The 260,396-nt window shown below is 34.0% G+C and overlaps 27 protein-coding genes, 4 long non-coding RNA genes and 3 pseudogenes across 43 annotated transcripts; 16 read left to right on the top strand and 18 right to left on the bottom strand.

Annotated features, from left to right (window-relative positions):
• Positions 1-5,202: 5,202 nt before the first annotated feature.
• On the top strand, positions 5,203-7,511 carry LOC129306370 (thioredoxin-like 1-1, chloroplastic). Of its 2 annotated transcripts, none has more exons than XM_054946939.1 (4): positions 5,203-5,726; positions 6,118-6,294; positions 6,388-6,672; positions 6,926-7,066. In XM_054946939.1, exons 1-3 carry the CDS (start codon positions 5,442-5,444, stop codon positions 6,643-6,645), a joined length of 720 nt encoding a protein of 239 aa, XP_054802914.1. In that variant the 5' UTR covers positions 5,203-5,441; the 3' UTR covers positions 6,646-6,672; positions 6,926-7,066. The 2 variants fall into 2 exon arrangements, with proteins under 2 accessions (XP_054802914.1, XP_054802904.1); XM_054946929.1 differs by having other exon boundaries at positions 5,259-5,726; positions 6,388-6,552; positions 6,926-7,511.
• Positions 7,512-15,611: 8,100 nt separating this feature from the next.
• On the bottom strand, positions 15,612-18,742 carry LOC129291260 (myb-related protein 2-like). Its single transcript, XM_054928534.1, has 7 exons — positions 18,103-18,742; positions 17,811-18,028; positions 17,656-17,732; positions 17,230-17,287; positions 17,031-17,103; positions 16,859-16,928; positions 15,612-16,669 (listed from the first exon to the last, which is right to left on the bottom strand). The coding sequence occupies exons 2-7, from the start codon at positions 18,016-18,018 to the stop codon at positions 15,923-15,925; spliced, it is 1,233 nt and encodes a 410-aa protein (XP_054784509.1). The 5' UTR covers positions 18,019-18,028; positions 18,103-18,742; the 3' UTR covers positions 15,612-15,922.
• Positions 18,743-22,118: 3,376 nt separating this feature from the next.
• LOC129291269 (E3 ubiquitin-protein ligase SIRP1-like) lies at positions 22,119-23,539 on the bottom strand. Of its 2 annotated transcripts, none has more exons than XM_054928546.1 (2): positions 23,311-23,539; positions 22,119-23,204 (listed from the first exon to the last, which is right to left on the bottom strand). In XM_054928546.1, exon 2 carries the CDS (start codon positions 23,154-23,156, stop codon positions 22,119-22,121), a length of 1,038 nt encoding a protein of 345 aa, XP_054784521.1. In that variant the 5' UTR covers positions 23,157-23,204; positions 23,311-23,539. The 2 variants fall into 2 exon arrangements, with proteins under 2 accessions (XP_054784521.1, XP_054784528.1); XM_054928553.1 differs by having other exon boundaries at positions 23,353-23,539.
• Positions 23,540-27,555: 4,016 nt separating this feature from the next.
• Positions 27,556-39,528, top strand: LOC129312447 (uncharacterized). Of its 5 annotated transcripts, XM_054955086.1 has the most exons (17): positions 27,556-27,839; positions 27,963-28,094; positions 28,855-28,992; positions 29,151-29,201; positions 29,855-29,944; positions 30,036-30,182; positions 30,373-30,483; positions 30,932-30,988; positions 32,865-33,590; positions 33,995-34,168; positions 34,885-34,993; positions 35,640-35,782; positions 36,387-36,668; positions 36,754-36,888; positions 36,970-37,151; positions 37,913-38,003; positions 38,951-39,528. In XM_054955086.1, the coding sequence occupies exons 1-16, from the start codon at positions 27,747-27,749 to the stop codon at positions 37,977-37,979; spliced, it is 2,637 nt and encodes an 878-aa protein (XP_054811061.1). In that variant the 5' UTR covers positions 27,556-27,746; the 3' UTR covers positions 37,980-38,003; positions 38,951-39,528. The 5 variants fall into 5 exon arrangements, with proteins under 5 accessions (XP_054811061.1, XP_054811072.1, XP_054811066.1 ...); XM_054955097.1 differs by lacking the exon at positions 38,951-39,528 and having other exon boundaries at positions 28,876-28,992; positions 37,913-38,198; XM_054955091.1 differs by lacking the exon at positions 38,951-39,528 and having other exon boundaries at positions 34,885-34,975; positions 37,913-38,198.
• Positions 39,529-41,975: 2,447 nt separating this feature from the next.
• LOC129306682 (glucan endo-1,3-beta-glucosidase 8) lies at positions 41,976-45,481 on the top strand. The gene is made up of 2 exons (XM_054947391.1): positions 41,976-43,029; positions 44,236-45,481. The coding sequence occupies exons 1-2, from the start codon at positions 42,701-42,703 to the stop codon at positions 45,338-45,340; spliced, it is 1,434 nt and encodes a 477-aa protein (XP_054803366.1). The 5' UTR covers positions 41,976-42,700; the 3' UTR covers positions 45,341-45,481.
• Positions 45,482-48,907: 3,426 nt separating this feature from the next.
• On the bottom strand, positions 48,908-50,597 carry LOC129284700 (GATA transcription factor 9-like). Its single transcript, XM_054920196.1, has 2 exons — positions 50,289-50,597; positions 48,908-49,905 (listed from the first exon to the last, which is right to left on the bottom strand). The coding sequence occupies exons 1-2, from the start codon at positions 50,409-50,411 to the stop codon at positions 49,177-49,179; spliced, it is 852 nt and encodes a 283-aa protein (XP_054776171.1). The 5' UTR covers positions 50,412-50,597; the 3' UTR covers positions 48,908-49,176.
• Positions 50,598-53,896: 3,299 nt separating this feature from the next.
• On the bottom strand, positions 53,897-58,025 carry LOC129308703 (uncharacterized). 3 transcript variants are annotated; one of them, XM_054950040.1, is made up of 7 exons: positions 57,362-58,022; positions 56,651-56,705; positions 56,116-56,190; positions 55,833-55,924; positions 55,170-55,251; positions 54,417-54,516; positions 53,897-54,298 (listed from the first exon to the last, which is right to left on the bottom strand). In XM_054950040.1, exons 1-7 carry the CDS (start codon positions 57,676-57,678, stop codon positions 54,183-54,185), a joined length of 837 nt encoding a protein of 278 aa, XP_054806015.1. In that variant the 5' UTR covers positions 57,679-58,022; the 3' UTR covers positions 53,897-54,182. The 3 variants fall into 3 exon arrangements, with proteins under 3 accessions (XP_054806015.1, XP_054806002.1, XP_054806010.1); XM_054950027.1 differs by having other exon boundaries at positions 54,433-54,516; positions 57,362-58,013; XM_054950035.1 differs by having other exon boundaries at positions 54,159-54,298; positions 54,433-54,516; positions 55,145-55,251; positions 57,362-58,025.
• A 2,969-nt stretch (positions 58,026-60,994) lies between these two features.
• LOC129288859 (NADPH-dependent aldehyde reductase-like protein, chloroplastic) lies at positions 60,995-62,652 on the bottom strand. Its single transcript, XM_054925664.1, has 2 exons — positions 62,140-62,652; positions 60,995-61,540 (listed from the first exon to the last, which is right to left on the bottom strand). Exons 1-2 carry the CDS (start codon positions 62,559-62,561, stop codon positions 61,132-61,134), a joined length of 831 nt encoding a protein of 276 aa, XP_054781639.1. The 5' UTR covers positions 62,562-62,652; the 3' UTR covers positions 60,995-61,131.
• Positions 62,653-75,686: 13,034 nt separating this feature from the next.
• Positions 75,687-79,668, top strand: LOC129285312 (PHD finger protein ING2-like). 2 transcript variants are annotated; one of them, XM_054920954.1, is made up of 7 exons: positions 75,687-75,901; positions 76,003-76,074; positions 76,235-76,461; positions 77,547-77,610; positions 77,891-78,129; positions 78,260-78,298; positions 79,281-79,668. In XM_054920954.1, exons 1-7 carry the CDS (start codon positions 75,856-75,858, stop codon positions 79,383-79,385), a joined length of 792 nt encoding a protein of 263 aa, XP_054776929.1. In that variant the 5' UTR covers positions 75,687-75,855; the 3' UTR covers positions 79,386-79,668. The 2 variants fall into 2 exon arrangements, with proteins under 2 accessions (XP_054776929.1, XP_054776922.1); XM_054920947.1 differs by having other exon boundaries at positions 77,873-78,129.
• A 1,151-nt stretch (positions 79,669-80,819) lies between these two features.
• On the top strand, positions 80,820-85,260 carry LOC129286070 (protein SINE1-like). Its single transcript, XM_054922110.1, is given in 4 exon segments — positions 80,820-81,360; positions 82,879-83,345; positions 83,348-84,039; positions 84,487-85,260. Coding segments are annotated over 3 exon segments (1,236 nt in total). The 5' UTR covers positions 80,820-81,360; positions 82,879-82,891; the 3' UTR covers positions 84,577-85,260.
• A 231-nt stretch (positions 85,261-85,491) lies between these two features.
• LOC129293542 (protein NDH-DEPENDENT CYCLIC ELECTRON FLOW 5) lies at positions 85,492-87,397 on the bottom strand. Its single transcript, XM_054931559.1, has 3 exons — positions 86,538-87,397; positions 85,981-86,451; positions 85,492-85,855 (listed from the first exon to the last, which is right to left on the bottom strand). Exons 1-3 carry the CDS (start codon positions 87,051-87,053, stop codon positions 85,661-85,663), a joined length of 1,182 nt encoding a protein of 393 aa, XP_054787534.1. The 5' UTR covers positions 87,054-87,397; the 3' UTR covers positions 85,492-85,660.
• Positions 87,398-87,541: 144 nt separating this feature from the next.
• LOC129293551 (photosynthetic NDH subunit of subcomplex B 2, chloroplastic) lies at positions 87,542-89,306 on the bottom strand. Its single transcript, XM_054931570.1, has 3 exons — positions 88,750-89,306; positions 88,158-88,598; positions 87,542-88,084 (listed from the first exon to the last, which is right to left on the bottom strand). Exons 1-3 carry the CDS (start codon positions 89,176-89,178, stop codon positions 87,890-87,892), a joined length of 1,065 nt encoding a protein of 354 aa, XP_054787545.1. The 5' UTR covers positions 89,179-89,306; the 3' UTR covers positions 87,542-87,889.
• Positions 89,307-90,937: 1,631 nt separating this feature from the next.
• On the bottom strand, positions 90,938-108,720 carry LOC129302403 (T-complex protein 1 subunit theta-like; annotated as a pseudogene).
• Positions 108,658-116,692, top strand: LOC129314561 (casein kinase 1-like protein HD16). 2 transcript variants are annotated; one of them, XM_054958042.1, is made up of 17 exons: positions 108,658-108,924; positions 109,779-110,240; positions 110,633-110,758; positions 110,860-110,933; positions 111,132-111,201; positions 111,274-111,329; positions 111,442-111,513; positions 111,626-111,720; positions 111,852-111,918; positions 111,993-112,122; positions 112,213-112,431; positions 112,536-112,666; positions 113,215-113,389; positions 113,481-113,571; positions 115,418-115,575; positions 115,684-115,872; positions 116,173-116,692. In XM_054958042.1, the coding sequence occupies exons 2-17, from the start codon at positions 109,836-109,838 to the stop codon at positions 116,230-116,232; spliced, it is 2,118 nt and encodes a 705-aa protein (XP_054814017.1). In that variant the 5' UTR covers positions 108,658-108,924; positions 109,779-109,835; the 3' UTR covers positions 116,233-116,692. The 2 variants fall into 2 exon arrangements, with proteins under 2 accessions (XP_054814017.1, XP_054814026.1); XM_054958051.1 differs by having other exon boundaries at positions 108,751-108,769.
• A 5,685-nt stretch (positions 116,693-122,377) lies between these two features.
• Positions 122,378-124,777, top strand: LOC129309772 (H/ACA ribonucleoprotein complex subunit 1-like protein 2; annotated as a pseudogene).
• A 2,080-nt stretch (positions 124,778-126,857) lies between these two features.
• Positions 126,858-132,733, bottom strand: LOC129309760 (glutamate dehydrogenase 1). Of its 2 annotated transcripts, none has more exons than XM_054951468.1 (10): positions 132,402-132,733; positions 129,620-129,752; positions 129,403-129,516; positions 128,939-129,160; positions 128,713-128,787; positions 128,514-128,630; positions 128,085-128,335; positions 127,549-127,624; positions 127,380-127,466; positions 126,858-127,298 (listed from the first exon to the last, which is right to left on the bottom strand). In XM_054951468.1, the coding sequence occupies exons 2-10, from the start codon at positions 129,725-129,727 to the stop codon at positions 127,113-127,115; spliced, it is 1,236 nt and encodes a 411-aa protein (XP_054807443.1). In that variant the 5' UTR covers positions 129,728-129,752; positions 132,402-132,733; the 3' UTR covers positions 126,858-127,112. The 2 variants fall into 2 exon arrangements, with proteins under 2 accessions (XP_054807443.1, XP_054807451.1); XM_054951476.1 differs by lacking the exon at positions 132,402-132,733 and adding an exon at positions 130,944-131,101.
• Positions 132,734-139,432: 6,699 nt separating this feature from the next.
• Positions 139,433-140,152, top strand: LOC129292862 (uncharacterized). Its single transcript, XM_054930530.1, has 2 exons — positions 139,433-139,827; positions 139,910-140,152. Exons 1-2 carry the CDS (start codon positions 139,669-139,671, stop codon positions 140,012-140,014), a joined length of 264 nt encoding a protein of 87 aa, XP_054786505.1. The 5' UTR covers positions 139,433-139,668; the 3' UTR covers positions 140,015-140,152.
• Positions 140,153-140,346: 194 nt separating this feature from the next.
• On the bottom strand, positions 140,347-143,866 carry LOC129292852 (uncharacterized; annotated as a pseudogene).
• A 1,407-nt stretch (positions 143,867-145,273) lies between these two features.
• Positions 145,274-146,843, top strand: LOC129306543 (uncharacterized). The gene is made up of 3 exons (XR_008592227.1): positions 145,274-145,507; positions 145,714-146,316; positions 146,436-146,843. It is a non-coding gene; the product is annotated as an uncharacterized LOC129306543 (long non-coding RNA).
• A 714-nt stretch (positions 146,844-147,557) lies between these two features.
• LOC129288733 (uncharacterized) lies at positions 147,558-148,784 on the top strand. Its single transcript, XR_008588062.1, has 3 exons — positions 147,558-148,110; positions 148,237-148,483; positions 148,647-148,784. It is a non-coding gene; the product is annotated as an uncharacterized LOC129288733 (long non-coding RNA).
• Positions 148,785-149,319: 535 nt separating this feature from the next.
• LOC129288726 (uncharacterized) lies at positions 149,320-151,167 on the bottom strand. Its single transcript, XM_054925456.1, has 6 exons — positions 150,928-151,167; positions 150,625-150,830; positions 150,250-150,478; positions 149,840-150,125; positions 149,626-149,703; positions 149,320-149,528 (listed from the first exon to the last, which is right to left on the bottom strand). The coding sequence occupies exons 3-6, from the start codon at positions 150,474-150,476 to the stop codon at positions 149,478-149,480; spliced, it is 642 nt and encodes a 213-aa protein (XP_054781431.1). The 5' UTR covers positions 150,477-150,478; positions 150,625-150,830; positions 150,928-151,167; the 3' UTR covers positions 149,320-149,477.
• A 2,398-nt stretch (positions 151,168-153,565) lies between these two features.
• On the bottom strand, positions 153,566-155,341 carry LOC129288949 (uncharacterized). The gene is made up of 2 exons (XR_008588104.1): positions 154,266-155,341; positions 153,566-154,090 (listed from the first exon to the last, which is right to left on the bottom strand). It is a non-coding gene; the product is annotated as an uncharacterized LOC129288949 (long non-coding RNA).
• A 7,840-nt stretch (positions 155,342-163,181) lies between these two features.
• Positions 163,182-167,209, bottom strand: LOC129303305 (uncharacterized). Of its 2 annotated transcripts, XM_054943684.1 has the most exons (3): positions 166,226-167,209; positions 165,936-166,082; positions 163,182-164,773 (listed from the first exon to the last, which is right to left on the bottom strand). In XM_054943684.1, the coding sequence occupies exons 1-2, from the start codon at positions 166,964-166,966 to the stop codon at positions 165,966-165,968; spliced, it is 858 nt and encodes a 285-aa protein (XP_054799659.1). In that variant the 5' UTR covers positions 166,967-167,209; the 3' UTR covers positions 163,182-164,773; positions 165,936-165,965. The 2 variants fall into 2 exon arrangements, with proteins under 2 accessions (XP_054799659.1, XP_054798886.1); XM_054942911.1 differs by lacking the exon at positions 163,182-164,773 and having other exon boundaries at positions 165,806-166,082; positions 166,226-167,207.
• Positions 167,210-170,093: 2,884 nt separating this feature from the next.
• Positions 170,094-174,463, bottom strand: LOC129302544 (5'-adenylylsulfate reductase-like 7). Its single transcript, XM_054941741.1, has 4 exons — positions 173,975-174,463; positions 171,531-171,712; positions 171,126-171,250; positions 170,094-170,827 (listed from the first exon to the last, which is right to left on the bottom strand). The coding sequence occupies exons 1-4, from the start codon at positions 174,155-174,157 to the stop codon at positions 170,409-170,411; spliced, it is 909 nt and encodes a 302-aa protein (XP_054797716.1). The 5' UTR covers positions 174,158-174,463; the 3' UTR covers positions 170,094-170,408.
• A 12,256-nt stretch (positions 174,464-186,719) lies between these two features.
• Positions 186,720-190,076, top strand: LOC129286248 (eukaryotic translation initiation factor NCBP-like). The gene is made up of 6 exons (XM_054922255.1): positions 186,720-187,065; positions 187,739-187,834; positions 187,948-188,052; positions 188,206-188,283; positions 189,057-189,176; positions 189,271-190,076. The coding sequence occupies exons 1-6, from the start codon at positions 186,865-186,867 to the stop codon at positions 189,400-189,402; spliced, it is 732 nt and encodes a 243-aa protein (XP_054778230.1). The 5' UTR covers positions 186,720-186,864; the 3' UTR covers positions 189,403-190,076.
• Positions 190,077-192,722: 2,646 nt separating this feature from the next.
• On the top strand, positions 192,723-196,184 carry LOC129316604 (tubulin alpha-5 chain-like). Its single transcript, XM_054961021.1, has 5 exons — positions 192,723-192,984; positions 193,969-194,183; positions 194,279-194,478; positions 194,938-195,446; positions 195,664-196,184. Exons 1-5 carry the CDS (start codon positions 192,872-192,874, stop codon positions 195,971-195,973), a joined length of 1,347 nt encoding a protein of 448 aa, XP_054816996.1. The 5' UTR covers positions 192,723-192,871; the 3' UTR covers positions 195,974-196,184.
• An 8,291-nt stretch (positions 196,185-204,475) lies between these two features.
• LOC129284818 (transcription repressor MYB5-like) lies at positions 204,476-206,155 on the top strand. Its single transcript, XM_054920299.1, has 2 exons — positions 204,476-204,978; positions 205,124-206,155. Exons 1-2 carry the CDS (start codon positions 204,695-204,697, stop codon positions 205,716-205,718), a joined length of 879 nt encoding a protein of 292 aa, XP_054776274.1. The 5' UTR covers positions 204,476-204,694; the 3' UTR covers positions 205,719-206,155.
• Positions 206,156-207,276: 1,121 nt separating this feature from the next.
• On the bottom strand, positions 207,277-207,695 carry LOC129284824 (uncharacterized). The gene is made up of 2 exons (XR_008586971.1): positions 207,604-207,695; positions 207,277-207,481 (listed from the first exon to the last, which is right to left on the bottom strand). It is a non-coding gene; the product is annotated as an uncharacterized LOC129284824 (long non-coding RNA).
• A 385-nt stretch (positions 207,696-208,080) lies between these two features.
• LOC129307993 (probable glycosyltransferase At5g03795) lies at positions 208,081-211,119 on the top strand. Its single transcript, XM_054948950.1, has 3 exons — positions 208,081-208,460; positions 209,822-210,395; positions 210,521-211,119. The coding sequence occupies exons 1-3, from the start codon at positions 208,118-208,120 to the stop codon at positions 210,891-210,893; spliced, it is 1,290 nt and encodes a 429-aa protein (XP_054804925.1). The 5' UTR covers positions 208,081-208,117; the 3' UTR covers positions 210,894-211,119.
• A 683-nt stretch (positions 211,120-211,802) lies between these two features.
• Positions 211,803-218,225, bottom strand: LOC129286259 (syntaxin-132-like). The gene is given in 14 exon segments (XM_054922259.1): positions 211,803-212,128; positions 212,131-212,188; positions 212,347-212,412; positions 212,762-212,842; positions 213,077-213,154; positions 213,239-213,264; positions 213,367-213,427; positions 213,515-213,557; positions 214,469-214,542; positions 214,646-214,734; positions 215,275-215,323; positions 215,758-215,814; positions 216,046-216,153; positions 218,034-218,225. Coding segments are annotated over 14 exon segments (921 nt in total). The 5' UTR covers positions 218,052-218,225; the 3' UTR covers positions 211,803-212,015.
• Positions 218,226-223,467: 5,242 nt separating this feature from the next.
• Positions 223,468-226,079, top strand: LOC129294587 (uncharacterized). Its single transcript, XM_054933007.1, has 2 exons — positions 223,468-223,694; positions 224,659-226,079. The coding sequence occupies exon 2, from the start codon at positions 224,717-224,719 to the stop codon at positions 225,914-225,916; it is 1,200 nt and encodes a 399-aa protein (XP_054788982.1). The 5' UTR covers positions 223,468-223,694; positions 224,659-224,716; the 3' UTR covers positions 225,917-226,079.
• Positions 226,080-236,956: 10,877 nt separating this feature from the next.
• LOC129302397 (hydroxycinnamoyl-CoA:piscidic acid hydroxycinnamoyltransferase-like) lies at positions 236,957-238,449 on the top strand. The gene has a single exon (XM_054941254.1). The coding sequence runs from the start codon at positions 236,957-236,959 to the stop codon at positions 238,244-238,246; it is 1,290 nt and encodes a 429-aa protein (XP_054797229.1). The 3' UTR covers positions 238,247-238,449.
• Positions 238,450-238,987: 538 nt separating this feature from the next.
• LOC129304358 (uncharacterized) lies at positions 238,988-242,688 on the bottom strand. Its single transcript, XM_054943985.1, has 10 exons — positions 242,521-242,688; positions 241,913-242,145; positions 241,610-241,814; positions 241,380-241,470; positions 241,161-241,306; positions 240,531-240,774; positions 240,335-240,439; positions 240,053-240,235; positions 239,743-239,947; positions 238,988-239,656 (listed from the first exon to the last, which is right to left on the bottom strand). The coding sequence occupies exons 2-10, from the start codon at positions 242,130-242,132 to the stop codon at positions 239,154-239,156; spliced, it is 1,902 nt and encodes a 633-aa protein (XP_054799960.1). The 5' UTR covers positions 242,133-242,145; positions 242,521-242,688; the 3' UTR covers positions 238,988-239,153.
• An 8,475-nt stretch (positions 242,689-251,163) lies between these two features.
• Positions 251,164-254,757, bottom strand: LOC129309479 (protein QUIRKY). The gene has a single exon (XM_054951072.1). The coding sequence runs from the start codon at positions 254,359-254,361 to the stop codon at positions 251,242-251,244; it is 3,120 nt and encodes a 1,039-aa protein (XP_054807047.1). The 5' UTR covers positions 254,362-254,757; the 3' UTR covers positions 251,164-251,241.
• Positions 254,758-260,396: the final 5,639 nt, after the last annotated feature.

The following is a 260,396-nucleotide window of genomic DNA, read 5'->3' as shown; positions in this document are numbered from 1 at the left end:
AAATGTTGACGCCCATTTTCTTGTCATATTTCTGTTAGTACAGGTACTTACATAGTAAGTAATTATTGAAGACTAATATTGCCAATTAATTCTGTTATTTTAATTGTATTTACACTATAGTACAATGCATATTACTACATACCTTATGGGATTATAAAGTAATTAAATTGGAAATATAGTTAAATATAACAAGTGATTTGTATTATTAATACAGACGATAGTGAACATGTATGCCTGGAATTTGAAGCAGGCATGGATCAAGTCGATGACACGTGAAGAATTCCCTGAAAGTATGCAGTGGATGCCTCCGGGAAGGGGTTAAAATTGAATAGAATACACAAACACCCACACACTAGCTTAGGGTGGGAATCAGGCTCATAATTATAAACTGTGACAGCAACAAATTAAAACTACTGAATCTTGTGTCCAAAGTAACCTTGTATGGTCCTCGCATGTGCCTATGCCTCCCACTGAAATTCCCACAAGTCGAGTCCGATCCGTGCTTTCTTTCCGAACCGGCTTTTGACATTTGTAATTCTGTACAATAATATTATGCATTTACATGCATAGCACACATGTCTTGTAGATTTGCATATCGCCACCTCGCTCAAGCAACCTATATCTATTCGCTGTTGCTGGCTAGGCTAGCCAGAGGGTTTATTAGAATTAACATTTCATCTCTCTCTACGCATATATACGTCTGCATATGCGTATTATATATTGTAATGCCAATGTAAAGACAAGATAGGTATACTAAAAGGCATGAGATCGATCGTGTATACGTAGCGGAAGAGAGCAGAACGGGAATGGGCGCGTGAGTGTGAGCAGAAAGAAATTGAAGAGTCACGCTTGTAAGCTGAGGGCAAAAGTAGTGCACGTGCCAGCCACATGTGCAACAAGGTACGGCACAGGTGGCTGGGAGAGCAAGCTTATTTTCCAAGAAGGGATCGCGGTGAGAGTTTTGACCTCTCAAACGGAAATCACCGCATGTAGTACGTGTTTATTTTCCAATTCTAAGCAAAGCTTTCTCTGGGGTTTTATGCTTGCGGGGAACTTAAACCGCCTTAATTTGGTTGTCGTCTTTTATATTCCACTCTTGGAGAGATGGAAAAGGGGTGAGAAAGTGATCTATGAGAAGCAAAGAAAAAAGGCCAACACTGTTCATTGATATATGTGAAGGGTGAGAGCGAGAGAGAGAGAGAGAGAGGCACATGCTTGTTTCTGAATCAGAAAACCCTGATTTGTTGCATGAAAACAAGGTGGGTCTGGGGGCTCACCGACCAATGAGGATTCTCCAGCAATTCATCGTCTATCACTGTCTCGTTGAAAATTATGTGGATTTTGAGGAACACTCACATCCCCGATATATATTGATATATTGATGGCCAATCAACCTCTGCTTATGTCATCTTCTACGGTTGATCCAGTGCCGGGGATTATTTATTAATAAAAAGGGACTTTTATTTATCTTTATCTTTGTCCATTTGCGAAGAGCGAGACTTGACCCTGATGAAATTTAGTTGAGAATAATATCCTGCAATAGATAGAAGAGAATAACGTGGTGATCTTACCTAATAATATGTTACAATTTCCAATTTATTAACTATTTTCCCACGCGAGAAGTTAATACAGGAACTTGTTTTAGGAGCATTCAATCGATCAATCCATAGTTTTTTGTTGGTCAACAAAATCATAATACTTCTTTCATCTTTATATATAACATATTTTTTATAAACTTATTATGTCCCTAAAATATAAGGGAGATCATAATATTTTTAAATAATTAAACAATTTTACTCTTATCTAAAAAATGAAAGAAATATTAATTGTCTACTTTATTTACCACCACCATAATATTAATTGTCACATTATTAGAGGCAATCTAGAAAATCATTGTGATTTTATGAAATTTTAATTAAATAAAAAACTTTTTTGGCAAAAATAAAAAATAAAATAATAAATTTTTATTAATATATATGGGTGAAGGGAATATAAGACAATTTGGAAAAATATTATACATAACAATAAAGTCCAATAATGAGACTTTACAAGGTTAATTTTTCAAAATAAAACTATAAATTTTTAAAAATATCCTTTATTTAATATAATTTTAAATTTACACACTTGATCGTTATTATTTTACAATCATTTCAACTCTCTCTCCACTTGAAAGGTAATATTAAAAAAATATTATTGATAATATTTTATTTTATCAAATTATTTTATATTTTAGAATAGCAAAATATCTCCGAAATTGTTTTATGATTACAGACAGGTGGGTATGAAAAATTGGAACCCTTTGCAAGTATATCATGTCATCGCACTCCAATAATTATGCTTACCTACGTGGAGACTTGAAGAAGCCAACAAAGTCCTCGAGTTCAACGGTTTGCAATTATCAGCCCATTGATTCCTACGCTTCTGTTTTTAGATATTCATGGCAACATATATATGAGTGAAATAAGGGTCTTCTTAAAATTTTAAGGACTATAATTGGAAACGGAATTCATAATAGCAGTAAATTAAACTTGAACTGTGGTTAAATGGTTTTAATTTTTTTCGCCAGTCCTGTAACAGAAGAGAATCTTTCCCTCAAGCATAATCATGTCGCTAAACAGTGCGTTGCACCTATCGAATTAACATAATACGAGATGTTGCCAACAAGACTTAATTACACACAAATGACAAATGATAATGAATGTGAGTAATGATGGCTGCCGGGGGGTGATTGCAACTTTGCTTTTTCATGGTGACTGTTAATCTCGGGCTCAATTATAAAGTCTGGTTCTATCGTCTCCGAGAATTGCATGTCAATCATAATGGATGAGACCATATACTGGATCAAAGATTCATAACTTATATAATTGCCTCAAATTATTGGGATTCTACATTTTGCCACTTCAATATTCACACCGGAACGCATAATTAATTTCATAGAGTGTAAACGCATGAATAATGTAGTATAATCATTAATTACAGATGATTAAGGTGCGTGCGTGTGTCCGAGTTGCCCAGCCATGGGTTGTATTATTGACTTGTCATTGATCTCAGACCTAACCCCGTAGCAGTTGATTGACCATGTGTCAAGCACAGGATTTAATTGGATGGATCGAGTTTGTACATATCACCAATTATGAAAGAGAAATTATAATTCAGCGTCATCTCAATATTGATTCCTGAATTCAACTTGAAGCGAAGTTCAAGGCTGCCTTCTCATATTATCAAGAGAAATCATCGGAGCCTGATATTACATGGTGGCAGATATATATGCATTCATACATAGTCCCGCGAGAATCACATTCCTAGTCAGGCAGCAGCATCAGCAATATTGCCCCACATGAAAATCGTCTAGTTTCCAGCTAACGCAGGACTCGAGAGGAAACTGACGATCTTCAAACTTTGTCTGTCCTTTTTGCTTCTCGTCTTCTCCTTGGAAATTGCGCGTAACTTCCACTCCAAGCCTTCCATCCCTGCCATATTCTCAATCTTCTAACAGATAAAGTAAATTCCATTTATAAAATATTGTGTTAAAACATCAAATAATAAGAATATGTATTTTATATTCTATACCGTGAAAAGGGGGAAGCTGATAAAGCAGAATCTTCATGTCAATCTAGAATAAAAAAAAGTACTCAAACCACCATATATAGCATTTTTCAAAACTTTATTTGATTTAAAATATAGAATATTAAATATTTTTTATATTTATTTTTTAACTATATCCCTACTTTATTTATTATTCTTTTCTAAAAAAATTATATATTAAAATTTTAATTATTATTATCAAAACTTTTATATAAAGTATTTAATGAGCATATAAATAAAAAGATATGAACACTTTTAAGAATTAAAAGATTTCAATTAACATTATTTATATATTATAAATTAATTAATTATGACTTATATTGTCATACGTGAAATAAAGTAGAATCCCGCATTGTTTTCCCTGTGTTATGCGGATTCAATTGATGCGCGCGACCAAGAGAATTGGACACAGTGCAGTAGATGAAATTATTTTGTGCGTCTTTGCCACTGCAAGGTTGGTGCTCGAGGGCTATATATATATATATATATATATTAGTTTTTCTGGTAATTCGATTGTTTAGTTAATAATAATTTTCAATTACTGCAGAGACAAGAATGGAACAGAAACTATTCTCGGTTCTTCATATGTTTGATCATTGAACATCAATCAATCGGTCTTAATTCTAATCATTTGAAAACACCCGGTAATATAATTCCCCAGTATTTTTTAGGAAATGTTAGTGTTTCTTTCTGTCAAAATAGTTACGGTAACCAGTACCTCGTCATTTTAGAATAGAGTAATTGCATTATCTAAAGTAAATTACTTATTGGCTAACTAATGCTATTCCAATTAATGTGGACAGAAATGAAATGGACAATTCTTTCCAAACACAAAAACAAAAAAGTATGCGTGCGTCGTGTTATTCATTGCTTATATTAGGTCGGAGATAGTGTAGTTATTCTACGTTGTTTCAGGGAATGCTTATATTAAATGGTGATCTATTTACAGCATAAGCCAAGCTTCAAAATCACAGGTCAAAAATTGTATTTTTACTAATTACTACCAGGTTGGTGCTTTGCATGACTGTTTATGATCTATAAACGGGTTATTTTCTATATAATTACATGATATTTTCTTGACTACCATGTTTTATATCATGTCGATATAGACGCTCCCCTAAAATGTAGTCCAACATGTGGGCTGTGACTATAATTCTTGTCTACTTTTTTCTTTTTGGTTTTGTTATAAACTTGTTTTCTTATTTATCCCACACGTAGTCCTCAGGATTTTGGGCCAACAACTTTTTTTGGGCAAAGTCACAATCATTTTTTTATAGGAGAAATGAGGGAAAAACATTCTAAGAGTGGCTACTGGGCTTAGGCCCAATAGCCATGAATGAAATCAAAATCCATACGACCAGATCAACGGCCCCACTCGAAGGAAAGCGTCCATAGAGGAGGTGGGAGGAGTAATTATCGGAGGCGCGTCGTTTTGTACCCAAAACCTGGTCAATGCTATCCGGTGGATAAGAGGAGACGCTCCATTTTATCCTTAATTTTATCCGTTTACGCCTATTTTTATCTAGTTATTTATTACTCCCCCCTTTTTTAGGTTTCACAATGCCATCTTCGAGGATTCCACGTGTTCCAAGCTTCAACTTCACGTCACGCGCCTTACCCACCCTGCCACACATCACTATCTCTGTCTGTCTCACGTTCTCTTTTCCGCCATCCGATCTACCTACCATTCCATCGTCGTCCGTTGAGAAACCGCAGTAACTTTTTCGATTTTCTGCGACGCGCACAACAAGCCTTTTTTTTTTTTGGGTTAATTTATTTGTTTCCCTCGTTCGTTCTTCCTGTCTCGCTTCGCGACTTTCCGTCAAACTGAAAGTTAGATTCCGTATCATCATTCCATGGCGAAGGTTTTGAACCAGACTGGTTTGGTTTCAGCTTGGCACGGCGATGTACAACAGCGTCCTCGCAAAATTTCTCTGCGTACAAGGATTCTTAGCTATGATTCTGGTGTTTCTTTGAGTTTCGCTGTGAAGAGGTTTCGGTCTCTGAAACTAAAATCCCAGGTTCTCAGATCTTCATCCTTTTCATCTTCTGAACTCCATGGCAAAAACCTTGTGTTTCACGAGCATGCTCGCATTCCCGGCAGAGGGAAATCCTTTTCTCGATCCTCGTCGGTAGCTCAGGTTGATTATCCCCCTTTCATTTATTTCCTTATGGTGGGTCAAAATATGGATATTCTTTTTCACAGTTGAGCTTAATCTACCTTAGTTTATAGTTTTCTTATAAACATTAAGATTGGGCCTCGGCTTTAACCGATCAAGTCACCATTTCTATCAAAATTATAAATTGTAAATGGGTGCTTCTATTCTTTTATGTTCCAAGCTTGAATTCCTCTGCTAATAGTAAAGGATCTTCCGGTGGTTCCGATCCTTGTTGAGATTTCTTCCGAGGATCCATTATGAGAAAATTTCTGTGATTTCCATCTTAAGTGCCCTGTATTTATAGAGCTTCATATTTATTGGTTTTCTTAATTGAATTTCCTTTTTAATCTTGTTCCTGTCATGGCATTTGTAGATGGCCCTCAGAATTGGTAAAACTCAGAAATGGTGGGAAACAGGGCTTCAACCTAATATGAGGGAGGTGACTTCGGCTCAAGACCTTGTGGACTCCCTATTAAACGCAGAGGACAAGCTGGTGGTTGTTGATTTCTTTTCTCCTGGTTGTGGTGGTTGCAGAGCTCTCCATCCTAAGGTATTTGCCATTGGCTTGTTCTCAGCGCTCTCCTTTATGATGGCTTTCCTGTTTATCGCTTATAATTCTGATTTTTCGTTGGTGTTGGGGCAGATATGTCAGCTGGCAGAGATGAATCCAGATGTTCAATTCCTTCAAGTGAATTATGAGGAGCATAAATCCATGTGTTATAGTCTAAACGTCCACGTCCTTCCCTTCTTCCGCTTCTACAGAGGCGCGCATGGTCGTTTATGCAGCTTTAGCTGTACCAATGCCACGGTTAGTTTGCTCTTTCTTAATAATGTTTTAATCAAGTACATGATTGCACGCTTGATCTCTCTGTATCAAAGCTTGGTTGTTATCCTGGCTTAACTCTTCCATAGTGACTATACGTTGCTGGTATGAAATGATTGTCTATTGTGTTCATTTAGCCTGTTAGGATTGATTTTTAAGGTCCTTTTCTCTATGAATTGTTGATATTTTGTATTCAATATGAAGCTGAATGTTTGAATTTTCTGTCTTGTCTTTAGAATTGTTCTTGTACTTCATTATATTCAGAATAACGATCGATTTGGTTTGTGCGTTTTTCCTCCATCCGCCCTCTAAATAGGAAAATGAAAATAACTGATAAAAATTGATGGTTTGATTACAGATCAAGAAGTTCAAAGATGCATTGGCCAAACACACCCCAGATAGATGCAGCTTGGGCCCAACTAAAGGGTTGGAGGAGAAAGAGCTCCTGGCTCTCTCTGCCAACAAAGATCTGTCATTCACTTACACACCGAAACCAGCGGAAGTTATGCATGAAGCCCCTGCACAGCCAGCTTCTCCTAGTTCGGAACCCCTTCCATTAGCTTCAATGAGACCCAAGTCTTGTAAGGCGGACAAGGAGAGAAGTCTGAGCACCGCTGGGTGCTGAGGCGATGAATTTGTGAACATGCCTCATCTCTTGATTACAAGTCATGTACAGTGTATCTTTGGCCTATAATCTAATAGCAGTAAAGGTGAAGGTGTTTTTTTTTCCCCTTTTTTCTGGCCAAAGGTGAAGATGTTATTTGCTCCCCCTGGCCGCTTCAGGCTGATGGATTTTTTTTTTCTTGGGGATCCAAGCCTGGTTGGTTTTATAATAGGAATAGGAAGTGGCAGTGTGTTGTATAATGTCAAATACTATGTGATGTTTTATCTGTTACAAGATGCATATCCTTCTATTTTCCAATAAACGATCCTACTTTTGTTAAGTTCGACCCTTGAGCCATTTATCTCCTTTCCCGATCAGAAGGCGGGGTGGTGATAAAGTTAATATGCTGGATTCCAATCCGGAGATGGAAATGTTGAAGGTTTTGTTCTGAGGCTTGAATGTATTTGATGGTGATGTGTTTTTGCCGAACAAGGACAGTGCCAAACTGCCAATCCGCTTCGCAACCAGACTTGTGACTCGCGAGTAGCCAAGACAATATAACTACCAAGATAGATGGGAACAGGGCCATGGTGTGTGGACTTTGGACCCACTCGTCTGGGGTGTCAGAGGCATGCAAAGACAAGGGAAGCTTCAAGAAAGTGAACAAGTGTCTGGTGAAGGTGTTAATGGAGGTTGCCACGTGTATAATGGAAATATTAGGGACAAGGACGACTCAAGTATGAGGTCCTTGACGCGGATAAGGTTGCGTGGATCGTGTTTATTTTGACGCTTGACAGGGAAGAAAGTAATGTGAATGACGCTGCTGAGCAAGATTTCAACTTTGCGCGAGCCTTTGTGGTCCAATAGCGATCCAGATCCCCTGGCGAAGTTCTCCAAATCCAATCCATTCAAATGATCAAAATGTTATCAATACGCATGTCACGTTGCTACAAAAAATATATGTGAATAATTTATTTTTAAATAATAAAAAAATATTTTGAAATATCATGGATGGGTAGAAGTAGGTTAGACTTAAATCAAATTTTCAGGAGCCTGTTTACATAAATAAGCTTAATTATAAATTTAAACATGATTTTTTTGTTAAACAGACCGGACAAAATTCAAAGAGAGCAGACTGTATGTCTCTAAAAACAAGACCAAGCCTATTTTAATAAAAAAATTGATTATATTAAAATAAGTAAATAGGTCTCAAGAAACATATAGTATGCCTTGTTTAAGTTTTGACATGATCTGTTTAATAAAGAAAATTGTGCTTAAATTTATAATTAAGCATATTTTTATAAATAGGCTAAACTTGTTTATTCAAAATCTAACTTAAGCCTGATCATTTTCTAACCATACATAATATTTCAAAATATGTATTTTTTATTATTTAAAAATAAATTATTCATATATATTTTTAGTAGGGTGTATTGCTGAAATTTTGATTATTTGAATGGATTAGGTTTGGCCACAGAGGGACAATGAGATTCTGGCTGCCGAGGGGATCCGGTTCCGGTCCATTAGATAGACTCAACGTTCATTCATGTGGCCCAATGCACATCCACTTGAAAACCATTTCTGCTTGATCATCTTGCTTTGCTTTCTCCTTTTTCGCCTCATACTTGAAAAGTTGAAAGCAACCTCCATTCGTTTCTCAACTGTTACGATTACGACTTGCGCGCCCGAGTTTGATTGCTACTTTGATTTGTCATTTATTTTTGTGATTTTAAATTTACACCATGTCCCACCGTTCTTATGAGAAATAATTTAAAAACTGAACCGAATTGAATGATCAGATCATTAAGAAGCAGTTAACAACTCAATTTGTACCAAAAAAATCATTTTTCATGAACAAGTTAGATTAGATCAAAGTTAAGTTACTATTAAGTCAAAAATTAAAGTTAAATAAAGAATTAGAGGAGTTTTCACATATATGAAGTATGATTTGAAATCATCTTTTTATAAAGATGTTGATAATTATATATATAAATACAGATGTTTTTAAGTTCACTCATATATATTTTAATTGAGTTTCATTTATATTTGATAAGTTATAAAATTATTCTCTCTGTTAAAAAATGTAAGGCATTTTTAATCGAATACCACCTCTCAGTAAAATAATTACCTGCTTTCCAACTAACTTTATCTTTTCATATATATTCCTATTAAATATCCTACAATAAATATAAAGTCATTATCAATAAGGTCACTTTTAGAGAAAAGGCAATAATTATACTTCGAAAAATTAAAAATACTTTACATTTTTTATCATCCAACTTTTTAAAAAATATTTTACATTTTTGAATGGAGGGAGTATAATTTATAATCATGTTATGTCATTTTATTAATATACTATATATTTTTCTTATATTTATTTTATATACCCATTTAATATTTTTTATTTAATTATTATGTTATTAATTCAATCATTAATTCAACTCGATTAGATCATGCAAGTAGTGAATCATTGGTCTTTCCAATTTAACATGGGTTTTGAAAAAATTGCTTGTGAGGACGCTTTATTCCACTGTGAAATTCTTGATAAGGTGGACAATTGTTTTGGTGAAGGACCTCGCATGTTTTGAAATATAGTAGTCTCACAATTTATTTTCAAAATAATCTCTCAGATGCATACAAGACTTGCTATGATTCTAATTCTAGTCAAACATAGACAAGGAAAATAAATTATTAATTAAGACATATTGCTTGAAATTGCCGTACATTGCGTTGCTTGAACCCTACAGAGAGAGAGGGAAGGTTAATCTCAACACTATCATTTAAAGCGAGAACTTGAAAGGCCAAGCGACAATAAAATATGAACACCGATGAACGAGGATACAAGAAAGATAACAAAATGTTTCCTCGACTATAAGTTAATAAGTGCAAGGCCTCACTGCGGGCCTTTTTAGTCGTTCATGAGCATCAAAAGGTTAAAATTAATCTGCTTCAAATGTCAACGTTAAGCTTTTTAGTTCTATTCAAGGTCCACAACCTTTCCCTTTGATGCATGGGGTTAAGGATTCCATTCCCATGTTATTGTTGGGGAGCAGAGTATCTCTTTTTCTTTTACTTTTGATCTCTCTCATTTTTTTTAATTTTTTAAATTTAAGTTTTGATAAAATTATTATTACTATTATATACATAATATATAAGTAAAATATCATAGTTTTAAATGATAAGATGAAGTTTTAAAAGTACAAATTTATTTATGTATTTTTATATAAAATTAAAATAAAATTTTTATCAAATAATAAATTTAAATTGTTAAAATTTAGATCTAATGGTGATGAAAAAAAAAACAGAGAGAGAAAAATAGAAAGCAAGGATAAATAAGACACCTCACTCCCACCATCATGTGGCCCAAAAAGGCAGGGGATTAAAATCAGTTAAGTACGTGGGAGGAGAGGTTTGGATTGAATTAAGTGGTGTAGTGTGTGCTACACTAATTATTTAAACTGTAAATTTAAATATTAATTAAATTGAACTTAGACAATGTCCAAGTCAAAATGTACTCCTTCCCTTTTAAGATATTTTGTTGACAAAATTACGCATGCAAATGACACCAATACAGCTTACAATTTTATTTTGTAAACTTTTTAACACACGTGTCATTATTAAGAGATAAAAAGAAGAAAATTTATTGGAGGAGTGAAATATGAAAGGTAATATTAGGATAATCATCAATAAAACTTTATTTTTTTTTTCAAAAACAACAATCACATGGAACCAAACATTCAAGAAAGATCTTGTTTACCAGAAATCTTAAAAAGTTTTAAAAACATCTAAATTATAATTAATCAATTTTTTTTTAATGTGCGGTTAGGCAGGTTTATCTATACAAAATACGTGGCCGTTATTATGACAATTGGAGAAACAGGGCTGTATTAATGCATTCATCCCATTCAATCGATAGGCGCTACCTTAATAGCTGATTTGAATTTAGCAAGTGACATAAATTCATTCACTTTGATGAGTGTCCTAATTATAATTATTAAATTTTATTAATATTTAAAATTATCAAAATATATTTAAAAAAATTTAAACAATTTTTATAATTAGAATATTCTCTATGCATGTTGTCTACAAAGATTTGAATTTTGATAACTTTTAAATGTTATATAAAAAAATTTTTGAACTCCAACAATTATTATTGTATCATATTGAGTCACCGAATTCAAATACTAATGGGTCTACTTTTGCTCGAACTAAAAGTTTGAGTGAGTAACTTTATCGTCCCAAAAAAATAAAAATTTGAGTTGAGATGAATTGAGTTACCCTGGCTTTTAGGTCTGCGCGTTGCCTATCAAGTATGAACTTCATTCCATGACTAATAGAGAAAGTAATCCATCGAATAATAATTACGTGTATCCTGCTTGGCAGGAGGAAAATGGAAAGAAGAGGAGAGTAGGGGAGATTTTAATAAATTTGATTCAGAAAAAGAAAAAATTATAATTAAAAGGTTGTAATTAATTTTTCTTCCCTTTTAATTTACATTTTATATTTATTAAAACTTTATACTTTTAAAAAAATGAACTAATTTGAATCTCCCTTATCTTTCGTATTCTCGTCCAACTAAATATGGGATAATAATTAAAATATTTCTTGGTTACGTTTCACCCAAATATATTTTACATAATTGTGAATTTTTTATTAAAAAATCAAATGAGTTAGATCTCACAGACTTATCAATAAATAAAATAATTTAACCTGCGTGTGACTGCAGAAAACCGAAAAAAAAAAAAAAAGGCTGCTTTCCAAGCAAGTTGATAAAAGCCCATGGTAAATTATTAAAACAATTGGAGAAATATGGAACTCCCTTCCGTTTACCCATCAAGGTCCAAAAAAAAAAAAAAATCGCATACAGGTTTGAATTTGGCTAGTGATTTAAGTCCATTCATTTATTAGATGTCTTAATTATAATTATTAGATTTTCATCAATAGTTAAAAATTATCAAGAAACTTCTTTTTAAGAAAAATTAAAATAATTACCTCACAATCAAAGTAGCCCTCGCATATGTTGTCCATTTCAAAAATTTCATATTTTGATTCTTTCTAAATAATGCATGATAAAAGTTAAACTTGTGGTTTGATTAAATCAAATAATTATTATTGTCTCGTGTCAGATATCATTGAATAAATGGAGTTATGCTGTCAATCCAAATCCTATACCATGTACTATGTAGGTAAATTGACTAAGTCTGCTTTTCTCAATTAATACTCAAGACGGCTTGTCAATGGAAATGGTGCCAAGAAAGTCCCCTGATATACACGAAAGAAGAAGGAAGCTAAAAATCGAAGTCATGAATCACACGAGCTCTAATGTGATGGTCCAGCTCATTAATGCCTTCCAACTTCATCTGACTACCTTATCATGAAAGCCGTATAACCGTAAGCCGTTACAAGTAGCCGATGACGAGAGCGTTTTAAAACCATTAATTTAATCATGAAATTAAACTGAAAACGGACCAAACCAAAACCCCCCAAAAAAAAAAAAAGAAAAAAGAACACCCTGGTTCTGACGAAACAAGCTTATGTCTGCTTCAGCATTGTACAAGCGATTCTCAAATTCACAGATTATATTGTCATTCTGAACCTTCTCGTTACTGCAATCATAGAAACCATAATTAGCTCCAACAACATATAAAAGAACAGTTCGATAACGTAATTATTAGCCCCTTCCTCTTAAGCAATGCAGATTTAGAAGAACCAAGAAAAAGAAAAGTACTTTCCATATCTTACTAGTACAGAAACAACAGTTCGCGGCAAAACAGAAGATTCGCCACGTACAGAAGAAGTCTTGATTATATCCCAAACCAGTCCTTATTATTAATTATCAGGGGGAAAAAGAAAGATATATATATATATATATATATGCAGGATTTTAATTTGCAGAGATCAGATTAGAGGGATGTTGCGTCAATACCACCAAGGAGGCCTGGCATGAGAAGCGGAAAGACGCATGTAGCCAAAGACAACTTGCCGGACTTTATAAACACGAATACTTGCATGGAAGGACTATCCACAGACAAGGTCATCATGAATATCTATATATGTGTGTGTGTGTGTGTGTGTACAGAATCCGGCAAGTCATCCTTGGCTGCACTCCCCTTTCCGACCCTACATGCAAGGCTCTCGGCGGCCTCATCTTGGCCGGAGAAATTAAAAACACCAACCCTGAGGAAACCAGACTATAATAAGGGGTGACTACCCAAGAGAGGTGAATACTAACCTATAGAACTGGACAATTTATAGGCAAACCTGAGGGGAGGAGAGAGAAATCATCATTCATCACACACAATTATATTATTTTCTATGTGAATCAAGAGATTGTTTATCACCGTTCACGTGACAGACGATTCTTATCTGGCCCGGCTGTATATCGGTTTCACTGAACGCACTGGATGTATCCTAATATCCATCCGTGTACCGAGGCACAGTGGGTACGTTTATTCAGAGGCTGCCTATCCGAACTTGGCAACCAAGAAATGCACTGTCATGGAAATTGTTGAGTCTTTTTTCTTTTTATTCTTTGAAACCAGAAAGTGATGATCGTATCATATAGCAGGGATGGGTGTTGGTGCTCACATGTATACTGCGCCTGCGGCCGATAATATGTGGGCGGTTTTAACTTCACGTACTTCGAGGTCTGTTCAGCACTCAATGCAGTAACATATAGATACAGTGTACTGTATGTATATTGTACACACGGTTGTAATTCGGATTCCTTTCTCTGCCACTCTAGGGTTCCACCTAAACAGGAATCTGCTTTTCATACCATCTCACGTCAACTTTTGTTCCCTTCATCTGCTGAACACATACGACATTTTTGCCACTCTCATCTCTGATCAGCTTATGGTAACTTTCATCAGGATGGGGCCCTCTCTAACACACATGCACAGTTCTTAAGCACTGGTTTAATTTGTGACTCTAAAATAGGAAATCTGAGGAGGAGATGGAGATTACTGCATTATGATAATGGGGGATGTCAAAATACCCAAATATAGTACATATCAGTAAGAGCTAATTATCACAAAAAACGTACTGTCCCGCCAGGCTATAGCTATGAGCTATTTTATCAAAATGGGGAAAATCTAGAAACTCTCAATCATCAGCGTGATTGGCAAGGTCAGCAATATTGACATATGCAGTATGGTAATTTATCCTCTGTAGATGGACAATTGAAGGTTAAAGACTCCTTTTCAAGATCTTCACAAGACTGCAATATTTAAACATTCACTCTATCTTCCCATACCTGATGCCTCCCATGAGTAAGTTCCCTTTCATAACATATATTCATAATTGGGATAGAAAAATTGGTATTTTGTGGTTGAGTAATATTCTAAATATGAAGGATTCATTTCCATATAATTTAAATCCTTTTCCTTTAATTGAACTTGAATCGATCATTATTATGTTTCCGGACATCTTTCTAGCTGTGGGCGCATGGTTCAGTTTTTTTTTTTTTTTGGGGGGGTCCCTCTCCCCTCAATAGATGGTACAATTTTTATGAAGAATCATTGTCCATCAATGTTTCCGTACAAATACATTAAACAAGGCATGGTTCTAGATTCCCAAATTTGTCAGCTCGCGTTATATATGTTATCTTGATTCTCCTACCACCATATGTTGCGCACAGAGACGCTCTCGGGAAGACAGACAGACAGACATACGTACATATATCATCTAGGTTTTCTTCTTTGCGGGTTCTTTGAATTCTAGATAGTATGGAGGTTAGCCTTCTTTCATTTATTCTAGTGCTATAAACTTTCTTCAAACAATCCAAAGAAAAGATAATTGAAGAGTAAATAAAGAATTTTTCAGGATGAAAATCATGTCAGTGACTTGCAGACAGACTGAGAAATATTTTTTTAAATACATTGATAACGCTATTGATATCAGATTCTATGTTGTTATTCTTTTCTTCATTACAGGTTTCCCAAGCATTTACAGAACATTTGATACACTATAATAGTTATTCGTTGGTTGTGAACGTGTAGGTCATTTCAAATGCCAGCAAAGAGTGGGAATAATACCCCAAAAAAATAAAAAATTCCGTTGCCACTAATTTCTATGAATAAACGAAGATATCTTAAAATTAACTCAGTGATTTTATAATTCCCGTGGAGAATTTCATAAATCAGCTAGCACTGCCTAGATCTCTCCTGTCTTTCTAGCTTTGCTATCTGATTTATAGGCACCAGCAATGACAGAATCTGCTGCTTTTCTTGTGGCCTGTGTCAAAAACCTGGAGGCTGCTTTCCTTCTTAATCTGTTTTCTTTTTCTTTCTTTAATTTCCTTTTCTCGGTAAGTCGTGTATTCACGACTTTGGAGTGATCTTTCTGTTGTTTATAAAGCCACTTTGTCAGTGAAAGAAACATTTTTGTTTTAACGCTTCATAATTATTGAATCGAGACAGTTTGAATATGGGCTTTGAACTATCGAAAACTGCAAGTATTATTATATTACAGTCACATCTGTTTAAATATACATGCCATAATTATATAATACAAAATCTATAGGAAGTTACAGTACTATTCATAAATTATGACAGTGTAGCTCATCTCAATTCTCTGTGCAAAACACGACTCACAGTCTAGTTTGCCATTTCTGGAGCTATTTATTTTGTTCAGCTCTATTGGGCCATACTAGACATATACATGATACAGACTCAAGTAATTGTCTCTACTGTGGAACTATTGTTGGAAGGAACTCAAACTTGATGACTTCTAAATTTCCGTCACTATCAACTAGCAATTCCAGCTAAATCCATTCAAGTCAAACTGTTGGCAGTTGGAAGAAGCATCATTTTCATCATGAATATTTAGGTCCAGTGTGGTCTCGAAGTTAGACTGTCTATAATCGTGAGAATTTTTCCCATATTTCATTTTACCTGGAACAGCCTCATTTTCAGCTCTTTCCTTCCTCAGCCACCTTTCTTCCTCTAACTTCAAATCTTCCTTCAAAACAGGCGGTTTCCCCAAGCTTTCTTCTCTTTTAAGTCCAACATCCATGGATGTGAGTTTTGAGTTTCTTCTATCTGCATCATTGCTTGATGGGGAAAGAAAAAACAATTTCTCCTGAAGCCGGTCACTTAATGTGAGATCAGACTTCAGAAGAATAGGCTCTGGAGCACCCTCTTTTGAGCTTAAAAATGGAGTTCCATCACATAATCTCAAATTTAAACCCACGTAATTTGCGTCTTGGTCTCTCTGAGATCCTTCACTAGATGTCAAGCAGCTATCAATTGGACAATTGGTGATTTTATTCACTTGCTCTTGCTGAGGCCATAATGCCTGTAATTCTTTCAGCTCTGAAAATGCAGGCTCTATGTATTGAGTTGATACTTTAGATGCCAGTTCAGAGAGTTGAACCTTGGCATCTTCAAGTCCTGCTGTGCCCAGATTCTGTCTCTCTAGTGTCTCTTGGGCTTTCTCCAGCACTCCTTGGAGATACTTCCCCTGAGCCTCTATACGAAGCTGCAAGTGTCTCTGTACCTGATGAAAGATTTGGAAGCAGTTTTACACTTATCAAAACTGAACTAATCGCAGCTTAGAATACACATATATTGAATGTAAACTTTTGTGAATCAATAAGGTACAGCTTAGGTAAGCAACATGAAAGTAGCCCTTGCAAAAATAATAGTTATATATATGAGCAAGTCGAAATTCAAAGATGTCCTATACCTCGAGCTGCTCATGCAGCCTTCTTTGCACTTCAATTTGCATCTGTAGTGCCTCATTTATTTCTAAGTCCCTGGATTCAAGGCTCATCCTTGTTAGAAACTCGAAGAAAAAAAAAAGAACAATGGACACTTGATGACTGAAAATCTGAACAAGACAAGTGATGCGTTATTACTTGTTAGTCTGAAGTCCGACGGTTAAATTTTTCATATGAACTCCACCTGTTTCGGACATTTGCCCTGGTGCTTCTGCAATTTAAGTCAGTGAGATGAATTCTTTTCCGAATTCTGTGCTTCATATCAGACAATTTCTGCACATCTCTCATGAAACTTGTGGAATACATGGAAAGGATATGATGAAATCATTTCCCTCACCGTTTCTATAGGTGCCATTGTTGGCCTGTCCATGCAGATTTTTACTGAGTCTGTATTTCTGTTTTCCAGAAGGAGTTAGTAACTAAACGTATACAAGGGTCGAAAATGTTAATCTCAGTGGTGAGCAAGTTCAATTGTATAACAGGTTGTAAGGCTCAGATCCCCCCCAACCCAAACACACACACACAACAGAGATTGCTTTTGTTTTCCAATGTAAAGAAGGGGATGGATTCAGAACAAACATCTGCAAGTGAGAAATTTAATCTTGTGCTTCCTGTCCCTTTAGTTAATTAAACTGGTGATGTCACTTACATAACATTACCGTGTGTTTATTGTTAATCTAATCAACTTAATATGGCCAAAGTAGACTGGACCTGGATCCTGGAAAATCTGGGAACTTTCAAGGTAAAACAAGAAAAAGGGTACCTGTAGATGACTCTTTAGGTGGTATAGATTAAGTCCAGGAATCGCCATAAGTTTCAATACTGTTTTTGGGGTAGCTTCTGCAAGTAAAGTGCAGCTAGGATTAGCTTCAAAATATAGACATTTCCTAATTCACAATCATTGCAGAATAGACTCACTATCTGGCCCTCCTAGCTGGTTGACTGCTTCTACAAAACGTTCATGGAGATCTGGTGTCCATTTTAGTCTAGGCTTAGCATCAGTTGAGAGGACAAGCCCTGAGTCTCCAGTTGCACTTCCCCCATGGACGATCATATGCCTTTCAGGAGGGTTGGGCATCCTTAAAGAGTGAATGTTCTTTGCTTGCTGTTGCTGACGATAGTACATTCTCTCTTTTCTGTAAACAAAATCACCTTATTAATCTACCCAGAAGCATAAACAGTTATTAAGCTGATCAAGATCATCTATTACCTGACGAATGATACCTTTCTTGATTCAAAGACCCTGAGAGATGGAATTTGTTGTGCTATATTTTCAAATGCTATTCCTTTTGAGGTTTCAAATATGGGTAGTTTTCCACAACAGCTCTGTCTAATCTTTTTTCTCCTTAACAAGATTTTCACATGCCTTAGTTGTACCCATAGATGTCCTTATAAAGCAAGTGATCACAGGAGGGGCACCATGTGAAGCATAGAATCTTGCACAGAAGCAACTCAAAACTGAACTTCATACGATATTCACGGTTACTTTAAAAATTATTGTGACCTCTCTCCACCTCCCTTTCCAATCCAAGGAAACTCTTCCCAATAAAATTATGTTCTCTGTACTTTCTGAAACACCTCAAATGTTGCGTTTGGTACCTAAATTGACTCATCAACTTGTATCTACTTGAGCCTGCATATATATTTTTGTCCTTCTGGCAAAGGCAGGAACCTCATTCCAAAAGTCCAGAGAAGAATTTTGTGTCTGGGATCACAAATTGAACTTTTGCTTTCCCTCAAGGCATCAAAAACCACACTTTACCTCTCTTTTCCTCTTTGAAGATTCTTGCGCTCTTTAGTCTTTGTCACTCACCATGGGTGGTTAATTTACTAACATCATTGATACTACTAATTTGGCTTGGGTGAATGTAATTCAAACTGAAGGGTTTGCCAAGACTTTATAGACGAGTGCAATAACTGGTTATGCTATAGGGAATTTAGAAAAGAAGATTCTTTATGACTGCGCCACCAAGAAATGGATACTAAGTGACAGATACATTCAAGAAAAAGAATAACGGTGGAGAGATGCTTCTCAAAGTCCTTGGGGATTTTTCAAAGAAAAGAATAGAATAAGAATACAGCCGTTTTTTGGTCTGGTTCAGTAAGTTTGGTGCATATGTAGACCACAACGTATAAAATAAAAGAAAGGATCCAATCCTTTTGGTCCAGCAGGCTTAGCCCGGACCAAGTGACAAAAAGAAAAATGTTCGAATGTGCCGTCTTAACTTGACATTCATGCTTGCTTTTTATTAAAGACATTGGCCTGTGTAATAGACCAATACCAACTGTCCTAGACTTTGTGCTTGGGTTGAAATTTCAGGTTGTCTTCCAAATCTAGAGTGTCATTAAACTCACAAACTGACAGACATAAAAATTCATATTCATGGTATTCTTAACCTTGCAGGTAGATCACACATAATTGGCATGTGTGTAACGTGCTATCATTTGGCCAACTAATTGGAAATGTTGAAAAATAGTTTGGTTTGATTCATTTTCAGGATTTTTGCCCCCAACATGTGTCAGTTGTTGGTGGATTATGCTTATGCTGTTTTTATTTGAAATGTAATCCGTGTATTTAATAACCAAGAATTATTTTTAGAACATAGAATCAATTATGTGATCAACAGCTAGTGCAGAATAAATTCTACCACTTACTATATTATACCCAATATATAGAAAAATAGGTTTCATTGATTAATAAGAACATGCACGATAACTGAGTAAATATACAAGACAGGAGTTCAATCAGCTGTAGCTATTCTAAAATTGCAGGAGCTAAGTTCCAAAAATAAGAGCAAAAAAGAATAAAATGAAATCAATTCTACTGTTAGCTCTTAGGGACATCAATTGATTCTGATTTCTGAGAACTCATGCTGCAACTAAGAAGAAATAGCATAAGCAAGCATTGACGAGCTAAATCAAAAATGCTTTATTGTTTGCCTTCATGTGAGTGAGATTCAACTAGGCGAGAAACCTGATTTGGTACCACATCAGGAATACTGTATTGTACTGACAACCAGTTTAATGGTAATCAACACTACAAATACTTTTATTTAATGCTAGAATTTTGTATCATGATGAGATAAGTTGTTTCATTGCCTCCCTTTATATATTAGATTGAAAGTCAAGGGCATTTAGTACCTAAAAGTGTATTTTACGGTCCTGGGCTCCTACAGAAACAATAGTTTACACCTTACCTTCGTCATATATAATGAATCAGAGGATTCAATCCTGCTGAGGACCCATGGATCTTGCAAGTTATGGTAATCTTACATAAAGTACTTGTCTTTTAATGTTTCCCTAATGCTCTAACTTCTCTTAAATATTGTTGGATCCAGGAAAGTACCAAGCTTTTATAACTGATTTTGTAACTTTCTATATTTATATCAAACCTTGAATATATACACACCTATAGGCATGATAAATGTCAAGAGTCGAAGCTTATTTAAGGAGTTATTGGAAATCATATTCAAAATAATGACAAGACACTCGTTATACTTAATCATGTGGCCACCAAGAAATGACATTGGCTGAAATAGGAAGTAAAGATTGACATTATTGTTATTCCCCATAATGTTAGGAAGGCTGTTAAGTGCGCTTCGTGGTATGGAAAGAGAATCTTAAACTAGAAACCAACAGATCTGATCTCAAATCAGGAACTTAATTGTTCTTCTCTAAGATCCACGAAAAATGGGTTCCCTATGCCCACTAAGCTGTTGCCTTTAGTAACTGTAGCTGGATTGTTTTCAAGACAGTTTAATCAGTTATGACAAAGCATTGTCATTTCACGAGAAATTTGTCCGGTTTAATGCTTGCTTTTTATTGCCTGAGGCCATACCCCTGGATTGATTCAAAGGTCATTTCATTTCACCAACCTGTGTTCACGTTTCTCACCATAAAGATAGTTCAAGATATTAGACTCCACTCTCTTCATGTAATGTCAGTTGGTCTATTTGATTTGATTTCTTTCTAGCTGGGAAAAACGCTCTGTTGCATGCTTGTGAGGGAAATTCTGATAAGAGATTGTTATAGATTACTGAAAGCAACAGCTCTCCACCATGAGATAATTTTCAAGACCTTTATGTTACATACATTGCATACTGTATCAGGAGAATGTGATTCCCTGGGGAAGAGAGAGCTGAAACACACAGGATGAGCTAACTAACCGTGGGTTGCAGAAGAACGAGTTGACATATACGGCAACAGAAGATTCTGTAAGGACCAAAAACTAAATAAAGAAAAGAAAAAAAAAAGAATGTAGCTTTTGAAAAAGGAAGAACGCCCCTACGATAACCTAAATTATTGCAAGATTCGTTTTTTCAAGGGGCAGTTTCACGCGTCAATATCTTGTTCATTACACTTTGCAACTCTCATACGTACACACAAGCACTCTCCATGCTGCTGCCTGACTACCTCTGTATGACAAGAGAAAATTAATTAAATAAATATCTGAAACCAATGGGAAAAATATCTTTTTACCTCCACCAAAATGAAGAGCCAGTGGTTGGGTTTTCACTATGCATGCATCAAACTTTCAGATTGCATTCCCTTCTTGGTTGCCCAACAAAAAAAATGATCACGCTCATTTCTTGTCCTTTTCTTAATTTGTTGGTCATACTTCGATTAAAAACACAAAAGGCTTGAGTGAGATTATTATTGTTAATGTGATCTTTCACCTCAAAGTTATTCTGCATCAGAGGGAGATAAATATCACAAACAGTTTCACATCTTCCCGTACATCATCACTTCATCTTCGCGTGAATCACTTGATATGAAACTTTTTGCATCTGAGATTAGAATAAAAGGGTAGAATTTCATTTTTGACCCTTCATTTTATATGCGTAAAAGCATCATCATCATTATTCGACACCACATTATCACGTGACAGTTTCGGTTAGCAAATTAATGGTAGGAGCTTTATAATAAAAAAGATAAAAAGTCTAACGAGGTTAATTTCATACTTCAAAATATCTGGGAAGTTAAATACAATTGACTCGAGGCTAATAAGGGAAGAATGCTCTGGAAAGAAAATTCTCCACAAAAATATATAAACCCTCCAATTATTTTTCTTTAAAAATATTTATAAACTATACACTTTTTATTCAAGTTTTGACAATCGACCTGCTGCCAAGAGTAAATAAATAAAGACAATATAAAAGCTTTGACATTTGACTGGTCCTAAAAAATCACCTATGAACGTCCTAAATATGAGACGAAATTGTTTCTTCAAGGGGAAGGAAGAAAGTAATCAAATGGCTGCGATATGGAAAGCCAATTCCTTCTTCCAAAACTCATTCTCTGTTCTCTATCCATGACCTGATCATTACTCGGATCGCCTTCATTCCGACGTCCACCATTGGATTCAACTTTAGAATCATCGGACGGCATCTGAAACCTACAGACCGGGCAAGAACTCCGAAGCTTCAACCAGGAGAAAATGCAGTCACTGTGAAACCTATGCCCGCACGGCATCTCCTTCACTTCACTCCCAGTCTCTGCGTCCTCCAAGCATATTATGCACTGCATATTCTCCTCCGTGATCACCGTCGGCATTGCTTCTATTGCCGCCTTCTGCGCCGGCGGGTTCACATTACTCACGTATCTATTAGGCTCGTTATTCTGTGTCAAGTGTTGCAGTAATAATCCGAACCCAGGTCCCTCCAGAAAGTCACCCAGTGACCCCATGGGGTTCTCGATTAATGGAGTTGTACTTCTGGCGCTGTTCATCCGAGAAGAACCTCGCAGGATCAAGGCCTCTTCGTTGAACGGATCAATGACAACCACGTTGAGATTCACGTTGTTATCACCACCGCCATCATTGCTTCCATGATCGTTTTCTGTGTTCGTATTCTGATCAGATTCTGGCAGCGACATCCTATCATGGAGACGACGAAAGACAAGCATGAGAGAAGCGGACGATGTTCTTCTCCTTCTTCTCACCACGAGGTCACCGTGCTGTTCCATCTCTTGCTCGTTGTCTTCCTCCTCCCTTGAACTTGAACCGTTGTTGTTGCTGCTGCTGCTGCTGTTGCTGCTGATGGTTGCTAGAGCAGGTCTGAGAGCACTCATCAAACCCAGTAATATTGGCGCGTAAAGAGAGAACACAGAGGCTGATCTGATCAGATCGCTTCCTTCGTTGTGGTATAATCTCAGGCTCTGATCCATTGTTGCCTCTGTGAATTCTGACCCACATACTGGGCATTTGTTCTCTCCTTCCCTCATTGGGTTCACCATGTTTGAGCACGTGTTGCACCATTGCTCCATGATTACCTATATTCCCCTCTTCAATATTCTTCTTCTGTTTATCCCTTCCTGTGACACATTTTCATTAGCAAGTTTACAAAACATGCACATTTTATTCAAGTTTTCTGAAACCGCTTTTACTCAAATTAAACGCCTGTCTGAAATAAAACATTACCTGTTAAATGAAATAGTGACAGAAGATGAGGTTAATTCGAACCTGTAGGAACGGGAGCTTTATTATTATTATCTGGGCGTGATCAATGCATTTTTTGGATTTGTTCAGTTGAAGTAGGCAGGGAATGGCGGGTAGTGGTTTTAATTTATAATAACCTGTCTTGATTATTCGTTTTTAGTTAGCGATTGTTTTAGGCTAGAGTTTCTACCGATCATTTATTTTTACTCTATTATTTCATTGGGTGGTCAATTTGCAGCCTGCTTCTCTTTTGGCTAAGTTAATTTTACTTTGATGATTTGCAGGCTTAGCTACCACCTGAATATCAATCACAGCTTTATGGATCTCTCTGTATTTGGAGTTATCTAAACTTAATCAAGACATTCCTTGGGTGCGTGGCGCCTGAGATTCTGATTCATCCTTTATTTTTAGTTTTATTTCTAAAATTTAAAAATCTTATTAATTTCATCATTTTCCCTTCAGGGTGCAAGTAATTAGCAAAGTATCTTTCAACGGTTTGTTCTCTTCCACTTTTAATTTTTGAAGAATAAAAAACACAATTATTAGTTCCATTTAGTTACTAGAAAGAAATTGGATGAAATGAATTAAAAAAATCAATACAAAAATAGACTAAGTCACCCTTCTCTTTTATGGTAAGTATAATAAAATTCATTAATATATACTATAAATGTAGAAATCATATATCACATCTTCTAAAAATCTCATGAATCATGACTATCAATTTTATGAATTAAATTATCCCTCTTCAACATCTCTTTTAATTATCTCATTTTTATCTTTTTTTGTAATTAATTCTATTTCAATAACTTCTTATAGTTTTAATGTTTCATGTCCCTTTAATTTATCTTTTGTGCACGTTAATCCATTTATTTTTTGATACATACAAAAGAATGACAAGGTGGCATTAACATGTTAGATATGATGAATTGTGACTGGCGTCATTAATCTTTATGCTAAGGTGGGATTATACTTTAGTAGATTGAAACCTGAAATATAAAACAGAATAGAGTGGACAACACCGTCAATCTATTGAATTATAATTCCACTTAGCATAGATTAACGTCACTAGTCACATCTCAACATATTTAATGTTGTCAGTAACATCTCATTGTCTTTTTGGACATATTAAAAAATGAAGGGTATAGCTGCAAATGATATGAAACAAGGGGACTTACACTAACAAAAAAATATATAAGGACTTATATTAAAACATGTTAAAATTGTAGGGATTAATAATTATATTTTTTTTTTCAAAAATCTTAAAAATTAATAACTTGGAATTTTTTTTCTGGGAGCTAGGGTGTGTGTTTTGGTTGGGAGGGAAGGGAGTTTATCTTCCATTGTTTTTGTAACATCCCAATTTAAATTTTAATAGTTAATTTAGGTTAATAGAAATTTAAAAAATAATATTTAGAGGTAAGAAAATTAGTAAGAGATGATTATTAAATCTAACTTAGGATATAATTCTAAAAAAAATTAAAAAATAATAATTAAAAAAATAAATAAATAAAAATATTATTAAATTATTATTATAATAAAAAAAGGGAAAAGGTATGCAAAAAAAAAAAGAAGAGAAGAAGAAGAACAAAATTGCTTTCGGCCGCCCACAACAATCATTGTATATAATAATAATATAAAAAAAGGGGAGAGAGAAAAGAAGAAATAATAAAAAAATGTGTGGGACCCACTGAATTTTTATAAAAACTCACCCATTCCTTCATTTCTTCATTTCTTCTTTCGTGCGTGAGTTGAGGCAGAGAGAGCATCTATGAGCCAAGTTCACCGGTGCTGGGTTTTAAGGTGAGAGTTTTTAATAGGATATTTAGGTGTGATTTTAAGCTTTTCAAGACTAAGTAAGTGTTCTAAAATTTTTTCTTAGTCATCATTCTTCTTTGGTTTTGAGTTTGTAGTGGTAGAAAATTTAAGATCTGGAAGAGGGATGAATTTATGTTGAATAAATATGATTTTTAAGGTTGTCAGTAGTATAATAAATGTTCTAGAGTATAAATTTATTGATGATCTTTGAATCTGTGGCTTATGGATCAAATTTTAAATTAGATCTGAAAATATATGTTGATTTATTGAGGTTTAGATGATTATTTGGGATGAGAAATGAATTATTATGGCTATAGGATTATGATTCTAAGCTAGAGACTCAATTTTAATTTTTGGGTATTTTATGTACGAATTTATGAAATAAAAAAAAATTGATAATAGAAATTAGTTTAGAAGTTGATTTTTAGATTATTAATGTTATTGATAATTAAAAGAGGAGTTAAAAATTTTACTTAATAGTATTAACTATAGATTTGTATTAAGATTGAGATTATGAATTATGTTATATTTTTAATTCTATTATTAGAATTATTTTATTAGTTTCAAAAATTGAAACTAATATTTACAAATAATATGTTATTTGTAGATTGTATTACTGGTGAAGATTGTGGTGAGAGAGAAATTTTAAGGAATAATTTATTAAAAAAGCCACAAGGTAACCATGCTTTTAATTTGTAATTAGTGTTATTTCATGTTAATTGAGTGATTATTGAGAAAATTATGAATTTTATAATATTGTATAATTGTGCAATATTATGATGAATTTGTTTAATTATTGTGGGAGGTATTGGGAGACTTGCTATTATTGTTGTATTTATGTGCCACGTGGTACGCTCCTATTGAAGCTCAATAGGTGGCTTGTAAGGGCTCGGGCTAATCTACCTTTGGCCGGGTAATTTAGCACCGAGTGAGGGTACGGCTCGAGGTTAATGGAGGGATATAAGGATGGTTGTTTGTGTATATTGTAATATTTCTTATATTTTGTTGGAATTATATTATTTTTGGTTTCCACTTAATAAGCACACACTTAACTATTTGTACACACTATCATAAATTGGTACTGGTTACTGAAACTTTTGAGTCTCATTATGTGGTTAACAATTTTCAGGAGAAGAGCCACGAGTGACACGTGGAGGAGTCCCAGAGGCTTAGTGGCATAGATCCACTGTCTCTTTTGGTATTTGATTTATGATTTATAATATGTTATATTGCCAATATTAGGGCTTTTTGTTTATTGACAATTATATGAATATATAAATGTAATCATGCCTTTCAAACTATTTCTATTTTTGGTAGACTTTAGATGACTGTAATTTTAATATTTAGTTTACTTTGGATTGGTTAAAATGACATGATTATGAGGCCAAATAACTGGCTTGTGTTGAAAATTGACTAAATTGTTTATTTTTCTTATTGGGAGTATAAGGATGGACAAATGTGATTCAGCCTAATGGCATGTGGGAGGTAAAAATTTATCTGAAATGTTATATTGTGTGAGTTGAAGCCAATTATAAAATATTTTATATTGAAATTATTGATATAAAAATGTGTTGGGTGGCTATAACTCAACTATGATTGAGTTAAATTATTAAAAAAAAAAATTTGGTGTGTTACACGTTGCAACAAAATAGTAATTAAATTATTCAATATTTCTCCCACGTTCTATTTTATTGATGTTTTTGGAGCAAAATCTTGTTAAATATCACAAGTTTTTTAAAAAAATTTAAAAAATACATCTAATAATATATATATATATTTTTCCATTTCACCCTTATCCAATCTAACAATTTAATTAATTAATTTATTACTATTAAATATTTTTACCTGTTCCAATGCAATGGATCGTGGGACAAATCTGCTAAAGTGTGTGTATTTATATTTATCATATTTTTACATATTTATTATATTTTTTAATCCACATGCAAAACTTTAAAAGCTAATATAATGGAACAGAGGCAAAAAAATGAAATAAAAAAGAAACACCGAAATATAAGGTACTTTTTAAGGAATTAAAGTATTTTTAAATCTTCTGAGGTGTAATCATTATTTTTTTTCAAAAGTGTCCTTATTGATAATAATTTTATATTTATTTTAGGGTATTTAATAGGGGTAAATATAAAAAAACAGGGTTAGTTTGAAAGTAGGTAACTATTTTATTGGAGGGTAAAATTTTATTAAAAATGCCTTATATTTTTAAATGAAGGGAGTAAATATTATTAAATAATTTCATCCTAATTTTTAATATTAATTAGTAATAATATTAAATATATTAATTTCATATATTAACATAAAATATAAAACTTCATGATAAAGTGTATTATTAACATTCCATCCATCCAGTATATGTATAAATGCATGGCAAAATTATGTAGACAAGTAAACGGCTGACGAGCCGAAAAACATAAAGTAAGCCGTCGTTTTGTTGCCGCGTCCTTTCCTGATCTGATTGCTCTCCCCCTAAAAAAGGTTGAAGTTCAGGGGAAGGGAAACCCTAGAAATCTACGACCGCGATTGATCGTCGAGCATTTCGCGATTGGATGATTAGATTAGGGGCAACATTTTCGTTGGATTGACTTGGCAGAATGGGCGCAAGCAGAAAGCTTCAGGGCGAGATAGATCGCGTTCTCAAGAAGGTCCAAGAAGGCGTCGAGGTCTTCGATAGTATCTGGAACAAGGTTCCTAATCTCCATCCTTCTTTCTAGTCCAGTTTGCTTCTTTTTGGATTTGGATCGTACCTTAGCGTTGTCCAATTGATTGACTTGACAAATGGTTCATTTTAATTTTGTCTGTCCCTCTAGGTTTACGATACGGACAATGCTAACCAGAAGGAGAAATTTGAGGCAGACCTAAAGAAGGAAATTAAGAAGCTCCAGAGGTACAGAGACCAAATTAAGACTTGGATACAGTCTAGCGAGATCAAGGATAAGAAGGTCTATTCAAGTGCCTTTTGTGTCTTCGAGTTTTTTCCGTATCGCAAGCTCATGCCGTCTCTTAGCATTATGCATGTTGAATTTCCTTGGGGCTATTCTAATAATAATCTCATATCTGTTTCCAGCGAAAAAACGGGAATTCGTAGATTTCTGCAATGCTTTTATTTTTGTTTTTAAGTTTAATGATTCCTAGTAAATTATAGTTGATGGGACATTGTAGCGCTTAGAAGCAAGTTAGTACTCTGTGCTACTTGCCCCATCATTTAGTTGGTCTACTATATCTATTGTCTGCAGAAGTTGACCTTTGAAATGAGAATATATTTTTCTATATATATAATAGAAGACCTATAGGAAGCTACATTACTCATAAGCCATCAAGAATGCCTCTTATTTCAAACTCTGCTAAGCGTGGGACTGCATTCTAGTTATGCAAAGATATCTTTCAATTAAGGATATGTCTCATACCTGTATGTTCTGGTAATGTGGAACACATATCTTATTGTTTCCCTCCGCTGAATGCTGAGGAATCTTTCATTGCGTTATATTTGTTCATAAAACCAAGTATTATCATAAAGCATTGCATTGATTAAGTGTTGCTGTCCAATTTCCCATCTGTTGCATATCTCAGTTTCTTTTTGGCTTGTGCTTGGAGGTAACTTTGTAACATGAGCTTCTGAAATGTTGCTTGGGGTTTTAATATCCAATATCAACTCGTTGGTTTTGAATTTAACATTTTTTCTTTTGATATATGTTGACATAGGTTAGTGCCTCTTATGAGCAGGCTCTGGTGGATGCTCGCAAGACCATCGAGCGTGAAATGGAAAGATTTAAGGTCTGTGAAAAGGAAACTAAGACCAAAGCGTTCTCCAAAGAAGGCTTGGGCCAACAGCCTAAAACTGTGAGACTTTAACCTTGGGACATTCTCTCTCTCCCTCTAAAAAATTATATTTAAAAGTTTCCTTGCTTTTCTTGACATATTGTGGTCTATTTATGTAGTCTTTGGGCTGAAAAATGTGTTGTCTTGTGCTGATGTAGTTGGTGGTTTTTTATTTGTAGGATCCAAAGGAGAAGGCTAAGTCAGAGACAAGGGATTGGTTGAATAATGTGGTAAGCAATCAATTTCTTTGAAGGGAAAATATCAATCTAGGACCACTGGAGGAATCAAGTATGATTTGTTGTCAAAATTCAAATGGATATTTGTCGATTCGGGTTAGCCTTTTATCAACAAATATCCATTTGGGTTTTAACAATAACTAATTCTAAATTAACAATAGTCATTTGGGCTTGTTTTCCATTCAGGTTTTAACAACAACTGGTCTTGGATTCATATAAACTTCCTCTAGTGGTCCTTGATTGCTATTTTCCCTTCTTTAAATAACATTCAGCCTTTTTATATTTTGCTCAAATTATAGTGAATTTTTTGTTGCATTAGTAATTTGTTCACATTATCCTATAGCGTTGGCTTTTGCAATGGTTGGTTGTGTTCTATCCTTTGGTTATTGCAGCATGTTAAAAGTTGTCCTGAGATCATTCAACTAATTGCGATCTCTATGCTGGGTTCTAAGATTTGTTTCTCCAATAGTTACTGTGCAGTCAAGTCTGGTGCTTATTTCTTTTGTGATTCTTGTTGCGGCATCTTGTAATGATACATTGTCAAGTAGTTTATATTAATATAAATTTTATTCTTTTTATGTAAACAACTTTTTTTTATATGCATCATTATTTGGAAAATTAACTAACGGCTTTTTGAACATGGGTAGGTTGGAGAGTTAGAATCTCAAATCGATAACTTCGAAGCTGAGCTTGAAGGGCTTTCTGTCAAAAAGGGAAAAAGCAGGCCACCTAGATTGGTATGATTTTGAAGTAAACATATGGCACTCATTTTGTGGGACTGATGGTTTACCTTTCTCTGGCAGTTCACGTGTTACGTTTGTTTTCCAGATGCATCTAGAGATGTCAATTGCCCGACACAAGGCTCATATAAAAAAATGTGAGTTACTCTTGAGGCTGCTAGACAATGATGAATTAAGTCCTGAGCAGGTTAATGATGTCAAAGAGTTTTTGGATGACTATGTGGAGCGAAATCAGGTTTGTTTTTTGAAATTTGAACTCTTATCATTATGATCTGCGTGGTAAATGCAAGATACTCGATACATTTTTTTGATACCTTCTTTTGATACTTTCTCCTGAACAGAGTTTTGCATGCTTACTACTATGCAAGCTTTATGTCTTTCTACTCATTTTTCCTGATCCTCTAAACTTTCTTATCTTTAAACAGGAGGACTTTGATGAATTCAGTGACGTTGATGAACTATACAGTTCATTACCTTTAGACAAGGTGGAGTCTCTTGAAGATCTTGTCACAATTGGTCCACCTGGTCTTGCTAAGGTATTTGCTTACCCAATTGAAATTGTTCATGATTTGGGATTGGGATATAATATATATATATATATATATTTGCATTTAGGCGTTTTTGTTCAAGAATGCCTTGAACTTTAAATTTTCAGATGGTGATAGCTGTCTTGTCAAAACATATATAATGCATGTGTTTGTCGGGTATTAACATCCCAGATCCTATATACATGTTGTTTCTGCCAACATGTAGGAATACTTCTCTACATAAAGTTCCTATGCAGGGATGGATCCAGAAGCAACCATGTGGGGGGGCCAAAAGGCTAAATTACATAATAGTGGGGGGGAATTAATTTTAACATTTTTTACAAGCAAAAACCACGTAATTTTTACAAAATTTTTGTGATATGGGGGGGCAAGCACCCCTGCATGCCCCCCCTAAATCCGTCCCTGTTCCTATGTAATTTATGCTGTATTTTGGTAGGGTGCACTTGGTGTTAGCTTGAAGACATCTTTAGCTGCATCGGCTTTGCAAACACCTGTATGTATTTCTTCTATCTATGACCTGAAAACTTTTGAGCAAGTATTTTTGAAAACGGAAGCCATCATGTGACATATTGGTTCATGTATCATGTGCAGTATATTTAGTTTTCCTTCATTTTTCTTCTTTTGCCTTGATTCTCCTCTGTCTCAAGTATTTATTTGCAGAAATGGGTTTAGTTTCATTCCGCGTTTGTTAGATAATGGACAAGCATTTTTGCATTTGTTTTGATTTTTAATATGAAATTATAAAATAATAATAATAGTTAAAATCAAGAAATTTTAAATTTTAATATTAAAATTTACTGAAATGCATGTCAATCCTTCTCTTTCATTGCTGTTCCGGTTTGCCGGGTGACTCTTTTCTTCTTTTTAAACTATTACGCCTCCTCTTATACTTTTCAATATTAATTAATTAATAATATTAAATCTAGTAATTGGCACATGAGTTGAGGAACGGTTATCATTTTATAATACCTAAAATGTCAAAACTCAAATGACATCCTCTCTTTTGTTTCGTCTTAGCACCCATCCTCTTTCCTTCTCTCTTGATCGCCAAGGGTCTGCATTTGAGGCCTAAGATTTTTACAAATTTGATCATTTGAGGACATATATGATACTTTTGTCACCAAGGGAACGCTTTTATGGTAGCAGTTTGAAGCAAGATAACTTCTGTTTCCATTTCCCTGCATTTCATCTTCTTTCTCACTTTCTACGTCTCTTTTCTTAACCTAATCACTTGAACTGGCCTCCTTGCAAACCGTTTGCTTTTTCCAATTTCCGCTGGTTCTTGACCGGTTCACTATAGCACTGGTTTTAATGCTTTGCTCAGACTGAAACAGAGGCCAGTTCCTGATCGAACGAGCCAGTCCGGTCTGGTTTTCCTGCTTAGAAGCAATGTTCTAAGAACTGGACCAGATAGGGCATGGAACCCACAATGAACCAGTATAACCAATCAAAACTGGTGAACTGGACCAGTTAAAAAACTGATCTCAAAGATAAAACTTAAAAAAAAAAATTAAAGGAAATTAAAAACCAATAACTTCCCCCTTCAAGTTGAACCATGTTTCTAATGGAAACATTGGACAACTTCAAACTGTTCTGCCTATGACTGGAGACTGGTTCATTTTTTAAAACCTTGCTATCATTTTATTGCTCTAGGATTCTCTCAATATTGGTTTTAACTATTAATTTTTTTATATTTTGTCAGGTTAAAAATTAAAATATGTCACTTTAATCATAAATGGTTTGATCCTAGTTTAATCACGGTTAGACTATTGACCGGTCCATTTTTTAAAACCTTGCTTTTAAGTCATTTTAGTGCTCCATGATACTCTCAGTATTAATTAATCCCCTCCTCAACCAGAGGAAGCCAATGAAAAGCAAAGTTATATTAGTCTAACAATTTTCTTAAATGTTGGCTGGGACTCATCCCCTCAGCTAGTCAAGGAGGGAAAAAGAGTTGTGACTAGGATCTTTAACAAATTATATGAGATCCTCCTGTGTGATTTTGCATTTTGCTGCCTTCCATATGTTAGATCTTTTCTATATTTTGTTCTTATTTGAAACTTGGTGCAGCTAAAAAGAAATGATGTCTGGTTTCTTTTCTAATTGAATTCAATTTGTCTTGTCTTGATGCTTTGTTCTTCTTCTATGATGATGTATTGATCTACGGCACCTTTTTTCCTTGTAAGAATAACTGTGGAGTATGAGTCATGATTTTAGATCCTCTGAGTGCCTCTCTAAATTACTTGACTATCTGTATAAGAAAAACAGCCATGTCCCTGTTAGGTTTTGCTCAAGTAGAAGGACACTATCGTTTTTTTTTTCCCTAGACAACTATGGTGTCTAATCATGACTCAGCTGATTCTATTCAGGAACTAGCTGATGATGCTGCTTCCCAGGATAGCAATTCTGATACTGTTGTCAGAACACCACCTTCTAAAAGTAGTGGAATCAGTTCTGCCATGTCGACACCAGCTGGGAACTTTGCTACTCCTGTTTCTTTGAATGTTTCATCTCAGAACTTGTCCAGTGCAACTGCCACTGCATCAGCCCTCCCTGGTTCAAATTCTGTTCGGACTGCTCTGGAGAATACAGGTGCTGCTAATTCTTCGTCTGTAAATCAGTCTACCTCTGTGAAGGAAGATGAGGTTAATGGCTTCCCTGGCCGGAGAGCATCTCCATCACTTTCTGATGCCGCACATGCAAGAGGCATCAGTAGAAACAGCATACCAAATCAAGTGACGTCTGGCATCCCTCTTGCTTCCAGCAACATTGTGTCCGGCAACGGTGCCCTTGTTTCAGTCCCTTCCGGCAACGGTGCCCTTGTTTCAGTCCCTTCAGCCTCTGAAATAACAAAGAGAAACTTAATGGGAGCTGATGATAGGCTTGGAAGTAGTGGAATAGGGCAGCCTCTTCTATCACCCTTAAGTAATAGAATGATGTTGCCTCAGACTGTGAAGGTTAATGATGGAACTGGTTCAGTTGACCCTAATAATGTTAATGAGGCTGCAGCTGTATCTGGGAGAGTTTTTTCCCCTTCTGGTGGTCCTGGCATACAGTGGAGACCAGGAAGTCCTTTCCAGAACCAAAGTGAAACGGTAATATTTTTATCTTAACTTCTATTTTTCTACTTGGTATTCATGTCAGTCAGAATTGCAAAATACAGTTTGAATTGTTGGCTAATTGCATCTGATAAATTATGAAGTGAAGTAGTTAACTATCATGCATTATTTTATTACTGGTTTATAAATTTATGTGGTTATGGACTTCCATACTTTTAAGTTATTTTGCTGGACGTATTTACTGTTTTCTTTTCTTTGGATGTTGATCGTTGGGTTATATGAATTATGCGTAACATGCATAGATAAACATTGTCACCTCTGTGAAATGGAAAGTAATTGGACTAGATTGCTGTACTTAGAAGTTAGAACGTCTTGGGTAGTTTCTTGTTCTGTATTTTTAAGCTATGTTGTTCAATAAGCAAATTTGTTTTTATTTCCAGGGGCAGCTTCGTGGAAGAACTGAAATAGCACCTGATCAGAGAGAAAAATTTCTGCAGAAGTTTCAGCAAGTGCAGCAACAAGGGCATAGTACCCTTCTTGGTATGCCTTCTCTATCTGGTGGAAGTCATAAGCAGTTTTCTGCTCAGCAGCAGCAAAGTCCTCTCTTGCAGCCGGTACTTTTGTTGCACCTTAAGTTTGCCTTCTGTTCTCTTCATTACTCTTGCAGCCAGTACTTTTGTTGCACCTTAAGTTTGCCTTCTGTTCTCTTCATTAGTTAGTTTGCTTTCAATATAGGCATAAAGGCCCACCCTGCATCATCCTATGCTATGTCTTTTGTGGCACTCTGTACCATGTCTTTCAAACTAACTGTTGTATTCGTAGATCTTCATTTCTGTGTTTAATTGTTCATCATGGAACCAAGTTTTTCCTTTTAGTATAGTTGGTCAAATAAATTTTCAATGGCCACTCACTATATAAACTTTATGGACCTTTCAACTGATGAGATTAAACTTTTGTCTTTGTTTCTGTGGTAAATGGAAACTTGGAAAGGAAAAATTGAGGGGAAAGGGGACTATTGTTCTGATTTTATTAATTACTTTTTTATCTATAGCTTGGATAATTTATCTCACTGTGGTTGAGTTATTCTAGTGTATTCATTAGTGATCTGGGCTTAGCTTAGTTATTTGGGGTGGGTGGGGATTTAGGTTGAGGCCCCTACATGACCCAAGTTCCCCATTATGGGAAGGGGAAAAAATTTAGGGTTGGATATCCTCTTTAAGATACCAATTCATGCACGAAAATTGTAGTTAGCCATATGTGCTACTATATGTCCACTTTTATTCTTAAAGCTCATCTGTTTCTTCTCGATCTGATCTGCTTTGGAGTCCAGGCATCAGGTCTCAGTAGCGTTTCATCCGCCTCATTACAGATGCCATCCAATTCTATCCTTTCTCCCTCTAGTCAACAGCCGATGATATCAGGTGCATCTCAAGATTCTGGTATGTTTCATGTTCCTCGTGATCCATGTATCTTGATTTCTTGAATTGTCTGCCCACTCTTAAGATGGATTAGTATCTCTTTATTTTTCTATAGTTATTTCAATATTTTTTTGTTTATTTATTTCTTTGGAATGAGAGTAGTTAGGGCTGCACAGCTGCCCTGCCCTGATGCCCAGCCTGAAGGATGAACGGGCTGGACTGCCTGGCCCCACCTGCAAGAAGCCCTAGCATTCTAAGCTGGACATTTTCAGGCTGTCCTGCCTTGCGATATCTGCCCATAAATCCACATAATAAATCCAAAAGCCTGTAACTTGAAATAACATAATAATGCTGTCCTGTCTTTAGAGTAGTTAAAGTAGTATGATTATTTCCTGGATATTCTTGATTAACCTGCCTAATTCTTACTGGTTTTTTTTTTGCCCTTTGGTTTCCCCCACCCTGTTTAATATCAATGTAGAAAGCAATTGTATTAATTTTGTTGTTAAGTGTCAATATAGTCCTGTTTAGTTTTTTTCTGGGTCATTTTAGTCTACTCAGACAAGGAGGATAAAGGCTTGTATATTAGAGCAGTAAATCTAATATGCATAGACATGACATTATTAATTGTCTAGGATTCTGATTTGCATAATATCTTTGGATTCTGCAGATGGCAATTCTAAAGTTGAAGAACATCAGCAACAACAGAATGCTCCTGATGATTCAGTGTCTGAATCTACTGCAAATAATGGGCTTGGCAAAAATCTTCTAAATGAAGAGGACTTAAAATCCACATATGCTGTAGATTCGCCTGTAAGTTGACAAACTCTTCTAGGCTGGTCATTTTCTTCAATTATGTCCAGCCTGTGAATGGTTCTTGCTGTCCATTCTTCCTGCAATATAGTTTTTTTGCCTCATTACATAGCAGCTATGCTTGCGGTGCATCAGATCTTGTATGTAATAAACTAGTTTTCAAGCTCTTGGAAGGCAGTTGATTGGCTTGGTTAGCCTTTGGATTGGGCACACCATCGTGTATAGAAATGAGGTAGACTTCAGCTGTAAACTTGCAATCCTGACCCATGGCCTTCCTGCAAGGGTAGTATATGTTATTTAAAAATATGTGATTAGGGTCCACGTGCAAACTTGCTAGCATGTGCAGTCCTCTTTTTACACTGTTTTGTTGTAAGAGGCAAGGCATATGACCGGCTCAGTATTAATGGTTTAAAAAGTTAATCTATTCAACGTTACAGTGCGGTTCATGTTGAACTTTGACTTAGTCCTTCTTTGCATATGAGTTCAAAAAAATCTATTTTGATCTGTGTCCCCACATGATTTGGAGAACTCTGAAGTTTATATGTTTATAAGCGATCTATTAAAATGAATGTTGATTTTGCTTGGCAACTTTTCTCTTATGCAGCAGGCAGGAATGTCTGGTTCTCTTGCTGAGCCTGCTCAGAGCTCCAGAGATGCTGATTTCTCTTCTGGCCAACCTTTACAATCCAATCAACCTTCTGGTAACCTTGGTGTTATTGGAAGAAGAAGTGTTGTCGATTTTGGAGCCATTGGTGATAGTCTTAGCGGAACAAATGTTAATTCTGGTGGAGGGCGTGACCATTTATTTAATTTGCAGATGCTAGAGTCAGCTTACTACAAACTTCCGCAACCTAAAGACTCAGAACGTCCAAGGACTTATACTCCTGTATGATTTTTAGTTATATTCTTCCTTATGTTGTATAAATTTATAACATAGTCATATGGTGGATGTTTCTTATCTTGTTCTGCAGAAGCACCCGGTAATAACACCTCCAAGTTATCCTCAAGTACAGGCGCCCATTGTCAGTAATCCTGCCTTTTGGGAGAGAGTGGGTCTTGATCCATATGGCACTGACACCCTCTTCTTTGCATTTTATTATCAACAGGTACTTGAACTTTTTATGATAGGAATGTTGTTACTTCACTCAATCCAGTGAGCCTAAATTCATATTTGTTACCTTTTTCAGAACACTTACCAACAATATTTGGCTGCAAAAGAACTAAAGAAGCAGTCTTGGAGATATCACAGAAAATATAACACATGGTTTCAGAGACATGAAGAGCCAAAAGTCGCTACAGATGAATTTGAGCAGGGAACATATGTATACTTCGATTTTCATGTTGCAAATGATGACCTGCAACATGGGTGGTATGCTCAATCAACTTTTTAGCTCTAGTTGTTTACAGTCATGATTATTGCGTATATATGTGCACCAATGTTGACCAGTGTTTGACTTTTTTAGTTTAACTTCTGTGTTTTGAAGATTGATTATGAGTCAACCTACTGTTGTACATATTCTTAGATTTTGGGAAATTTTCAATGATTGAATATCATGTTGCATTAGGCATAAACTTCAAAGTTCTTCACAGTGAGATATAGTATAGCCTGGCCTGCAAGGCTATGATAGCTACTTTCGAAGGACTTGCATATGTTCAAAGAGCCTGAAATTCTCTTCTGGCCAAAAAGGAAGGGAAAAATTGGTTCTATATTCCTACAGTATCATGGCAACTTCATATTCTCTATTGCTCTTATTGGCTGATCAGTTAATGTTTGAGGGCTATTTTGCTGGGGCAGATTAAATCCGATCTTTGATCGGTTGAATTGTTGGCTGGACACAATGATATCTTATTGTCTAGTTTCTGAACCATGATAAGCACTTGGCTCTGTTGTTTTTTATCCATGGGGCTCTTGCATATCCTATCATTGATTTTGCAATTGGATATGGAGGCAGTCATTGCCCTTTTTTTTTTTTTTGGTTGATGTTATGCACGACTCACTAATCTGGAAACATATCTGGCCATGTGAAAGAATATGACCGTTTGGATTTTGAAATTTTGCCTTTCTTTTTCAGTCGACGAATGTAAAACTGTAATACTGTTCTCACTTTTCTTTACCCTTTCGTTATTCAGGTGTCAAAGAATCAAGACCGAGTTCACATTTGAGTATAATTATCTTGAAGACGAGCTTAGTGTATAGAAGTTTTGTAGACGATGCCATCTGGTAATTTGGTGTCTTATTGTATTCTCTGTCGTTTTTATCAGATGAACCGGTATCACCTGATTCTAAATAAACCATGTATGAAGTTTGAAGGAAAAATGTTATTAGTTGTTACTACATTTCCGAACATTTTTCTTACATAACAACATCCAGATACGGGTGTCAGAAAGTTATGGGAATAGAATGAGCTGGGACCAAAACGAGCTTGCAGAGAGCATGGGAATAAATAAACTAATTAGGTGAGACGTATTATACCTAGTTATAATTATAAATAATATATTTGTTGTATAATGGGAGGGAAGGTCGTATTATTGGTTGAGATGCTCGTTGAAACTGAAATTCATTGTGATGGGTTTGCACCCGGCTTTTGAAAGACATCAGGTCAACTTTTTCATGTTGGAGTAACACTTGATATTAAATCATCTTATCTTCCTGGTGAGTTGTGATTGTCAGAAGTCTATTTTTTAGCAAACCCATTTTCCCAATGTGTAATGATTGAGCTTTATAGAGACTAATTTAGTTTGTTTGTAACTAATACACCACTGCCCGTAAAGACAAGGTCAATGAGCATTCTGTTTAGGAAATTTTTTTTATTGGTTAACCTTGCTGATTTGTTGATTGCGCGTTAGATTATGTCCTCCATTGATAACATTCATGATGTTTTCCCTTTAGCTTTAAGCGTATGTGTACATTGTTGCATTCCCTTTAACCTTGTTAATTCTTTTGCTTTCTTGTTTTGGCATCCTGGCCCTGTTTTGGCATTCTTTTGCATTCCCTTTAGCTTTAGCTTGCTTCTTGATTTCATACTTGGCAAGTAATGTTGATTGTGAATGATTAAGTATTTAAACGTCTTGTTTTATTTATAGGTGACTGCTGGCGTCATTAGCAGTTTTTTTTTGGTCATATATATATATATTGATAATGTTTTTGTCATTTTGATGTGCACAAAGTTGGATCCCTCTTGCTGGAAAATTCGCGTGTCCCCGTCGCTGTTTATATGTAGGTGTGGTTGAGGACATTCAACTTTGGAAGCTTGGCCAACAAAAGTTAGCCCAGTTGGTTATGATTTGGCTCATAATTCACAAGGTCGTGAGATCAAATTTTGATGTTAATGTGAGGACTATAAGTGTCTTTGCAAGTGTTCTTTGAGTTTAGAGGCATGTCTTAATCTTGGTGAGTTATTCCATCTAAACTTTATGTCCCAAAAAAAAAAAAAAAAGCTTTGGAAGCTTGGCTAGTAAGCAAGGAAAGCCAAAGGATAAGGTGGATCTCTCTTGTGGTGTATAGATGAGGAGGTGAGGCGGGGTAGCGTGCAGTGTGCAATCAAAATGATATCAGATTGCAAGCTTTGCTTATTTATTTATAAGGTTTGGCCTTGTGGTGGGACCCTTGTACATTATTATCAGGCATAATACCTCAGTAGTATTTTTTTTTTTTTAGTATGCTTGATATGTGAAAAAAGTATTTTTTAGAAAAAAAAACTTTGAAATGTACTTAACAAAATAAGATAGCTATGTTCTGTTTCTCATTTTTTTTCTAGATAATATTTTTGATGCATTAATTTGTTTTTCTTAGTTGGAGAACAGGGCCAGGATGCCAAAGAAATCTTATCTTGATGCTGAGACCTTCTCATGAGCTCTTTGAAAGCTGGGGTGAAAAGAAATTGCTAGTCTTCTATCTAAATGATTGCTTTGTGAGTGCTTGATGCATGAAGGTTAAATCACCAGTCTTCTTCGTGGCCCAACCAACTCCTTGTTATTCTCCTACCCTCTGGCTGATATTTTAAAAATAAATAATTATAATAACATGATGTCATTGGATGAAAAGGTTTTCAATAAAAGAACAAATCAAATCACACAACTGAGCAAACGAGTGAGATCAAATTATTATTTTTTAATTTACTTGAAAGATGTATTCCAATTATTTTCAACATAGAAAAAAAATTTAAAAAAGGTGAAATTATCTTTTTGTTCCCCAAATGCTCATATTCTATTGGACGAAAGAGGCAAGTCGACAGTGATTTATTGAGACCCGGTGGAAAGATGCATGACTTGGATTGGATCCCACATGCCCTCCCTCCCAATATAAATATGCAGTTATCAGCTTTAATTGTTTTCAAATCATCTCAGCTGCTCAGTTCCTTGTGTCCGTATATTATTTTTCTCTTGCGTCCAAGCTGTAAGTTAAAAAATAAAGCCATAAAAAATGAGGTCTTCTAAAAGCCAACATAACTAGGAAACAAATTCCAGTGATTAATAGAATCTCATAATATAGAGATAAAGAGATAGCAAGACTATTTCAGATGCTAAAATATGTTTCAGTTTGAACCAGCAAATCAGATGCAGCTCATATTTCGCACTCTGAAGGCGGTGTGGATTGCCGATTCAGAACCAATAAAATGTACAGGGAGCAAGTGAACCTATATTTTTCAGTAAAAGAAGCGTCTAGTTAAAAAGTGAAGAAAAAATATAAATTATAAAAATATAATAAATATTTTATAAAATAATAAAAAGCATTTTTCTATAATTGATACTAGTACCACTACTGAACGAGGCTGATCAGATTTCTAACCATATGGAAGAACGTGAATGAAATTGTTGAGAAGTGAGAAGCGGGCATTGGGGAGACAAACACATGCTACTCTGCGCCGTCCATGCTGGTAAAGACCCCGGCAATCCCTAACTTCATGTTCACAGGTGTTGTTGGAGGCAAATTATTATTATACTGCCTGATCCAAATAATTATAAGATATTTTTAAAAGAGATTTGATATCTTAAAATATAGAATAATTTAATAAGTTAGAATTTTGTTAAATAAATTTATTTTATTATTATCTTTTTTGTCTTTATTTATTTTTTATCCTGCCTTCTTTTTAATATATTAAATAAATAATATTTTTAAAAGTTTATATTTTTACTGTGAAAGAATAATGTTGTTAAGTGTGGTACTAGTATGTGATATTTTATCTAAAAATTTATAACTTAGGAGGGAGGGAGGGACTATATATTGTCAGTTAAAAATCACAAAAAATAAAAATATATTTTCTGTCATGTCGTTCATTTCTTAGTTCATTAAAAATAAAGCCAAACCCACAATATATATTGATGTAGTTCTATGTGAGGCCTCAGATGGAGTCGGTCACTCCCGAAAGGGGCAGGCTCAATTTAAACGAAACATTTCATACAACCAAATCAAATGAATGCTACTTTTTTCATCGATTAACGGTAGCCTTGGATGGCCAGAGAGAGAGAGAGAGAGGATTAACGCTAGCCTTGGATCAGATCCGAACGTGAAACGTCATCATCCATTTTCGATATAATAATCACTTAATCAATTAACCAATACAAGAGTCTGATTTCTGGCCCGAGTCCTTTTTATTTACTTTACCTTGTAGAAATCAGCGGCCCCTGCACCAACTTCCATGCTTATTTCATTTTTCCCCATCTTATTCACTCTCTCTCTCTCTCTCTGTTTTTTTTGAAAGAATAAAAAAATTGAGCTTTGGCACTGCTTAGTCCCTAGGATTGTGTAAAAAGTTCTTTGATCCTGTCCGATTCAATTTAATCCAGTCTGAATATAAATTGATCTATTAAAATTAACAAGATAGACTTTTTTTTTTTGTGTTGGATTGAATAAGAAACTTAACATCTCAACCACTTACTTTGGTTCGATCTCATAAATTTATTTAATATAATTATAATTAATTTATTAATTATTATTATAATTTATAATAATAATTAATAATTTTATGTTTTATACTTATAAAATCATAGATATTGAGCAAAGTTTCATCATTGATCAATTTAAGTCTTCTCTTTTTATTAGTGATTTGTTATTAACTTGATACAATTGATTTTAGACATATTGAAGATTATTTAATGTTATTTAATTTGAATTTTTTGTATTATAATTGAAATACTTTTTATTATTATTGTAGATCTATGACTGTTGTTGTTGTGATAAATCTTATATGACTAGTAATGAGTTTATTATGTTAATTAATTTTATTATGTTAAAATAAATTGATGCTTTTTAGATAAAAAAGTGAAAAAAAAAAGTGAGATATTAGATAAAATCAGGATCAGTCTTTTAGTTTGTTCTCGACCTATTTAACTTTGGATTATATTAAGATCAAGGCCACAAGTTATCTAATTTAATCTTTTTTCATGAAAACATCAAACTTTGAGTTTTGCTATAAAGTCCTGTCACAAGCTCCTGAAACTCAAAACCTTGTTTAATTGTGGCCGTTGGACTTTCCCTGAACCTTGATTCGATCTGGGTGCGTCCATCCCATTCATTTCAAAATAAAAAATAATATCGGGTCTCCATTCCTCATTTGATCGTGGGGGCAGTATTTGTTCTTGCCCTCTGAAGAAATTTTTTCAGTCTCTATCTTCCCTCTTCATCTTCCCCTTCGCAAGTTTCTTGATTCTTCTGATTTTCATTCCTCTCCCTCCTTCGGCTTCTATTCTTTCTCTTGATGCTATTTCTGTTTATATCCAAAAATCAATCTGCCTCCTCGGTTCCTCGTCCCCTGTTTCTGTTGAGATATCTTGAACTGAACTTATATAGATATATATATTCCTAATCACCTTTCTGATCATTTTCTCACTTTGTTTGTTTGCATCACGGTTGTTTTTTCCTGGCCGTTTTGTCCTGGTAAAATTGCCGTCATCTCTCGGGGAAGAACTTTCTGGAGGATGGGGAAATTTTGGATTTTGAAGTGGATTGTGGCAGTGGGGATCATGAGTTGGGATGTTGAAGGGCTTGGGGTGAACTGGGGAACTCAGGCAACGCATAAATTGCCGCCGGACACGGTGGTTCAGATGCTGAAAGACAACGGGATTCAGAAAGTGAAACTGTTCGATGCAGATGAGTCCACCATGAGTGCTCTGGCTGGGACTAATATTGAAGTCATGGTCGCCATTCCCAATAATCAGCTCGCTCCCATGAATAACTATGATAGGGCCAAACAGTGGGTTCGGAAGAATGTCACGCGTTACCACTTCAACGGAGGTGTCAACATCAAGTGAGTTAACTCATTTTACAACTTTTTATTTATGCCGACAATAGCGCAGATTTATTTCTATTTCTATTCTGATCGCAATAATGGATGTGGGGCATCTCGACTCATGAAAGTTTGCAGTGGTTATGACTTATGAAAACAACTAATCGGTTCTAAAACCAGCTATAATTTTTCTTTCTCCCGTCTTGATTCTGGGTTCTGCATCTGGTCGTAGTTCAATTTTTGAAATTGGGAGCGCATTTGATACCAAATCCTTGACATTTTAAAATTTCTAAAAGATTCTTGTCCGACTACCTACTTTTTTGGCTTTCACTTTTCCTAATGGAATAATTCGAGGGTTTAACTATGTCGTCAAATACCATAAACCATTGGCCTGAGAATTTTAGTAGGAGAAGACAGCAATCCCACAATGAAGAGCAAAAGGTTTTTAAAAAAAATTTATCATGCTTATTTGGTGAAAAGTTAAGGGGCAAAGGAAAAAAAAAAAAAAAACGTAATCTTTAATCTCTATAATGTCATCGGATTTTGTATTTAATCTGTGTTTTTTTTTTTTTCAGTGTTTTCAATTCATGTAAAGGTTAAAACTATTAAAAAAAATGAAAATTATGAGGATTTAAAAAATAAATGTCACCTAATTTTTTGAAAATTATAAAGATTGAAAACATAAAAAAAAAACTATAAATATTAAAAACAAAACCTAATGAAATTATAATGATAAAATATTATCTTTTCTTAAAGAAAAATGTGGAAGAATGCTCACACAGAAAGTAAACCCATGCTGTATCTTTACTTTTCCTTTTTGAAAAGGTAAACCCATGTTCTCTATTATATGCTAGGCAATAAATATCCAGAATTAGACAGCGCGTATTTCTTTCGGTCGTCGTGACTCCTTGTAGTTGTAGTAACTTTCCTTGAGCCTGAAGACTGAAAAGAAATATATTTGAAATGAGAGTCTTCGGATTGGACCATTGGATTAACTCTTAAAGCATGATGTAGCCAAAAGAAATCTTCTTAAATCATGTTTGCCTACAATCTGCAGAAGGCATGCATTAACATGTACAGAAACACCTGTTGTACCTTCTTTTTTGTGGCCAGTCGTTTCAGCTGTTTGTTGGTGTTAGGTATTCGGTTTATTAGTTTTGATCAGATGATAATAATATCGTGCTCAAAGCTTCGTTTATCTAAATATTGATGTGGAATTCATCACAGGTATGTAGCAGTAGGGAACGAGCCATTTTTGAAATCCTACAACAATTCATTCTTGAACATCACTTTACCAGCACTGCAGAACATCCAAAATGCCCTAAACGAAGCTGGCCATGGAGACACCATAAAGGCGACCGTGCCCTTGAATGCCGATGTGTATGAGTCTCCAGTAAACAACCCAGTTCCATCTGCTGGTAGATTCAGGGCAGACATAAATGATCTTATGACCCAAATAAGCCAATTCCTCAATAAGAATGGAGCACCATTCACAGTCAACATCTACCCCTTCTTAAGCCTTTATGGGAATGATGATTTCCCGTTTAACTATGCCTTCTTTGATGGGGTAACCAATCCCATAAACGACAATGGAATTCAATACACCAACGTTTTTGACGCTAACTTTGACACATTGGTTTCTGCTCTAACTGCAGTAGGGCTTGGGACTATGCCCGTTTTGGTAGGAGAAGTAGGGTGGCCCACAGATGGAGACAAGAATGCAAACGCAGGCAATGCCTTTAGATTTTACAATGGCCTTCTGCCTAGGCTTGCTGCCAATAAGGGCACGCCACGTCATCCTGGATATATAGAGGTCTATCTGTTTGGACTCATTGATGAAGATGCTAAGAGTGTTGCTCCAGGAAACTTTGAGCGTCACTGGGGGATTTTCAGGTATGATGGGCAACCCAAGTTTCCTATGGATCTTTCAGGTCAGGGTCAAAACAAGCTTCTTGTTGGTGCTCAGAATGTGAAGTATCTTCCACAACAATGGTGCATGTTTAATCCTGACGCTAAAGATCTCAGCAAACTCGCAGATAATATAAATTATGCTTGTACTTTCGGAGACTGCACTGCACTTGGGTATGGATCTTCCTGCAACAATTTAGATGCTAATGGGAATGCCTCATACGCGTTTAACATGTACTATCAAGTGCAGAATCAGGATGACATGGCCTGTAATTTTCAAGGGCTGGCCAAGCTTACTAACCAGAATCTTTCACAGGGGAACTGCAATTTTATTATTCAGATTGCTCCTTCATCGTCCCCTTCTTTGAGGTCCTCGCTAGTGGTTTGCGTTTTGATCACACTATCAGTGATTCTATTTTTGTAGACTCCTTTTTTTGTTTTTTTTTTTGGTATATACGTCAGAGATGCTATTGTTTATTTAAATTATATCAGTTATTGTACTGAGATAGTGTGAATGATTCTTGGCTTGCAGATTCATTTAATAAGAAATTTCCAGATTTGAATATCGTACGGTTCATGAACTTTTGTCCTGTGGGGATTGATGCTTCCCAACTTGTTTATTTATCCTAAATCCTTTTGATTTTTTCTCGCCCAACATTCTCAAGTCACTTAAGATCCAGATCCTCTAAATTTGGCCCTTTGATTGATGTGGTTGACCTATGATCATGACATTTCTTGCAGTAATTTTGTACGTGAATGAAGGGAAATGTATTGTGGCGGAGAATCATGGGATGGGATAAATTGGATTGACTCTCAAAGCATGATCATACTAAGAAATATGTTTAAATCATATTTTGGGAGGCTGCCATATGCAGAGAACATGAATTTTTACACGTCTAGAAATTTTTCTTCTCATTCTCGACTGCATTTCAATATGTATGTTGATGTCGGGTATTTGGTTTACTATTTTGGGTTTGCTGAGAATAGTTTAAATCGTAAATGACAATAGCTGGCGCTTTAATTTCACGGTCCCTGAGTCTATCTTTTTAGATTTTTCTTACACATATATTGGAAATGCTATTGTTTATTTGCATTTTCTCAGTTATTGAGCTAAGATAGTCTAAATGATTATTGTTTCACAGGTTGATTTGATAAGAAATTCTTGGATTTGAAGTCTTTCAGATGAAATAACTCATGGCCTCTCAGAATTAATGCTTTAATTTACAATCCCAATTTCCCTTCCATTGGGCTTCACAAAGCAAACTTGATGGCATCATTTCAATTTATTCACTTGTTCTGCGGCATGAAAGCCCTCTGTTCGTATTGGGCTGATAGACGACAACACAATAGGAATGCGTTTGGTTAAGCAAGAGAAGTTTCACCCTAAGGCCCATTCAATTGGACTTTGGGCCGAATAATGCCTTGAATGCTAAAACAAAATAGCCCACCTTTCAATTTTCACTTTTTAAAAATAACCCACCTCTTTCTTGGTCTGTGGCCGACCATTTGTGAAAAATATGCGAAAAAGTTATGCATATTTTTATATGCATACTGTCTATCACAAATGCGTAACTCTTCATCGTTCAAAAAAAAAAAAAAAAAGCGTAACTCTTCAACAATAACATCGTAAATATGATTTTCATAAGTAATTGTAACGATCTTCTGTTAAATCAGGTATTCATTGTTAGGAATTTAATGGTAAAAATATACAAGACCATTTTTCCTTCTTAAAAAATCCAAACAAAAGATTAGTGTTATAATCCAGAAAGGATAAATCAGCGATATGAGTTCAACAACGAAATGAGCTGCAAGAATGGCAAGACTTAAAATTTTACGTTACAAGTATTGGCCAGCAATGATTCACGTTAAGACATCATGCATTCTTATCCAAACAAAATGTTAAGTAAAGAATTGAATAGAGAGAATAAAATGAACATTTAAAGAGATGATGATGATGATGATGATTGAACATTGCAATAACATTATCCTTTACTTGAAGGATAAACTTCAAAATCACTTGGAGATAAAAACAATGAGGTAAGAACTTTTGTTAATTTTTCTCTTGAGAGGTACGATACAACTATCTCCTGACCACTAACACTTTGTGACACATCATTTATATAAAATATAGGGTTACCAACTACTAACATCCTAATATTCCAAGACAAAAGATAAAAGAGTTGTATTTTGAAAAAGATGGGATAAAAGGTAATTTGGGGATGAGTTGGAAGCAGGCCTCACGACTTTCATTGATTGGTGATGATTGACGTAAAAGATGCCGCAATATTTGAATTAAATTTGAAAATGTACACATACAGGGTGGATGATGGATGCCCTTATTCTGAGAAATGAGAATCAAGAATCTGTGTCCTTCAAAATTGGTGGGAGGGAACTTCAAATCTGAGCACCCCAGAAATTGAATTTTGATTTCTGCCCCACCTCTTATTAAATATACCCCTCCAACAACAAAAAATATTAATTTTCCATCCTTTGATTAACCTACTCCCCCATTTTCAAATTCTCAAATTTCACATTAGTGGGGGAATTTCATTTCTAGGCAGATATCATTTTTAAATGCTAGTAATCTGCACCTCCTACCTTGTCCTTTACCCTTTTGCCGAATCACGTGCCACCTCCATGATGACCTTTCATTAGTCTTCACATTCTTTAATCCCCTCTAATTATGCTTCATTACTATGCCTATTATATTATGGGCTACATAAAGTTAAAAAGATTGAGATGCACTGTTCCTAGAGTTTTTTTTTTAATATTACATTGAGTATGATTCTTAAATAATCCAATGATCATTCATGTTAAAATACCAAGGTATTATGAATTCAGTCGAGTTGAAGCAAATCAAGCTTCTTCATTTGAAATCTCTCTCTCTCTCTAACACCGTAGTATTTGAGCAGAATCTAAGCATAGAATATGAATGATGAAGTGATGCGACCGAAATCTTAAAAAAAAAAAAATTTGATAGAAAGTAAAAGAAAAAAGATACGGTGCTGCATGCTTGCATCGATCTGCGGCGTATTAGTGTTGTCCCCAGATCCAAAATAGTCGTCAATAGGCTTCACAGTATTTCATTACCACTAATCGTTGCCTCTCCTTTACACTTTTACCTTCCACATCCTCTAAGGTCACGCAACTTGTGTGTCTGTCGCTACGAATGATAATATATTTCATATTATTTTATCACTATGGAAATACAATAATACTACTACGGGCTAAAATAAAAGCTAGATAAACAAATAATTTTTCTTTTATCGTAACATGTGAAGTTGGAAATGCATGATGCATCCCATGTTAAATCAGCATTCAGAACAGAGAGACGCAGGAGGAGGCATTCTGTCAAAGCAAGCAGAAGCCATTGTCCCAGAAAAGCGAGAGATTCAAGTAAATAGTACTCTAGGTTAAAAATAAAATAAAATTAGAAGTGAAAAGAAAAAAAAGGGTCGTAGAAGGCACGGCGACAGAAACAAACAAGGACTAGAGTCTCTTTCTCTCTCTGTATTTAAGGACTTTTACGAAAACAAGGACGAGTCTCTTTTGAATATATTTCCCACCTTTACGTTTTCTTTTTTTCAAGTGTTCATTCTTAAGAATTTGAAAATCACGTGCACTTGCACATGCCATATGCAAATGCATTATCTTATCTTCTCTGCGGTAGTGCATGCCAACTGCCAAATTCAAATAACGCCCCACACTCCACATGCTTTGCTTATAATGACAGCCATACATGGCATACGATACCGAGCGAAGCCAAATCCGCGGCGTTATATTTTAAAAGGGAAAATAAAGTTCAAAGGAAAATGGAAAACTATAATACAATCAGAAGGCTACCAGACATCCTAGATTCTTCAATGTCAGGCATGCCCTCACTGGTTTTACCCTCGTCGAGGAATTAAATGCCCAGAATTGGAAAATCACTAGGCAGCTACTGGGTAATGGCATACCACAGAGAGAGAGAGAGAGAGAGAGAGAGAGAGAGTGAGGGAGAACCCGAGTTGGAGCTATCCCAACTCATGACAAGACATTCTTGTACTGAGAATAAGAATAGGTACTACTGGGGAATGCATTGCATATTAGCTCTGAGGAGAACAAGATGAAATAAAAATCAGAAAACGGATACTACTAATCAATATGTATAGAAGTCTGTAATCCTAGGACTAACCCAACAGCCCCTTCCCCGAGTAACCTCTCTGTTTCTAAAATATATTTTGTCCCCTAAACTTGCTGAGTTTGATTTACATGGGGTAATCACTGGTGCTCCCCGGGAAAGGAAGAAGAAGAAGAAGAAGAAGAAGAAGAAACAAGAGACATCCTCATCTCCATGACTTTCTTGTGGGAATTGGAGTGCAGGTAGCTCACAAAAGTTGGACTCTTGGCTGGCCTGTACTCTGGCAACAACCTACCAGACTTGTACCTCACCCCACATGCATTGCATAGTGTCTTTGGACCCAATGGTCCTGCCCTCCACTGTGGGGTCCTCTGTGCCAAGCAGTGACTGCACCTCCTTGGCATTGGATTTTGCCCATTGCTGACCTCACTCTCCAATTCCTTCCTCGCCATCCCCTTCTCAGCCTCCTCTTCTTCTCCTGCTTCTGCTTCCCCCTCTTTGCTTTCTTCTTCCTTTTCTTTCTTGTTGGGGAAGATGAGTTCACTGTCTGCTAGCCAGTATGCCTGTTTGAGAAGAGGAGGGTCTGAGCTTATGGCTTCGTTTTGTGGGTTTAAATGGTGTGACCAGATGCTTAAAGGGTCTTTGGCTCTCGGGGCTGAGAGCCTCTTCCTTTTGCTTCTGGCTTTTCCGGGCACCGCAAAATTCTGCAGAGAAGACTGATTCTGGTGGGGTCTCTGCAATGGTTTTGAAGCTTTGGAGGCTGTGGTTGTGGGTTGATGAACATAAGGAGGTGCCAAGAGGCAGCTTGCTTGGCTGGAAAAGCAGTCCTCCACAAATACTGACAGCCACTCCAATCCGACATCCACCTCCTGCATACATATATGCACATTCATTCAGCATAAAATAAAAATGATTACTTCAGTAAGAACCATGATGCAGATAAGCAGTACATGGATAGATATAAGTGAACATTTGGTAATGGACTAGCAAACAGAAGAAACAGAGCGCAAGTGACAAAGTATCAAACCCACAAAGTTAGCAAGGCTTAACCACCAATTAAAAACAACCCCTTTATTGCTAGTTCAAAACTATCACTACACCAAAAAGGGAAAGCCCGGCCACAAAAACCCAGATGATAAAACTCAAAAAGAACCAGTAGGCCACGGAATTTGATGGAGAACAGGATCAGAAGCAGAAAGAGATGAAGGAATAATGAAGAAGCCAACATATAACAGGGGAGATATCGACTGACCGTGTTCTGAGCAGAGAAGAGGTCATCGAGGCTGGTTGAGAAGGTAGAAAGCTTCGAACAAGGGGAAAGAACCTGCTCTTGCTTGCACTCACCGGAAACTGATACATTCCGGCACACGTCCATGGCCACTGACAGCAGAAACGAGAGGAAGAAAAAGAAAGCCAAAATAGGCGTCACAACTCACAAGTCACAAAACCTGTCTCAGTGCTCCCTTTATGTCCCTCGCTTGTTTTTTGTCGGCAGATAAAAAGCGAAATAAAACAAATCAAATTTACCAAGTCATTTAGAAAGCAGACATCTCTATTTCGTGTAAACACAAACAATCACCCCATTAATATATACCCTCTCCATTTCAGCTATACTCGGTATTGTAACTGTTTACCCCTTGTTTACTTCTTCCCATGGCAAATTATAAATAGAATTGACTACCATTTTTGTCCCTAATGAGAGAAAGAAGGTGCAAGTTATTAATTAATAGGACTCTTGCCCTTCTACATCGGGGTAAATGGGGTAGTTGAAGGATAGCGCAAGCAGTAAGTAGTGTAATTACAAACGCCCCTTGACCCAGACTGCTAACCAAGGACTGATAACTTATTCACCTCTTCTTTTTAATCCTTTTCTTCTTTTGCAGAAGGAAAAAATTAAAAAAAAAATCTCAAAAGATGCATTGGAAGAGTCTCGGACAGCAGAACTGTTGGTAGCAGAGGGAATTCAGTTTAGATTCTCTGTAAGAATTGTAAGATGCACTCGATGGTAAAATTGTGGTCCAAAAGGCAAGTGTTATACGGTAAGAGAGACATGTTAATCACTGGTGCTGGTGCTGTATGCTTAGTTGCTTTCGCCATTTGGAAATCTACTCATGCTTTACCAGAAAATAGAGAGCCCACCTTTTAAAGGTTCTCTTCCCGTTTTAACACAAATTATTATAATTACTGGCCTACTCTTTTATGATCTAGGTTCAGCATATCTTGTGTTACCAGTTCCAGCTAACTGCATCACATTGAGGTTATTGGCTATTCCATCTTGAAATAGTTGAAGTGAACTAAAAAAATTTATGTGATTTTCCAGGAAGACTTGGTATTATATGATTAATTGACTTCTATATTTTTACTTTTCATTATTTTCTTTTGAAAATTTTGAATAATAATTGCATTTGAAAGAAATTCAATGAGGGTCGTTCAAAAGGAAAGGATGACAGTTGCTGTTAATGTTTCTCATGTGAAAAAGTGCAGAATTTATCTTTCAACATATATTTATATTTATATTTATATTTGAGAACTTTAAGCCATTTACATCCAACTGTAATTTTAGGCATTTAATGATAAGTTACCTTTTTAATTAAATTACCTTTTCTATGTGATGTTCCAGTTTTGAAAAAGTACCGATGGGGTATAGGAGTAATTTAGCCAATTAATTTAAAAAATATTTTTCTCTATTATAAATCAACATATCCTCTTTATAATAATATAATATAACCGCCGAAAGTACCAATGAATTTTGAAGTCGGAAGAGGTGTCTGAAAAGTCCAGAAGACTTTTCCGTAGGAGAATGTCATCAAACCACATTGGTAAGTTCAAATTTTTCTGATTTGGCAAAGCTCATTGAAGGATCAGGAATGAATGTTGAATTGGAGAGCAAATGAGTTCCAAAGCTGCTCTATGATAAGGATTTGTGATGGCGTGACAGGTAGAGAATTAAAACAGAAGGTAAATGGACCAGGGATATGTATGTGCATGATGAAGCTAGGGTGGGTCAGTTGTTAGATGAGTAATTAATTGAAAATGAATGATAATGAAAGAAGCATTTTCAAAGGACAGAACCAAGTTACTCACGCCTCATATCCAAATGCCTCTTCCACTTCTGCAGAACTTTGTCCTCACTTCCATGGCATTCTGGTTCTGCTGGTCCAATTTCATCCACAACCTCCCATGTTATGAGGTCCAAATCAAAGGGTCTTGTCCCCTATCAAGTATGCATCAACCAAAATTATGAGACTCATAACAACTTTAAAACTTTATCCCTGCCACTCACTTCAACCCTTAAGGATTTTAGCCTAGGCTCTTGAAAACAAATAGAACGAACCTGAGTTTCTGTGCCTGTAAGCGACGACGCACAGACGTGCTACATCTACCTCAAGCTTTAGTCGTTGTTATGCTGTAAAGATACGAGCAATCATGCTTTGACTTAGGTTTTGTTTTCCCATTTTCTCTCTCATTAAGTTGAAGCTATACATATCCAGCCCTGAACTGAGAGGGGCACAAGTGAATTATGAAGGGAGCTCTGTTCCCCGGCTCCGGTGGGAGTAGGACCTGGACGAGGGCTCATAATAACTGTACGATTGAAGAGGGGCGTCAAAGAGGACTCATTGTAAAAGTTACTTTGTGAAGGAGTCTGCAAGCAATAATTTCAAAAGATGAGGCATGACCAGTGCAATGAGAGCATATACATATAGATAAACTACAGTGGGGAAAAAGAGAACCTCCCCTCACCCATTGGGATGCATATTGGAATTAAGATGGACTCATCTAGTCACTTGCCATCTCCTTCACTTCTTTCTTGGGAGAGGAGTCTCTCCTTTTCTTTCTCTCATTTTTCTGTTATTTTCCTATATTTCACCCTTCATTAATTCTATAATTTAAAAAAATATTTAATAAAATGATAATAAATGGTGAAGATAGAAAAAGTGGAGGGAAAAAAAAGGAAAAAACCCCCTCCCCTTCCTTCTCTACCTTTTCATCTTCCAACTGTATGATGTTTCCATCTCAATGGTTAACAACTCAACAGCTCAACAATTCAGGGTTTAAGCTAAGGCTACCTTGGCATGTCAGATTATCAAAGTTAAATATGTATTTTTATTTTTTTCCCTGCAAAAAAATAACAAAGATTAATTACTAGAACGTTATCCGTCAAGATAACAGATGACATACAAATTCCTCTTACCTCCGCAGTCATACGTCAGATTTATGACATTTATGCTGACACTTTAATAGAAGAATCATGGTAGAGACCCGACAAACGTCAATTCATCCAGAAGGCTAGGTGCCTGGATATTTTCTCGAGAAGGATTAATCACAAACATGAGCTCCTAATGCTAAGATAATCTGAATCCACTAAGCATGAATGGATGCGAACATGTTACCGGTTAGGTACAAGATCTCATATTTTAAACGTACGAGATTTAGTTATTGAAAGTGTTATATACTCGAAGCATTTTAGGCATGAGTCGACGAGTTTTCAAGTGTGATCAAAATCATATATAGGATCACCTATCTTTCTGAAGGAACAAAATATTATCACTCTGAGGTTTCACGATAAAGACCAATCATTGTATGGAATCACCCAAGCATCGTGACTTGAGGATCGTGCCCCAAAAGGGTATAAGCGGAATTGCGCATAGAAATGCCCACCAAAGTAACAACGCCTGAAGGCTCAAAAGTGTAGAAACAAGATAAGCAGCATATATGTATGCATGAACACTGGCAACCGGCAAAACATTGCATGAGTTACAAGGTGACTATGCTTAACTGCTGTATGTAACAGCGGGTAGCAACCAAAACTGTTCTCATCTAATGAACATGAATAGGTGTAACAATGATGAAGCACAAGGAAACCTCAAAGGAAGGTAAATAACCCAAGAGTCAAGCAACATGATAGGAAAGGGGGAATAATAAATCCAACTTGAAGTGGAAAGACTTCAATTTATCGGTCTCGTGCATCAGTTTAGTATATTACAACAGTGCGCATGAAATTATTATCCATGCATTTTACACAATACAAGAAATGCGAGAGCACTCATTACAATGAATATTTTAAGTTAGCCTAAATTATCTTTCTTCCCTGATGGCGCAGGATAAATTTGCTGTGCACGACATACTAGGGGCAAGTGATTGGTTCTTAAAACGACCTTGATAGATACTGAAGCCATGCTTCAGGTGTTCCCTTTCTTACCGTCAACATTCTTAGTGCTGCACTGGTTAGGGGTATGGCATGTATGTCATAGTCCTTGGTGCCTGAGTAACAAGAATAACTTCTTAATGGTGTAAAAGTAAAATATTGGATCCCTCAGTTTTTTAGTAGGCAATCCCTGGAATCTCTTGAGGTAAAAACTATCCTTCAATTAAAATTTACATGACTTAAACAATACCTTGGGAGCCTTAATCAGCTTCATTTTTGCTTCCTCCAAAGTTTTTTGACCTTTCCTCGAGTTGCATTTGGCACAAGCAGTAACCTGTCAAGTGAAAGGTATTAACATGATAAAGAGGCAATACGTAAGATATGGGCTTTAGGACTTGAGGTCCCAGTCACGCCCTTCCATCCTCTACATTCAATCAAGATTTTAGCAAGAAGAAAATGAAGAAACAAATGCAAAAACTCATTAGTAAAGAAGTTTTTGTTCCTTCTCTTGATGACATGCACTGATGAGAAATGAAAAGTTCACTGGATTTTAAATTTATCCTAGAATTCTAGCACTATACCTGCTTAAAGTAATTTCCAATTTTGTGCTTTCTTGAAGTTCAGGTTCAGTTCCTTTGGAAGATAGAGATGCATCTAGTCATATCCTATAAGCTTTCTTCCTCTACTTATATTGATCAGTCTTCTTTAGTCTTTTATGTCCACTTGGTGTCAAGTCTAAGTACCATAGATATGGCATTTCTGAAGCAGTGTTTCTCTTTTGCAAATATCAAATCCGCAAGGTTTCTTTGACAACAAATATTGGACATACAAATGAACCCCCCAAAAAACTCAACTCAACTCCTCAGTTCCAGGATAATATCCTTCCCTTTTTCATGGGGAAAAAAAAAAGATGAGTAACATAAAACATTTATACATGCATACATATGAGGAAAAATGTATACATGCACATTGAGCTGATAGTCTTACTAGATTTTCCCATTTCCATTCTCCACCCAGTGAAGCGGGCACAACATGGTCAATGGTCAAATTCTCACGTGAAGAGCAATACCTGTTGAGTAAGGGAATCTCATATCAGCATAATGCAAGGTTTACATGAGGATAAACCTAATCCCTTGAAAATTGATATCAATAGAGAAACCCTTCTACAGCCTGAACATTGCTCCATAACCATGAAATTATTGAGAAGGGTCCAATGAGCTGCTACTTCCATGTTAAACAATTCTCAATTGATGAAGCAATGGATTCATACAAGTTTTGGGTGTGGCAAATTTTAAGCACTATAAAAATTTGGTCTCCTGACTTAGCTAAAGATTTTTTTGTAGTGTACCTGAAGCGAATGTTACAAGTCAAAGGATGGTACCACAATCATTATATCTCCTTTTCTTTAGTAAAATGCTAAGGAAGAGAACAATATTCATGTTGTGAACCCAGACCATTACTTTTGCAAAGGATCGACACAATGGTAGATATGCAATGTTAACTTTTAAGTAAAGGGGGAATGGAGAACCCAAATACATCAATGAACTCCATTTTGTTGCCCTTTTTTCCTTCCCTTTGGATTTTATGTTGAATGGCTGAACTAAATGCCATTAGATCCATTAGAAATCAAATTTAAAACAGAATACTTACTGACAAGTGTAGTAGTCCCGATATAGTATATTCTTCTTATTAAGATTGCTTTTGACAACTCTTCTTTTGACAACCTGGAGTAGATTAGGAACCTGTTCCAAAACAAGTATAAGATCAGCTAATCTGTTTGTAGAAGCGAAATCGCAAGAGAATGTTTTAACCCAATTGTGGAGAAATTGGTAGCTATAAATTGCTGACGAAGGAACAATGCTATTAGGCTATTACTAGAGTTATACAAAGGGTTAGAAAACTTAAAAACCAACAGCCATTACTAAGGTCATACCCTTAAGACGGCTGGTATAAAGAAAGATCCACTTGGGGAGTTCACAGTCTGATCATAATACTCAAGTACATCAGCCTGGATAAAGCAACATTTCAAATTTGAAACAAAATAAGAATGTATTCAGTATCTGTTTAAAAGGGATAAACAGACAAAAAGGGTTGTTGTGAATGTGTGCCTGCACTTGCATACATGAGCAATGAACATTATCACCAGGGAATTGAAGCAGATATAGAGCATACATCTAATATAATCCAATCAAAGTGAAGCTACGTATGAGAATTCAGAAATATACTTCACTTATAAATGGAAATCATATGCAATGAGTTTTAAGAAAATAGCTTCCAGCACTCCCCGCTAATAAATTTAGACAGCTAATTCACATGATAATAAGCTACAGTATAATCCTTAGTGATAAACTAGGCGTCCTTAACTTCACATAATCTCATGTCTGTTTTGAAGTAATAAACAACATAAATAACATAATCAAAGTTTTACAATAATAAACTTAAAGAAAAGTTGAGCTGAAAGATCCGACCTTCTCCATAAACTCCAAACATATAGCACGTTTCCAGCCTACAACATTAACTGGCCTGAAGCATGATGACAGCAATCAGAACCATTAGCAAACAACTGATCGTGTCTCTTCACTATACAAGAGAAAAAATCTTACGTTACAAACTTCACATTATCTGCACCGGACAGTGGGCCCCGTGCGTTGTACAAAGTTTAAAGTGAGTTGCACTGTTATGTTTATGTAAATTCAGGGAACAATAAGGATATATGGCATTTCATCCAAATGAATACATTAAAACAATTAGTAAGACATAACCGCACAATAATTTTAAAACCCACCATGATTGCCCAAGTTTGGCATAAGAATTTTATAGAAGAGAGAGAATTTTCCGTATTGTTCTTAATGTAACTAATTTAAGCATATAATTTGTACAATGTTAAGCTCAGCACAATCTTCATAAAGTTCTGTATAACAACCACAAGATCACCTCAGGGGGAAAAATTATTGATAAGGTCCATAGTAAATAAATTACTTCACAGTATGGCAAAAATCAGTTGAACCCAGGAACCAGAAAAACCAAATGATATTTCCCAGAGCCTGTCAAAGACAGGAAAATAAGATAATAATGTAGCCCTTTCTAATCACTGGTATTCTTAAAACAATGTTGTTTCAGAAATTTAGATTATCGATATGCAGAAAAGTAGACAATAAAGTAAATATTGAAGAAGTGACCTGTACGATACATCCAACACCAGGCCTCTGAAAGAAACTAAGCTATCGTTCTCAAACTCGTAATCATCATGATCAGGATAATCATCATCATGAACACTGCCATTGCTAGAAGTGGGACCGGCGAGTGCCTCCGCATTGCAACGGTTCCTTTTCCTACTCGGGTATAATGAAAAAGAACTTATACGCCTAACCTTCAGCTCGCGGCTCTGAATCGATCTGAACTTGAAGTGAAACGGGTCCTTCTGCTCCAAAGGAACTGAGAATCCCTCACCATTAAACGGCGTCTTTAAGCGACCGTGAGTTGTAAACTGCGCCATCCCCTTTGCTCTTCTTGACCGTTCAATTCACAAATTTGTACCTTTCTTTTTCTAACTTTTCTAGCCTCTGTGGATTAATTAATCGGAAGAAGGAAAATAAAATTGGCAAATGTATTTGCTCCACCTCCACGGAATATCCGCCGTTGCCAGTTGCCAGACTCCTTTGGGAGTATTGCTGTCCATTTGAATTGACAAGTCTGCCCTCTAGTTTTCTTATAAGATGTTACGATGGGGACGATGGACATTTTTAGTTAATAATTAGTAAATTAATCAATCGTAAACTTAACCTGTTGTTATAAATTTCATATTTTACTTATATTTACTTGTTCGTTTGCTGATATTTTTAACCCACTGTTTTACATTTTTTTTTTTCTTAACCTGCATTATTTGTTAATTTTTTTATCTCCTGTATCATTTTTTAATCCTTTCTTCAATACTCCATCCATTAAAAAATATAAGATATTTTTTGAAAAGTTAAACATTAAAAAATGTAAGACATTTTAGTCTTTTGAGGTGTAATCATTATTTTTTTTTCAAAAGTGCCCTTTTTGATTATGACTTTATATTTATTGTAGGGTATTTAATAGGAGTAAGAGAGAGAGGGAGGGAGGGAGGGAGGGAGGGGAGGGAGCCTATTAATCAAACAAGTCAAGCTATAACATATTGTCACAACCTGTGTATTTAGAAAGAGAAAAACTTATAAGGTTAAGATGTTTTCAGAAACTTTCACAATGATGTAGAGAATTCAAGATATTCAAAAAGAAAAAAAATTTGATATGTTTCGAAATGTTATAAAAACATTTGGAATAATCTAAAAATATCTAGAGTAATGTGTAAGGATCTAGAAATATCCATAAAATTATAAAAATTTATAGAAGAATGTTTAGATGTTTAAAATACTTTAAAATATTCTAAAATGTTTCAAACGTATATTAAAATTAATCTTAAAAATGTCTTTATAAATATCTAAAATAATGTCTCAGATATTATTATAAAATATTGTAGAGAAAAATTATAAACCATTAGATTGGATTGATTACCACTATTCATTAAGAAGATAAGTAACTTTTGAAAGACAAAAAAGATCTATAAATAGTCTCTAACCTCTCATTTATAACCAATAAATAAGGTAATAAAACTTGCAAATTTTCTCTTCCAAGTTCTCTACTCTCTCTTATGTTTTAGGTGCTCTAACTCTAACTTAACTAAGTTTAAGAGAGTAATCAAGCTAAAGTTAGCAAGATTTAAAAAAGAGGAATTCCAAGTCCGTCACAAGTCACTCTACTAATACGAAGATGAATTGAATTCGTCAAATAGATTGCAAATGGAACCATTCTCTTGACAAAAATTGAAGACTCTCGTGGTTTGTTGAAGAGGAATTATTTAGTCTGCTGACAATTTGACTAATATTAGGATAAGATAATAGCTAAATAACAAAGTCATCAATTTATTAAATAATTAACGCAAGATACAAAAATTTGGGGTGTGGGCGCGCTTTACTGTCTTCACCGATACACAAATGCACGTCAAAAACTCAATTTGGATGCACGTACATAAAAGAGATAGCTAATAGTGTGGGAAAATTTCAGTTCAGACCTCTAGATCAAGCATAATGAAAGCAAAAGTCCTTTAAAGTCTGAAACTTCACTACAAACTAAAAGGAGTGAAATTAAATTAAAATGTTGAGCAAATGACAAATTTAATCCTCTTTTAAATAAAAAAATCTTATTCAATTAACCGCAAAACATACACAGCACAAACACACATAGCTCGGGTTTCCAATGGGAGGGAGTCCCACTTTGGTTTGCTGGCGTAGAAAATGGACGGGTCGAAGGTTTCAGAGAGGCTGTAGGTTTGGGTGACTTGAAAGCCCCATTTGGACATGGTGTGGAGGACTGAGCGATGAAGAGCGGCGTTGGCAGTGTTGACGTGGACAATGTGTGGGAGAGAAAGGATTGTGTGGTCAGGTGGGGCGTTAACCTATGCTCTTTTTTACATGTTTGAAGCTGGCTAACTTGTTTCTAGAGTTGCAATAGAGTTACAAATTGCATTTTTTCATAGAGACCGATCTTTCACTGAAAGATTCCGAATGCTAACAACTTTGAATTTGAGATTTCCATGTTAAAAATTTTGCACAGATTCCCAATTAAAGAATCGAGCAGTCTGATAGCCATTTATGTCTTTTTAAAGAATTTGTCAAGGATAAAGAAGCATTTGAATATAGCAACAAACGTCTAGCTTAATTGGGTATCATTGGCAGATATGCATGTCGCGAACGAGTAAATGAAATTTTAACTAGATTGAAGATGAGATTTTGTTATCATGCCAATCCCAAATTCATCTCAATCCTTATTACCATGAAAATAGCACTACAAATAAAATCAAGTGAAGTTATGAATAAAAACAATTCTAGTAAAAAAATCAATCACTTTAGTATAGGCAATGAATAAATTCATTATAGAGAAAATAGTAGGGAGACCAGCAAGAACCATGACCTCCCTTAACTTTTAAATTTTTTCTTAATAAAATGTAAAGGATATATATGTTTGACCCTCATAAATTGATACATTATAGAAGTTTTAAGATATTAGATAAAATTTCATTTCAATTCTATATTTATTTTTTACGTTTGTATGGTCTACTTATTTCAGTAGTCTACAAATATAATTGTCATATGATCGATTTATTTTTAACAAGATAATATTACAGTTGCTCTTCAAGCATTAATGTCATTTAATTTTTGTTTTCATTTTATATTTGATAAAAAAATTATGAGAATTATTACTAATAAATTTTGTCAAGCATTGCATCGAGATATATTGAATGTTATATGCTTAGTATCTATTATAAAATTGCTTATTCAAAACTTAAGAGGTTATGATTAAGATATGTTCTAAAAAAAATTACATTTTTCTATCATAACCAAGCTATCAAATTGAAATTTATTATATAAATTATTTTTATCATGATATACTTAGATCTCATCAACATAAAGAGTTTGTAACAAATGAGCATTATTAACATGTTAATGCATTTATTTACTATAATTATCAATTAAAATAATTAAATAGCAAATTTAATATATAAATAATAGAGTTTTTTAGATTGAAACAAACTTTAAATTTCAATTATGTATTTAAATTATTCAATACTTATGGAGAAGATAAAATCTTAGACATGATAATTAAAAATTTATATTGAGAAGCACATTTCTAAAAATTTTATCATAAGCATGATAATTAATTATTTTTATACCATAAAAAATTAACAAGTAAAACTTAAAATGTGTGTGTGTGTAAAATTGAATATCAATATATACCTTAAATTATTTATATTATATTAGTGAAATATATAAATTTAATTTTCTTTTAATTATCGTACATGTTTTGTCATATCACCCCTCTAATAAATTTTCTGGCCTGCGCCTGGTCTAATAGAAGATTGCTCATCAACCTAAACATAGCCACCATTAACACGAATTACCTGACCATTGATCCACTCACCGGCGTCAGTGGCCAAGAACCCCACCACAGGGGCTATATCCTTGGTCTCGCCGAGCCTGCCCAGGGGAGATATTTCAATAGCCGCCTTCACTTGTTCTTGAGTCTTCCCAGAGAAAAACATGTCTGTTGCAACAGGCCCAGGCGCAATACAGTTGGCCGTGATTCCCGTCCCCTTCAGCTCTTTTGCTAAAATCTTCACCACTGTCTCTACGGCTGCTTTGGATGCTGCGTACGCCCCATAACCTGGCATCAATGAACCCACCAGTGATGTTGATAACATTATAATTCGGCCTCCGCCCCCATGTTTCAAACGGTTTGCTGCCTCCTTACAGCACAGAAACGCCCCTCTTGTGTTCACACTGTGAAACAAACAGTCCACAATCCTTCAGCATGTATCAACCAGCATCATTTAATGATTTATACATGTCTATATATACAACGAAAACTACATATTCTGTTATTGTAATGTGCATGAATTACATATTATATGAGGAGATTACGCTATTTAATTTATGCTCTCTTGCTTTATATTCAAAACTGATATACAGGCCAACAGGATTGGAGATGGAAAATTGTCTCATTTGTATTCACAACTAATGAAAGGGGAGGTGAAAAGAAAACAAAATGCTAGGATGCTCTCGTAATATGATACTAGACCCACAAACCAATAATGTATCAACACTTCTCAATGCTATTCAGGGCTAAGTGCTAAAATTTTGAGATAAATTAGAAATTAAGTCCCATAACAAAAGTACCTTGAAAAGCATTTTCTTTTGTCCGTGAATGACTTACATTTCAGTTCTAACTTCTGATTCATGCCAACAATTTGGCAATGGACACTATTATATATTGTTGGAGTCATTACTTCAGTGAACGGTCGACGAATAATTAAAGACATCTCATGTTTTATTGCAATTTCACGAACTGAGGAGAAAGTAGAATGAGAAGAAAAGCGTGCCTGAAAATATGGTCGAAGTCCCCCAAGGAAATGTTGGCTATAGAGGAGTATTTGCTGTCAATAACTGCAGCCGAATTAACCAGGATATGAACCGGTGAGTTGAAGGCCTTTTCAGCCTCGTCGAATAGAGACTTCACCTGAGTCGGGTCAGAAACATCAGCCCTGATGACCGTGGCTCGTGGATTACCGCCACTGGAGGAAGATGAATTAATCTGAGCGGCAACTGATTCCGCAAGAGCCACGTTGGAGGTGCAATTGACGACGACTCTTGCACCGAGTGAAGCTAGATGAAGCGCAATCTCTCGACCAATCCCGCGGGACGAACCAGTAACAATCGCGACTCGTTCTTGAAGCGACCGAGTTTGAATTTCTTGGTTCAATTCAGTGCTGTCGGAACCCCTGCCTTGCGATGACAGAGCCATTTTGATCACTCTGCCGCTCACAGTAGATTTACTGGTTTAGGTTCTGACTCCGATTCAGTAGCCTTTCATGTTAAGATGTGAGTGTTCGCATAGCGTGAGAAAACGGATAACATCTGCGTTGGCCAATAAAAATGTAGATAGTGTTGCTAACCACGTTCGTATGGGGCGCAGACGAGCACCACCGTGCTCGGCGGTTGTGGTGCGTCGTTTCATGGTTTTTTTTCCCCCCTAAAACCACAAAGTTATTAGGATAAAATGGCCCACTAATAAAAAAAATTATACTCAAAAAATAATATAAATTAAATTTTTAAAAATTAAAAAGTATAGTCTATTTATGTTGACATATAAAAAATTTATTATTAATATATAAAGAATTTATTATTAAAAATTTAAAAATTTATATAAATTTATTATTGATATATAATAATATATTATTAACAGATATAATAAACTGGCCATAATATAAAATATAATAAATATTAAATGTTTGCTTAATTTGATTTTATAATATGAGTTATATCTAAAAAAACTTCAAGTTATTATTATAATAATAAATAAGTATAATAATAATAATAATATTATTATTGTTATATTAAATAACTAAATAGATTTAAATTGTTAAATTTGATCTTAATAGTTTAGAAATAAAATTTGATTTAAACAGTTTAACATTATATTAAAAGAATTAAAAAAATTGCTTGAGCAATTTAAAATAAAAGTTAAATTTAATAAAATGAGCTAGTTTGAATTCTCGTTATCAAAGTTGCCTGCATTCAATACCCAGCCCTGTCTCAAATAAGATATCCTCTAATAAATGGACACTTGTGCGCCATCAATAAAATTATAAAATTTTAAAAAAAATTACATATAGGTCTCATTAAGCAAACTTATTTATAAATATATCTTATGAAATTTAGAAATCACAACTAGATCCCTTGAGACCTAAGTGTAATTTAAAATTGAGATAAAAAATAATAATATTTTAAATAATTTACAACTACTTCATCAGTATTGTACAACTATAACTTTAATTTTTTATAAATATAACTTCATATATTTAATAATTAAATTGATCAGTTTAACTATTGAATATGTGAAATTACATTTGTAAAAAATTGAAATTGAAGTTGTGGATTAATGATAAAGTAGTTGTAAATAATTAATGACAAACATTTTTCATAACATATGATTGTTTAACTATTGGATATGTGAAATTATAGTTATAAAAAATTAAAATTAAAATTATAAATTATTGATCAAAGAGTTATAAATTAATTAGTTGATTGATGTAATATATATTTAATAGGAGTGTTATTATCTTTACCGTCTAATTTCAAATTACATTTAAGTTCTAGGAGACTTAGATGTGGTTTTAGATTTTTGCAAGACTAGTAAAAAAGTTTGTTTAATAAAATCTATACATAATTTTTTCAAATTTTAATTGCAGTTCTAATTTTTCATTATAGTTTTGGATTATTCAAATCAAATTTTATATCTACATTGTTTGTCTCGAATTTCAATAATTTAAATTTATTTACTTATTTAATGTTATAATAATAATTTTTTAATATTTATTATTATTATTATTATTATACTTTTGTGGTTTTAAAAAGAAAAAAAGCCTATAAAATAATGCAGCATAGCCACGGAGCATGGTAGTACACAAACTGAATCCATTTGTGTGTGTCTATCTATCTATCCATAGTGTGTATGTTAACATTTTCGCTGGTCAAAAAAAGTAAAATCTAGACAAAGCTGACACCCTTTAATCCCGTCCAACTGTAGACAGTGCTCTCCTGTTTACAGTCCATATCAATCTTTTCTTAAAAAACACACACACAAGTCCCTTCTTTTTTGGTCTTGAACATGCACAAGTCAAATGAAAAAATTAATATATAATATTTTTAATTTTAATAAATTTTATTTGCACGCGCATCAAATGAGATGGCTTATTATTTTTTCCCTCTTTTTATCAAAAGAAAAGATAAAGATAAAAGGAGAGCAATAACTTTAAACTATGTTGTGTTGATGTTTAGAAAAAAAATAAACATATTTGCATCACCAAGAGTAAATATATTTGCATCAAATATAGGACATGCATATTTTATTTACACCATGTAATACATTTTGATTATCACAGATTTGGGAATTAAGATCGACCCTTAAAGAGTTGGGCATAAAAAACCCAAAAATATTATAGGGTTATTGTTTTTGAAGCCTAAACTTTTGACCTTTGGCTTTCATATAATTTTTTTAATTTAAAAACCTAATAAATACATTTATAATAAAAAAATATTGCACATGAAATTAAATCCAATACGATTAGACATTCTCACACGTAGAAATTATAAATTAGATCATAAATATATAAAACTTGAATTATTTTATCAAATGGCTTTAAGTTATTCTGACAAAGTGGATTATCTTTGAGCATATTTAATATAAATAATGTTAGATTTAATATTTCAATTCATACAAGTCAAATGAGATTGAGTAAAATAATGTGCGTAGCTAAAGAATCTATAACTAATTGTAATACCTCGATTATTTCAAGTATAAGCAAATACATAACCCACTAAACCTTCGTAGTTTGTAAAGAGTCCAGAGATAATAGAGTAATAGAAAATGTATATCGTGTGTTTATAGTTATTGACAAATCAACTTATAAGGACTAGACCATTAACCGCCTTCATAAATTAATTAATTAATTATCTAATCTCACATTGTTCTTGACTCAGTTAGTTAAGAGATAAGGAATAACTGATGGTTATAGAATTATAAGTTGGGCCTTTGCTTATTAAGCTCACTTATGTACTCCACTATCCTGGTCCGCATAAATTCATAAATATTAATCTGCCTGGGCTTATTGATTAATGCAAATTTATAGTATTTATAAATATTTCAACAATCTCTCATTTAGATTGTATTAATTAGACAAGTTTGTGTGAACAAGTCATAAACAAAATTCAAAAAATAAAACTTCATAAAATCACTAAATCCTATAGGAAATTAAGTGATATAATGGCTCATAATCTGAATATGATAGAATTTAAAATTTTATTCCAAATACAGTTCAGTAAGATAACAACATAAGATCATTGATTTCATGTGAAAACAAGTGATGATGTGTATAGTGTACCACAGCATAATTATTAAACCCTATAGGGATACAAATGACATAGACATATTTAATTAAACCGAACATAAGAAAAACACAGCCTAAAGAGAAAATGTAATATAAAAGTTCTCAAACTCCTGCTAAACCGAGACATTAAAGGAATTCACAATACCTATACAAGTTATAGGATTTTGAAAAAACTTTTATAGGTAAGCCCTTGGTTAGTAGATCTATAAGCATCTGTGTGCCAGGAATATGTATCACATGGGTCTGAAATTCAGCAATTTTTTCTTTCACAAACATAAGTTTAATATCAAAATGCTTTATACAACTTGAATTTTTGTTGTTATTAACATAATATACTGTAGACTTATTATCATAGTAAATGGTTAGAGGATGTAATATTGACTCAATTAAGCACGTGCTAGTTATCAACTCCCTCAGCCATACAGCTTGACATATAGTCTTAAAATAAGCAATATACTCAGCTTCTATAGATAAAACTGTTGTCAATTATGCTTTACACTTTTCCAAGAAATAGTTCCTCCAAACATCATGAAAATGTAGCTGGTCATGGACTCATAATCATCCAAATAGGGATCGAAATTTGAATTTAAAAAGCCAAAAAGCTCAAGATCTTCTAATCTTTTAAAATTAAAATTAAAATATTCAACAACCTCAAGAGAATTTAACCTTTTACAGGTCAACATATACCTCTTTGTACCTTAAAGATGCCCCATAAATTTCTTAACAGATTTTCAATGATCTAAACCTAGATCATTTAAGTATTGATCTAGTACTCCAATGACAAAGGTTATATTTGGTTGAGAACATACATAAGGTTGCCAAAAAGCGTATGGCATCTTTCTCAACCCTCTTCTTATCATCCTTGGGATGCTATAATTTGACACTAGTTCACCTTTCGAAACAAGAACAAGTGAGGGAGAGTATGAATCTATTCTAAATTTCTTAAGTACCCACTCAATATAGGTGGTCTGTGATAAACCAAGAGCATCACAAGATCTATCATGATGAATATGCATCCCAGGAATGAAGAGGTTTTACCCATATCCTTCATATGTGTTTTATCTCATTAAGGAAATCTATTAAATTACTAGCCAATAAGATATCATTAACATAGAGAACAAGAATGGCAAAATTATTCTCATCGAATTTTTTATAGATACACTGATCTGAGACATTCTCAACAAAATGAAGTGAAGTGATAACTTTCTTAAACTTTAAATACCATTTCCCAGAGGCTTGTTTTAGCCCATAGATAAATCTTTTCAATCTTCATATTAGATGTTCTTTATCAGATTCAATAAAACTATCAAGTTAGGTCATGTAGACTTCTTCATACAAATCACCAATCAAGAAGGCAGTCTTGACATCCATCTAATGAAGATCAAGCTCAAACTATGCGACTAAAGCCATTACAACTTTAAAAGCATCTTTAGTGGATACCGAAGAGAAAGTGTTTGTGTAATCAATACCTAGTTTTTGGTTGTAGCTTTTAGCTACAAGTTTGGTTTTGTATATATTAATTTTACTTACAGCTCCTCATTTTATTTTGAAAACCCACTTGCAATCCACTGTTTAAAACCCTTTGGTAACTCTACAAGCTCCCATATATGATTGTGGTATAAAGATGATTTCTTCACTCATAGCCTCCAACCATTTAGAAGAATGCATATGTAAAAATAGCCTCCTGGCAAGATATTGGGTCTGAACTATTAATAGCATCTGAATCAAAATCATGCAAATACGCCATGTAATTATCAAGAATAAAAGACTTGCAAACCTTATAGGATTGTCTTAGTTCAACAACTAGATCCTTATTATCCTCCAAAGGTGGTTCATCTTTAGCTTTATATTGATCTATAATATTATTTTTATCAACATGATTTGTTGTTACAGTAGACATACTTAAAAACATTGCTTTCATCACATAAAGTAATATATCTAGGTATAGAGCTCCCACTGTATAAGACATCTTTAAAAAAATAAGCTCGATCGTATTTAATGACCCTGGTGGTATGATTTGGACAATATAGTCTGTATCCATGAGATCCTATACAATAAAGAAACCATCAATAATTTTAGCATCAGGCTTCATTTGTTATGATTGTAAGGTTTTACCTGTACTTTATAACTTCAAACTCACATATGCTTTAATACGGTAGCCCTTCTAAAATACAACTCATATAGAATCTTAACAATTGATTTGTTAAGAGCTTGATTCAAAATATAAACATCAATTTTAAAAGCATTACTCTATAAGAACTCTAATGATGAGGAGTGACTTATCATACTTCTAACTATATTTATGAGAGTACAATTTTGCCTTTCTACAACCTCATACTAAGCTTCAATGCCATGCTCTTGAAGGTACAAAGCAAATGGCCTAAGATTCTTACCAGTCTTAATATATTTCCCATAAAATTATCCTCTCCTATCAAATCTCATACATTTGGTCAACTCCCCAGATTTCAATTCAACTGCTGCCTTAAAGTTCTTAAATGCATTAAAAGACTTGCCCTTTTCATGTAAGAGTTCAATCCATCCATAATGAGAGCAATCATCTGTGAAAGCGATAAAATATTTGAAACCACCTATAGTCATAGGTGTAATAGATCCACAGATATCAATATAGATTAGGTTTAAAATATTTTTAGACCTCTTTGCCCTTTTAATTATAGCTCTAATAAGGAAGTTTCTATTTATATAATCAACACGAGTGTTAAAATCTAAGAGATCAAGGTTTTATAAGACACTTAGCTATATAATTTAATCTCTCTCTAAAAATATGATCTAAACGACGATACCATAACATAAAGAAATTTTTGTTGGGCCTTTGACATTTATGCCCAATATTAATTTAGAAATCAGAACGTTCAAATGACCAATCATTCAATTGATACAAATCATATATCAAAGAAGCATAACCAATATTAATAGAATCAAAAATGAATATTAATTTTTCCATTCCCTTGAAAGAATAAATAATCACAAATATCCAATGCAGAAGTTAAAATTAAATTCCTCTTTGCAAAAGGTATATAAATAGCATTGTTAAAATTTAAAATATGTTTAGAATTTAAACATAAAAAAATAATTTCAATGCATTCAATTGATGTTATACTCCCTGCGATGCCAAAGATCGACCTTCATATCTCACTTGGAACCTTCTAATTTCTTAGCCTCTGTAGAAAATTCACAATATGCACATTGGCATTACAATCCAGCCACCATGAGACAAAGGAAGTCTTAATAGTATTAGACTCAAAATAAACTAAAGTTAGAGGGGCAGTTTAAAGAATTGTATCTTCACTGTCTTATTTGTTCTTTAGCTGAAAGTAATTAGCTTTAATGTGGGTCTCTTACAATAATTGCATGATCACTTAAAGGGTTTATTTCTCAGCTTCTCAATCTTATCACCATCCTTCTTAAAAGTTAGATTATTAGACTTTGAGACCTTTAAGGCCTCAGGCTTCTTACCTTTTCTTTTATATGACCCTCTAAATTTGCTACTAGAGCCATAAGAAACATAGTTTACTGAGCATTTCTTTATAGATTCCTCTTCTTGAGTGACTATTGAGATCATTTGGTTAATAAACCATTCAGCTTCTTACAAATTATATGAAATCCTTAAGAATGCTTGCTCTAGTAGCAATGATTGAAAGACACGATAAACTAAAGTACCTTCACCTAAGTCAATCCCATATGATTTAAGCTTATTGTAGTAATGGCCAAGTTTTAAAATATGCTCGCTGACACTAGACACTATGTCATATCAAATATTGTCAAGCAATGACAAATTATAGTTCTTTTAAGTCTTATCAAGTTTCTTGTATTTATTATAAATAGCTTTCAAGTATTCAACCGTAGTATCCTTTTTAGGAATATTGTCCTTAATTTCTTTTTCAATTGTGTTCTTGATTATTGCTAGATAGATTTGATTGGACTCACTCCATTGCTTACGGAAGGCCTTTTCACAAGCACTAGACTCAGAAGAGAGACCTGCAGGCTTGGGTTCTCTCAAAGCCAAATATTTCTAAAAAATAATAGGATACATATTCAGAGACTCTTTCTAGTCATCATAATTAGGCACATTAAGAGCCTTCATAAAGGATAGTTATGCAAAAGTAGAAATTAAAATCAAAAAATAAAAAATGAAAATATTAATTATGTATGCACAACATAATTATAATATAGAATTCTCTAACAAGCGATTATCATTATACAACTATAATCATGAACCAAAAAAGCTCAAATACTATGAAGATTTAACTCATGCAAAAGTTTATACAAAAATAATGCATTAAACATTTACATACCTATAAGGTACAACAAATATCTAACACATTAAAAGAGTGCCATTTGCCTATCCTAAAAAAAATAACCACTAAAATTACATTAATAATGTCATACCTATAGGGTATGTCCATTACCAATGCTATAAGATCTTAAGTGTGACTAATAATTCACAAAATTACATGCTTTATGACCTTAGAATAAAACAAAATAATTTCAAAAGCTCTTAAGGTCTTATGGGAATTAGAGAATAAATATGGGACTTAAGTAAAATTTTGAAAGGTGTTCATGGGTTAAATGGTAATTTTGGAAGAGATTTGTGGTCAAAATGCAACTTTAGAAGTTAAAGGACCAACATATAATTTTTAAAAATTTATTAGGTTCATGTCATAAATTCTAAAAATTATAGACTGAATGAGGTAATTTTAAATTGGGGTTGAAACATAATTTGTAAAACAACTCTCTCTCTTTTTTAATGATTCGGGCCCAAATGGCTTTGGCCCGGAACTATTACACCAGTGAGTTTCACTAGCCCACTTCCCTTTGCTCTTTTTTTATTAAGAGGCCCAAACGTAATTGGGCCTAGCACTCAGTTTTCTAACTCGATTCCTTCTTCTCCTTAAGTCGCCATAAGCCACATATTTAGAAGGCATCACTGACGACCAAGTGAACAATGCACGACTTGAAGGACAACACACAATGGTGATGCCGTGAACTAGAGCCAGAAAAACGAGGTTGAACCGACGGGCTAGCTCGTTCAACCCATAAATTTTAATAGGTTGGATTGAAAGAATTAGCTCTTTTTTTAAAACGGGCTGGGTTAGCCCAACCCAAAAAAATGATGGGTTAAAACGGGCTAACCCGTAGGCTAAACAGGTTGGCCGCGGGTTAGCCTATTTTTAAAAAAATTTAATTTATTTTTTAATCATAATATATCTTCTTATAAATCTACACTAATAACTATATTTCTCAAATTTATAGTTTATAAATATTAATCATGTTCGTTACATTTGAAAGATAATGTAAATTTTTCTTACAATTTGCAAATGAAATTTTTATTATAGTTTATGAATCAATTATTTATTAGTTTTTATGGAAATATTTTGAATATATATTATTTGTTAATCTCATAAGATCTATTAATTGAAATTACAAATATAAATTCATTGATAAAAATAATTTAGATTTATATTAAAATTTTATCTTAAAAAAATGAGAAAAATCATTATCTATTTCTATGATATATTGATTATAATTTTTATATAATTTTAAAAAATAAAATCATATTTTGTGAGCTGGCCCGTGGGTTCACTAGTCTGTCAATGTATGGATTGGATTGAGTTTTTCTAACCCATTTATCTTAGTGAGCTGGCCTAACCTAACCTGCTAATACACTAATCTGTGTGGGCTAGCTCACAACCCGTTTGCATAGCTCTACCATGAACCTTGACGACACTAGCTCCTAACGACAACACAACAATCATTGTTAACAATCCTGAACCTCTTTTCGACGACATCATAGCAAACACATTAACAACAACTAGAAAAAAAATTTATATGACGTCAGTAACTTGTAGAACCTTACGTAGCCTCCGAACAGTGCCATTTTCGGCAATTTTGATAATAGAAGCACCAACAATGCACCAGTAACTCACCTTCGGCGTCAACAAAGGCAAGAATAAAGGGGAAGGAAAAAAAGGCTTGTACAGTAATTGATCCACATGGCTTAAATCATATGAGGAGTCAAGTATAACTATATTTAGCTAGAATTTCAATCAAAATCTCATATTCACTTTCAATGATAAGGATAGAATGAGAATTGTCAATATGTGAACACGTTAATAACATCTGAGTATGCTTTAAAAGGAATTTCTATTAAATCATCAATATGTGCATAAGATAATAAATTGAGATATACAAATTAGTATTCATAACCAGGCTCTAATGCCACATGTTAGATTTTATATCTCAATTAATATAAGTCAAATAAGATTGAGTAAAGTGATGTGAACACCTAAGAATCCATGACTGATTGTGATACCTTAAGTATAGACAACACATAACCAACTAAATCTACATAGTTTACAGAGAGTACAGAGATAATGGAGATAATGGAAAACACATATCATGTGTTTATGGTTATCAACTAATCAATTTATATAAACTAAATTAGTAACCACCTTCATAAATTAATCAATTAATTATCTAATCTCGCATTATCCTTGACTCAATCAGTTAAAAATAGTGAATAACTGATGGCTACAAGATTGTAGGTTGGACTGTAGGTTAAGCCTCTATCTATTGGGCTACTTGTGTGGTCCACCTATCATAGTCTATATAAGATTAAAAAGACTAATCCATCCGGGCTTGTTAGTTAATGTAAATCCATAATATTTATAAATATTTCAACATATTTAATATAGTATCAATAGCCATTCAATTGAGAGAAAAAAGGAAAAAAGGAATGAATGAATGAAAGACGAAGTAAAGGGGAAAAACAGATTCAAAAGAATGAGAAAGAAGGAGAGGAAAATGAATAGACTTAGAGTCTTTGAGATTGAAAATAAAAAAAAACATAGAGCACAAGCCTAGGCAAAAAGAAGAGACAAAATGAAGAAAAAAGTAGTAGATGAAATATTATATATAAAAAAAAGTATCACATCTAAAAATTAAAAAATAGATAATGAATATATAAAGCCTGTGATGTGTCTTCCTCTTACCAAATAATTTAAGCTATTTTGGTAAAGTGGACTATTGTGAGGTCTTTCTTACTAATCTTCAATTAACTTGAAAAATCAAGGTAATCAAAAATATTAACCTAAAAGGATTACCAAGTTTGTAAATTTTACGACATGGGTTTTCAAGCTTTCAAGCTCTTAAATCGTTCTTATACTGGTTTCTAAATCACAAATCAAAATAGAATAAATTTTTGGAAGCATGGAATATAATTTTATAAAAAAGCATTTGCATTCCTATTGAGAAAATGGCATATCAATGCAAAATAGCATATATGCATTGTGGTTTGTCATACATGCGCCTCCATATATTTCATTTTGTGCCATGCGCCGTGGTGTATTACAATTGATAGCAACTGGGGTGAACTTCTGATGTTCTAATGTGCCCCATTTCTTTGTCCAACTTTGATTGAGGCAATCTTTGTATTTATAAAAAACTTTTTTCTAATTCTAACTAATGACACTAATTTCAAAATTAAATTATTTCTTAAGAAAAAATTGGACATCCATCTTTCATCTTATTCCTTCTTATAATTCAAAAACAACTTGGGTGCCTCAAAATTCAATCCAAGTGCTAGAAGTCTAATTTACACCCTAAACTAAACTCAATGGATTATAATGGATCGCCACATCAAACACATATATTTTAAAGTTCAACCTTTTAATCACAAAAATAGAAGGAGGAGCCTTGATTTCATAATCATTCAACATCAATTATATTTTTACTTGTATTACTATTTTGGCCATTTTTAGATTTTACAATTTACATGTAAGTACAACCTAAGGCTCAAAATACATAGTTTAGCATTAACCAATACATAATGCAAGTAAGTGCATATGAATTTGCAATATCATTCAATAACTATACATATATATTACTCAAAATACAAAAAGCCTACAATCTTAAGATCAAAATCCTATGCCTCAGCCTATTTTCTTCAATCTTGTCTTGATGAGCTGGCTCTTGTAATATTAAAAAGAAAGAGTGAGTATAACTACACATACATACATACATACATACATACATACTTACTTGATTTTTTTTAAATAGAGCCTAAAAGAGTTGGCTCTTTTATTTTTAGGTTCATTGAAGTCAGTCCTTTTAAGTTCCAAATTCATTTTTACTCCATCATTTAGTAGTCTAATCCTAGCAATTTTCGTGCTTAAGCAAGCTTGGCTCATTTTCCCTGCTTTATTTTAATATTTGTCTAACACCTTAACTATCATCTTAATGTATTACCATTACGTTTTACATGCTTGCATTAAACTCAACATTTATTTATTATTTATGCTTGGTGAATTCATATACACGGTTATTTGAAGTGATCCATAGATATAAGAAATTCGGGCAACAAAAGAAATGTTCTCTCTTTTTAAATTATAAAGCACTTTTAAAATAAATTTAAAATTTAAAAATATAAAACACTTTAAAAAGATTAATATTTTATTAAATATATTTATTTTAATATTATTCTTTCTCTATCTCTATTCAATTTATGCCATTTTCTCCTTTTAATGTATCAAATGAAAGTAGTTTTTAAAAGTTTATTTTATATTTGAAAAAAAAAGATTATTAAGTGTATTTAATAAGATTTATTAATTTATAAAATTTTATTTAAAAGTATTTTATAATTTCGGATGTAGGAAGTACAATAAATAGCAATGTTAAATTATTTTTCTGTCAACAGCAATATTAAATTAAATTGTTTAGGAAAAATTACTTATAAATCTTGCAAAGCAAACTTATTTACAAATAAGTGATACAAAATTCAAAAACCGCAACAAATCCCCTAGAACCTAAGTATAATTTAAAATTACAGTGCAAAGACAATACTATCGATACTCATTGGACATGTGAAATTATAGTTATAAATTATTAATAAAATAGTTATAAATAATTAATGTTAAACTTTGTTAATAATAAATGACCGTTTTAATTATTAGATATATGAAGTCATAGTTGTCAAATGTTGAAGTGATAGTTGTAAATTATAATAAGGTAGTTGTATATAGTTTGTATTAAATTTGTAACGTATAATCATTTTAACTATTGAATATGTGAATTTATAATTATAAAAATACAAAATTAAATTATAGTTATAAACTACTGATAAAATAGTTATAAATTATTTGATTGATGTAATATATTTTTAATAGGGGCATTATTATCTTTGCACTGTAATTTTAAATCATACTTAAATCTTAATATAATCGATTGTGATTTCTTAATTTCACATAACTTATTTGTAGGTAAGCTTCTTTCATGAGATTTATACATAATTTTTTTTAATTATTTAATTTTTAATATTTAACAGTGCTATGGTTAGAGGTGAGTATTAGTTGGTTTGGTGTCAACATATGTAAAATTAATTGACCGAATAACATTAAAAATGTAAACTGAATCAAATGAATGAGGTAGTTAAACTAAACAAGGATTGAACTAAAATTGGACAATTGATTAAGTCAGTTAATTTAGTTTTGGGTTTTATGTTAGGATGCTTAGACTTGGACCAATTTTTGTTATTTTTTTTCATTAAAACAGAGAAGGCTTATATATAAATTGGGCTTGTCAAATTATAATAGGCTATTCTAATGAGGGGTTAAGGGTTCAACTTGTCAGATTATATATTTATTTTTATTTAAGTATAAAATAAAAAAGAATAAAATGAAAAAAGCAATTAATAAACTAAATATATTTTATAAATTAATAAGTTATATATATATACACAATAATTTAATTAGTTTGATCTTAAATTTTATTAACTGAATTCAACCAATTAATCAAAATATTTTTAAAAAAATCAAATCAAATAAAAAAGTAAAATAAATTAAATTAAATAATAAAAATTTGATTCGATCTGATTTTTAATTTTAATTCGAATTTATTCACCCCGTCTGTGGCCCAATAAATACAGGACGGAAGAATAGGGGTGCTCGCGCGTACTCAACGGTCATGTTGCCTTACCGCTTGTTTCGTTGGTTTTCGTCTAGAACATTATAGACGCACAGCCTTACACGACGACGTCTCGCAGTTTTCTTCTCCGTTCTACGCCAGCATCCACCTAGGGTTTGAATCGCAACCCCGTGACTTTCCATTGCAGATTTACGTTAATCATTACAGGGAATGGCAATTTCACGAACAGGAGTGTACGTTGACGACTATTTGGAGTGTAAGAGTCTCCATAATTTTTACTTTCTTCATACTTTTAGATAAACTCGTTTTTATTTTTATTCTGGCTTACTTTGAATGATCAATTTTTAATTTCCACAGATGCAAGCACATTGCCTGCTGAACTCCAGAGATTGTTAAACACTATTAGGGAACTCGATGAAAGATCCCAATGTAAATGTTCTCCTTATCCTGCTTCTGTTCGTTATTATGTCAATGCATATGCGTTGTTTTTTGCCGTTGGTTTGTGATGTCTGTATCTACTAATCGTTGCTTATGTATTTACGTATCTTTGTTTTGGTGGGTGTATATGTTTGCGTTGGTGGCATGGCAGCTATGATAAACCAGACCAGGCAACGCACTAGGTACTGTTTAGGGTTGTCTTCATATGGCTCTAAGAAGGTTAATCATAATAGTAGCCATATCTATAATAACATTAACACCAACGAAGAAGACGATGCAACAATTGAGAAAATGCATAAAGAGATTGAGGCTAATCAGGATAGTGCTCTAAGTCTGTGCACCGAAAAGGTTTTGTTGGCGCGGCAAGCATATGACCTGGTGAGTTTCTTTTTGTCTTTTCAAAACCTATTTCTTTTTCACTTTATTTGTTTTATGTCGTGTATTCTTAACACTAAACATTTATGTTGAATTGTTGATTGTATTTTCACCTGTTATATATTTATTTAAAAAAAAATTGATATAAGTTGGTGCATTTCACAGCAATAAAGTGAAATAAAAAAATTGAAGAAAGAGATCTGAGGAGTAAAATTTTGTTTTAGGCACATCATTAAATTCATTAACCAGCTTTATTATATATGTAACGATGGAGGTTTGAACATGAGACGCTTACCGACCACCCACCATCAGAATCACACCAAATAGCTTGAACTGGCCTTTAAATAGTCTTAGAAAAGGAAGAGTAGAGGAACCCCGCCAAATGACCCTGCCAATCGTGTAGTCTTACCCCAATTCGCCTCCTATAAACCTTGCTGTTTCATATATTAGGTGGTTGACATTTTAGTGAGTACAATCTGGCAAATTTCTATTTTTCTGTGGATCTTCATCAATAAAGCAGCCCTTTCATGATATGTGATTTTATAAGGCGTTAAAAGAGCCACTTTGAAGTTCATGTCTTTTTGGGTGCCAGAGTCACTTGCACCTACTGTTGGAAATACAAGCGTTCAACGTTTGTTTGTTTAGTCACTCTGTGAATGTTATGGTCTTTTGAACTTATCCTTGCATGATCAACAGTAAGTTGATTGTGGTATTGATTTTCAAAGTCAATCAATCTGATCAAATTTCTCGTTTCCTTTCCTTAAAAGCTTGAATTAGAAATTATTTACTTATTTGGGAGTTTTTCTTAGATGATTTGTATGTGCATGTGATTCTATATGATGCTATTTTATCATCAAACTCTCAATTTTTTAATTATATAACTCAGACGTCTAGATTCCAAGCAGTCAGGATATAGCTTGAAGTTTTAATTATGTAAGCATGCATGCTGTGGAAAGAGGTTTTAAAAAAATGCATTTGAGAAATGAGAAGCACTTAGCTCAATGATGGGAATAATTCATGTGAACTTTTTGGAATTTGCTTCTCATGTGCATATTAAGACGACTTTTGTCTTATTTAATTTGCTTCAGATAGATAGCCATATAAAACGACTTGATGAGGATTTGAACAACTTTTCTGAAGATCTAAAGCAAGGTAAAATAACCATGTAATTTGCATTCTGATTTATTTTTGTGCCAGACATATACAGCTTAAAATTACTAAAACAACTTATCCTGTTATAAAAGGCTAAGAGGACCAGAAAGCTATTATCAACGTGTAATACAAAAGAAAGTACCGGGCGTAAGCAGCGTTTGTTTCAGATTTTAAGTTGTTCTCAGTAATGTGTTCTCCCGGTCAATTATATGGTTATAATCTATTTTCATCTTTCTTTATTTCACATTTCTAATTTCATTAGAAGGGAAAATACCACCAGATGAACCAGCTATTCTCTCCCCCTTGGCTATAGTCCCAAAAAGTGAAAAACGCAAATCCTTATGTGGAGCACCTCTATCAAAGAGACTTGATTACAGGGATAGAGATTGGGATTGGGAGCGTGATAGAGATTTTGAACTTATGCCCCCACCAGGAAGCCATAAGAAGGAGTATGCAACTCCCATGGATATTGATCAACCGATTGATCCGAATGAACCTACATACTGTATCTGTCATCAGGTTTTGTTTTGTTTTTCAGTGCATTCTTATATTCTATTATCCCTGTGCTCAATGACGTGATTTTGTTTTTTTTAATGTTCTTTAAATGCTCCATAAGAGTTTGACTTGCATTTTAATATTGATCTTTAAGGTTTCTTATGGAGATATGATCGCTTGTGACAATGAAAATGTGAGTACCTTTTGCTTTGCTTTCTTTCTTCATGTTTGCTGCACCTCTTTCTTTTTCTTCAAGGAAAGCCGAGTTGGCAGAGTTAGAAGTTGTCGTGATCCCCCACATCAAGTTTGATTATTTTCCGGTACCTTTATATTATTACCTTATTAGGGAACCCAACTCATCCGATATTTTGGGGCTAGATGTAATTGTTAACTGCAGCCAAGGATGATTTCCTATGTATAAGATTGGACACTTAGAGTGTGTTATGGCTTTGGCAATTTTCAATGTGAAACCAGACACACACTAATATGCCAAAGGTTACAAAATTAGAAAGCGCACGATTTAGTTTTATTAACTGGCTCACAATCTCCCCCTCCGTCCAAAGCTGTTAGGTTCAGACATGTGATCTCCCTTTGATACCAATTATAAGATCAATACTTGTGTTACACCAAAAGTTATAACAATTAATTAGTGCCATGGTTGGAATACAAAGCGAGTTCATCACCAATCTTTGACGTGCCTCCACTATATGCATAACGTTTATAAATTTGGGACCGAATAAAAAGTTGGCGTAATTCAACACTGAACATCCTGCAAAAGGGCACGCGAACGTGCATGAGAATGCATTCAATGTAGATATCAATATGCAAATGTGGAAAGATAAAAATTTAATTTTATAGATGAAAAGTCCATTGTGAATAGGGTTTGCCTTCATACTTAGTGGTTGACCTAGTACGTCCTGGACACTGGTTATATCCACATAAGCCGACTGTAATATTTCATGCATTCATAAATCACATAATACATTCCCATTTGCTACTGGAAGAAAACAGATGAATATTGGTGCCGTGATTCTTCAATGAGTTGTATTTGAATAGTGGCTTTTATTGGTTTTTTTTAACTTGTTTTATTTGAACAATGGATTTTTTTGATAATGTTCTTTTTTAGCCCCTAGTTGTTTTTGGTTTTTTAAAGCTTTGATTGATTTCTTTGCTAGTGCCAAGGAGGTGAATGGTTCCATTACTCGTGTGTTGGCCTGACTCCCGAAACAAGATTCAAGGGAAAGTGGTATTGTCCTACTTGCAGACCACACTTTCAATGATTAATCTCCGTTAGTCTTGATAAATTCATGAGATGGGACAAGTTTGTGAAAAAAGAGGTGATATTTGATGTTTACAAGAGTTTGTTCCTTTTGACAAGTAGTTGTTGGAACATATGAAGGTAAACATAAAAATACTCTAATCAAAAGGGATAAGTGGACTACATTCATAAGGGAGGGGGTAAATATTTTGTGATTAGGAATTAAGATTCATGAGATTTTTGAAAGGTGTGATGATTATCACATTTATGATATATACTAATGAGTTTTTATCATATTTGTTATGAGGAGAAAGGTGATTTAGTTCATTTTTATTTTGATTTTTTCAATCTAATTTATTTCATTTTTTTTAATAACCAACCGAGACGTCGCATAGCCTTTTTTGGCTGAAAAATATGTATTTACATTGTTAAAATATGATATACAACAATATATTTTGTTGACAGGTATAAGTAACATTTTCAAGTCTTTTTTAATATAGTTATGAAATACAGAACATACAAGTTTAGAAAAAACTTTCTCATGTGTTGCTTGTAATAAAAATTAGATTTGATAATACTTAAATTTAAATTTATCATGAGAAAAAATGTATAATTTTTGCTCATGGTCAGGCTCATTCACCTTTTTAGTCTGGTTTCCAACATCATATTATATATCAATATATATAATAAAAATGTTAGCAAATTATGATACCTACACAATTCATTTTTCAGACAAAAGCTTAACTGGCGCATCAACATGTGAAGCCGAAAAATGAAGAAGAGAAAAAAAAAATTTTTGGGGGGGGGGGGGGGCGCCGTGTTCAAAACGGCGAAAGATCAACACACACAGAGCAAATGATGCCCACCAACGAATTACAATTAGGATGATTGGTTTTTTTTTAGCTTCTTGTAATGATGCATTGAATACAGGTAAAAAAACGTAACGCTTTGAAAAGCAAATTTGAGTGATTTCCATTTTAAATTCCCTCTATTGTCTCTGTCAATAATTTATAACTACTAGATTAATTTAGATAGTTACTACGTTGCTTTTCTTCTTTCGGCTAAAAAATATATTCCTTTTCTCCTGAATTAGCAATGCAAAATTTATATTTTTCCTATTTTATTTAGGTTATAAATATATAAAAATATCAATCCGAACGTCTAGGTCAATCTAATGACTAAAATTTAGAATGAAGATAAATATACGGAATTTTGAATATAAAGGAACAACGATATAATTATGAACAGGAGAAATGTTGAGGGTATTATCATCCAAGCACTCCGAAGGAAGGATAGCGGCGGCATATTGATAAAAGATTTTGAAACTTGTTCCGTTCGAAATTCTAAAGTTGCACGTTTGGATCCAGTCATTTCCGGGTCAGAATGCATTTAATCCAATCAATGATATCTTGGCTGCAAGTTTCATCTTTACGTTTCAGGGTTTGCCACGTCTATAGCTCTTTTCATAAAACGCAACGTTTTGCTGTGTGAAATTTCATCACCCCCGGCCCGAGTCCACTCCATCTCTACCACGCGCACCTCCAACTTCAAATCTTCCCCACCACCGTTGAAGCGCAAACCGCTGCCTCAGCGCAATGTGGTCTGAAAAGTCTGCTGCCATGATCTTCGGCATTGTATGCTTACGGTGAAGGATTCTTCTACTTCACGATATCATCTTGTAATCTAGGAACTAGGAAAGAAACAGAGCAGAGGGGGAGCAATTATTCCAATAATCTGCAAAATAAGGAATTGGTCATCGTCTTGGAGTAATTTTTTCTGTCCATCTGAACGCTTGCTTATACTTTGTGCTGGAGTACTGTCTATTTAGCAGCATCTTTAAGTGAGTAGGGGTGCGCCGGACCGCCGACGAATAATAGGTATCCTCGCACCCCAGGCAGAGTTACTGAGCCGTGTAATTAGCAACCATTTCGCGCGGTTCGGGGGGCACTTAGGTCAGCCGCCGGCGTCGACTGTGTCTTGACCCCTATCCAATTAAGGTATGTTCTTAACCCTCGAATACTGGCTTGATGCCAATTATGAGCCTCTTGTTTCGTCCCTAAGTCTATAATGAGAGGGCTTTTTAGGGAAAAGAATTGGGTTTTGAGATCTGCTTTAAGGTTTGATATTTGGAGGTAAACTTTGATTTTTTATATTAAATATATTTAAAGATATTATATTCTATCAAAATAATTTAAAGTATTTATTTAAATATTTTTTAAATTTATATATTTATAATTTTTTTAATATTTAAATGTAAATTTTTTTTATATTCTCATATTATTTTTATTTTTTCTTCTTTTTATATGAGCTGGTATTTTTTAAAATTTTAAAAGGTTTAAGTTTATCTAATTTTTTATTTTTTTTTTTTTTTTCTTGATCTCTTGTTGTTTTTTCTCTTTTGTTCTTTCTTATTTTTTCTCTCTCTCTTTTTTTTCTCAACTCATGATATCATATTAAAATTTTTATATTAAGTATACTTCATTAAAATAGTTTAAACCATTTAATTTGATAGTTTCTAAATTTATATATTTATAATCTATTTTTAATGCTTAAACGTGGGACTTTTTTTTTTAATTCTAATTCCTGACATGATGCTAAACCTGTTGTAATGATAATATTTCTAATTTTCTGTTCTAATTCCTGGCATCATCTATTTGGTCCTCTCATTATATGATTTTATTTAGGACTATTTATATACTTGGTTTGAATCATATTTTGTATATATGCTCACTGTGAATTGGGTGCTAACCTTGGTGTAATGATAATACTCCTTCAATTTGTTGCTGTATAAGATATTTCTGTTCATTGTGGTGAAATTAAGAACACGTTAGCGCACTGCTAAGCTATTTCTTCTGCGTTTTGTATGCTCGGTCATTGTTTGTTTGTTGAATCAAGGCTCAAGAAAGCAAAAGAGGGCTTCAAGATTTTTCAAATACTAAAAAACTGTTTGAAATTATTTTTATTTTATTATTCTGATAATTGTGTTTTATAAACATGTTCTGAAAATAAAAAAATAATAAAAATAAGTATTTTCTCATTCTTTTTTATTTTCTAAAACAATAATTTCAAAACACTTGAAAGTTATTTTTATTTTTTAATTTTTTAAAATAATATTTTATTTTTTTATTTTTTAAATATATTTTTAAAATACGTTATTAAATAAATTTTTTTATTTTTTTATTTTAAAGAACAAAAAACTATCTCTAAAATATGTTGTCTAAGATGCTTATGCCTGCATGACTCTTTGACTTTTTAAATTCTTGTTTTATTTCATTTCTTGCTTTAGCGTCGAGCAGAGAAATTTTAGCATAAACATTTAATATTTTGATATATCATTCTCTTTTATTTTAGAAAAAGAGGCTAATACGTAAAGAAAAAGGGCAAATCTCATTTATTTTAGAAAAAGAAGCTAATATTTTGATATCTATTCTGCAAGAGCATGAAATATTTGCGAGATTCACCTTTTCTTTTTTCCTTTTTTATTTAAACAAACTTGTTGTGTGGCATCTGGTTAGTTTGAGCTCCACAATGGAAAGAAATCTCGGTCCAATACTGTGGCAAGAGCTGGAAAATCTTGAAAAGGATGCAGATAGTCGAAAATCTGCGATGGAAGCGTTACGAGCATACGTGAAAGATTTGGATTTTGAGACCATTCCTGCCTTTCTCAACCAAATTTCTGAAATCAACGAAACCGGTTCTTTATCTGGAGAATTTCTGATTTCACTATATGAAGTTCTTGCTCGAGTTCACGGTGTCAAAATTGTTCCCATGGTCGACAATATCACAGAATCCATAGTGCAGGCCTTAGCTTCAAGTGCGGGGTCATTTCCTCTTCATCAAGCTTGCTCAAGGGTGGTTCTGGCAATTGCTAGATATGGAATTGAACCCACAACCCCGGAAGAGAAGAAGAGGCATATAATTCATTCACTTTGTATGCCTCTTTCTGATTCTCTCTCAAGTTCCCAAGAGAGCTTAACTTCAGGAGCGCCCTTTGCTTAAACGCTCTTGTGGACTCTGATAGCTGGCGATTTGTTTCAGATGAAATGGTCAGTAGGATTTGCCAAAATGTCGCTGTGGCATTAGATGGAAAGCTCACCCAGACCAATTCACACATGGGTCTAGTTACGGCCTTAGCAAAGCGCAATGCGTTTATTGTTGAAGCCTATGCAAGGTTGCTCATACAATCTGGACTAAGAATACTGAATGCTGGTCATGAGGAGCGGAATTCTCAAAGGCACTTGTCAGCCATTCAAATGTTGAACTCCTTGATCAAATTTTTGGAACCCAGGAGTGTATTCTCCGAGCTTCAATTGATTATTGAGGCGATGGAGAAGTGTCAGTGTGATAGAATGGCATATGTTGCGGCTGCAGCATTTGAAGTTTTGCAAGCCGCTGAGGAAATTGCATTTGACAAGAAGTCGAGGTATGTAAAAAGTCATGATTCGAGTGCTGGGTCAAACTTAAGTAGAAGGGAGGGGGAAGATGTTTCTGGTGATGAGGACCATTCTCCTGCATCTATCTCACCGGAACCCGATATCATGGGCTATTTCCCTGGATATGAATCGATTGTTGAGTCGCCAATATTAACGAAACAAGCTTCTCAGGACCTGAACCAAGAGCATTGGTCTTTGAATCCTAAGCATGGAGTATTAAGAAGTAACACCAAAAGTCCCCTAGTAAGTTTCTCAGCCAATTTTCATATTTTATTTGAAGATATTTTATTTCAAATCCTGGAATAGATAATTGCATCTGCTGGTCACATGTTCAACTTCTGGTTTCGGATCATTGAAGAAACTAGATCATTGAAGAACTCAGTTTTCAGTTTGTTAGTAGTACTTGAGCAAAAAAGCATAGTTTGCATGTTCTTCCTAGAGTTTGCCCTTATTAGTTACTATGGCCACCCGGCCCCGATGTATCCCTTTGCTGCCAATAAAAAAGAAAAAGAGTTGCATGTAGTTTAGGAGTGCACTAGAAACTAGTAATGTACATCCATCATTTGACAGTATAAGATCCAATTTTTAGGCAGAATATCAAATTAAATTGTGTCTGTTCTTTTAACTGAAGCTTCAATGATCTCTTAAGAAAATCATTAAGTAACATATTGTCTCTTCTTCGTAATCCAGAGGTCACGTGCCCTTGCTACCCCAGACAGTATTAAAACATTCACAACCCCTACAAAGCATATTCACGCTCTCCAGTATCAAGTGATATAAAGTCGAGTTGCTCTGAGAGACAAATTAGAAGGTTGAGGAATCTATCCTCAGGCAATATGGATTGGAGTCCAACATCTAGCTATGACCACAAGTATTTTCCACATAATCTGGGCTATGAGTGCAATCATAACGATAGCTTATATGCTGATGTACAATTTCAAGGTGGGCCAGAATCAGTTTCGTCGACAGAAGACCTTCCTGCTGGTGCTGACTTGCAGGGGCCTTCCGAGACAGTTCCCCCAAAGAGCGGTGATGCTCAGAGTGCAGCTCGCATCAAAAAGGCACTCCAAAAGACTAAACTGAAATTGATTTTTGGCCTTTCTCTTGTTCTACTTGCAATGTTTCCTCTACTTTGGATCAACATTGAAGATGATTCTTATCTGGCCCCTACTTAATGCGCTATCTGATGTGCAGGCTGAAGATAAAGATGACGATTGACATACAAGTATAGAACTATAAATTGATATACAAGTATAGAACTATAAAATTTTCGACAGAGGATTTTATGACTTGTAAATGTATCGTGTTAAATTTCGTCTAAATGTTGGGAAGTTCAAAGTCAGAGTAAAAGATCTAATCCATGCTGTGCGTATCCTTTCGAGAAAAGGGTTTATTTTTCCTGGCACAGAGATTTTGAGATATATGGTATGCTTTTGTTATATATTATACTCTTATTATTTCTGACCAATTATTATTATTATTATTTTTGAAGTGGCATAGTCATTATGAAAAGAAGCCAAGGCTCACAAAATATCCTTTTCTAATTATGATTCTCCTTGTTCACAATACAAGGGAAACTCGTTGTGTTATTGATTTTGTTTGCATTTAAGTCGTTTTTGTGCAAATATTACATCCATTCGTAATCCTAATTCTGGATTCTCACCATTGTGGGTCGTTTTGCTTGGCAAGAAATAGTATCGCTCAATCTGCACAATCTCTATATTCATAAACAATATAGTTCCTCCATCCTCCCGCCCCGAAAGGGAAGAAAAAAGCATAACAAACTTTTTTTCCTTAAAACAAAAGGGAAAGAAAAATAACAATTAACTGTTTTTTTTTATAGCGAAAAACTTAAGCATATACGTCATTGATTTGGATTGTGTATACTCTGCCCACCTATCCACACGCATTCAGGTTTCAGTAGTACTGGTTTCAGAACAGCTGCTTGGCCAACACAAATGTACGCATACTTGCTGTAGATTTCAACGCTTGAGCCTGGACTGAATAGGTACATTTCATCAAATCCATTCCTTCCCACTAGCACTGAATTCCTTCTACCCTGATCCACAGGAAAATCTTTTAGATCTTAATTAATTCCTAACCAGTATCACATTACAGGAAATCTTTTGGGAGATTAGTAGGTTCATATCTTCCAGATATTGGGAATGATTGATGGATACGTACCCTGTCAATCACAGTATAACTTCGAGGTGCATTTGTGTATATCAGACTCATTCGCTCTCCTAAATGTTTGTAGTTGTCCATTTCTTCAACGTTGGCATCTCCATGACTTTCTAATTGGCTGCTTTCTGCTTGGTTATAGTCTTGATTTTTTGCGCCCCAGTGAGGAAAGAGTTGTTTTTGAGCCAATAAATTCCATACTTTGCCCAAACCTTCTTGGCTAAAATCTGGAGGGCTCAAAAAGAATTCTGATGCAAATGGCGGTTTGCTGCAGTAATCTGATCTTTCCAATCCCACTGCATAAGTTGCATCTGGTGTGCTCACTGTCAAATGACTCAGGATGGATCCTGCCATCTGAATAGGCAAAGACCTGGAGTTTGTCACTTCAAGCTCTGACCTTAAAGTATCTCCTCGCAGAGTCACACTATGCTTCAATTCAACCATATCTTCTAATGTTCTGCTTATCAATTCTACCTGCAAATGGTCATGTGGCATGCGTAAAAAGCTTTCTGGGTAAACAACTAAAAAAACCATGATAAATCGGACAAGGGCAGACAGACTTGAATTGATTCCTCAGGATTGCCTTTAACATCACGAAGCACCCAGTTAGTTGGAGACCAAGAAATTTCACCATCATCAGTTTGAAAATTAAAGTTCAGAGACACTCCTCCTTGAATGATGGCTTGACCATCTTCTCCCTCTGAAACTGCTGTGTGCAGCAGCTCCATCTTTTCCCCATGCCACATAGGGGACTTGTAGGAGGTGATCAATCCGCTTGGAAGCATCAGAGTTGCAGTGCTTCCATTTTGCAGTTCCATCTTGGCGATGCAGCTTTCACCAACACCTTCAAAAGTGACTCCATGCCCACTGAATTCTCCTTCCAGGTAATCTAAATTGAGTGGTTGGTATGGGACTGAAGCCACTGGTGCGATTGGAAACTCTCTCTTGGAATGGTGGTTATATGGAATATAACTATTGCAAGGGAAACAAGCGTGTGTTGTTTGTCTTGCAGGTATTGGGATGAATGTGGGAGGGAAATGAAGAGGGCAAAAAGGTGAGCTAGAAGCCATGGTCATGCTTCATACCAGAGTTAGGCTTAGTAGACGCATTCTGGAGGCAAAGAAGCTGAAATTGGTGTGTAAGTGGATAAGATGACAGCTATTGTCGTTTTTGTTATTTCTGTGGAACATTTCAGCTATTTCAAGATATTTCTGCTTACCTTTTGTCCTTTTCTAACAAGTTGGTTTTAGCCTTTTCCTTTACCAATATATACAGTGCGAAAAACAATATGATCCTCAATTTCATCATCCATTGCAAAGGGTTTATCTTTACTTAATTTACTCCATTTCTTAGGAACCATTTGAACATTAAAAGGTAGAGTCTATGCCGTCTTAATTTGTAAGTATAGTCCAGTAAAGAAACGATATATATTCTTCTGTTTAAACCTGGAAATATGAAGACTTGAAAAGACTTCCATCACATTGGTTCTATTCCATGCTATTGCAGCATTGCTTGAGTGAATGACCACACAATTTTGCAGGAAGCATAAAATAATGAGGTTGAATTGGAGAAATCCCGAAAAGATGCAGGAGGCATCATTCCATATTTACTCTTTTTCTTCATTTCTCTAATTGAACAGCTTTCTCTCATGTCAAGCAGAACGGCTAAGACTGTAGGGTTAAATCTTTACATTTCCTAAAGCTGCAGCAGAACAATCATATCCTGAGTGCTGCTGCAGTTTGACATATATAAGAATACATAACGTAGAAACTTTGCAAGCATGGTGTACTTGAACGTAACTTGTGGAAAAAATAAGATAATCCTGCCACGACAAAAAGGAAGGAGGGACAGGAGGAAGAATGAACGGGAGCAGCGAGGATGCGTTTGTACATGTCAAATTTTATCAATGCAATTACAGATTATCGTGCTCAATAACTTGTGCTCCTCTCCATTGTTCACCAGGATTTACAGTGACAGGCACCAAAACTGAAGCAGGACCGGTGCAGATAAAGTAGTCCTTTCCATACTTTTCTGACAATGAACCCGGGCTAGACACATATATATCCTCAAAACCCATTCTTATCACCCTAAAGCTCAGCTCACGTCCCTGGAAAAACCAGAAACTATTAAACACAAAATTCTTCAATGCATAACTCATACAATGGGTTATGCATTCTTACCTGATCAACAGTTTCATACTTGGAAGGGGGACTGTTATAAAATGCCTTTGATCTCTCTGTTGGACGGGCAGCATAAACTCTGCTTATCTTGTTCTCAAGAATGGTAAAAGGCACACTCTGCTGAGACCACTTGCCTTGCTTCTCTTCAGCCTCAGACTCGAAGGTAAGCCATCCAGGAGACTCAACTTTCATTGCTTCAGCTGGAGTCAGGATTTGAAAAGGAGAAGATGGAGGAGGGTGTGGGCAGTAAGAGCAGCTACGGAGACCGTGGATTGCAGTCCCACCTCTTTTCTTAAATCTAAAATGGCTAAGTACGGCATTGCTTAGGGTCAAAGCCTTTCGACCTGTGTTCTTTACTATGACTGCTGTGGCCAAGCTCATTGGATACAGAGTTACAACGTAGGTGATGTCAATTGTTCTACTAGTGTAGCTCAATTCAACCTGAAAGATGGCAACATTGGCAGAAACCCACTTTCAATTTCTGAGTGTTAGTGCCAAAGGTTAAAACTTAAACATTGAAAACATGGAGGAACAGAGCACTGTATGGCAGCCGATGATCCAGAAACAGAGGAAAAGGGAATTAAGATGATACCTGAAGAGCATCAATGGCATCAGAGTCAACATCACTGACGGTCCACTCTAAAGTGGAGGGAAGTGACTCTTTAGATCCGGGTTCTAACACTTCATTCAAGACCAAACCAATCCCACCCTTATGTTTAGAAGAGCCTGTTCCACCAGCTGGGAGAGTATATAGAACCTCCTCGAAGCCATCATCTTTCCAGTAGACTTTTGGTTTGTAGGAAGTGACATGAGCATCTGGTATGTGCAGTCTCACGGAGCTGCCATTTCTAACAGTGAGCTCAACAAGGGGGGTGTTATCGGATACCAAGAACTTGATGCCTTTCCTACCAAATTTCTCAGTAAGGGCCTCTGGAGCAGTGAGAGTGGGTGTGGAAGTAGATGCTGAGGAGGCCCTAACTAGGTTCAATTTGGGAAGTGATAAGGATAGAAAAAAAGCCATGGAAGACAAGAAAGAAGCTGCTTCAACAGCTTCCACACACAGCGTTCAGTAGCATGATGCTAAGGCTCATCCTTACCTCCGCAAGTGTGTGTTCGGATGAGTCCGGTTTTGGTGCTCATCGATGCTCATCAAGTCCATACGAATCGGTCAGATGAAGAATATGGACGGTCCTGATTTATAACTTTTGTTCTTTTTTATTATAAAAAATTATAAAATTTTAATAAATTTATCTTACCATCCATTCAACAATATAAATTTAATATGAATAATTTAATTTAATATTAATTTAAAAAAATTATAAATTAATTATTTAAATATATTTTGAACAGACTGAATTATTAATATATCTAAACAATCAATTTATAAAAATTAAAAAAATTAATATTAAGTTAAATCATTCAGATTAAATTTATATTATTTAGATTAATGATAAAATAAATTTATTAAAATTTTATATTTTTTATTTTAATAAATATAAAATAAAATGAAAAATGAAAAATCTGGATCATTTAATCCCACAAAAATTTTATAAAATAACTAGCCACAACCGCTCACTTGAATAATCCCATGAAAGAAGACGCTTACAAAACACATCATATGCCATTTAACCAAGCACTTTAAAATTAAAAAGGTATCTATAATCCTACATTGTAGAAGAAGATGCCTAAACCAAGTACAACAGTCAAGACACGATTTGAGATGAATACACAAAAGATATTTCATGATCTATTTTAAATCCAACCTAACTTATTTATTAAATAAACTCAGATAAAGTTTAAACCTTTAGTTAGATCAATTTAACTAAATAGACAAAGCTTATTTTTTTAAAAGTCTAATCCACGAACCTAACAACCCTATATAATGTAATATATTGCATATACATTAGTTTTATCATTTAATTTTTAATTAATTTATACTTTTTTATTTTTAATTATGCTTTCAATCTGATTATATTTCTATATTAATTTTAATGTTATTACTTTATTATTATATTGTGTTGTATTGTCATTGGTAAGTCTTTTTAATTATTATACATTATAATTGATAAATTAGTTATATATTATATATTAATAATCTCAAAGTATATTTAAAAAATTTAAAATTAAAATGCGAGCCTATTTAAAATATTTATTTTTAAGTGGCTTTTAAATAAGTTTTTAAATCAAGCCAAGCTTTAAGTAAACTTAAATTTGAGCTATGAAAAAAACCTTATACAAGTATCAGGCTAAGCAAGCCTCTAACTTATTACACGAAAACAGACCTATTTGACCAAAACCTAACTCTATCTAATCTATTTTTGCCCATTATGTACACAACATAGCAAATAAAATAAGAAAACTTTTGATAGATTTTAATTTGAATTTAAAATTTTGCATATCAAATCGTACATTTAAAATCCATGTATTTTTTTTTGTTTGGATAATTTAAAAAATTTTAAATGAAGTAGATGAGTTAAAATTCAAAACAAAAGTGAAAAATTAAGAATGACTAGTTTATCTTTATTTTAATCAACAAAAGATAAGAATAAGATATGAGAAAAAAATAAGAGTCATAGAGATATTAACAGTAAAAATATGAAAAAAAATGTTTAAAATGATTGAAATTTTAAATAATTAAGGTCTAAAGAGAATTTAAAATTATAAAAAAATTATAAAGAGAAATGAATTTGAATTTAAATTAAATTTAAATTCAAAAATTTTTATATATTTAAATGAAGGATTTGATCAAGTACGCTGTAAAAGTCAATTATCTCATAAATTTATTCCTCATCCATGTTCCCAGGTTGATCTCTCCATAGGCCACCTCCCGGTTTGAGCATAATGACCTAAAAACATCAAAACGCCCAAAAAATTATGCTTCAACAAATTAATATCAAGCTGATACAACTTCACATAAGCAAGCTTTCTCAATTATCAGCAATTATTCAAGAACAACATGGCCAATCAGTTTTATCGCCAATCAATGAATATCACCTACCAAATCCAATTCCCAGAAGCTACCTCAGGTGCTTTAACGTGTTAAACACCATATCACATGGCACATGTATAGTATTATTCAATTCAGTTAAGTATCATTGAAGAAGTCAAACCAGTAAATCTATTCAGTATAAGAAATACAATTTACAATAAACCACACTATTTACAAGCCACAAACAACCTATTTCACGAATTTCATCCAGTGTAAAGGAGACCCACCTGATTAATATGAAAAACTAAGAAATAACCAATTAAAGAATCCACATCATTGGAGCTACTTACCCATAGCATGTGATCAGATATTCATTAACTATAAGATTCTTCTAAACTTGTTTGTGAATTACGCACTTGGGCCTATGATCAAACAAGAAGCAATCCTACAACAATGTCTCAAACCCAAAAATAAAGGTTTTGCGAGATACATCGAACAATGCCAGAGGTCCATCCTTAAAAAGATCATTAAATCAATTTATTACTACTACATTCCAGTAAATTACCTGATCCACCCGTAGTACAGTGCACGCAGCATCTGCAGCATGCTTAAGAGCAAAGAACCTGAACATTAAAAAATAATGATGAAACCCGACTTTGAACTATAATTCAAATGAAGCAGTGGACAATAGAATCCATCATTCATCTTAAAATTTTTCAGGTCATTTAGGTAAATCTACATTCTCTGCCAGTGCCAATAATGAAGAGCCACTTTGATAATACTTATTTCAGTAGAGGGGTTTCAACAAGAGAAATCACAAAGTCTAAACGACGCATGGAAGCAGAACAAGAAGTAACCCGCTTAGTCATGTGCAAATCCCAGATGCTCATGGTCGAGACATCCTCACAAACCCCTTCTTCCAAGTCAATGCCAACTTTGGCATTCCCAGATGCATGTTCAGCATAAAGAGAAGATATGATCTCCATTGCATTTAGCCCAGCATTCTTAGCCAGAGTTCCAGGAACCATTTCAAAACTTTCAGCGAATTTTGCTATTGCATACCAATTCAATCTGCAGAACCACTGCAAATCTTCAGTAAAATATTCGTGCTTGAATTACAGGATAAGCATTTACCAAACGTCCATCAAGATGCATACAGACACTGTACCTATTAGAAAATGAGAAAAATACAAGGCACAGTTTAGTAAGACAGGCTTTACATCTTATAATGAAATTCTCTATCGTGTATTCAAGTCTGGAATATTGTCATCTTAACTCCACTAACTCACAAATGCCCTTGATTCTAATAAGAATAGAAACTAAGACAATCTTTAAAAAAGTTGGATCGGACAGGTAATCAGAATTAATCTAACCTGTACATTGAATAATCAGAACAGAGTTTCATCCGTTTAGCAAAAAGATAAAATTGTACAAACAAATCTGCAAATGATGCATTTTAGTGGCGAATGATCAACGGTGATGAAATACCGAAGAATGCGAAGATGTCAGAGGATACAAAAATTCACATTAGCATCTCAGTCTATGTAGTGCATTATTGATCAATAGTTATCAACTATTCGTAGCAGGCATACAAATCATCAAGATCAACTTTTTAATCATGGAAACAGATTAGAAGCAAGTGTAATCTTCACTACAGATAATTAATTCCATGTCATAAACTCAACTCGCTGGCAAATGCCTCATCTGCATTAAAGCAAAAGTGGATAAAGGTCTTCTGCCAAAGCAAGGTTAGATGCCTATGCCATGAAAAGATGACAATGTTAATCCCACAAAATATGTGCTTGACGAGGTTAACATGATACACAAGGCACGAAGGATATGCAAGATACCATACACAACCAACAAGGGATACGCAACTAAAAAGCAGTGTGAAATCTATTGATACCTACACTTCATACATAGAAATATCTAGCCCTTATCTACAGGCAAGGTGACACAACCATACCCAGAGAACTAGATCAAGAACAACTTATTCTTCCATGTAATGAGACAAAAAAATTGCCATCTAAAGCCATATATAATTAGTCACATTCGTGTAGGTAGAAACAAGGAAAACAATATCTTTCTTTAACAGTGAAATCAAAAGCAGGGGGAAAATAAAGTACCCTGTCTCCTCGAAGCAGAATTCTTTCACCTTTCTAGCTAACTCAATTTCAGTTGATGCAGCTCCAGGTACAATGCGGCTGTCCCAGCACATGGCCTGACAAACAATTGCACATATAATGGCACTTATCAGTGTTCAAGCTTCAACTTTCTTTTGGGGGCAGGGGGGGAGGAAGGAAACTTCAAAAGTTAATTCAAAATAGAAGCAATAATAATCCCAAAAATCACATCAGCACTATTATGGAAGTGTATAACCTTGGAAATTACCTTATAAGTATTCACCCCATCATCAACTGCTCTTTCAAGGTCATCCAGTATACTATCAGTGCTTCCTCGTAAAACAACAGTGGAAACCGAATTCCCACCTTCTTCAGGTTTCGCAATAGTTACCTACACATCATTATAGAGAGGGAATTGCCATGCCAAAAGCAGCAGATGAGAGGAGAGAAACAACAAAAGCAACAAGAAAAATAGCAAAAATTCAACGGATGGAAAAGAACAAAAAAACTGTCAGAACCAAAGCGATCTCTTTATCATGCCCTGGCACCTCCAATTTCCTCAACTGAAACAGAATCAACATATCCAAGATTATCTGGGTTTGGTTGGCTTAGTTTCAGCTGTTTCAGGAAAACAAAATGGGTGTTACAAAGAAAATCTAAAAGCTCCTCTATGAAGCCAAAGTGCAACACACACCACAGCAATAGCATCAGTTGTTAGGCAAAATCAACGTAGTTCAAACTTTGAACTGATCTTCAGAACCATTAGCCTAAAGGCAAGAAGTTTAAATTAGAGAACAGTCTAGACTAATAACGGTTCCAGATTATCATGATTTTAATACAACTGATCAATAATGAGATCGATGCTACTGTTTAGGAGCATGAGGCAAAAAAGTTGCCCAAAAGGAGAAGACTGCATGTACTTGTAACGCTCACAAAAATGCAACGCCATCTCTCCAACTGCTCCTCCACTGACAATAACTTTAGCAACAGAATCTGCTACTGCTTTGACAACCTCCTCGACTTTAGCCTCTTCAGATTTCGAGTAACTTTCCAGCTGTACAAAAAATAAAAAAAGACATAGTCAATAACCAAAAGCATCAAGTAAATGGGGAAAAAATAAAATTGGCACATAATCATAAAATCTAACACATATACAGAGTTTATGTGGGATATGAAAGCAAGATGATAATTCATTAACTCTTTGCATTTGAATAGCACAATAACAGGTGTTGAATGAAGTCATTCCTTTACTAGAAAGGACAGTAGAAATTTTGAAGTGGGTACTGCTCAGAGTGATACCCAAGGTGTGTTAAAAGCCAAAGCTGAAATCATTATAATGGGATCACACGCATACCAGAAAAAACTTGGTGCAAAAATTCAGCATTACAAAACAGATGAAGGCGTAATTTGAGAACTCACAAGCCAGAAGGCATAAAAGAAATAACAGACAAGGAACCATTATCTCCAACTTACAGGCCAGCCAGACTGAACTCAAAATTAAAACAATTTTATACTATTATCTATGATATTTTTTTAACGAAAGAAATCAAAATTATTTTCGAGGGTAATATAGTCATGTTCTACTTTCAAAGGGGTCAGTCAGTACATATTTCCAGAAGAAATATGAGGGTTGTACAATTTGAGCATATCTCAAGGGAGGGATGTGAATACAGAGAACACTGTGCCAATATAACCCTTAGGGGAATAGGCACAGAATAAACTGCTCCAACTAGTGCATTATACATAAATCAAAAGGCATGCACGCTCAAAAGTCAAGTGAATGACAGAATTGTAAAATGCAGAAAAGATAAAGGCAAATAATAACAAACTGTAGCAGACTTATACCTGCTCAGCTGAATGAATTAGGACAGTTCCTTTAGTTTCAGTGGCAGATGTATCAACACCATTAGCAAACACAGCAACCTAAAATAGCAATGACAGAGGAAACAAATGTCAGTGAAAAATCCAATGAAGTATCAGCTATAAACTTACTGAAAGTACAAAATATTCAAATGATCAACAATTTATTATGAGATGAAATGAATTCTAAATATTTCAAATGCTCTCATTTATTATGTGTTACTCCCATGCATAATAAAAAAATAAAAATATTTTTTCAATACCTCACCTCTTTTAAATAAATATAAAATTAGTTTAATCTCTTTTAGAATATGTTGGCACATTCATTACTCTACGTAAAATAAAAATGCAATATAATAAACCATATACTATAAAGTACGAGAATGTCATAATAATATTTATAAATCATAATTATAGCTAAAATTAAAAAATAAATATTCTATAATTAGCCATAAACATCAACTTATCTTTTTTCTTTTTCTTTTTCTTTTTGTTTGCCAACAAACATCAATTTATCTTACCTTACCACAACTTACTTTATAATATTACCTCATTCATATAACAAATATGAATAAAAATTTGCCATCCTTGACTGTATTATTCTCACATAAATTAAAATTTAAAAAATAATTTGTTTTATTTTTATAATTTTTTCTATGTATATGTTGATAGCATAAATAACATATGTACCCGTGCATATTAAAAATCTCTATATAAAATATTTATTTCCCTGTTCATATTAAAAATATATAGAATAATTTTTATTCTTTCATTAAATTTAAAAAATAAATTTTTTTATTTTATAAACTTTCTATGTATATATTGAAACATAAATAACATATATATTCCTCGTATATTAAAAATCTATATATAAAAAATTTGTTACTCTAGGTATATTAAAAATATAAAAAATATTTTATTACAGGATTATTATCTTTACATAAATTTGAATTTAAACAATAAAATATTATATTTTATAATATATTATCTCATGCATATGAAGAAAGGTAACAAATTATTATTTTATGTACTCCCATATAACTAAAATTTAAACAACCTTATCATTTTTATTTATTTTGTATTTTATTCTACAATTTATTATTTTATTCATATAAAAAACATAAAATATAAATTATAGGTCCAACACCTATTATTTCTGCTATAAGTCTCATATCCATGTCAACTTTACATTATGATTTTGCACTTATTTTCATTGCAAGTGCCATATGATCTTTTAAAATCTAAAAACTTAAAAAAATTACTGTTCATCCCATTCTAGATCTATGGTGGAACAAATACTTTTTACATTATTATCTTGTACATTTATATATATATATATACACACCAAATGATGGGATTGCATATCTATTACTTTTATTATAAGTCTCGCATTTGTCATTATTTTTTCTCTATAAACTTCATGCTATTGCAAGCCCCAAGTAAAAATACATAACAATTAAAAGAAAATTACTTTTCATCCCATGTAGATCTACAGTGGGACGATGTATTTTATAATATAAAACTAGATTTTATAGTGATGGACGAGAGTACTAATTTATGTTGTTTAAAAAAAATGAAAGTTAAATTTTATTAAGGTTTTATAAAGACAAGAAAAAATAACTATAGTTTTTAAATTCTTTAGTAACTTTCATTAATTATATTTTTATTTTTAGTATAATATTCAAATTTTTTTGTTATTAGAATATATAAATATATATAATAATTTATTTTATTTTCACACAATTTATTTTAGAATATACAAAAAAATATTACTCATATTTTATTTTAAAAATATAACATATTTTTAACCAAATCCTAACCCTAATAAAATAGTCAATTATATTCAAATTAACACCATATTTTCATATTTATCTTTATTTAATAGAATATTTTATTTTAAAATAAATATAAAATGATTTATTTATTACAAATACTTTTGAAAAAAGCATATTAATTACACATTTAAATATTAAAAAAGTCTTATATTTTTTAACATATAATATCCAACTTCCAACTCTTCAAAAAATACTTTATATTTTTAATAAGGGAGTACAAATTAAATTTTAAAAATATAAAATATAAAATATAATTTTAATTTATGTTATTAAAAATCGTTTTCAAAAACAATTTTTATTTGTAAAAAATAAAAAAATATTTGCATCGGATGGCATTGTAGAACTACAGTGCCAATCCAACGCAAATTACAAAGGAAAAAGAAGATTCATTGATTCTTTCTATATTGGTGAGGATATTTTGCAAAATTATTTGTTTCAGAATTTTGTTGAGTTATGCTCTATGTTTTCATTTTCATTTTAAAAATACACTATGGTTTAATTTTTGGGGTAATTGTATTTTGCTTTTGTTTCCTTCTGCTAATATTCTCTAACTTCACTCATTACTATTTTTTATTAGTTTTTCCCTTTTATTGAGTTAAATTTTATTAATTTTATTTATGGAATTTTTGTTTGTGGTTTCGAAGTCCTTCAGTTCTGGTTTTTCTGTTTGTTTTAAATGACAGATATTTGTTCCTCAATGCTAACTCAATTTACAGTACAAAAAGACAACACTAAAGGCAAAGAAAGGAAATTATTGTTCCTTCAACTATTGATCTACAGTGATCCAATAGATTTTACAATATAAATAGACTAGATCTTCTCCATGCGAATGTAATGTCTTAACATTTAAAAGATAAAAATAAATATAAAGATTCAAATTAAAAAATATTTAGTATGTTCATAATTTATTATTTTATGTAGATTAAAACTAAATAAAAACTTATTCTATTTTAAAATTTGTTATACACATGCATACTAAAAATATAAATAATAATTTATTTTATCTAAAAAGTGTTGTCCGGTGTAAGTTAAAATTTTTTAAAAAAATCTATTTACAATGAATTACCTATATACATATTAAAAAATATAAATACTTTATCATAAAAATATAAGAAAAATTAATATACAGGTTCCTATAATTTTTTAATTTTAAATTAGGTTTTGATAGTTTATTTTGTCGAAATTAAACTCTCGATAGTGTAACATATGCCAACAAATGAAGGTTAAAATTATTGATGTGAAATTATTTAACATAGAATGATATGTTATTTAACACATATATACTTACTAGTCTTCATCCCACGCGTCAGATGAGAGCGTATATTTACATGTAAAATTTTAAGATATTATTTAAAAAAATTAATGTTGTTTTTCAGTATAAAAAATAAAACATAAATGTTATGAAATCTATATAACGTAATTATAACTCAATTTGACAATAAGAGTGGAGTGGATATAAAATGCGAATTCAGTCTACGAATCAGGGAAAATTTTGAAATATTGCATGTTTTGCTATCCTAGTATTTCTTATTCTCGTTCGTCTGAAAATTTCCTTTTGCTTTTATTGGAATTACTTCCTTCGTTAAAAAATATAAGGTATTTTTTAAGAAATTATATGTTTAAAAATATAAGGCATTTTTAAATCTTTCGAGGTATAATCATTATTTTTTTAAGTACCCCTATTGATAATGACTTTATATTTATTATAGAGTGTTTAATAGGGATAAATATAAAAAGATAGGATTAGTTGAAAAATAAATAACTACTTTATTTTAGTATATTTTTAAAAAGAGGAAGTATAACATTTTCCAGCATTTAAAAATTTTCTTGTCCTCTGAAAATGCGGTTCCAGAAAATGCATGCTGAGTCAAAAATAAGAAAACTCAACATTCTTGCAGCTTGTGCCTGAAGAATATGCATAAAAAAAATTTAAAAAAAAAAACTCTTAAGTCTTAACGGACATCTGCCGGACAATATAGAAGTAATGATTTTAAAATCTTTTTTCACTAATTTCCTTCAAAAATATAAGACTTTTTTTTAAAACTAAGAACAATATGTTTAAAAACACAAGACATTTTGAGTATTTTAAATTAAAATTAATGAGATTTTAAAAAAAAACCCAGATTAGTGAGCATAATTAATAAAAATTTTAAATTAAAATACCTTGTTAAAGAAAGATAAATATAAAAATTATATGTAATTGTAAAGATAATCAACTAAATTATTAAGATATAATTTGATTAAAAATATTTTACAATACTAAACAGAAGGAGTATAAGTCATGCATTCAATAAAATACGTAATCAAAATTTAAGAGTTGTTTAAAATTTAAAAACGAGAGACACATTGTTGTGAGACAACGGAATAGTTTTATAGTTGTTTTTATTTTTCATTTTTAAAATATATTATATTTAATGCTTAAAAATTAATGTTAAATATAGTCAATTGTTAAATATAACCAATGACGACCGTTATTATTGGCCTTTTTATTTGAAATTATATTCAAATTAACATGATTAAACAAAATATTTTCATCATTTTAATTTTTTTAAAAATAATTGTTTGGTCCCTTTGTCATTATTTTTAAATTTTTTAAAATTTTCATTGCATTTTGATGTCACCGAGATGAACATTGCACGATCGCGTATTGACAGGCGAGCTTATACATTTCATGAAACTTGGGAGAATTGCATTTTCATGACATGTAATTTCATTACATCATCACTGCCAAAAGAAGATGCCCCGCGCAAAGCATGGGCTGGGTTAAGGAAAAATCCACTTATTTTATTTTTCCTTTTTTTGTTTGTCTTTGGATATAATGTGAATGTATTTTTAACTAATAATATTTTAAATGACATGAGGATACATCAGAGGTTAACGCTTTGTTTTTGAATAAAGGAATTTTTAACTCTTCTCTATTTCATGTCATTAAAATCACTCATGAGAGATTTTATATCAAACTCTTTGATAATTCCCTTTTCAATCCACATGAGCAAAATGGATTAATTTCTAATGACATGACAAATTAAGGTTTAAATCCCATTGAGAAGATGTCTACATTTAATATTTGATTATATCTTAAACATGATTGTTTTCATAAGAGGATACCCATACACGAACAACAAAACAAATAAAAGCATCCATCATCTTACTCGTTATGATACATGGTCTTAACAGTGTTTATAATTGGAAAAAAAAAACATTTGTACTAAATCAACTAAAAAATAACTTTTAGGCACATGTTTAAGTTGGGTTGTGTTAAACTTTGTCCAACATGAGCTTGGTCACTTTGCTTGTAGAAGGCAGGATAAAGTCACAGTTGGAAAACTCCAAAAAATATAGTTGACTGGCATATCATTGTATTAATATTTCAAACAATACAACAATAACAACAAGCCTTGTCCCATTGAGTGGAGTTGGATACATAAATTGTATAACATCACTATGCTATATCATTAACCAAGCTTTTAATAATATTGTTAATTGGGAGATCTCATTCAATAACTTTTATAAGTGTTTTCTTTAATTTTTTTCTACCCTTCTTTATAGGGCTCAAGGATTATTTATTTCACTCTTATTATCGGTGCCTCCCATAACCTTATATATACATATTCAAATTATCTCAAATAACTTTCTTTCAGCCCTTTAATATATGACACGCTTGCTTTTTCTCGTGTACGCTCATTTCAGATTTTATCTGTTCATGTATGCTTGCCCATCTATCTTAACATTCTTGTCTCTACTACTTAACTTTATATTCTTACTATCCATTTAAAGCCCAACATTTACTATCATATAACATAGTTGGTCTCATAGCAGTTCAATAAAACTTTCCTTTAAATTTATTAAGTACATTTCAATCACATATAACTCATTCACCCTTTTTTAAATTAAACAACCTAACTTGTATGTTGTGTGCAACATCTCCTTCAATTTGTTGTATGTGTGTCAAAGGTGTGTGTGTGTGTCAAAGTCCCACATTAACTAAAAGAAAGACTCTCATAGTGTATATATACTAAAGAATGAAGTGGACTAGTAAAATGGGCTTAGAGGAGAAGTGGCCTCACACATATGAGACATGCCAACTCATTAATTTTCTAAACGTTTTGTCTTCCCAATGTTTTCAGACAAGAAGTTAAATGCATTTTACGTTTGCATAACCCCAACATTTCCAGACAAGTGTTTAAATGGTTTTTATGACAGTGTAACCAAGCCTTTCATCCGGTGGTAACCCCCCAACGTTCATGTCTCCACTTTCGGGCTATATATAGGCATAGATGTAGACAGAGCAAAATAAGCCTCTTGAGTTTTCGGGGTTCTTTCCTCCCTTCGTCTATTCGTCTGTGCTTGCTTGCAGTCTATATTGTTCTGTTCCCTTGTTCTGCTAAGGAAGTGCTTGTTTAATCCTGGAGAACTGCCGGTCGTCAGAAGGTGTGCTGGAATAGTTTTTAAGGATAGTGTCCTTCAGGGCACGACTCAAGCAATTCGTACCTCACCGTTCGCGTCTCCATCGGTGCCGCCAACACAATTTTCTTATTATATTGAATAACATCCCTTAAATATATAAACCTTTTCACTTGATATATAATTTGATCTTTCATTTTCACTTTCAAATTACTACTAACTGATCTCCTATTAAAATTACAATGTAAATATTTTATTTTGTTTCTACTAAGGTGAAAACCCTTTGACTCCAGGTTCCTTGTCTGTAACTCCTACTTGTAGTTAATCTCTTCTATTATCTTTGCAATAAAAACTATATTATTGACAAAAAGCATGCATTTGGAGATTTCCTTTTGAATATGCTCAGTCAAAACATTTAGAATTATGTCAAGAAAATAAGGACTAAAAATGATCCCTGATGTAATCCAATCTTTATAGAAAAGTCCTTTATCTCACCATTAAATGTTCTGATACTGGTTGTTGCTTCCGCATATATATCTTGTATGGTTTTAATATGGGCAACCTAAACTCCTTTCTTTTTTAATGTTTTCTAAAGTACTTTTTTCGATACACGGTCATAACCTTTTTTGAAATTAATGGAAAACCAAGTGTAAATATTTATCATTGCTCTAATGCTTTTCCATTAATTCCCTTGGTAAACAAATTGCTTATGTAGTAGCCCTACCTAGCATAAAGGCAAATTGATTATCAAAAATACCAATTTTCAATCTTAACCTGTGCTTAATTACTCTTTCTCACAATTTCATTGCATGATTTGTAAGCTTAATCCTTTTATAGTTTGCATAGTTATGAGTACCTCCTTTCTTTTTATAAAAGGTTAGTGAGCAAAATGAACTCCGAAGCATTGTGCGAAAAGTGCCGTAAACCTAAACTCATAAAATATGCAAAATAGACCTCAAGCTCTTAAATTCATAGTAAATTAAACCTTGTCGTTATCTTTTTATTAATGTCGTCACTGTTCACCATTACTATTCACAATGAGCCCCAATCAAATGTTGATGTGATAGTCCTTTGCTAATATGTCATTTGTTAATTAGTATTATAGACCATAAACTATTATGCAACTAGCGTTCTGGATCTTAAACTTTAAAATTTTGAGCAAATTAACCCCACTATTTATGTATAGAATGTTGACTATTATGTAGACAAAATTAGCCTCAAAGTAGTTTACTGTAGTGAATGAATTATTGGCCATAGTAAATGACTCATAATTTTGTGAAATGATATTTTCACCCTTTTTTTGCAATGTTTTCCAAATAATGGGCATCACATACTTTTGTATACTCTTTAATTTTAATTTAGTCTTATTTTAAATAATTTTTTTTATTTAATAGTGAAAACTTAGGATCACATTGAAAAAAGTTTGAATACAAAAGGATTTTAATTAATTGGTTAATTTGGGTTTTAAATTTGTTGATGAAATTGTTGGCTTTTGCATCCATCGTCTATAAAATCTTATGATACTTATTTTTTTTTTTCAAATAGGATCTCAAGTTTTCACCATTAAATAAATAAAAATTATTCAAAATAAGATTAAATCAAAGTTATAGAATATATATAGAAGCATGATATATCAATCGTTTGAAAAACATTACAAAAAAGGGTAAAAAATATCATTTCACAAAATCATGGGTCGTTCCCCACAATCAATGATGCGTTCACTATGGTGGATCACGCCGAGACTAACTTGGTCTACATACTAATCAACATTCTATACAAAAATGATGGGAGTAATTTGCTTGAAATTTCAAAGTTTAAAGTTCGGGATGCTACTCGGCAATAGTTTAGGATTTGTGGCGCTAATTAATAAATGACATATCAGCAAGGGACTGCCATGTTAGCATTTAAGTGGGGCTCATAGTGAACAATAACAGCATTGACTAAAAGATAATAATAGGGTTTAATTTGCTACGAATATAAAAGTTTAAGGTCTATTTTTACATTTTAAAAGTTCAGGATTTATGGCACTTTTCAGGCAAAACTTCAAGGTCTACTTTGTTCATCAACCCTTTTATAGCTAGTAATGAAGGTGCTTCTCCCCTATTCTAATCACGAATTTTATTGGACTATAAGATCTCATAAAATAACTTTGTTAATCACAACACCCCATCTCCACCTAAATATTTTCATACTTCAAGAGAGACATAATCAGGTCTATTGGCTCTATTACTTGCCATTCTTTGAGAGTTTATTTTACCTTATTATCACGTATCTTTTAATATAATAACAAATTATGTTCTCCTTCACGAATTACTAAATCTTTCAAGTTATTAAATAAGCCTTCTCCATCATTGAAAATCTTGTAAAAGTAAATCTCCTATTTGTCTTTAATATCACAACCTACAATAAAAAAAATCTTCCTTTTCTGTCTTTTATGCCCCTTACATGTTCCAAATTTCTTGATTTTATTTCTTCACTTTTAACAATTTTATAAATTTTTTGTTCTTCATCCCTTATCTTGAGATCCTTGTGAGACTCTTTAAATGCTTTAAAATAAACTTCACTCATAACTTTCTTAATTTCCTTCTTAACCATACAATATCTTCCCAATTTTTAGCACCATTCGCACAAATGGATGCCTTTAAAATGCTTGATTTTTTCTTGTACATTCTCATTTCATTACAGAAACTCCTTATCTCTTTAACTAAAACCTTTTGATTTTCCTATAACTTTTTTAGCAACCTTCCTTACCTTCTTAACCATATCTTCTCACGAGATGTTGGTACTTTCTTGAGACTCTCAAATTTATTTGGCTAAAAGATTTTGCTTGAAAATTTCCCATTTTTCACCTTTAGCTACCACCACCTAATCCTTTAGTTTACCACTTGTTATCAGTATTAAAGATAAAGACTGAATGTTGTGTTTTCATGTCATCCTTATGAATTACCTCATAATTTATGTGAAGTTTTCTATCTGCATTCCTTACTAAAAATAAATAAATCTATAACCTTGAGGTTCTGCTTTTGTAAGTGATGAGATATTCATCCTTCTTTTGAAATAAGTGTTAACAATCTTGAAATCATGCACCAAGGAGAACCCAAGAATAGATTGTCCTTCATTATTTAGCTCTTAAAAATCAAAACCTTCATGCATCCTCGCACAATTACCTGTCTCCATCTCAACTTGACCATTAAAATCATCCAATAAAAAATTTTTCACTTTGTGGTATGATTTGAATCAACCTCTTTAAGTCTTTCCAAGACAATTCCTTGAGATCGACTTCTGCCCCAACTTGAAGTGTATAAGCATTAATAATATTGACAATCTCACATCCAATTATCACTTTTATAGAAATATTTTTGTCATTAATTCTGTTAACTTCTACTACATTCCTCTTCCGCTCCTCATCAACAATTACACCCACCTAATTCCATGTGCTTACTTTCCATGTATACCAAAATTTAAAACCTTTAATATCTATAGCTTGTTCATAAGCCCATTTAGTCTTTTGCAGGCGTGAGATATTAATTATTCTATGAATAATAACTCCTACCACTTCTATAGATTTACAAGTCAAGGCCTCAACATTCCAAGTGCCAAATCCAATATTGCTTGCACAAGCTAGCTTCTTTAGCTGTGCTCGTTCAAAATAGCTTGGTAGTCCTTACCAATTTATCATTACATTTAGGCATCAATGCAACGATCTTAACTCACTTGTTACTGCACTTGATTTGTACAACACATTTTCAGGCAATGACTCGACATTAGCACAAATACATATGTTATCCATATTCATGTGAGATTTAACAACGTTTTATATTGACTGTTGAGAACCTGACACAATTCCATTCTTTTACCTGAGTTGGGAATTGGCTATAAACATAAGAGGAGACAGTATTGCAAACAATAAGTAGACAAAATATTCAAGTAGATTGCCATGAATTTATAATCTAATAACCAGTCTCTGAATCTACTTAGGTCAAATTCAACTACTCGATTGATACGCGAAGGATAGGAACTGCCATGAGATTTATATGGAAAGGAAGTGACTCCTTTACGCTCAATTAATAATTGCAAAATCTATAATACTTTATTCATTGTGTCTGCATATTTTTATATAACAAATTCGAGACAAACATAACATAAATCTAGTTTCTCCCATTGCCTAAACATGGACATGTTTTTACTTTCACGCAAGCTTTAAATTTCACCCCCGTTACTTTTTTTTTTATGCAAGGTTTTTTTTTGGTGCAAGACTTGTGAAATTTTAAGCAATGACCTTGGTCACACATAAGTAGAGAAGGCTCTTTAAAATAAATGTTATATTGTTTACTAAAAAAAATAAATGTTCCATTATTTTAAGAATAACTTGCTATTTTTTAATAATTTTTTACTATAAATACTTACAACTACAAACACCTTATTCTGTTCCTGAACTTATTATTTGTAAAAAATAAAAATAAAAATATATTGAAAAATATATAAATATAAAATATGTTAAGATGATATTATTAAAATACAACATAAAAATATTTTTTAAATGTCAATTGTCATGATCAAGCGCGTTTAATCTTTTTTAATAAAACGAAGAAAATGAACATAATGAAAAAAATACTACAAAAAGGTCTAGGGAAAATAATTAATTTTTTTAAAAATACAGATGGGCTCACAATATTAATAATTAATTTTATTGCTGAACAGGAAAAAATTATATTTTACCCCACACATACATGTAAGATAAGACTAATGATCATCATCATTATAAATTATAAATATTAAAGCACGTTGACCGGAAAATAAATACAAAAAAAAAATTGAACGGGCATTGATTTGACACGCAGTCATGCACCTCGCCTTTCTTTCATATTTGCCGTTGGAGTTCTTCTGATCCAAGTGGGCGGATGGCTATATGTGTATCGCTTTCCTTTCGGCGGCTTAGCAACGTAGTTACTTTCATAATCAAAGTCAAGCCTGTTTGATCAACATTGGGGGTTCCTAATCAACGTCGTGAATGTTTGTGTTTATATTTTTGGCATGTGTTTTTTTTTTGTTTTTTTGGCCCTTGGATACCTTTGAACTTTCAGCACTCTTGGCCAAAAAAATATATGTCAGCGCTCAGGTAATAGCAATGGTCAAAATTAAATTTCACGTCCCTTCAAATGTATCAAAAGAGATATTTTGAGTTAGCTCACATTGATATAAATATCTATGGTCTTCATGCTCCGGACAGTTAGTCATGACACGTGAGCCAAGTCCTAAATACTTGTCTAAAAGTAGAGAGTAAATCATCTTTTTTTTTCCTTTGTTTTTTTTTATAACTATCTTTGTATTGGAGAGTTCATTGTTTGAAGTATTATCAAATATAAAAAGTGGATACATTTTCCATTAGGGGTTCAAATTTTGATTTATTACGCAATGATTGACTAGACCCTTCCTGTTAGACTTAATTGTCATAAACCTTTTATACTTTGATGAAAACCAGTCCCAGGTCCAAAACACTCATAGTTTCAGTGTGTGTGTGTGTTCTACAAAACTGTTCTGGGAATACATTTATAATGTAATTAAGATCTCTTTTCAGCTGTTTCGTATGATACATGATGCCGAGTGAGGCATTGCACGCCCTCTGATCCTGGACGCGGGAGTGAGTTGGAAAGTCTCTTTTAATATTGGATATAGGATTTTGAACTCTGTCATCTTTTGTATTCATTATTTTTTTTTTCAAAACGGTGTCAAAAATAATTTACAATGTAAATCACTAAAACGAAGAGTATTATGAAAAAAATAATATATATATTTTTTATGAATAACCAGCTTAACTAATTTACTTGGTTTACGTAAAAATAGTTATTTAATCTATACATTTAGGAGTGGTGGGAGTTTCTTGTAATCTGCACATGAATTATATTTTTCATCTATCATCTGCATTGGTAAAAATTTAGGCAACTAAACGATGAGCCCAACAACTTGTCAAAAGAGAGAACAGGGGAAAATATTTTTAACGCTGTTGAGTTTCCCAGCGCGTTTCCCTTATTCCTTAGTTACCGTTAATGTTGAAATTTAAACTAATACATGGGAATCAATATCACTTACCTGACAAACAAAAATAAAATTCAACAGGATTACAGGGAAAAAAAACAATAAATCTCCCCTGGCATAATTAAAATGAACACCGAGATCCACCCAATCAAGCATCCTTTGTCTATATATTTATTTTGGCTTGCCAGCCACAATGTTAGGTTTCAAATGCGCGAAAATCAACATTCAAAATGACTTTTTTGCTATTTATATTTTTATTTACATTTATAAATTTGAAGTTATTTCGTGAACAAAATGTGAACCCCTATTTTTAAGGATTTGAATTTAGTAATTGTACTCAATAAATGCCTGTATCATTTAAGCTGTTGAAGTTTATATTAACGATTTACATAAACTTAGTTATTCATTAATATCAAGTAGAGTAAGAATTTACAATTATTGATATAAATTTTAATGGTTTAAATGATATAGGTACACAATATCTATATTGAATACAATCATCGAATTTAAATTCTTTTCTTAGAGCTTAGTGTGTTGCATTTGGATTTGTTGTATGATCTATGCAGATTAAAAATAATGACGAATGCTAATACAAGATTTTAATATTTTTTAACGAAGGCATCATTTATTTTTTTAACAAATCACACTATAAAATATTTTTAAAATATCAGTTCAAAAATAAAATAAAATGAAAAATGAGTAATATTGTCAGTCAAACTTTAACTTAGATGATACTACATTCATTCTAAATTATAAAATAGCTTTAAAGATATTTATTATTTTAAATATAAAATAATTAAATAAAAATAAGATTTCATTAATAATAATTTTCTAATATTATACTATAAATGGAGGGAGATATTAAAATGATTGTGACTTAAATGTAATGATTAAATGTATAATGATATTTTTAAAATTTTAAAATTTTATTTTTTAAAAGTAAGTTTGTAAAGAATAATTATTAAATTTTATTAATATACATAATTTTATTTTAAATTGTAATGGAAAAAACATTTGATATGCTCTACCATAAAATTAATTGCTCTAGTACTTGGTAAAACGCAAAAACATTGGCAAAAAAAAAAGGTAAAATTCAGAAGCACCACTAATTAACAGCAGTCAATATCAATAATAAGTAATACAACAATAACAATAATAAATAAATAAATATATAAACACAATAATAGGAAACATAATATGCTTTTGGCCATTACAAAGCCACAGTTTCAGGTTCGGCATAAAAAATCTATAAATATATATTATGTATTTATATATATTATTTTCCCCCTTGTCATGCACACAATCGATAGGAAACATAGTGGGAAGGGAAAGGACACGAGACTCACCATTACCGCATTCTCCCTTGTCTTCGACATCGTTTCTACACCAAAAAAGGCTCTAAACACATCTCTCCACCTAATACTTGTAAGCGTTCATCTCCTCAACCCTAAATTCTGCGATGCCTTCGCATAGCCCCACTGCCTGAAAAAACAGACCTCCTCCCTCGTAATGCGATAATTGCGTGGGTCCTTTTTTGTTTTCTTTACTGAAATACAAGGATCCGACTCCGATCGTCCTCGGTTTGTTTTCTATTCCACTCGCCTTCTTTGATTGTTGCCTCTGATCTTTCTATTTTTTAGCTCGCCGGATCGATCTGTCAGTGTTTGTGGTCGGTTTGTAAAAAAAAAAAAAAAGGTATTTATGGTTGTAATTTTTTCCCAAGAGAAATAATTTCTTTTTCTCGTCAATCGGTGCGGGAGAGATTGTTGCTACACTTGAGCTAGTTTGTTGGTCGGTTTTGATTTTTTGTGTATTTTATATATTTTAAAACTTTTTTTTTCCCAGACGTCAGTGATCGGGTTGAAGATTGTTGTTCTTCCTTTGTTGTTGAATAATATTTGATAATGAAAATCCATATTTTCATGTGCGCTGTTACTGCTGCTATTTTAGATAAAATAACTGGCTAAATTGGCAGTTATGATATCATATAATTTATTATGCATATGAACCCCTGTAGGCTAGTTATCTTTTTTTGTTTTGATCCACTGATTTTCTGCGAAGTAGTTTGAACTGATTGCCGACAAAAGATGTTATAAGAACCATATGTCGTGTTTGAATGCAGGAATGGACAGTTTCTTTATTTGCTTTTAGGCACATTATTTTGGTTGTTTGGTTGTGTAGTATATTTGCTTACAGTAGCATCTTTTCCTGGTACGTACTGCATTTTCAGTACGCTATTTTTTTACATGTTGTCATCCAACTCAAACAAAGGCTATCTCCGTAGATATTTCCCCCTTTTCGGATATGATTAATCAATCTAGATATTAGGTAGTTCTTCTAATTAATTTAGGATTTTCTGCTCCAACTGCTGATAAGTTTTCTCACCGTATGCTCTGAATTTATTCATCTATTTACTTTAATTCTTTCATTGCAGGGGTTTTTTGCTTTTTCTGGGGTGACTCGAGGGGGTTATGATTTGAATGGGGAGAGGATGCCAGAGTTGAGAAGTGGAGCTAGAAGATCGAAACGGCTTGGTGATCTTCAACCTGCCCCACTGCCTGTTGATCAAGGAGAGAATTGTGCACAACCTGCTTCAACTAGAGCCAGGAGGAGAGTTGGAGGAGGAAGAGGACGTGGTAATGCCACAGCTGTAGCAAAAGGGCCTTCACCAGTGGTACCCACAAGGCGAACTGCGGCTGGTCGAGGCCGGGGAGTAAGATTAATTAATCTTGACCCTGAACCTTGTGAGGTCCTTCCGGATCCAGCTGCATTAGGAGCCCCAGAACCCCCACGTGTTGAGGCGGTGGCCAACAATAAAATTGTGATGGAAGGTGGAAGTGCAGACAAGGTGGTTGGAGCTGAAGAGGAACCTACCACAACCCCTATTCCTGAGAGGGTATCACTTGATTGCATGTTGCTTATGTTAGTTGCATTAGTTTGTTTCCTAAATTAATGATGTTAAAGTGCCATTTATGATCATAAAAACTTGGACTTCTGCAGTCTCATATGAATAGACTATAGTTGTTATGTTTATGCTCTTTTTCCCCCTTTCAAATTCACAGTTTTAAAGAATCTTTTGAACTGAATAAAAAATTATTAATTGGATTCTTTTGGAAGCTTTGAGACTGTGATGGTCACTTTGGTTTAAGATATTTCATGAATAATATTGTGCCATGTTATTGCATGTTGCATTTATTTCAAACAGCATTTGGGTTATTGTTCTTAACATCTATTTAATCCGTATCTATTAGTTTCTAATCCAAGATGTTTGCTTTCTTATTGATTCAGGTTCAAGTTGGTAGTTCTCCTGTGTATAAGATTGAAAGGAAATTGGGTAAGGGTGGTTTCGGTCAAGTGTATGTTGGAAGAAGGGTAAGTGGTGGGTCTGACCGGACAGGTCCTGATGCAATTGAGGTATGACTTCTTTGGTCTCTCTTTCGGTGTGTTAATTTAATGTTAGTTATGCTATGTATAATACTTCTTTGCTCTTTTCCTTATTTCAACTGTGTTTACAGGTTGCACTGAAGTTTGAACACAGAAATAGTAAAGGTTGCAATTATGGGCCTCCTTATGAGTGGCAGGTCTACAAGTAAGTAATTTGTATTTCGTATCTGAACAGGTTTATCAAGCTTATTTCTTTCAAGCTCCAACTGTTGGTTTTTATTTTCTAACTAGATCTTGGGCCCTGTGCATTGCATAGAGTCTGAGACTGGAAGCTGCTGTATATAATGAGGCTGTAAGTTGTATATATATTGATTCTCTCTTTTGGCTTCTTGGAACATATCAGTACCTTGAATGGGTGTTATGGCATTCCTTGGGTTCATTACAAGGGCCGACAAGGAGATTTCTATATTCTGGTGAGATATGATTTGAGATTTCTATATCTTGACTTGCTCCTTAATGTCTAAAAGGAAAATTGAAATTTGAAGGTCATGGACATGCTTGGGCCCAGTCTTTGGGATGTATGGAATTCACTTGGCCAATCGTAAGATTTGGACTGCCCACTCTCTTTGCAATTTATACATGTACTTTGCATGGTTGCAGTTTCTTTACATTTTTCCTAGCTTTGCCTGATTAATTCCTTACCTCCTGGATAGGATGTCGCCAAACATGGTTGCTTGCATTGCAGTGGAAGCAATATCAATTCTTGAGAAGCTCCACATGAAAGGGTAAATCTCACTAATATCTTTCTTCTTGTTAGGCCTTATTCTCCCTGTTATTTTGAATGGTTGTGACTGATTGCTTTTACAAAAAAAAAAAAAAACCATTTCATCAAACAAGGTTCGTGCATGGAGATGTAAAACCAGAAAACTTCTTACTTGGTCAACCTGGCACAGCTGATGAGAAGAAACTATATCTTATTGATCTTGGGTTGGGTATGTTTTCCTTCCTGAAAAGTTCTGTTTTTATTTTTTACGTGCTGATTGACTTGTGCTACTCTACCAGTAGAAGGTTTTAGCTATTTGGAGTTATTTGATATATAGTTACTTCCATGTATTGTCGTCAGCTTCAAGATGGAAGGATGCATCATCTGGTCAGCATGTTGAATATGACCAAAGACCTGATATTTTCAGGTTTGTACATGTCATTTGAGGTTAACATGTCTATTTTATTCTTTATATGCTGATCATATGGTTTTTGTTCATAGGGGAACAATAAGGTATGCCAGTGTTCATGCACATTTAGGTAGGACAGGAAGTCGAAGGGATGATCTTGAGTCACTGGCCTACACTCTAATCTTTCTCATAAAAGGGAGGTTACCGTGGCAGGGTTATCAGGTGCATTTTATATCAGTTCCTCTTAATATATCAATTCTTCCAAGGATTCATTTTATGTTAATATTATTTGTTCCTTTTCCCTATGTACAGGGTGACAATAAAAGTTTTCTTGTTTGTAAGAAGAAGATGTCTACTTCTCCAGAGTTAATGTGCTGCTTTTGTCCCGCCCCATTCAAACAGTTCCTTGAAGCTGTGACTAACATGAGATTTGATGAGGAGCCAAATTATTCCAAGCTTATATCTTTTTTTGAAAGCTTGATTGAACCCTGTATACCATTGAGACCAATCAGAATTGATGGAGCCTTAAAGGTTGTAGTAACTGCTCTGTCTTCATTTTTGTTCTCAAGTTCATTTTTACTGATGAGTTTTATATCTGAATGCTAAACTCTCCCTAAGCCTATTTGCATGAATAGGTTGGACAAAAGCGTGGGAGGATGCTTATTAACCTGGAAGAAGATGAGCAGCCAAAGAAGAAAGCACGCATAGGGAGTCCTGCTACACAGTGGATTTCAGTTTATAATGCACGCCGTCCCATGAAGCAGAGGTTTATTAGACATTCTTCTCAATTTGGCGTGTCATTAACAAAAAACACTAATTATGACATATAAGTATTGTATTTATTTAAAAAAGTTTGACAAATTAGTTGCTTTTCATTTTATTTAGTTACACCTTAAACATTTTCTTTATTGGATGGCAAAAGATTTATGGTTTTATTCATAGTGTACTAATATATATATGTATATATTTGCTTTTTCAATGGCAAATTAGTTTGAAGGGTTATGGCTAGAGTAAGCGATAAACTATAGATGAGTTGTAATGATTTTGAAAGTTGTTTTTACGTCTTACATAAAGATGGATTTATAAATTTTTATCTTTTCATCTCGTTTCTCTGGTATTGCATTTAAGGTATGGATGTTGCTCATTATAATAATCTAAAACATAGCAGGGGTGCTTTGCCATTCCTAGTATGACTCTCACAATTGTCTTGACAGGATTACATGTTGACTTTCCATTTTTATGCATTAGCTGGTATTGATAGAGTTCCCCTGGCTTGGTCTTAATGATTGTTTTGTTGGGGGGTTGGGGTTGCAGGTATCATTACAATGTAGCAGACACAAGGCTTCGTCAGCATGTAGACAAGGGTAATGAGGATGGGTTGTATATCAGCTCTGTTGCATCCTCATCAAATCTATGGGCCTTAATCATGGATGCAGGAACAGGTTTTTCTTCCCAGGTTTATGAATTGTCACCAGTCTTCCTGCATAAGGTAGTTCCATGAAGTATATGTTTAATTTTTATACCATTCATGCATGAGTAAATTATTGATATTCACATTATGGTAATTGGATTTCTGTTAGGACTGGATTATGGAACAGTGGGAGAAAAATTATTATATCAGTTCAATAGCTGGTGCAACTAACGGGAGTTCCTTGGTTGTCATGTCCAAAGGTTAACTATATAAGCTCCCTTTATCTTATGTCATTTTATTATGGATGCATAGGCTATCTTGTGCCCTTATATGTTTTTTTTAATGCTTTTTTTATATAGCGCTCTTTAATCCATGCCATGATTATTTTTTTCTATTGTTGCAATTGCCCTTGGTGCTCATGTTTTGTTTGTCCACATTTATATCTAGTGAAATTAATTCTTTGGTCCCTGTAGTTTTGACTTGTTTAAAACCTAGTCCCTCAAATATGACTTGATGCAACTTAGTCCTTATACTAGTCTAAAACTCAGTTTCTAATCTTTCCACTATTTATCAATTTTCCTTTTCATTTGTAACTCATTGTAAGTCATCATCTTACATGGCCAAAAATTTATGAATAAGCATTCATATGAGCACCACATCAGATCATGAATCAGCATGATGACCAAAAAAAGGGCAAAAAGAATGAAGAGGGTTCTCAGCCAAAGAGGAAATCAATTTTCAAACTCGTTCCTGGCAGACGGGAATACTCTTGGAAGCACCAAGGAATGTGGATTTGTTCAGTTTCCTGCTCCTATCAGTAGTCTTCTTTATGGAAGAGTTTGGAGGGTCATTGATGAAAAAATAAGTTCGGATTCTTCAGATTCTACTTTGCTTTTAATATGACTTGCGTCGGAGGAATGATTTGTTCACCTCTTGTCACCTTTGCTTTGTGGTGCTGTGCTTTCATGGGGCCTTAGGTAGCTGTTGATCAGGAGGCTAAAAGGAGAATGGATTACTCAAATTTTACCAGGAAGCATATGAATAGTCTTAAAGGTTATAACTTAAAGTTCTCGAGTGAGCTGTAATTTATTACTATAAAAGATGACGGTTTCCTGTGATTCAAGCCTGATTTTGTCTCTATTTACTTGCTGCCAGTTTTCATCTCCATTGCCTTGATACTTTATTTCACTACTGCAAATATCATTCCTAGATTTGATGAGGAGTCAACAGAGCTGATGTACAACCCAACCTCATTAGCCTTAAAGAAACACACCATACCTTCTCTTTTCCCCAATTTTATACAGAATCCACATGGAGCTGAGTTGGAAGACATGTTGGATTGGACTCGGTGATGATTATGGATGACAAGGATAACATTATAAATGGAAAATCAGCGACTGGCTTTTAATGAGTTAAAAGTACGAGATTGAGTTGCAGTGAGTAAAACTTGAGGGATTGAGTTTTAAGTGAGTTAAAACTATATGGACCAAAACATTAATTTTCTCTTATATTTATAATGGCCATTATTTTGCATGAGGCAAACGGGAATACATTGCCAGGTATGGTATTTTTTATTACCATCTTTAAACTTATTTAAACTGGCTTTTGTGGTTTACAAAAGACTGTGGAAGGCGTCATTTAGTTTTCTCCCTTCCTCTAGTTTCTTCCTTCTCTTTTCGGGGCCAATGGCCCGTAAAATGGTCTTCTATTGTTCTCTGGTAACAAATTTTAGGTTGAACTCTGGGCCTGAGCCTCATTGTTAATTGTGATACTCATCTCTGAGATGGGTTTCTCCGTTGAAATGAATTGATGATTCAGTTAGAAAAGTGGGCAATTCACAAAGCCAGCTTTTGAATGGCTAAATTATCAGCAGAGCGTACTTTGTGAGCTCCTGAAGAGGATGAAAAAAAACTTTTGCACTTGGAAAAAAGCCAGTGGTGTTAAAGGGTTGATTGATGCTTGTTGATTCAGTACCGAATCCCCAACTAGTTGCCAATACCTTAAGCTAGATGGAATTTTCTGGGTTCTTATTTATTTCGCCTCCTTGATTCTTTAATTGGCTTAATGGATAAGATCTTTTGATCTCATGTTATTCTTTCAATGTAGGAACTCCTTACACACAGCAATCCTACAAAGTGAGTGAATCATTTCCTTTCAAGTGGATTAATAAGAAGTGGAAAGAAGGATTCCATGTTACCTCCATGACTACTGCTGGCAGTCGCTGGGGTGTCGTAATGTCCAGGAATGCTGGGTATTCTGATCAGGTACCTAATCCTTTTTTTAATTTTTGTTTTAGGTTTTTACTGAATTTTCTTTTACTTGCCTCATTAAACCAACTACTTGTTCTGCCATTTCCATTGCAATGATGCAAGGTTGTGGAGCTTGACTTTTTATATCCAAGTGAAGGAATACATCGCCGATGGGAAAGTGGTTACCGGATAACATCTATGGCTGCTACTGCTGATCAGGCAGCCTTCATACTCAGCATACCAAAACGCAAATTGCTTGATGAAACTCAAGAGACCCTACGTACCTCTGCCTTCCCTAGCACCCATGTAAAGGTATTTAATTTATTTCCCTTGTATCCATTATTAGATTGTGGTTCGTAGTGTAGAGTATTATTGACGAAGTGTCAGCAGGTGATAGCATATTAATCATGATTCTCCTTTGTTGTTTAAGTATCTTAATTGAGGCTCTGGTGAATAATGGATAGCATGTGGTTGAAGATGGATCGTTCCTGAAAAGTGGTTAAAAATAATAAAAAGATTCTGAAACGAAATAATTTTATGCCATTGTGTATATCCAATATGGTTCCTCCCCTTTTCACTAGAGTAGTCATTGCTGGTGTGCTGATTTTGCAGGAAAAATGGTCCAAGAATCTTTATATTGCATCAATTTGTTACGGGCGGACTGTGTGCTAGTCTTTGGGACGTAAATTTGGGATGCCCTTGGAAGAAAGGAATCAAAATTAGAAAGGTCAGAGGGCGTACGAGAAATACTAAAATGGTTGCTTTTCTTTTGCCCTCAGTTTCGGATGAAAGATCCCAGGCCTTCCTGATGAAAATTTCCTCATTAATTGGTGAAGAAACAAAAATGGAATGGGATAAGCATATTTGATGTTCCCTAACCAACCCGGCCCAATGGGTAAAGATCAGTTGAAAGTATTCTCATGTAAAAGAAAGGCTGGCTAATAGCCCGTGTTCCATGAATGTGCTTCAAACAATTTGCGATTTTGTATGTAATGATATATATATTTCTTGACCATCTCTCTGCTCCATATATAACGAATGTTGAGTATGGTTGAGTTGGATTGCCCTGGTTTTGAAGCTCTTTCGAGCTCTTTTCCTCGAAGTACGTGATGAAAAAGTTTGAACTAGTAAAGGCTCTAGGTGTTCTACGCGTGTGACATGACACCAAATCGAGTCTTTGACTTTAATATGCTGCTAATCAAGTGGTTTAAGGTAATCAATTAAAATATGTGGGGATGCTCAATTTCATTATTCTGTTTAGTCTTTTAGGGCTGCATTTCGATATTCTGGCTAAATGAAGGTTTTGAAGTTATGCATTTGTATTCTTAACGTGCTTTTTTCTTTTTAATGAAATTTAATGTGCTTTTAATTTCCATCATGACATGTAAATCTTTCGAGGATGCAAAGTCCAATGATGGATACATTAGAGCTAGCATATGTATATATATCAATTTATAATGTCACTATTCTTAGATGAGGAACTTCTCACCGACTATTTTAATATATATTTTTTATTTTTTATAAATTTTTTCTTAGTGAGAATAATTCCATTTGCAGTACAAAGTGGATATAGCTCTTTTTTTTTTTTTTTGGGTAGCGAGAATTTGAACCTCCCGAATACATTAAACATTAAGTTAATTCTTTTAATCCACTCTAAGGAGGAGCCCAATTGGTAGCTTCAATGCGCAGCCATTGTTTGGGCTTTAATTTAAGATTTCACTATTTTTCTTTTGTAAGGATAAAGCAAGCGTTAGCGTCTTGCAGTCTTGCCTAAAGTGAAAATAAGTCAGGCTATTAACAGGGGCCTATGACCTGGCCTACTTCAGGCCTGGCCTGGCTTCTTTAATAAATAGGCTAAGCCAGGCTAAGGCTTTTGAGCTAACCTATTTTGGCAAATAGGCCAGATCTATTTTTACAAGGCTGGTCTTCAAGCCTAGTAGGCTGGCCTGTTTAATTTTTAACATATAAATTATTATAATATATATATTATTATAATATTTTATTACATACTATTTATATATATATATATATTACACATCATGCATACATGTTATATATTATATAATATATCTATAACATATAATATATAATTTATTAATTAAAAATATAGCATAGAAACTAGAAAAGTAATAAAAAAAACCCTAATCTAAATTTTAAAACATTGACCGTCTCTTTGTCTCCTTCACACGTAAAGGCTAACAGCATCTCTTTGTCTCCTTCAACAAAGTTTGACGCACAGTCGCACACCTTGTTTTGGCTGGCAGTTGCTGGAGTTCGAACTTCATGAAAGAGTGAGGCTTTAATCTTCATCTCCAAGGTATTCTCTCCATCACCAAACACAAGAAACAAAATCCTCCAACCTCTCTTCGTTTCTCTCCTCCTTATCTCCTTGAAACTCAAATACCCTCACTTTCACTTGTCTTTATACATACATGCATTAATAGATATAGACATTAATTGAACACCCACATTGCTGCTGTTTAATGATCCAAGTTTCGCTACTTTTGGTTAAGAAAAACGTGAATTTTTGTGCAATCATTGACGGATGTTGACTGATTTTCAAGAATCGTGGATGCCATTGATATGTAATCATGTTTTCCAGTTTTTTATGCCTCAATCTGTTAACGATCATAATCCACTTATCGCTAACTTGTTAAGCCTGTGACTTAGATTTTTTGTTTTCTAATGCCTTTTTTCTGGTTGCGTTTTCAACAAGTATACTTATTGATTGGATCACCAACAATTCTCGAATATGGGAAAAGCTAAAAAAAGTGGTTTTCTTTTGCTTTTCCCTCCAGAAATATTGATTGCAAAGCTGATTGCAATTACAATCTTTGTTTCTAGCTTTAATCAAAAATTAATTATGCTTGAAAAAAATACCAAGCCAATAATCTACATGAACTTACGGCAGTGATGTTAGATTATGCTAGATGAATGGAAGAAGGAACCTCCAAAGAACTTACAGCAGTAATGTTAGATTATGCGGGATGAATGGAATTTCATGAAGAAATAAATAGCCCCACTGAATTACAAAAGAGAGAGAAAATAGGATCTGTCATATTGACCTTGATGGTTGGGTATTAATCTACATCACTGGTTCAGCAATATAATTTCTTCAGCCTAAATTTTATGAAGGAGAATTTCTTTATCATCACCAAAAATTAATAGCACTGCACCGACCGCACATGACTGCACATTTTTTTTTATTACAATTTCACCTCTTGGTTTTGAAAGATGAATCATATATAATAATAATAATAATAATATTTATTGGTGGCTATAAACAAGCTTTTTAGCTCTCAAGATAAATTCTTTGTCTTATGCAATGCTCATTTTAGTATTTCTTCAAAATTAGTTTTCTTTTGTTGCCATTTGCTTTCAATCAACTGACATGAAAATGTAGAGCATATGTTATTTTAGTATATGTCTCATGCGATACTCTTGATCTTGTGCTCTTTGTAAATCATTTTATTTTATTGTTTAGATAGAAATAACAAGTTTATTATTCCTTTTCATTTAAGTTTCATCATTTGAGTTTTTTATTCGCTATTCACCATTTGTGGAAGCTTCAATTTTAAGTTTTTTCCTCACATTTGGATTAGGTAGATGGCAAGTAACCAAAATGAGAACAATGTTGGATCTAGCTCTAATCAAGGACAAAGTAATGATCAAGGTACAATTGAATCTACTCATCGGAAGGACACTACCATGAACAATGTGGGTAATACAATTATTGAACGCGAAGATGCTAGGGGAGCTGATGATTCTATGGTCACAAAGAAGAGGCGAAAAACTTCAGAAGTTTGGAAAGATTTTAAAGAAATTGAACTTGCAAATGGTGTGAAGAAAGCACAATGTGAATATTGTAAGGAGAAATTTGCTACTGGTGGAAAAGGGGCTAGCACTAGCCATCTTAGAAGGCATTTACAAAGTTGCCTGCAAAGAAAGTTGGTGGCATCCTAATTAAGTAAACAGTCCACCATCCCATTTCACCCCTCTAGTAATACTACTAGTAATCTATTCATTGTTCCTGGTTTGAAGTATTCTAGTGAAAAAATGAGAGAAATCCTAGCTACTACAATCATGGTGCATGAGCGGCCTTTCAGCATGGTGGAAGATGAAGTCTTGTGTTGGGCCTTTGAATATGCAAATCCAGATTTTAAAAAAGTCTCTCGCAAAACAACAAGAAATGATTGTTTGTTATTATATGAGGTTGAGAAAAAAAACCTTGAAGAACAATTTGGAGAGTGTAAGCAAAGTTAGCATTACAATAGATATGTGGAAGTCGAGTCACCAAGTAGCTGAATACATAGTTATCACAGGACATTATGTTGATGCAAATTGGAATCTTCAAAAGAGAGTACTGAACTTTGTTGAAGTACCAGCTCCAAGGAGAGGTGTGGATGTAGCTAATGCAATATTCAAATGCATGAGAGCATGGGGTATTGAAAACAAGGTATTCTCTATTTCTATTGACAATGCTTCTTATAATGACTCATGCATTCAAAATTTGAAAGAAAATTTGTCATTGAATAACAAGTTGGTGCTTGATAGACAATTATTTCATGTTAGATGCTGTGCTCATATATTAAATTATTGGTACAAGATGGCCTTAATAAGATTAAGGACATTATTTACAAAGTCCGTGAAAGTGTTAAGTTTATTAATGCCTCTGATGCAAGGTTGAAATCATTTTGTGAAATTGTTGAGTTAAAGGGCTTGAAAGAAAGGAAACTCATTCTTGATTGCCCTACAAGATGAAATTCTACATTCTTAATGTTGATAACTGCCATGAAATTTAAGCATGCCTTTGCAGATTATCATCAAAAAGAGCCACACTATATTCATGCTCCTGAAAATGAGGACTGGGTGAAGATTGAGAAAGTTTGTCGACTTTTAGAAGTGTTCAATGAAGCCACAAATATCATCTCAAGTAATGAATACCCTACCTCTAACTTACATCTTGCTGAAGTTCAGAGTGAAACAAATAATTGATGATGCGTTAGAGGACTCAAATTTGTTCATTAGAGAAATGCCACAACCTATGAAAGACAAATTTGACAAATATTGGGGAGAATGCAATTTGTTGATGGCTATCGCAAGTGTTTTGGATCCAAGGATTAAAGTAGATGCTATTGAGATAAGCTTCCCATTGATATATAAATCAGAAAATGAGGCTAAGCAAAATGTTGAGAAGGTAAAAAAAGGCATTGCATGATTTGTATAATGAATATATGGAGTTGTGTAAAGAAGATCCATCCTTAGATGTTGGAGGTGTGAATGTTGATGGCATTGTCACTTCACAAGTTACTGAACAAAGAAGAGACAATACAGGAATGTAACGAATGTTATTAATAGTGCGTCAAAGACATTCAATTCCTCCTACCAGATTAGAGTTAGAAATTTATCTTGAGAATGATCCTTATATTCCTTCTATTGATTCTACTACTTCTTTTTGTGCCTTGGATTGGTGGGAGAGCAATAGTTCTAAATTTAAAGTTTTATCAAAGATGGCATTTGATATATTAGCTGTTCCTATCTCAACTGTGGTATCAGAATCTACATTTAATGCTGGAGGTAGGATAATTGATGAATATCGTGCTAAATTGAATGAAGAGTCCATTGAAATTCTCATATGTGGTGGAGACTGGCTTCGTAATAAATATAAGTTGAAGAGAAAATAAAAGGTAAGACCCTTGAATATGTTAGTTTTTTTAGTGGTTGTTTTGGACAAGTATTCGAATATATCTCTATTATTAATTAATTTTTTCATTACGTAGGATCCACCCGAGTAGGAAGTGATACTATTGAAGACTTAATTGGTGTTGCACTTTGCATTTGGGTGTTCAAGGCTTCTAATTGTTGCTAGGCTTATATTGCTAAAAAACTATTAGCTTTTCTTTTTGAATTTCATCCTGTTACAACATATTAAGACATTATTGTTGATGTTACTTGATGTTTTTTTGTTCCTTGTTTGTTTTTTCTTGTTTGTTGAATTTTAATTAGATTAGATTGTTTTTGAATTTTAATCAAATTATGTTATTATAGGTTAAGCCTATTTAAGGCCTTTTAAGCTTTAAAAGTAGGCTTATTTAAAATGCCTACTTTTAAATAGGTTTTTAAATAACCTTTCAGGCCGTGCAAACTTTTGATAGACTTAGGCTTAAGTCATATAAAAAGCCTTATATAGGTTAAAGGTTAGGCTCAGGCCTTTGATTTCTACATAGGTTCAGGCTTATTTAACCAAAGCCTAGCCTGGCCTGACCTATTTCCATCCCTATAACTCTTGCCTCAAGATTAAAGCCTAAAATTCTACTAATAAAGGTGGGAAACCGACAAGTCTGACTCATATAAGCCTAATTTTTATGAACTTAGAGTCTCAAACTCTTAAATTCAATTTTTTTAAAATATTTTATTTTTTAAAGCTCAACCTTTATATAAAAAGTTCAGAATCAAGCTTGCAAGCTCTTATTATTTTTTTTATTTTTTAAAATTTTTAAAAATTAAATTTTTTAATTATAATATTTCATATATTTTTAAAAAATATAAATTATAATATTTAAAAATTAAAAATAAATAATAAAAATTTTAAATTTAAATTATAAACTTATATTTTAAAGTTTAAATTTAATTTAAAAATTAAAAATATTTTATTTTCTAAAAAGAAAAGAAACAACTGATCCAAATGAGTTGCATGAGTTCAAACTCATTTTTTCAAAACCTATCAAATTAAAGTTTGAAAGTCTAATTTTTTAAAAAATATTATTTTTTTAAGCCCGACACGGGCCATTACTGTAGATCTTCTTATTGGTGAAAGATGAGACCTCCGAGGGGTGGTCGCGGCGGCGGATTTAGACGGGGCCGAGATGGTGGCAGCAGAAGAGTGGCCGTGGCGGCGTAGGTCGTGGTGGAGGCGGCTTTCGTGATGAAGGCCCGCCCACCGAAGTTATAGGTTTGTTGCCTGGACTATCTAAGAACGAGGACACGTTGTCAAATTCTGTGCTCGCCGTTGAAGAAAAAGTGTTTTGGCCTGTTTTCGATTTTGGTTTCAGGAAATTGCAAGGGAAGATAGTGAATTCCCTTGCTTGTAGTGGTAGAAGCAATTAAACACCACGGGCAGTGTCCGACTTGTGTTTTACGGATATTACCCACCCCAAAAATCACACTTGTACTGATTTTTCCTTTTTCCCAGCTTCTTGCGGAGCCAATGAGCACCGTATTTTAAAGGGGTTCTTTGACATATGCAGAGGTCTCAACATTTCTACATGCGTGAGGGAGACGCAGTTACAAAGCTTAAAAATGAAAAGATTACCACGTTTAACTCTCCTATATATCTGCAGAACATGACTCAGATTGGGGAAGTTGATGAAATATTTGGCCCCATAAATGACGCTGCGAGTTCTGATTTTTTGTTGAGTTGCTGATTCCTTCTATTTTTCTGTCCTTTTTTAGAAGTGAGATGTAATTTCCGTATTCAATCGCACTGTTGCAATGCTTTTCATTAAGATGATGGAAGGGAATGTGGCAACTTCGTATTCATCTGGCGACAAGTTTTATATTGATCCAAGGAAATTGTTGCCTCTTGCTAGATTTCTTCCACAACCCAATTATGTTTCTCTTACAATGTCATTGCAGAAATAACCTGCTTATTCATTGCATAATTAATGTGATTTCCAGCAGTTCATAATTATTTGAATTTGTTACTTCCAATCTCCTAGGCTATTTTCTATTTTTACCCTCACTTGGGAGGTGGAGGCTTATAAAATACGATGGATGCATTACTTTGGTTTTACCAGTCCCGTGATATATACTTATGTAGTATTTTTCTCTAACTAGGAGAAGGAAAACTAGATTCATATCTTATAGTACGATTTGATCAATGGTATGCTCTGTTGGGACTAAGCGGGTGAGCTTGATTTTTCAGTTCCTTTGTTGGTTGCTCTACCCTGTACAACCCTGGGTTTTTCCCCCCTTTATGGACTTGCTGGAATGTCATGCATGATCATCTATCCATTTGAAAAGTATATCAAAACGGCTTTCTTTCTCATTTTTCAAGTCATTTTTCATGTATTTAAACGCTTTCATCTCATTATTTTGCACCTTGGGAGGGGATTATTTCTGTATTCATAGTTTTTAATGCTTCCTACTGTAATGTTTTTTTAGGGATATGAATGGAAGTAGGAGAAGGTTGAAGATGGTTTTTTTTTTTTTTGTTGCTTGTGGGGCTTTCGCTTCTAACTTAACAAGACCTTCCAAGTGAAGTCCTTGATAAGTGTAGCCTTAGGCAGCTACTGTTTTACCTCTATACAGCCTTGAGCGAGGGATGCTAGCACTCTGATCCTCATATTTCTTGCTTCACTCTGAACCTCTTAACCCTTAATCCTCATATTCCTTGCTTTAGTTGGTTCAGGAATCGTTGACATGGGGATGCAATGCAATAGCTTAACCGGGTGGAAGGGATTATCTATTGATTATTGGATAGTCATTCATCAAGTGGATCCTTTGCTTCTTGCCTTAGTAGCAAGGATGGCGGGCTTGGTCCTTTTTGCCCTTTAGATTGTTGGAGACAATATTTTGCTGAAATGGAGGCTGTATTTAATCTTTGCTTTTTCATCTAGATATACTGTTATATACCTAGATGGCATTGTACTACTATTTTTACTTAATTTTTACAGTGCTCGCCCTTGTTTTCATTGATGCACTTCTGTACTACGCAACTGGCTACGACTGGTGTGGCTTTATCTCACTATCAACAGCATCGGTTGCCAAAATTTTATACTTGCACATGCTATGCTGACATAGCTGGCTAATGTTTTGTGGCAATTGGAATTCAATCAAATTAAACATGATTGGTTGGTTGCTGTTGCAGGGGGCAACCACAAGCTTCTAGAGGTGGAGGCAGAGGTTCTCGTGGGGGTGGGGGCTTTCGAGGAAGGGGTGGAAGAGGTGGTCCTCCTAGGGGTGGTGGTTTCGGGAGAAGGGGGAGATCATAGGAGACGTCTGTGTTGTGTTATGGTACTGAAATGTGTTGAAGAGAAGATCGGAGGCTGAAATGTTTCTCAAAGATTGGGTTGCTTCACAGCTTCCTCTTGTGTGTAGATTTGATTCGTTGGTTGCAAGGTAATTGAGATTTGTTCTCTCTGAAAGATTTGAATGTTGTACTATTCTTTTGCCAAGGTTATATTGATGCTACCACTAGTTGTCCTTGGATTCAGAAGTTGCAGTTGTTTTCAATAAATTTTTTTTAAAAAAACTAAAATATGTAATTTAACATATTGCATATTTAAGAAAGTAAAAATTAATCTATAGGTTCTTATAGTTTTCTTTAATTTTAAATTAAATTTTTGTTGTTTATTTTGGATCCCTTCCTGTAGATTGCATACCGTGTGTGGGAAGTGGAGTCATGTCTAGTAGAAAGATGGTTCGATGTAAATTTTTTTTTTTTGAAATATGTAAAAGTACAAAATTAATATTTTTTATGTTTATTTTATGATCAAACTATTTAAATCTACCTGTTATCAATCTGGACTATTCAAACCTAAAATTATTTGAATTTATTATTAATTTTTTTATAATTTGATTATCCAGAATTATTCTAATTAATCCAAATTTAATATTAATTTTTTAAAATAATTTTTATTTTAGTAAATACAATATTAAAGATAAAGATAATCTGCTCTTTACAATTTTATTTTAAATTATAAGTGAAAAATTTTAAATCTGAATTATTCAAAGTAAATTTACAGAATTAACTTTATAAAAATTATTAAAAATTTTAATATTAAATCCAAACCATCTAAAATAATTCTAGATAAGTAATTTATTTAAATTATAAAATTTTTATTCTCAATTAATATTAAATTTGAATATCTAAGGTCTGAATAGTTTATATTGATAATGGATAGATTTATTAAATATTTTGATAAATATAAAATAAAAATAAAAATAAAAATTGTTTTTAAGAAAAATAATAATAAAATCCTTTTGAATTATATTAATGATAGTTTAGTATCTTAAAATTTCATAATTTTATTAATATTTTTAGGAACTTTTTCTGTTATCAATGAATTAATATAAGTGATCAAATTATCCTTCATTCTATCATAAGTTTTATTTAAAGAATCATAATTTTTCTTCTTAAAATTATAAGAATGTAATAGCAAATTACAACCTCACATTTCAAATTATTGATATTGTTAAAATGTTTGAAATAACAAATGGCAATCACAATTTTTTCTTAAAGAATCACAATTTTTCTTTTTAAAATTGCAAGAATGTAACAGTAAATCATAAGTTTACATATCAAGTTCTTGATATTGCTTGTCTTAGAAATAACAAGTACCAATCTTAAGTTTTGTTTAAAAAATTATAACTTTTTTTTAAATTATAAAAATTCAACAATTAATCACAAGTTCGCATGTTAAGGGTAATTTGTCAATTTAAATCAAGGGTAGTTTAATTGTTTATATTAATTTATTAACAACAAAAAAATTCTTAGGTACTTCAATGAAATTATGGCTTTTTAAGGGATTGAATTATCATGTACTAATTTTATTATTTTACATAATTCAGATTGTCATTTTTCCTTATTTTTATAGATTTCAAATAAATTTTACACCAAACTCTCTTTTCACCATATGATCAATCTGATGGCAGAGATGAACCTACTTGCTACCCACTGCATACAGTTTATGAGAGGGGATTCAAACCTGCTCTTAAAAGTTACAATTTTTAAAATTTTCCTCTAAAAAAGTAAAAATAAATATATCTATATTTTTATTAGAAAATTATATAATTTTATAATTAATTACATAATTTTTATCACTTAGAATTTATACAGTTATAAGAATTTTTATACATACAGATTTTTCATAAAAAATTAATGAAAATGAAAACGTTGTATTAGGCCAATTTTTTTCTAAAGTATTAATAAATTAAATTTTTCTATCAACTTCAAAAGTTTTTGTTTTGAGAAAGTTAGATACTCATTAATAATTTTAATTTTCAGGGACTAATATATATAATGAATTAAACTATAATGAATTGATTAAAATAAAATAAATTACTAATTTAAAAATGAGGGAAATTATTAAAAAAAACTGCGAATTAATTTTCTGCGAAACCAATTCATTCTTCATAGCTTCTAAAACCACCTGTTGCTATCTGGATATTATTCCAGAAGTCCATAAGGACATCAATTAATTGGGTCAAAATTCTCAATGTCGTTATAGTTTACTTCCATCTCAATCATGCTTATGGGATAACCAGGGAAGATGAAGCATGTCTTGCATGCCCAGGATCTAAAACAATTTTATTTCAGATGAAGGAAATGACCATGACAGGTGAGTAAATTATGTTGGGTGGACATGCCTTTTGTTTTGATAACTCAGGCATAAATGGACCAAATAAAGCTGAGGGGAAGGTTATAACAACAAAAAATGGTGGATGTATATCTCTCACAGTAGCATTACCAAACAAGAGACTAGAATGTCCGGAATCAGGTATTCTTTAGCTTTATTCAATGCAGCAGCAGCAATCATGGACTGAAGATGTCAAGCTTCCCACCCTCTAAGGACTGTGGCCCGAGCTACACGATTAACTGCGAGGGTGAACGCTCCCATGCGAAGATCGCAATTGTGGGTTTTGCACATCTCTTTCACACTCTCGAAGCCACTCGTCATGTAAGTCTTCAGCTCATTGTTCACTTTCTCTTCATTCCACATGAACCCTTGGATATTCTGCGCATCACAAAACCAACAAGCAACGTATTGATAATGTAGATTCTACTATAAACTTACATGTTAGGTCTTATGATTTACCTGCACCCACTCAAAGTAACTGACTGTGACTCCTCCTGAATTGGCATATATGTCTGGAAGGATTACAACTCCTTTCTTTTTCAAAATCTGCAGGTTAGCTTTATAGTTAATGACACTATTTCTCCTTCCTCGTTCATTTTTAATATTGAAAGGGAGAATATACACCGACCTCATCCGCCTCTGGGTCAGTTGGGTGATTGGCTGCTTCGATAATAAATTTGGCTTTGATTTCATTTGCATTTTCCCTTCAACCAGAGTGGAAGTTGGAAGATAAAAGTTTAAGTCATGTTTGGTTACTAAAAAAAAATGAAATGGAATGGATTGAAAAAGATAAACATAAAAATAAGATGATCAAACTACATTTATAAATAAATGGGGTAATTTAGTTCCTAGGTTGAGAATTATGATTTATGAAATTTTTGGAGGGTGTGATTGTTCTTACATTCATAGTATATATTAATGAATTTAATCATGTTTACCATGAATAGGAATGATGATTTGGTTCATTTTTGTGTTAATTTTTTCAATCAATTCTATTTCATTCTATTCTAATAACCAAACGTGATCTTAGAGTCCTTCGTACCTCACTTTTATCATAAAGGCACTAAACTAAGAAGGAAAAACAAAAATACTCTGCTATTTCAAGTTTCATGAGCATTTTGTTTGCCTGGGGGAAGAACAGAAGACTTATTCAAGGATAAGTACCTGTTAATGACACCCCCAAGAGCTGCGGGGATGAGAACATCGCAGTCCTCAACCAATACTGAGTTGGCATCTATTGGATCACCACCATGGAATCCCTTAATGCCTCGATGCTCTCTGGAATGCTTGAGAAGGCTTGGGATGTCAATTCCATGGCTATTCTTTATGGCACCTGTAATGTCACTCACAGCAACTATCTTCCCACCTTTCTCGCTTATCAATCGTGCCGCCCACGATCCCACATTCCCAAAACCCTGAATTGTTTTTCTCAAATTTATCACTACTCCAAATACATAATAATTCTTTTTCTTCATTCATCATTACAATCAGCAGTGTCGTCGAAGTTGAAACTGCTGTCGCCATAAAATGCTTGCAACATTCACGAGTAATGATACAGATACCAATTTGAGCTCAAAAAAACGGCAGAAGTACCTGTATGACAAACCGTTGTCCAGAAATGCTCTTCCCATGCTCATAAAGCAGAGCCTCTGTGGCAAAGAGGACTCCCCTTCCTGTGGCTGCATCTCTGCCCAGAGATCCACCAAGATCCTTTTTGGGAAATTTGGAAGAAAAGAATGTTTTTTATTAAGCATGATTGCATGAGACTGACAATTAACAATAATTTACTTACTGTAGGTTTTCCAGTCACAATTGCAGGAGAATAGCCATGAAACTTCGAGTACTCATCCAGTATCCATGCCATAGTCTGCATAACCAACCAGAAAGACAATGCTCAGTTCTAAAAGCAAATTCAATATATGTTATACATAAGAATTAAGATCCTGTGAACCTGAGCATTAGTAGATCTACAACAAGAAGAAGGAAATGCACTGGGCAAAATCTTTATACAGACCGACCTGTGGTCCCGTTCCCATATCAGGTGCGGGCACATCTGTGTGAATTCCAATCAGATCGTGAATTTTCTGAGTGAAAACTCTAGTAAGCCGTTCTAATTCCGACACACTTAATTCTGAAGGGTTGCACCCTATTCCCCCCTTGGCACCACCGTACGGTATATTTGCGACAGCTGTCTTCCAAGTCATTAGTTGCGCTAAAGCATTCACTTCATCTGGGTCAACCTAAGTAATCCAAGAAATCATGCAGGTAAGAACAGGGGTTTAAAGCGCCCCAAATGATACAAAAATCATATCAAAGGTTCGCACGATGACTTCAATAAGAGGGTAGAAAAATAATGGTAATTTGGTCCATCATGTGTTGATCTTGTCATTCTTGTGATTCCTTTGTATACAGCATCTGAATCCATCATAGTTCTGGCAAAGTAACTGAGATTTTGAGAGTCAGAGATCAGAATATATATAACCTCAGGATGGTATCTGATTCCTCCTTTCATCGGCCCTCTGGCATTATCGTGTTGAATTCTGAATCCAACATATGATGCTAAGGTGCCATCGTCTTTAGGTATGGTACACTCAACCTGCACTTTCATTTGACAAAATGAATTACGCGAGAGAGAAAGGGCGAAGTCAGAATAACTTGCTCGTACAATTTCAAGGGAAACACAGAAGAATTTTACTTGCCTTGATTTCTCTGAATGGAATGAGTAAGCTTTTCTCAAGCTTGGAATCCAAAGCCAAGAGCCGAGAGGCCAATTTGAAGTTCCTGTTTGTGGCTACTAGTGCATTCATTGTTCCCCACGGCAGCCAAAAAAATCTAAAACAAGAATCAGTCTCCTGATCAGGTATATGTGAAGGATGACGAAGACACAGCTTCCAGTATCTTTATTGTTACGATTACATGCGTCTTATGCATTTATATGTGCAATGCGGGGGGACGAGTTAACATATCTATCTGCCCACTTTTTTTATTAGACAACCCAGCGACACGCGCAACAGAGCCACGTCAACTCAATGTCAACGATAATATCGTATTAAGAGGCGGCTAAACGGTCATATGGGAAACCAAAATGGATGAGTACCAGCAACGTACGATCCCGTGTGGCCTTGAAGCAGGAAATTCATTGTCAGCAAGTCAGGAGGAAAACATATCTTTCCTATCTTCCAAAGGCTGAATAAAGGAGGTTACAACTTATAGTTTCATTACCAAGACATGGTTCTATGTGGCACGCTATCAAATGCATAAATAAATCAGTCAGTTGCCTCTAAGTAAAACACTGAAGACCCAGCTTTAACATTCTACAGGAGAAAAGACTATTAATTTGTTCAACAAAGTTTACCTGTTTTGTCTCAGAAATTTAAACTTCTTTATATCTCTAGTAACATTCTAGCAGAAAAAAGTTGGTCTTGATAAACGACCATGCCGCATGGTATGAAAGTACAGATTAAAGTTTCTGTTCTTTCAAAGCTGATCTGGGATTCATGATTACCGTCTTAATGTATTTATGATGGATTATTTGGCCAGCGCCCTTTCTGTTATCACGTTATGCTATACTACTGGGCTAAGTGCTGATACAATTACCAATAAATAATCACAAGAAAATCACCTGTTGACACACCAAAAGGTCAACAACTAAGGGCTCTATTGAATCTATATTATGAATTTGCATTCCCAGAGGCTCCAAAACCATCTCAGGAGGTGTTATACAGTTCAGATGCAACACAAGATAGTTTAACAAAGGGACAAAATGAGTGAGCGGTGATAAGAAGGATTTTAAGAAGAGTTTTATTTTGTTTATAGTGGCTGAAAGTAAGGAAAATAAATTCATTGCTTTCCAGAGCCTCAAAATTGTCATTTTCAAGGCACGGATATTAAGGAGCATATTTTATTCTTCTAAACATATGCATACCTCATTTCCACTATTGCGGAAGCATGAATCCCGCTACATAATATTTTATTACAGATACATAAAAAATACAAACCACAAACTATTCATCATGTACTTGCCTTTCACGATGTTCTACCAGTAGTATTGATCCTGCAAATCCCGCTCTCTAATATATGCTTCCACCTTGATAACAAAATTTCTTTTCTTTTCTGATTTATTTATATCCAAAAATTCCCTGGTTGGCAATTTGTTCTGCTATTGTATTTTAAGGGACAAGCTCTGAATCGAATAACTTGAAAATTTTCCTAAGGAACTCTTGGGTGGTGCGTAAAGTAACGGGATGCTAGGTGTCCCTGCCAGCTTTGCTTTACCATTTCAACCCAATAAAATTCAATGAGCCTACAGTACAATTACAATTTACAAACACAATCGTCCTAAAATTAACAGCATGTAAAATCTTAGCAGAAAAATAATGAGAAAGGTCGTGCCTGGGTTATAAAGCAGGCACGCTTTAATAGTTGCGTAGATGAGAGGATACATGCATATGATATGAAATAGTTACAAAGTTGAAAGTCTTTATTATTGATTAGGCATGCTTTAATATTAAACTTTGGAATGCCATTTTTGGCAGCTACACTGTTCTATGCCAAAAAACCATTGTTTCAAAAATTCAACAAATAGGATAGAAAAGAAATGAAAATCAGATGCCGTTACGAAGGCGGCTTCCTACGGTGCTTTGTTTTGTTTTTTATGAAAAAAGATCAATTAATTATACAGATAAATAAAACTAAACGTTTACAATACGAAAGTCCTTTGGTTGGGTGAACAATTTTGTATTCAAAAGATGACATTATCCTAGACTGCAGGGTTCAGATTCAAGATTTATGGTCCCACTTCCAAGTTTGTGCATTCGTTGCACATATCCAATCCAGTTCAAGCACACGTCAGTTTCCTATATAAATTATATGTGGAATGGACCCAAGAAAATTGATTATATTTGATCAAAAAGGAAGGGAGGATTCTCTCCTCTTCTCTGCCCCTCCATTTTTTATTTTTTAATCATTAAATTAATATTTAAAAAATTTAAATTTAATTTTTATAGAATATATTATATTATATTATATTATTTTTTAAGTGTTACTAAATTTTAATGATTTAAATTTTATAATTTATATTTTAACATTTTAATAATAATTTTGTAAGAATTCAAATCTTAACCATCTAATTATTGATCTAAATGGTTAGAATGAGTGAGAAGGGGAAGAGGAGAGAACTCTCTCCCCGGTTTTAGAGGGGACTAAAAAAATATCTTTTTCCCCACTCTAGAAACAAGCACCGACTTCCTTGTTACTAAAGTCAAGCCATAAGATATACCGGAATTGAAACAGATAGTTTTGATCATCTTCCATGTTACTGTTCAGGAAGAGAAACGATTCCGTGAAAATGCAACAAACCATTATGCTCAGCGAAAATCTTCATAAAACACTAGGTGCTTGTTGCTGAGAAAACCAAACCTTTCAAAGGGAGGTAAAAATAATTTAGATCGATGAGAGATGCTAGGGAGTTATGAAACATACCTGGAGATAAGTTGTTAGTGTGAGGATGGGTTCGATCGATGGAGACTCCTCAGGTCCGACGCCTGATAAAATTTGGGGATTTATATTTATATGTAGAGGGAGGGAGGGAGGAAAACCCAGACTCTTGCGAGAATCGGAATTAAATTCCCGGTGGAATCCAATTCAAAAGCAAACTCCTCGCAAACACCAAATCCGCCCAAACCAACTCAATCAAATCAGTTGCTGCCGCGCCTGCTTTAGTCAGAATTACAATTCACAGAAGGAATATGATGCTCATGTAAGGACGTATTATCCACAAGACAGCATATATCAACTCAAGCTCCTATAACCCTTCGCATTCCCTCTCTCTCAGACACTTTGTAAAACACTTTAGCATCGCTCACAATGACAGAACAGCTTGTAAGCGAACGTGGGTGATGGGTTTCGCTGCAACATGACTATCGATTATACATACAAATGGGTCAGCATAGCAGGTACGTGAATCCAACGCGATCTCCACATAGCCCGGCCATCTTTTTTTTTTTTTTACATTATTTACAGAAAGGGTTAATAATGGACTCTCAGTAATAAATGATTGCTTTGAATTTCCCCCCACTGACATAATTAATGGTTACGGCCTTTTGATTGAAGTAGCGTCATCCAGAAAAGATGGCACTGGCACCGCGTAGTACGGTGTGGAGGCTCAACGATTAATTTCTCTTTGCGGGGTCACGACATCTTAGCGTTCAAAATATTTGGTGTCTGCTGAACAAGCCTCTACCAAAATTTCTTTACCGTGTTTAGTTTTTCTTTTTCAACCACTTCTCAAAATGTGACGTTTCACGTGCTCTGCCTCTTAGTCTTCAGAATGAAAAATAGAGGGGCCCATATAAGGTAATTATGGAAGGGTGGCCTCTTCTGCCCTTCCGTTCTCTCCCAACCATTTTCTTAATTTCTAATCATTAATTAAATTCACATTAGATTTGAGATCTTATAAAATATTTTATTTTTTGTATTTTTTTAATTGTTTATGTTAAATTATAGCAGCTTAAATTTTATTATTTATATTTTTTATAATTTAATATTTTAATAATAATTTTCTAAGAGATCAAATCTGAACTGTCTTAACATCAATTTAATAGTTAAAAAGAGTAGAGGAGGGGAAAATGATGGGAAGGCAGAGAAGGGAATTCTCTCCCACCCTACGCAACTTCTCATAATAAACTACCCGGTTCTTTTAAGTCTAAAAGTCATATAAGGATTGGTTTGTTTTCAAGGGGATGACACTTAAAATTTCAAAGGCATCGTTTTATTCTTAAACAAGATAAAATTATATTTTTAGGAGATAAAGTTGTAAATTCTTAAAAATGTTCAAATAATGACATAATACTTTTCAAATTTAATCATTAAGACTTGTGTTTCCTATTAAAATTAAGAAGCAAACTGCACAATCAAGACGACAAAACTTTAAAATTGGGAGTGTCGTGCATGAATTGTGATTTTCTCAAAAAGGGAAATTAATAAATGTAAAAAAATAAAAGTTGGTTAAATTAGCTTATCTTAAAGTCTTGAGTTCACAATCTGAGATATGCAATTGTATTAAGTAAATATGTCAAAGATATTTTTAAATTACTCGTGAGGTTGTCATTGATAATAATGATCCTACACAGTGGGTTCAGATTACTTCAGGTGAGAGGTGGTAATACCTCATTCCTAAAGACATCGAGTGATGCAGTCAAAGAAGGAAATGGAAGTCGCACCAATAGGGGGTTAGGTTTAGTGAAAGGGCCTAATTCCTCATAACATGACAAATCAATTTTTGAATATTTGCTAGGAGAGGTACATACACTTAATGACACATCATGTTTCAAATATGATTGCCTCCAATCGGAGGATGCCTATAAATAATAAAAAAAATTGCTATCAAAGTTTTTAAAAAGACATTGAAGAACCACATAAGAGAAAATAAATTTAATGATGATTTGCGAGGGTTTAAAAAATTTTGTGCATGCAAAAGATATTAAATACACTACAACACTCATTCATAAAAATGATTATCTTAAGTTAATTGTAGAAATTTAAATTATCCTTTTGTGATATCTTAATTACCGTTGATAAAATAAAATAATTTAATTACTTAAAATAGTATAAAATAAAACAAAAAAAGAAAAAATATTTATTTACTAAGTTAAACTTGACTTAGGATAAGAGTATTTTAGTTAAGTTTTTTAAAAGAATATTATTTTGGACTAAATTTTCTTATCATTATTATTATAACAACTCATTCCAAGAAAGTATTTAGATAAAAATATAAATTCATAAATTAATTTATGAGAACCGGTCCACTGGTTAATACTCTAAATGCATACGGTAATTCAACACTACTCATAGCAATCCTAAAAAAAATTTATTAAAAAGATGAGGATGATTTAGTCTTGACACAAAAATTAATATCTACAATAACTTAGCATTGTTAACTGTATCCCACTTGATATTCTAAAATTTATGGTGATTTAAATCAATCATGGCATAAATATATGCCAATAATTTTATTATTTTTTTAAATAATGCGTTGAGAATTTTCTTGATGTTTGATAATTGAAGTGCCTTAGCATGCCCCATGAAAAATTCAAAAGCTAAGGGGATTAACATTTTTATTTTGATATATAATGTATTTATTTGTTCTTAAGATGACTGAAGATGAGTCTCAAAAGAAACTCAACGTTTTTTAGGATATTATTTAAAAGAAAATGAAATAAATAAATAAAGGAAACAAATTAAACCAATGGTGACTCACAAGCAAATTCAAGAGCATCACTTTAATTGTAATGAGTGCATATAAAAGCGTGCTCGCGCGTGCAGCAACCAAATCCAATTTCGGATTCCATTTTTCTTCTTTCATCACAAAGTAAAGATAATAATTTAGGAAAACACAGGACCGAGAGAAACTATATTCACCAAAAGCCACATTTATTCCACGCGTGAAGGAAAAACAAAGAAAAGAATACTTTGCTCACAAATCTCTGCGACTCATTAAGTTCAAACATGATTATCTCTCGTCAAGGAAAGTGTGTTGATTCAACTGGGAATACAAATATATATCATTGGATTAGAGCGAAATGAAGTTGGAGGCACGATACCCACAACAACAATTATGATAACACTCAGTAAAATTCAAGACCCAATAAAAAACATAATAACCCATGTATTATGAGAAAAATATAAAAGTGAATGACAAAAGAAAAAGCTTATAGAGCAACGTACCATGAGGATTTTTACCTGTCTCTTCTTTCTCTCCCTTTCAAAATTTGTTTCCCCCGTTCTAAGGAGAAGAATTCTTCTACCTTTTTTATGGACTTAACTAGAGGGTTTTTTTTTCCCCTCATTAATGAGTAACGACCCAACAAATTATAATATACTATCAAATCAAATTCTTGATTATTTTCATTCCATTTTTGCCTTTATAATTTCATGTTTTCTACATATTCAAATCAAGACATTTAATTGGATAGAATCATAATTGTGAGGCCGGACTTGAAAATCATAAAAAGGAAAGCATTTTCAATTTACAACAATAGTATTTTATATTATGTTATATCTTATTATAAAAACTATTATTTATTTATTTATTTTTAATTTGTATTTGGAAATCCAAACAAAATACAATGTTCATATAGAAATAAAGTTATAAATTTTTACAAGTGTCTAAATAATTACGAAATTATTTTTAAATTTAATCGTTAAAACTCATGCTCCATATTAAATTCGGGAAAAAGAGTTAAAAATTGAACAAGACAAAGTTACAAATTTAAAAGATATAATTGTAAAACATCAAATTTGAAAGACAAATTTGCAATTTTTATCGTTTTAAATTTATAACTTTCATTCTCCATTTTAACAAGGAATACAAATCTTACTGATAATGTTTGAAAAGGAATATATCATTATTTGAACATTCATAGTCATGACAGCTTTATCTTTCGAATTTGCAATTTTTTTTGTTAAATTTACAACTCATTTTTTCAATTTTAAAATTGAAAATGGATTGTAATATATGGAAATATTAGTTAAAGACTTAAAAGACCTTTTTTGTATTTTAAAATATGTTTAGACTTTACTTGAATTAATGATCCAATTTCATTCTTCCTTGTTTCTAGCTTGCTGCAAATTTTTATGAGAAGCAATGCTTAGGCTTGGAATTTCTTTTTTTTTTTTTTGTTATTTCATTGGATTATCTGAATATTGTCGGGTCTAATTATGATTAGTTATTTTAATTTTTTTTTTTTGGCATTTGTATGAATTTAAATTCAAGACCTTATATTTAAACAGTTCCAGTTCCTTTCAACTAACATGGATTTTGTTTATTGGACTTGAAATCTTTTTGCTCACCTCAACCATGCTTGCAAAAACGTAAAATATTTTATTTATAATGAGTTTAATTACGATTTAACTATAATTTTTCTTAAACCAGCACTTGACCGGTTCAATAATGAATCCAATTTTCAGGATGTTATATACCTATTGGAAATTGGAAGGACCGAAATCTGGTTTCTAAATTCAATGTAACGTAAGAAGGCAATATTGAAATATGTCAAGGCCTCACATGGTTCAAGAATGGGCGTGAAAATTGTGTACTCCAACATGCAACTCCACCTATCCTTGTCTTGTCCCCAACGAACACTTCTGCTGACTCTCACAGAATTTGTTTGAGTTAGCCAATAAACAAGTACATCCAAAGTATTTGGAGGTGATGAAATAGTATTCGGTCCCTGTATTGCTATCACACCGACGTATGACCAGATCGAAGCTGGTACCATTCCAATTTTAACATCATCATCATCACTATATACTATTATTCATCTTCACAAGAAACATCATTGCAAATTCTCTTTCACCAGTCGCTCTCCAAATTTTCCTTTTACAGTCAAGCTAAGGAAAAATAGACAAAAGCTTGCATAATTCACGACACTAAAACTCGCCCTCACAACCTGCCAACTCGATAAAGTCTTGCAACCATTTTCCTTTTTTGACCACGAAAGTGAATTTCTTGTATTGGACTTCTTTTTAAAAGAAGTGCGTGATGATGCTGAATCTTTCTTATGAGCCATTTTGTGATGAAGTAATCAAAAAAGTAATCAAGAGGAAAAAGGGACAAGATAAGAGAGAAATTAAACGACGTTAGGATCCACTGAGACATGTCTTATCCTTCTTTCATCCGCAGAATCTTCTACTTAAAATGCACGTACCTGGATGCAGTTATTCTACGCATAATACTCCCAATTTGGTTGAGCACTGCTGCAGCAGATGGTGAGAAAGATGACTCCACTATTTCTAACCATTAGAGTTAATGCATGTTCCCTTATTCCGAAACAATACAAGTTGCTTACGATCACGATCATCAACAGCACTAAATGTAATGTGAAACTCATTCAATTCAAGTGTAGCAAATCATTGTTTCAACTTTTAAATCTTCATTTTTTTATTTTTTATTTTGGTATCCTGACAGCATTTGCATGGCTGTCTGACTCTTGGAAGTTCCTTGCTTTGTGCCCCTGTCCCATTTTAGCTGTGGAAGGTGGGCAAGAAAGAGAGAGATAGAGGGTTGAGGCAAATATCTCGTTTGAATAGGAACAGTAGGGAAATATATTTTATGCATAGTCACAGTGTTTCTGACACCAAGACAAGTTGATCAAATGAAACGGAATAAAGTGTAACTTATTCACTGCTCCAGGAGAAAGCACTGCTCTTTTTCTTTTTCTTTTTTTCTTATCAAGTCCTCCTCAAGTTCAATATCCATCTGATATTAAATATCAACGCCCCTTCTAAAAATAATTTCAAGAATTCTGGTCCCAAAAAAAAAAAAAACTGTAAGAATTAGGATGATAGGATTGATGAGAGTAAGTAAATAATTTCAATGCATGGACGAGGGAATCTTTAGATGGAATTCCATATCAGAATCTACTCTGTACCTCAACTCCCTTTCCACTATAGACATCGGATAGATTCCCTTTTCCTTGATTGGGGCGAGTAATCAGATATGTCTCTCTTGCATTATGATATTTTGTATGAATATTAGTCTTGACAAGTTGCTCAAATCTTGTATTGGTATGTAGGTAGTAAATATAGATTGATTAATTGATTATTAATGATAACTTTTTTATTTCTCACTTGTATTTTTTTCATTGGAGGCCATGTTGTTTGTATCACAATTATGCATTGAATGTGAATATTTTTTTTAATAAGAATTCAAAAACTGATGACAAGTTTTGAATAGACCAATTTTATAAGCAGTGCATAAAATGGCCCAAAATAGCTATCAGGGACTTGGTTAAATTAAAACCTGGAAACATAAAATACGAGCCCATTAAAAAACTAAAAGTTAGTGGATCCCAGAAGCCAAACCAGCCCAACATTTTGCCCTGTCATTGTTCTTATCCAAACCTTTTCTTTCTCTTATCCAATACAACAAGGAATGTAAATTTTGTACCAAAAAAAATAAGGAACCTACTACTTCGTTTTTATTTATAAAAAAACTATTATTTTTTATTTTTTTATATAAGTAAAATCACATATTTTAATAAATATTTATTACACATTTTTTAAATCGCTCATAATAATTTACATTAACAAAAAATAATTAATGTATATTTATTTTAATTAATATAAAGTATTTTAGTTCAAAATTTTTATTTTCAAACATAATTATTATATTTAATTAATTTTTTTAAATAGTGTGATACATTTTATATATATATATATATATATAAAAACGAGAAGAGTATAACTGTAGTCAATGTTGGAGGCTTTTTGTCAATTGCACAAGTGGGGAACGTGGGATCTAGATGATAATCCCATAGTAGTGGGCACAGCTGGACCGCACCATGTAATGAATGAGCAGATTCAAATAATTTTTAATACTTGTGAGATGGGAGGAGGATATCCAACTATGAATGCACAGGCACGACGTTGAGTAATGGCCGCTGAATGACCAAAATAAGCAAATAATAATTATAACAATACCGTAGAGGCAGATAGGGCCATGTCTGAATGGCACTTTGGCTAAAAGAGAAGGAAGCTGTTGGCGAAGCCAACTTCTTTGACATCGTAAACAACAAAAAGTCGCATAGTGGTTGAGAATTTTCCACTCTAAACGCACGCGCCTTTGCTTCCTTTTCCTCAATTCCTTCATTTTATTCTCATCAAGCCCACACCGCGTTCGCGCTTCTCTTTCTATTATCATTCTCCAGAATCTCCGCTTCTTCCGTTTCTTGGGGCCTTGGAGGAAGTTATGTGCCCTCTGAGGTTCATCTTGGTCTTCTTCTCCGCGGTGCTAGCGGGTTATTTTGCGTGGAGGACGGTGCGTTCCTCGCCGGACACTCGCGTCGCTTCCGATGAATCTACTCGTGAAGACAAGTCTCCCACCAAGAATGATTTCAATTTGAAACAGGTGCGCTCTTTATTTCACGATCGGTTCTTGGTTGTTCTTTCCTCTCCTTTTTCCCCTCACCACAATGCCTTTTGGGTTTCAGGCGATTCAGAACGGATTCTGGGTATTCGTCGACATGGCTAGTGGGAGGTATCTCTGGAGAAATCTGAGGGCTGTGAACAGGGACACGGAACAGAGAAACTCTTAGGACTAGTGTCCCCAATAATGGTCTTGCCCAAATACGCACAATCTTATCTTCCTTATTTTCTTCATCTGTTTTGGAGATGAATGGCTGTAGTACTACAATTTGATATGGAAATGGACGAGGAGAAACTTTGGTGTAAAACTCTGCTTGTCTAAACATTTTTTCTGAAAATTTCGATGTTAGTTTTCCGAGGCCTGACAACTGATCTGCCCAATTTTTTTTTTTTTAAAGCCATGAAATGCATTCAATTTCCCAGAAGATTCGTTATTTAGTATACAAGCAAGCAGCTTCAACGGATACGTACTACATTCATACGGAAATATACGTACAACCACTTATTTCAGGAAAAAATATGTAACCATGCGTAGCAGTGGGAGCATGGTGTTTATATTTATAGGTCAGATTGTAGCTTAATGGACATGTAGATAAGAGTTAGCAGAGCACCTTGGGGAAGAGGTGCATACCTAGCAAGATAGGACCCAACCCACATGGCTACCACCACTAGCGAAACTACGCTACTACTGGTTTTTCCACAAGCCCAACTTGCAAATGACAAGCATAGTGTTAGCAATATGCCACCCCTACCACCCAGAATCCATGCCATTACATATCCGATTTTATAGCCAGTATCCAGCTTCCTGTCGAACAATGCCAGCAGGCTGCTAAATGTGAGGGACAATCGGGATCCAAATGTTCGGAACAATAACAGTGACACGAATGCTGATCTAAGAACTTCCATGAAGGAACCTCTCTCTTCTAATTTTTCCTCCTCTTCCTCCTCTTCCTCCTCTGTTTCACTGCTGTTGCAGGAGGAGCCCTCATTGACGTTGTAGTGCTCCCAGTATATTCGTCATGCATTTTCTGCCTCAGTTTGGCCCACCTATACATTCTTATCTCATCATCAAATTCCGTGCCGTAACTCCATCTTCTCCTGTAAGGTTGCTGGCGAAATTTTAGAGACTGATCATACTGAATTCTCGTTGCCTCATTGGAGAGAACCTGTTTTAAGGATGAAGGTAGAAATTATATCTGGATTTTAAAAAGCACATATGCCAAGAGGCAGAGTGAAAGAAAAGCCTAAATTCCTTAGAGAATCAAGGAACCTCAAGTGTTTTCTAAGCCGTTCCAAGTTACAAGATTTTTTTATTCCGGAAGTAAGAATTTGTCTAGTGGTTTCAGCTTGAATTTAAAATGAAGAATGATTTAACGTTACGTATGATGTTCGTTTTCAAACAATCTGCAATCTTCAAAAACCATCTAGTCAGCTTCAATTTTTCCCCAGGCATAAACCATGAAGCTGAAGAACCAACAACAACAACAACAACAACAACAAGCCTTTATCCCACTAGGTGGGGTCGGCTACATGGATTGCAAGACGCCATGTGCTCTATCATGAAGCTGAAGAACCAGAAGTAATAAAAGGAAACAGTCAGGCATCTGAGGGTTCCTAGAGGTCCTCTTGCCCTGAACTATTTTCCTCGTACATTATACACAATCATTTTTCTACATTGCAAGTAAAGGTAAATGGGTAATGCTCACTTCATATGCTCGACGAATGCTCTTGAATAATTCTGCAGCTTGTGAATCCTTGCTAACATCAGGATGATACTGCAATCACAGCACAATAACAGACAAGGAAAATGTGTTGATCATTGTCATTAAGAACGAGAATTTATGGGCAAGGCGAGAGAAATAATTCTACATAACATTTTTTGCAAGAATTTCAGTTAGGATATGTCATGCTGCAATCAAGCAGTTCAAGCATCCAAGTAAAAATTATATGATATGAAAGCAGAGCCCATGGGGCTACTTAGGCTTAAGGTGGCAGCACAAAGGCGCCCTCCTGAGGATTGAGAATGCTATTTCCGTATGAATGCATCGGTGAAGTATAATTTAATGACTACAAAGAAAAGCAAATACTAGAATTGAGATCCAAATCAAAAGACACATTGAACTCTTTCAGAGTCTAATATGGTGAGAGCAGATAAAACAGCTATCCTGAACATAATACTCCCTCCATTTCTATTTATAAAAGAAAAAAATTGTATCACACAGTTAAAAAAATCAATTAACTATATTAATTATATTTAAAAATAAAAGAGTTAGACTACAATACTCTTTATTAATTGTGTCAATCAAGCCGTCATTAATTGTTTCTTATGATCATGAATGATAAAATTATAAGGAGTAATTTAAGAAGTTTGCAATAAATGCTTATTGAAAAATGTTATTTTGTTTATATAAAAAAATAAGTTGAAAGTGATAGTTTCTCCTATAAATAAAAATGGAGGAAGTATCTCTTAGCACATGTTTAAAAGCATATTCGTGCATGAAATTCATGATCAAGCTATCAAATATTGCTTAAACTCGAGAATTCTGTTGCTCCACAAAAAGAAACGCTCTGCAATTCTGAATGTGTTAAGAAGCTGTGCCCTCGTTGCCAGGTTTAAGGAAGTGCCTACTACGAGAATGAACAAGGGAAGAAGAATAACTGGTGAACCGTCATCCCCTAAAAAATACAATGTTTGCATTCATTTCTCTGCTATGATCTCTAAAAAATACAATGTTTGCATTCATTTCTCTGCTATGATCTCCACAAAGCAGAAAAACCTTCTTAAATAATAGAATTTTTCAAGGCAGGAATTGTTAAATCATTATGATGACAATGTCAGAGTCCAAACTGGGAAAATCCAATGCTAAGACAACAAGCTGCGTCAAGAATTAATCAGCTCTCACCTTTCTGCACCAGATCCATCAATCCTCCCGTCCTCCCAAAAAATCAATCATAAGGCATATCAATACATAGTTTAACTAAATTATTAAAGAATACCCTTCCCCTATTCTGGGTTGTCATAAAGCTTAATTGAAACGAAGATCAGCAGAGTTTTATTAGAATGAGAAATAAGTCGGTACATTCTAGTTCATGGTTAATTGCAAATCCTTAGCGGAAAGGTTGCATAATATAATAAAATTAGGACACCCAGATCATTGCAGTTACTATATCCACTCAACTTCCAGGTCAGTGACTAATCCATCCCTTAAGCATACAGCTTCCGCCAAATCTTGGAATTCCAACTGCGTAGAAAATTTTCAAGGCCAGATGCCAAATTTTTGGGTCAGTCTAGCTCAAAAGACAACCAATTCAGCGATCATACAACTCTGTTACATGGTTCAAATGTTTTCCATTGTACTGAATATTGATGCATCTATACAAGCATACCAAATGAGCTTAAAAAAAAAAATTAACAAGTTTTCTAGAACTGACTGTAAAGTAGGAGTGTGAAGGTTATCTAAAACCCCATAACTCTAAGCAATAGCTGGAAGCCAGGAATTTGTTTTCTCAAATTCCGAGTCCAGAGTCCAGAGTCTCTAAAGTCCATACTTCCGATTGCAGTCCATCACAAGCCGAAATCCCCAGACTAACAAAAATCAAAACATAATTGGAATATGAAGTTAAAGAACCCAAATCCCTAATACTTAAGTACGAAGGAAACAGCAAACCTTGCGAGCGAGCAGGCGATAAGCCCTTTTGATATCGGCAGCGGTGGCAGTCTGATCAAGGCCCAACACGACGTAGTGGTTCTGTTCGCCGTTGACTGCCGCAGCCGAGGACGATGCTACAATAAGTGAGCCCCACCTGTAACCGTGCCAGAGACCGCGGTGCCGACGGTTACTCCAGCTGGGTGGAGCAGCGATGAACAGATTGGAATCGACGGTGGAGTGCAACCCGCCACCACAGCCAGCGATGGGGATGGGTCCCACCAGAAGGTACGCTTGCATTATTGTTCATGAATTAGAAGCACTCCCCTTTGCCCCTCAAAACTTCAAATTCTCGCAAAATGACGCATTTTGACGGTAAGCATTGAGCAGTGGGGTATCTCGTCCAATTTTTTTTTTTTTTTTGACCTCAAAGTATCTCGTCCAATTAAGGATTACAATTTTTTAAGTTTTAGTCCATGCTAATTAGGACTGTGCAAAAGTCTTCAAATCCTGTCTGGTCCAATCCAACTTGAGATGATCTCAGTCTTGTTCGGTTGTATAGTCACTGGTCCTTCAGGACCAAAAAGACTAAAAAGACCAGGCTATTTTTTGGGTTGGACTAGACAAGAGACCAGTCATCCGGACCACTTGATCCAATCCAGTCCTATTAATTTTTTTATTATAATTATAATTAATTTATTTTTGAAAAATGTTTAAAGTGTAATTGATGTTAAGGAGATGATTGTATAAAGATTTATTAAGTTTGTTTCTAAATTGTTATTGTAATATAGTGTTGTTGAATTTTGTTGAGTACTGTTTTTGTTAAAGTTATAAATTTAAATAATTTAGACTATAACAGAAATATTTTTTTCTTATTGTTAGAAATTATTATGAATTTATTATTATTATAAGTGTTTTTACTATTTTAATTGAGTTTATTATGTTGGAATGGATTATTTTCTCTCATAGAATAAAAAAAAAAAAAAAAGCTAAGTGAGTACTGGACTGACAGGACCAGTCTCCCAGTCTTATGGACCAAGTCCGCTTCTATTAATCTTCAAGTTATCATTGGACAAGACTGGACTACGGGTTGTCTAACCTAGTCTTTTTCATGAAAGAGACCAGACTTTGGGTTAGGATGAAGTCCAGTGACGTCCTGTTTTTTGTGCAGCACTGATGTTAATCATGATGGCCCCACAAAAAAAAGGGACAATCAAGAGTAAGAAATTTGTTAAATTTCACAGTTGAGAATAATCATTCTTCTGTTGTCATCAAACAGGGGGGGGGGGGGAAGGAAATCGCTCTTCAGACCGTTGCACGCACCTACAAATGAGTGCTAATTTCCAAAATAACAGTATCAAAAACGTTTGAAGTTATTTTTCAAAAATTTAAAAACATGTTTCTGTTATTTTATAACTGAAAAATTAACTGTCTACATTTATATTGTTAATCATGAATTTTATTTTCTATAATTATTTGATACTCAGAATTATCAAATCAAAATTGAGTATTATTGAAAATGGTTTGTAATATGATTCTGTTTATTCACAATACTAAAATGTTAGATTTTATTTAAAGGAACGAGTCATTTTTGCTAAATTCAGCCACTGTTTATATATATTTAATTCTAATTAGACAAATAGGCCAAAAGTTACGCAAATATTAAAAAAAAATCACTTGGAAAAAACCAATATCTTTATACAAATTTCATCAAGAGTTGCATGATCATGTCTTTAAAATACTTTTTTCAAAAAAAAAAAAAAGACTTTGCCCATCATTTAACTTTCACAGATCACAAATTTCACTGAGAGTAATTCATCATACCAGAAGAAAAAACCATAAAAGTGCAAGGGACAGTCATAATACCCACGAAGATGTAACAGGGGGCACCCAAATTAATATTCCTTATTCATCGATTCGTCGAAACGCCAGACAACCGAGAAAGGAAATCTCCCAGGAACCCCAAAAATCTCAGATTCTTTGCTTGCTTCCTTTTTCATCCTGCTTCGTTTTCGGGTAATTCTTATCTTTTCGGTTCTGAAGTTGCTCTCGCGGCTCAGTACCATTTTCTTTTATCATTCCCGGTATTCAGGCAAGCCTTCACTAACCATGCTTTTGGTGAATGGCACACTGGGTTCATGCTTAGTTTTCAATCGGATACTTATTACAAGTTTACAACACAAATCTTATACACCATCTGTTTTCGTTTTGTCCGCTTGTAGGTTGGGAATGGTGGGATGGTTTTTTCGTAAGATGGTCGAGTTCAGATCTGAGGACGATCATTCTTGTTAACGCAACAATTATATAGTTAGTGTTAAGAGAGTAAACACAAGAATCTTGGTCGAGGACTTTGCTAGATATCCTCTGCCCAAATTTTCCCCTGCTTTTAATTAAGCCTATAATGTTTCATTTCGTCCTTATCTATAAGGAATGCTTTAATACACTGTATCTGGACTCCAATCATGTGAAAATACTTCCTTATCCACAAAAACAGGTGGATAAGATGATTGATGATATCACAACCTACAGGCTTGCTATCCTGAGATTGGCGTGTCTAGTCATGCGGGAAAGCACAGTGGCTTGTTCCATATTAAGCGGGGAACTGAAGTGGTTAGTTTGTTTCTATAACAAAGTTATTGAAGGAAATATAGCAACACAGTTCAATGTTTACCTTGAGCAAGTTGTTACTTCTCTCTCCACTTTTCGAGAGCAGACATTTGAGTGACATGATAGTCCGGACCCTGGACTGCCATGAGCATAAAATTCTTGAACGTTGCTGTAAACATGGCATGAGTGAGATCAGAAATTTCCAAAAGAAAGCAGAGGTAATTCATCTTCATATCAACGGGGAAGCATGCTGTGAAAAGTAGATTTCGCTCTTGAAACTGTGCTGCTTGCTCACTAATTAAATAAATAAGAACTTAATGCATGCATTATTTTCCAGGCATGGATGTGTGACGGAGGTAGAGAAGTTTTCCAGGTTAAATAGTGCAGTTGCCAGTTGGTGCCGAGGAATGAGAATGTTAAAAGACATTATAAATTATTGTGACTGCTACAATGTCATCGCATCTGCTAAATATGGCACGTAATGTCAACTCCTTGGGCTTATCTCTTTGCCTGCAAGGTTCTTCTGCTCAGTCAAATTCGTGGGTTCAGGGAAAGCTTGCAATACTCCTTCCTTTTTTTTAATTTTACTCGTAGCCTAGGCTTTCCTTACAAAAAAAGAGACATACACACCCTCGTTGACACACAACTGTATCGATATTGGGTTAGAACTGACATTATTACTGGGACATCTAACTGTTGACAACAACACTCCTTCCTTGTGCCGAGGGGAATGTGGAATAAAATCAGAAAGGCCTTTTTTTCTTGTTTTCTTTCTCAGTATAAAATAAAAATGATTAGTACATAAAATTCTTTTTTTTAGTAACATTAGTACATAAAAATCTAAAATATTTGAGGACCATATATGGCATACATGCTTATATTTATAAGTTGAAGGTCCGCATTTGTTTCATTAACAAATAAATGTAATTATATTAAAAGTAATTATATTGGAGATATAGTTTTACATTAAACGTGAGCACCTTTTTTTAAAAAAATTTAATTTTAATTATCACATTATAAAAAACAAACCTCTTTGATTATAGCCAACTTTGTTGATTAAAGGTCCTCATTTTATATTAATTTTTTATAAAATATTTAATTATCATTCTTCTTAAATTTTAAACGTTCAGAGAGAGAGAGAGAGAGACGTGGGGAAAATTTTGGAGGCTAGGAGTTAATTTTAATGAAAGAATAACACAGTATTGCACACAAACACACATGTTCTTTTTTATTTTGGTGGTTTTGAGGAAAGCGAGTAAAGGACCGAAAAAAAAATGGCCACCCTCAATTATTTAACCCTGATCCCTCTAGGGAAGGAAGATATTTCGGACTTGATTTTGAAACATTGATAGTGACGTCGTCTAGGGCCAGCGCAGCGGATGAGCTCTGAGGGACCATATCACTTTCTCAAATATAAATACTGGAGCGTCACGGAGTTCACTGCAAATCTTCAGCTTCGCCCTCTTTCATCCCAAGTTTTGGGCTCGAAAGTCTTGTTTCGTTTGAAATCTCAGAGGCTTGTGCTCATGCTTTTGTTAGAACGACCTGACTGTTTCGACTCCAACAGGTCTTGCACCTCATGATCTACTCTGTTTAAAGGGTTCACAAGTTATTTCACGGATTGGCAAGTCTAGTGTATGTTTAAGGCATATAATATAATTGATTTTTAAAAAGTTTAGGTTCGCTGGAATTTTACGAACGGTGCGCAGATGATGTTGAAAACTGCGGCTAATTTGCCTCCAGAGTCCCGAGATCGGAGGTTCTTTATCCATGGACTTGGCGCTGATAAGACAGACTAGGGCTCAAAAGGAATATTTTGAAAGACGAACAATAAAGGAATATTCGAGATTATTTCTGTCTTCCTCTTGGAATCGCAGGAATAGCCATCATCATGGGTCGTAAAAATAGTACAGAAGCCTCGCGAGGGGTTCGTGTAAATCTGATTTTACTGCCACCAAGACGAAGCGGCAGGCTAGTTTTGGCCGGCTTCTCGGCATAAGGTCTCAGAAAATGTCCTGAAATGAGGCGGAAATGGAGAAAAGTGAGACCCAGCCCAATATTCCTCTTACGCAAGCAAGAGGAAAACACCAGATTTAATTAATTTAAAAAATGAACTACTAAAGTAGGGTAAAGCACAGTGCCTCGCGAGCCGATAACTCCGCCGCTGATGAGGGCCAAAATAATTGACGCTGCGATTGAGTGGCGCTAGAAAAGTTGACGGGGTTAGGCATAACATAAATAACAGTTAGATGGCCGAAGCAGGTTTCCGTGGGCCAACAAGGAATTTCAAGGCGAAGTTCTTTAGATTAAACTAAAACATGAGACAGAAGGTAGTCACAATGGAACTAGCCGACGAGAAGACGCATGGGATTTGGGATCCTGAAGGTCAGTAGATTTTAGTGAAGTCATTATACTTACTTATTTGCTAGCCATGTTTTCTCGTATGAGTTAGAATTTAATAATAAGAATAAAAGACCAACACATATCCTTGTGTGCGGTTTGGATATCTTCCCTTGAATGACCAGGACACTTCTGTGATTATCTGCAGCATGGACTTGTTCCTCTGTCTGGAGGAACCCTGTAAATGTATCAGCAGCATGCAATATATGGTGTTTAAAAAGCAATCACCTAATTGGGAAAGGAATCGAGAAGTTAGAAACTATTGGAGAAGCCCCTGAAGATCATGTTTAAAGTGGTACCTTTTGGCTTTGTTATTTATTACTAAACCGATGTGCTGTCATCCAAAGAATGGATTAATTTTGATCGATGTCAGTTGTGCAAGAAACCCCTGCAATTACAAACGCTTAGAAATGTAGCAAAAAGAAACCAATTCCGATTTGACCATTACTCAGGAATGCGGCAGTACAGCAACAGAATTTGAGTGCGGAAACATACCCCACTTGACGTGAGATTTCAAAGTTGTTTTGAGCGCAGGATAATGAAGCTTCACGTGAGGCAACCACCATGGGTTAAAAAAAAAAAAAATTAAAGCATCCCAAATGAGATGCTATTGAATTGAAAACGCCAAGGTAAAACAGGGATGCGAGTGAGGGAGTGGGCACTTAACTAAAAATCCCAATCCACCCTCCAATATAGACAGACTAGTAGCATCTTCTTGTCCTGCTTCTGCTACCCATAAGTCTATACATCTCGACTAATCATATCCCAATATCCCATATCATCCACTCCCTTTATTCATACCCATAACACAATTACCGAAATCCTCATATAATTCATTTTCATTCATTCATTGATATATATTTGAACGTTTTCAAGATCACCAGCACAGGCATCACAAGTTACATCATCAAAAACATTTGATCATAATCCAGCGTGGTCATGTCCGACTATTTTCCCACCTCGCGCTCACGGGCCTGCATCATTCTGAATCGCTTTCCATGCTCCCCATGGCCTTCAATCCTCTCGGTCTCTGCATCATGTGCATCAAAAACACATCCATTAGCGCTCTCGATAAATATTCCCACACAAATTACAATTAAAAGTCTAGGACATTATTAACAGCCCACCTTCTTGTTGCTTTTCTTCTCCCTCACTTCATATCTCTCCTGGCACATATCAGTCAGCCACGCCCCAGGACTCACCAACTGCATCCACCAATCACACACAACCATTCACCAAGACAACTCCATCACAACAAGAAAAAATAAGGAGAGAGAGAAACAAGGGAAAGAAGCAAATTTAAAAGAACAAGAGTGGGGGCAAAACAAAGATGACACTCACAAGTAAGCTTCTTTGAATCATCTTCGCCCTCTTCTTGGGTCTCTGAGGGGGTTTGCAGCCTTTCATGGCCAGAAAATCCTCTTCTTTCTCTTTACTGGATAGCGCGATGTAAAGTTTTGGCCACACCGCCGCTCTCTCCTCCCCGTTATTCCCGTCCCCCGAAACTTTACCGTTGTCCTCGCCTGCCGCAGACCCTCTCGTGGTATAGTACCGATCCTCCTTCTCCGGTGACGCCGATTTCCTAGTCTCTACGCCGGTGGACCGAAGCGTAGACCCATCTGAATTCCTGCACAGGGGGAAAATTTCCTGCCTTAGCTTCGTTATTTCATTTTCCTTCATAATGTCTCCCAACGACCAGAGTTAGAGAATGAGAAGGAGAAGAAAATAGAAGATCCCTCCGCTATTCTCACCTTGTGAAGCGATTGGGCTGGAAATGAGTGTTTTCTTTGTCAGAAGCTGTGATCCCTGAACGATCTGCTGCCGATGAAATCTTCCTTCGGATTCCACCGTTTAATCGCGCTGATGCCCGAGGGTCTTTCACCCTCACGCAACGGAGCCGCTTTCTGTTGCCCCACTGCAAGAAAATTTCTGACTCCGAGCCTTTATAACCCCTCTGATTCCTCTCTTCCGTCTCCATAGCTGCCATGAATAAAACACAAAACAAGCATGTTTCAATCTTCAAGGAGACTTATATTTCCATAATGAACTAAGAACCTCAGAAATTTTCTCAAGTTAATTGAAGCCCAAGGTAAGAAACCAGAATCAGGGAGATTTCGAGCACGCACCCACTCTCCTCACAATCGGATTCCCGGAGGTGAGAAGCCCAATGGAGGACTGTCAGAGACCGCCAACGGATGACGATTTGGGTTTTGCACAAAACTCAGCAGAGCACTGGTAAAAATGGCCTAGTCAAGGAACAATTCTGATTTCCTCCAACTTCAAGATCTATGCGTATAGCATATAGGTGAACTGATATCCTCGCTAAACTAGCCTGCAAAACGAGAAGTGCCCAGGTTAGAAGGATGATCGGAGATAGGAAATCCATTTGCGAGAGAACCGCAAATGAAAACAAGAAAAATAAACCTTACAATGGTATATCTCCACGTCCCGAAAAATGGAAGAAATCGATTTCCCTCTGCAAAAGAACGAATTTTCCTCCGAGATAAACAAATTATAGATCTTTCCAGTTGTCAGATTTCCAGCCTTGTGACAGACTATCCTTCGATTCTCGATGTGCCTTGCAGAAGGGGCCGTGCGTGGTGCAGCGTGTGTTCTCTATTCCTCTGATATCTCAGTGCGCCTTCTCTCCTATGTTCTTCTACCCTTCCTGCTCTTTCCCTCTACTTATCCTTCTTTCTCCAGTGATGATAATAACTATAGACAATTAGACCCGTTGGATAGGGGATGAGCGGTTAGATTCAGCCCCCTCGTGGCTTTCGACTTCCGGGTCCTTCGCACGCTCGCACGTATCTTCGATTTTCGCACAATCACAGTCTTTTCCAATAATTGGGATAATAAAAAAAATGTATTTTGAATTTGTTCGTTTGTTCTCTTTGCAACTTGCCATCGTCTCCGAATTCACCGTCATGTTTATAAATTAATCCATCCTATTTTTATTATTATAAAATATTTTTAAGTATCTCATTGAAATTAAAAAAAGTTAAATAATTAATTTTAAAAAATATATAATAAATTTTAAATTTTATTTTTATTTAAATAAAAAATTTAAATTTATACAACCTTCTTATTCTTAGAGTTGATATTGCATCGAATATTTAATATTAAAAATTAAAAAATTCTTCTGAAAAATATCCTATAAACTGGAGGGAGTATTTGTCTTCAGATTGCTGGTTGAAGTTAGTTGTTATTATGTTGAAGTGATTAGGTATATCTTTTGCATTTAAATTTAAATATCACATTTTACCAACAAAAAAAAATAATTAAATACCACGTGCCAACCAAGAATTGTTACGGGGAGAATCACAAAAGTATCTTTCGGATTATTTAATTTAAATTAGATCATAAATGTTAAATTATAAAAATTTATAATTCAATCCCTCAATTTTACAATTACATTATGATAAATTTATAATTTATTTTTTAAAATTTATTTTTTTATTAAAATTTAAAATACAAGTTATAAGTTTTTAAAATTTAACACTTAAAATTTAATTTAAATTAATTAATTTTTTTAATATTTTTCTGTCATTCTCCCATTATTAAGTTGCTGTGTGGCATAGCCCTGGAGATATGTAAGATAGAAAATTGATGTGAAACGGGGATGGGGAAGGGCCGAAGGGCGTGAGAGAGGCGAGTTGAGAAAACAATAACTCTTTATTCAATATTCAAAATTTGTCTAAATACAATTGTAAAACTTTAAGACTATTTAAAGATTCCTGAATATATCTTAATAAATCAAATCCTAATCTAGTCTTGAGGTGTGATAAAATAATCTATATTTATCTAGATACCTGTTTTATTGAAAATAAATAAAAGTTAAATAAATAAATATTGATAAGAAAATCTAATTAAATCCTAAATAATGTAATAGATATTCCAAATATCCTTATTTGAATGATCATAATAAAATACTCACCATCTAAAGTAAACTTAATTACATGCCGTTCATATCTTATCAGTAACGTCACGCAATACAGGAATTCAAAGGTATATTCACATAGCCTAAACTAATGTTTTCTCACAAGTCACAAATTGACATGCTTGGATGGTTCTTCAGGAGGTATTCTTGGCACCGAAACTTAACACTCGGTGAAAATAAAAATGTATCACGTTCGATAAATTGGCTTTTTATATGTAATTTGGCATATTTATATTGATTTTTTGTCATGGATTTTCATTTGTTTAATAGAGCCATTATATGTTGTTGGGGGCTGGGTTTTAAAAATTATATGCTTTCTTCAATCTCCATTACAAGATGTATCGTAGAAAAATTATTTAATTTTTAATAAGATACTCAATGGAATATTAATTATGATTTACAAAATCATTCCTATTTAAATGTATTAAATATGTGAAAGAATATGATAAAAATTTAAAAATTCTTCATATGAATAAGGATAAAATTGAAAGATTATTATATTTTTGAATCGAATTAATAATTAATGATTTAATCATTTTTTTTATTTTGCTAAAATAATCAGAAATAACTTTTCCAAATTCCAAAGCCCAAATTTAGTCTGAGAAGGAACGAGAATTTTGTCATGCTAGTGCGCCGGGAATGATAGATGCATTGTCCGGCCTTCTCGGTTTTCATTGGAAGCGTCTGTTTTTAAGGCCAGATCCCAGAAGCATCTCATCCTGCGTTCCTTCATTTATTTTTAAAGAGTGGCAAGCAATATGCATGAACAGAAAACAAAAATGTTTATATGATTCTTACAAGTTGAGTTTTAAAAATTAAAAACTTCTTTATTTATTACAAATTTATGTTTAAATATTTATAAGTTATGTTTCGGATATTAAAAACAACAAGTTCATGATTAATTAGAGCTCATAAAATGTCTATAAAATAAATTTATTATATTTATATGTTTTTATTTTATGATAATATTGATAACTCATTAATGTTAAATGAATAAGTTGTAAAATAAATTAAATATGTTGGTTTTTAAAAATTAAAAACTTTTTTTATTTAAAATTAAATGATAAAAATATTTTTTTTATGTCTGATAACCTTAACCTTTGTTTGGGACAATTTTACCTTCAAAATTTTAAAAAAGATGGCAATTTCATTCCACAGTTAACCTAGCTAACTATTGACCGTTGAATATTGGCTTTGACTGATTTTACACGTGTTGCCTTCTCCTTCCTCTTCTCTTTCCTCGCCTTGCTTCAGAGCAATCATATCCTGCACCCTGGACAAGACTTTGTCAGGCTCTTTCTGGATCATTTCCTTGAACATGAGAAGAGGGATCTGGATCCCATCAGTGTCTTGATTACAAGCACAGAGTGAGTGGCGCTGCGTGGCTGCTTCTTTGTTGTTAGATTAGATCAATGGATTTGAGAATTTTGAGAGTAACTGTAACTGCTGGTGAAATAAACCCAAGAATTCATTACAGCCCTCCCTCACGCATACTGGTCCCTCCAAAAATTCAACATGTTGGCCGTCTACCTCCTTCCCTCCAAAAATCAAAACTTTCTTCTGCAGTTATCTCGTACGCCGCCTTCCTCGTCCCCATTTTGCTCTACTTTGTTCTTATCGAAACTTTCTCCTTCATCTTGTACCCCACAAGGCTAACGTTCCAAGGGAACATTCACAGCAAAACAGAGCAAGATGAAATAGCAGAATAACAAAGAGCAAAGGAAACATTTATATTTATCACATTATTCCCCGTTCCTTTTTTCTTAGACTAATTCACATACTTAAATAAGCCCAAAAATCATAAAGAATAAATCAACAAGCATCTACCTTGTGCAGCATCAGCCTTGAAGGATGATGAAGATTGAAGTTGGTGGATGAAAGGAAAGCAAATAGAAGCCGTGAGAAAGAGGAGCGGGAGAGATTTGTTATCCTTTTATTATAAGTTTGTCCCAAAAAAAAGTGCCACACATGAACTATAATTCTTTAATTTCACATGTAGCAACTTCGACGGAATTTTCCCAGCTTCTTTAATTTCACCGTCATCATCAAGATCCCAACCCAAATCCTCCTCCTTGTCACTAGAAATTGCACACTCCACAAGCATGGCTCTAGAATCCTCCGTCCACTTTAGTCTATGCATCGTATAAAAATACCTACTCTAGAAGCTTTTATGGTTAGTCCTGTCAGGGACAACGTCGCCATATATCTCCTCAACCCCTTCATTCTCCACAATCAAGTCTTTAATCTCTTACCCTTTCTTGTCTAACTCAAACCTTGATTTCCAGTCATCGTGACTTTGAGAAAAGATGAAGTAGGCAATTCTCCATGGACAAAAAATAAAAAGCTTGAACAGAGCCAGAACACAACACAAACAGGCATAGGATTTGATTATTTATTTTTTTATTCTCTTGGAATAAAACAAACAAAACTTGATGAGCAACAAGGGGATGCGGATAGAATGCATGAGAGCTCCGAGTCAAATGTTGGGCTAGAAGAAGCAGTCAAGCAAGAAAGGAGAACACAAAAGTAGATCTGGTAGTAATAACAAGGAAGGTCCCACTTCCAGCGATCGTTAGAACGCCGCCGACAACCCTCAAAGGAAGCTATCACCGACACAACCCTCAACAAATGCAAGAACTCGAAGTGTTTGGTATCTAGGAACTCGGTATCTCGTCCCAACTTCTGGCTTTTCTTTTGACTTCGCGTTCATGGACATGGACAAGATCAACAGTAGGACTGAGAGGCTGGGTGTGCTTACTCGTTGATTTCATCGAGTAAGAGCAGAGTTGGATCTAATTGCTCTGAACAAGATGAGGAAAGAGAAGAAGAAGCAAGAGGAAGGAAAAGGCAACGTGTAAAGTTATTAGTCAATGGCAAGGTTTAATGGCCAACAATTTGTTAGGTTAACCATAGGGCGAAGTTATTCCCTTTTTTTTAGATAAAATCGTTCCAGGTAAAAGTCTAGAATACCAACACCCTTCAAAACAAAATTACAGGCTATTTTTACCCTTTAATTTTTTTATGTATTAATAAATTATATTTAAATATTTATAAATAATGACTCAAATATTAATAACATGTTAATGATTAAATAAAGCTCACAAAAATACTTAAAAAATAAATGTATAATGTATATTTATTTATTTAACATAATATTGACATCTAATCAATAATGAAAAAATGAGTTGTAAAATTTTAAAAAAGTTAAATGTTAAAAAGTGATAATTTTTTTATGTATTAACAAGTCATGCTCGGATATTAACAATAACGTGTCTGTAATTAATAGCAACGCACACGTATGCTTGAAAACAAACGTTATGATATATATTATGTTTTTAATATATAATTCAAGAGCTTTAACAAGTGAGTGATAAAATGTTTTTTGAGCAACCAAGGGGTTAAGAGCTCAAATTTCCCTTTGAAACGTTTGACCATGTTTAACCATTGCTTTAGCCACCGATGATGGCAGCCTCCCCGTTGGTGGTGGAGCTTCGTTGGTATCGCTGATAGTGACTTGAGAGAGAGAGGGGGGGGGGGGAGCATTTACGTCATCTCAATAAGAATTTTAATTATGACCGAGGTCCTTACACCTACAAAATAATATCATATTTTATTGACTCTTTCTGTGAATATCTTGATTACAAGGACTTTAGCAAGATTCTCCCCAAAACAAAATAAGAAAGATCGCATAAAAGTCCCACGAATAGGTTCTAATTTCTAAAAAGTCCCATGATATGCTCAAATAACTCCAAAATGCCATAGACGTTAACTGTAGTTGATTTTTAAGATGAATTTACCAAAATATCCTTACTTCACACCCCTTGGACTCCCCTCTCCTCCCACAATGGCTAAGGTTCCAAATCGTTAATGGCACCCTTAAATGACACTGTTGGCAAGACATTGAAAGGTACTTCAAAGGAAGATGATGATATTTTAAAACGGCATATAAAAAATTAACATTTTAATTTAAATTTTAATAATTAATTTAGGTTAATAAAAATTTTTAAAAATATTTAGAGATAAGTAAATTAGTAGAAAATAATTATTAAATTTAACTTACGATATAATTCTAAATTAATTTTAAAAAAAATAAATTAATTAATTAATTAAAAAATATATTATTAAATTATTATTATTATAAAAAAAGAGAAAAGGTATGAATAACAAAAAAAGGGAAGAAGAAGTAAACTTTCAGCGCTCTCCCGGTGCAATGATTATGTTTATATAATCATAATAAAAAAAGAAAGAAGAGAGAGGAAAGAAGAAATAATAAAAAAATGTGAGACCCACAGTATTTTTTTTAAAAACCCACCTCCTTCTTTATTTCTTCATTTCTCCTTTTTTTTTCATTTCTCTTCGTGCGCGAACAGAGGGGGTGACGGTGCGCAAGTTCGCCAGTGCTGGGTTTTAAGGTAAGAGTTTTTGATAGGATATTTAGGGTGTGATTTCAAGCTTTTCAAGACTAAGTATGTGTTCTAAAATTTTTTCTTAGTCATCTTTCCTCTTTGGTTTTTGATTTTAAGGTGGTAGAAAATTTAGGATTTGAAAGAGAGGTGAATTTATGTTAAATAAATATGGTTTTTGAGGTTGTTAGTAGTATAATAAATATTCTAGAGTATAAATTTATTGATGATCTTTGAATTTGTGACTTATGGATCAAATTTTAAACTAAATTTTTATTAAATCTAAAAATATATGTTAATTTATTGAGATTTAGATGATTACTTGGGATGAGAAATGAATTATTATGGCTATAGAATTATGATTCTAAGCTTGAGACTCAATTTTCAATTGTTGAGTATTTTAGGTGCGAATTTATGAAATAAAAAAATTTAAATAATAGAAATTAGTTTAAAATTTAATTTTTAGATTTTTAATGTTTATTGATGAGTAAAAGAGGAGTTAAAAATTTTACTTAATAGTATTAACTCTGAATTTGTATTAAGATTGAGATTAGAAATTATGTTATATTTTTAATTCTATTATTAGAATTATTTTATTAGTTTCAAAAATTGAAACTAATATTTATAAATAATATGTTATTTGTAGATTGTATTATTGGTGAAGATTGTGGTGGGAGAGAAATTATAAGGAATAATTTATTGAAAAAACCAAGAGATAACCATGCTTTTAACTTGTGATTAGTGTTACTTCATATTAATTGGGTGATTATTGAGAAAATTATGAATTTTTGTAATATTGTATAATTGTGCAATATTATTATGAATTTGTTTGATTATTGTGGGAGGTGTTGGGAGATTTGATATTGTTGTTGTATTTATGTGCCACATGGTACGTCCCTATTGGAGATCAATAGGTGGCTTGTAAGGGCTCGGGCTAATCTACCTTTGGTCAGGTAATTTAGCACCGAGTGAAGGTTACGGCTCGAGGTTAATGGAGGGATATAATGATGGTTATTTGTGTGTATTGTAATATTTCTTATATTTATTAGAATTATATTATTTTTAATTTTTACTTAATAAATACACACTTAACTGTTTGTACACACTATCATAAATTGGCTTTGGTTACTGGGACTTTTGAGTCTCATTATGTGGTTAACAATTTTCAGGAGAAGAGCCACGAGTGACACGTGGAGGAGTCCCAGAGGCTTAGTGGTATAGATCCACTGTCCTTTTAGGTATTTAATTTACAATTTATAATGTTTTATATTGCCAATATTAGGTCTTTTTGTTTATTGACAATTATATGAATATATAAATGTAATCATGCTTTCAAACTATTTCTATTTTTGGTACACTTTGGATAACTGTAAATTTAATATTTGATTTACTTTGAATTGGTTAAAATGGCATGATTATGAGGTCAAATAACTGGCTTGTTTTGAAAATTGACTAAATTAGGTATTTTACTTGTTGGGAGTATAAGGATGGATAAATGTGATTTAATTTACTTGTTTGGAGTATAAGGATGGAGAAATGTGATTTGGCCTAATGGCACGTGGGTGGTAAAAATTTATCTGAAATGTTATATTGTGTGAGTTGAAGTCAATTATAAGATATTTTATATTGAAATTATTGATATAAAAATGTGTTGGGTGGCTGTAACCCAACTATGATTGAGTTAAATTATTTAAAAAAAATTGGTGTGCTACAAAAAAGCTTGAGCATCAAGGTGTGATGGGTATAAAAATTCAACATGATGGGTCTTTTTCAGAGGGTAAATTTGATTATCAAAGCACGCCCTAGCATACTTGCAAAGAATACACAAATGTCTTACAAAGCTTCATTGATTGGCTATGATTCAATGGATACAGATCTTCAACTAAATGGTTTATAGGAGCAGCTAGAGGAAGAAGAGAAGTACCACCTTCACTTGATCAATTAAAAACCATCTAACTTGAGATGGAAGTGCACCCACCACCTTCTTCATTTGCAATACTTGCATAGACATCAAGAAATCACCATACACTTTCTCTCTTTGATCAATGTTTTTATTTTTCCCATCATCTCTTTCCTCCTATCTCAATGCTGTAACTCTTCTAATGTAATGGCATTGTTGGTTGTTGGTTATCACTATAGTAAGAGGGATGTCTTACCATAATGGTGGCAAATTGAAGGCAATGACAATGACAATAGCTGGATCGAATTTAGTAGAGGGAAATGTAAGGGGAAGGGAGTGAAGAAGGTGACTAGAGCTTTGGTGACAACTAGTGGCCTTGGTAAGAGACTTTGTTGCTCTTGAAAATACACTCTCAAGAAAAATTATATATGTGGAAATACTAAGAGGGCAGCGTGCTTGCAGATGAAGGTGAAGAAGTAGATGGTCTGGTGTGTGTAATTCTGACTAGGTTCAAGGTGGTTTTAGGAATGTTGGGAGGAGAGTAAAAGAAGAAGGATATTTTGATAAATCTACCCCAATAATTAATTACAAGTAAAATCCATAGGACTTTGGAATTATTTAAGTATTTCATCAAACTTTTTAAACATTGTAATCCATGGGTGGGTTTATCTATAATTTTCCTAACAAAATATGTATTGGATAAAGAATGGATGTAGGCTAGAGTCAACTTACTAAGGAAAGTAAATAGCCAAAATGAAAATGAGCTAAATTAAGGGGAAAAGGTTGGTTTGAAAATATAAAGAAGATTGAAGGTTAAATATAGGCTAGAGTTAAATGGGAAGCTAAAACACGAGTAGAAGAGGCTACATCTAAATGTTGCATTGAGCGGTAGTTCCTGATTGGTGATCCATGTTTTTAGAGGGAGGCCTCTCCTTTATTTATAGACGAGTTTGGATTTCTCCATGATCTTCACTTTCGTGGAACTTGTCTTTAGTATTCATCACTTTGATAAGCACCATTAGGTTGATAAAATCTAAACGACCTAGATTGAAGGAAATAATTTTATACTTTAAAAAATGGATTACAAAAAATTAAAATAAATATTTTTATGACTAATTTAGTCAATATTTAATTTTGAGAGTCTAATTTAATATTAAATTTTTTATATATTGACTATATAGACATATTATGTACAAGCCATATTTAAAATTTTTAACTTATAATTTAAAAAAAATAACATTTAGGAAATTATATATTTTAATTTTTAATATTTTATTTTTAAAAATTAAAAATTATAAAAATTTATAATATTAAATCTGGATTATGTAGAATATATTTGGATAGTCAATATATGAAAATTATAAAATTTTGAATATTAAATTAAACTATATAAATCAAATTTGTACTATTTTAATTGATATTAAATTATTTACTGAAATATTTATAATTTTTTATTTTAATAAATATAAAATAAAATTAAAAATTTAAAAAATATTAAATCTGAATGATTTACGTTTATATATTTTACCATGGTAATAAGTACCCAAGACGGGCCCACTTCCATTGATTTTAGAGAGCAGCTTCTCTGGCATGGTTATCTTTCCCACTCCCACAATTTGAATACCACAGGTGGAGCATGGAGGCAGTGCCTTGACCTGGTCTTCTTTCTAAAATACATGTACAATCATTATTGAATGTGATATCTTCAAGGCCACAATTAATAATTATATCCGAGCTAAAAAACCATGACACTGATTAATACATACGATAACGTTGGTTAGCAACCATAGTAGCTTTCATTTTGATCTAATTTGGGGATACCTTTTGTTAAAAAATATATACTGCTCTGGTGCTGTGTATAAGTCATGAAAAAGATATTTGTGTTGGTTTTATTTAAAAAACATCTTAAAAATTATTTTGTCCATCTTTATCCTCTGCTAACTACTAAATATTAGAGAGGTTATTAAATATAATAATAATTTATTTTTAAAGCGTGCATCCTTTCCAATCTTATTTATAAATTACTTCTAATATTTTTACCAGAACAGGAAAAATTTTAAATATTATTAATTTTTTCTAAAAATTCAATAAATGTTCAACTTGTCCTTAGTCAAAATAAATGCTTTTAAAAAAATATTCTAACGTTTAATAGCATTCTTATTATTTAATTAAAACAAAAAGTTACAAATAAGTATAATAATTATTAAGATGTCTCGTGAATATGACAAAAATAAGTACATTTTCACTACTCTACAAATAACACTAGAGGAGTATACTCAAATGGGAAGGTGCACGAGAAGTGCTCTAATACAATGGATTCAAGCTTGTGTGGTAAGTCAGAGGCTTTGGCCTGATTTAAAGCATGTACAAGGCTTTTCTCATTTGAGCCTACCTAAATTTGGCTTAGCCAAAAGCTTAAACCTTTTAAATAAGCTTGTATTTTAGTTTTAAATGCCTCGAATATACTTTATGACTATTAATATAACTATATAGCTTGATTTATCAATTACAATATATAATAATTAAAAAAATTAACAACTATAATACAATAATAAAATAATAATATTAAAATCAACATACAAGTCTAACTTGAGTGAAAACATAACTAGACATTTAAAAAATATATATTGATTAAAAATTAAATTGTGAAATTAATATGTATGTAATATTATATATAATATGTGTATGTAAATAAATCCACCCATTGAGCTTATAAATTAAACTTATTTAATCAATAAGTTAGATCAAGATTGAAATAGATCAGGATGTAAGGGCATGATTTTCCACCCCAGTTGAGAAGTAGCCAATAGAGGGTGTGTGATGTCCCGTTCAATTCCAATGCCTTAGTTTAGGCAAGTTATAACCGTTAGAACACGTCAGCATGGCCTTCCGGAAAAATAAAAAACAAAAAACAAAAAAACAAAAGTTTGAATTGAAACGGTCTTCCAGAAGCTTTAAAAGCCAAGAAGCAAGATGTGACGCAACGCTATTTCCTCACCAACCCTTCCCTCTCATCAGTAATTTGTTCCGATTTCTAACCCCAACTCTGGCAAAAGCGAGGCTTGGAACTTTGAATTCAACTTTAAACTCGGCTGCTTTTTTATTGTTGGGGCGCCAACCCATGGGCCGATAACAAACATTATAGATTATCATACTCAATAAATAAATAAAAACAACAACAATCACAAACCACGTGGCCAGCACAAAAAGGATGAGCTCGATGAAATCAGCCAATTATTTGGCAACCCGAATTATGAACCCGCAAGGGATCTTGAGAAGAATAAGGTAATGTGATTATGGGCGATAAAATCTTCAAGAGATACGCGACAACTAGGACAACAATAAGTAATTAAATATATTGGAGACAGAAGAAGAAGACAAATTTCATGAACAGCCTGACAGTCAGCAACCCCCACGGATTGGACAAAGCTAAACATTTGGCAATATATAACATAATGTAAAAAGTATAGCTGCGGCATGACAACAAAACCATTAGAACATTAGAGTCCAAAAGTAAGAGTACTCCAACTTCCTCTCGCAAAGGAAGCAAAATACAGTATTAATTAAATTACTAGTAGAGGTAACATTTACTATTATTTTTTCTAATATATGCATATTAGTGTATGATAATCGTATTATTTAGGGGAAAAGATGTAAAGAAAGGGGAATAGAAGAAGAGAGGGGCGTGGGGGACAGCTGGAAGGCAGGTAGAAACGGTTGAAAAACACCCTGTTCACCAAACGGGCAGGTGGGGCAGCTCTCATATAGTGTCAAAACAATTCAAAAAGAGAAGGGCGGGCAGGCATTAGAAGCCTGGGTCACAATCAACAATGAATGAGTACATATATAATAAGCTGCTCGACCACACAGGCCTTGCATTGGCGCGTCAAGTTTGTGAAGCAGCAAAGCCATCAGGAAACACAGAGAGAGAGAGAGAGAGAGAGAGAGAGAGAGAGAGAGGAAAATGGAGGGAATGAGGATGAAGGCAGCTATAATGATGATGATGGCGATGGCGATGGCGGCGTCGGCGGCAGAAGGACCAGCGCCGACTCCCACATCTGATGCTCCGCCCACCCTCTTCCTGCCTTCCGCTTTTGCTTCCGTCGTTGCTGTCGCACTCGCCCTCGTCTTCTGAGTGCTCATTGCTGAGTCTCTTGTGTATATTATTATTATTATTATTGTGCATGCATTCATTCTCCTCTTCTTCGTTTATAATTTCCTCCCTTGTTTTCTACAACCATTCCTAATAAAATTGTACTTTTATTTTTATCACTTAGTTCTTCCTTCCTTTCTCTTCCTTTTTAATTCACTATTTTTAAATTTCACTTTGAATTAAAACTAAAATATTTCCGCTTTCTCCCAAAGAAAAATATATAAAATTATTTGCTTCGAGAAATAACAACGACAACAAAAGGCGGTATGGTGATTGATTCCAGATAACGAGATGGCACGTATATTATTCAGAGATTAAGGGCAGGGGGGTGAGGACTAGGTTTGGAGGTAGCGGAGATCCGCGGTGCAAAACTGCGAATGCGATGCTCTGCTCCAGAACACAGAATTGATTGAACGCTTGTCGCTTTCCACTTGTTCGCTTCCCAAACCCTAAAACCTAATTCTGGCCTCTACAGAAGCTGAGAGGTTAGGCGGAATGCGGCTTCCTGCTCAAAAGAGGCTCATATTAACGATGAAACTTTTACGTTCATTCAGGGAGGTCAGGCAACATCCCTGTTTGTTTATCTTCTCGGTCACTCCTCACATCCTACTGCTCTTGTTCTTGTCCTGCCCTCTTGAGTTGATCTTTAATACACGTTTCTCAATTCAACTAACCTCCTATATCCATCTCTCTTTTAGGGCCCCACCTATTTGAGTTACGTTACTTTTTAATTACCTGAATATCCTCTGATTCTTAATCTGATGCATGCCTCTTTGGCAGACCGCAGACATACCATCCCAGGTACGAATTACAATTTGTGTTCCAGAAATCAAACTTTCAATTCAAAAAATGGTAATTTTTAGGCCTTGATCATCACCCGACAATTTTTGGGCCGTATGTATTTCCTCAACTTCCCTATTTCCTAGCCCCCCAGCCCAAGAAATAAACATGTCAGGAGCAGATTTCTGAAAGCAACAGAGTCCCAATTCTGGCGCTTTAGTCGCCCATATCAACTATCTGGCATCAATCCCGGCCCATTAGCAAGCCTTGACTTTTTTTTTTGTCCCATAGTAAAATAAGGTGATTTTTCTACTTTCTGAGTATGTATTAAGTCCATAACCTTCATGGTCCGACAAAAAAAAAAAGAAAAAAGAAAAGGGACAAGTGGATGGAAAGAAAAAAAAATGCCGCAACGCAAGCAGCAAAATGATTGACTTCTTAGAGGGGGACACGGAATAGGTAATAAGATTCCACAGGGTTCCGAGCCCTAACCTTTTCTTGAATCTTGAATAATTGATACCCCCACATGTCACAAAGACCCGAATGGGATATACGATGCAGTGACTTGCCTGCAAAGTACACTGCACCCCGAGATGGTCCATGATATCGCCGTGCCTTTTCTGCCATTCCATTGCCCTCCACGTCACCAGTTTTGACGATGCAGCCACAATCAACAGTACCGTGTGCCATTTGTGTGATGGAACACCCCTTCTCCCTACACTTGATCCCATCTATTTTTGGTGGTTCGACGATCATTCCATCTCCTTCTCACAGCTGTGTCACTGTTCCGTATCATAAATATCTTGAGAGCTATGCGTGTAGGGCATCTCACCAGTGTGCAGCTTGGACTCATTCAGTCCGCGAGACGTGAGTAGAACCAACAAGAAAGTATTTCACATCAACCTATTTGTCTTGCTGCACTTTATCGGTATCTGTATCTTCGGAAAGGAAAACATGTTTGGAAATAGAATACATTCTTACCATTTCCCCTCAACTGCTTGGCAACCTTCTCATCATAATAAATTGCAAAACATATCCTATAAATTTACTACGGATCACGAGGGAAAAACGTGTAGGATCGGTGAACCGTATAGGATACCTGCCTAATAATAAAGCTGAAAATATGAGTTGGATTACACAAATTGATTCTAATAACTTGCTATATAGATCGCATTACAAAAATAACTTGACCCAAATAAAAAGATTTTTTTTTTTTAACTCAGACCATTTAGGCATAAATCAAATATGTCAACTCATATGAGTTAGTGTTGACCTACTTAGCTCATATTTTTTAAAAAATTAAAATATCAAGGGAAATAAAAAAATTCCAAATTTCCAACACTTATCAATCAAAATAAAAAATAAAAGAAGCCAAAAAATTGAAAAATAAAAAATAAAAAAGATCTCAACCTAGATGCCTCAGTTGTGTCCAACTCTTCCTCCCTAATGTGTTTGATTATTATTTTCTTCTCTCCCTCCAAGTTGGCCTAAGCTTTGACGCCCTCATTTCTGACTTGTGGATTTTGATAGACATGACATGATTCATGTTTATTTTAAGCTCGTGTTTGGTAGATCACAAATTATGATGAATGATTATATCTTCATTATAATTTATTTTGATAATTATGTTTTATTGTTATAATGTAAATTTTAAGTTGCATATATATATTGATATGTATTATTTACGCATGATTTTTTCTAAAAAAAAAAAAGAAGTCAAATGGATTGGTGGATTATCTCATTTAATCTATCAACTTTTACAGTTTTAACTGAAATCATCATATAAAAATAAGTTAACTTCAACCTAACATATTTTTTCAAAATCCACGTGAGATGGGTTGGTCCATATTTCCTTTTCTGCCTGCTAATGATATTTTAAAAACAAAACCAAAAGTTTTCCGGAACATGATTTCTTAGAACTTCTATTTTAGGCTTGAGTCAAGAAAAATAAAACACTATTGTTGTCACACCACATGCTATTACTTGATCAAAGTGTAACCCACACAAAATTTTCAATGTCATTAATTTACACCCCCCCCCCCCCGCTATTTTAAAAATGGATTTCTTTTTTGCCATTACTCTGCAAGCTGGCAACTTCGAATATCAAATACCCAAACAGCAATCAGCAGCGAATTGGAAGTATAATAGACTGCATTACAAGCTAAAATCCATTTACAGCACACAGATATACAGGACTGCAAACAAGAGGGATAAGAATTACAACTCGTAATTTTATGCACAAAACTATATAATAGTAATACCAGGAGATATGATCTAATATTTTAAGGTTCTTAGAGACCATTGTGATAGCCACCGTAGGTTATGTGGGCTCTGCTCAGAGGAACACCAGTTGCTGCAGAAATTGCCTCGTTCATTTTGTTTGCCTGCTGCATTACTTGATTGATCCTCTGCAATCACGCCCAAGTAGCAGTTCATCATTCAAGGGTTTTGATCAAATTCAACTCACAATCCATAATATATACACAGTTATGGTCTAATAGAATATACAGACAACGAAACCGATGAGAGTTGTGAGAAATTCTAGGTATACCTTGTCATCGGCATAGATCTGGAAACGAATCTTGTGGTTGTGGTGGAGTTTGTTCTTTTGGTGGCTACCAAAGAACAGGATACAGACTGTAGCAGCAGCAACGCCAAAGGAACATATAGCTCCAATTCCTGTGAAGCTCCACTTCCATAAATTGAACCCATCTTTGTTGTGTTCCCAAATGGAGTCCTGATCTTCTTTGTGGGTAAGTATTCCTTTCTCGATATTGAGCTGGGGAGAGATCATGATTTCCATGGCTTCTCCTTTGTCATCGAATTTCATGGTATCAATTGGAGGCAACATTCCTTTGCTGCCAGACTTGGGTGAGTCCATTTTCATGTCGACGAATTCGTTTTCCTTCATTTTGAAGAAAACCTGTGAGACAGAGTCTTGATCAGCTTCCACGCCCCCAATCTGGGAGCCTCTGGTTTTCTGAACCGAAGCTGACGGGACCTCAATAGGATTCCTAGCGATGATTTCCTTCGCGATCTCATCATTCGGACTTCTGGGTTCCAATCGAATTGGGATTGGAACAGGAACAAGTTGATTTGGCAGCCTTGAATTCCTGGGCGATTCGGTGCTTTTCAGGGACCTGGGCGAAGGGCAAATGAAGTAATCCGGGTCGAAAACGCTTACTGAATCGGAGTAATGTTTTCCCAAGAAAACCTTCTTCTGACCATCTTCACTGAAATCAAGGAAGCCATCATCAGACAGGAAATCCCACTCATCGAGGTCCAAATCCATGTCGGGAGGATTTCTGGATCTGGAAGGGTGGCGAGAGTGAAGGCTGGTTTATATAATAGAAGGCAGGATGTTTGAATGATGGAAGTTGAATAATTGAGTCGAAGAAGGTGGCTTTCATGAAGTTATAAGTGGAATTTCATATGCGATCAAGAGCAGGCCACCATTACGGTGTCATGTCGCTCTTGGAGAGAAGACTCAAACTCACAAGCCACCAGCGTTTTTCATGGCTTGAGTGCTTATCCATCACGAAAGGAACAAACTTGAGAATAGTCTACGTGGCCCCACCGTGGCCAATTGGCCGTTAGCCTCTGCTCTATGATTCTTGCATACATACATGCATGCATACATACATACATATATATATATTCACACACACACACACAATATGTATATTAATTTTGAACTGCGTTTTATTCCAATTTCTAAGGATGCTAAAGCAAATAATATTGTGCGGATAACTTTAGGAGGCGGACTTTGAATTGATTATATATGCGTGAGGAGAAAGATGAGTAACAGCAAAGCTACCAGCTTCTTCTCCTTTTTATTTTCCCGGGGTTAAAAAGAGGAAGAGAGAGGGTTTTTCACCACAAAAGAAGAGATTCTTTTTTATAATTTAATTTAGAGGGATCAATAAAATTTAAAAAAATTCAATTATTAATCTTTATGATTTTACTGGGCTTTGTTTTTAACTTTTATAGTTGTTTACAGTATTTTCAGGCCTTATAAAAAATTTAAAAATTAAAACTACAGAAACTTAAAAAATAAATGTCACTCAATTTATTAAAAATTATATAGACTAAAAATATTAAAAAATATAAGAATTTTAAAATCAAATAATATTATAGGTACTGATAATTATATTTTTTTAATAAAAATAATGAAAAGAAAAAGAGTACGTCGGTTCATGGGGTTGCTTGTTGAAACTTAAAACGTGCGGTTTTGGAATGACAAGGATGGGCACGGAATAGCAGGGAGGTGAAGAAGCCTCTCACGAGTACAACTGTCCACAGCCTTCATTGGAGCTTTCCCCTTTTCACCTCTCAAATTTATGGCGATAGGCGATATCTATTAGCCAAGGCTTCATCCACTTTCTCCGAGTTACTTTCACATTCCTAACGTCTTCACTGTGAGTGAGATCAAAATGGTTAAATTTAATATACAGTATTGTGTATATTTTATAAGGTTAAAGTATAAATTTATCTTGAAATTTTTAAAAAAGCACAATTAATATCATTATGTTTTAAAAGGCATAATTGGCATCATTACATTTAAAAAGCTTAATATCATCCTCACAATTTTTTAAATCGAATAATTTTACCGATTTTTTAACAGAATGATCAAACCAGTAACTGATTTAGGGGGCAAGCAAGGATGCTCCCCCCTGCCACAAAATTTTTGCTAAAATTCCTTAGTTTTCACTTGTAAAAATGCTAAAATTAATTCCAGCCCCCACTATTGTGTAATTTTACATTTTGACCCCCACACACAAATGTTTCTGGATCCGTCACTGGATCAAACAGTGTTAATCTTGTGAGATGAGATCCATACATATTGTTGCAACGTGTGCGGGAGACCACTTGATTATTACCACGGAGGCTGGTTTTTCATCTACTTCACTCGTACCTCTTCATCTTTCCCCTCACCTCTATATTGTTATCTTTATCTTCCTCTTATCATCAATGACCACTTGCTTAAGCTTCTTCTTTGCCTGAACCCCCCCCCCCCCAAAAAAAAAGCATAGAGATTTACAATCCTAGAAATAATACATGCATGCATCCTAGAAACTCTGGTATGCAATATATGCATATAGCCTAGAAATACACCCCAATCTCCTCCATAAAGAAGCCAAAATAAATAAAAATATACTTCCTCTAATCTTATTTATAAATCATTTATATCAATCTCATCAATAGCAATATAATAAAAATACAAAGAATAAAAATAAATGAAATTTCAAGCATAACTATCAAGTAAAAAGTAAGTCGATCATATAATATTATTTTTTCTGTTTTTCTTTCTCTTATTTTTTAAGGGTAATTTAGAAATTTTAATTTGAAACAAAACAATCCCATCAACAAATGATTTATAAGGTGAATCAAATTATGCTTTTAGAAATTGACTTATCTACTAGACTGGAGGAGTATATATACAAACCTAGAAAACAAATGCAAAATTCTCATTTCCATTATTAACCACTAAATAGTCCACGTCTACTAAAATGCAAATTCCTCCAGAATCGGCCACATAGTCATGAGAACTAAATAGATACATCGATGAGCTGTTCAAGAGATTCAGAAAGTGCATGTGATGTGCAAACAGAATGGCGGACGTGGACGCAAAAGAGTGAAGGCGATCTGAATCCCGATGAGTAGTGGCGAAAATGGATGATGAGTTTCATTCTAGACTGTTGAATGGAGAGAAGCATGATGCCTTGCCGACGGAGTCATTCAAAAATCTAAAAGAAAAACATGAAGTCGAAAGCGAATTTGAGAAGGCTGTTAGAATTAAATATGGTTGAGTGGGTGACAAGCTAATTCGAAATTGAATTCACTTTACCAAGGAGAAGCGTCGATGAGGACGAGCTACGTAAAAAGGTTAGGACGAGCTTAGTGAACCGCCAATCATGGCAGAGATAGAGTGACCAACATAGGTGCAGTGTTGAACGTGAAGGGTGTTGAGAATGTTGAGCAAGCCTTCGATGTGGCAATTGAGAGTGGCATGGCGGTGGAAATCAAAGGAATTGGGATTAAGATGAAGTGGCGTGCAGTGAGGACTAAGGTGAGCAAGATTGGAGAAGAAGATGAGCTCACATAAAGCAATGGTAAAAAAATCTCCACCACACATGGTAACAATCCACGGATCACATATGACGAAATTAAAATTATTAGGAAATTCCGTTAGTGCAGGCAAAATTGTTCGATTTTAAAAGACTTGAGGGCAACATTACACCTTTTAAAACACAAGAATATCAATTGTGCCTTTTTGGAAGTCGGAGCTTATTTATACTTCAGCCCTACTTTGTATCCACTGGATCCTTCCACAGCGTCAATCGAACAGAACTTTATTGCAATCTTGACCCTCCAGCCACATTTTACATAGCAATATAACAGAATTTTGTAGATGGCAGTTGAATCATGAAAAACAATCATCTCGAGTGAGTTTTATTCGCAGGTGAGATAGAGAGATGGTTAAATTCCAGTGGCGCGTGTATAATTTGCTTCATGCCACATATAATTTACAGGGGGGTCAAAGGCTGTACTCAAAAATTAGATGCCTGTTCTCTATCCCCCAAAACCCAGCTCCAACAAGAACGACATTCAACTATTGGTACTAAACAGTAAAATTTGAGAGAGGGCCATATGATCCCAAGCATCACTGCAGCTTGAGGATGTTATCTGATAAAGAACTTTCATACTGCCTCAACAGGACTGGCATGAGTTTGTTAATTCAAACCTTGTGATGACCACCTCGCTGATGATGATGACTCGCCCAGAGAAACCGAAGCCAGAGACGAAGCCCAAACATGAAAGTTCCTAGCCTTGCACATTCTAAGCTTCGTCCAAATCCTTCTGACATCAATCACATGAAGAAAACGTCCCATCGCTTGGCTTGTCTCCCCAAATATTTGCAAGTTTAAATGAGGAACATACGAAACCCACAAAGCCCTGACGCTCGATACAATCTTTGAAAATACAGAAAAAAGAATTCTCAGGCAGAGAAACAATGTGGAGAGTGCTAAGTAAGGTTCCCTGGTTGTAATTTCTTCCAGTGACAAGAATGTCAGTGACTTCATAGTTGGTTTTTTCTCACTCCATGAGCTTCGCTGTTGATCATCAGCAAAATATTGAATTGGCCCAATTCCTAAGATACAAAGGCAGAGTGGCAGACTAGTCAAGAGAGGTATACGCTCACTTGCAAAAGTCAGTTAAGTCTCTTGGAGTCAAAGTAGATGGTTTTGCAACATGATATTTGCATGTAACAACAAAAACTCCAGAATATTTAGGCTCTTAGTTTCTCGGGGATAAAATACACTAATCTCCTTGGCAATAAAACTTATCACATGGCCAGTAGTTATCATCAGCTCAGGAGCAGGTATAAAATGGAAGTCTCTAAAAAACCACCACCAATTTACAGAAAATAAGAATCAGGATGAGCTTACCTGTGTTTCTTTCATAAAAATACTTAAGTGAGAGAAGATCTTTTGGCCCCTGATATCTCAACCTTGATGTCTGGTTCACCAGTAATATAGCTGGCAAACTATGGATTCCATACCTTGAAAATATGCTGCAGAATTAAACACAAATCAAGATGCATCAACAAACACTTGAAAGGTTTGCCCATTCAGTAAAAAATTTCTGCTGAATCTTAATTTGTCTGCACAAAAATACAATGTAACATAGAAGATAAACTATTTGACAGTACTTCATGGCTTTAGCCCAGCCAACTAAGAGCCTAGCTAACTCAAGAGAATGAACTAATGTTTACAAACCAAACATGTGACAGAGAAACTGCAATGAATTTCATAATTAGCCATAAAATTTAGAATAGGAGATATCTTTAAAACCTTGGCAAGGCTGACGACTGCTCAATTGCCAAATGCTCTACTTGAGGAAACATAGAACTGAGGGTTTCAAATTTAGGAAGTAAACTGTGTGAAAATGGGCATTGGGAAGAATAGAAGAGAACAGAGACAAAACCGATCTTCTTTTTGCCAGACAAAACTCCTTCTACGAAATTTCCATCCACCTGAACAGATCAAAACAAGGATTCAATACATGACATCAAATTGGGATAAGCACAAATAAATAAAAATGACCAACAGAAAAGGACCAATAAATAATTAAATCTTTTAAGTTGATTGATCCAGTTATGAGAAAGAAAAACTAATGAATTTTGGCATATATTGGAACTTCAAAACCACACCAACACAATACAATAGCATGGGGCATCCAACCTTGGAGTAACAATGCCATCTCAAATATGGCTATGAGAAAATCTTTCAAGCATGGGGGAGGGGGGCACCGTTGCACCTTAAACGTCCCCTTTTTCTGGAGAACTGGGTTCTATCAGGTAGCTCCCAGGCCAAAATTGTGCCTTTTCCCCATATTTTACGTGCATCCACTAAAATAATAATAAACAGCCATGTTTTCATATAATTGCCAGATATTAAGTAATGCCTAGGGGATGGACCTAAACTAGTTTATTTGTAACAAAATAAAATAACATACTTCAGTTATAAATAAGCATAGTAAAATCCTCAAGATAAGGCAAGATACTTAAAGTTAAAAAAAAAACATGACAAATTAATAAACAAGAGACAACAGCCTTGCCTTGAGGCCCAAGCAACACAGACTTATTTTCCAGCCCTAGGCAGCTAGGCTCAGCAACTCAAGTATACTATTCAGATGGTAGAGATGATCAAAATCACACCATTAACATAGTATCTAGAGATGCCTAATTTCATGTATAAGTATCGTTTTCCCATATGAAAGGAACATCATCTAAGCAAACTTCTCAACAGAAAATTGTTGAGGCCTTATCTCTTTATGGAAGACATGGGGAGAGAGTTTGCATAAGATTCTAAAAAAGGGATATAAATAACAATGGTCACATTAAATAATGATTGATTTGATATTGTTAGATTATGAGATAAAAAATAGTTTGCAAAATACTAGCTCAAATGAATGATGGAAAGTTAAAAGGGGGAAAACCTGAAAATGACAAAGCTGAATACATCAACTAAAAAAATCATTAATGTAGCAATAACAGCAATCAATCTCAGCTAGCCATTGCAGATCATCCCGCAATCCAGCTTGATTCAGGGAGGATCTCACATCCAAGAAAAAAGACAGGAGGAACTTGAGAACCAAAACAAACTATTGTCTGTTTAAAAAGGAAACTGCATAAAAACAAAAATTTAAGCCCACACTAACTAAGGATCTTAGCTGAAGTGAACTTGTACATAGGAAGGAACAAGCAGGATTACCTAGGTCCTATGGAAACACGGAGTCTTTTAAACTTGCTCTGACAGTGTCAACTTTCCTGAGGAAAGAATCTTCAACACGCAATTTACCTAAATTTAAGATTCTTTTCTCTTAATAATAGGATACATACATGATACATTCCATAGCACAGCAACTGCATAGTATTGTTGGGTACAAATTGAAAATTGAATGGAATCTTCCCGTTCATGCTAGAATTCATAAACTATCTTGTCAACAGGGAAAAGGACAACTCCTTTCATGATAATTAAAGGGTCTGTAGGCATGACATCACATTGAGACTTTTATTTTTGCATTAACAAGACTAATGCAAGTATATGAACGTCTAAATGCATAAGACAAGACACAAAGACAGTTCCCTCAAAGGCTTCAATTAAATTGTCATACTTTAAACTCGCACTGTTTAATTTTCTGAGTTATTTATAAACGAGCTGACCTCTAACTAGTGCTAGATGATCCAACAAAATTAATCCTCAAAGTCACATTAAAACAGCTAAAATCAGAGAAAGTACAACTGTGCCTAAAACAAATCATGGTTTTCCTTCTCTGTAATGTTAAATAGAAAATTTCTAGACTCAAGACAATCTACAATGAAACCCATTATCAGATTAAAAGATTACATTGTCGCCCGACTTGGAAGTTCACCACGCAGTTCCGTGTTTATTTGCAATTATATCATATCAAACCGAACAGTGGACTACCGACATCCAATATTCCGATTTGCCTTTTTTCAAATCATCACATCAGAAACTAGTTCCTGGGGCCGAAATTAACCGAATGAATAACATAGGAACGATAGCCTGAATAAAATATCCAAATAGCCATTTTAACTGAACAACCAAGAAGAACAATTCAGATATCAGGGAATAAAGGCCAAAATTACAGGCCATTAATTTCAGACATAAAAAAAATGATATAAAACAATCAAACGACGGGGGGAAAAGGAACCATACAACCAACTGCAAATTGAAATCAAGAAAGAGAGATAGGGATGAGGAACATCTACCTGGTGAGGTGGCTTCGGCAAGATCGGCCGAGGACATTGAGATTGAATAGTGTAGAGAAACAAAGCAGAGGATGGATAGCACAAAGCCGAAAACGCGGATGAGGACGACGCCGATTGAAACAGAGACAAGGCAGAAATAAACAAGAGAAGAAGGGAGGGAACCATAGATCTCGATGATGCCATGGAAGAATGGTATGGTTGGTGAATACAAGAAAACCCAAAGGGTGAAATAGGAAGAATAACAATAAAAATAGATAAAACCGTTCCCAGGATAACAGAGCGTTGATCTTCTATCTTCTCCTTCTGGGATATCTGGTCGCGTTCGACAGCTGGGCTTGGAGGTGGTATTGGGTGGGTAGCTTTTGTCTGTTCTGTAGTGGTTGTGCAATGTTCGGCTCGCTAATTTCGACAAAATGATCCAATAATCTCCGTTTTCTGCTCCAAAAAGCTTTTATTTGTATGTGATAAATTCGTTTCTCTCTCCTGCGAAGCTCCCTCGGCCCTCGGGCTTCTTCCTTTTCTTTTTCTTTTTTCTTTTTTTGACCAGCCATCGACCCATCGTGCGTGTTCATTACAGTTACAGAAGGGGCATTGCTATTATATTTATATATTATTCCAAAACAGTAAATCGAAATATTAGATTTTATGTATCATAGAAATATTAGATTTTAAATACTTATTATTACAAAATGAAAATAATTAAAACTATACCGTTGAGGGTGTGGCCGTGTGGGTGATGTAGGGGTTGATAGATGTTAAATTCAAACTAATGTTTTTTTAATTAAAAAAAAACCATCGAAGTGCCCATTTATCAATCGAAATCATTTTCAATGTATGGTTACAAAAATGCATGATAGTTAAGTAAAATTTCAATGAGAATTTTTCACCAAATAAGCAAGAAATAAATATTTTAATGATTTTAGTGTTCACAAAGAACAAAGTGATTTTAGAAGCTAGATGTAGAAAAACACAAAGGTAAAAAACTAGATAATTTGTTTACCACAACGAGTGTATTTCATTAACAATAGAGATTATCTATTCTTAAGGTAAAGAAAAAAAATTACAATAAATGGGACCTTTCATCTTTATCTAACCTCTTTTTAGCAATACTATCACTTAATATCTTGAAAATTTCAATTCCTATAAATTCTATTGTTGATTACGTTGTTTGGGCTACTATGTGGCTAGGTTGGGTTACAGGAAAGCTATGGCTGATTCATTCATTTAAATAGAGTTAATGGAAGATATTTAAGTTGTTTAAACCCATAATTGAAAGTTATACATATTAATGGTGGTTGTTAGGCATTTATGTCCAAAAAATGAGTATTAATTATATGTTTTGAAGGTTGTTATGTGACATTGATGACCCTGAAGGAGTTAATAAAAGTTAATAAGCCCAATAGATAAGCTTAGAGGCTAGAAACAAGATCTTTGATATATTTTAAGTGTTGGAACAAAGTTTAAATTATGTAAATAATGATGGTGACCAGTTTGGATATGATCAATTATATATTAATCATTCATGCACTTGTTTGGCTTTACAACAAGCTTCAAAAGCATTAGGGGTAAATCTTTAACTATTCAAAGGTTTGAGGTAGGTGGTGAAAATTTATTTTGTGTAATTCACTATTGATTGATTTAAGTTTTCAAAATAATATATTTTGAACATAAGTATGTGAATTTCACAAAGTGTATGTGTCATTGATGAGAAAGAACCTAATAAGATGTTGCTGTTCTATTAGGATATGATTGTGTAGCTTGAAAAGGTGTGTGTAGATATATAATCTCAAGTATTCTGTTAGTTATACGAGTATCATTATTGTGAAGTGATTGAAAAGCACAATGCTTGTAAATATGGAAAATGTTATATATGAATGGAATATAATGGTGGTGTAATGAGATATGAAAATATGTGATGCTCACATGTAGCAGCGTGTTGTTATATTAAAAATAATAAGTTTGCCACCGTATACGTGCATGTGTTAAAATATGTAGGCACATTTCCTTGCATGATTGTATTGGTGAGAGTTTATCGAGGGAGATGAGTGAATAAAATTCACATGGTATTATACTGCTACCTAAGAGTGTTCAAAATCGATTCAAATCGAAAGGACCGATCCAAAATAACCTGAACTGAAAGAAACCGATCAAAACCAAATAATAATCAAGCTTGCTTCAATTTTTATGATATGAGAACCAGTTGGTTTGGTTCAAGTTCGGTTTTGAGTATAAGAAATCGAACCAAACCGAGCCAAACTTAATTAAAAAATATTACTTATTTATTTATTAAATATATAACTATTTATCTACAAGAAGCAATTTGTTTTGAATTTTTTATAGTAATAGATAAACATTTTTAAAGGACTTGAATAGAAATGCATAATATTAAATAATTATAATAATGATGCTATGACCATCATTTAATTATTTGCAACTTGAAAGCCTCAATATTCAATTTATCTACAAGAAGCATTTTGTTTTGAATTTTATATAATAAGTTTTTTATTATTTATTAAAATATAAATATATAGATAAACATTTTCAAAGGACTTGAATGAAAATGCATAATATTAAATAATTTTAATCTTAAAAACTTATATCAATTTTTATGATTAATTATCGTTATCGCATTGAAATTTTATTATATTTTTATACCTCTATTTATGAAAAAAAGGAGCCAAAAAGAATTAGATTTAATTTTAATGCATAGCACTATTATGAAGATGGGAAAAAAGGAAAAAAAATTTAAATAAGTGCATTGAAGTCCGATCCAAGATCAATTTTTAGCCAAAACCAAACCAAACCGAACCTATAAACACCCTTATTGCTGCCTTTGGTAATTGAAGGCAAACATTATCTTACTGTTTGTTGAGAGATTATCCTATTGTTTGTCAAATGACTCAAACCTAACCATCTCAACTTATTTGTTGATAAGACTAGCTTAGAGCTTACGATACATTGGGGATTTGAGAATGATAGAAGTCATGGTTTGATAATGAGTATGGTGATGCTTGATCGGGTCACTTCTCATAATTGGTGAGCTTGTGTAGTCTATTCATATGAATGGAACCCTATTTGATTTACAGCCCATGCTTTCAGTCAAAGGATATAAGGAAGAATTGGCCATGCATATTATTCGATATGTCACATGATTGTTAAATTTGTGACAAGTCGTAATTATTAAATTGCTACTGCCACATGTTTGTTAATATTATGGCAATGAGCATTAAATTGTGGCTGGCGAATATATGATGACTGTGCATGCGTGTGATATGTGATAAGTGTGTTTATATGGTTATGTACATGTATTCCTTATATATATACACGTTTAAAAGTCAATTGATATGCAATCACAAAGGATAAATGTACCTTGGTTATTAAGTGATTGTATCCATTCTCCTCTTTTTATATTTTTACTAGCTCTAGCTCGAGTACAAATAGGGGACAAAATTCAGAGGCTTAGGAATTTGATATTTCTATTATAAAGGCTCCTATTTTAATTTTATTTTGTGCAATTACAAAGATATTGCCAACTAGAAATATATTTTTGAGTATACTTGCACTGTAGCAATTATCATGGTTTGATTGTTGTATTTTAGGTCTTGGAACATTTGTATGTAAATTTGAATATTTTCAATAAAGTCAAAATACTAGTATAAATGTATTACATGTTGAAATGTTATAAACTTAAGGTTATTTTAATTAAATGCAATGCTATACCTCCTTTTTTATTTTTAATATTAAAGGTTTGGGGATTGAAAATGAAATATAGTTGTTATTATATGCATGTGGTGTGTTGCACAAATTATTCTAAGTCCATTAAGAATAGTTTAGGTGTTAGTTGTAGCTTTGGCGCATGTGTTTGGGTTCTGGATACTCTTATGATGTGAAAAGTATGAAAAAGGAAAAAAAAGTGTTTGGGTATCTAACTCATTTCTGTGAAATTTGTTGGAAGTAAAACTTGTGTCGTTAGTTAGTTTATGTAGAATGTTTCCTGTAGATACTTAGATTACCTCAATCGGATATTGGATGAAAAAATGAAACGCTATAGACATTGTCCCTAAGTGTTGTCATATGACAGCACAGTGCTATTAAATTCTGTGAAGCATACCATGATGCATGGCACCTAAGTCATGACACACGAAACGAAAAGGAATAAGCAGTAGGACATGCACATATGTTGCAGTGTGTCCCTCTGTCTTCATTTCCATTTGATATTTTTTTAGTTAGTTTTGAGTATTTTTTACTACCACATGGTATCCTATGTTTATACACTTATGCATATTTCATTTTTGACTTCATACAATCATGTTTGATTTGTTTTATAAAGTTTAAACTTGAAATCCTAATTGTTAAAAGAAATACTTTTAGTTTTTTAAAATACTTTTAAATGGTTAACCATGATTGGTTAATCCTTTTGGCCCTATTTAGTATATAGGTCTCAATCTAGAGGGATTGAGATTGGGAGTGGGAGTGAGATTAAAACTTGGATTGAGAGTGGGAATGAGGTCTTAAAATCATATTTGGTATAGAGTAATACTTGTAAGGAATACTTCCTTTTATTTTGTTTTATAATTAAATATAAATTATGAAAGGCTATAATACCCCTTGAAATTTTAAAAAAAATTGATTAGAAGCCCTTCGGAGAAGCCGTTGGTTTTAAAGCAATTTGAGATATTCTTCACGCACGTCCTTTTTCTGTTAATTCCTAAGCTTCTTGCTGTTCCTATTCATAGCAGATTTTTGTTCTTCGTTGTGTGCGACTAGTCTCTCGCCTCTCTCTCACAAGGACAAAGCCAGGCCTTCCTTTTACTTGCCTCAGTGATGCTCCCACCACTACATGGCCACCAAGTCCAGGATGTATTGGAACTCGTTGAACTTCAAGGGCAAGTGCAGTGACTTCATTTGGCGGATCGAATCTCGCCAAGGTCACTACTAGTGGAGGAGAGGCTTGGGTCGTTGGTCATCCTCCTTCTTCTCCCATCTTCGATCTCCTTCTCTCTTCAGATCTGGCGGTGGCACTGGTGGAAGATGGTATTGGCATCGATGGAGGATCGCATCAATATCAGTAGATAAGAGGGGCATTGGTGTGACTGTTGCTTGGTTTAAAAGTACATTGACTGAGTGAGGGCTGAGGGAGAGAGGTGAGGGTAATTTGGTCTGAAAATAATCAAACCTAGGATTAATTGTTCAATATAATAGGGGTGGTGGTATTAGGTAATCCCACCTAGGTAGAATTGAGATTGGGATTAAATTTCTCACTCTTTCATACCAGACATATAAAGGTGAGATAATTTTATCCCAATACCAGTCCCATACTCTCAATCCTTAAAAAGTTTAAAACAAGGCTGTTGAGTTAATTTCAATGATTACCAGTAATAGGCTTAGTTTATAACTAGATTAGTAAGGATGACCTTACAAAGTGAAATCCAATATATATATGAGTGTGAGAGAGGGGGAGAGAGAGAGATTAACTTTCATGTTATTAAAACTTAAAAAGTTTAAAACTATCCCCTCTCCTCACCTTCTTTCTCTCCATTAATCTCCCTTGCCTAATCCAAACACTCCTTTAGATGTGCTTTACGCTTTGTTTGGATGGGGAGAAAGCATGCAAGGACAGAAAATATGGAAGAAAACAAGAGGGAAAGCAACTTTTTATATGTTTGGATGAGGAAGAAAAAGTGGAGGAAAAAATAGGGTGCGGTGTAATATCTTCCTCCTTCTAACCCTTACTAACTCCAACATCTCAATTAATAAAGATATTGTATTAAGATAATTAATATAATACCAAGTTGTAAATGGCTATAAAAAGTTGGGATCTCAAGTTTTTAAAACTAAAACCATTTTTCAATGTCTTTAAAATAGACAAATCAGAGTTCACAGTTATGCAAAAGCATGTAATCATTTCAAACAATGGTGCATTTGCTAAAGAATCAAAAAATAAAGTGATTTTACAAAAACTGGGGCATATGTTATGGCTTGTTGAACATGCATTACAGCATGTTGACCTATGTGTCATGCTTTGTGGCTCGTGGCACCTTGCATCGCGGGGTGTTGCATGTGCCATGACAGCAACTTTTTGCTGTCAAATGATAGCTTCTGGGGCAACTTTCAATGCGCCCAATTCCTTTGTCCGATATCTGATTGATGCGAATTAGGTGTCTATAAAAAGCTCTTTACAAGCTCTAATTAATGGCATTAGTTTCATAATCAAATCATTACACATTTAAAATTTGGATATTCTTTTCAAAACTCACATTTTTTCAACATTTTTCTCAAAACTTAATGTCCAACTCATTTATCAAAAGCTGAAAGCCATTGACATCACTCAGACCACATGCAATACATCAAAACTAACTTGTGTAACACACCACATCATATTAAACACTTATAATTTATGATTTCAATACTTAACCCCTTGATTCAAAAAACATAAATAGGGGGAATTCAAATAATCTTTCCATCAAATAATTCATAATCATGGCACAATATACCTAACTCTTACTTGCATAAGTATTTTAATCCCATCACAGATATCACATTTCATAAATTCACTCCCTGGGGCCTAAAATACACAATTCACAAAACACATAATGTAAGTAAAAATCAAAATGGACTATTTCTAGTTAGCAATTTCAAATTGTCACATACATATAATGACTAAAAAATGAAGAGACCTACTAAATAGGATCACAGTCTTAAGCCTCTCGTTGCTTTCCTTTATTCGATCCTCTTGAGCTATTCCTTATAATATTGAAGATAGTAGGGTGAGTACAATTACTTAGTAATCAAGGTCTAATTAACTTATACTAATATATGTCAATTAATTTAAATGCAAGTGGCAAATATAATCAATTCTCCAAACCATGTAAAACATTTAAGAGCATAAATTCATATTTTTAGGCATAATAGCATATATTTAGGAAATAATGCTTTTTAACAACTTCTATATAAAAGAGGGTTTGTCATACAATCAAATGATATATATTCAAAAGTGATTAAAACTCAATATATGATTATCATCATTAGGGTCATAGTATAGATAACCATGTGTCCTTACTCACTATATACATAATCACACCTCTCTTATTTCTCTGACATGAACCCATGGGCTATAGTACACTGGGATAGTCTTTAATTCGAGACTTCCCTAGCCTAAACACTTATGAGGAGATTACCTGGCTAAGGCTTACCTAACTCATTTGTGAAACATGATTTTCCCCATTTTCTCACATTATGGGATGTCATTCTTTCTAAACTAGCTTCCTTATTGAATCAGTGGATAGCTAGCTAGGTTCGAATTCCTCGTTGAACCAGTGGGACAGTTTCTCATTAAACAAGCAGAATAAAAGGTATATAAACAATATGGGCAAGCCATGAACTTGAATGAGAGCTCTATCATGTGAATTTAATTCTTTACACCTCTTCCTAGGCGAACTCCCGCCTCTCATGATCATGCAATGCATATATTATGTGATATTTCAAGGCATGTATTACTCAATGTCAAGCATGCACAAACACATCATTGTACACAAAAATCACATCAACAAATACCATACAATCATTGAACTCCTCATATTTATTAAACTCATTAACTTTACTTTTCATTAAACTCCATGTAACCAATTTCACTGAACTCCATCATTTTGCAAATTATTAATCTCCTTATAATACATACACTCATAAAACCTCATTGACAATAAATCATTGTACTTCACTAAACACAACATCGTTGGACTCCTATATCAATCAATCAATCATTTAACTCACAATTCACATCATTGAACTCCTAATTGCACAAATTATTACACTCTATATTTTTGTAATAATTGTACCTCACTCATTGAAAATTATTGAACTTCAAAATTTCAAAATCAATGAACTATATTAAATCACCACTTCAATAGTAGACTCTTTAAACAAAACAAGCCACATTTATATTTTTATAAAATCTCACACAATTCAATTATCAAATATTAATCGATAAACAAATTAACATATAAAAGTACAAAATAAAATTTCTTTGATTATCTCAAAACTTTGAAAGATCAAATATTTTACCCCTCAAATACTCACTCTCAAAGCTTCCAAAAAGCTAGAATGGTGCCAATAAGGTTGCTTTACAAGCAATCACAATATAATTCATCAATATTCACATTTGGGTTAATTTTGACTAATAATTCAACACTTCTTAATGCTCTAGATTCATTATTGACTCATATAAAAGTACGCATAGGGTTTCTTAGCTTCCTTTAGTCTTCAATAATATCATTGAGCCCTCTAATAGTTATTAATGGGACCACATTGCCTTAACTAACACATATATGAGAATTTTTGGACAATTAATGCCCTTCAACTATCAATCATCATATCTCCATAAATATTGAGTTTCATTAACTCAATTTAGTCTCATTAATTCTATTTAAGTCAATGGGTTTAGACCCATAGCCTATATAGATCAAAAATTATTATTATCAATTAAACCCTAACTTTTACCATTGAGAAAATAGAAGAAGAGATAAGGATTTAAGGAAGCTTACCCTTAATATTTATGAGCTCCAAAATACTCCCAATATTCAGATTCTTTATGTCCTAATACTGCTCTCTCATTGCGCTCTTGTATTTCTTTGTTCTTCCTTTATTTTCTACTTTATTTCACAAATTTATGATAGTAGGAAAGTAACCATGCACCACGGTGCATGGCACAGAGAGCATCTCCCAAGTATGTTGCCATATATTTGTTGTGGCAGCTTATTCACAAGCTGAGGCATGTGGCATAGAATCTCCTCTTTTAGATTTCTTTCTCTTTTATTCTTGAATGACGTAATTCTCTTTTGAACCTGCATTTAAGGCTGAAATTAAAATAAAACATGCCCATTAGGCCTCTCTTGCCACACACCTTGCTAAAACACTCAATTAATCTAATTGGGCATAATTGGTCCAGTTTAAAATTGAGGATGCTAGGTGTGAGACTCACTATATATTCTCTCTAAGTTTTCTCTCTACAAATGGAGAGATTTTAGGAGGAAAATGTCCATTCTACACCCACCCTTCTGTTTATTTGTGCAGGAGGTTTTGCTTGATCATCTTCTACTCTCTATTTTTTGCCTTAGGATATCATCTCCCTAACTCACACTATATTTGCTATAATTATCATAAAAATAATTTAACGTTGATTCACATAATTTTTAATTATAAAAGTCTTTGACTTAAAAAGTAATGACCTTACATTGCTTTGTCTTGGTACTGTGCATGTCTTTATCTTCTATGTAAACTACATATTTTTATAGATGTGTGCCTTTCATAGTTTTATTTCATTATGTATACATAATTTATTTTCTATGTTCTCACTATCAAACCATGAGTTGAATTGAAATTTATTTATTTATTTTATTATATTTAATTTTTAAAAAATTTCCACTTTTTAATTTTGTAAATAAAAATAACATATTTTTACTAAATTGTTTGGTTTTAAAATATAATAACATGAAAGTATTTTCTACCAACTAATTTAATTTTAAATTATTTTGATGATGTTAATTTTTATATAATGTTTACTTTCAATATATTTATATATATATAATCACATTGAACACACACACACACACACACTGATATAAGGTTATCATAGTTATTATGACATTTGCTCTTTTTTTTTTTCCTTTCTTATTTTCTTTTGTCTATCTATACATAAGGAGTGATAATATTTTATTTTTAATTTTTTTGTCATTTTTTTTAAACTTTTTTTCCTATCCAAATGAAGGGTTAGATTTTTAGGTTAAGGGTCAATTTTGCTCTTGAAGTATACGTGAAAGGTAACAAATATCTCTAAACTCAACTTGGGGTCAATTCTGTCCTTCAACTTCAAAAATTCTGTATTTCTTCATCCTGCCATTTCTGCCGTTCTTTTTCCCTCCATTAGTAGGGCCTATAATTGAATTTTTAATATTTGTTATTATAAAATATTTAAATAGGTCTTACCAATCATTTTTTAATATTTTTTCCTTCTCTCTTACCTTTTTCCCTCTCTCCCTTTGCCTTTGAAAGCTCCTTCATCAACTATAGCTTTAGCACTGTCTCTATAACTTACACTATCAAAGATTTATGCAATGTTCAATTTCTAAAAGAATACACTTGATGTGGCAAAGGTGATGAAGGGAAACTATGATTCTTGCACTGTCCCTTCTTCTTCTTCTTTTTCACCAACTTCTCCTCTATCATCATTACTACCTTAATTGTCGCAGGGAATGAATCGTCCGGACAGGAGTCTTTGTTGAGGGTAGGATCGAGAAGGAGTCACCAAAGTTGTTGTTAATGGGAAGAGAGAGAGGAAATGAAGGGCAGAGAGGGAATGGAGAAACCATGCAAATTATCAAGGCTTATCAAAGATCTTGTATTAGGTCGGATGAGGATGAGGGAGATAGTTAACAGTGAAGATTGAAAGAGGATAGGAGATGCTTGACTTGCTGGTTTGCTCTACACAGCCACTTTCTCTCTCCTCCATTCACTTCGTTTTTCTTCTACTCCTTACTGAACCAGTTCTCTCCTTCTCTCTCGCGTTCATAACCAGTTTAAGGACTCAACTCATTAACTTTCATGCCGGTTCTAGAAGTTAACAATAATGCTGCCTCAATTCCCCTTTACGCTACTCTCAAGCATGTTATGCTGTTTTTCTCTCATCTCTAGTATTTCACTACATTGGCATCTTCTTGTCTTCGAGGAATGTGAAACATTGACTACCCCTTTATGCCACTCTCACGTGTGCTATGCTATGATTTCTTCCTTCAAAGTCATTTTTAAGAGTGTCGTAAGGAAGAAAATCACAGAGGAGTTCTCATGCGTTCCCTATATCATTAGGCTATTGAACTGTCTCCTCTTTACTTGGCATGGATTGCATGTTGTGAGCTGCAAATGGGAAAATTTCCCTCTGGTTATTGTTAATGGCATCGGGATAGCCTTTAAGCCATCTTATGTTCTTATCTACTTCTGGTATGCTTCATCTTCATGGGGTTTAGCCACTAAGGAACAAGATCATGGGACTGACTCTGATAGCCACGATGTCGGTGCCGCTATGTGCACAAGATTACTATAAGAGATAAGCATCACATATATCATGAAGAAGCTGCTTAATAACAAGAGATGAAGATGGAGACAGAGAGTATGTGTATCATAAAGAAGAAGAGATGGAGACGCGGTGAGAGATGAATGGATGAGAGGCGGAGAGATTTTTATATTATAAATATGTAATGGTGGAACCTACTATATAATATTTTATAATTAAAAATATTAAAAAAAATAAATGTGGAACCAAATAACAGAAAAAGCGTTCGACTTAATGCCAGGAGCATGGCTAGTAAATTTTTTGAGATTGAGGGATAAAATTAACCTCAAGTTGAATTTAGGGTCATTTATGATCTTTTCTGTACAATTGAGGAACAAAACTGACCCTTAACCCTATATTTTGTAATGCCAAACCAAATAAGACACATTATTTGATTGGTGCTAAAATTTCAATGACATGCTTATCATCCAGTGAAAACAAGACATATGGAGTGGGAGTTATGAGATATCATGCATGGACCAAGTATATTATGTTATAAATGTGTCTAATAAAAACATATCATGATACACTCATCGAATATCTTGTTATTTTTAATAATTTTATTTTGAAATAGAGTAATTTTTTAATTTTTTATCTTTTATTTTTATATTATCATTAATGATAAATTAATTTATATTTAATTATTTATAATCATATGATATAGCATAATTTTATTGGATAGAATATAAAAGACTTTATTTGTAGGGTCCATGCAAAATATTTTTTATTAAAAGAATGAGTACCATTTGCGTCTATTTACATCACACGTTTATATTTTCCCTTCAATAATATATATTTTTTAGCTGCAACAAGTTTTTAACATGGTTTTACTGTTCATGCAACATTTTATTATGGTAATCTATTTCAATATGAGAAAAAAATTTAAGAATCACAAGTGTGCGTATATTTTACAAGTTTAACGTATAAACTATTTGGTCAAAAAAAGGTATAAACTATTACAAATTTTAAAATTATTTGAGGACTGATTGATATTTAATAACACAAAAAAAAAAAAAATTGCCTGCCTAAACATCAATCTTTCTCATACTTTTCATAAGTTACATTCTTTTTTTTTAAATTCTTTTTATACAAGTTACTTTCTTTTAATTTTTATAATTTTCAACATAAAATTTTAACAAACCCTCTAGTAAACTAAAGATATAACATTTTAATTTTTAATTTTTTTATATTAAATTGTTCTCTTTTAAATGTAAAATAAAATTAAAAAATAATTTAATGTTAAAGTTAAAATATATTTTAATCCTTTAATTTTATATAAAGTTTTAATTTGATCCTTTATTATTATAAAATACCTTTTTAATTCTATAACTTTAATATTGTTAATTTTAAATAATTATTTTTATATTAATTATTGTCATTTTAAAAAAATAAATTTAATATATTAATATTTAATAATATTTTATTAATATTTAAAAATTTAATATAAAAATTATTAAAATAAAATTAATAATATTATAATTAAAAAATTTAAAAAATATTTTATAAAGTTAAAAAATTAAAATAAAATATTGTATTAAGTTAAAGGATAAAATATATAATATAATTTAATTTTAAAATAATGGAATGGGAGGATTATTTCGACCCACAACGAAAGTCGTGGTTGTAGTCCAACACCAAGGAAAATATTTTTCCAGATAAAGTGGGGAAAAGGGTTTTTCTTCTGCACAAGTACCCAAGTTGGCATCGATTTGTGTTGCAAGCCAGAAGCCGCGTAGAAACTGGAAAAGTGATACGGAAGACGAAAGGGGTATTAGGGTTTTGGGAATTAATGATGGATTTGGCGGCGCCGAAGAAAGAACTTGATCCCAACAATGCTACCAATGACACCAATAACAATAGTAACACTGTTAATCCTCAAGAAAACCCAGATTCGTCGCCTTCATTCGCGTCTGATAGTAACAATAACCCTGATAAAGGAGCTGAAGAACGCCAAGCTCGTGACCTTAAAGCCGGCCTTCATCCACTTAAGGTTTTTCTTCTCTCCCTCTCATACTTTCTGTTTGAATATTTGCTGTTTTTTTTTTCCCATCCCTGGAAATGACGTTGGAATTGGTCGAACTTCATTAATTTTGTTTAAGACGCGTAGCCGAGGTGTTCTGCTCTCTCAAGATATGTTCACCAGTTTTTAACTCTGGACCCTTACTCATTGTTCCTTTTACCTTTAGGTAGCTGTTCATAGATTTCTCTTGAAGTCTGCATTGATTGCTGATTTCACTTTCACTTGTTATATAGCTTTTTCTATAAATGTTTCTGTTTATTACAAATCCCTCTCTTTTCTTGTCTACCGGTATCTGTTGACTGGTTTTTCACTTCTTATATCATCAAATGTTGTATAGTCGATTCGACATTTTCATTTTGGTGCTTAAAATCTTACTTGTCTTTTCTCTCAAATGTATAAACCACCAGCCAAGTTATCTCCTTTGTGCGATTTCTCTTTCATTTTCATTTTGGTTTTTAATTTTATCTCTGGGTTCAAAATCTTTCAGGTTAATCTAAAGATTGGTTTTAATTCTAAAAGGAATGACAAAATATTAATGATTTTGTTCGATAGTTTCTCTACATTATAAGTGTATGTTGATGCTTTAGTTTATTTCTCTACGTGACATTCTCATTTATCTCTTGATGGCTTTTCCTCTGATTAGCACAAATTTGTATTTTGGTACACTCGCCGGACACCTGGAGTTCGAAATCAGACATCGTATGAGGACAACATAAAGAAAATTGCTGATTTCAGTACGGTGAGATTTGCTATATTGTTGGATCAGTAAACTGCGGCTGAATTCTCGCTTAATTGTTAGCTGCCATTCGTGGGACATTCTTTTGATTTGTTATAACTGTTATTTGTATGTAGGTTGAAGGATTTTGGGTCTGCTATTGCCATCTTTCTCGCCCTTCTTCTTTGCCAATTCCAACGGATCTGCACCTCTTTAAGGAAGGAATTCGCCCTTTGTGGGAGGTAGATCTTAAGAAGCTTTACCTTGGAGTTTCATTTTCAAATGATTGAAAATTTATTCTTCTCCCCTTTTTAGATGATTTGCTCCACTATCTGGCCAAAAATAATTTGCCCATCAGTGTAAATTTTCAATGAAAGCACTATTTTTCTTTTCAGGATTCTGCTAACTGCAATGGTGGAAAGTGGATTATACGATTCAAAAAGGTTGTGTCAGGTCGTTTTTGGGAGGACTTGGTAAGTAAAAGTCTTTTTGTCTGATAATTTCTTTCCTTCTTTTGCTGATAAACAATGATGGTTTGGCGTGGTGGTACTGTAGTTGTCTATAGGGTTGAGGAAGGATTTGAACTTAGATCTCAATCGAGGACAAGGTTAACAAAATACTGATGATTATGAGGACGATGACAACGACGACTTTTTAATTGATCCAAAATTTGAAGGAATTCAGATTTTATCATAGTTCTCTATTGCATGCTTCCTAAGTTCCCTCTCACATTTAAACCACTTCACTCTAAATGGTAGGCGCTCTGCTTGGATTTCAAAATCATTACTTTGAGTAATGCTTTCTAAGTTCTCACTAATGGGATACCTATTACTGGACCCATCTTTGCAAAATGATGTTCAATTCGCGCTTTACGCTAATTTTGTAAATCCTATGATAAAAGGGAAATGCCATTTAAAAAAAAAAAGCGATATGCTATTATCCTGATTGAATGCATTGTTCATATTGTTAATTCAAAATATTTTTAGTTTTTAGACCGTGGCCCCTGTCAAATGCATACATTTCAGTTCTCTGTATAATGTTTATGGTATACAGACCAACCCAATCCCTTTTGGAGTCTATCTTGCTTGGTGATATGTGATTCCAGGATTCTCATATTCAATTTGTATTTAATTTTGTCCTTGGACTCCAAGTCATTGACATAGTGCCATGTCTGTTTCAAGATTTCATTTGTTACTGGAGATTAAGTTTGTAATAGACTGATAATAGTATGTGGCTGTAAGTGCAGGTTCTTGCTTTGGTGGGTGACCAACTGGATTATGGAGACAACATATGTGGTGCAGTTCTAAGCATTCGTTTCAATGAGGATATATTGAGTGTCTGGAATCGCAATGCATCTGATCATCAGGTTGGCATTATCACTCTGATATGTGAACTTTTAACGCCAATATCTCCTGGAATAAGTGCTTGTCTCTAATAGTTTTTGGGGTTTTTCATGTCAGGCTGTAATGGCTCTGAGGGATTCAATTAAACGTCACTTAAAACTTCCTCATAGCTATGTCATGGAATACAAGCCTCATGATGCCTCCTTGCGAGACAATTCATCTTACAGAAACACTTGGTTGAGAGGATAGTGGGGATCTAAGTACAAGCCCGAAGCCTCGTAACATTTTGTCAAGGGCATGCTCCTGGTGCTTTTTTACACTGTCGTCACTGTCACTAGGTACTCATGGGCTACAGTTTCAGTTGATGATAGTTTTGGGTGCGTCAGTGCCGCTGTGTGTTTTGAATACAAGTGTATGAAAGCAACAATTGTCATTAACTGTACTGCAGAATTCGGTCCTCTGCTTTTCCTCTCTCTGTGTTTTCTGTGTTATACCCAGAGAAAATCTTACAGAAATTAAAAAGGAAAGGGAGAAAGTGGGAGCTCCTTGTTAGGTTCCAGAATGACTGAGATTTGCGAGCAATGGTGAGGCAGCAGAGAAAGTGCGTTAGAGGTTCTGGACTCTGTATTTCATCTGTAGTTATTTAGTTCATGACTGAGTCTTTCCATGTAAATAAATTGCAGAGGGTCTGCTTCATAGTATGTTTACGGTTGTGGGATGGAGTCATGGCTTTCGGTCGGCTGGTAAATTAATTTGTAGCGGATATTGATGGATCTTTGACCCTTGAAATGAATAGATTGCGTTAGTTTTCAAAACTCAAAAAGGGGGCAACAAAAAAAAGAAAAACCTGGGGATTTTTTCCTCCTGGGGCGGGGCTATTGGAACTCCTCATGTGAAAAAAGGGTGGATTTTAAACTTTTAAAGAGGAATGATGTTCTGTGCAGCTGTTTTAAATTTGATAGTTTTGTATGTCTTAGTTTAAAAATATTGTTCTAAATTGAATGCTAATTGGGTGGTAACTTTGTCAAAAATGGAAAGCCGTTAATGCCCGCTGCAATTTAAAAAAAAAAGGTGCAATGACCATTAAATTTTGGGAAGGAAGTACCTTCTAAAGAGGTTTTCAGGATTTATTCTTGGGATATTGGAACTCCTCACGTAAAAGAACAGGTAACTCGGGTGAAAAAAAGATGTTAAATAGTACAATAAAATTTGCTACTGTTAGTGTATGGCTGGAATTTTTAAACATACTTGCACTCTCTTGTTTTTATTATAGGATAATTTTTATAAAAATTTTTAGTTCTTAATGTAAAATATTTGATGTAATATTAATTATATTTATTAATATTATTTTTATTTAAATTTATTAACTCAAAAAAAATGTAATGTAAATTTAAAATTTTTTATTTAAATAAAAAGAAAATTAAAAATTTATTCGTTTTGAGATAAATTTAATGTCTTAACTACTTTTCTTCTATTGGTGTGATTAGATGCATCCATCTAATATAATAAAGATGAGAGGGAGTGTGTATATATATATATATATATATTTTTTTTTTGACAACCCTAGAGAGTATTCTGTATTCTATGATCATGTCAATATGCTATTTATCTTCACTTGGTGCCTTGGAGATACTCTTGGCAGGAAAAAATGTCAGACATTAACTGCACCCCCTTTTCCTTTCCTTCATCCATCAATGGATTCCAGACTTCAACCCCTCTTCCTTTCCTCTGTTCCCAAACGACAATGATCCCCACTCCCAATTGCTCCTCCCCATATCCCATGTGTTGTCTAACACCACTTGTTTATTTCTATTGCTACCTCGAAACTCTTACCCAATAATGATACATATCCCCATGCTATTTTTGTAAAAAATAAAATTTATTTTGAAATTTCTGATGAGCAAGAGTTGGTTGAAACTGACTTTATATCTCCGTCTAATCCAGATCTAATAAATGAATGATGATAGCCTCACTCCAATTTGGCACGTGGCATACGTAGGGGACGACCCATGGTGTGATCAGTATTGAACCAGTGTTGAGAATTGAGATATTTCAGGAACGAAGATAAGGTCCATAAGTATGACGACGACTTATGTGGCTCGCTGGCGTGACAATGATTTAAGCACTCTCATATGCTTTAAAGTTTTCAAAAAGCTAGAAACGACAAAATTTAGGCATTGACACTAATTTTAAGCCCTAGTTGCAACTGATTTCCCTAATTCATAAAAACTCCTTCAAATTCCCCTCAACCACCACTATGCTTGTTAGTTATTGGTGTTATTCTATTATTGTTGTTGAGGTCTAATAATGTCGAGTGGAATTAAATTACCGAAACTTTCCTTACCATTGTGTCCTGCCCTTCTACTTTCAGAAATAGAATGTTACAGCACAAGCTACAACGGACAAGATTAAGCAGTTCAGACATAGAATGAATGTCACAAAGCTTCCAGGTTTTATTGTTCATGCTCTAGAGTGAAATCTAGCTCTTAAGTCTCAAATTTCAACAGGTCTGTGAAAAAGCCTCAGAATCATTATGATCTATATCTCTCCCATCCTTCACTTATCTCTGGAAGGGGTAATATTAAATAGAATTGATAATTTAGACCAGTCAGTTCAATAAACTAGAACTTATAAAAATTTATGTAGTCAAGATCGGCTTAAATATTTTTAAGCTTCAAACTTATTTAGTCTGGCATGAATTTTTTAAAAAAATCATTTTAAAAATAATTATAATTTGTATTTTAAAATTAATTACGTTATTATAATCAAAAAAATATAAAATATGCTTTTTGTAATATTTAAAAATGTAGAAGACTCAATTTTTTTTTAAAAAAATTGTAGGTCTTAAATTTTAAAAATTAAGATTCAAATATATTTTAAATATCTTTGTAAATATATTTTATAAGTTTAAAATAATAAAAATAAAAACAATATTAATATTTTAATTTATTTAAAAAATATTTATATTAATGTATTCAAATATATAATCTCTTTTTGACCAAAAAAAAAATATAATCTCTTAACATTTAATATTATATATATATATATTTAAAAAAATTAAAATACTATTCAAGTATTTGGATTTTGGAACTAAGTCCAAACTTGGGCTTCACCAAAGTTTTTAAGTTAAAAATATAATATTATTAAGCTCGTTCTTACTTGTTTTTTTGAATTTATTTAAATTTGGCTTGAATTACTAATTTTTCAAATATTGAGTGGGTGTATTATTTTATAAATTATTTCTGAAAGATTGAAATATAATATATATATATATATATATATCAACAAAAAAAAACAAAGATTAGAAAGGTAGCAGCCGAAAAAAAAGAAAAAAAAAAAAGAAAGCTTTACTCGACTTCCAAAATGGATCAAAATAAAAATCACAAAAAGTTGGCGCCAAGCCTTGGACCCACTTTAATTTGTAATTTTTCGCCGTTCATTAATTATTAAGTAAGGGATTGAATTGACGGTTAGAGATTGGGCTTTTCTATTTTCCTTTTTCTCTTTGCTATTTATTTATCATCGTGACCATTGGCCATCAGGCCTCGACTCGCTGTGAACGTCAAAGAAGGAAAAAAAGGAGGTCTCCCTCTCCCTCCCTCTCTCTCTCTCTCTCTCTGGTTTACTCTGCCATTCATATTTTTCCAGTTATATATATATATATATATATATATATTGTAACAGAGGGAAAAAAGAGAGCTACGAAAGAGGGGGAAGGATGAGAGAAATAATAAGTATTCATATTGGTCAAGCTGGAATTCAGGTGGGGAATTCATGCTGGGAGCTTTATTGCCTTGAGCATCAAATTCAGCCTGACGGCTTGATGCCCAGGTATATTTCTTTTTGTTTTCATTTTGTTTGTGGGACGTTATGCGCCTAAATGCTTCTCTAGCGATTGGAATTCTCGTACTGTTTTACATGATCAGAGTCTTTTACTTCCGTAGAAATACGTTCTTCTGGTTAATTTTGGATGTCATCTTTTTTTTTTTTTTTTTAGCTCTGGTGTTTAATTTTCTAGTATATTTCGTTTTTATTTTCTTTGTGGTTCCCAAAACATTAAAACCTCAACGAATCAAATTTTTGAACTTGATCTTGCTTTAATTATCGAATTTAGTTCTTCATTTTGACGGTTACCCCGTAAAATAACGTATCTCGCTCATCTTTGTTTCTTAATTATTAAGTTTTCTGATCCTCCTGTATTCGTTTTATCTCTCTATGATAATTTCTGTGGAGTAACATACTAATGCATATCAAGCAATTGACGCTGGTTTTTTTTTTTTTTAAAACCATATTTCAACTCTGTGATTTCGCTTCCCATAACTTGTTGTTTCTAATTATGACGGTGTTTCACGGTATTGGTATTATTTACCGAAGTGCTTCTTGAATTGAGATACATACGTTAAAAAAAAAAAAAGGATTTGGAATTATTCCTATCTTAACGATTATGAATTTACTTTTGAAGCGAACACTATTGTTCCTATTCATGAACTGAAAAGAAAATTACTAGGTCCCTCATTTCATGGGTAAAAGAGCAGAAGGAATGTAACGGAAATAAGTAAAAGAATTCTCATTTGTAAACTTCTTCTGTTTCCTATTATCACGGGAATATAAATCTTGTCATTGATTTGTAGCTTCAGTTAGCTAAAATAAGTGGACTGTTGGTGAGATCTTAGATTACAATGCAATTTGGGGGATCGAGTGGTTTCATCCTTTAAATTTTGATTACCTTGAAGAATAGAACCTTATTTTTAACGTACCGTGGTATTGTTTTTCCCTCTCTTCTTGGCCAAACAATGTTCATTTACCTACTTGCAGTGATTCCTCCGTTGGCGTCGGAGATGATGCTTTTAACACTTTCTTCAGTGAGACTGGATCTGGCAAACATGTGCCAAGGGCTGTATTTGTTGATCTGGAACCTACTGTTATTGATGAAGTGAGGTCCGGTCCTTACAGGCAACTCTTTCATCCTGAGCAACTGATTTCTGGCAAGGAAGATGCTGCTAATAACTTTGCTAGGGGACATTACACTGGTAGCTCGATTTCTAACCCAGCCTTACCCAGGTCTAAATTTTCTATTACCTTGTTTGACTGAACAGTGCCACTTATTGGCTTATCTGTGCTGCAGTTGGAAGGGAAGTTGTTGACCTATGCCTTGATCGTGTGAGGAAATTAGCAGACAATTGCACTGGTTTGCAAGGGTTCTTAGTTTTCAATGCTGTTGGTGGTGGCACTGGTTCTGGTTTGGGATCATTGATCTTGGAACGATTATCTGTAGATTATGGGAAGAAGTCAAAACTTGGCTTTACCATTTATCCTTCTCCTCAGGTGCTTGCTTAAAATCCTTAGCAAATAAGAATAGAAGAATATAATTTCTTTGTGGAGCATCAAATACTGCTTAACAACTTAACATTTCACCCTGTGCTTACTGACCTTTTTAATTCATAGCATAATCTTTTAATAATTACATTTCTTCCTTGCCTAGGGAAATTCTGAAGGAGACTTCAGAGATATATTAGAGGATATCCTGATAGCAAAAATTTCATTTACACACACACACACACGCTGTAAGGAAATAATATTGGTATCTAGAAGGTTAAACTTATTCAAGCAGTTTTCCCATTATTGCCTTATCTTTAATGAGTGACTTCTTAGAAAACTTGATGCATGTTTTATGCTTTCTTATGTATTTGTTACTTGTTATTTGTGATTGTGTCATTATGCTTTAATAGTTGATGCATAATGTGGATTGTCCTAACAGTACCACTATAACTATTGTAAATGCAGATATCTACTGCAGTCGTTGAACCTTACAACAGTGTCCTTTCCACTCATTCTCTTCTTGAGCACACTGATGTGGTTGTGCTTTTGGACAATGAAGCTATATATGACATCTGTAGAAGATCATTAGACATAGAGAGGCCAACCTACACGAATTTGAATCGCTTGATATCTCAAATTATCTCTTCCTTAACCACTTCCTTGAGATTTGATGGTGCAATTAATGTAGATATTACTGAGTTCCAGACCAACCTTGTGCCATACCCTCGGATCCATTTTATGCTCTCATCTTATGCTCCTGTAATCTCTGCCGCAAAAGCTTACCATGAGCAGCTATCAGTTCCCGAGATCACCAGCGCTGTCTTTGAGCCATCAAGCATGATGGCTAAGTGTGATCCAAGACACGGCAAATACATGGCATGCTGCCTGATGTATCGTGGAGATGTTGTGCCCAAAGATGTGAATAGTGCCGTTGCTACTATCAAGACAAAGCGGACCGTTCAGTTTGTTGACTGGTAATTGAAATTCCCTGCCTAGTGGTTCTGTTTCTGTTGTTGTCATTCTATCTTTCCGATCACTTACGTACTAAGGCTTTTCTTGTTCCTGCTATATACCAATTGCTTAAACAGAAAAATATTCCTCTGTTGGGGCAGGGAAGAGGAGTACATAATCTTTGGACTTGAAATTCTCTTTAACGTTCTCTGAAGGCTTGATTTTCGTGACTACTTGTAGGTGTCCTACTGGTTTCAAGTGCGGTATCAATTACCAGCCTCCAACAGTGGTGCCTGGAGGTGATCTTGCCAGGGTGCAGCGTGCGGTCTGTATGATAAGCAATAACACAGCAGTGGCTGAGGTTTTCGCTCGTATCGACCACAAATTCGATCTGATGTATGCTAAGCGAGCATTTGTCCACTGGTATGTGGGTGAGGGAATGGAAGAAGGTGAATTCTCAGAAGCCCGTGAGGATCTTGCTGCTCTTGAAAAGGACTACGAAGAAGTTGGGGCAGAAGGCCTGGAGGAGGAGGAAGAAGAAGGTTTCTGATATCAAATCTTTCCTTCAGCATTACCCACCTACATCTCTTTTCTTATCCCTCTGTATTGTATCTCTAACACTGCACTGCCTATTCTTGCCGATGTTTGTAGTGTTGTGGCTTTTTTATTAAAACATGATTCCCAATTAGAGATTTGAGATCATTTATCTCCATGATGCATGATGGCAGTTTTAGAATCAAATTGCTTGCTTCTACTGGAAATTAGATGTGTAACTTTGCTGTTGTAATAACAGTAAGGTTGGAAGATGATCGACATTTCGGCCCAGAAAAAAAGATGACCGACATTAATATAAAAGGCAAAATTTATAATAAGCCCACAGATTATTAAAAATATACGTGTTTTAACATCAATTTAATAATGAATTGTTGAATGAACAGGTGCTACTATGTAGGGTCACTTGGTCATTGTAACTCTTTGGAGAGCCATACATTTGTGGAGTCTGGGACATCTATGAAATTGAATAGGTTCAATACGTTGTTCCATAATATTTATTGTTAACTTATTCTTTTAAAATTTCGGTTCCTAAATGTCACTTTTTTTTATTGTTAAAAAAAATATGATGTTATGTCATTTACAATTTAAATACGGGTAAAGAAGTAAAAAAAACTCACAAAGTGATCAATTAGGGGCACTTAGTATTTTAAAGTGAGAAAATGATATAAATACTCATAATATTATATGAGTAAGTGAAAAAATAATTAAATTATTAATTTTGACCTAATGTTGTTAACTTTAACAGTTAAATGCAAATTATACATGTCACGTGTCAGTCTTTATTGATGTAGACTAATAAATGGACAAAAATACTTACGAAGTTGTTGTCAGGAGTAAAAATACCCATAACATTATCAGCATTGGTGTAAAAGTGATTAATTCATCAAATCTCTTAAATGTTGATCGATTAGTTGACACCTAAGCAAAAATTGATCCTTTTTTTGCTGATATAAACAAAAAATATTTTCAGATGAATTTTTTATAGAGGTTGATCAGTCATCATATAAGGTACTCATAATGTTACTTTAGTAGGTGTAATAATGACCAATCCATCAAAATTCATGCCATATGTTTTCTTTCCATTGTCACATATCTACCCCCTTCGTTCTCTCTCTCTTTTCTATTTTTCTTGTTTGTAAAACTTGAGATTCAACATAGTAAAATAGTTGTACACAATCAAAGATTGAGACTGAGCACACCTCCTACGCTGCCTTACCTTACGAACACTATCACAATCTTAAACAATTTTATTTATGATAGGTTCAAAATTTTCAAATGGTTTTCACCATTGCTGCAAAAAAAATAAGCAATTTAATTTGATATTCAGTTAAAATGATATTTTCTCATATGATATTTATACAATGATCGATTAACCTCTAGAGAATTTTATTTGGGAATATTTTTTGTCTATATCAATAAAAACTGGTCAACTTCTACTTAGGTGTTAGCTAAAGAGTCAACATTTAATGGATTTGATGGATTGACCACTTTTACACCAACTCTGATAATGTTATAGGTATTTTTGTTCCTAATCAATGATTTTATAAGTATTTTTGCTCTTTTATTAGTCCATGTTAGCAAAGGTTAAAACATGACATGCACAGTCAACATTTAACGATCAAAGTTAATGACATTAGGTCAAAATTAATAGTTTAGTCACTTTTGCACCCATTCATATAACATTATGGGTATTTATATCATTTTTCTCATTTTAGGATACTGAGTTTTCCTAGTTGACCATGTTTTGAATATTTTTGCCCCTTTACCCTTTAAATAATCTATTGTATGCCTCATTTTAACTTGAAATATATATGATATTTAGGTCAAGAGAAAAATGAAATATGCAATACTATTTCATTTTCCCCTCTTGAATCTATGTTAAATTTAGCAGTAATCGTGGCAGTAGTTGACACACTGTTAAACTTGTACAAATAAAACTGTCTTTCACCAATCTATCTATCTATCATTGTATTAAAATAGGTAATTAAACTATTTTTTATTAGAGTGAACCAAAACATTACCCAAACATTTGTAAAGATTAATTTGGAATTAATTTGTGTTTTGTCAACATTAAAATCATCAATAAGTTCAATTTGGAAGTTATTTTCATTTAAATAGAATTAATATATAGATTCTGAATATATCGTCTATAACATCCTGAATTTCTTAATCTCAAGTTTAATGGTTAATTGAGGGAGGATGGTAATTAGTATAGGATTAGAGATTCAGATGATTCCTTAATAATTTGACTTGTTGGTGTATTGTATGAATAGATACAAGCAAGAAGAGTGCATTTTGGGTTGAAACAAGTGTATGTGATGAGAATAAATTTCACTGTGCCACGCGTTGCAACTTATGCTGTGTGTGTCACGGCACATGAATCAAAAAATCACTTCTTAAGTCATGAAATTGGTGATTTTCAAAGTAAAAATATGAAAAACTCACGAGAGAGAGAGGTAAAGGACTGAGAAGCCAAATCAAGCTATTTAAGGTCATTGGAAGGTGATTGGATTGATAACTTGTCAAATAAGCTACGTATAACTCTTACATTCCATTCTACACAAATTTTTCTAAAAATGAGTTATAGGGAAATTAAATCAATGAAATTTAAGAGGTTTGATTCTTACTGAATAGTAATAAAAAGGTTTTCGAGAGTTAAATTAGAGATTTGCGATTAGTTTAAAGTTAAATAGTAGAGATTTAAACTCATAGGCTCAATTTTAGCCTTTAAAGAGAAAAAGTTAGGGCAAAAAATCTAATTTGAGTAAAATAAGACCAGTTGACATGATGTAGAATAGTAATTGAGTAGTAATAGACCTAAAATAGATTAATGAAAAAGAATTTATTGATGGATATATCCCTAAGTGGTAAAAATAAATTTTTGATCAAAATGAACCAAATGACTAAATGTGCTAAATGTGTTCAGATTAGAATATTGGACGCGTGAGTAAAGGAGGGAAGCTTAAGATAAGTTTGTGTGATAGTTGAAATCTATGGGTAATCTTTCTAGTGATAGAAAGGTTGAGGTAACTGAATAACTTTCTTTGTTTGATTATTTATTGTAACTGTATGTTAGTATGCCATGTAGTGCATGAAACAGTTTTAAATTGAGCATATTTTGTAGCATTAAGTGATTTTTGTGTGAAATGGCTTTTAGTTAAAATAAAGCATTGAAATGTGTGTTTTATGATGTAGAGTATTATTTGTATATATTATGTGTAAGAAAGTGTGAAATGATAAATGAGAATCTTAAATAGTTCAAAAAAGCATGATCATAGGGGTGAGAGTTTACCTAAGTGGAGACGATGATAAAGACCATATGGCGAAGTTTTCTTAGTACCTGATAGAGTGCGGTGTTGGAAACAATTCTCCTTAGTGCCTATTGAAGTGCGGTGTTGGAGAAGATCTCTTTAGTACCTATTGAGGTGCGATGTTAGAGATGAGAAATTCCTTAATATCTTTGTGATATAGTGTTGGAATAAACGACGCCCTATTATATATATTAGGGGAAACCATAGTCCATATTATGAGTTAGAACATCTTTGGCCGGGTGATTCTACCACTGCAGGTGAACTCAAGGCCAACGAGAGTGCACATTGTTCTAAAGTGAGCCTATAGTTTCGTGTTAAAGTGATTTGAAGGTTCGGTCAATAGTGATTATGCTAGCATACTATGTGATATGATGAGATATGCTTCAAGATGACATGGAATCCCATGTAATTGATGAAAAGTCAAGAATGAAATAAGATATGTGTTATAAATGCTATATGAGGTTTTAATGATATAATATGCTCTACTTTCATATTGTTGAAAGTGATAGTTAATAGAAGTGAGTTATTCTGTTACTGAGATTTTTATCTCACCCTCATAGTTACATATTTACAGGATCGGGAAGTGATCAAAGTAAGGAAAAAGAGTCTGAACCAGCTTGAGTGGTGAAGCTGTGTATTTTGAGTCTGTGTAATGAACTGAACCATGATTTTATGTGTATATATATGTAAATGAGTTGTCATAGGGTTGCATGCATGAATTGAATTGAAATTTTGTGAAATCTAGTTCGATTATATGTATATGTGTTGATTGAAACAAGAGGCCATGATTTGAGTATATTGTGTTGAAATGATTGTGTGTTGGTAAGTCTTAAGCCAAGGGACGAATTATGATAAAATGAGTAATTTGAAGGTTAAGATTTTATTGTGAACATGATTGTATATGAATGGGATTAGAATAGGCCAAGTGGGTTTAAGTTATGTCAAGAAATGGCAAAGTGTATAAAATTGTGAAATTGTGAAAATTGACCATAAAAGGGTCAAATTTTGATATATGAGTATGGTCGTATTTAATTATGGTCAATCAGGTATATTAGATCCTTCTAGACTTGATTTAAGGCCTAGTATAGTCTAATGAGAGAAAAAGATCAATTTGAGCACTTGGGTGTGATTTTTTTTTAAAATAACTTTTTACACTTGAGTGTTTGAATTTTGATCGTCGTTATATCATGTCCAAACCTATCTCATTAGTTAGCTTATGAGTTACGCTACGTGTGGATACTTGAATCACTCCGATTGGATGTCGTATGTGAAAATGACGCACGCTAGAGGTTTGTCATTTTTACAGGTGCACCGTGGTGCATGGTGATACATGCAGCAGCACACGGCATAGAAAGGATGAGCGTGTGGCTTTGTGCCACATGCCACAGTGCATGAATTGCACGCCGCGGCGGATAGACCAATTCTTAATTTTATTTTATGATGAAAATGCATGTCATTAGGATTGGAATGTTAGTGGATTATGCCCACTACGTATTAGAGGAGTGTATGATTTGTTTTCGCTATTTGTTTCTCTGATTGTATTCTGAATTGAATGATTTTACAAAATAAATTTTCGGGCGAAACTTTTGAAATGAAATTTGATTATTGTAATTGATGTGAGGCAGTAATAATATTGTAATCTTCTTATATATTGAGTGGATATTTGAGAAGGTTACACCGTCTTTTTTTGGAAATGAAATTTAATTTATTCTGATTTATTTAGAAAAACAAAAAAATGTAGTTGTGCAAGAATTAGTCTGAAGTTATGAATCGACAACACTTGAACAAATTGAGTGCAAGAAGGGTGGATACACTTTGGGCCGGACCAAGTTTGACTTGATAATAATAAGAAGCCCGTCCTTGCCCTATTCCAAAGCGGTGAACCAAGTTTGTTTATGCCTTTGTTAGTTGCTTTAAAATCTGATCCCAGCCTCGTTCATAAAATTCAGTTGATGTTGCATTCAAATAGATAAGTTAGAAATACATACTCGATTCCGTTTTAGTCTATTTTATACTATTTATATAGTATATCCATATAAATTTTATAATATCAATATATAATATAAAATTAAAAAGAAGCCTTATTTTTTTTTTTTTTTTTATGGTCAGAGAAAAAAAAAAGCGACAACAATAAAACGAAAAAAAAAAAGCGCAATAAAGAAATTAACCAGGCTCGACATCCCTCAAGATCGTGCAAGCTTCTGCTCCAATAAGAATCTTCAGAGGGTTGGACTGTCCCAAAGTGTGCTTAGCAAGTCGATTCGCTGCCTCGTTTCTCTGACGATCAATCTTCAGAACTTCGACCTGCCACTCCCTCTGGAGCATATAACTGCCCAGTTCTCATGTGCATCAGAACCACCAGATCGAAGAAATAGCTTTCATGGAATCATGCACGCAGCGCATTTCTTTATTCCAGGCTCGATGAAATCCCATAGCTCCAGCCGAAGAAGGCTTCCAAAATTTGTGCAGAAGCAAAGATAGATCAACCCTCCACATCCACTAGCATGTGTCGGGTTAGAACGAAGACGCTTCCTCCGCCACCATGCATAACAGGAACTCTCATCAGATTGATGTCTCTCTCAGGCGTACATTGTGCAATGCCACGTGCCTCAGCCACACAAGCTGTAATTGAATCAGTGTTCTGCAAGAAAACACGCTCACTCCTACGCTTCCACAAAAGCCAACAAACCACTCCAAACGTCTCGCTCTTTTGCCAACATGCAATCAGTTTTAATTGCAATATTTTTTCTTTTATTTTTAAAAACGGCCACATTAAGTTATCCCTAATTTTTTAAAAAATAAAAATCGAAATGTTAAATATAAAATCCTCTTGCAGGTTAAAAAAAAAAATCAAATCAAGTCCCCAAACAAAACCGAAAAAGCAATTAGAAAGTTAAAAAATAAGGCAATCACCTTGTTATTATATCATTTAACCAGAAAATCACAAACACACTAGCCTCATAACATCAAATATATATCAATAACATGAAGCATCCTCTAAAAATTGTATATACCTTCATTAATCATTCTTGCACTTAAATTCACGATTTTTTCCAGTGTTGCAGTAGAATATAACTACATCCATCCACATCATATGAAAGATCTATCAAATCTTACAACCATTCATGATAAGATAAAGCATGAGGACATCAAAATAAGTGGAGCAATGGTTTATTAACAAAATCTTTCAGAGATACTGCAAAGGAAAGGAAGAAAAAAGTTTTATAAAAAAAAAAAAGCAAAAAAACGAAACATACTTTAAGACATGCCCCGAATTAAAAAAGATAAAAAGATTAAGCGGATCGGCAAAATTCAATGTGGAAAGAAGAGTGCAAGTAACAGATAACACGGTTTGATTGATACACACAATTCATCGTATCTTACCACTGACACATGCCAAACCAAACATGAAGAGCAACAGCTGAGGACATCCACGATGGGTCTAGCTCTAAGATCGTAGTCGTATCAGTATCACAAAGCTATGTCCTTGCTCTCAAGGCAATTCAGAAGAACCAGCTTGAGTGATAATCCTAGGGTAAGGCCAAAGCACTTTGAAATTACATACGGCTTTATTCCCAAAATAAAGTTTTGCTACTTTTTCTTTATTTTTAATTGAATAAAGACATTAAGATGAATTAAGTGTTTTTAAAACCAAAATTACTTAATTCATATTAACGATTTTAGATAGGATTTAGAGTGATTTGTTTGTTTTTTAAAGTTAAAGGAGAGCATTTCTACTGTTTGGTATGTGCAAGGAAATAATGCTAGAAATAATTTTTGCTAATTAGTGTGTTGGTAAGACTTTAACGCAACATTAATTCCAGTGTAGCGTTCAATTCATCTAATCTTTCCATAGATAAAAAGAAATAAATTACCATGCATTGTGGAATTAAGATGAAAAAAAAGATTCCCTCAGAATATTTTAAATTCTAGAGGAATTAAAAAACTTTATTAATTGCATTCTAATTAAGGGTATTTAAAGAAATCCTACTACTTATCGTTACACTTGTTATATTTAATTAGTTTCGAGGATCATTGGTATAGTTGTGTGTGTATCTCATAATATTATGTATTAATTCCTTCAATTCAAAAATATTCCCTTCATTTCTATTTATAAGAAAAAAAATTGTATTACACAGTTTAAAAATAAGTTAACTATATTAACTGTATCTGAAATTAAACAAATTAGACTACGATACTTTATATTAATTATGTTAATTAATTATTCATTAATTATTTCTTATGATTGTGAATAATGAGAGTATGAGGTATAATTTGAGAAACTTGTAGTAACTACCTATTAAAGAATATAATTTTACTTATATAAAAAAACGTAAAAGCGACAGCTTCTCCTATAGATAAAAATGAAGGAAGTATAAGATTTTTTTAATCAAATCTCACCTTCTAATAAAATAGTTAATTATACTAAAAATATTTTATATTTTTTTAATATCTAATCTCATAAAAAGTGTCTAACATTTTTAAAAAAGAGAGAATTTCGTTTTTCATTTCATCCATGCACCACTTGTTTAAGAAAAATATGTCATTGGATCGGAGTATATAATACATAATATAGTTAAAAAGCATGTAAACCATGAATGAGAAACAGTAATAAAAAAAATGAAAGAATGATGGAAAGGCCTTAAAAAGATCAATTAATTTAACTTAAATTTTAAATGCTAACTTTCAAAAATTTATAAGTTTAGTTCTTAATTTTTTCAACTTCGTCATGATGAATTCGCAATTTGTAATCCAAATTTTAATAAAAAAATAAATTTATTTATTTCATAAACTGTATTAAAATCTTAAAAATAAATTATAAATTTATCACAATAATAAAATTATAAAATTAGGAATTGAACTTAAAAATTTATAAAAGTTAACACTTGATATTTAAATTAAATTAATTAATTATTTTGGGTTTTTTTGTCATTTTTCTTAAAAAATTTATCCACTTCCTTTTGCTTTTATCCATAGAGTGGGGCCACTAGGCCCCTGTTAGAACCGTCCTATTCGTCCACTGGCTGCCAAGAATCAGAAGATAGCATAAGAATTCTTAGGCCAAAAGTCACCCCATTCTACACAATAATTTTTGTTCTTATTGTTAAGATGACAACAGTACAACACAAAAGTATTATATATATCTATATATTTCGGTCTAACATGTAAATGGGTCAAAATTCAAATACAAACACCTGTTTTCCATATCAGGTCTTCAATTGTATTTTGTGCCTTCGACAATCTCTTCTCTTTTTCAGGTTACGTCGGCCTTCATAATACTCGCCTGCCACCATGAAACCCTAGCCATATATCTAGCTTCTCTATCGTGGATCGCTACAGATATATAATTAACGAGCAATCGCCGAATTGCAACACATATATAAGCTCAGAGAATCGAAGGGGAAATGAGGAGTCCAAGGGTAAAAGGCCAGATCACGCCATGTTGTAGCAAGGTAGGGATAAAGAGAGGACCGTGGACGCCGGAGGAAGACGAGGTTTTGGCCAATTTTGTGAAGAAAGAAGGTGAAGGACGGTGGCGCACCCTTCCCAAGCGGGCGGGGCTGCAACGCTGCGGCAAGAGCTGCCGTCTCCGATGGATGAACTATCTCCGTCCCTCCGTCAAGAGAGGCCATATTGCTCCTGATGAGGAAGATCTCATCCTGCGCCTTCACCGCTTGCTGGGCAACAGGTAACAACAATTAACAACACTTAAAAAAAAAAAAAAAAACCCTCTCGATCCACCATAGGCGCTCAGCTTCTTCCACTGATTTCTCCGTTTTTAGGGTTTTACTGTATCATCCTCTTCAATATTTCTGTTTACGATATTCCCATAGGTGGTCTCTGATCGCTGGGAGGATACCTGGAAGGACGGACAACGAGATTAAGAACTACTGGAATACCCATCTCAGCAAGAAGCTCATAAGTCAGGGAATAGACCCCAGGACTCACAAGCCCTTACTCACTCTCGAAAATCATTCAAAATCTCAAGATGTCTATCATGAATCGAACACAAGTACATCAAATCCTCAACCAGTCGCAGAAATCGCTTCCACTACTTGTGCTCGAGAGATTGGTAGCTGCAGCCAGCAAAATCAGACAAATGATGCTATTCAAAATAACAGTCCTGACACTGTTGGGAATAACTGGGGGAGAAGTAGCAGCAGAGTGGTGACGTTCGAAAATGGGATCGAGGTTGAAAGAGATCGGCATGGGAAGATGATTGGGGAGGAAGAAACACTATCTTCGTTTCTGGATTCTTTGATCAATGATAACGAAGCACTTGATAACCAACAGACGGAGGCCGCCGGCCGCCACGTGTTTGCGGCTCCACCGGCACATCTGGTAGCTTCTTCTTCCCACCAACAATTTTTCGACCTTTCCTTTTGGGAAGCTGAATTCCAGAGTTTCGGAGGAGATCATCAACAGTAAGGCTGTTCCTTCAAGTAATCATCACTACTCGCTGCGCGTGAACCAGCAAGATTTATGCGGGTAATATTTATATGCTATAGCTAGCTATATAGTTTGCTTAATTAATTTGTTCGACAAACTGGATAAGGTCCTGTTCGTCATAGAGTGAAGTCAATCTGTGCAGTTGTATGCTGTGAGACTACTTGTGTACGAACCTCCATTTAGTATCACATACATATCATCCTACAGTCTCTTAAATGCTGTAAAAAAATGTTTAGTTTGCTTCATTAATTTCTTGTACTGTAAAAGTACATTCGACATATTTAGCATTTTAATATTATTCTACTGGCCAGGAGATAATTTTCCATGTGTTTGGTGATCTATTTGTTCGCTGTCTTCAAAATCACGATAGACACGGAAGCTATACACGCACGACGGATAACCTTCTGATGAATCAATTTCCATTGTCTCTAATAAACCATGACATGCATGTATATATATTTAGTTAACCTCGACCAAGTGTGTGTGTGTGTGTGTGATCATAGAACTGAAAGAAAATAATTAACAGGATCCTCTAATTAAGGATGGTTAATTGAAATGTTCCAATGTGAGAAACGGAACATTTGAATTATAAGTAATTGAAAAGAGATTTATTTCTTTCATATGATATTATAGCTGGAAATTTGTTACGATGATTTGTCAAAGGATCTTAATTTAAACTAATGCAAAAGATAATAACTTAATTACAAGATACGTTTAGAGTATTTACTTAGATATCATTTTTTCTTCCTTAGCTTGCTAATTGCTTTAATCATTTTTTGGAATGTCAAAAGACACACTTTTGAAAAAAAAAATTTATCAGCCTCCCGTGTACATTTATCAACTTTTAGCATGAAAGGGAAAAGCATATTATATTTCAAATGAGACTAATTATCGACATTTAAAGTGATCATATAAATGAAAGTTATGAAAATAATGTTGGCATTGCATTGAAAGTTTGGAAGATGATATTGGGATTTAAATATTTTCAAAGAAATAAATGATATGGCTGGAGAGAAATGGGAGAAAAATGAAGAAAAGAGAATATTTCGAAGGAATTTTTTTTGGTAGATAACGAATATAAAACTTTAATTTCAAAAGTAGTAAAAGTTTTTAGTAATTTTGAGTGTTTTGTCATATATTTTAATTGATGGACAAAATTAAATAATGAAACGAGGAAGAGATTGCAAGTAAAGAAGAAGAAGTAACCTCTTTCCTCTCAAGTTCACATCCCTCCGTACTGAACTCTAGTTGTCCTATCGGTTACTTCTATGTATGGAGAAAAGGGTGAATCAAGAGTTGAAGACATCACATAACATCTTAATTCACGCATATATAATTTAATTTTTTTCTTTTATAATTTTAATTCATGTATATATTCAATACTTGACAGTATTTCGAATAAGACTACGAAACATATAAAAACCCAAAAAAAAAAATGTGTAGGATAAAAGTCGATCCATCTATCGTTGTTTTCATCATTAACTTATCAACTTTGTAATGAAACTCATTTTGACATATTAATTACGTAACAGACATATATAACAATTTAGTCCACACGATAACGATAAAGAAATATGTTCTACATACAGCATGAAAGGAGGCATGCACAGGGGAAATTCTCACGGCTGAAGTCGAACTAAAAAGTAAAAACAGTCACATCTATGCATCTGTCTTCATGAAATTCTTTCTGGTCTTCATCGAAAGCGTGGGTGCGTTCTCTCTGATATTTTGCAATCTACACGCTACACGAATACTGAATCAACGTATCTAATTCTAAACTCACAGTTTATGTAAAACTGAACTTGTTAAAGATCATACGTAAGTTGATGTTAAAACATAAAAGAGACAATAGAGAGAGACATACCAGAGAAATTAACAAGAGAGAGCTCAGCCGAAAACTGCAAGGAAGTTGGAAATAGGAAGGCCACAGAGAAGTTGGAGGCGGTAGCTCAGTTTTTGTAGTGAGAGGTTGTCTGTTGCAGGGCACGTGATCACGTTTAGCAAACCCAGTCTATTACCAAACATTCCGAAACACCAACTCGTGGGAGATAGAGAGCTAGAGGCATGCGTGGTTTGGTACCTTGGGTTCGATCTGGTGGACCTAACCTTTTTTTTCTTGGTAATACTGTTTTGGTAGAATTTTTCTTGGTAATTTGAACACATAGGACCATTCCAAATATTACAGGATAAGGCCTATCATTTTGTACCAGGTTGGTGTCAATAATGGTAATGGGCTTTGAATGGCTGCTAGGCCCAAAAAATGAGTTTGACCTTTGACCATTTGGGTCATAGAATGTCTCTGCCAGCAAAGACAGCGTCGTGTTGTGCTCGTGTTTATTTACTGTTTTTCAACGATTCTGTGTCTCTTCTCTGTCGCCATGGATCGTCTCTCCTCATACTCTCAGAGAGGTCTTTTAGGATCAGGCTCACGCAAGGGCTTGTTCTTGAAGTCGAAACCTACATGGCTGGCTCTCTTGTCCTCTTATTTCATTCTCTTCTACTTATACTCAATCTCCAACTTCTTCATCCCTCTCCTCCACACAGCCCCGGCTGATTTATTCTTGGAATCGCCACCTTCTAAGACTCTCGACCCTCACCCTTCTCCGACGACCGTTCGTTTCATCCAAACCTTACACACAAATTCTTCTCAATCCTTGAAATCTTTTGCTTCCGAAGGGGCTGTCGGTGAAGCTTTAAGAAGTCAACGGGCCACCTCAATTGGTAAGTTTGTATGTATATTATTATCATTCGCTTGCTTCCATGCCAATCAGGTAGTTTCGTATCCGTTGCTGCGAGTCGCTAAATTTACAAGATGAATTAGCTTGGTAATTATTGCGTCTGGAGGTGAAAGAATTCGCGATCCATGTCGTTTTCATTCGTTTGTTTCACTTTGCTATGTTTCAAGTTTCTTGTTCCTAAGGTTATAACTTACTTATCATTAATATATATTATGATCATCGATCGGAGCTGTGCGCAGCATGCAATGCTTCATGGTCGGAACCCTGATATCTGACTTTTTTACATGATGTTGCGTATCATTTTGCGAAGCTTTAATTTGTTCGAATGCTTCCAGTCACAATTTATCTCACACACACACACACACACAGATTTTGTATCGTATATAAACGAGCAATACAACTGAAATGCATCTTCAAATTAAATACTACACGTGCAGTAATTACAAGATGCTATACAAGTTTTACTTGTTTTGTTTTCTTCTTTGTTCGGGACCTTCAAGAGAGAGAGAGAGAGAGTCTTGGCATAGGAGGACCAAAACTTTTAATATTTATTTTTTTAGTTAAACTTTTTATTCAGACTGAAAATTTACCAAATTGTGCAGTTAATTCCCAAGTGCTATTTAAGAGAATTAATATATGTGGAGATTTTATTTTTACAATTATGTAAAGTAGTGTTTAGATGGGTTTGAATTTGAAAGTTGAATTTAGAATCCCATAGTTTAAATTTATGTATTTAAGATTCTCGATTTGGGTAGTTTAAATAATAGAGGTTATTATCATTAGGTTGTGTAACAAGGGTACACATAAAAATTTAAAATAATAAAAGCTCAGAAAGAATTTTAAATTGTGAAAAAATTAAAATAAAATTTGAATTTCAAACGCAGACGAAGTTGAAACTCTTAGGTTGTGTCAACTTTTGCTAATTTGTTTCCCAGGGAATTTGGGATTCCGGAACCGTAGCCTAACATTTCTCTGTCCTCTGTTTTGGACTGCAGTCCACAGGTTGCCTTTCATATTCATGACTCATGAGCTCATTCAAATCACTTCTGACCATAATTAACTGTATGGAGATTCCATTGCAAAAAGTTAAATCATTTTGAATTCTAAAATGTCTTTTTTAAAAAAAAAAGTGTACTTTCAACTCATACCCTTTTTCTTTATTTTATTGCACAAAATTTAAAGTAAAGCCCGATGACATCTAATTATAGTGTACTAATTATTCCTTTTACTGCATTTAAATTGCATTTGGACAGAATTTGAGATGAATTCTGTGAGCAATGTGGTGTGAATTGTGATATCATAGAAGTTAAGTTACTATTGATATGAATTTCGTGTTATCAAAAGGTGAGAGGGAAATGGAGAAGAACAAGGACGTGTACCATGAGAGAGACGTGTTCGTGGAAAACTACAGAGAAATGAAAATGAGTTTAAAGATATACGTGTATCCTCACAGCAAGGACGATCCTTTCGCCAACGTGCTCTTGCCGGCGGATGAAGAACCCGGCGGCAACTACGCCAGTGAGAGCTACTTCAAGAAAGCTCTCATGAAAAGCCAATTCATCACAGAGGATCCAGCCAACGCCGATCTCTTCTTCATGCCTTTTTCCATCGCCAGCTTGAGGCACGACCGCCGAGTCGGCGTCGGAGGAATCCAAGACTTCGTCAGAGACTACATTCAGGAAATCAGTCATAAGTATCCCTACTGGAACCGCTCGGGCGGCTCCGATCACTTTTACGTCGCTTGTCATTCTGTGGGAAGATCCGCCATGGGAAAAGCTCCTCAAGTGAAGTTCAACGCGATACAGGTTGTGTGCTCTTCTAGTTATTTCTTAACTGGCTATGTTTCTCATAAGGACGCCTGTCTCCCGCAAATTTGGCCTCGAAAAGGAAATCCGCCCACCCTTGCGTCCTCGAACAGGTACGCATTCATAGATTTGTTGAAAAGAGAGCAACATGATCCGTTGATATGGCTATGATTTTGCCTCGACAGATTTATCAGAATTGAAAGTTGAAATCAAGACAAGTTATTATTTGCTGTGTCAGGAAAAAGCTAGCCTTCTTCGCCGGAGGAATGAATTCCCGTGAACGTAAAGAGCTGGTGAGAAGATGGGGAAACGACTCAGAAATATTTGCGCATGCTGGGCGACTCAGAACACCTTATGCTGATGAATTATTAGGAAGCAAATTCTGCCTGCATGCTAAAGGCTATGAAGTGAACACGGCTCGTATTGGAGATTCGTTATATTATGGTTGTGTTCCTGTGGTTGTTGCTGACTACTATGACCTCCCATTTGCAGACGTGCTCAACTGGAACAGCTTCTCTGTCGTTGTGAACGCCATTGACATACCCCGGCTAAAGAAGGTGCTCAAAGATATCAATCCTGAGGGTACCTCAAGCTACACAGCAATGTGTTGAAGGTGAGGAAACACTTCAAATGGCATTCATCTCCAGTCGATTTTGATGCTTTCTACATGGTTATGTACGAATTATGGCTTCGACGAAGTTCCATCAGATTTTCATTGCTGTAAACAATATGAATTTTATTGGTTTGCTCCGTACATTGTCTTTGTAGAGAGAAAACAGGGGAATCCGTCGATGTAGCTAATAATAAAAAACGAGGCTTCTTTCCTTTCTGAGAACACATATTTGAACAGACGGAATCTGTCAATGTATGAGTAAAGCATGCTCGGACAAAAAATAAAATAAAACAAAATAAAACATGCTTCTTTCCTGCAATATGAGACGCACAGGTTTACTAGGTATATGCATTGGGTATAATGCCATAACATCCCATAAATGTTTTAGAGAAAATTACTAATTTAATTTTTATAATTTTAACTTAAATGTAATTCAATATCTGTACTTTGATTTATTATGATTCGATTTTTATAATTTTAACTCAATTATAACTTAATTCTTGAATTTTAACTTTGTGCAACTTAATCTCTATAATTTCAAACATTTAAAATATTTGTTTTTATATTTTAAAAAATAAAATTATAAAATTAAAATTATTTTAAAATTTAGGATTAATATTTTAAATCACTAAAATTTTTAAAGATTAAAATTTTAAAATAATTTTAATATTTATAATTTTTTTAAAATAAGAGGACCAATATTTTAAATTACTAAAATATAAAGGTTAAATTACACCAGTTAAAGCTTAAAAATTAAATTACAATTGAATTAAAATTATAAAGATTGAGTTATAAATTAAAATTTAAAATTAAATTACAACTAAATTAAAATTAAAAGAATTAAATGATCATTTTTTTTTTCATATGCTACAAATGCAAGAACATGAAACGCAAAAAAGAGATAATCTAGCGGGAACCAAATGCCAATGAATAAATGAATTCATTCGTTGTCTCCGACATTGTACAACTCAATTGTTGTTAACACGCTTGGCCAATATCCATGAACAGAAAAGAACAAGGGCAGAGTTTGAATTGAAACACGCAAAATAAGAATAATCAATAAAAAAAAAATCAGCTTGTGTCAACACAAGCGCGGACTATTTACATTGCCAATGGGTCACTAAGCACCCTTCTTGTTAACCCATGGTCTGATGACGGCAACGACAATGATTATGACAACAATAAGGAGTATAATGATTGCAATGCACATCCATTTCCTTGAATTCTTCTGAGGCTCTTGGCTTTCTGGAGGGCAGTATTGCCTTGCTGCACGTGATCTACTGCAGTTGAGACCTAAATGCAAGGAGCAATGACGAGACCAATCAACAAACAGAATAACAAATCAAATAGGATCAACATTAGCATTCCTTGTGATTCCCCCCACCCCCCCCCCCCCGGGGATAAAATTCTGTTCAATGAGTGCCTTGTAGCCAAGGGAGTGCAAAAAATACCTGTGTTTCTATATTATCCAGCATATCCCCCTGTGCATCAACCAGCACTGCTATGTCCATGAATATCTGCAGAGACATGAAATCTTTTAATATCATCGACCAGACTCCATCCCTCTTATCTTTTGTATGAGAGTGTGCTCATGATAAATTTAAAGCAAACTTTTTTTTTTAAAATCCCACCCAAAAAAAAAAAAATATTCTTCAATTACATATCTGCCTTGTGTCTTGAAAAGAGTTTTGATATATTTTACGGCTATCTAGATAATATAGGTCGATAGATAAAGCTTTGTTTACTAAAACAGAGTGTAAATAAATAAACAAGGTACATACACGCAACATTCCAAACTGCTAAAAAACAGACTAATCTGTTAGTATATATACTAGTTTGATCGATCAAAATGGACTGATTAAATACCTGTTGTAATTCAAGAAGTTTCCTCTCAACATCTCTAACCGCTTCATGCCGTTCTTGGATTTCTGCCAGGGTATCTACTATCTACAAGGATAAATAAAACGCATGAAACAAAGGAAAATACTTAAATTTCAGAACATTAGATATTGCTTCCCAAGGAATGTCCACAACATATTTCATCCAGCCCCAGGACTAACATGGAGAGAGGGGAAGTGTAGAAGGGAATGTTAACATTCAAACTGGGAAGATTTAGGGATCTTGAATAGGGACTTGAGGAGGGAGTAAAGGTAAAGGCCACACATAAGAGAAGAGACAAACCTGGCCTCTTCCTTGTTCCTGAATAGCCTTCTGGAAAATTTGCTCACTGTCTCCTGTCTCAATTAATCTATCAATTGTCTGTACGATGTTAAATAATTATAAGAATAACTTCAAAAAGACATTTTTTTCGAGTAAAGCAAAAACTTAGAATATAAAAAATACCTCCTCATCAGCTCTCGTGCCAGTCACTGACAATTACAGGACAACAAGGGAAAAACTATATCAGGGAAAATTGAGGCCTTCAAATTGCAGATAGTTAAAATCAACAAGTAACGAGTAGAAATCCAAACCTGTAAAGACCCTTCTCTCAACAACTTCACGATATTCTCGATGGATGGCTTCCCGCAGGACCTGCAAAGATTTTTGAAACAAATTAGATTGAAGAACTGATTTTTCAAAAAAAAAAAAAAAACTACCAAAAATTTTAAGTCAGTCTACCTGAAATTCAGCCATCTTGTCCTTCAGCTTCTTTCTCAAGGAACTGCAATACCAAGACAAGTCAGGCACGGATGAAATTTGAAAAAGACCATTAAGTAATGAAACTCAGAAGTGTAGTAGACTAATAGTTTATAGTTGCGAAAGAAGAGTCCTTGGTTTTGACTTACACTGTCCAACGAAGGTACTTTTTTCATTTTTCAACTCTGGATCAACCGGTTCGGTCTTTAATTTCTCTATTCCTTTCAGGTTGCTATAATTATCATATTATTAATCTGGTTTCTCGTTCATTAATTGGGATGATAACAGATTGTTGTGTCAAAAATCATGACATTAAAAAAAAAAAAGCAATGCCCTCCAATTTGACATGGAAAAACAGCCAGAAAGTCACTGGTAAGATTTACAGTAAAAAAGTTAGTTATAACATAATTTTATCTTTTATTTTGCTTACATTTTTAAAACCTCTTTTAAACTCTCATGCAGCCATACTGATAGACATATCACTCAAGCATCAATATATAAATGCTTGATTGAAAATTTGCATTTAAATTGAGATGACAGTGTCCTTCCTTACTCTAGATTTACTCTCTCCAAACATTCTTTATTTTCTTAGATACATATTCAGATATAAAATTCATATTGTTTTTTTTTTGGCCAAAATATAATGCATATTGTTAAACAAACATCATGCAAAATCCCAAAACGGTTGCCTTAAAGATGGAATATTGATTTCCAATAATCTTTTGTAATGATGATCTTAAGTAAAGCTTTCTCTCTATAGGGTATGATTAAGCAGTGAAGGAACTTGTGCTGTAAATAGTTGAAGAATCATGTAAGATCAGTGCACTGTAAAAGCTGTATACTATACTATAGACACAATGCAATCCCCAAATCAACTTAGTTTTCTAAGGCATGAGACAATAAAAATGAAAAATTTAAATTTGGATCATTAATTACGTGGTTGTTGCTGTTCTTGACCGATCAACTCCTGATCCTTTTCCACAACCAGGCTTCTGCCTATTTGCCAAATTCTGCAATACATAATGAGCTAAGAAAGGAGGCAAGGAAGTTCATAGCTAGAATCAAGGTATCAAACATAGCACAGAAAGATATAGTATAGATCTCACTTCTCACCTCTTTGTCAAGTTCTTCAATTTTCGTCTTGATATGATGGGCAATTTTTTTAACCTCATCAACGTCTTTCTCCATTCTCTGCTTAATAGCTGCAGAGGAGTATCGGATCAAAAAAAAATTACTAAGTGCATATAAGTAATTAATAAGTCTATACTATGAACTTTATTTGATCACACAATATCACCGATTTGAAGTCTATTTCTTTATCAAGTAAACTGTTCTCTTTTGTTTTCTGTTTATTACTTTATAACTAGGATTCCTAGTAGCAATTTCCTATGAGAGCCACAAAGGAGTGTTAGTTTGCATATCCACACACATATCACACCATATTATATGAATGATTAATTTTAATCATCGAGCTGCAGAATTGCAGATACTATGGCACATACAAGAAAGAGGCTAGGACTCATCAATTCCTCTTTTACTATTCTAGATTGATTGTATAGAACAGGTCATTGAGGCAGTTTTAACCAGGAGGTGAGAATAAACGAAATGGAGAAAGGACTTTGTGGTGTTGGAAAATACAGAATATATAGGCAACATTGCAGATAAAAATGCAACTCAATCATTCAATTGTCAAGCCAATGCAGAGCAGAAGATTTAAAACAATGTAAACAGGTTGGACTAACTTTTCATGGCAGGAGCCTTGGTTACAGCTTTGGACTCCTCGTGCGCATCCTACATAAAAGTTTAACTCCAAAATTATCAGAGCGCTTGTTTAATCTTTAGTTAAGAATATAGACAGTCAACTGAAATAGAATACTTAGTCATGAAATTACCAAGAAACATCTCAAGTTTTTTTCTTATGCTTTGGAAGACAGAAAAAGAAAATCCAAATGGTGTCATTTCAATATTCTCTTTCCCTCTCTTGCCCAAGCAAACTGCAAATAAACTGTTCATTCTAACAGGTTCGTTCATGTGTTGTAAAAACTAAAGTACTAGAAAAGCTCTAGACAATTGCAATTCTAGGCTTCCCACAAGTGTTCATTATGACCAATTTTAGTATCACAACCATTTCTTCAGACTGATTGACCATGGACAACCTTGTTCACCCAGTCAATGCATATTACACTCAAATAAATGCCAAGTGCAAGAAATTGAAGCAACTATACCTGGAGCTTTTTTAGAAGCTTATCCAGCTTTGCATATTGCTTATCAAGCTCCTGAACCTGGAAACCAATTCACAGTAACATTCAAATGGAGACATGCAAAATGAATTACCATTTTTTTTTCAGAGAAACATGAATTTTATATTAATAAAATGTACAAGGTTAATTAGTTGGCCAAAAAAATGCATGAGATTAATTAATTAAAAAGAAGAATCAAAAGAATTAAGATGAGATGATGGAATAGATTGTGCCAATTAGAGACTAATATATATTTAGTAAATTTATGAACACCTTTTTGAAGAAGTTATCCAAGCCCGTATCTACTGAATTCATTGCATTTGCCCCAAGCTCAATATCTCCACCACCATTACCTTGTTCACGAGGGATCTCAAATGAATCCTACAAGCAGATCCAATAATCAGCATACATGGCTCACATGTAAGCCACAGAACTGGAGAATGGCCACACTAGAATATGAGGTGCCCATTCTTATTGCTTCTGTTATCTGCACGTCTTAAGTAAATTGTCAAAAACTAAAATACTGCAATAAGCCATATCACTGGAGCGGCCATTTATCTAGCAAAAATGTAAAATTTAGAGCACCAAGAACCATTTTGTCTCAAGAACTTTGTAGTTATTTCACATCAACATATCTTCGGCACATGCCATGAAGGTTCCCAACCCTAACCCAGAGGATGGATGTTGTTACTTGACCGGCCATCAGGAGAAGCAAATATTTTTTTGGTGCAAATGTATTCAGTTTTTCCTCCTCCATAATTCAGTTTACATATTTCAGCAATGCATCTGATTGATTTCAATACTGGATATTGGGGGAAAAAAAAGAGAGATCAATATGCAGTTTCCCTATCTGATGAACTTTCTACATGCCAAAAATTTTATCCTGGTTCAATATCATCAGCAGGGTTCCAAAAAAGCTGTTTTATTATCAACTCCCCCAACTCTCGTAGTTCCACAAAGAGAAGTGCCTATTGTTTGTTAGTTCCACCAATTTAAGTGTAAAATGTGGCTCATACATGGTTTAACGGGTTGAATGAAGATGCCAACATGGAAAATATTTGAGAACACAGGTCCAAATCAAAGAGGAAGACCAATCTTGAACTACATCATAGTGACTAACCGTTTTTAACTTGTGATCGTCATTCAGCCTATAAAGCCACGCTAGATACTTCAGATAATGGAGTTAACATAGATAGGAAAAGGATGGTATTGAACCTTTTTAAACTGTGATGGATAAATTAAACCAAAATAAATTTCTGGAACTAAATCAACATATGAGTAAAAATTTAAGGGGCTAGAAGTGTGCTTTTGTCAAATATGACATTTTCTTTAATTTATGTCTAAATCTAACATTATTTTCCTTTGTGATATGTTTGAGGAGAGGAAAATGAATGAGAAGGAAGGTAAGAAAAAATGTTTAATTTAAATCTGAATATTAAAATATGAAAATTAATTCCTTCCCTTCCTCCCCACTCTCCTCCATCTCCTAACATACCCAAACGCAAAGGCATCCCTATGAATACATCTGCAACATGACTTGGAATATATCTGCAGCCCCGCTCTCGGGTACAGCCACCATTTGAAACCAATGTAACTCTTTGGGGAAAAAAATGCAATCCCAACAATGAATTTTCCTCCTTTCTAAGACTTTTGTTCTTCTACATGGCCACATTTACAAATTTCTTCCTCTCTGAACTTGAAACTATACATAGTTGCGAAGCAGGAGCATATTATCTAAAATCCAGATCAAATTTCATTATCCAGGTAATCTTTTATTTCGGAGGAGCATATTAGAATGTCGTAGTCGTATACCGAATCAAGTCAGTTGCAAGATCGGTAGTTCAGTCCAAGTAACGAAACTCCAATAGCCAAAATCTGATAAACAAGGTAGAAAAGACCTCTGACTTGGTAGATCGACTTGGGAAAAGTATTTGAAGTCCATCACAGTTAGCCAATAGCTGCGTATTTCCGCAGGGGACATATGAACACCAAAATATTCAGAATTCGCAATCTCCAAGTCCCTTCATTTTCCAACCCTTTCTCCGGAAGAAAGCGGAAAAACTAAAGCAGAAGGTGAACTAAAACTCACATTCAGATTACCCAGCGCGCAACCAACAAGAAATTAAATACACCGCTGTACAGCCAATATTGGATCGGTACAAGACCAGAACAGGAACATCCAAATACGTCCCAACAAACAAGAAGACTCCGTAAATCAACAATGACGAAACAAGAAAGCAACTTAAAGAATAATAATTTACCGTCAGAAGATCGTTCATTGTGGGAGGGAGCTAAAAAATTTCGAAGTTGAAACGTTATCAAAGGTGAGGAAGTAGTGGTCGGTAGCTGACCAGGGAAAGGGCCTGGTGATCAAGATACCAGACCTTAGAATCTGCAGAGGGAAAGAGTAAAGTAAAGGAAGGAACGTGGTTTTGGATTTCTTTATTAGTATCAATCTGATGAGTTGGCTGCTTGGTGTGGAAGTGGAACCACCCCAAGACAGATAGACAACACGGAATGGTGACAGCTTGAAAGCAATTTTCTTCTCTCCAAAAACGTTGAAAAAGGAAATAAACATCTTTTTTTTATAAATTTAATCGGATCTTAATAAATAATCAATCTATAGCTGCGGTATAAGTCTCCGCTTTTCAGTAGTTTGACTTGTAATTTTCTTCGTAACTGGTTGTGATTATAATTTTAATTCATTAAATTTGGAGAAGATTTAGCGTTCTTAAATCAAGAGAATTTTTTGTCCAAAAAAAAAATCAAGAGAATTTAATGCAGTGTTATTTAATCAAAATCGATTGCTAACTGAATTGACTTGTTATCTGACGTCAGTCTTGGCTTAAAGTTCAAATGCGTGAGAATTTTTTAACTGGATAAAAATTGATTCTTTGTTTAAACTAATTATTTTGTACAGTCAATTTTTCACCTTGGACAATCTCTTCTATTTATTTAGCTGTTCAGGTTGGTTTAATATGCTGATTAGCTGGTGAAAACAACTCTGGGCATGACTTATAAAAAAATCATTGAGAGGGGTATCTCCCTGGGTATTAAAAAAAAAAAAAAAAACCAAAGAGAACTCATGTAGGTTATCAGACTAGGGACTTTTCTCTAATTACTACTCAAAGGCAGACTTCTGACCGACCCTGAACGAGCACGGGGAAAGATTACTGATGATATGCAATGTTCTCGGTGTAAGGGTCCTGTGATGATATTTACTCTGATTTCAATTTACAAGATACATTCTAAGGAGTTTATTTAATCTGCTTTATAAATTATGATGCTATTTTTTAAATAATATTTAAAAAATATTTTTAAAATTATTAAAAAAATAATATGATATTATTTTTAAAATTTATTATATAGAGACATGTTTAAAATTCTACACACTTTTATTTTTTATATTTTTTTATTAATATTGATAAGATTGATAGAAATGATTTATAAAAAAATTAAAAAAATATTAACAAGGGTGAAGACAAGAGACCAATAGAGGCCACGCCCTCTAACTTTTCAGATTTTTCTTAGTAAAATTCAAAGGTTATGTATTTCATCCCTCCAAGCTAAAACATTATAGAAATTTTAAAATATTAAATAAAATTCTCATTTTAAGTAACAGTCCTTTACGCATGTGTACATTTTACTAGCATAAAGATTATATTGTCATAAAATCTATTTATTTTTAATAAAATAATATTATAGCTTCTCTCAAAACATTAATGTCAAATCATTTAATTTTGCTTTTACTTTATATTTAATAAAAAAATTATGACAATTATTATAAATAGTATTTACTATGATATACTTATCTTTGATTGACATAAAGAATTTGTGATAATTGAACATCATTACCTTGTTGATATATTTATTCATTATAATTATCAATTGAAAGAATTAAATAATAAATTTAGTGATCAAGTAATATAGTTTTTTAGATTAAACATAATTTTAAATTTTAATGATACATTTAAATTATTCAATACTTACGGAAAAAATGAAATGTACGTCAATTTAATAATAATATATATTGAAAAGAAAATTTTTAAAATTTTTATCATAAATATAATAATTAATTATTCTTATATTATAAAAAATTGATAAAAAAAACTTAAATATAAAAGCATATATTTTTATAACATATATACACATTGAGATATTTATAGTATATTAACTATATATATGAATTTAATTTGTTTTCAATAACATATATACTTTATTATTTTGACTTTCCTAATAAAATCTTCTGACTGCGTGCCAGTTAATCATGCCTTTAAGCACTGCTCATTTGCAGCCTCGGTGTTGAAGAAGATTCTCCCAGCTGACATGTACGCTGAATTTTGCAAGGATTCCATTCAATCACGGCTGTGCGGCATCCTTCAATCCAGACGAATGGACATTTCTTGGGAAGTGAAAATCAGCATTCTATGCTGAAAATTATGAAAAGCACGTAACCATAATTTTTGCTGGCGAACAATATTTTTGTGGATACTTTTCTTATACATATTAGGATTATAATTGATCATACCCTTAAAGTCTTTTCAATTTTTAAGGGTGTATTTAGATTTTAATTAAAAAAATTAATTAAAAAAATTGATTGTTAAAATATAATGGTGTTTGAATAAATTTTTATAATTAATTATGATATTGATTTTTTAAAATAGAATAAATTTTAACTTATTCTAAATAAAGTTTTGAAAACTAAATAGAATTTAAAGAAATTAGGGTGTTTGGATAAAAGTTTTTAAAATTATAATTGTAAACTTAAAATTAATTTTAAAAAAGTATTTAAATAAGCTCTAAGTTTTCAAGTAATTGGCTTTTTTTCATTTTATTCCTGTCCAGATTTAATTAATGAATTTTTCCTTTCCACTCAAAAAACTCCTTTTTCTCTGTTCCAGGGCTTTGTCTTCACTTATATTAAAAAAATAAAATGAAAGCAAATCACCTGAGCTGGCAAGAAAGAAGGGGGGGGGGGGACATGTCACCAGCATTCACGGAGGTCTACTGCCATATCTTGCCAACAAACTTCCGCCTATCGCGTCACAACTTCAAGAATTTCTTTTGACAATTCCTCACTGGCCAGCTTTGTAATTCTTCATGTTGTAGTCATCACTCTTCCTTTCATTCGTTCTGCGTGTTTTTTTTTTTTTTTCCTTTTTACAGCCAAACTTGAGTCCGACCCGAACAGACACAATTCCCAAAAAAACTTGAATTGTCAAGGTTTGTCTTAGTTCTTTCGAGTTTTAATTGTTAAAATATCCAAATTTTATTTTTAAAAATAATTTTAATTAATTATTTTATTTTATAAAAATGTAAAATATATTTTTTGATACTTATATAAAACTTAAAAAAATATATGAATCTTAAAATCTGAAAACTAATATTAAAATATAATTTAAATATTATTTTGAAATATTTTATAAATAAAAAATAATAAAAATTTGACAATAAAATATTTTAAATTTTTTTAAAAATATCTATAGTAATGCACTTGAATATGTAATATTTTAATATAAAATGATCTAAAATTAAAACAAAAATTAATATTTATTTTATTTTATTTATTTTTTAAAAAATATAATTTATTTATTTAGATATTTTGATCAAATTTGAATCGGGTTGGGCATGGCCCGAGTTATATGCTGAGGAGCTCCTCCGTTTCTAGAATTCTCTCTCTCTATTTTTTTTTTATTTTTTGGCTTGATGTTTCTAGAATTCTAGTGACATCATTTTCGTGACAAAATTATCTCCTTTGATTAACAAACCAATAACAAAGCATTGTCACTCCATTGTCAAGGCGTGGAGTGTGGACTTTAGCAAAACTACAAAATATCTGATTTACCCCTGTTTTATTTTCAAACCCCCAATTTTTCCATCAGTTTATTTTCCAGTTTTTTATGCGAAGGAAAGTTTGGTCATTTAAATTTATCTTTATTGAAATATTAAAACATTTCTATCTTGAATTCTTGATCCTATCTATAATATACTCCCTCTGTTTTTATATGCATATAAAAAACTGTATTATATAGTTTAAGAAAGTTGATTAATCATAATAATTATGTTTAAAATAAAAAAACTATACTAAAATATTTTATATTAATCAACACAAGTATACGTTAATTATTTTTCATTAAGGTAAATTGTGAGGAGTGATTTAAAAATTTTATAATAAATGCTTATTAAAATAAATAACTTTACTTCTATAAAAAAAGTAAAAAATAGTAATAATTTTTCTTATAAATAGAAACTAGAAAGAGTACCAAATAAAGTTATATTATTATATTCCCAACATTTTTCCTTCACATTCATATTCCTGTTTCTTTGTACTGATTCATTCTGATATGAGTACTAAATACTAGTATGCCATAAAAAATAATGGGAAGATGGCCACAAAAAAAATTTCCTTAAAATATGCAAATGACAATAGAATTTTGCAAAATATGATAACTCCTTTGAAATTCCTTTGAACTTTTTAGCATTAATGTCTTTTTGTGAAATGATCATAATACCCCCACTTTAAAAAAATTAATAATTATCATAAGTAAAACTTATTTTTTACTATATTATTTTAGTCATTGTTAGAATAAAAGTAATTATTACTTAAATTAAAAAATAAATATCTATTTTTTTATTTTAAATAAGGGGTATTATAGTCATTTCACAAATGGCATCAATGTTAGGAACGCTTCAAGAAACTTAAAATCAATGTAAATTAGTTAGAATAATAAACCTGTCTTAAAAATAAATCACTTTTCTAACTTGTCCTTGAATTTTAAAAAAGAGTTATTTGGAATAAGGAAAGGGTTTTTTGGAAAATTAAAATAATGCATTTCTTTTTAGAATTTCTTAGATGGTAGTTTTGAAATTGTACATCAAATGATACAAAAAAAAAGGCAAAGTAACTTATATAAAAGATTAAGAAAACTTTTTAGAATATAACTGATAATTAAAACTAAAGAGAGTAATACTAAAACGTGCATGAATATTTTTAAAAATTTATAATTTTATTTTAAAAGAGTAATTTTGTAAAGTGTTATTATTATACTTTATTGACATGCTTAATTTTAGTTGAAATTGTTTTATAATTTAAGATGAGTGGAATAACAAACTAGGTATGTATTAGTAATGTACCAACATAAGACTATCATTTAAAGTACTGAAAGTCTGACTCATTATTAGACCAATCAAAACAGTGGGTGCTAAAATAGCAACACCACACTACTACTAATATGTCAAGTGAAATAAATTAAATAAGATTGGAGCTTAATGCTTGAATAGAGCCGTGGAATTAGATGTAAACTGTGAAATTAAAAAAAATACACAACTTTATTTCTAAAAGAATATTCTTGTAACTTAAATAGTATCCCATATTAATTCTAAGATTGATAAATTTTGTATTCAAGTTATAATTGTCAATTACACATCCCTTAATCTTTCATCCAAAATTTATTTTTTATAATCTTTTATAATAAATTTTAACAGTATTAAAAAAATGATTGGCCAAAAAACAATTATTTTTATTTTAGGGTATGCAACCATCTAATTGAGCATGTAAAACATGTCTCTGCTCACCACACTCCCAAATTGGGCCCACTTGATAGGGATATGAATTAATTTGAAATGAATTGGGCGGATAATGAATTTAATGTATTCAGATACCGGGTGCGGGGGAAGAAAAAAGAGAAATGCCACCCACCACGCTCACGACGCGTAAATCCCGATCGAACAGTCACAGCGCAGCAAGACTGCACTCCTTAGGAATTACACTCAACACGTCAAATCAAAGTTCTATAAATTCCACAAAACCGCAACACCGACTCATCCATCCTGGAAATCTACCAGATTCCTGATTCTTTGCTTCTCTCCAGCTGCTCTTCATTTCTTTGCATCCGATTATCCAGAGCCTGCCATCAGCACCGGTACCTTTTCTATCTTTCCCTTCAGATTTTTCATTTGATTTAACTGTGATCTGATCTTTTGGCTTTTTATAACTTTGATTGCCTGATCGCGTTTTCCATCCTTTGATCCGTGTCTCCATGTCTAAAATTGAATTCGATAGCTCGGAAATGTTTTGGTCGAATCCAAATTTACGCATTCATTTTCTTTTGATGCATCTTATCAAGCTGAATCGGTTCGGAAATTAGTTGTCAGTCCACTGAGGCTGAGTCGCGTTTCGACCCAAAAGAAAAAGTTATTTAATTAGGATTTTATGCTGGGAGTTCTTCTTGCCGTTTTGATTTGTAGTCGAAACCTTTATTCTGCTTTGTTTGATTCAGTTATGGTCGGGGATGGATTTGGTCTAATACTAGCCATAAAACGATTCATTGGCTCATCCTAGAGTCGCAACTTAGTTTTGATCAACTGAAGCTAACTTCGAGAACTGACCATGTATATTTATTTTGTATGATTTGCGGCAGGGTGTATTCTGCACTTTTCTGTTCTGCAAAATGAGCGTCATGTTAAGCAAGTGCTCACTCTCTCTCTGTCTTTCCCGTCGCCCTTCAAATGCCTTTAAGTATAACAAAGATTTATTTGTCAAACTACAACTGATGTATCCAACGTTCATACCGATTACATATAATCCGTTTTCCTCTTAATTGTCTGAGCTTGAGCCAAAATCTCTGAAACTCAACGGACCGACAAATCCAAATGAGGCCAAATGGGCTGGTCAATGATTCACACTGCCTGCTCTTAGCCTAGTTAACATTATAGAAGAATTTGAATTGATCGATTACCATTTGTTCTTGCCTTGGCTTCTTATATAGCTTTTTAATCCTTCATTAACTTAGTATGCCATTTTTATCTAATTTGTTGCTTGTAGTTTTTTAGGCTCATCATGCAAAAATTAACGGTTTTGCTTCCTTACTGGCTCACATGTTTCAGGGACCTTCCAGATTCAACCGAAAAGGTATTTTACATCAGCATTGTAGATAATCTAGACATGGATGACAAAACTACAATACCTGTTGAAGCCAAGACCGAGGATAAAAGCCCAGGTGGGGCGGAGCAAGAGAAGAGTGAGATAAAACTTGAGGTGAAGAACAAACATAAGGATGGAGAGAAATTGAAGAAAAAAAATAAAGATAAAGAGGAGGAGGGGGAAGATGGTGGTGGTGGTGGTGAAGAGAAGAAAAAGAATAAGGACAAGAAGAAAAAAGAAAAGAAGGAAAAAGATGAAGAAATTGACGCGGAGAAAGATAAGGGTAGAGAAGACGAAGATGAGGATGGTGAAGAGATCAAGAAGGAGAAGAAGGAAAAGGAAAAGAAGGTCGAAGAAAAATACAGAGAGAAGGAGAAGGGAGAGGACAATAAATGTGACGATGGTATAGACAAGAAGAAAAAGAAGGATAAAGATAAGAATGACAAGGAGAAGAAAAAGGAAAAGAAGGACAAGGATGAAGAAACAGACAGGATAGAGGAGAAGGGAAAAGATAATGAAGGCGAGGATAAGGGAGCCATTAAGAAAAAGAAGAGTGAGGATAAGAAGAAAGAGGAGAAGAAACACAAGGATGAAAAGTTCGAGAAAGACGAGGGAAAAAATGAAGGTGAGGATGATGAAGAGAAGAAGAAGAAGAAGAAGAAGGACAAGGATAAGGAGAGAAAGAAAAAGAAGGATGTGGATTTTGAGAAGGACGAAGGAGAAAATGATGGTGGGGAGGATGGTGAGGAGGAGGAGGAGGAGGAGAAGGACAAGGATAAGAAGAAAAAGGAGAAGAAGGATGAGGGCGAAGAGGATGAGAAGGAGGGCAAGAAAAAGGCCAAGAAGGAGAAGAAACCAGAAGATAAAGAGGATAAACAGGATAGCAAGGGTGATTATGCAGCGAGGGAGATTCAAGTGAAAGAAACTGTGAAGGAAGGTGAAGAGGAGGAGGAGGAGGGGGAAGATGGAGAAAAAGATGATGGGAAGCAAGTCAAAAAGGAGGAGAAGAAAAAAGAAGACAAGGACAAATGCGGGAAGAAGAGAAAAGTGGGTGTGAAGGGTAAGATCAATGATGTCAACAAACTAAAGCAAAAGCTGGAAAAAATTAATGCCAAATTAGAAGCCCTCCTCCGAAAAAAGGCAGACATAGAAAGTCAGATAAATGGAGCAGAAAATGAGGATCATGTAGCTGTTGAGAAGGTGAAGGACGCAGAACAGTAGCTGCTCAGAATATACTTGTACAGTATTACTACCTTGCATCATGCTAAGTAAATATTAAATAACGACCCCCCCCCCCCTTTCTTCCTCTCCTCCTTTTTTTGTAAAAGTAAACAATGAGCCTTTGTATGCGAATGACACAACTCTGCGTGCATGTTCCAGGGTTTCTGTTTGTGTGATTTCATTCTCCGTCTTCCGTGCAGTGCTCGTGAGATGCTCATGAAATCTGTCCACATTTAAAATATTATTTTTAATTTTTGTTTTTATTTTATATTATAAAAAAATTTATAAATCTTGTTATCATCAATCTGATTTAAAATTAATTTGGAGCTTGTAATTCAATATCAAAATTTTTATAATTTTTATATATTAATTATTCATATACACTTTGCATGGTTTAAATTTAAAATTTTTAACTTATAATTTTTTTAAAAATGATAATTTTATATATTTTAATTTTTAATGTTATATTTTTCAAAGTAAAAATTTGTAAAAATAATAATAAAATTTTGATATTAAAATCAGACTGTATCAAGTACATTTAAATAGTCACTATATAAAATTATAAAAATTTTAATATTGACTTGCATCACTTAAAATTAGATCAATAATTAAAAAAATTAATAAATTGTTTTATAATTTTTTGTTATTTTTATGTTAAGAGATATAAAATAAAGGTATAAAATACTTTTTTTGTTTAAAAATATAAAGCATTTTTAATTGAATTTCACCCTTCAATAAAATAGTTACCTACTTTTAAACTAACCTTATCTTTTCATATTTATCCCTATTAAATATTTTATGATAAACATAAAGTCACTATCACTATTAATAGGGGTATTTTTGAAAAAAAAAAAATGATTACACCTTAAAAGATTAAAAATACATTACATTTTTTAATATCTAACTTTTTAAAAAATATTTTATATTTTTGAATTGAAAGAGTAATTTTTAAAGTTTGAACAATAAGTCCCATTTCATTCTCAGCATCCAATCCAACTCCACCTCTTGCTTTAGGGTTTTGCTTGCAGCGTTACCATATCGAGGATTTACCACATCTTCCGTTACAAAGCCAATAACTAGTTCACCATCACGTGGCATTAGATAGAGAGATCATCTTTCTTCTTATCTCTTTGTTCTTTGTATCGAACGTTCAAGTCACGGCATCTATAGTAGCATTGATAAAAATGAATGGAAATCCATTAGCCTAACAACTAATGGATCCCCCTATCTCACATCTATTTTTTATTGAAGACTTGTTTCTTTTAGCAGAATCTTCACTCAAACAAGCAAGGATTATATAACGGTGTCTTGCTAATTTCTGCAATGCATCAGGACAAAAGTCAACAATACTTAATCCAAGCTATTTTGTTCCAAGAATGTTAATATCAATAGAGTCATTCAAATTAGTGAAGAACGAGAATACCCTTGACTAGAAACCTTAGCAAATACTTAAGGATGCCTATTATTCATGATAGAGTTTCTAAATCACCTTCGCTCTTCTACTTGATAAAATTAACTCTCATTTTTTCCAATTGAAAGAGTCATTTTCTTAACACTGCTGGAAAGGTTGTTATTATCAAGTCTGTCCTTTCTTCTATTCCTAACTATACTATATAGACTATATTCCTTCTTGATAATATTCTAACTGAAATGGAATCTTACTCCCGTAATTTCCTTTTGGATTCAACAGACGAAACCAAAAAGCCCTATCTCTTACCTTGGGACTATATTACCAGGGATAAAAATCATGGAGACCTTGGCTTTAAAAATCTTAAAACTCAGAACAAGGCCTATATTATGAAGCTCTGTCAGGGAATCATAACGAAACCAAATAGTCTATGGGTTTGTGCTCTGCATGACAAATATAAATGCAATAACCCCACCATTCCCATGATTTGTAAATCTAACTCTTGTTCTTATATATGGTCCAGTATTTACAAAGTTTGGGATCAATTTATATCTCATGTAGGCTGGAAGGTAGGGAAGGGGAATTAAATATCTTTCTGGTATGACAAATGGTATCTCCTACCTGAGCCTTTGGTTAATTATGCTTCCCCTAATGCTAACTCCATTCTTCATGTGATTTTTGTACTGCTACAAATAGCTGAAAGGTGGGACAGTTACGCATATATATTCACCACAACATCATTAAACAAATCACCATTGTTCAACCTCCTAATCCTAATGCTGATGATGATGTTTTATGTTGGAGGCCCTCCAATGACGGCAATTTGACCATTAAATTTGCTAACAAGACCATTAATAATCATTGTGACACTTCTAGATCTAAAATTTAGTTCGTGATTTGGAAGTGGCCAACACATGAAAAGATTAAATGTTTCTTTTGAGAAGTAGCTTAGAATCGTCTTCAATATAAATTCACCTATTTTAATAGTGACAGTCCCTGCCTTAGGACTTGCCCCTTTAGTTGTAACACATTAGACTCAACTGTTCATATCCTTAGAGATTGTGAGAAATCAATAGAGGTTTGGAGAAATTTAATTAAACAATTTAAACTTAACACTTTCTTCTCTCTCCCTTTTTCATGAATGGATACTTTGAAATGTAAAGAATGATGCGGGCAAACCTTGTGCTAGAAAGATCTCCTGGCAAATACTTTTCTCTTATGTGTGCTAGAACATATGGAAAGAAAGATGTAAAATCATATATTTTGAGGAAGATACTCCTAACAAAGACATTGTATTCATTAGCATCCAGGATATTCTCAGTGATCAACTCCTCCAATCAAAAATCAACTTCTTAACTCAACAGAGCAATAGATCTAAAGCAAAGTGGTTATCTCCTGAAGACGAATAGGTCAGACCTGACATAGATGGCTCACCAATAATCAAGGTGTAACTTCATGCGGTGACCTAATTCAAGATGGAAAAGGCAATTGGATTAAAAGTTTTTTCAAATACTTTGGATACCACACAAGTGCGGCAGCAGAGCTTATGGGTATCTTGAAAGACTTAACATTTGCTGGGTGAAAAAACTTGATAAGGTTAATGTCTATTCTGACTCTATAGAAGCTCTCGCATTAATGCATAGTGAGTTCTTTACAAATCATCCCCTTCCTGCAACTATCAACAAAATTAAAGATCTTATTATGAGAGATTGAATAGTTACTTTTGATCATGTTTTTCAAGAAGCAAATAAATATGCGGATTGCTTGGCTCACCAAGCTCTTATCGAAAGTTCTAGAGTTCATATTTTTGATACTTTACCTCTTGTTGTATAAATTTCTTGTACGCTGATATGATACATCATATCACATAGCACGATTTTCCTATGACCTTTTATTCAAAAAAAAGCCAATAGTTGGTTAAAGTTTTCTTTTGTTTTTTTTAGTATAAACTTTCACTCAAATTACTTTTACTAGAAAGTTACTTTTTTTAAGGTAATTTACATTTTACTCTTTCATAGATATGTTCTTATGAATTGTTTTAAAAATTATTCATAAATAAGGCAATGATACATGATGTGGTCTTCATGAATGGCATGTTAAGGATATAAAAGAATATGAAATAAAAGAAAAGTTGGGTGTTAGAGGCAACTAATGATTTTTTTTATTAAAAAAATTACATATATTCTCATAGAACAGGTTGATTCACAAACAAGTCTCTCGAAAATAAAAAATCACAGCTAAATCCTTTGAGACCTAGTGTAATTTAAAATTAAGTTGCAAAGATAATAATACCTCTGTTAAATATACATTACATTAATTAAATAATTAATTTATAACTATTTCATTAGTAATTTATAACTATAATTTTAATTTTTTATAACTGTAACTTTACATATTTGACAATTAAACAATCATGTATTACTAATCAAATTTAACATTTACTCCGATTGTTTACAACTAATTCAATACTTTACAAATATAACTTCAAATTTTTATAATTATAACTCTAATAGTTAAAATAATTGGTTTAATTATTAGACATATGGAGTTATAATTGTAAAAAATTAAAGTTATAGTTATAAATTATTGATAAAATAGTTGTAACTTATGATTGCTGTAATGCATATATGTCTAATAGGAGTATTATTATTTTTATTTTATTTTAAATTACACTCAAATCTCAAAAGATTTAGTTGTGGTCTTTAAATTTTTACAGTATTCATTTGTAAATAAGCCAACTTACTGAGACTTATATACTTCCTCCATCCTAAATTATAAGGCATTTTAAAAGAAGTTTTTTTTTTCTTAAAATATAAGACACTTTGAGTAAATTAATGTTTTATTAAATATACTAATTCTAATATTATTTTTTTATAATTAATTTTCACCCCTTTTCTTTTCAATGTATTCAATGATGAGTATTTTAAAAAAATTATATTTTTATTTTAAAAAGATAAAATTATTAAATATATTTAATAAAGTTTATTAATATGTAAAATTTTATTTAAAAATATATTATAATTTAAGATGAAGGGAGTATAATTTTTTTTTCCCCGTTAACCTAGCAAGGCAATTAATGAACATTATCTCATTGAGAATGGAGAGTAATCAATAATAATAATAATAATAATAATTAAAAAGAATGTATGACGTATGTACCATTTACTTTTTTTCGGGCCACATCTGTCCCTGAATCTTGATCCTTGCCGTTGAATTTGGGATAGCAGCCACTGGCGACATAATATAATGTCTAATTTTCTGGAAATCATATATTGGTTTAGGACTTTTTTTTTATAAGGTGGGTTTGAATTTTAATTAACAAAAATTATTATAAAAAAATTGATCAACAAAATGTGATAATGTTTTGATAATATTTTTAGAAATTGATTTTGACGATCATTTGATAATTCAATTTTGCAAAATAAAATATTATCTAAACATTACCATGTCTATTAATTAATTTTTATAATTAATTTTTTTCTAATTGAAATCTAAACACACCCTGTAGTCTATGCCATAACGCTAAAAATTATACATGTTCTTGGAGCAAAAAAAACTAAACTTTTATACTAAGCGAGATTTGCATTTGGAGAGTCATGGCGATTGAACAAAAAAAAAAAAAAAAAAAAGCCTTAGAGCACCTGCGAGACTTATCAAAGCAGCGGTTCTTGGAGGACAAAACTATACTTTAAGACTAAAGCAGATTTGCATTTGCAGAGTCCTGGCCATACTTTATTTTATTTTTATTTTTTTGACCTTGGAGATACCAGCGGTTAAATTCCTAAGTTAATTGATAATTCCACCCACCATAATATAAAATAAATTCTGTAAATTTTATTTAATTTGATGTTGAGTAACTTTTATAATTATTTTTAATTATCCTTTTATTTTTTTACTATTCTTTTTGAAAAATGATACATTAATTGAAATGTTATTGTCATAATCAAAATATTTACATAGGATATTTAATAAAGAAAAATTAAAAAAATATAAACTTTTTAAGAAATTAATATTTTAACTAATATTTTTTAAAATTATAAATTAATTATCAATGTTTTATATTTTAATTTGAAGAGACTATATTAATCAATGAGATAAATCACCTGAGAGATGGACGAGGATGCATGCCTATTGACTTTAGGAGACGACCAGTCTTCGTTCGCACAAGACGAGGAGCCGTTCATTGAACGGGACGTCAATCGTGACTGCAGTGTGCGCATGTTCGAGGAATTGAAAAGTCGATAGGAATATTCGTTTTCGATTCTTATATTCTTTTTTTTTTTGTCAAATAATGCTTATTGAACCATCCAAAAGCACCTGGTTTCAATCTTACCAACATAATTATCATTTTCCTCCTTTTTTATATGAGAAAATTACGTATGAATCCTGCAAAATAGATTTATTTACAAGTAAACCTCATAAAATTTTAAAAATATAACTAAATCTCTTTAGACTTAAGATAATTTAAAATTAAAATAATAAAATTGTAATGTGTGTATTAAAAATATATTACATTAATAAATTAATTTATAATTACTTCTTTAATAATTTATAATTATTACTTCAATTTTTTATAACTATAATTTTATATATTTAATAGTTAAATCGGTCATGTATTACAAGTTTAATAATAATTTTATGCAACAATCTTGTTAGTAATTTATAATTATTATTTCATATATCTAATAGTTTACAATTCTAATTTCACATATCTAATGATTAAACTAATTTTGTTTTACTAATAAAGTTTAACATTAATTATTTATAACTATTTTATCATTAATTTATAACTATCATTTTAATTCTTTATAACTGTAACTTTACATATTTAATAAGTAAGTGCATTATTATCTTTGTATTTCAATTTCAAATTATATATATTTAGATCCTAAAAAATTTAGTTGTAGTTTTTAAATTTTACGAGACTTATTCATAAATGATTTTGTCTATCATAGGAGCCATACATAAATTTTTTCCTTTTATTTGATTTTTTATGGCAATCCAATCTTAACATAACATTCTTATGAATTACCTCACCATTTATAAATTTTTTGTATCTGTTTCAATATAAATGCGAAAATGTCAAAGTTGAAACTTGAAATTAAGCCAAATAGGCATCGCCATCATGGTTAGCATTCTCCCTCCTTACACTATTGTTCCTTCTTCACCTATACCCTCTCTTACATTACTTTCTTTCTTATGCGAACAAATCAAGCTTCCCACTCATGCTCCTCTCCTTTATGTTTACAAAGCCAATAATAACATTCATCTAGGGGTGTGCAATTTACCTGAAAATCAGTATACCCGCCCGACCCGTATTTAAACGGGTCAACCCATATCCATTATCTAAGAAAAATAGATGGGTATAGGCAAGTATATATCCGCATATCAATAAATGAGGGGTAACGGGTAAGGCTACAAGTAGCCCATACCCGCCTATTTATATTTAAAAAAATCTTTAATTCTTCTTCATTTAGGATCTGTGTCAAGGCTTAAGGTGGGGTGTCATTTTTTTTAAAAAATCTAAGCCCCTAAAGTTAAGCCTTCAACTTGTGCTTAGCTATACTGTCCATGTGTGAGATCATGAGTATGGAGCTGTGCCTTAAACAGATCTTGAGTACTGAGCTGCAAGCTACAAGCTGCCTCTCGTCCTCTCCACTCTGCTTCTCAATTCTTCAGGATTTTGCTTCACCAGTCGCCAGCCACGGCTAGTCACCCTTGCCCAATCTTCCCTTCAGATGTCTCCCCTTCTCTATTCAAGACTTCGTGTGAGTGTGATGGCCTGAGTCGAGCAACATTTGTTTGTTTAGGATTTTACCTTCTCATTTATTTGAGATTTCAGCTTCAACTTCACCGTTCAGTGACTCAGCATTCACTATTTTGCAAGCTTCACCTTCACCTCTATCGTTCTTCCTCCCACCCCATCTTATCTGCTCATTGTCACTCTATCACTATCTCACCAACATCAAGTAAGATACCTCATTCTCGTCCTCTTCCTAACTGTTGTTGGCTTCTATTAGTTCAGCTCTTTAGTTATATTTGTGCATTTAGTAGGATGTAATAGGGTGCTTATTCTGTTGGTAATTTAGTCTGAACTTCTGGGTGATACTCTTTATGTGCTTCTGTCTTGCAATTTATCCTGTCTTTGTTTCTATTTAATTTCATGGGCAGGCTTTTAACTTTGTGTTCCCTTGTTGGCATTCAAATAACTTTAGTACCGGTGTGTTTTGTCTCAGTTTCTACCCTCAATAATAGTTCTTTTCTAGCTTTCCTTTTTTAATCAACATTGCCTTTGTTATACTTTAATCTTCATGTTATTTTTGCTTTCACTCTACAGTCATTTTTATAGATTTTCAACTTTTGCTTTGAAAATTTTTCATATTTCATTGAATTTTGAATTTATATGTGTGTTTGAGTGTTTGGAAGATTCATGATTCTATATTGTTTTCCTTTTTCTTTCTCTTTGTTTTTTAAATTACCTTTAAAGTGACTGTTTAATTCTTCATTTTTTTAATTTTTTTTCAACTGGCTACTGTTAGTTCAATACTTTGCCTATAATTCTCACTGATAGCAAACAACCTTATATATTTTAAGAAAATTTTAGATAGATTTAGCCTATTGAAAATTAATAAACAAACTTTTACATTTGTTTTAATTTATCGTGGGTGGCATATTTTTTTTAATGTTGAAATCTATCCTTTTTGTTATTTTAATCAAGAGACTCTTTCCCGCAAGACATTGTCCATTTCCTAAGGCTTGTTGGTAATTGTATTGTGTGTGATTGTTATCGTGTTGTACCTAGTATTAAATATGTCTATGATTGATTTGTTTTAGTTGTTATATAATTTTTACTTTAAAATTCATTATGGAAAATATGCAAGCTGTAAAAGGGGACCATGAACCTAAAACTACCACCACCATCACAGCACCCATTGAATCTAAACCTACCCAAGATGAAGAAACACCACCCTCCAAATGTAAAAAGAGCACAACATCTGAAATGTAGAATCATTTTGAAAAGTTTATAAATAAAAGAGGTGAGCATCAAGCCAAATGTAACTATTGTGGAAAGGATTTTGCTGGCCATTCTTCTAAAATTGGGACTAAGAATCTTTAGTGACATTTTGATTCTTGCCCAAAGAATCCAAACAAAGCCAAGGCATGACAGTCCTTATTTTCTGCTTCTTTTGGTAAATCAATGACTTATCACTCGTATAATGCAGAGCAATGCAAAAAAATAATTATTGAATTCATCATCTTGGATAAGATTCCTTTTCAAGTTGTGGAGGGCAAGGCTTTAAAAAATGTTGGAAGTGCTTGAACTGAGATTTACATGCCCCTCTCGTACCACTATGGTTAAGTTGTGCTACAAAATATATTTAGAAGAAGCAAAACATTTGAAAAGGTATTTTAAAAAATCTAAAGTTTGTGTGTCACTCACTACAGATTGTTAGACTTCAATATAAAATTCCAACTATATGTGTACGAATGAAAATTACATAAATAAATTTTGAATTTTTACACGGTTGAAAACCATAAAGGGGATACCATTGACAATGAAATTAAAGGATGCTTATTTTATTAGGGTATTGAGAAAGTATTTACAATTACTATTGATAATGTTTCTTCTAATGATTCTACTGTTATGTTTTTTAAAAAAATGTTTGAAGGATTTAGGAGGTCTAGTATGTGACGGAGAATTATTGTAGATGTAGCATGCTACTTATATTTTAAATTTAATTATTTTAGAAGGCCTTAAAAATATGAATCAATCTATTAAACTTATTCGGCATGCAATCAAGTTTGTTAGATCTTCTCTAGGTAGGCTTAAAAAAATTTAAGGAGCTTATTGAAAAATTGAGAGTTGATTTAAAGAGTCCACTTAGAATGGATTGTCCCATTAGGTAATTGACATGATTGTTAAATTATGATTGTTTGCATTATGATATATAATTTTTCCTAACATTTAAATCTTTTCCTCATCTTAATAGGTGGAACTCAACATATATCATATTGCAAAATGTCATTAAGTTCACTAAGGTCTTTGATAAGATGGAGGATGAGGATCAAGATTATAAGAACTACTTGAAAAAGAAAGTTAAACTGTCTTCAAGCTGGAGCTATGTTGATAATAGGATGGAAATGGAGGATGAAGATGAACTTGGTGATCATGATAGCGATGAAGGTATAGTTAAATCTCCTAATACCTATGACTGGAATGTGGTAAAGGAATTTTTTACCTTTTGGGAGTTGTTCTACACTATGAATCTTCAATTTTTTAAATCAAATTATGTCACATTAAACACATATTTTTAAAAAATAATTGCAATCAAAAAATCAAATTATGTCACATCAAACACATACTTTTAAAATATAATTGCAATCAAGACACGACTAGATTCAATTGTAGCTGAATCTAATTCTTTGTTGAGTGACATGGTAGAAAGGATGCAAAATAACTATGACAAGTATTAGGAAAAGGCACAAAACATGAATCCATTATTAGTGATAACTATGATTCTTGATCCTATATACGAATTTTGTTATGTTGAAGTTGCTTTCAAACATTTTATTGGTGATTACACAAAGAGATAAATAATGAAAAAGAAGATTATGGGGCTCTTGTATCACTTAGTTGATGAGTACTTTGCAACTCTTATAGCCAGTTGTAGTGAACCATCTAAAACTAGTACAAAGATGGGGGATAACAGTGCAAATAGTGGGGAAAGCAAGTTCCTCCATCTTCTAAAAAAAATTATTAATGTAGCAATGCAAAATTTCTTAGCCACTGTAATGAGTAAGCATCTAAAGAAACCAATTTTAGAGGTGGAAGAGTACCTAAATGCAGAGTTAGTTAATGCTTGTGATGATAGTTTTGACATTTTAGCATGGTGAAAAGTGAATTCTTCCAAGTATAAAGTTTTAGATTTAATTGCACATGATTTATTGGCTATACTTGTATTCATAATGTCTTCAGAATCTGCTTTTAATATTGGGGATTGAGTATTAGATGCTTTCAGGAGTTCCCTATCTTAGAAAATGGCAAAGGCACTCATTTACACCTAGAATTGGCTATCATCAACATCATGCATCCTATTGGAAGAGATTGATATTGACTATTTTGATAAGACTTTACGTGCTGTTGATGGTAATCTGAATAAGTTATATTATTTATATTCATTTTAATTCTTCATATTATATAATATATATCATTACTTACTAATCTAACTATCTTAATTTGTAGAGGAAGATTCAATAGCTTAATCTTTTACTGTATCAAATAATTTCGAAGAAGATAAATGAGAATTGATGAGGCTAAATGGGTTTTGACTTTTAAAAATTAGAATTATCGATAATTGTTTATTTAGTATTTGCTGTTAAAATATTTATTCTTGTATTATTCAGAGATTTGAACTTTTAAAATAATGCTACTTGAGTACTTAAGTTAAATTAGAATGGAATGAAAATTATATATTTTGATTCTTTTTTTTTAAGAAAATAGGTGCTACAGATGAATGGGAGACCCAGACCGTCTACACCCGTTTAAAAATGGGTGCAAACGGGCATAAGTGGGTATGGGCACGTGGCCACCTATTTATCCATAAACCAGTGAGTAACAGGTATGATTATGGATGGCCCATACCCGCCCGTTTACACCCAGAGTCATCTGTAGTGATCCAACATCACCGCCACCACATTCTAATCACTTCTCTCAGCCAAGCTCTGTTCCTTACTATCCTATTGCCGGCAGATTGTCTTGGTCCCATGCTGGAGGTGGTCGCTGGGAACTCCATTGCAACGCCAAGGGAGCTCACTTCTACCAAGCCTTTTGTCACTCTACTTTGGATGATCTTGCTGACTTTGTTCCTTCTCAAATCGTTCAACAACTGATACCGCCTATTGATTATGGCTGTCCCATCGCACAAGTTCCTCTACTGGCGGTGCAGCTCACCAGATTTTCATGCGGTGGCCTCACCGTTGGAGTGGCCATGTGTCGCGCAGTGATTGACGGAACCGCCGCCATGCGGTTTGTCAGTTCACGGGCCAAATTAGCCAGAGGAGAGGTTCTAGATTCAATGGAAATGCCATTCCACGATCGAACAGAGCTAGATTCACGCAAACTGAACACGGAGCCTCGTTTTGAGCATTCCAAGTTTCACCCACCCCCACTTTCAGCAGGTAGTTTAGGAGGATCAGAAGGCGAAACCAAGACATTCATTGCCATTTTGAAGCCCACGAGATACCAAGTCAACAAAGTCAAGAAGAAAGTCGACGCCTTTGCTTCCCGTTATAAACGGCCATGCAGTAGTTTCGAGGTGATCTCAGGGCACGTATGGAGGTGCGTCAGCAAGGCACGCTATGCCGGTGGCGGCGACGACCATCCAACGAGGTTGTCGACGCTGGCTAACTGTAGAAACCTTCTGAAACCGGCACTCCCTAGTAACTGTGCAGGGAATGCAGCTTTTCCAACTGTCACACCGACCTGTTCCTTTAACGCCCTCATGCACAAGCCTCTGAGTTATGCTGTAGAGAAAGTAAGGGAAGCACTAGAGGGGCTAACAGACGAGTATGTGAGATCTGCTCTTGGGTACATCGAGAGGGAGAAAGAGATGAAGGTGGTGAGGTACAATTTTCACTATCCTGTGAAGAGTGTATTGGAAAAGGGAGAATTTAGGGGGAACTCGAATCTGTTTGTGGTTAGGTGGATGAATTTTTCATATCGTGAGGCTGATTTTGGGTGGGGAAAACCAGTTTATTTTGGTCCGGCTTCATTGAGTCCGAAGGCAAAGGCTTTCGTTCTCAACAATGCTGATGGAGATGGCGTCATTGTAGCCATTCGTTTGCAGGCACTCCAAATGGACCCTTTCAAGAGATTGTTTTTCGAGGATATTGAGGATGACTTTCCCATCTCTAAGTTATAAAATCTCTTCCCTGCGTTTTACTAGACGTTGGTTATTCAACCAACTGATATTGATTTTTTTTAAAAGCTTAGTCACGTAGTATTTTTATTTGAATAAAACGGAAGGGTCGTGAACTCATGATGTTTTTTGTTGCTTAATTACTGTCATATTAATTGTTTGTGACGTTCAAGATGCAAATCAAGAATAAGAAATTAGAATTAAGAACCAAGAACGAACATGTTTCGCTACCGAATTTGACAAATTCTCTGTCCATTTTCCAAAATGAGCATATCTCAAGATTTACCTCACCTATGAGCGCTTTTCTGTTAAGAGAATGAGATTATGGTAATGGTGTGATTAGTTATGTTGTAGATAAGAATGGCTGTATAGCTGTATCATTGATATTCTCTGTAGATTTACTTTACACGTGTGCCATTTGTATTTGTTGATCTGTAACCGTTTGTCCTCTCTGTGCGTGCGTGCGTGCGTGTGTGTGAGTATAGTGAGCCAGCCTCAGTGCCTTGAGCTGAGCATTTCCATTTGTGTCTGATTTCTATCTTTTTCCGTGTGAAGTATAAAGCGGAAGAACCTGGATTGTACGTTCATTTTGTCCATTTCTAATGAAATTCCCTTTCAGTTCATTGCATTTTTATTTTTTACATGTCAAATGGATAACTAAAATCTACGCAAATTAAGTCCAAGTCATCAGAAGGTTAGGTAAAGGCCAAACCCAAATGGGCGTTGAAGACAACAGGATAAGGATGAGTGAATGTGAAGTATTATTGATGATTCTACATTATACATCGAGTCTGTATATATATACATAAACAAATAACTGTTTTAACTATCTGTTACGGTGACTATATAACTAACACAACTGCCTTGATCCCTCAAACTGTACTAGGATTGCTTCGACAAGGGGAAGAGATCATAGTGAGGATTTTAAACGTTCCTCAGCAGGTTTGGTAGAAAGGCCAAACCCAAATGGGAAGAGGGGATTGTAGTGAGGATCTCCAACATTCATAGGCAGTTGATCAACAGTTTTGAACCATGTTCGTGGGAGCTTTCCTGTGAAACCATAGTCACCAAATATGACATCAGCCACACCCTGACCTTCACTTCCAGGAAGCCAAGCGGCAACAAGAGCATCGATTAAATCAATATATGGTTCAATAACAACAGGGCGACCAGAGATTATGACAACCACGCATTTTGTAACTCCACAGACATTTCTAATGATCTCGGGGCCAGGATAGGGGATTGTTAGGTTCTTGCTGTCACCATCAATTTCAGCATAAGGATGCTCTCCAACTACAACTATGGCATAGGAGAATTCATTGGACTTGATATATTCTACATCAGGGTTCCCCTTGTAAATCACTTCGGTCTCTGGATCAACTGTGTTTTTTATAGCGGTGAAAATTGAAGTCCCTAATCATACCGAGATTCACTTCAGTAAGAAACGTTGCAACGACATGAAAATAAAGAAGAAAAATGGAATTAGAAACCAACTCCACCTTTAATAAGATTGTTGCCACTGATCCCTTGCCACTCAATGGTCCAGCCACCACATTGATAGCCTAAATTATCAGCGTGACTTCCAGCTACAAGTATTTTTGACGCCTTTTTAGGAAGAGGTAGAAGCAGTCCATCAGGTGACTCACCATTTTTTAATAGGACCAATGATTTCCTTACAGCCTCCCTAGCCAATTCTCTATGCTCCTGTTCACATTGTGGTGATAAAGAAGAGATGGTGATCCCCCCATGTGATTGTGATTTGTAAAACGTTGAGACTTAAAGGAACTTATTTGATGTAACTTCTCTGACCTGAAATCCTAAATATTTGACTAAGCTGTAATCGGCCAATGGATTTTCAAAAAGACCCATCACGAACTTGACCCGCAAAATTCTTTTCACTGCATCGTCAATGCGAGCCATAGGAATGACTTTAATTTTAACCAGTCTGGTTACACCATCAATAAATTCTGTATAGTTCTTTGGAACCATGAACTACATGACAAGAAAAGTTTATTACAGGATAAAATGCTTAATCAAGGGATGAAAATTTAAAATGGCATAATGTACTGTTAAAGTGTAGACCCAACCAACCATGTCAATGCCAGCGTTAACTCCGGCTTCGATTGAATAAGTGTAATTTGCATGAGGTGGGGAGGTGATTCTGTCTATGCCCTCAAAATCCGATATAACAAAACCCTGGAATAAGCCGCACGCAAATTAATTATCTTGTGTGGGTATGATAATCAAAAGGGTCTTCAAAATATGAATAGAGATCAAATAATTCTACCTTGAAATGGAGCGTTCTTTTAAGGTAGCCAGTAATGAGGTTGCGGTTAGTATGCATTTTTACTCCATTCCAACTTGAGTATGAGATCATGATTGTTGCCACACCCTTGCTAATAGAGACCAAGTAGCCTGGCATGTGGATTCTCATCAATCCATCTCTATCTATAATTGTGTTGTTCTCATCAATCCCATGAACTGTTCCACCATCACCCACATAGTGCTTGGCACATGCTATAACCTTCTCCCTGTTCAAGGAAAGACGATTATTTGAATAACTAAAATACAAACTGAACCTCGAATACATAATCTAACATGAAATAGAGCAGTTTTACAGTGTCTTGCAGATTAAAATGTGACCATGGATTTCAAAAGAATCGTAACGAGAATCCAGCATGTGACCATTGTCCCTATTTTTAATCTAGTGGCCTGAGAGGAAATAAATAATCACAAAATAGGAGAAAGAAAGGCAAAAAATGTCAGTTAAGATAGAAATCTGTCATGTGACAAACCGTCCTGCACCGGGAGGAGGTGCCGATATTTACTGAAAGCTTAGATTACCCCAAGACTTTAAACATAAATGCAGAGGAAAATTACAATTTAAAGCTAGATGCCTCATTCTATAAATTCTCACTTTCCATCAACAAATGGGACGCCCTTGGATAAGTTATCAGGAATATCCCCTTGCAACCCTGATATAATCTGGGTCATCTCTTGCACTACGTTAGGATCTTCACTGTAGCTTTCATAACACCGACCCCATCTTGGATCTCTACAGACCTACAAACAGTAAAAATCATAGATGTAAAGTGACATAACCTTTGAGCGAAAGAAGTTCATGTTTGTCACTTACTGCAATACAAGGTGCAAAAACATACGGAATTCCGGTAGCACGAACTTCAAGGGCAGTGGCAGCTCCAATTCGCTTCACAAGCCCTGGGTCCCTAACCATCAAAATAGATGTGTGCAATAATGGATCAGTTTGCTGAGCTCCAACAAAAAAAGAAAAATTGCAGCTTTGGAGAAAAGAGAGTTGCTCCGATTGATGAAGCATCATTAACATTAAGGTGTGAGTGTATTTGCCTGGTGGCTCCAAGCCCAATATTGTGGGGAAAGACAGTTGCTCCGGAAACAGGGCTATGGCCGTGAACAGCGTCGATGCCATAAATCATTGGGATGGCAAGCCGAGTTGATAAAGCACCCTTCTGAAAATCATTCACCATGTCAATCCAAGTTTCAGCTGAAGCATGCGGAGCAGGACGACTCCCACCCTCACTCATTACACTCCCTACGCAAGAGAGACATTTTCCATTTATTAATTAATGCATATATATCATAGAGGTTGGAGGCGAGTGTGGGGTATATGTTGTCTGTTGTGGTATTTACCAATGAAATGTTTCTTGAGCACGTCAGCAGACGCAACCTTGCGTTCAATCTGCAGCATTTGGCCAATCTTCTCCTCAAGAGTCATGCGGCTCATAAGATCCTCGACCCTCGCATCAATCGACATTGTCGGGTCTTTATACTTCATGTACTCTGGCACTGAAAGGCAAGCCCAACCACCGAACAGCCAGAGCCCCGCCAAGAACACGAGAATTTTAACCATTTCCTTCAACTCCCTATATATAGAAAGTATATCAGAAATGAGTTAGTTAATCCTCTGACCATAATTTTAGCCGGTTAAGAGCAGTAAGCATATCACTCGGATGCATTAATTAAGGTTCCCACGATGTCAGGAACGATGCAATCACATTTCGGGAACCGGAGGTGCAAAGTTATATGCTATCTATGGAGGCCGAAATTAGTTGTAGAGAAACAGTAATTGAATAGAGATTGAGATTTGAAATGCAAGGTCAACAGTTTTCAAGACTGCAGTTAATACAGTGAATGATAATAAGAAAAGAAGGAATACGAAATCAGGAGACAAGTTTTCCAGATGAAAATTGTAAGGCGATAAGGGCAGTGATGAGTGATGACAGAGCTGGAGAAATTACAGTGACTATTGTGTGTCTGCAGATCCAGAGAAGGAGATCTTCAAAGACGGCAGAGCCTGCGATGGGAAAAAAAATGGTGGGAGGCAGAATATATAAGCATTGTAAGCGAGACGGGAGGACAAGGGACCAGGATGCCAACTCTGCTCCGCATCCACGAGAGGATGGATTCATTTCTTTGACACGAAAATTCTCAGATTTTGGGTTTAGATTTTTGAAATTTCGATAAACTCTACACGAGGGAAAACCGTCATCACATAGCCATTTTTCTTTTCAGAGATAAGGTGACTTGAGTTAGTTGGCGTGGGGTTATTAACTATCTTCTTGAGATGTTGTTGGAATAAATCGATTTTGGGAAAAATATGTTATCCGAATAAATCGAGATTTTAATGAGTATTAGAACAGTAACAGAATAAATCTTTTGTTGAAATTTTACTGACACAGATATTTGGAAAAAAAAAATTATAAAAATTGCAAAATTACGGTTATTTTATGATAAGAGAGTACAATTGCATCAGGAGTGATTGATTTTGATTTTATATTTTTTAAATAATGCTTTGCAATTTTAAATAGATTTTAGCGTAAACGTAACACGATTTGCAACATGAATTTTATTATTTTGTGACTTTTCATTCTAATTATGCGGATCACGTCCCTTGTTTGTTCAAGGGACTGCTGAGGAAAAACCTTATCAACAAGCCGAAATCCATCGTAGTATCCTTCTTGCGGGAAATATGCGAGCAATATATATCTATATTCAAAGCAAATGCCAATGCAATAACTCTCAGCCCAAAATCCCCTTCATTAAAAAAATGTAAAAGAATAATCCATTTGCTGAATTTTCCGTTCAATTACCAGAAACAAGAACTCAACATATTTGTGTGCCATCTGGCATCTTCGGTCCTGCTTTCGTTCAGTTTCTTTTTTCGATTTTACTTTTCACGGTAGTCCACCAGGTGGCACGAGTCAAGCGTGTCATGTGAGGAAACAATTTTTTTTTTTGGTAAAAGTCATGTGCGGAAACTTTAAATATTTTATTGGGAAATCACAAACAAGGACCGCCAAATAACTTTTGTTGGCATGCAAGATCAAGGGTCTAATTGCAATTAAAATTTGCTATGATTTAACAAAACTATCTCTTATATATATATATATATATATATATTAAAAATTTTATTGCAATCACCAACCTTGACCACCATTGACAATCATCGGAGCCCTAAGTCCGACCATAAGACCATTTGATAAAACTATCCCTCACATATATACATACATACATATATATATATATATATATTAAAAATCTCACCACAATCACCAACCGCCAGACCACCACCAATAATCATCAGAGTCTTCACTTCGACCATAAGACCATTTGACAAAACTATTCCTCATATATATATATATATATATATAAAATCTCACTGCAATCACCAACCGCCAAACCACCACCAACAATCGTCGGAACCCTGACTTCGACCATAAGACCATCGCTTGAGCTCTAACAAATGAGTCTCTATTTAAGAAAAATAAGTTTCATTTTTATTTTAACAACAATCAATTTCTTAATTAAAATTCTAAAAAATTAACTTAATAGTTAAGAGGAGCAAATATTGTGATTTGTTGAACAAGTCTCCAGTAGAAAAAAAAAATCTCATTCCATTTTAACAACAATCAATTCCTTAATTACCAACTCTAAAAAATTAACTCAGTGGTAAAGATGAATAAGTTTTCTAATTTTGTGAACAAGAAGTCCCCATTTGGGAAAAACCAAATCCCATTTATATTTTAACAACAATTCATTCTCTCATTAAAAACTCTAGAAAATTAACATATTAATGGAGAGGATCAAATATTGTGATATGGCAAACAAGTTACTATTTAAAAAAAAGTCACATTTCTATTTTAACAACAATTATTTCCCTCATTACAACACTTGTTTTTCTCCCATGGAAATAGTGATGAGAGAAATAACAAATAAATGTTGTAGTGCAGGAATTGATTGTTATTAAAATAAAAATGAGACTTTTTTTTCTTAAATAGGGACTTATTCACTAGATTACAAAACATGTTACGTTTCACTGTCAAGTTAATTTTATGGAGTTGTTAATAAGAGAATTAATTATTGTTAAAATAAAAATGAGATTTACTTTTTTCCTAAACGGGAACTTGTTCGCCAGAGTTTCAACAATAATGGTTTGACAACTGGGGACAGTGGTGAAATTTTTAAATATATATATATATATATATGAAAGATAGTTTTGTATTTTCATAATAAATTTTAATTATATTTAAGTCCCTCGGTCCGGTAGATAAATTTCAAAATTGTTTGGTTTTGCAAAGTAATAAATGTTTTTTAGTGGTCTTTGGTTGAAATTTTCCCTATTTTATTTTGCTTATCCTTTTCCATGATTTAGAAAATATTGACTCTTTAATCAAACCAAAATATCTAAAAAACAAATAAATACTGTGAAATAAAATAATTATTTTTCAGACTCTTGTATGACATTTTTTTAACAAATAAAATGACATATTTACCTCTCCCTAAACCCTCCCTTTCCTCTGTCTCCCACTTGTCCAGTAAATCCTACAGCGTGCAAAGCACAGAAGCAAGAAATAGACGCCACATCTATCTCTTTTGACGACTTTTCTCAACTCAAAGGATTCTCTTCTCTTATTTATTTCACGTTTCCAAGCTGAGTAGAGTGGAGAAGGAATTGCTTTTTTTTGTTTCTTTGTAGTTCATTTGTTGGGTTGGTGCCGCATCAATTTCGTGGTTCAAAACTTGGCTTCAACAATTTGCTTATTCCCTGGTTCTCTCTCATCCACATTCATTCAGGTTCTCTATTCTGAATCATCGCTGGGCCACAAACTTGGCGAAATATAACCAATGGCTTTCGTAAATCTAATGCTGATATTACAACTCATGACATAATCAATCAAGTTTTTTTGTTTTTTTTGCCAGAACATAATCAATCAGGTTTGGAATCCAGGTTTAAAATTTTAAATACTATTTGAGATTGTTTTTAGTCTCAGTAATTCATAAATATTTCACGCAGTAAATGACTCTTTTACTGGTTGGTTAAAAGAATCTACCATAATTGTTTACAAAAACAAGTATTTATTTAACCGACGTCATCTGATCATCACAAATCCTTTTTCCTGATATGGATTGCGGATTTTTATTTTCAAATTCTTTTGCATCCTTATTTAAATCAATTAGATTTGAGCATTGTTAAATTTAATTGAGAGTAACTGTCTTAAAAATGTTTTCTATAATTGTATAGACTCGATCTCCAGACCTTGTATCAACCTCTGTCATTATGGTGTTGATTATAAGATTATTTTTTTGTTGCGCGCTAATTTAACGCGCCATCGGCCTTAAGGAAGGGGATTTCTGTGGATTTAAATTTCACACGAGGAAGTTGTCAACGTTATTACCTAATTATTGGAATTCACTGTCTGAATGATTTTCAACAAATCATTTGGGCATTGATTGCACGTCATTGCGTGGAGCCAATGCATGACTCTTGCGGATTATTAGAATATGGAGGGCAACATTGTCATCCTATTTTTGGCCAAAGTATAACATTATCATCTTAACATGTCAAAAGACGATATCTATTGATGGTTACGTAGAAGATATTGTTCATAATTCACTCAATTATTTGTGTTTCGTTGGGTCAATTGATCAAAATGATAATTAAAAAAAATTTGATCAAATACAAAAACATAAATATTCACGCAAAATGTTTTCTAAGGTACCCATACGATGAGAGCCAGAGGCGAAGCTACATGTATATGCCCCCCTCACTTGAGAAAAATGACATGTTTGAGAGCATAAATTTTTATATTTTATAATTTGCACTTTTTACTTATTATACTTTACACCTTCTTATTTTCATATTTTAAACTTTAAACTCATTTCAATATTAATTTTTTAGCCTAAATCTATTCAAAATTTTAATTTAGCCTCATGAATATTAGCCCACAATTTTACTGTATTTAAATACTAATATTATTTATTAATCATTTAAAAAATAAAAAAATTTAATATGACTAAATAGACTCACTCCATGTCCTGAATACTATTCAGGAACTAATTAAAAAAAAAGATAATGATATATTCAGGAACTAATTAAAAAAAAAGATAATGATAAATAATGAAAATTTAAAACTTAAGAGTAAATTGAGTAAATATTTTTCGTTAACTCATTACACTTACGACTCTATAATTAAAAATTGGATAGAAAATAAATAAAAAAAATAATTATTTTAATATAAATATTTTTTTTATCAAGAATCCTAATTCTGTCGTTACTTTTTTTTTATCCAAGATTCTCACTCTGCTATTGTGAGAGCCCTGTATAATGTATAGTTAGGAAGTCCACAAACCGTACCTTGTTAGCATTGCATTTCTTCCTTGGTGATTGTAAAACCCTTGTTAAAATGATGGTCCCAATGTTTTTTTTTTTAAAAAAAAACTATTAAGATGGGTACGTTAAAGACACCCCTCTTTTTCTTTTTTCAATAAAAAGATGTCATTTTCCTTGCTTACGTCGAGCCTCTGTGCTTGCTTGTCTTTCCGAATTACGCAGTAGACCTGTGTGTTTGTCATTGGATCATACAAACTAGTTACACATCCTTGTACGTATCCCAGCCTGCCAATTCCAAGGCCCAAATCCAAATCAAGGTTGGAACAGATGTTTGCCATCAGAACACAAGTCTATATGTAACTTACATTTATTTATTTATTTTGTGCTTCATTAAACAGGGCAAAAACGTTTTTTTTTATTTTTTTTTTTAAAAGTAAATGAAATCATAGATTGACTGATGTGCAAAAAAAAAAAAGTGAAGACCCAAATTTTACACGATTCAATCTGACAACAAAGCAAGCCTACTAAAGAAGTTGAGAGCAATGTTTTAAAATCCGGACTGGACAGTGAACCGAAAATATCAATGGGTCACGGGTCTTATGGTTCAACCGATCAAACCGGTGGTTGGACCGGTGACCAAATAATTAAATAAAAAATTTTATATATATATATATATATATAAATAAAAGAAACAAGCTAACAAAAATACAACACTAGATTCTTAAAATGCATTAGGATTTAGGCATAATCACTTGAAAAAAATAAAACTTCTATTTGCAATAAACAACTCTTAGACAATAAAAAATAGATTCATCTTCATCCATTCAGCAATCCTTCATTTTGTAATAAACAGCTCAGATAATAAAAAGCAAGCTCATCCGTTAGCATTCATTCTACTCCATTTAGAACCATGAAGATTACATTAAATTGGGTAGAGATATAAATGAGGGAGAAAGAAAATCTCACCGGGACTGAGAGAGGGAGAGAGAGAGAGAGAGAGAACAATTGATGAAGAAGATGAAGAATCAAGAAAGGGTTCGAGCTCGACGCCATCTGATTGTCTTCAACAATTGGATGCCTATACTAGAGTTAACCAAGAACACGAAGTCACAAACCAAAATGAAGAAAGTGAAGTGAAGATGAAGAATAAAGAAGCATATGAAGTTTAAGATGGCTAAAGTTGAATGGTGAAGACAACGAAGGGTGAACATAGAACCCAAATGGTTGAGAAGGCGAGTCCAAAATGGCTGAACGGTGAAGACAGAACCCAGATGGCTGAGTGGCTTGAGGGAGATGACACATGGAATAAAGCCCAGATGGCTCAGATTTGAGAAGGTGGCGAGAATGAGTGCGTGCATCGTGCGAGACAGAGAGAAGTGAGACTGAAAAGAAGAAGAATGGGTCCTTATAGGTGTTGGTCTGCTAGATAGAGTGAGGAGAAGGGTTTTTTATTTTTAAAAATACCAATTTTAACTTTTTTTTGGGACCCGCTATTGAGTTGACTTAATGGTACCAGATTTAGCCTCAACTTCGTTAAGGTGGTAGAGGTTGCGGGATCGAGTCTGGGAAGGTTCCAAAAGACCTCGGAGAGGCGGGGTGAGAAATAGCCACAGTACCACCTGTGGTAAAGCTGGATCTAGGCCTGTGAGGGTACAGGTCCCAGCACCGAGTCGAGGCCCAAGGGGTGGCTCCGTGCTGTTACATATATTTTGTATTATGCAATGTATCTTGTGTCAACCTAGAACATGTCTTATTTGTGGAGCATGTAAACTCTAATCTTTTTTATTAAATGCATTTATATGACCAAGAGGATTATGTCTGTCCCTCTTGATCCATGACTTGATTTGAATATCATGCCATAAAGATCCTGTCTGTCCCTCATAATTCTAATTTCTTTTTGAAATATTTTAGGACCTGTGATATATTGTCTTGGATGTATCATGATAGAAATTTTTCTACCATGATAAGGGTATGATAAGGGTTCAATGAAAAAAAAATGATTTATTGAATTCATAATTTGCGAAAAATCAATTTGTAAATTTGAGGGTGTTACAACGATCACTTCTCAAATGGAAAGGGAGGAGTGTCAAGAGAGTTTTGTGAGTTAGGGAAAAAAAAGGAAGGGGTAACTCTTGTCTGTGAAATTCATAATCGAGAATATTTTTGTCCAAATAAAAAATCATTCCCATAGAATGGATCATATTCCTATGGTCTACTGATGGAATGGGGATTACCTCATATGAGGTAATGGACCATTCCATTGAAAAAAAAAAAAGACTCATTAACTTAATTGGTGTAAGGTAGTGACATTTTCAATGGAATGGGGATTACCTCAGACCATTCCATTGAAAATGTCACTACCTTACACCAATTAAGTTAATGAGTCTTTTTTCTCTCATCCTCATTCTATCACCCCTCATTCCCTTGTACTAAACATGGCCTTAGAAGGAAAGATAATTTAGCTAGATACTTAATTACTCTATTATAGTTCTTATAAATATGATTAAACTCAGTTTGACCCTCTAGAGAAGAAGAATCTAGCTTACTCGACAATGTCCTTAAATGGATAGTTGGTATCACAACCATGAACAATCAGGTTGATCACTTTAAGATAGTCTAAAAAAATTACCACCTTGAAAAAGTTCCTTTCCTTGCACAGCTTAAGCCCCTGTATAATACCAATCATTTCCACCATCATTGAGAGAATAGAGATCAATCTAGAGCTAAAGTCATAGACCCAATTGTTTTGCCCATCTTGCATAAAGCTTTCACAACAGCTGCTACCGTCGCTTTTGACAGAACCATCGACATGTAACTTGACGAAGTCCTCCCCACTATTATTAACACGTACCTCTGATTTTTTTAAAGTATTACATAACAGGTAATTGATCATAAGGTCTCTATCCATACGGGCTCTAAAGAGACTAGAAAAACCATAATCGGCATTTCTTTGACCTTGGGTACGAAAAGCAATATTGCAACGGCAGGCCAATATATCCCAACAGCGGGCCAAAAAGAGTTGGCCAAAAAATTTTCTTCATGTGCTTGTTCTCTATTTCATTCCAGGTTCCACTTAACCCATTTCACTCCTTGCAGTGAGCAGAAAGTCTCCAACTGATCAAATCTAATCACCAACCTCCATCTATGTATGGCATTGTCATAGTCGCGCAAAAGATGCATTGAATCCTCTTTGGCACTGCAGCTCATCGGACAGCCATCCTTGCTTTGAATTCCTTGTCTGCATCTCAGGTCCAAAATGTGGGCTCTCCCATGTATTAACAACCATGGAGGATTTGATCTACTATCATAATATTAAAACACGGTATCTGTTGATGGTTACGTAAAAGAGACTGTTCATTCTCTCAATTATTCGTGTTTCGTTGGCTCAATTGGTCAAAGTAATAGTAAAAAAGCTGATCAAATACAGAAAGGCAAAAAAAAAAAAAAAGGAAATATTCATGTCCAATGTTCATATATAAAATTAGTCAGGAAGACAAAAAATCGTACTACCTTCTTAGTTCTTGCCAATAATAACACTGCATTGCACTCTTGGTGATTGTAGAAACCTTGTTAAAATGCTGGTCCCAGATAAAAAACTACTAAGTCGGCTTCAATGAAATGGGATTTGGGTTGGTTAAAGATATAGTAATAGATGTCGTAAAGTCTGCCTCACCCCCCCTTTTTTTCATTTTTGCCCCTACGTGTATGTCGTTTTCCTTGCTTGCGTGGAGCCTCTATGCTTGCTTGTCTTCCCAAATTACGCAGTTGACCTAAGCTTAGAACAACGAAGAAGGCATCAAATATGACATTTCAAAAAGAGATTACCGTTTTTAGAGGTTACCTGTGTGCGTTGGATATACAAACTACACATCCTTTTAAGCATCTCGGCCTTCCAATTCCATGGCTAGAATTGGAAGATATGTTTGCCATCAGAGCACATTCAATATATAACTTATTATTTTTATGAAAAAATTTCAGTTAAGGATTACATAGAAACTTATTTTCAGGTGAATTTAAATAATTTTAATATTTTAGTTTGATTCAAGGGAGAAAAGTTAAAAAATTTTTGCATGACAAGTGAAATGATATTTTAATTTTTTCACCATTAAAATTTTTTTAATTTTTTTTAAACTAAACTGAAATTTTTAAAATTTTTTTAGGTCTATTTAAAATTAAATCTATATTATATTGTGATTCTTACTTGAAATTTTCCCTATTTTTATTTATAGTTCACGGACGTGCTTCATTAAACAGGGCAAAACATTAAAAATAAAAAAAAAGTAAAAATCATAGATATTCACTCGTGTTGGGGGAAAAAAAAAAAGAAAAGTGGGTGAAGACCCAAATTTTACATGATTCGATCTGACAATGAAGGAAGCCTTCTAAAGAAGTTGAGAGCTGGCGAAGGCGTCCTATCACGAAAGACGGGGTGCCTCAAATAGTAGAACCCAAAAGCCATTGCCACCATCTTGGACGGTACCAAGTACAGTATTAAAGCCACCACCAAACACATCCCTACAAATATCCCCGTCCCACGTGGATCTCGCCACGTCACCAACGCCTGCACTCTCTCACCCTGCGCCGCTATATCCCCCAATACCGTCTGCACACGTGCCCCCAACATCCTCAACTTATCGTACCTCACGCGTACCATCTCTCCTGATCTGCTGCTCGGCACCGTATCGAATTCCTCATCCAGCTCCTCCCGATCCGCCACCTCCGCCAGTGACATTTTCTGATCAAAGTGCGGAAGTGGGTCCCTCGATCGGAACCTGTAGTTCCATGCGCCTATTACGAATACGTAAAATGCCAGCGTCGGAATTATCAGATCTGGAAACCACACCAGCATCACCAGCAATGCGTGTACGAGAATGGTGGCCGTTGGATTCTTCCACCCACGTGTATCTTCTATCCACCGTAGGATGTCGATGAACCCTGCTACCACGTTGATGATCCTGTACCAATTGGCACGCACCTTCCGCATGCTGAAGTTGTGAGAGTCTGCGTCCAGCATGTAAAGCACTACTTCTCTTCTCAACGGCGGCTCTGATCTCGACAAGTGTCCCGCCACGATCTTCACCGCCGTGTTTCTCAACATTTCTTGTTGCGCCAATCCTAAGGGCTTGATGTGGTGCATTAATGGCAGCATTGGCTGGGAGTATACTTGAAGGAAATCCAACGTCTGAGTGGTTCGAACGAACCGGATGGCAATCTCTATTTCACCCATCTTCTTCGTTCCTGCGTTGGTCAACACGAGTAACGGGTACGTGTTTCTGTACACCCGACCCGTTTGCAACGTGGATATGCGGATTCGCACCTTTCCAACGCGAAAATCAGGCCTCGCAGCTTCTTCACCACAATCTGCTTCGTATGCTCCAAAGCTATCAAAGACTCCGATGGTCAAAACCGTGCAGGGATCGAACACCTTCCACGTGTACTGCTCGTTCCACTTGGGATCCAAGCTATCGGATACGGTCCGCGTACGTACCCACTTGTTGCCATATTTGGCTACACAATACGCATCGGTGGAGCTTTTGCCGTTCACAGTTTTCATGGGCACCAGGTTCTTGCAACTGATGATTCCTAGTTCAACTGTGCCGACTGGTGGCTTCCAAAGTTGCCTAGCCGTGGGACGGAAATCACTGCACACGTGAGCGGACTCATCCATCACGTGATATCCTCCATCGAAGCATAAACGCAGGTGGATCCTGCCCTTGTAAACTCTCTTGTCGTTGCTGACATCCTCAAAAGTGAACCAACGGGATGCTACGTTACGGTCATCTACCCTTCTCTCAATGGTAGTAAGAGGTATTCTCAGGACACCCATTGTTATCGGCCCCTTAGGTTGCCGATTTTCAAGAGCGAAAATGAGCTGGTCACTCAAAGGCTCTGCAGCGACGAAGATTAAATCGTCGTCCCATGAAGCAATGCCGTTACGAGTAACGGAGACTTTTGACTTCAGCACTTGAAATCCGAGTTGAGCTCTGACCTGGAAGAAAGCCTCTTTCAACGCTGTTAATGACAGAATGTCCTGAGCTTCAAGCACCGTGGCCCTTAGGTACCACAACTTCGGGGACTGGTAGATCTTGGCGCGAGAGTGGACATTTCCTGCTGTGTCTGTTTTCCACGCGTCAGGGAATGCCTCGTCAGCTTGAGTGCCAACCCAGGTGGCAAGCATGAGATCCCCGTAGCGGGCCCCGCCACCTTCCAATCTGTACCACTGTGGGGCCAGGGGGCTGTCCGGCGGGTCCCTGAGAGGGATCTCCGACACCTCAAAGCAAAGCCCGCCCAGAAAACTGCGAGAGTCCTCTTCTAATGTGGTGGGGCCTGAAGCGGGAGGGTCCCACACGGAGACTTCAAGGAGAGAAGCAGATTCGGGGGAGTCGCGGCCGAATGCAAACGTTTGGTCCCATTCGAATAATGTGGTTTTGCGCGCGGGCTTGGACGTGACGTGATGGCCGGAAACTGCAATCTTCACGAAGGGGTTACAGTTTGGGGGCAAGTATCGTGCTTTCACGACGCGAACGAAGAGGTAGTGCATCTTCTCAACCAGATCAAACGAGCATCGTTCCATGGACATGGTATCCGACACGTCTGACATGAAGCTCGCTGTGGATGCTGCCCTTCGAATTGGTTGTGGTCCTTGTGGAGCGTTGGGCCCACTGAACCTTACTTCAGGCATCGTTCTAGATGTTTCCAGTGATGAAGCTTTCACCTGATCTGCACCTTCTTCTGTCGGCTGTTGCGGCGGCTCAGGCTCAACCGGCTTTTCAGCAACAGGGGCTGCATTTTCAGGTGTTGGAGCTTCCGCAGGTGCTGGCTCTTCCGTGGCCTTGTCGTTTTCCGGTTGAGATCCATTAGGTGGAGCCGCCGCCACCTCCGCCTCAGATTCTTCGACCTTATGTGGTTCCGCTGCTGCAGCTTCGGATGTTGGCTTTGCCTCCGCTACCTCCGGTGCTGGTTTTGCATTGGACTTCACTTCCTCTGGAGCTGGTGCTGCCTCGGACTTCGCTTCCTCTGGCGGTGCTGGTGTTGGTGCCGGCGGAGACGGCTGTGGAATTTCCTCGTCGACGTAATAGATTTTCAACCCAATTTCACCTCGAACCCAGCTGAAAAGGCTCTTCTTCTCCAACTGGTAGTAAATCAAGGCTTCCTCGCCTTTACGCACAAACTGGGAAGAGCTTAGTCGAACTCGACCCAGGAAATTGTTGCGTCGGGTGGGACCGCAATTCTTGTCATGGAGAACATCGAGTTCAAGCATGTCACCAAGAATGTCAGAAGGCTTACCGACATTAAACGACAGCGTTTCGTTCCAGGTCGGGTTCAAGTCACGAGCCACCGTCGGGATTCGTTTCCGCTGGCCGTAGAAGTCCACCAACACATATGGACTGGAAGTGCCGTGCCCATCTTTCGGGAGAAGATCTCGAGCGTCCACAACCTCCACTATAAGTTTCCGAACCGTGCCCATGATCAGGGTTTATTCCCGTTCTTAATTTCTTATCCCTCAAAAGTTTAATTTGCAGGATGCAGCGGTGTGGCTTATAGAGCTCCAACTCATGGCCCAGCCAAGCGAGTGTGATTATGAAGGGGGGGAAAAAGAAGGGTGGATTGATATCATGAGTACTGCTTATATATAATTATTTAAGAGAAAGATGGAAAGGAGGTGAGTAATTATTCATGCTCGGTTCTGTTCACATGTTTTTTGTAAAAAGAAAAATTATGTGATGCAGGTGGTGGAATGTGAGTCGCATATGGTTGGAAAAAGATGGAAAGCTAGAGGGATGGGGACTAAGAAATCTGTGAAACGGGGCTTAACTTGGTCTTCAAGCACCTTTAGACCTTTGAGTTTTGTGGGTCTGTCCTGTTATATATAATTTTTCCCTTTTGATGCTCTGCTCGGCTGTAATTGTCAGAATAATGGTTACTTTTGTGTTTTTACTTGTTATTGGATTTTCCTGGCAGGGAAGATTCTGTGTCAAATTTGGCCTTTGCTTTTTGGCCGTCCCTTGACTTAAAGGGCCTATGCTTGAGAGGAATGGTGGCGGAAATGGGGATGTGAAGGCTTTTGAGTCACCGACCTTGCGAGATTTGTCACCGAATACAGCTTTATTATATTAAATGGAAAGTTTGACAAAGATGTGACGCTTACTGCTTTTCACACATTTCCATGAAACCTTACTGATGTAATCTATTCTCTTTCTCTTAAGGTGCTATCTGATTGAGCTATCGACACGAAATCATTTGGTAACAGATACGAATTAGAGCAGGAGATACTAATAATGGAGAGCATATATAGGAGATCCCCTTGATTGTCAAGTAACTCTATAGAAACTAAGATGGTGGTTTTATGTCTTTGATGGTATATAATTTAAAAAACCCTGGAGATGCCCTTTTTCTCAGGGATAGACATGTACGGATACATGGAAGAGAAAAGAGGAAAGAAAAGAGTATGGTGAGAAGACAGAGAGCATAAATGGAACATATATTCTGAGTTTGGAAGCAAATTAAAACCAAAATTTTGATGCATGCAAAGCCACATATGCATAATCAATATCAATGGCTACATATATATATATATATATATATTCAGTGACAGATTGAGAATGGCAAGGTTTCAAATGAAGTTGTACAGAGTAGTAATGATTTTGCGAGAGGTCTTTTAATTAATCGGGAATGATAATTCAAAAGAAGGCATTGTCGACGGCATCCCTTGATGATGATTAAAGTGCAAATATAAAGTCCAAAGCAAAAACATGGAACCCACATTTGATTTCCCCTCGCAATCCTGCATTAATCTTGGATCAACCAATGTCGGCTACACCTCACCATATACATACACTATTTTATTTACTATATTGTACCAAAAGACTATGGCCATGCTGGAGGGCACTTCCAGGCGACTCAAATCAAATCTTGAAGCCAATTTCATATACTAATAAACTCGAATTCATTTACCAGAGGGGTTGTCAGTGTTTATTCTTATCACTTCGTCTATTTTTTTTGCTTAGTTTTTTTGGCTGAGCCTTATACCGAAAACCAAATTATGATCGAAAAGCTATGCGAGAAACAGTAACCTTGCAATTTTTAAAATTAAAATATCTTATGATTAGATTAACTTGATTAACTTTGTAGTCAAACAAATTCATTGAAAGAACAACACTGAACCAGGCAAGGATGTCTAAATTAAGGTCGGAACCGTTGATATATATCGCGTATTCATACATGTTTGATGACGGACACCCCCCCCCCGCGTTGTATGAGGCAGAATTTTAAATCTTACGAAAAGCCTCACATCATATAAGGAAGTGTAAATAGAAAAAGATCTCCCTTTGTTAAGACGTGAGAGTCGAAATTGAATGGTCTGGTTGAACAGCCACTGAACTGAAAATGGTCCAACCTCGCAGATGCTGTTCTGAAACGAAGAGTTCGAACTCTTTGTTGATTAACTTACCAGCTTAGAGAGAAGTTATGAAGCAAAAAGCTTTATACACATGGAGCCATATATTCTCAAAGGAAGTTAACATCGAAGAGTAAAGGCCGAAACTGCACACACACACACACACACACTCTAGTACATACCTTATTTTGCGGTTTTGAAAGTAAAAAAACAAAAAAATCTCTTCTAGAAAACCCAGCAGCTGGTCAACAAGACATACCTATGTCAAGTTAAAACAACTAAGAATCAGAGTATAAACTTAAGTATAAAAGTATCTTCTTTTTAGATTAATCTATCGTGTCCTAATTAATTATAAATTTTATTGCTAAATTATAAGTGTAATTAAAATATTTTCCTATAATTCTCCTTTAGACTTTGGTTTGAAGGGAGGAGATGAAGAGGAAGGGAGGTAAGGGGAGAGGAAGGGAGGGAGGGGTAGAAGGAGGAAAGAGGGAAAGGGAGGGAAATTTTAAAAACAAGGATCCCCTTGTTTGGTGAGGTGCCCCTTTCCTCCTCTTTCGGTCAATCAAACAAGTCTTTAGGGTGGGTTCAAGGTTCTTCTCTACATATTTGATTCGGTTACATTGAATTCAATTAACATTACATTCATATGGGAAATGAAGAGTCACCGATATATATGATGTATAATCCTGAATCATAAATTTTGCCAGAAAATAAAACACAAGCCTGCAGAAAGTGACAAGTTTAAAGAGGGGAAACGGGTATGACTACTGGGACAACACATATGCAACTGTGTCCTACTGTTTGGACACATGCACACGTACACATGCAACTAGGAAATATTTTCCGTTAAAGACAATAATTATGAATGGTATTTTCTTCAATTGATAAAATGATATTGATGGTCCACATCTTCTGATTAATGCACGCTGACGACGTTAATATATATAAATGGTATATAGTCGTAATGAATTATATTGGGCCAATATATATATATAAAAAATTCTTAAATAAATTTCTTCTTCAAAAAATACTTTAATTAAAACTCAAAATTAATTTATCCAATAATTAAAACTCTACGCCGCTCATCTGCTCATCTTAGTACACGCACATTATAACAAATATTATAGGATTAAAAGGCAAAAACATCCAATAACTTTTTCTTCAAAAACATCCAGTATCCTTAAAGTATATGAATACCAATGAATTTGTTTTTAATGAAAAGCAAACATAACGTGCAAAAGTATCATTAAATCAAAAATAGTGTACGGGTACTTATTAACTGTTCTAAGAGAGGTACTAGGACGGGTTTTGACTATATGACATCTCTTATAAAAAGCAATGAGTACTCATGTACCATTATTGATTTAAGAAATTATAAACTCACAAGAAAGTTTTATAAATATTTTTGCATGCACCTTATGTTTGCTTCCTCTTTTTTTAACTGTCAATGTTAACAGTTATCAATTAAATTTGATGGGATGTGAATTGTTGCACTTGATAAAATAAGTTTATAAGTAATTGGTTGTTCCTGGGAAAAAGTTCTAGTTATTTTTGCCCCTTTAATCCAATATTATACACACGCGTCCACAAGTGAAAAAGGTCGCAAACTGAAAGAAGACTGCATTACCAAAAACAAATTTAAAACAGTAAATGGGAGGGTTCCTGTATTTACAGATGATGTTGACCCAGTTTTGATTCACTTCACGCCATAACTCAGCTAGCTCTGTGATAAACTTCTTTAATTCTTTTCACGTGGGTGGCTTTTGCCACAAGCCACCCCATGTAAGGAACTTTTTTTTTTTTTTTTTTGGGGTCTATTTTACTTTGCTTAGTTCACAATTCATGTAATAAAATAAGAAAATTAAAGGGAGCGCATAAAATTCAGTAAAACAAATATTAATATATGCATATACAGCAGCAAGCATGCACCTCGCTCGTGTAAGTGTGCCATAAAATAATGATAAAGGATGTAATAGTGAATTTAAAAATCAAGGAATCGGAATCAAACAACGTTGCTTTGCAAGCATGCCGTGAAATATGTATGCAGTATCAGATTCCGTATGTATTGTATATCTGTATACCCCTTGTGCGGTGATTATTAATTTAATTATATTGAACGTACGTACGTCTTCTTCTCTAAGTTCCCACATACACGAGAACTCTGTGGGAGCTGTTATACATGTATTTTGTGTGTCTGAGTTTGTGACGCAGAAAAGTGATAAGATAGACAAGTAAGTTTACTTACCATTTTCAAGTTTTGGGCTACGAGAAAATTAAAGCAGTACTTTTAAGCGACTGGGGAGAGACGACGCCGCTTCCTAACTTCTCTGTTGGCAGCAAGGAGATGATACTCTACTTATTTGCCAAAACAAATGAACTCTATGGAATATTATATGCATGTCATTTATCTCCAGTGAATTTCATTAGTGCACCAGAGAAACCAACATGTTTCCAAGCTAGGGTTTCATAGTATATGAACAAGAAACTAGCAGTCAAGTATATATATATATATATATATATTTAGTTCCAGACTCGCTCCAGAGAGTGGAAATATCCACACGTTATATAACCTTGTTGTCCTCCCAGTTTTCATGAACAAAATAATGAACAATAGAAAATTTAAAAGCAGTGCAGGAAATTAAATAATAGAAGATATAGAATATAAGACTATGAACACCCCCCCAACCATTAAGTCTCCTGTCCATTGGCTTCAGCCGCCCTTGAACAAGAGGTATTATATAACAGTATTGAACAAGAAGTTCACTGTAAAGGGGGGAAAATGATCAGAATCTAAACATCAGTACTTAATTAATCAATTATTAAAAAAAGATAAATACTTGGAAAAATAAAAAGGACCAGAAATTGGCAAACGGTTGCTATCTTTAAAGATACTTCAATAGGAATCTGGCTGTGTGCAGCATTATTTGGTATGTATGTACAAAAAAAGATAGTGGTGTGGTTTCTGTAAATTGAGATATATATATATATATATATGGTTGGCTGGCTACCTGCTGCTCTTTGAACCATAAAAGTTGCATAAATATAGGTTTGTACACTGTTTGTTGCTGTTTGAGCTTCTAAAGCTGCAAATATAGCTAGCCAATATGCATATTACAATAATTTAAAAATCTTTCATCTTTCGTTTCATCAAAACTTTTGCCACCATAACCCCAACTTATGAATCAAATCAATGTAAAGGAAAACCAGACTGACATAATGAGCCAAAAAGAAACACAGCGATTTATATATACGAGGATCTCTTAATAACCAGACGATATATATGAGCAGAAAAACAAATTAAATCAGGATTACCGTTTGGCTTGTTGGCGGTGATGAGCGGATGGATCAAAGACTTGTACGAGGAAAGGTAGGTGCGAGGAATGAAGCCTGGTCCGAGATCCAGCCATCCGCATGATCCCCCAACGCATCAAAGTAGAATAAGAACACAGTTTATAGAGTAATTAGTAAATGAAGAAGAAAGCGGAGGAGATCGATCTCAGAGAAAGAGATGATTGATATGATGGTCTTAGCATCAACCCTCCTCGCCCTCTCACTTTCTCTTTACTCCAGGTTCTCAGAAAATGGATTCGACATCAATGATCAGATCAAACTTCATCCCGACACCCTCTTTCCTTCTTCCAGGTTCAGAAAATGGATCGGAGACATCAATGATTTCGGATCAAACTTCATTCCCGACACCCTCTTTCCTTCTTCACCTCCGTCCGTCTGCAGATATCACCAACTTCGTCGGTGCTTTACCATCTTCCCTTGTCGTCAGATGATTGCTCTCACTTTAAAAGCAAGAACATGAAGTGGAATAATCACAGATATGTTGAATTTCACTAGCTGCATTCCATAAAACTGATATTTTTCTCAGGGTTTTCTCTTTCTCAAGGTTAAAGAGGCAACAAAAGGCTGCGAAGCACTCAAGTTCCCAATCAATACCGGGGAGAGAGAGAGAGAGAGGTCATGATAAGCATATAATAATGAAAAGGGAAGGTGGGTTGTTTTTGGAGTGATAGCAAGTGAGTAGATGGTTGGGTTGTAGTGAGGAGAGATTGCTTAGAGGAGAGGCTTTTACAGTGTCTCTTGGAAAAGGAGAG

Source organism: Prosopis cineraria, unplaced genomic scaffold (genome assembly GCF_029017545.1).
Source record: "Prosopis cineraria cultivar Desert tree isolate PC_DT_omini unplaced genomic scaffold, ASM2901754v1 PC1, whole genome shotgun sequence".
Classification (NCBI taxonomy): Eukaryota; Viridiplantae; Streptophyta; class Magnoliopsida; order Fabales; family Fabaceae; genus Prosopis; species Prosopis cineraria.
Note: the sequence above shows the minus strand (reverse complement) of the source record. Positions and strands in the feature narration are given on the sequence as shown.

Bases quoted from the DNA above. Each gene is read 5' to 3' on its own strand.
- LOC129309479 (XM_054951072.1), bottom strand. From the start codon at position 254,361: ATGGGCACGGTTCGGAAACTTATAGTGGAGGTTGTGGACGCTCGAGAT.
- LOC129291269 (XM_054928546.1), bottom strand. From the start codon at position 23,156: ATGGAGCAATGGTGCAACACGTGCTCAAACATGGTGAACCCAATGAGG.
- LOC129302544 (XM_054941741.1), bottom strand. From the start codon at position 174,157: ATGGCATCATCGAGATCTATGGTTCCCTCCCTTCTTCTCTTGTTTATT. The intron at 171,251-171,530 runs GTTTTAAAGATA...TTAATTCTGCAG, and splicing joins CAGTCGTCAGCCTTGCCAAG to CATATTTTCAAGGTATGGAA. The intron at 170,828-171,125 runs GTAAGCTCATCC...TTTGTATCTTAG, and splicing joins TTTTTATGAAAGAAACACAG to GAATTGGGCCAATTCAATAT.
- LOC129312447 (XM_054955086.1), top strand. From the start codon at position 27,747: ATGGGCGCAAGCAGAAAGCTTCAGGGCGAGATAGATCGCGTTCTCAAG. The intron at 30,183-30,372 runs GTTTGTTTTTTG...ATCTTTAAACAG, and splicing joins ACTATGTGGAGCGAAATCAG to GAGGACTTTGATGAATTCAG. The intron at 36,889-36,969 runs GTACTTGAACTT...TACCTTTTTCAG, and splicing joins TTGCATTTTATTATCAACAG to AACACTTACCAACAATATTT.
- LOC129293551 (XM_054931570.1), bottom strand. From the start codon at position 89,178: ATGGCTTTTTTTCTATCCTTATCACTTCCCAAATTGAACCTAGTTAGG. The intron at 88,599-88,749 runs GTATCATCTTAA...GCCATCTTTCAG, and splicing joins ATGCCATTGATGCTCTTCAG to GTTGAATTGAGCTACACTAG. The intron at 88,085-88,157 runs GTAAGAATGCAT...TGGTTTTTCCAG, and splicing joins AGTATGAAACTGTTGATCAG to GGACGTGAGCTGAGCTTTAG.
- LOC129284700 (XM_054920196.1), bottom strand. From the start codon at position 50,411: ATGGACGTGTGCCGGAATGTATCAGTTTCCGGTGAGTGCAAGCAAGAG. The intron at 49,906-50,288 runs GTCAGTCGATAT...ATATGTATGCAG, and splicing joins TCTTCTCTGCTCAGAACACG to GAGGTGGATGTCGGATTGGA.
- LOC129292862 (XM_054930530.1), top strand. From the start codon at position 139,669: ATGTGCCCTCTGAGGTTCATCTTGGTCTTCTTCTCCGCGGTGCTAGCG. The intron at 139,828-139,909 runs GTGCGCTCTTTA...TTTGGGTTTCAG, and splicing joins ATGATTTCAATTTGAAACAG to GCGATTCAGAACGGATTCTG.
- LOC129302397 (XM_054941254.1), top strand. From the start codon at position 236,957: ATGGCCCATACCCGCCCGTTTACACCCAGAGTCATCTGTAGTGATCCA.
- LOC129294587 (XM_054933007.1), top strand. From the start codon at position 224,717: ATGGATGACAAAACTACAATACCTGTTGAAGCCAAGACCGAGGATAAA.
- LOC129284818 (XM_054920299.1), top strand. From the start codon at position 204,695: ATGAGGAGTCCAAGGGTAAAAGGCCAGATCACGCCATGTTGTAGCAAG. The intron at 204,979-205,123 runs GTAACAACAATT...ATATTCCCATAG, and splicing joins CACCGCTTGCTGGGCAACAG to GTGGTCTCTGATCGCTGGGA.
- LOC129314561 (XM_054958042.1), top strand. From the start codon at position 109,836: ATGCCAGAGTTGAGAAGTGGAGCTAGAAGATCGAAACGGCTTGGTGAT. The intron at 110,934-111,131 runs GTAAGTAATTTG...GGAACATATCAG, and splicing joins TATGAGTGGCAGGTCTACAA to TACCTTGAATGGGTGTTATG. The intron at 112,123-112,212 runs GTGCATTTTATA...CCCTATGTACAG, and splicing joins TACCGTGGCAGGGTTATCAG to GGTGACAATAAAAGTTTTCT.
- LOC129288859 (XM_054925664.1), bottom strand. From the start codon at position 62,561: ATGGCTCTGTCATCGCAAGGCAGGGGTTCCGACAGCACTGAATTGAAC. The intron at 61,541-62,139 runs GCACGCTTTTCT...TTTGTTTCACAG, and splicing joins GACTTCGACCATATTTTCAG to TGTGAACACAAGAGGGGCGT.
- LOC129316604 (XM_054961021.1), top strand. From the start codon at position 192,872: ATGAGAGAAATAATAAGTATTCATATTGGTCAAGCTGGAATTCAGGTG. The intron at 194,184-194,278 runs GTAGCTCGATTT...TCTGTGCTGCAG, and splicing joins TGCTAGGGGACATTACACTG to TTGGAAGGGAAGTTGTTGAC. The intron at 195,447-195,663 runs GTAATTGAAATT...GACTACTTGTAG, and splicing joins ACCGTTCAGTTTGTTGACTG to GTGTCCTACTGGTTTCAAGT.
- LOC129308703 (XM_054950040.1), bottom strand. From the start codon at position 57,678: ATGGCGCAGTTTACAACTCACGGTCGCTTAAAGACGCCGTTTAATGGT. The intron at 56,191-56,650 runs GTCGGATCTTTC...TGCTTTATCCAG, and splicing joins GTTTGGAGTTTATGGAGAAG to GCTGATGTACTTGAGTATTA. The intron at 54,517-55,169 runs GTAAGACTATCA...TTCACTTGACAG, and splicing joins AATGGAAATGGGAAAATCTA to GTTACTGCTTGTGCCAAATG.
- LOC129306370 (XM_054946929.1), top strand. From the start codon at position 5,442: ATGGCGAAGGTTTTGAACCAGACTGGTTTGGTTTCAGCTTGGCACGGC. The intron at 5,727-6,117 runs GTTGATTATCCC...TGGCATTTGTAG, and splicing joins GATCCTCGTCGGTAGCTCAG to ATGGCCCTCAGAATTGGTAA. The intron at 6,553-6,925 runs GTTAGTTTGCTC...GTTTGATTACAG, and splicing joins TTAGCTGTACCAATGCCACG to ATCAAGAAGTTCAAAGATGC.
- LOC129307993 (XM_054948950.1), top strand. From the start codon at position 208,118: ATGGATCGTCTCTCCTCATACTCTCAGAGAGGTCTTTTAGGATCAGGC. The intron at 208,461-209,821 runs GTAAGTTTGTAT...TGTTATCAAAAG, and splicing joins TCAACGGGCCACCTCAATTG to GTGAGAGGGAAATGGAGAAG. The intron at 210,396-210,520 runs GTACGCATTCAT...TTGCTGTGTCAG, and splicing joins ACCCTTGCGTCCTCGAACAG to GAAAAAGCTAGCCTTCTTCG.
- LOC129288726 (XM_054925456.1), bottom strand. From the start codon at position 150,476: ATGGAGACGGAAGAGAGGAATCAGAGGGGTTATAAAGGCTCGGAGTCA. The intron at 149,704-149,839 runs GTGAGTGTCATC...TGGTGGATGCAG, and splicing joins TGATTCAAAGAAGCTTACTT to TTGGTGAGTCCTGGGGCGTG. The intron at 149,529-149,625 runs GTGGGCTGTTAA...CACATGATGCAG, and splicing joins AGAAGAAAAGCAACAAGAAG to AGACCGAGAGGATTGAAGGC.
- LOC129291260 (XM_054928534.1), bottom strand. From the start codon at position 18,018: ATGTACTATCGTCAGCAACAGCAAGCAAAGAACATTCACTCTTTAAGG. The intron at 16,929-17,030 runs GTAATAACGCAT...CCTTGAATCCAG, and splicing joins GTCGGACTTCAGACTAACAA to GGACTTAGAAATAAATGAGG. The intron at 16,670-16,858 runs GTATAGGACATC...ATCTTTCATCAG, and splicing joins GGCTGCATGAGCAGCTCGAG to GTACAGAGACACTTGCAGCT.
- LOC129293542 (XM_054931559.1), bottom strand. From the start codon at position 87,053: ATGACCATGGCTTCTAGCTCACCTTTTTGCCCTCTTCATTTCCCTCCC. The intron at 86,452-86,537 runs GTCTGTCTGCCC...GACCATTTGCAG, and splicing joins ATCCTGAGGAATCAATTCAA to GTAGAATTGATAAGCAGAAC. The intron at 85,856-85,980 runs GTACGTATCCAT...CCTGTGGATCAG, and splicing joins GTTATACTGTGATTGACAGG to GGTAGAAGGAATTCAGTGCT.
- LOC129306682 (XM_054947391.1), top strand. From the start codon at position 42,701: ATGGGGAAATTTTGGATTTTGAAGTGGATTGTGGCAGTGGGGATCATG. The intron at 43,030-44,235 runs GTGAGTTAACTC...AATTCATCACAG, and splicing joins AACGGAGGTGTCAACATCAA to GTATGTAGCAGTAGGGAACG.
- LOC129303305 (XM_054943684.1), bottom strand. From the start codon at position 166,966: ATGGATTTGGACCTCGATGAGTGGGATTTCCTGTCTGATGATGGCTTC. The intron at 166,083-166,225 runs GTATACCTAGAA...GCGTGATTGCAG, and splicing joins AGATCTATGCCGATGACAAG to AGGATCAATCAAGTAATGCA.
- LOC129285312 (XM_054920947.1), top strand. From the start codon at position 75,856: ATGGCAATTTCACGAACAGGAGTGTACGTTGACGACTATTTGGAGT. The intron at 77,611-77,872 runs GTAAAATAACCA...TAATTTCATTAG, and splicing joins TTCTGAAGATCTAAAGCAAG to AAGGGAAAATACCACCAGAT. The intron at 78,130-78,259 runs GTTTTGTTTTGT...TTGATCTTTAAG, and splicing joins CATACTGTATCTGTCATCAG to GTTTCTTATGGAGATATGAT.
- LOC129309760 (XM_054951468.1), bottom strand. From the start codon at position 129,727: ATGAATGCACTAGTAGCCACAAACAGGAACTTCAAATTGGCCTCTCGG. The intron at 129,517-129,619 runs GCAAGTAAAATT...ATGAAAGTGCAG, and splicing joins TTCCATTCAGAGAAATCAAG to GTTGAGTGTACCATACCTAA. The intron at 127,625-128,084 runs GTACTTATCCTT...CTCTGGTTGAAG, and splicing joins CTTGGGGGTGTCATTAACAG to GGAAAATGCAAATGAAATCA.
- LOC129286248 (XM_054922255.1), top strand. From the start codon at position 186,865: ATGATGGATTTGGCGGCGCCGAAGAAAGAACTTGATCCCAACAATGCT. The intron at 187,835-187,947 runs GTGAGATTTGCT...ATTTGTATGTAG, and splicing joins AAATTGCTGATTTCAGTACG to GTTGAAGGATTTTGGGTCTG. The intron at 189,177-189,270 runs GTTGGCATTATC...TTTTCATGTCAG, and splicing joins GCAATGCATCTGATCATCAG to GCTGTAATGGCTCTGAGGGA.
- LOC129304358 (XM_054943985.1), bottom strand. From the start codon at position 242,132: ATGGTTAAAATTCTCGTGTTCTTGGCGGGGCTCTGGCTGTTCGGTGGT. The intron at 241,471-241,609 runs GCAAATACACTC...TTTGATGGTTAG, and splicing joins ATTGGGCTTGGAGCCACCAG to GGACCCAGGGCTTGTGAAGC. The intron at 241,307-241,379 runs GTAAGTGACAAA...TACTGTTTGTAG, and splicing joins TTTTTGCACCTTGTATTGCA to GTCTGTAGAGATCCAAGATG.